The sequence below is a fragment of the Drosophila persimilis genome, unplaced genomic scaffold (assembly GCF_003286085.1).
Source record: "Drosophila persimilis strain 14011-0111.01,24,50 unplaced genomic scaffold, DperRS2 tig00000798-arrow-arrow-pilon, whole genome shotgun sequence".
NCBI classification, from domain to species: Eukaryota; Metazoa; Arthropoda; class Insecta; order Diptera; family Drosophilidae; genus Drosophila; species Drosophila persimilis.
The window spans coordinates 437,604-666,642 of NW_020825355.1; the positions used below are offsets into that span (position 1 = coordinate 437,604).

At 47.3% G+C, this 229,039-nt stretch overlaps 21 protein-coding genes, 2 long non-coding RNA genes and 1 other non-coding gene across 46 annotated transcripts; 9 read left to right on the top strand and 15 right to left on the bottom strand.

Annotated features, from left to right (window-relative positions):
- Window positions 1-32,153: 32,153 nt before the first annotated feature.
- Window positions 32,154-32,603, bottom strand: LOC113566605. The gene is made up of 2 exons (XR_003409160.1): window positions 32,389-32,603; window positions 32,154-32,318 (listed from the first exon to the last, which is right to left on the bottom strand). It is a non-coding gene; the product is annotated as an uncharacterized LOC113566605 (long non-coding RNA).
- A 269-nt stretch (window positions 32,604-32,872) lies between these two features.
- On the top strand, window positions 32,873-33,526 carry LOC113566603. The gene is made up of 2 exons (XR_003409159.1): window positions 32,873-33,279; window positions 33,352-33,526. It is a non-coding gene; the product is annotated as an uncharacterized LOC113566603 (long non-coding RNA).
- Window positions 33,527-35,334: 1,808 nt separating this feature from the next.
- Window positions 35,335-38,709, bottom strand: LOC6602466 (protein hairy). Its single transcript, XM_026992972.1, has 3 exons — window positions 38,049-38,709; window positions 36,828-36,923; window positions 35,335-36,685 (listed from the first exon to the last, which is right to left on the bottom strand). Exons 1-3 carry the CDS (start codon window positions 38,172-38,174, stop codon window positions 35,804-35,806), a joined length of 1,104 nt encoding a protein of 367 aa, XP_026848773.1. The 5' UTR covers window positions 38,175-38,709; the 3' UTR covers window positions 35,335-35,803.
- Window positions 38,710-65,242: 26,533 nt separating this feature from the next.
- Window positions 65,243-66,833, bottom strand: LOC6602463 (peroxisomal targeting signal 2 receptor). Its single transcript, XM_026992998.1, has 4 exons — window positions 66,782-66,833; window positions 66,563-66,660; window positions 65,749-66,492; window positions 65,243-65,685 (listed from the first exon to the last, which is right to left on the bottom strand). Exons 2-4 carry the CDS (start codon window positions 66,652-66,654, stop codon window positions 65,511-65,513), a joined length of 1,011 nt encoding a protein of 336 aa, XP_026848799.1. The 5' UTR covers window positions 66,655-66,660; window positions 66,782-66,833; the 3' UTR covers window positions 65,243-65,510.
- A 588-nt stretch (window positions 66,834-67,421) lies between these two features.
- LOC6602462 (phosrestin-1) lies at window positions 67,422-69,016 on the top strand. Its single transcript, XM_002027488.2, has 3 exons — window positions 67,422-68,355; window positions 68,430-68,624; window positions 68,684-69,016. Exons 1-3 carry the CDS (start codon window positions 67,500-67,502, stop codon window positions 68,836-68,838), a joined length of 1,206 nt encoding a protein of 401 aa, XP_002027524.1. The 5' UTR covers window positions 67,422-67,499; the 3' UTR covers window positions 68,839-69,016.
- Window positions 69,017-69,883: 867 nt separating this feature from the next.
- LOC6602461 (transcriptional regulator DEF1) lies at window positions 69,884-71,081 on the top strand. Its single transcript, XM_002027487.2, has 3 exons — window positions 69,884-70,623; window positions 70,724-70,844; window positions 70,921-71,081. Exons 1-3 carry the CDS (start codon window positions 69,884-69,886, stop codon window positions 70,987-70,989), a joined length of 930 nt encoding a protein of 309 aa, XP_002027523.1. The 3' UTR covers window positions 70,990-71,081.
- Window positions 71,082-72,734: 1,653 nt separating this feature from the next.
- On the bottom strand, window positions 72,735-75,516 carry LOC6602494 (putative mediator of RNA polymerase II transcription subunit 26). Its single transcript, XM_026992999.1, has 3 exons — window positions 75,195-75,516; window positions 74,917-75,111; window positions 72,735-73,260 (listed from the first exon to the last, which is right to left on the bottom strand). The coding sequence occupies exons 1-3, from the start codon at window positions 75,510-75,512 to the stop codon at window positions 72,892-72,894; spliced, it is 882 nt and encodes a 293-aa protein (XP_026848800.1). The 5' UTR covers window positions 75,513-75,516; the 3' UTR covers window positions 72,735-72,891.
- Window positions 75,517-77,888: 2,372 nt separating this feature from the next.
- Window positions 77,889-94,768, bottom strand: LOC6602491 (PDZ and LIM domain protein 4). Of its 14 annotated transcripts, none has more exons than XM_026992916.1 (9): window positions 94,526-94,768; window positions 91,533-91,681; window positions 91,152-91,458; window positions 81,830-82,030; window positions 81,652-81,731; window positions 80,998-81,069; window positions 78,989-79,151; window positions 78,306-78,344; window positions 77,889-78,234 (listed from the first exon to the last, which is right to left on the bottom strand). In XM_026992916.1, the coding sequence occupies exons 1-9, from the start codon at window positions 94,751-94,753 to the stop codon at window positions 78,148-78,150; spliced, it is 1,326 nt and encodes a 441-aa protein (XP_026848717.1). In that variant the 5' UTR covers window positions 94,754-94,768; the 3' UTR covers window positions 77,889-78,147. The 14 variants fall into 14 exon arrangements, with proteins under 14 accessions (XP_026848717.1, XP_026848719.1, XP_026848718.1 ...); XM_026992918.1 differs by lacking the exon at window positions 94,526-94,768 and adding an exon at window positions 92,216-92,503; XM_026992917.1 differs by lacking the exon at window positions 80,998-81,069.
- On the top strand, window positions 82,704-85,004 carry LOC6602492 (cell division control protein 6 homolog). Its single transcript, XM_002027484.2, has 2 exons — window positions 82,704-84,219; window positions 84,286-85,004. The coding sequence occupies exons 1-2, from the start codon at window positions 82,788-82,790 to the stop codon at window positions 84,702-84,704; spliced, it is 1,851 nt and encodes a 616-aa protein (XP_002027520.1). The 5' UTR covers window positions 82,704-82,787; the 3' UTR covers window positions 84,705-85,004.
- A 1,647-nt stretch (window positions 94,769-96,415) lies between the features above and the next one.
- On the top strand, window positions 96,416-99,238 carry LOC6602490 (TBC1 domain family member 13). 3 transcript variants are annotated; one of them, XM_026992985.1, is made up of 7 exons: window positions 96,416-96,590; window positions 96,668-96,741; window positions 96,810-97,285; window positions 97,363-97,368; window positions 97,427-97,852; window positions 98,970-99,067; window positions 99,140-99,238. In XM_026992985.1, exons 1-7 carry the CDS (start codon window positions 96,571-96,573, stop codon window positions 99,201-99,203), a joined length of 1,164 nt encoding a protein of 387 aa, XP_026848786.1. In that variant the 5' UTR covers window positions 96,416-96,570; the 3' UTR covers window positions 99,204-99,238. The 3 variants fall into 3 exon arrangements, with proteins under 3 accessions (XP_026848786.1, XP_026848785.1, XP_002027518.1); XM_026992984.1 differs by lacking the exons at window positions 98,970-99,067; window positions 99,140-99,238 and adding an exon at window positions 98,019-98,356 and having other exon boundaries at window positions 97,427-97,950; XM_002027482.2 differs by lacking the exons at window positions 97,363-97,368; window positions 98,970-99,067; window positions 99,140-99,238 and adding an exon at window positions 98,019-98,356 and having other exon boundaries at window positions 97,427-97,950.
- A 1,668-nt stretch (window positions 99,239-100,906) lies between these two features.
- LOC6602488 (cytosol aminopeptidase) lies at window positions 100,907-102,905 on the bottom strand. The gene is made up of 3 exons (XM_002027480.2): window positions 101,768-102,905; window positions 101,244-101,708; window positions 100,907-101,183 (listed from the first exon to the last, which is right to left on the bottom strand). The coding sequence occupies exons 1-3, from the start codon at window positions 102,860-102,862 to the stop codon at window positions 101,043-101,045; spliced, it is 1,701 nt and encodes a 566-aa protein (XP_002027516.2). The 5' UTR covers window positions 102,863-102,905; the 3' UTR covers window positions 100,907-101,042.
- Window positions 102,906-103,270: 365 nt separating this feature from the next.
- Window positions 103,271-110,016, bottom strand: LOC6602487. The gene is given in 5 exon segments (XM_026993010.1): window positions 103,271-104,816; window positions 104,890-105,085; window positions 105,144-105,351; window positions 106,220-106,381; window positions 109,815-110,016. Coding segments are annotated over 5 exon segments (1,482 nt in total). The 5' UTR covers window positions 110,007-110,016; the 3' UTR covers window positions 103,271-104,092.
- Window positions 110,017-116,262: 6,246 nt separating this feature from the next.
- LOC6602486 (LETM1 domain-containing protein 1) lies at window positions 116,263-118,018 on the top strand. Its single transcript, XM_002027478.2, has 4 exons — window positions 116,263-116,494; window positions 116,554-117,156; window positions 117,220-117,508; window positions 117,570-118,018. The coding sequence occupies exons 1-4, from the start codon at window positions 116,385-116,387 to the stop codon at window positions 117,906-117,908; spliced, it is 1,341 nt and encodes a 446-aa protein (XP_002027514.1). The 5' UTR covers window positions 116,263-116,384; the 3' UTR covers window positions 117,909-118,018.
- Window positions 118,019-118,076: 58 nt separating this feature from the next.
- LOC6602483 (60S ribosomal protein L14) lies at window positions 118,077-119,273 on the bottom strand. Its single transcript, XM_026992953.1, has 4 exons — window positions 119,256-119,273; window positions 119,024-119,125; window positions 118,574-118,768; window positions 118,077-118,361 (listed from the first exon to the last, which is right to left on the bottom strand). The coding sequence occupies exons 1-4, from the start codon at window positions 119,256-119,258 to the stop codon at window positions 118,161-118,163; spliced, it is 501 nt and encodes a 166-aa protein (XP_026848754.1). The 5' UTR covers window positions 119,259-119,273; the 3' UTR covers window positions 118,077-118,160.
- Window positions 119,274-120,534: 1,261 nt separating this feature from the next.
- On the top strand, window positions 120,535-121,662 carry LOC6602482 (negative elongation factor E). Its single transcript, XM_002027476.2, has 4 exons — window positions 120,535-120,651; window positions 120,728-121,251; window positions 121,314-121,480; window positions 121,542-121,662. Exons 1-4 carry the CDS (start codon window positions 120,571-120,573, stop codon window positions 121,616-121,618), a joined length of 849 nt encoding a protein of 282 aa, XP_002027512.1. The 5' UTR covers window positions 120,535-120,570; the 3' UTR covers window positions 121,619-121,662.
- Window position 121,663: 1 nt separating this feature from the next.
- Window positions 121,664-142,866, bottom strand: LOC6602479 (uncharacterized protein DDB_G0284459). Of its 7 annotated transcripts, none has more exons than XM_026993021.1 (8): window positions 142,201-142,353; window positions 140,012-140,107; window positions 134,017-135,086; window positions 132,439-133,958; window positions 126,118-128,077; window positions 125,784-126,022; window positions 125,464-125,709; window positions 121,664-125,013 (listed from the first exon to the last, which is right to left on the bottom strand). In XM_026993021.1, exons 1-8 carry the CDS (start codon window positions 142,328-142,330, stop codon window positions 122,538-122,540), a joined length of 7,737 nt encoding a protein of 2,578 aa, XP_026848822.1. In that variant the 5' UTR covers window positions 142,331-142,353; the 3' UTR covers window positions 121,664-122,537. The 7 variants fall into 7 exon arrangements, with proteins under 7 accessions (XP_026848822.1, XP_026848823.1, XP_026848824.1 ...); XM_026993017.1 differs by lacking the exon at window positions 121,664-125,013 and adding an exon at window positions 142,823-142,866 and having other exon boundaries at window positions 125,139-125,709; window positions 142,201-142,360; XM_026993018.1 differs by lacking the exon at window positions 121,664-125,013 and adding an exon at window positions 142,652-142,667 and having other exon boundaries at window positions 125,139-125,709; window positions 142,201-142,360.
- Window positions 142,867-146,182: 3,316 nt separating this feature from the next.
- LOC6602478 (isovaleryl-CoA dehydrogenase, mitochondrial) lies at window positions 146,183-147,824 on the top strand. The gene is made up of 3 exons (XM_002027472.2): window positions 146,183-146,463; window positions 146,518-146,643; window positions 146,698-147,824. Exons 1-3 carry the CDS (start codon window positions 146,249-146,251, stop codon window positions 147,617-147,619), a joined length of 1,263 nt encoding a protein of 420 aa, XP_002027508.1. The 5' UTR covers window positions 146,183-146,248; the 3' UTR covers window positions 147,620-147,824.
- Window positions 147,825-149,397: 1,573 nt separating this feature from the next.
- On the bottom strand, window positions 149,398-205,079 carry LOC6602524 (protein TANC2). 2 transcript variants are annotated; one of them, XM_026992949.1, is made up of 10 exons: window positions 204,503-205,079; window positions 203,544-204,449; window positions 203,348-203,483; window positions 196,536-197,514; window positions 167,878-168,060; window positions 166,689-166,828; window positions 153,916-154,417; window positions 153,475-153,783; window positions 149,925-153,253; window positions 149,398-149,857 (listed from the first exon to the last, which is right to left on the bottom strand). In XM_026992949.1, exons 3-10 carry the CDS (start codon window positions 203,387-203,389, stop codon window positions 149,516-149,518), a joined length of 5,826 nt encoding a protein of 1,941 aa, XP_026848750.1. In that variant the 5' UTR covers window positions 203,390-203,483; window positions 203,544-204,449; window positions 204,503-205,079; the 3' UTR covers window positions 149,398-149,515. The 2 variants fall into 2 exon arrangements, with proteins under 2 accessions (XP_026848750.1, XP_026848749.1); XM_026992948.1 differs by lacking the exon at window positions 153,475-153,783 and having other exon boundaries at window positions 204,503-205,077.
- On the top strand, window positions 180,257-181,948 carry LOC6602525 (trichohyalin). Its single transcript, XM_002027470.2, has one exon. The coding sequence runs from the start codon at window positions 180,257-180,259 to the stop codon at window positions 181,946-181,948; it is 1,692 nt and encodes a 563-aa protein (XP_002027506.2).
- A 31-nt stretch (window positions 205,080-205,110) lies between the features above and the next one.
- LOC6602523 (DNA replication licensing factor Mcm7) lies at window positions 205,111-205,438 on the bottom strand. Its single transcript, XM_026992950.1, has 2 exons — window positions 205,315-205,438; window positions 205,111-205,256 (listed from the first exon to the last, which is right to left on the bottom strand). The coding sequence occupies exons 1-2, from the start codon at window positions 205,343-205,345 to the stop codon at window positions 205,120-205,122; spliced, it is 168 nt and encodes a 55-aa protein (XP_026848751.1). The 5' UTR covers window positions 205,346-205,438; the 3' UTR covers window positions 205,111-205,119.
- A 1,094-nt stretch (window positions 205,439-206,532) lies between these two features.
- LOC6602522 lies at window positions 206,533-207,202 on the bottom strand. The gene is made up of 3 exons (XM_002027467.1): window positions 206,975-207,202; window positions 206,749-206,916; window positions 206,533-206,688 (listed from the first exon to the last, which is right to left on the bottom strand). Exons 1-3 carry the CDS (start codon window positions 207,200-207,202, stop codon window positions 206,533-206,535), a joined length of 552 nt encoding a protein of 183 aa, XP_002027503.1.
- Window positions 207,203-207,361: 159 nt separating this feature from the next.
- LOC6602521 lies at window positions 207,362-207,962 on the bottom strand. Its single transcript, XM_002027466.1, has 2 exons — window positions 207,570-207,962; window positions 207,362-207,511 (listed from the first exon to the last, which is right to left on the bottom strand). Exons 1-2 carry the CDS (start codon window positions 207,960-207,962, stop codon window positions 207,362-207,364), a joined length of 543 nt encoding a protein of 180 aa, XP_002027502.1.
- Window positions 207,963-212,903: 4,941 nt separating this feature from the next.
- Trnap-ugg lies at window positions 212,904-212,975 on the bottom strand. The gene has a single exon. It is a non-coding gene; the product is annotated as a tRNA-Pro (tRNA).
- A 13,742-nt stretch (window positions 212,976-226,717) lies between these two features.
- On the bottom strand, window positions 226,718-228,487 carry LOC6602519. The gene has a single exon (XM_026993044.1). It carries the CDS (start codon window positions 228,485-228,487, stop codon window positions 226,718-226,720), a length of 1,770 nt encoding a protein of 589 aa, XP_026848845.1.
- Window positions 228,488-229,039: the final 552 nt, after the last annotated feature.

The following is a 229,039-nucleotide window of genomic DNA, read 5'->3' on the forward strand; positions in this document are numbered from 1 at the left end:
ACAACAACAACAACAAAACATGGCAACGCTTTTCGGGGTCTATTGTCTTTTTTGGGGGTCTCAAGTTTTGCCTACGAGACATGAATATTGATCGATGATGGGTGTTTAATTTGAAATGGGATTTAGAGGTTTCCATGGCTTGTTTTTTAACCATAATTCCAATAGCTGTAGAATAAATGTTTCAAAAATACTTGAGATGATTTTCATTTATGTTTGTAGGTTAACCCAATTAAGGTATGGATTGTAATGTGCATATATGTAGATCGGAATCAAGCCTCCAGAGGGAAATAATTGATCTCAGTACTAGTTTAAGTAAAACATAATATATCTTTGCTATTAATCGACCAGAAATAGAGCCAATATTTCAGTTAAAGCTCGTTCTAAAAAAAAATTCCAAAAACTATTTGGGAACCTTCAATATATCGAGTTTTCAAGGAACCCCGGGGCTGGGACGCCACACAAAGTTGCCCTGTCTGTGGACATTCCCACAGACCAGAGCCCAGAACCCAGAACCCAGAGCCCAGAGCAAAAATATTTCACATATAAAATGCAGTCGGGCAGTCGACGGTCGGGCAGTCGGCAGTCGTGATAATGAATGGGGGAATGGAATGAAGCCAAGCCAAACCAAGCGAGAAACCAACAGAAAATTAGCTACGACTTGTGAAAATCGCTACAAATGCACTTGCGGTCTCTGGTCTGTGGTCTCTGGGCTCTGGTCTCTGGTCTCTCTGTGGCATTTACGAGGCTGCTTCAAAGGGACGACGACGACGACGACGACGACGACTACGTCCAAGCCCCTGTCTGGCTCCTCTGTGTGGTGTCTGGTGGAGCGTGTGTCCAGAGTTATTTCGCAACATTTGCTGCTGCTGCTGCTGCTGCTGCTGCTGCTGAGTCGCGTCTGGTTGCCATGTGCAAAGGCACAAAATGTATGCAAATGAATGGAAAAACCGCGTCAAAGCAAACCGCCGACGGACCGTCAAAAACAAAAGAAAAAACCAAGCCAAGAGGCAGCAAAAAAAAGAAGCCCAGTCCCAGGCCCAGTCCCAGGCGCATGCGTAACAAACAACTTTATAAAGTTTTTTGGGCTGCGGCATGCGGCTCATGGGGCATGCGGCGTGAGCGGCTCGTTAGCCGCCGCCTCTAACAAGTAAATTCCATATAACGCCGACTCCCAGATACGAGTGTGTGGCTGGCTGTGTGCCTTTTTTTTTTGGCATTAATTAATAACATCCGGGGCGCCCGCCAATCGGGGATTTTGAGAAAGATTAAACCCAACAAACTCCCATGAGAGAGCATCGAATGGTCTAATGCTCTGGAAGGGAAATATCTAGCACAAGGATCATCTTTGATCGACAGAAGAGTCCCATAAATATACAATATTCTTGCACGTTCTTGTAATCTTGACTTCCATTCAAAGTTCTTGGGTTTTATTAATCAGAAATTAACAAAGAAAACAAAATTCCCTATTTTACTATGGTGCTAGATGATTGCTGGATTTATGGCTCGGAAATCGATTAGATTTACGCGAGTACAAACGAAATGCATTCTCACCGATCAGCGATCAGCGATCAGCGATCATCGATCTTCATAAAAGTAATCGTAAATTAAAATTATTAAAAAGTCCCTAAAAATAAAATACTTTAACATAAATATAATACAATAAATTTGTAGTAAATATTTTATCATATTTATTTTATTTATATTTACAAATATTTAATATTTTTCGACTATTAATAGATATTGAAATATTTAATTTACATATGAAATATATTTAATTTCAATATGAGTTTTTTTTTTCATAAGAACAAATATAAATAAAATATAAATATACATACCTTTATTATTTTTATTTGTTTTTTTTTTTAATATGAGTAAATATATGCTTTAAAAAAAAAAATGTAAACATAAATATTTATTTTAAATATAAATTATTTTTACATATTTCATATTTTCCTATTAATCATATAATTTAAGGGAAATCTATTTCTTATTATTCTTATCTCCAAGAGAAAATCTATTGGTGTACATTTTTAAATCCCAGTTTAAATTTTATAATTTTTAAATTAAACATGAACTTTTATCTTTTTTCTTAAAATTGTTGCTAGAAAATGAACCAAAACCATCTTAAAGTCTGATATATCATCGAAAATGAAAGATCATCAAAGAACCCAAGGCTCCCCAAGGGTCGTATACTCTTTTTTTCCTTGGGGCAAACCCTGTACAACATTTTGCTTTTTGTTTCAGCAAGAGATGGGCTGAAAACAGTTCTGGTTTTTGGGGGCCTGTTTAATTACCCGCCACAGAGCCGAGAGGGACGACCGCAGTAGCAGCAGCCCCAAACGAATCTCAGATCGAGAGATCGAGAGATCGAGAGCCACACACATGGTGGTCCTGTGGCTGGTCTGCAGACAGTCGGATGTAGATGCCGCAGGAACAAACAGTTTATCGCTGGAATAACATAATTTCGCTTTTCGCTGGCGACGCTGGCGATGGGCCTGTGGCCAACCGCAAATCTGCGCCCAAAAATTGAGCAATTTGAAATTCAATCAGTAGCCAGAAGAGACTCCACTGTCCACTCTCCACTCCCCGCTCTCCACTCCCCAGTCGAGGCAGCAAATTATAGTAATTGAGTGAGCTGCAGCCAGCTCTGCAGCGGCACATGAATGGAGGTCTGAGGCCTGGAGCCAGGAGCCGAGACCCTGTGGGGTCGTGACTGTTGGCGGTCGCCGCCTCACACGAGGACCCAGGTCCCACAATGCTGCAGCTGCAGCCACAGCCACAGCCCCAGCCAAAATATGGAAATGAGCTGCAGCGAAAGCTCACGTAAGTGACGGGCCCCACACGCGATCTGCTGCCTCTTAGGGGGGCAACCTGAAGCTGCTGGCCACACGGAAAGACGGTCCCCCGAGAGCCTTATCGCTACGCGTACAACTGGGTCAAGTTTATTCGACTCTTCAGGGCTCTGTCTATTTATCCATCAAACGTTTCGGGCTCTTTATGGGCCAGGTTTATCGCCCATCAGTGTTTTCCAATGATAACCGGAAAGCGGAAAGCGGAAAGCCAAAAGCGTGTGACATCCAACTAATTGGGGAATTTCCCTTCTCGCCTGTTCCATATTCAATTCTGGGAAATTTTTCTAATAAGTTTTTCTCGCTCGCTTGCGGCTTTTTTTTTTTTTTTTTGTTTTTTTTTTATTTGGGTTATTCTGTTGTCGGTTTTGTGGGGCTTTCATATGCATACAATATTTCATTATATTTTATTTTATTTTATTTTTGTATGCATGAAATTGTTTAGTCGCATGTCGCGCTGTTCTGTTTAGCAAACACCCGAGGAACGGATGAATTTATGGCAGGAATGGAACAGCAAACAGAACTAGAACGATATATGGAGCGGGGAAATAGCGACCACAGAATGTGGAACAATATGGAAATATTTTAAAAGTCGGGAGATAACAGATTTTGGTGGTGCCAAAAATAGACTAGAATTCTTTGGGATTTTCGCTGAAAGGAAATATTACGGAGTGGGGCAATCCCTCAGCATTATCCTAGGGCTACAAGCTTGAACTGGCAAATGGAAGGGAATAACGATTACAGAATGTGGAAAAATATGGAAATATATTAAAAGTCGAGAGATAACAGATTTTGGTGGTGCCAAAAATAGACTAGAATTCTTCGGGATTTTCGCTGAAAGGAAATATTACGGAGTGGGGCAATCCCTCAGCATTATCCTAGGGCTACAAGCTTGAACTGGCAAATGGAAGGGAATAACGATAACAGAATGTGGAACAATATGGAAATATTTTAAAAGTCGGGAGATAACAGATTTTGGTGGTGCCAAAAATGGAATAGAATTCTTTAGGATTTTCGCTGAAAGGAAATACTTCGGAGTGGGGCAGTCCTTAGACTGGAAAATGATAAGGGTAGTCCAGTAATTAACTCAAGTCTACTTAGTCCTTAAATTTTCCTCAAATTGTTCGTAAAATTGAATTTCAAAAAATATTATATCGGGTGGGTTTCAATCGAAGGTGTACTTGAATATGTACTTGGGATATATAAGATCTAATAATTTGTAAGTGCGATTGAAAAATCGTATTGCCTGATATGACCATTTATGGATCAGTTTTGGGATCTTTACTGCCCGAAAATGCATTTGTACGACTTTTAATCAGTCCTGATTTTGAACCACTAACCCATAAAGATAACCAAATCACAGCCATCTCTAATGGCGATCTAAATCATGTTCAAAAACGAATCAGAAAAGCCCACTGACATCAGAGACCTTCGGCGGAGGAAATATCGGGGGCCCTGCCCTCCACATCTCCACCGACGTCATAAGCAATAACAATTAAGCCAGTCCGTTTACCGTTGAGCGGAGGAGACCCTCGGAGTTATCAACGCCACTTCAGATTTCACACCCAACTAAAAGGCCGAACAAAAAAAAATCACAGAAATTGTTAAATGAAAGCAAAGGACGGTAAGACCTTCTTTTGGAACTGATATTTTTTTTTTCGGGGCGTTAAAATTGACAACGTAAATTGCAAAATACAATATACAATATACGTAATGGAAGGAGGGAGGGAGGGAGCGCAGTAGGGGAGAGGACACGGAACGTGCAGCGACTTCACACTTTCAAAGTAATTTTAACACATTTCAATTAAAAAGGAGCGCGAAGCAGAGAGAGAGAGCAGAGCAGAGCAGAGCAGAGCGGAGCGGAGCGACTTGTGAAATTTAATTAAAAACCCTTTAAGGATAACCGACTTGGCCGGAGCAGAAGTAACGCCCTGGTTATTTGGTGTGGCCTGCCGCCTTAATTGAAGCTGCCCCAAGTCCCCCGATCCCCCATCACCGATCCCCTGGCAATGGAAATGCTATTAAGGGGCTGTCATAACGAAGAGACCCTGGGCACTGGGCTCTGGGGCTCTGGGGCACTGGGCACTGGGCCCTCGGACTGCCTGCTGCCACTGTTATTGTTTTCGATTTACGATGAGGCATAAATCAATAGCTTAATTGATAACCTGACGCTATTTACGATGACACAAATTAGAATTTGTGAGGAAGGGCTGGAGGGGTGGGGGGCCCCCCCCCTCCCTTTTCACATGTGTTTGCAATGAATAGTTTTCCACGCTTTTCACGTTTTTTTTTTTGTTTTGGAATTTTTTTTTTTGTGTCTTTCTTGTTTTGGAATATTTCCTATGGCCACAAAGTTTTCCTCCAGCGTTTTGCTCTGGTCACGTTTTTCGTTTAGATCTATGGAAGATTTTCGAAAAATGTATTTTCTCATAAACATCACTATCAGTTAGAGGTTGCTATGCTAAGCAATCAACACAGATACACACGCACACGCACACAGGCAAACACTAACAAACACAAACAAAGCGGTTTTTGATGTCATAAATTGGCTTTATCAAAGATTTAACACCCTCCCACTCCCACAATTTGATTGCTCTACGCACTACCTACTACCCACTCCCCACTCTCCCCCCCCCTGCCCCACCCCAGCCGCAATCGGCTGCAACACGTGATACGGCGACTGAAGGTCGCGTGAGTCTATCAACAAAAAAAATTCTTCTATCTGTGTGATCTGCCAGAAACTGTGTGCTTGTCCGCGTGTGTGGGTGTGTGGGTGTGTGTGTGTATTTGCGAGTCATCGCTTGATAGACGCTCCTCTGGCGATAACACGCCGTTGGAACAAAAACTGGAACAACAGCAGCGAAGCTTTTTATAGAGGGACCAATCAGCGCCCGGTCCTCACTAGCGAACGGCGTGGCGTGCGCTCCCCGATAAGACATCATCGCCCGACAACATCGAAAGTGTCAGCCATACCCTGATCTATGCGGGGCGAGTACTATGACATAATGGCAGGGCTTGCCAGCCAAGCAGGAGAGGGAAAAATACCAGATTGAAGGAGAATTCAACAGATTTGGGATTGATTCATCGTAAGATCCTAATGGTATTGTAAGAAGTACTACAGATATTACAATATCACGGATTGTACCTGGTCAGGAAGGTTCTAAAGAGTGCCAGGGCGTGCCAGAGTTTTCATTTATTGCAATTAAAGATCTTCAAAATCGATTATCTGAAATATTCCTATAACACTCCATCCCTTGATCGATTCTTTTATCGAAAAATCCATTCCATAAGAAAATTATCTGTAAAAATATGAAAATTTTTTAAGTATTCCCTTGAAAGATTATCTGCTCCTATGTCCCTGCCGTAAGAGTATTCTTTGTTCGTTTTGCCCTCCGATGAGATGCAGAATCATTTAAAGTTTCTGTAGGAAAGTGAACAACAAGATCCCAGAGAGCCTACAAAACAAACGCACGAAACGAAACGGAACGAAACGGAACACAACGCAACGAAACAAACAAACAAACAAATAAAAATTTCAAAAGCCATGGAAATTTACCCAAAACAAAAAACAAAAAAAAGAAAGAAAGAAGAAAAACATCAGAAAAGAATAATAATATTCCAGTGAAATCGAAGGCGCTAGTTTTATATTCAGATTCCCAGATCAGATTCATAGTCACGGATGCAAAGATGCGTTGCCTAACCGTCAGATACAGATACAGATACAGATACAGATACAATATATGTACATACAGTATGCATAAGGCTATAGCGTGTCCAGATGTATTCAGAGTCACGGTTTTCATGGCTGTCCGCTCCATCCAGCGCCCAGCTCCGACATTCCTTCTGCTACCGTGGAGCCACAGCCCGAGCCAAAGCCAGAGCCAGAGATCGGAGATCGTAGATCGTAGAGCATCGAACCAGTTACTCTCGTATTTGCTGTTGTTATTCCAGCATCTGTATTTGTTTTTATAATTTCATTGACGTCAAGCCAGCCGGTGGAAGCGGTGGGGCCATCAAAACAATTAAAATTGAATTAGAAAAGCGTCTCGCGACAGCTGGCAGGGTTCGGGGCTAGGGTTTCGAGGTCTGGCTCTATGCTAATTTCCCCATCATAAGCATCTAAACCCCCCACCACCCCCTCCCCACCCGTTTGGAGGAATATCTGGCAAATATTCTGCATAGTTTGGGGGCTAGAATCGATCTCGAAACACTAAAATATGTGACTTGTTTTCTAAGAGGAGTGGAGTCTCTGCCAACCGATAAAATACCTGATCGACCAGGCCTTATAAATATTCAATTTTCAAATACTTGTTGCTGTGGCGCTTCAGAAAATAAATTCATGTATATATATACCATATGTATATATATTTGTATATATGTTTGTGTTTCCAAATGCCTTTTAAGGGACTTTGTTGGCCTACATTTTTGGGGAAGATACACATCGGGAATTATAATCGGTATAGCAGTACGTTTGAAGGCCTCATTATATAGGGTTTCTGATAGATTGGCCTTTTTTAGTCTTTGGAGACCTTAATCTTGCCTCAAAGGGGGAACTTCTAATACTATTTCTGGTTCATCTTTTATCTGTTGGATTCTTTATCTTATCATCGATATACCAGTTCGTTTGAAGGCCTCATAATATAGGATTTCTGGTAGAAATCTACTTTAGAGACCTTGATCACGCCTCAGGGAGGACTTCTTCTACTATTTCTGGTCAATCTTTTATCTGTAGGATTCTTTATCCTATAGTCGATATACCAGTACTTTTCAAGGCCTCATTGTATAGGTTTTCGAATAGAATATATAGATAGAAAGGTCTTTTACCTTCAGACCTGGAGGCGAGCAGAGGGAACTTCTTCTGGTCAATCTTTCATCTGTTGGATTCTTAGAACTGGCTTAGAATTCCCCACCAAAGAATTTCTTAGAGTCATCGTTAGTCAACTGGATAAAGCAGATTATTCAATTTATTCATTCATTTCATTGGAAATAAAAGTTATTTTCATGCAGATTCCATAGACAGAGATATATTTGATCTCATCTATATGGATTACATATCTATATCTAAAGATTATACATACATATGTATATAAATATAGCCTTGTGTTTGGCGAATTAAATTCAAATATTTCATCAGCTTTGACTGGGAAAATAAAGTGCAGAAATAACAAAACCAAATAATAATTTCAGGAGTTGTTGAAACAGAATTGCGCGGGTGCTGTTGTCGCAATTTTCTTATCTCTTGATCAGCAGCTCACGCACCTTTGCTCTCTCTCTCTTTCTCTTTGCTCTTTTCTTCCTTCTAACGCCCTCGCCAGCAGCAACAACAACTACAGCATTAATGCAGCGGCACTCTCTTGCTGTGAGGCCTCTCTCGCTTGCCTTCGCTCTCGCCTTCGCGCTCGCCCTCGCGCTCACCCTCGCTCATGCCTTCGGAAAATACTGAGCCTCGTTCTGGAGGGAAGCAAAAGGAACAACGAACGGGACTCTACTTCGCTGCGAAGCTTCTTCTCTTCTTATTGCTAGACCTTTGGACTCGAACGACTGCAAATTTCTAGGAGAGAATCAGCTGAAAAATGAGACATGAAAAGTTTTCTGGTTTATGGTGGGGGTTTTATGTCGCGCTCAAAGGAATATTTTTTATATGCTCGCTCAAATTTCGGTGAAGAAAAATATGTATTTGAAACGAGTTTCGGTTTCGGTTTCGGTTTCGGTTACGGTTTCTCGGCTGTCTGCTGGTCTGCCTTTATTATTATTAATCTTAATGAATGTTAAACACTTTTATCAGAGGAAAGAACCGGCAATGCCGTGCGCCTTTTTGACAGGTGGGGCTCTGGGGCTCTGTGGCTCTGTGGCTCTCTGGGCCGCGAGGGAGCGGCAATCAGCACGCGTCATTTTCAAAATGTCTTGTGATTGTTGGAGTTATTGTTATTTTGTCGCTTGCCACCGCATTTACGTCAATGAAGACGAGCCTGGTGGGCGGGGGTTCCGGTACGGGGGGCTCTTCCACAATAATATTTCTTCTTCCACCGACAGAGTTTTGCTTTTGCTTTTGCTTTTGCTTTTGCAGCCCTTGGTATCGGTCGATCGGTGTCAATATTTGCCAGTCACTTTCTTGTTTGCACAGATACACACACACACACAAACACACACACACGCACAGAGAGACAGGGAGAGAGAGAGAGAGAGAGAGAGAGAGAGAGAGTGTGTGTTCCTCGGGGACGGACTGGTTCAAGAGTCGTTGACGTTCAATGGTGCCCAACCCCGTGAACAGAGCCCAGAGCCAAGAGCCCCCTGTGTCTGTCAATATTTGCCATTTGATCGAGCCCCGGCTCTGTAGCCGCTGGGTGTGACATTACTCATACGCCCGAGGGGCACGCATTAGAAGCAAGGCAGCTAATTAACTGCCTTTTGGCTTTTTAGCTGGGGGCAAAAGCAAACACAGTCCCCCGATCGGTAGTTTGAAAAGTAGTTCGCACCTGCGAGGCCCTGCCTGCCTGCCTGCCTGCCTGCAGGTCCCATGAAATTTACATGGAAATCAAGGTCCACATCCACTTCGATGTCCACGTCCATTTTTGTATTTACATAAGTGTAGCGGGCCTCCCAGCCAGCCAGAGGATGGCCAGAGACAACGATCCATCGCATCTTTCACTCTCTGTCTCTCTGTCTCGCTGCTTACGCGTATCCGTATCTCGTATCTCGTATCTGTGTTTCCCTTTTCGGTTGCCTGTTGCCTGCTTCTGCCTTGTATATTGAGTTGTTATGGCCAACGCCTTTGTTTGGGCCTGGAATCCTCTGCGTTGCCGTTCAGCGTCGTGTGCGGCTGCTGCCGGTTGGGGCCTAAATAAACACTGCACTGACCCTGGGCCAGCAAACAGTGGTTCATTGATGTCTGAAAACAGGGCCGACGATCCACCCGATACATCCATTTGTCTCCTCCGGCAGGCTGCAACCACTGTGATCCACTCCGCCATTGCTGCAGCAGCTGCCACGCAGCAAAATTGTTCAATTACACAGAGATCGGGGCTTGGGGATCGCTGGGAAGAAGGGCTACTTGCGATGCATTTGCATTTGCAGCGAATCGCGAATCGCGAAGCACAGGCCTGGGATGGCGATGCCGAACCCTTTTGCATCTCATAATTGCATGCGACTTGATGCACGTTAAGCAAGTTAACACCCAACAGAGGCAGAGCAGAGGCAGAGGCAGAGGCAGAGGCAGCTGCTCCTTCGGATGCTGTTGCAACTTTAATTATTTTCCAGCAGCGAAGGTGCGAGCAGGATGGGGATATCTTTTGAATAATGGCCGCCTGCTGTAATGCATTAAATTATCCATCGATTGGAGGAACCTGTCCGGCACATAAAATGGCCACCGAGCAGGCCGCAAAAGTTTCCACACACTCGAGGGGCCATCGAGTGATAAGAGCGGACAATCAATAGATCGATAGATGGGCCTAATCAATTAGCAGATAGACGTGGAAGTCGCACTCCTTAGGCAAGGGTATGGTTTACACATGGCACCAGATCGATAGATAGTGCTCAATCGATCGATCGATCGATCCACCGAACCAGCGATCGATCGCTGCAGCCTTGCATTTGTGTCTAATTATAGCGGACAGACGACGCTGCTGTTTCGATTCTACGACGCTCTAGGGGTCTACGTGATTGTGGGGGTCTGTGTCACACGACCAGACCCAGACCCAGACCCAGACCCTGCCCCCTCAGCCCTCTCGGCCGCCACTCCAGCTGCAGTTCCAAGCCGCCGCCACCACCTCCCCCTCTTGAGCCGCCTCAGGTGTTGATAAGAAACAAGCCACTCGCGGAGGCAGTGGCGGGCACAACAAAATAATTATTGATAAAACGCCACAACGGTGGGGCTCGCGGGCTCGGTAGCTCGGGAGCTCGGGAGCTCTGGGGCTGGAAAACAAAACAAATAAAAACGGAATTCATGGAAAATTTTTTGTACAGTTCATTGTTTTTTGCGGGATGGCTCTCTGGAGGGTCTGGCTGTGGGGGTTCTGGGGCTGTCGTAAAAATAGCATTTCTCGCATTCGTCATGGCACACGCAAAAAGTCATGCCCCAGTCAACAGTCGACAGTCGACAGCCAGCAGCCAGCAGCTACCTTTCCAGATATAATCGACTATATATATGTATATATATATATACATATATATACCATATTACAGGCCTCTCTGATAAGGTCGGCTGACGTTCCCGTTCACATAACAATCGCGGGAGCACGAGTGTTTTCCTTCTTTTTTCTTTTTTTTTCTTTTTTTTGTGTGTGTGGATCTCATGATAAGATGGTGACTAGAATATTGGCTACCGGGGAGGGTGCCGCCGTTGCCTGTCACGCTCCTTGGCGATAAGATTTTTTGTTCGGAGGGGGGGGACTTGGTCAATTTTTCAAAGTGTTATTGACTCGCCCGCCAACCGTCGCAGGGCCTCAACTGAAGTGGGCTCGACTTCTGGTCAGAAGATAACTGGAACGGCGGGGGAACGGAAGCTATCGACATTGAAACGGCATTCAGATAACGAGCAGGCGAAGGTGAGGCTCAAAGAATGCCATCAAATCGAATCAAATGAAATCGTTGCGGTTGGGCCTCCAGGGGTCCAAGAAATTGTTTTGAATTCTACAAGGTTAAGAGTGCTTCAGAGGGTTAATTTTACAATTGACCCAAAAGAAACGTTGGATTTTCTAGCAATCTGTAAGAAGTCCTTCCGGAAGTATGATCCGCCCTTTCTCACAGTCCTCCGATAGCTGGAGAGGGATATCTGTCCTCCAACCAATTTCTCTCCAACAGGATGTAGGCATATCCATCTCCATCTCCATCTCCACTATCCCCTCTATCCCTCTCTCTGCTGTCCGCTCTTTCCGGGTGCACATTTCCTCCTGGCAACCATTTCTCCTCTCACCTCCTCGTGGCTCTTAACAATGCACCCATATATTTATATAAATTTATATATTTAGTGCATTTAGAATTATTGTAGAAATATATTTGCTTAAATCTGGTACTAAAACATTAAAATATGTATTCATTTTAATTTGAAAAAAATAATGATATTAATAAATAAATTAATATATATGTATATAAATACATATAAAATAAATATAAAAATTATAAAGTTTAAAATATAAAAATTTATTAATATTTGTATTATAATAATTATTAATAATTTTAATATATTTTAATCTTTTTAATTTTCATATATATTTTATAAATTATAAGTTAAAAAAAATAATTTTAAAGGTTGATATATAAAAATATATTAATATTTTATTCTTTTTTATTTCCATATTTATTTCATAAATTATAAATTAAAAAAATAATTATAAAGTTTAAAATATAAAATTATATTAATGTTTTTATTATAACTATTATTAATTTAATTTTGTAATATTAATAAAAATCTTTTTAGTTTTCATATTTATTTTATATTTATTTATATATATTTTTTTAAATGAATTTATTTATTAATATCATTATTATTATGTTTACTGTGTTCTTAAGAAGTCCTTCATTTTATTATATGGAAAATTCGTTTCCTTGCAATTTCTTTAACCCCATAGGTCCAGTGGGGAATTTGTAATCCTCAGAGGTTTAGGCCATGGACATCGATTTCATGGTATGTGCACACATAGATTTCTGGCAAAAGAAAGAAAAAAACCACTTGATTGGCACCTGCTTAAAGCCCGTGCTGTCGGGGAATCAAAAGTCGCTGGTACATCCCCCAATGCTCAACAAAGATCCCTGTCCCGCTGCGGGCCGCAAGTCACGTGGCCTGCGCACCTGGTGCCCCATTGAAATCGAAGCGCAGTAGGTAGGCCTCCCTATCGGCCCGATACGGTCCGGCCCTACCCCTATCAATAATACTCTGTACTCGCACTCGGACTCGCACTCGAACGGGGCTAGATATAGCGCCCCCCAAAAAAAAGAATGGTGGCACCCTCAAGAAGTGTGCCAAAGTCCGTGTCCGTGTCCGCGAAAACAGTGTCTGCCATAAAATTCAGAAATACTCGAAAAAAACAAGAATCGAACGCCCGCCCCGTGGCTGTGGCTGTGGTTGTGGGGTGCTGATTACCCCGTTCCGTACACACGGCACTCGGCCACTCGACGCACTCGACACACTCGACACACTCGACACACTCGAAGTCCAGGAGTCACAATAAAATATGGAATATTAATAATCCGAAAATGACTAAAAATAAACCATCGATCAAGGGTGGGGAGAGGGGGGAGGGATGGGGGGGGGCATTCGATTGCGCCACTCAATCTAATCGCATCTCGAGCGGCGTCTAAGTAAACAACTCGCGAGTCCCGCTACTGGTTCTGCCCCTGCCCCTGCCCCAGCCCCAGCCCCCGCCTCTCGAGTACGAGCTAATTAGCCAGAGGGGAAAGTCATAAAAAGGCAAATGGCAGCGACCCCAAAGAGCACACCATTCGAAGAGACGGTGGCGGTGCTTATCAAAAGACATCAAAGATGTTGACCTTCCCCCACGGGTGGGAAAGCGATTGATAAGCGTTTGACTCTCCACCACCCAAAAAAACTTAAAGCTGCCAGAGACAGAGCCAGAGGCAGTTCCGCCTTTTGTAAGAGGTTCTCCGTTTCCGCAAACAAACAAACAGGTCGGAAACCCTTCTTCAAGCGGCAGCAGGAAGCAGTTTGCGTTGACAAAAGTCTCGAAACGAGTCACAGCCATGGCCACCATATAGAAGCCGATTCCGAGAAGTCGGTGAACCGCCTGCTTAGTCAGCGCTGGGCGGGACTCAACGGTCAAGCGGAAATACTTTTCCAATAGATTTTCCACAAGGGAGTAGGTCTATTTTTGGCTCTATCTCGCGCCCGGAGAGTGCCCTGCGCTTGACCCATGGCCAGGCCAGAAAAAGAAGAGGAGAAAAGCAGCGTCTGGGGCCCCGGCACACGAGCGGGCAGAGGCTAATGATGATTACCATAACGAATTCGGTGAGGCGCTCGACTGACCGATCAACCGATCGACCGACTGACTGAATGAATGACTGACGAAACGACTGAGCGACCGAACGACCGAACGACTGATCGATCGATCCGTTGTCGTTGTCGTTGTCGTTGTCGCTGCTGTCGGCACGAGCTCCCCAGCACGAGCAGCACGCTCAATTGGGGCTGGGGCTCGTGTTGCTGATTGCCATTGGAGCAGCAGCAGCGATCGTTTGCCCCTGCCCTGCCTTGGCCACCCCGCCCCACCTCCAGCCAGACCTCTCTCGCCTGATAATCATCTCGTGCGTCAGCAAAGCCCCGAGTACTTTAGACTTGGAGCCGGTACTGCGATACTTTTTGGGGGCCTCAGGTCTTCGAGCTCATGATAGGCCTATCCCCCACCCACCCTCCCCCACCCAAAACACAGATCTCCCCCCTCAAGAGGGAATGCAGATATTTTTTTTATGGATTTGAACTTTTTAATTAGACCATGGTTTCTGTTCTCCTGTTTCTGCTGGACAGTGTATCTCTCAGATATGTATGTGCTTGCCCCCACCGATGGGCGATAATTGTGTGCAGCGTTCAAATTGAAAACGCCATCATGCTCCATTAACCCCATGGCGCCCATGAAGGCAGGCAAACAGCGAACAATAGATCGATCACAGGGCGAGTGCAGGGGTGCCGGGGTGCCGGGGTGCAGGGGTGCAGGGGCGGTGGGTACAAAGGGGATTACGTGGGGGGCTGGCAACGGATGGTAATGAGCGGGTGACGTGCGCAGCGGCAGAGCTGTCGCGATCACTTGCACGTCGCTGCGAAATTCGAATTCGAATTCGAATTTTGCCCTCGGCCATTGCTTGCCTATTGGCCCCCATTTGGCGCTGACGACGACGCGAGCGGCACGTGCCGCACAATCTTTATAGCTTCCCCTTTCCCCCCCACCCCACCCCCTCGTTCCAGCCTTCATCCATCACTCTCTTTCTCCCCTCCCCTCACCTCTCCCTCTCTCTCCCCGTCTCCGTTTCCGTCCGTTTCTTGCTTTGTTTGTCGTTTGTTCGAGTGAGCGTTTTTGTTGTTGTTTTTTTGTTTTTTTCTCTCTCTTTCCACCCACCGCCGCTACCGCTGTTGACTCTGTGGCTCTGTCGTCAGGCGCCCCCGCCCCCTGCACCCCCTCTAATGTGGGGGGTGGCTGGGGGGAGAGTAAGATCTCTTGATTACTGTTATTATATGTACATATATCTTTTTGTTTGTGCGCTGGGATCTCCTTTGTGGTCTTCCCCCCCCAAAATCCATCTTTATGGCATTGGCGCGTGGCACGAAATGCATGACAGAGGAAAACGTTTTGTTTTTGTGCGTTATTGGGGAATATTTTAAGGAAATTTAGGAATATTTACTTGCAGAATCTTCGGCAAATATTCGAAAATCAAAGCAATGTGGGCTTGTCTTTTCCAAGGAGATTTCCTCAGCTTTCAAGGGACCAAAAAGATCCGCTTTTGTCTGAAGGTGTAGTATGTATCTTATAGATGTATCTTTTGGATAATAAAGAGTATCTTGCAGCCAAAGTTTCAAGTTTTCAGGGAGTTTTTTCCGTTTCCTATGTATTTTAGGGCCCTGAAAACGAATCCAAGGTCAGATTTTTGTTCTAACCTCAAAAGTCCCCTATATGATCGAAACAGGGTGGAAACTTATTAAAAAAAATGTATAAGATTTGCTTAAAACTCGTTATTCGGGGTTTTTCGGGGTCTTTTATAATAGATGGATCCCAAAAATGCACCCCTTAGAAGGCTTTCCAGACCATTTCCATTTCTTTTTGGAATATCTTCGATCCCTCGTCTCCCTTTTTTTTTAGATATATTTTTTTGTTTGGCGCGTGTCTGAGTTTTTTTTTTTAGTGGGTCACTGCAGTATTTCCGTTTTTTCTTCCAGCATAAACACTTTTCTTTCTTTTTTTTGCTCCCTTTCTTTCCCGTTTTCTTGCTTTCACAAAAACAGTGCTTACGTAAGTTCCGTCCCGGGCCTGGGTTCGGCTCTGGGATTATGTAAGCATTCCGTTGACTTTGAATCGAGGAATTCCAATTAATTGCTTGAATTGCTCGACAATTCATTGGCCAAGGCATTGATCTGCAATCGGGAGTGTTTTGGGAGAGCGCTCCAGAGGCCAAAGTTTCCCAAAAGAAACAGAAAATTAAGATATAAATAACGATCGGCGCACTGGGGCGGCATAATGAGCAAAACGTGCCACGAATCGCAGCTTCAACCGCTCTGTTCTGCCCCGTTCTGCTCCGTTCTGTTGTTCCCGGAATTCCGAGCCATCAGCCATCAGCCATCAGCCATCGGAGTTTATCGGTCTGTGTCTAAGCCGTAAGTTTCAATGGGCTCCACTAAGCAAATAGAAGTAGAACACACACGCGCGTAAGCTATTTACATACTCTTGATTTATGAGGCATTTATCTATCAGTCGCGTCCCCCTGTCAATGGGGGAAATCCAGCCGGCGAGAGATGGCGAGGTGTTTGCTGCCTTGCCCTGCCACGGACACCTGTTGGCAGTCCGTCAGTCAGTCCGTCAGTCGGTCGAACAGTCTGTCGGTTAGTCATTCAGTTGGTGGTTTAGTAACATTCTCGTTTGACTGTGGTGGCGGTGGCGGTGGCGGCGGCTTTTGTTTCTAACATCAATCAAACGCCCACACACACACGCCCTGCCCTGCCCTGCCGTGCCGTGCCACCACTGGAGCTAATTGACAGAACGTCAGCGGCAAATTAAAAGCAAAAAAACGTGGCATTTACAGTGGACATTACACAAAAGAGAAAGGACAAGCGCTAGGTTTTCTCACTTCCCACCAATAAAAGAGTCCATAAAGAATAAACTGCTTAAATTAGACCAAAAAGAGCTGAGCAGAATTGTTGTCATTTGCCATTCAGATCGGAGTCTGGGCCATAACCAGTTCCGTATTGAAAAGCCCCACTGTAGCCGTGGCGGCCCCCACACATGGGGGATATACTATGCACGGAGTGTGCTGGGAATGTCGCCACAAATTCCGCGAACAATCAAATGGAATAAACGCCACACAATGGAGCAGCCGGAGAGCGTGTGAACTCAACTGTTGCTGCCTCCGCCGCCGCCGCCGCCGCTGCAGTCGCGTGGACCCTGCCTCACGCGCTGGAAATTGCTCTGCGGCGGCGCGTGTGCTGGTGGCTCCCAAAGATCTCTCTCTCTCGAGGGGGGGGAGTCTCCAGCGACTGGTTTTTCGGTTCATTATTTGCTTTATTTTCCTTTACCTTTATTTATGATTATTATTTTTTATTTTATTTTTTTTTTTTTGTCTTTGGCTTTGGCAAACACGCACGCGTTTGTTGGCTAATTTTTCTTTATTTATTTTTTCATAAGGTGATGGGGGGAATTCCAGACATCGTTCGACAAAAATCTATCTTTGAATGCGGTCTTCCAGCTTTTATTTTTTGGGGGCCAAATCGGCCAGACAGGCGACGACACGCTGCAAATTCTAATTAATGACAGTTTTAGACAGTTTTTGCGCTAGACGGCGCCAAAAACAAAAACCAAAAACCAAAAAACAAAAACAACTTGAAAATCTTGAACTTCTTCTCTTTGGTTGTCTGTGTGTGTGTCTGTCTGTCTGTGTTTTGGCCATAGATTGGGGCCCCTGGGGCATGTCTGGGACGGCACTGCAGAGTCTGTTGAAAGCAGCAACAGATCGGATGATGATTTGCGTTATATAAATAAGGGTTTGGGTTCTTCTAGACAGAAAAATAATCGATGGCCAGTAGTTGGATTTTGAAAGTCTGAAAAGTCTTTATAGGATGGCCATTAGTTGGATTTTGTAGGTCTGAAAAATATGTATGTTTTTTGCTTGAAAGTGATGTAAATTATTGAGGAATTTAGACTGTTATCTTTTAAATATTGTGGGTGCATAAAGCGGCATTAAAACCTAACGATTTCTCTGAGAGATGATGTTTCTATTCGAAGATCTTTAGAGAGTAAAAGGGTGGTATGCCAAGCGGATGTTCAACGATATTTATTCCACTTAAGTGATATCATGTTCCTCTAATGCAATTTATTGCCATGCCAAATCACGGCATTGCTCATTGAGATCTTCCCAGAACGGAAAACTTGGGCTACATCCTGGAGCACACGCGTCACTAGCCGGGAGATCCATCAAATCATCGAATGGGGACGGACGTCACTGGTGACTCATTCGTGACGATCAGCCCGCTTGGACATTGGGCAGGTGTCGTGTTTATGGGCGTCTGGGGGGTGGGTTGGAAACATTTTGCAAGGTCGTTTGCCTCCCTGCCCAACTTGTTTTATGGATGACGACGTTGCCCATAGACTTTGCACCCCGCCTCACAAGTGAACGGCATGGGCCGGTGTCTAATGCCGCTGCCTTAGGTAATGTCTCTGTCCCTGTCTCTGTCTCTGTCTCTGCCTCGCTCCCTGCTTGTAGCACTGCTTGTTGTACGCTTTCCAGTGCTTTCCAGCGGTTAACAACTGACGACGTCAGCTGATAAGCCGCCGCAGCAGACAATCAGTCATAGCATGCGGGTGCCAGCCCGCCTTATCGTTGCTGGAAGGCATATGGTGAAATAGTACCCGAGTACGCCCTGAAAGACGACCGAGGAGGAGTACGTGTTGCGGTGCATGGGACTCGACTCGGGGTGGCCTTATCGGTTACGATTTTTAGTCAGCAACAGACATACACGACTACTACTGGGAAGGGCCTGGGGTCTGTGGTCTGGGGTCTGGGGTCTGGGGCCAACACTTGTGCTTTCAATGTCTATATGTGGGTCAGAGCAACTTTCGATTAAAATCCTTGACGTCAGCAACTGGCGGTTGTCGGTTGGCGGTTGGTGCCTGCCGACTGCTGGCTGCTGCCTGGTGGCTGTGTGCCGGAACTGCCGGAGGTAGAAGATCGCCGGCTGCTTACAGAGCGATCGTACGATGCATGGAATCAGCAAACAGCTCGTGACTGAGTCTACGACTTCGACTTCGACTTTGGTAGAACGATTCTCCAAGCAAATGTCACGCAATCAGCGCAGAAAACAGCAAACAGCAAACTGAAAACTGAAAACCGAAACAGAAACAGAAACAGCCATATATCGATCTAACAAGACAACACCTAATCGAAGATCTAATCGTGCGAATACAATAAAGTAATTCCCTTTTTTTCGGGGCCCGTCACATTTCCGGATGGGGCATACGTGCGTGCGCCTACCCATGGCCTGTTCAATAAATGATGATATGTGTCCCCCCTCACCTAAACATGATTTACCTTTGATATATGGCACAGAGGGGGCTTATCAAAGGTCTTGTACACTGAGAAATTACTGGAGTTGCTGTGGGAATTTCCAACAATCAAAAGAAATGCTTTGAAAAACGAACACTTGTTGTGAAAATCACTTTGAAGAGAATCCGCCCTTGGAGAAAAATAGACACCCTTGACGAGACAGAGACAGACCTTCACGCGGCCTTAGTCTCCAGAGAGAGGGTTCTAGCGGGGGTCTGTACGAGTACTGTGACCATCGATGCAGGAGCGGACTTTGACCAACGAGGGGGCGGGCCTATGCCAATAGGAGGACCAATTCGTGGGCTTCGAGTGCAGTGGCTAATCTCTTGATCTTTATTTCATCGGCGAGAGCATTGCTCCTCTCCTGCAATCCCTCTCTCTGTCTTTGGCAATTCCTTCCTTCTATTGCTCTCTCCAACAGCAACAACATTAAGGCGACGCATTCGGTCTAGCTTTCGGCAAATACAGACCCTCGTCGTGGGAGTATTATCGTCGTGCGTCTTTGAGCTTTGAATGCACTGGCAATTGTCTTATCGCTTGATCTACATTTCAGCCGCGAGAGCATTGCTCGTCTCCTGCAATCCCTCTCTCTCTTTGGCAATTCCTTCCTTCTATTACGCTCTCCAAAAGCAACCACATTTAGGCGACGCATTCGGATGGAATGACTCTCTCTCGCTCTAGCTTTCGTCGTGGGAGAATCATCGTCGTGCGTCTTTGAGCTTTGAGTGCAGTGCAGCTCCTCTCCTGCAGTCCCTCTCTCTCCCTCTCTCGGCAATGGCTTCCATTCTTCCTTCTATGGCTCTCTTCAACAGCAACACATTCGTTTGCATTGACTCTCTCTCTCGCTCTCGCTCTCAGCAAATACTGACCCTCGTCGTGGGAGAATCAAATAGAATTTATTTGGATTTTCTTTTCCTGTTGCTTCAAATCTCGACTTACAAATACCCTTTTTGTACAAATCTCCCTCAGATGTTTCCCATGTGTTAAATTTACTTGAAAACTCATTTAATGTTGAATATATTTTTCTATTTTCAGTCTGCCATCACGTGAGTACAATTCTTATACATGTATCTTCCACGATTCTGGCACAGCAGATACCGTTTATTCCACAACTGTTGTATATTTTTCCCAACCTCAAAATGGGCCACACGATCATGACCCATGATCAACTACATGCACGAACGAGGCACGGCCCACATCTAAAAATAGGCCAAAAAGCCGATGGAAAAGTCGCAACCGAATGAACCAAAAATACCACCGCAGAGATATGGAAATTTTACAGAAATGTCATCCACTAATTACTCTGTTGATATCTAAATCAAATGTTATCAGGTGTTAACACTCATAAAGCCTGTAAATAAGCTTTCTGTGAGGTGCGTGAAGTGGTGTGGAACAGGGGGGGTGGGCGGGGGGTAGTGCAGAGGAGCGACAGACGGAGAGGAGTGCCATCTAACGATAGCAAATTGGGGTCTGGGTCCAAGAAGATCTCTGTAGTTTTCCACAACAAAAAAAGAAAAAAAGAAAAAAAAGAAAAACTTCCACTCGGAGGCCATCAAGGGTGTGAAATATCTTTGTGTCTGGGGCCCTTCTCACGATTCCGTTTGCGGATCAGACGGATTAACCCGCTTTAACAGCTACTGTCGGGGGGGGTACGACAGGGGGGGTGGTGGTGGTCATACCACGATATCTGCGACTCTGCTGGGCAGGGGTAGGGGGCCCCTGAGGCGTCAAAGTCTGCGGTTTGCGGCTTAACGTTTATTTTTGGCTTTCGCGCCATAGATCGATTGTGTGCGACGGCGATGGCGACGACTGGAAACTCCGTCTGCTTTATAAATAAATAAAGAGTGCCAAAAATATAACAAATAACAAAATAACAAAAGAGGTTTCAGCTCTCAAGATTGATGGCATTGTTGTTCCTGAAAGTCGCGATGAAATAACGCCAAAGCGTGCCTCCAGTCAAGTTATTTTTATTGTTAATTAATACCTTTTATTTTTATCCATTATATGCACAGAAAAGGCTAAAAAAAACCTCTACCTCTCTATAGAGTAAATACATAGAGTCGAAGATATGCGGGGATTATGATCAGGCCAACAGACGACTTTGATGGCAAACGAAAATTTGCATTACAAATTTGCACCCAGAAAGACGACGGCACCGCAAACGCAGACAAACGAGGAAAAAAGTCACCTTGCTTGGAATTTCGCATAACAAAAAAAAAAACAAAAAAAAAACAAAACACCAAGAAATCGAGAAAAAAAGCTTGGCACCATAACTCACAAAATAAATAAAACTGGAATTCAAAGAACAGATGAGAACAAAAAGGTTGAAAGACTAAGATAAGTCTATGCATAAGCAGTTTGGGCTTAATATCCTCTAGGGGGTTCCGAAAGACTGCAAATTCTAAGGGTTACTAAAAAAACACACCCAAAACTGAAACTCAAAAACTTTCTTTGATCCTCCATTGAGGGGCTCTAAGGGCTTTCGAATCTACTCGGTTGGCACTCGGCATTCCTTCGGGTACTTCGAATCAGTTGTCTCAGTTCTTCGGAACGCTCACTATCGTAACGATAACGAGTACCGTATTCAACGAGATGGCGTCTCGTTACTATGTCTCGAAGATAAGTCTATGAATAAGCAGTTTGGGCTAAAAGATATCCTCTAGGGGGTTCCTAAAACTGCAAATTCTAGAGTTATTAAAAAAAAAACCCAAAACTGAAACACAAAACTCAAACTAAAAGAATTGCAGGTTCTAAGATGCTTTGATCCTCAATCGACCCCTGATCTAGAGCCCCTCAATGACCAGGCTAACGAATCTACTCGGTTGGCACTTCGAATCAAATGTCTCAGTTCTTCGAAACGCTCAAAAACGACACAAAACGAGTACCGACTTCAACGAGATGGCGTCTCGTTACAATGTCTCGAATACTCTTCCAGCGTAGTATTCCTGAGACTTTCGTATGAAATTTGCTGATTTCCAAGGGCGCTCCCTGTGTGACTGAGCCGCAACAGACATGAGTAATGCTGTGCCCTAGTACGATATATTTGATCCACCTGATGATCTTCCCACACAGAACCGTGCCGCTCGAGGCTTGATTCTCTTTCCTCCACTGGTGTTTGTGTATTCGCTTTATTTGTTAACTTGTCGGGAATTTATTTATCATCCGAATTCGACAATTGGACAACCAATTCAGGTGCCACAGAGCCCCACAGTAGTAGAGCTGACGCACCTGGAATTCCCCATAAATCAGTCGCAATTTACTAGAAGCAGCTCGTTTGTTTGTATTCTGTGTTTATTTTTGGGGAACCGAGAATTAAACAGTAGCCCTACCATCATTCCATTCGTAAGGCCGAATCATAAAGCAAAACAACGGCGACAATATCGCTAGGAGGCGGAGTGACAGCCAGAAAAAGACCGATGAAGAGGTGTAGAGGGGATATTAGTTGTTTGTAGATTTATAATTGATGAGGGGGACCATACGAATGGCATGGCATCGTATTAATTACTGTTATTTTGCTTTGAAATATCCAAATGAAATTACTATAGTGCTTTTGGCAGTTAATTAATACTTATTCGATTCGATAGTTATTAAAATTATATTCAATTTAAAGAATTCTGGTTAAGATTCACCAAGTGTGATCTATAATAGGGCTTCAAGGTCTAAGAACCTCCTCCTCCTTTTTTAATATGCCAATCCCATACGGATCCATAGTTTTACAGAAATCTGTAAATGAATTTCCATCTTTAATCATTTATTGTTTATGGAAAGACCCTTAACTTGCCAGAAATCACCCTTAGAAACTTACCTGGAAATACTTACATCAAAAACGGAATTTTCTCAAGAGCTTAAGCTTCTCAGAAATCATACCATCCGTGTAAGAATTCCGAATTTTTCACATCTAAACACTTGAAATTTCCCTTGAAACATTCTCCCTTGCTCTCTGGAAATCATTTGGCAAATCTGTTTTAGATCCCTTCGATATCTGTGGAGGACCCCCTGCCGAACCTCCCGAAATGTAAACCAAAACACAGCAACGCAAACAATTGTTAATAATTGGTGTTGTTTTCGCTTTACGTTTTCGTTATTGACAATTTAACCAGCTAACAATGTTTTCATCAACACCAGCCGTACGAACGTACAATTCAAGGTCGTGCAAGGTCGTTATAATCGTGCAAATTCAATATTTGGTCGCGTCCAATGACCCATTTGATTCCCATCACAACGCGTTTGGAGGGAGGTGGTGCGTCGGGTTTTTTGGGGCGTGTGTGTGTCCCCCCTCCCCCCCCCCACACCACAAAAAAAAGGAAGGAAAAATCAAAAGCCACAAACAGCGAAGTAATTTCAATGTCCCACGAGGCGTATGCGCCATAAAGTCAGGCAGCCACAAAATGTGACCAACCCACAAGGTGCGTTCATTGTACACATAAGCAGATGCAGGCGCGCAAAAATAAATATAACAAACAGTAAAAATAAACAAAACAAAAAAAACCAGAAAGCAAACCAAGTCGTGCTTAGAGGGGGGCCGGTGCACATTAGATACCCTTATTCTGGCTACACACACACACACACACAGAGCCGTGCATGCGTGTGCAATGTTTATGCATTTGTGTCACAGCTGGGACATGTCTGTTCTTGCAGTGCAGTGCCGATTCTCTTATCTCCTCTCACGCAATTCGTTTCCTTGCTCTCTCGCGCTCTCGCGCTCTCATTTCGTTCTTCCCAGCAACAACAAGATTAATGCGCTCTCAGCGAATACTGACCCTAGGAATAGCGGACTCTTTTCTGTCTTTATTTTGATCTTCTTGCATTGCATTTGTGGGAAATAAGATTTCTGGGTTTTATAGGCTATGGCCGTGAACTAAGAGTATTCTATCTTAAGAACTATTCGAATTTTGTATTTATTTTAGCAGCTTTAATGGCACTTCCTTCGTTTTCCTGCCTGGCAAACCTCATTAGAATGTCGCCAAACCCACTGCCTGCAGCAGGGTATGGCCATATGTGTGTGTTTTTGCGGGGTAGGTACCGCCGCACTCAGCCGGAACTTTCGACAACAAAAATGCAATAACAAAAACTTTTGGGATTCGACTGCGCGGCGCGGCGCGACGCGTCGCTTTATCTGGGAACGGAATGGAACTGGGCTTGGGCTTGGGCTTGGGGGACGGGACTGTGAATGGGACTGGAACCGAAACCGAAACAGTGACTCTGCCTGTGCCTGGGATCGCTCGAAAGCGGATGGAGGGCTGATGTGGAGGGTGGAGCGTGGAGCGTGTGTGGGCGAGGGGTGACCGATACTGACAACAGCTTTATTTAATTTTATTATTTTATTTTCGCCGAACTTGAATCATTCCAAGGCCAAGCGATGTCGAAATTAGTGTATAGCCGCGCCACCCCTCGAAAGCCGAGGGGGTGCGAGGGAGAGAGAGAGGCTTCAATCCCTGTTGAGCAACCTTATGCAATTTCTGCTGCCTGCCATGCCACCTCCGACCTAATCCTGACTCAAACAGGCGCCCAAGGCAGAGCCAGACAGAATCCATGCAGTAATCCCGTGGCGATCCCTGACGCCTTTGACGGCTTTACGGTGTCTCGCTTAGCACCTACCATATGTACATAGGTCTAGACTGGAAGCCATAGACCCACCGAAGGTGATCCACTGATCATTCAGGGTGATCCGCAGTGCTAATTACTCTTAAGCCGCAAAAGCCAGAAGGGGGATTGGCAGCAGACGACTGACGCATCTTCTTTTGCGTAGACCCGCACTTGCATAATCATCTTCATCTTCATCTTCATCATCATCATCATCACCGTCATCATCCCAAAGAGCGTGTTGTCGCGTGATCATCGAATAAATCTGCGGTTGTCATGCCACAGGCCAGCCCAAAGCTGGATTCCAGTGGATTCCAGTGAAATATCCGAAAATCCTTCACACCGTGCGCGAATCATTAGGGATCTGTTAATAGCATCAGTCGAGAGAGGGAGATAGAGATAGAGATGGAGAGACAGATGATTGTGTTAGGCGATGCGACGCGCCGTCGTTTAAAAGTGTTAATCGATTTATATGGCATTCATTATCGTGGCTTACTCCACTCAGAAACTTTCCACCTTCTCCACAGCCATGCCCCCCCCCCCCCCCCACCCCACCCCCCATCCCTCCTCTATTCTTTATCTGCTGGATGGGGCGGCGCGTGCTCCCGTCAGTTGGCTGATGATCGGCGGAGATTGCATGGAACAAGATTTATGTATTGTATGCCTCCATCCCGAAGCGAAACAAGCAGCGTCATAGCCATATAGAGATACTCGTTTTTTGTGTGTGTGTGTGTGTGTGTGTTTTTTTTTTTGTATTTTTTTTCATTATTTGTTAGTTGCTAATTTCTAGTGCTAATAAGCATTTAGAGACATCGTTAGTTAGTACGTGGCACCAGTCGGCGAGTGGGTCATTTCCGGCGCAGGCATTGATTTTTGATTGATTGCTAGTCCCCACACCCCCCCCCCCCCCACACACCTGTCTATTCCCCCCAAAAATAAATAACACCAAAGTCTCAACAGCTCCACCCAGACAGACACCGCTCCCTCTCTCTCTCCCTCTCTCTCCCTCTCTCTCTGTCCCTCCAGTCACATTTGGGGTTCAAGTTATTCGCATTTGATATGCACATTACCGCCAGTCGGGCCACAGAAGGTTAATATCGGGTATTTCCCCAATTATTCCACAGTCGCAGTTGCCGTCTGTTCGCCAATTAATCTTTGGCTACGAAAATAGCGCCAGCACTCAGACGACGGCTAGGGCAATGTCATGGGGTTCAATATAATGTAATAGAGCAGCGGTTCCAATTCCATTTCATGGGTAAGTCCAAGAATGGGGGCAAATATAACCCCTATTTGGGAGACAGACGGATCGTAAAGCCGCCGAATTTCATCATTTCGTGAGTCACTCGTGCCAGATCTAAGTCTCTTATCAGCTGCTTATCGAAGGCAGATTTATGTAACTATAAGATCCTCTATCTATGCATATATCTTTATGTACTTCCCCCGAAATATACATACATATCTGTATCTCAAGTGTGTGCAAAAAACATGACTAGATTGATTTATTTTTATTTGATTTCATGTTTCACAGATACAGATATCAAAAGACTAGACACTTGGCACTTTCGCACTGGGAATTCCATACATTACTCATCCATCCATCCATCCATCCAACGATTGCGAGTGAGTGCACGTGCCCTCAAATTATCACAGACCTGTGTTGACCCCATAACCATCTTAAAGGCCTCTTAAAACTGGGAAATACCTGAACTTTTGAGTCCCATTTACCCCTGAATAAATAAAATAATAAGCCCTCAACCATAAGGCTTTGATAGCTCTAACTTAGTGGATTTTAAAGGTGGCCTAAACCCTCGCCCCGAAATGCTTATTGACTGCAGCCCTGTATGCCACGTGCTGTGCTGTTATACAATGTATGGTTTTTTGTGGGGCACGAGGCAACGAAGTTGATACCTCAGGGAGACTGGCGCCAGAAACCCTAGAGCTCAAGAATTTCTATGAAAAGGCAGAAAAAGTAGAGGTTCTTAGAAGAGTCGAAGGTAGAGAGAATATTTTTGTACTCTGCCAAGCGATGAAGATCTATCTGGAAATGGAAAATGTGGGATTAAATGTTGCCAAAAGGAGAAAACGTTTTGAGAACGAAGAAATCTTGCGAAATATGAAAATGGGAGTAAATCGGAAAACTTTTGTGTAAGTGCAAAACGGAGCCTGGCCGAATAATATGTTCTAATATTGAAATATAAAAAAAAAACAGCCCAAAATGAGGGCTCTTACTAAAAATACCAGAAAATACTGAGAATAATATTGGAAAGTCCTTTCCAAACGTACACAGACCTTCCGTAGAGTCCAAAGAGTCTTGCAATGTCAAAGAAGTGCCCCATAAAGCACCCCTAATAGCAGAAGTACCCTGCCAGCCCATAGGTGTGATAGAAACTACAATGTAAGAGTAATCTGATGTTTGAAGGAATGCTGCACATGGCGCCATTCCCCGAAACCCCCCGAAAAGATGATGATGCTCTGAGAATGAAAGATTTGTAGGGTTCGGTTTCGGTGCAGGTCTCAAAACTTTCGCACGCTCTAGAAATGGCAACAGCAGCGACGCCACAGTTCCACGGAAAAATGACGAAAGCGATGCGAAACCCATTGAAATGTTGGCGCCGCACACGGCCCGGCACCGGACTGAGAGCCAGCCCTCCACTTAGCCCGCCTGATTAGCAGGGCAATCGATTGATCCCCCTACTGAAAGGGGGTGAGGAGGGGGTGGTGGGGGACTGCCAAAACAACTTCCATGACTGACTGCCTCGCCCCTAAAAAACTAACACAAAACTGTTGATCCATTAACACGTTTTGCTGTGATCCGAAGGAGGCGTGCGCGCACACTCCCCACGGGTTGGGGGAGGCAAGTGCAAGGGGGGGGTGGCAACAGCAGCGGCAGCCTGTTGGGCAAACACAGCCGCCACAGCGCGCACGCTGCAGTGGAATATTCCCACAGTTGCGTCAATGCCAGGAGATCAAAAAAACATCACAAAAAACGCCGCGCAAATAAATCACAAAAGCCAATAATAACAGAAAAGTAATAAAATCAATGATAGAAACGAGACGATTGATACCCTGCAACGAGACCCATCGAGGCACAAACCATTCCGACCAATTTTGCCCCTTAAAAAAGGGGGAGAGACACACCTTTAAAGATCCTTCCTTCTAGCCTTTGTGCGGGGCAAATCTCTGATCAAAAGCGTAGAACCCCCTTCTTTGAGGGTATCGAAATGTGCCAAGTCAATAAAGCAGCGAAAAAAAAAAAAAAACCTGGTAACAGCCATGGCAAATGTTAAACGACTGTCGCTGCCGGTGCCGGTGCCACAGCCAAAACCCCACTCCTAGAGCCCAAGCAAACCCCAACCCAAATCGAAACCGAAACCCTGATGATGAGTGTTAATTTCCAGAGCGGTGTAGGAATTGGGAGTGGGCGTGAGTGGTTGGAGTGGCTGGAGTGGCTGGAACTGCCACCGGGTCTCTGTGCTGACGTCCCCAAAAAACCGCGATGCGATGACTTTACCCTGGTGCTAATCGGCTGTACCAACAGCACCGCACATGTTGACACATCTCATTGACATGGCTCAAATCGTTCATGTAAACCATGAAAATTTTCCACTTCCAAATGCCAGGTCAGACGCCCAGATCCAGACACCCTCCCCCCCATCCCTCCCACAGCTTCTGTTTCTTCGGTACCCCCAAATGGCATTTCCATTTGGCACGCGCTTTTGTGGCGCCTCTATCAGTGGGGAGCCGGACGGTCGATAAGTTTTTGATGGGGCTTCTGGTTGTCCGCGTATTGAAAGGCTGCGCCGCTTCAGGTAATCCCTTGTGCGGATAGGGCTTAGACACCTGTTTGAAGCTCATCAGTAGAGCGATTCGCCAGAGTTGGACATACATCAAGCCTATTTATTTATTAGTGGAGTCGGTCGCATGGCAAGAACTTGACACACTTCTTTGGAGCACCTTTAAGGGCAGTGTTTTTTGGACGAGAGCCATCCTTATATGATCGGGAAAACTTAAACTACTATCAAACAGAAGGGAAGACGTTTCCGTATCTATTCTATACTCCTACTCATCTACTTCTTCTACTTCTGGAAGAATATTTCATTAGAATATTCACTCTAAGATCTCAGAATGTACACCAATAGATTGTCTTTGGGAGTGGAAATTGTAAAAAGGAATTTTACGTAAATTTTGGTATAATTTTAACAATATTTGATTTTCATTTTTTTTTTGTGTAATTTGTATTTGACTATAAAATATTATCACAGGAACAAACAACAATCACAGGGAAAATTACCATTATTTAAAATAAACAAAAAATAAAGAAGCGTGTCAAGTTCGTAGAATTTTGAGGGGGATATTATCTGTACAGGTTTCTAGGGTAGGGGTCATCTTAGATCATCCTGTTGGGCAGGTCGACTGGATGTGTTCTGATTTAAATATATAAAATAATTAAAACAATTTATTTAAAAATTTTTTTTTCATATTTAGGTTACACATATATTCCTAAATTATTATTATTTTTTCTTTTTTTTTAGATTTGTAATTTTTAATATTTGTTGTGACTGTTGTATAAGTGGCTCTAACAGTAAATTCATACAACATAATTTGTACCAGTGATACTATTTTATAATCAAAAATACAAAATACAATCCTAATTATTTAAAAAAAAATTTTTAAATATATAATTTCTTTTTAATATTTTTTAAAATTATATTTATATGTTAAAAATATTTCCCATAAATTATTATAAAAAAATTTAAAATTTAATTTAATTTAAAATTAAATTATGGACTGTGTTCGAAGAATTTTATAATTAATTTATATTTAAATCAAAGGTAATTCTATGTTATATGTTCAATATGCTTGTCTATAGAAACGGAATAATTATTGAATTATTTTTAGCATGGTGGTGTGCTGATACTCCGTCTACTCCTTCGACAATCCTTGGACACCTTCAATACCCTTCTAACGAGCACACCTGTAGAATAAACCCCCCTTTTGGATCCTAATGGGATCGAATCGGAATGGTATTGGTGATGGCGATGGCGATGGTAATGGAACCTACCACATGACCAATAACTGCGCCATTTCCAAATCCATTTCACATTTCATTGAAAGAAAGAAACGAAACGAAATTGCGTGACAGAAAACGTGATTCGAGTGGGTTCCCATTTGCGGTATTTTTTGTTTTCCGTATTCCTTTTTTTTCGAGTTTTATTTACGAGTTTTTGTTGTTGTTTTTTCTTGTATTTCATTCTATTTTGTTGCTGTTGTTGTTGTTGCTGTTGCAGTATTGGGCATTCTGTTTTGCATTTATTTAATTCTTTTTTTTTGTTGTTACAAAATTTAGTTTTATTTTTACTGGATTTTGTGCGGGTTCTCGGTTGCCCAAAATAAACAGCTATATTTATTTGAGGAGAAATATTTTGCCTGCCTCTGCAGTTTCCTAACCAAACGGTGGGGATGCAGGGGGTGGGGATGGGGGCCTGCCTGCCTGTAAGTGGAAACAGAACAGAAATTCAAGAAAAGGGCAGGGGAGGGGAAGGGAAACAGAACAGAACAGAACAGAACACAGAAATCAAATTGCAAATGAATGTGGATACATATAGCGGAATACCGTTGGGCATTTTGATGGGGCACGGGGGTCCCAAAGAGATTCCATTGGTGGGCAGGCCACAGTTGCAGCGAGTGGATCGAGTGGATCGAGTGGATTCGAATAGCGTCGTACGATCAGGTTGCTCGATGGAAATTCTTTTTGCAGCCGGCGGCCTGCTCCCCGTTTCCGTCGGTCACGTGCCGCTCAAGGTGATAAGGTGGTGCCGGGCAGGCAGGCAGTCCGGCCGTGTGGCGTAAGTTTCAAGTAAACAAGAGCCCCCCTCCCGCTCCCTTCGATTCCGTTCGATTCCGTTCCCCTATCAGGCGGCATATACACAGCCCCACTCGTACTGTGTAAATATCTGGACTGGTGGAGTGTTGTTTTTTCTTGTCTTTGGAGTACCGCTAATTTCGCAGTCCGCAGCGACTGCCGTGCCGTGCCGTGCTGTACCGTGCCGTGCCGTGCCGTGCCGTGCCGTTCCTTGTAAACTGTAAACTGAGTGGTGAATAAAATGGCTTAGGTTAGTTAGCCCACACCCCCACCGCCCCCCCGCCAATCGATGGAAAACTGACCTTGGTCAGTGGGGGGGGGAACGGGGGAGCCGCAGCTGGAGGGCCACTTGAACTACCGCCAGAAAGTTGAATGTCAAAGCCAGCAACTGGTTCGTTTGTTCGTTCGTTCTGTTGTCTATTCGCGGCACGTCTCTAAGCCGAAAAGCGAGACGAGAACTGCAAAACAGAAAACAAACGGAAAACAAACGACCTTGCCTGTTTTTGTAACTGCGTTTGGGCCCCAATTCGGAACTAGAATCAACTGGTGGCTGGTGTCTGGTGGCTGGTGGCTGGTGTCTGGTGCCTGGGGTCTGTCTGTTCGTCCTTGAACCCGCCAACAAATAGTTCACTGGCACCTAACATTTCCGAGAGATCTCTCTGTCGCGTCGCACTCATTTCATATGCGAAATACGGCGCTGCCTCTAATCAAAAGTCGCAAAACAAGTTCAATGGCTTCCAAAAATACAAAAAAAAAAAAAAACAGCTCCCCAAAGCCCCAACAAAGCGCAGCTACAAATATCACTCCCCGTACCACTACTCGCACGAGATGGGGGTGTCAAGAGCAGTCAACACAAACCGTTTTGCCTTTTCTGTATACCCTAACACACGACAAAAGGGTATTTCAAGCTCAAAGGGATTTTTGGAACCCCAAAGAAAGGTATTTCTGAACCAAAAACCACCCCTTACTCTACCAAAATTAAAAAAAAAAAACTTTCACCTTGAAAAAAAATTCCAACTCATTAAATATTAAATATTTACCAGAAAGCAGGAATATTTAAATTAAATATTCGGTTGTTAAATATGAAAATAGTAAAATTCACTAGGATTTTATTTTTAATTGTTCAATTCAATAGCATTTCATTTTTTAATTCTTGAATTTATTTTAAAGTATTATATATTTAGATAAAATATATTTCTTATATATTTAATAGATTAAATTTGTACATTAAGATTAAATATGGGCCGTATTAAAAAGATTTATAATAATAAATGTATTTATTACTTAATTATTTAAATGTAATATTTTCGTATTAATATTAATTAATTTGTATATTTAAAAAAATTTAAACAGTATTTAACAAATACTTTCCGTTGTTACCTTTTTGATGTATTTGATTAAATATTTTAAAATAGTCTACCATTCAGCCCTTTTCTCCCTAGAGTATTTACAGCCTCGACTCTCTTGAGGCCGAAGTTTCTGCTTTGGCGTTATAGAGTCATTAAACTTGGCTCGCATTTGACATTGCCAATTGGCAGGGGAAGTGGACGTGGAAGTGGAAGTGAATAGAGACAGCCACAAGTCGAGCCGCGCTAACGCTCCGTGTTCGATCTGTGTTCCATGCATATGTATATTTTGATCAGCGCTAGAGACTCGACTTGAGATTCGCATTTGTTTCTTGGCCCAGGCCTGTCTGCAGTTCGTTCAACTTGTTTGTGCGTACGATTATTGCCAGCACCCCGAAAATATCCAGCTGCGGGGTCTCTCTGTCTTATCTGGCGGGTGCGGGGGGCAGCAGTTCGTTGAAATTGGTGAGGCTATGGGGCGATTGGGGTCTACAATTACCATGAATGAAGTGCTGGTGCATGCCGCAAACAATTCCATGGAATGCCACACGAGTCGCCACATAAACCCAGTCCAAATGCGCAAACAAAAACAAAAGTTCTTTTTGCGGGAGAGCGAAACGTGACAACGGCGGCAGTGGCAGCAGTGACATTCCAATTGCCATTGGCTGCTGCCACGCAGTCGCACTGGCAGTCTGTAGCCTCAAACGACTTGACCACGTACCAGAACCACGAGCCACGAACCACTGGCCACGAACCACGAACCACGAACCGACGCGTCGCCTCCCAAGAGGGGACCCTGAGGCCGGGTCTCTGGTGTGACACCCGAGCACAGCCCTGATTTTCTTTAATTTCAATTTCATTTTGTGCAGACTGTAACTGTAACGAATTCATTTCGGTGGCACGCTAATCGAAGGATCGCCAAAGCGGAACCAAAGGCCAGAAACCAGAACCAGAACCAGACGACATGCTGGCTGGCTGGCTGGCTGGCTGGCTGGCTGGCTGGCGGCCCAATCGACGAGGTATGCGTGACATGCAAATCGCAATTTGCACAGGAGCTGGCGTAGGAGTGCGGCGGTTTCGAAATCAAGAATGGAATGCCTTAATATCGGAACTGGGACAAGGGATATGCAATGGAAATATGTTTAATGAGAGCAGAAACAGTACTTCGGAAGAGTGCTGCCCATCAAAATTCGAAGGAGTGCAGCCCAGCAATGCTAGGAAGAGTGCTGCCCAGAAACGCTAGGAAGAGTGCTGCCAAGGAAAACTGCGAAGAGTGCTGCCCAGAAACGCCAGGAAGTGTGCTGCCAAGGAATACTGCGAAGAGTGCTGCCCATTAGCTCATGGAAGAGGGCTGCCAACAATGGAACACCACTTCGACTGCATCCTACAAGTAACCCGCCAGTTTTACAATGATTCCAGTAGGAATACTCCTTCTTCTTACTCTATTCCCACCATTCCGTAGCTGAAAGCTTCTATCGAAAGGTACTCTCGAATGATAGCCCCTCCATTCGCCACCTTCCACTCCACTTCGGTCGAATGAAGGTGAATAACGTCCATTGTTTCTGGCATACATTTGATGAGTGAAAACTATTTGTACGTCTCTGAATCAAGCGGATTTTGATAAAGTTTTGAAAGTATTTAATCCCTTGCTTAGTCATGGAAACGGGTTTGTCTCCAAGAGCAGCGGCCCGTTACGAGCACAATCCGGTGGCTGGTTTTTTTTTAGCATTTTGCTATCCCTTAGACTTCTGTTGAATTTCGTATGAAAAAAAATTACCAGATCCCACTGAATGACTCAAGTGGAAGTGGCTTGTGTCTTTTGTGGGGCGAGGGCGGCGGTGGTTGGTTTTAAGGGGATTTTTTTTATCAGCATTTTAGCAGATATGCTAAGACAAAAGTTCCCGACTACCCACCGACGACTATGCTGAACAAATGGTTGGATAAGTGGTGCGAATGAATCATTGATGAGCCAAAACTGTGGACTGGAAACGACACTCTTGAGTGAGTAACGAAATGCATTTTCTTGGCTTAATCACAGCCAACAACAGCTGACAAAAGGAGATATCTCCCATACACTGCTTATACGTATACGGAAGGTATAAAGTTCTAGATCTGGCGAGATCCCCCCCCCCCCCCCATATGCGTTTTGAATGCTGTTTTTTCTGTGCACTTGATTCACCCGAAATGAATAACAGATTTTTATTTGTTTTTCCACAAAAAAAAAAAAAACATTGGGGGACTCTTTATCGTTTCAGGGCTCCCTCTCTCCCTCTCTCTCTCTCACTCTGATATTATCAGCTTGGTGCGGTATTTTTTTCGCAGACTTGTCGGAAACTTTTGTCACGAGGAATGACGACTAAATTGTCTGGGATACAGATACGAGACACTCCCCCATTGATAACAGATTAACCATCACGTGAGAAGGCAGTGGAATACGGGTTGTATCTTTTGCCCAGAAAACTCTGGAATTTTAAGGTATCTTTTTTTGCACATTGAAATTATAGAAACCGCAAAAGGGGAGGGGGGGATATTTATGCTGACTATCTGCGGAATTTTTTCCATTTTTGTCCATTTTTGCCAATGTAGGAGGATATTCTGTCTCCAATTTCAAAATATTTTCCCTGCATTACGAAAGTACATATTTCTCTTTGTATTTTTTTTTTTTTTTTTGGTTCTTTGCAACGAAAATATCTTTGATCATATTGCAAAATATTTTGAAATCGTAGAAAAAAACAAAGAGAATGAGCGAACCACTTGAAACGTTGTTGTTGTTCCAGAAAAGAGCCGCTTATCGGTTGGGCCTGACGGAGCATTCCATTCCGGATGCGGAATGCTTACATCCGTTCCATTCCGTTCCGTTCCGCTTTGGCGTCGGTCTGCCCTTCAACTCTAATGCTGTTGCTGTTGCTGTTGCTGATTGCAATAGAAACATGTGCCACACAGCGGGTAGGAGTGACGGGAGCCAGAGTATTATTTCAAGAATTTCATCATCCGTTTCGTGATACGGCAAAAACCGACTCCGCGACGAGTCCCAAAAAGGGAGACCCTTCCTTTCCCTTTGCCCCAAAATAATAAACTCTTTTTGCTTAATGTTTTTTTTTTAGTACAATTTTCATTATTTTATTTCTTTTTAGTTTTTTTTTTTTAGTATTTTTCTGATACTTTTTTTCTTCTCTCTTTCGAATGATCTTTTCTGTGGTTTTTCTTTTAGATCAAAAAAATTCTTGTGTGTTTTGTTTTTCATTTTCTTAGAATCTGTGTTCATTATGTTCTCTATATCACGTGGCCTTACAAATAGTATACTTTTTTTCAAGAGGGGTAAAAAAAAAATTGTAAAAAAAAAACTAGAACTAAATGGGATATATGAGATATATATGTATAACTATATATATATATATGTATATATGTATTGATATATAGATATATTTTATATGTTTTTATGTGTGTGTTTTCGTGGAAGACTTTTTCTGTTTTGCTGTTTTAAAAAAAAGAGAAACCATCGTAATACATGGATGGATGGATCCCATATATGATATATGATATGATATGAGGCAATGTCAACACCCAGAGTGAGGTAGTGTCTGGCGACCTATAGAATACCGCGTAATAATAATAAATAATTTATAACAATGGGCGGTGCAATGGGGCGTGGGGGGATCCCCCAGTCTCTCGCCTTTTCCAGCGAGTGGTAGGGGGGGACCCCCCTGTTTTGATGATGGATCCTGCATGTTCTCGGTGGCACTTCTTGGGCAACATTGGCGTTATCCTGGCGAATGATGTGAAATGTCCTTTTTGCGCATGCCACAACGCCTGCGCATGTGTCTGTGTGTGTGTGTGTATGTGAGGGTGTGTGTTTGTGCAACGCCCATCAGTCTTTAAGCGTAGTGGAGATTCAGGGGGGTGTAAGGGCTGCTCTACCATGGCCTCCAGGGCTGCTCCTCCTCCTTGATCTGCTGCTGCTTCTTGATGACCAGCGACAACGGCTGCGGCTCTGAGGCGCAACGGATCACCGATGGCTTCATGTCCATGGCCTCGTACACCGAGTTGGCCGGACTGGGCGGTGCATAGTGGTGCGTGTGGTGCAGCAGGTGGTGGCTGCTGTTGCTGCTGCAGCTGCTGCTGCTGCCGGGCGCCGACTCGTATCCGGCGGAGGAGTGCGAGCTGGCGGATCCCGTGCTGGCCGTTCGCTGGGGAATCGATACGAGCATCGGTTGTTGCTGCTGTTGCTGCTGCTGCTGTTGCTGCTGCTGCTGGACGACCGCTGCTGCTGCTGCTGCCGCTGCGGCGGCTGCTGCCAGTTGCTGTTGTTGGTGCTGCTGCTGCTGCTGCTGGGACAGGCTCTGGGGCAGGACGAGGGCAATGCTGCCGTTGGGCAGCTTGGTGGGGATCACCTGCATGCCATTGGGCAGAAAATATCCGTTGGCCGTCTGCTGGATCTGTCCGAACAGATGCTGCTGTGGATCCTGTTCTGGGGAGCTGGGCGGCGAGGGCAGCATCTGGGCGTGCACCGACTGCTGCTGTTGCTGCTGCTGCTGGCGCTGCTGCTGGTGCAGCTCCGTCTTGACGCCGTTGATGCAGTTGCTCAGGTGCTGCAGCAGGCGGCGCCGCTGGGCGGGCTCGATGCCGGGGAAGCGGCTCACCTCGTTCACGCAGTCGGCGAAGCCGGCCTTGAATTTGTTGATTATCTTGGGATCGGCGGCCTGCTGCATGGCTGCCTGCTGCCGCTGCAGCTCCTGCAGATGCTTCACTGTCTTCTCCAGGATATCGGCCTTTTCCAATTTCGAATGACGGGCAGGCTAAAAGTAGAGAGAAGAACGGATCGATAAATTAATAAATGTTTTTGCCATAATATAAGTTTATTTTTTTGTTCTTTCTTTTTTTTTTTAATTTTTAATTGTTTTTTTTTTTATCTTTTTGCTGCTTTTGGCGGATACTTACATCTTTTTTGGTGGCATCCAGAATGAGGGTCTTCAGCTCGTTGAGGCAATTGTTGATGCGTGCCCGTCGTCGTTTCTCCATAATGGGCTTGTTCGACTGCAAAGATGAAGAGCAATAAAGGGCCAAGATTAGTCACGGTTCTAGCCAAAAGAAGAGCATCTCGTTTGACCTCATGCAGCGCCTAGTGCGCCCCAAAAATAGGAGGAAGCGAGAAGCTGCATGGGTCTCCTTCGGTTCGGGGAGACGGAGACAAAGAGGGAGACGGAGACGGAGACGCTGGCTGATGGGGTTGACTGGCTGACGGCCAAATCGAGTCGCACGGCGCGTGCTCTATTTATAGTGGCGCTCAAGCACGGCGGCGGCATTGATAAAAATAGTGTTTGGCGGTTATAAATTACAGCCGCAACGAGCCGGCCAATACTATTTATAGAGAGCCCCATCCCCGCACCCCCCACCCCCCACCGCCAGCATTCCGCCATTCCACGCCGCCCGTACAGGTACAAAGTAGTGGCAGTGGCAGGCAACAACAAGGTCATTGCGGGAAATTCGAAGAGGCAAAAGGTAACAAAACAAAAGCTGTTTTCGGTGTGGCCAAATTTGGCCAAGACTGGGGACGCCCGCGTTCCCAGTCGACTACGGATGAAGTCAGCAGCCAAAAACGGAGGCTCTGCCCCCCCACACACACACACGGGGCGACTGGCGGCTGGCGGCTGATGACCGACAATTGCAGCAACCAGCAACCACGCGACGCACGCGCTCTTTTTTTGGGGGGCGAGTGGGCAGCGGCAGCAGCCAATTTTGGGTGGCACTCATGAATGAGTGTGCGGCTGGCTCCGGCATGAATGGGGAACGGGCATGGGCATGGGAATGGGAATGGGAATGGAGCTGCTGCTCTGAACGTAAATGCCACCAACGCGCGTGTGCCCCCCGAGAGACAGATTCGATACGCGTTTTGTGTGTTGGCTGCTGTCGCTGCTGCTGCTTATGGCTGTTTCTGTTTCTGTTTCGGTTTCTGGCCATGTGGGAGACGCGGCCAAAAAGGAAATGCATTTGGGCAGCCGCCAGGGCATAGTGGGCGATGCTAAGCGAGCGGCTCTGGTGGGTGTCGGTGTCGTTGTCGGTGTCGTCTCCCAATTAACAGAATCTCTCAAAATGTAATCCACGCCAAAGAACGTTTCTCTCTTTTTTGGTTGGGGCAAAGGGGGGGTGGTAGACACTTACCCGACGATCACTTTTGAGTGGCGTCTCCTTGTGCTGCTGCTGCTGCTGCTGCTGCGTCTGTGCTGGCACCACAGCGGTGCCCATTACATTGGCTGTCATGTTGGCTGCAGTTACGCCGGTAACCATTTCGGTTAGATACTTTTTATTGAGTTTGAGGCACAGTTTGGTTCTGTTTATTTGTTTTGTGCTTGTTTCACTTTTGGCAGAAATCAAATCTGCTCTGATTTTTGGTTGCTTTTTGGTTTAAGCAGTTTTCAAAGTTCACAAAGAGAAAAAAATGTCTCACTTTTCACGTAAAAACGCTTTGGCTCTCGGACTCTCTACTCTCGGCTACTCTACGGTTTTTGTGTAGTGCTGTTGTTTGTCCGTGTTCTACTGCGACCGTGTGTTCCGCGCGGTACGAGTGACGGTTGGCGAATGAGTTCCAGGTTCTGAGTGCAGGCCGATTAAAAGACCAACACCAGACGCTCGCTTCGGATCGTTCGGGTTTCGTGCGAGAGAGTGCGCGCGCGTCTGTGTTCGTGCCAGACAGAGAGAGTGAACGAGAGTGAACGAGATGCGCGCGTGTGTTCGTGTCTGGGACGGGACCACTACCTGGACTGACTACCTTATCGCTCGGTTTGGCTTATGGCAGACGAATGACGATTGATCGACAGGTTCGTTGGCTAAATCGCCGCGACGAGACGCGAGCGCAAAAGCCACACGACCAGCGCACACACACACTCTCACCTGCGCCTGCGTCGGTCGGTTAGGTAGCAACCGTCGGCTGCCGTCGCCTACCTGTGTGTGTGTGTGTGTGTGTTCCTACGTCGTCGTCGCCGTCGTCGCCTCGATACGAGTTACTCATACGCCCCCCTGCCTACTGGCAGCACTGCTTTCGCTCTCTCTCTCTCTCTTTCTCTCTGAATGGCAAAGTCTAACCGCTTTATGGGCATTTCTTCCTTTTTGGAAATCACACACGCAAAACCCCCCCTCCAGAGAGAGAGAGAGAGAGAGAGTGATCTTCGACCGTTGGCGGGATTCACGAGAGCCACAGACTGGTCCCTGGCCTGGGCCCGGGAGCGTGACTCTGTTCTAGCTGCTGATTCATGCGGCGGCGGCGGCGGCGGCCAACGCGACGACAGCAGCAGCAGCAACGACGTCGGTCCCATAGAAGGTGAAAATAGCAGCAGCAGCAGCAGCAGAAGCTGTCTCTCTGCCTCCGACACGATATGACGCCACCCAGTGCGACACGACAGGTTCCGTCCGTCCCGTAGTGTTTCGGTTTTATCTGCGGTGGTGGTGGGGTCGCTAAACAGTAAACAAGATCACAAGGTTACCTTTGGGGCTGTGCGCACGCCAGGCGGAAGTGGGTGGGGTGTGATGAGGTGGGGTGACGATGACGCAGTCCATCCCCCCATCCCCCCTAGCCAAAGGAGGGAAGCCCAGACCGAGACCCAGAGCCAGAGCCAGAGCCAGAGCCAGACTGTTCCAGCACTCGCGTTCATGCCGCGTGCACCCGCAATTAAGTGAAGGTCGGCGCTTCGCCCTTTATAAATATATTTTGATCGATCGAAACGGAACGAAAATTAAATTGAAAATGGAAATGGCTATGATTATGGTGGATCTGGGGGTCCGGGGGTCTCCACAAGGCTGCCGCCGCCTGATCTACACGTGCGTCGATCGACGCTTAGATTCACTTTGATGGCGTCTACGTGCATTGTTGGACTTACACGTTTCTGGTTTTTCGTTTTCGTTTCGTTTTCGTTTCGTTTTTTTTGACTAATGATGTGTCGAAGGTTGGGCTGTAATTACACTGTCCAACCCAGCAGATCTATAGAGAGCCCCCCAAAACCCCCATTTGACCCCCATCATGTCGCTGGAAATGTACTCGAACTAAATCATCTTGGGGCTATGGCTATTATCTAACGTTTGGGACTTGGGCCATATCCGAAAATAAACCAATTTGAAGATAATAAAACCTCTCACAAAAATGTCCAACATTCCCGTGCGGTTGTCTAGTGTAGCCACGAGTTATGCGTTTTATGGTTTGTTTAGAAGGTTGCCACGGCGAGAACACATGCCCCCGCTGGCCCCCGCTGGCCCCCAAGCCGCAGTCGCGGACGTCTACAACACCTTCGCGTTCCAATTACAATTTGGCAGCCGATCAAAAGGCGGTGCGGTGTGGTACGGTTTGGTGGCAGTGGCGGTGGCGGTGGCGCGTACCGCCCGCGGTCAGCAACGTCGTCGTCGGCGTCGGCGTCGGCACTTGTGCATGCCAATTTAATTGCACAGAAAGATCGGAAAACGTTGGCGGCGTTTTACATCACTCTCGGGCTGGCCAAAAACAGCCAAAGGTGTGGATGTATCTCACGGATACGTCGAAACAGATACAGATACAGATACAGCCACAGTCACAGCCGCAGATACAAGTTGTTTTTGTGCGCCTCAACGCCCAATTTGATGCTGCCCCATTGTTGCTGTGGCCGCTCCGAGAGATCACATGCAGCGTCTAAAATAAACTGTGGCAAAAATGTATAGTCGAAAAGGTACTCGTGATGGTAGCCGTAGCCGTAGCCGTAGCCGACGGCAAAAACAACATCAAATGTGCGCATTGCTAATTGCGTCTAAATTTAGAACAGCGCCAGAGCAGAGCAGAGCAGAGCCCCCCCTAAAAGCATTGGGCAAATGTTGGCCTAACAGCGACGTCAGCTGTTAACGGGAGCTGCGGCAGCGGCAGCGAACGCCCACGCGCCACATTGCTGCGGCGGCATTACAGGGTACTACCGCCGTCGCTTCGCTGTTAATGGAACTAAAAATAACAGTAGAGGCGGCGGGAGAGACAGAGCAACAGAGAGTGGGAGAGTGGAGCAGTTTTTCGCCCTCGCTCCATGGCCACACACACGCACACACACGCGCGCACACCCTAGACTCGCGCGCACGCCGCACACTCTCTCTCTCGCGCGCGTTTAAAACGCCATTAAAATCGCCAACGCTGTTTTAAACGCGCGCAGCGACTGCAAACGCACTTGCTGGCGATCATCGATTGCTGGCTGTTTTTGCCGCTGTTGTTGCACTTAATGGCGCTGTACATTTGGGCAAACGAAACAGCCCGAGGGAGAGAGCGGCACCCCACCAGTCCCCCCCGCCCCCCCCTTGCCTGCCTGCCATTTCTGCGGCTGCTGTTGTGCAAAGTATTTTATTACTCATTTACCGTAACGACGCATTTTGCCTGAGAATTCGCGGGCGCGGGCGCGGGCGCTGTTGTGGGTGTGGGTGGGCAGGCAGGAGGTCCAATTTTTCGACACAAACGTCAGCAAATACCCGACGACAGACAATTCTAAATTTAGCAACAGGTACAACAACAAAAACAGCAACAACAAAAACTCACACAAATTGCAAAAATACACTCCACCTCCTCCTCCTCCACCTCCTTCTCCTCCTCCACCTCCTTCTCCTCCTTCTCCTCCTCCTCCTCCACCTCCTACACCTCCACCTCCTCCACCTTTTCCCCCTTCCCCTGCCTTTGCCGCTGCTTTTATTTCTTTTTATTTTGGGGCAATTCGACTCGAATTTGTTTTTTCGTCTTTTGTTATTTTTTTTTTGCGTGGTTCGATTTTTTTTTGTGGCTTTTTGTAAGGGCAAAGAGACGGAGAGGAGATCGCGTGATGCGGAAATCGGCTAACAGAAAACTTGAGAGATCTAACGGTGTATATATTCTCAAAAAAAAAAGAGAACCCAAGCTAACAGTAAAAGCAGACAAATGGGGGGATATTGTAGGGCTCTTGTATCCCCATTCCTTAGTTTGTTAAATGTGGCAGGAAGAACTCTCATCCAGTGGCTGGATAATCTTCTGCAAAGGTCTGGTGGTGGGGGGGGGGGGGGGGGATGCTAATCCTCGTGATTCCCTTTGAGCCCTGTTTGTTGGGATCCTCACTCGTTTGGCCGGCTCAGCCGCTTCAATTTGGCCAAAACCGAGACTTGACTTTTCGACTCTGCTGCAGGTCCTCTCCCTATCCCTATCCCTCTCCCTCTCTCTTTCTCTGTGTGTATTTGGTAAATATTGGAGATTTTCCCAAAAGTTAAGTCCTTGCAATCCTTTCGCTGGAAGTCAAGTCCATCCACTCCCCTACTGGTGACTCCTTTTTGGCATTGCTACTGGAACTCCCTGAAAACTGGAACTCCTTGGAACAGTAGCTGCTTGGCTTTTAGCACGGGACACCGCCCTTCTTCCGTTCCGCGCGACTAGCGGGAAAGGGTTTTAAGCCGTGTCCTGATACAGGATCTGCCGCTGGTCCCCGTATCGGTGGCTTAGTTGCAACCGCGTTAATTAAATCGCCTTAGACACGCTCGCCGTGCAATCATGGGCCAGCAGCAAAAGGGTTCAGAGGAGAGCAGGGCAGGGGAGAGGAGAGGAGAGGAGAGGGTGCTGGTAGCGAAAGGATTAGAGATACAGATAGACAGGGTACAGGTACAGGTCCCTTGCACGGTTTCTATTAACAGGATGATCATGCCCATCAAAGGGCTAAAACCACACACCCATAAAACTGAACGTGCAACAAAAGCCAAAGCGCGTGTGCAACATGAACCTGCAACCAACAACTCTTCCCTATAACCCATACCATCTACCCTATACCCTATAACCCATACCCTATACCCTTTCCTTTGCCAACTTTATTGCACCCTTTGAGGCCCGCATTTCGGTTCTTTTTACCTACGGATCCGGCGATCGCGCCGTGACGTTGTTTGTTTATTTGCCATAAAAGGATTATGGGCGTGGTGGGTGCATGCCTTTGGGCCAAAGTTAACCCGTTGAAAGCAGACGAGAGGGAGAGCCCTTCACAGAGAGAGAGAGAGATAGAGAGAGAGAGAGAGAGATTTGTCTTCCCTGCCACTTCCTGGTACTCCTGCGACTTCTTCACTAAAAAAGTCAACTTCTAATCATAAAAAACAGACAAAAACAAACTAATATGTCCCCTAAATTCTTCGAGTACCGGGTAAAAAAAAAAAACGCTGAAAAAAACATGTTACGAGTATTACATGGCATTGCGTAAAAAACGAACGCGCAGTTCCTTTGAAAAACGTGGAATCCTCACAAAAAAATTGCATAAAAAACGCCTTGCCTCCTTTACGATTTCGGCTAAAAAAAAAAAAAACAAGAAGAAAAATAAACGCAAACCTTAGATCGATTGGTGGCTCAAGGTGAGGCGAGAGGATGGATGGGTGTCCGTGTCGCGCAGCATGCAGAAGGATTTTATGGTTTTATTTAGGGTTATTTACAGCCGAGTAGGACGAGAGCGAGTGGTCCTCGGGGTCTCCCTTCAATGTCAAATCAATTGGCGGACAAACGTCAACTCGTCAAGACCCACAGGTAAGAGGTGAGAGGTGAGAGAGGCGGCAGGGGCATGGCAGGGGCAAGGGCAGAGGCAGGGGCAGGGGCAGGGGCATGTAAAGAGTGGAAAGAGTGACGAGGCGACTCGCGCCGAAAGAGTATCCTTCTTCTGTTTCGATAGAGTTTCCACGGATTAGACGAGTCCTTTGGTGTTGTCTTTTGGTTTTCGGGTTTTATGATCGCCCAAAACTAATGTCCAGAGTGTCCTTGATGGGCTGCCTGTTGCCTGATGTCCGATGATTCGCAAAAGAGTTTTTATGATGCGACACGCAGCAGTCTTACCTCTTGCCCTCGTCGCTTTCCTCTCCCTTTCGCCTCGTCGCTGATTAACGAATCCTTGCCAATTTCCGGGAATCACATTTGGCCAAAATATGCCGCCGGCCAGCCACAGAGGGCGCTCTGCGCTCTGCGCTCTTCGCTCTTCGCTCTCTGGTCTCTGCATAAATTTCACTAATCGGTGGAGAGCCTCAAAGCAGCCGCCTAATTTCTGAGCTAATTTCTGCCGCAGCGAGGACTTGCCTCATTTCGTGGAGCACCGTTAGATGCGGCTGACAGCAGCAGCTGCGGCTACCCTTGAGATCTACATAAATATTTCCCTAATGACAGGATGTGTTTGCTGATCTGCTGATCGATCGAGAAGAGCTTCCATGCATTCCAACCAACAGAAAAAAAACAGAAAAAAAAACAGTTCCCACAGCAAACTGCAGCCGCCTGCGAGTGGGCGTTCTCCTTGGTAGCTGGAACACAAAATGCAAAAATGCCATTAAAAACAACAGCAACAACAAAAATATAAGGAGAGATACATATAGGGGGAATACTGAATGCTGAATGCAGCATCGATGTATTGTATATAGATCGTCGCCGTTTCGGGCAAACGTCTGCCTGGTCGTTGAGGTGCTAAAAATGTTTTACGAGTCTCAACAAATCGTGACCAGAGCCCCATCCACAGAGCACCCAGACAGAGGCCGCAAAGACAGCTCTTCTCCTACCCAAAAGCTCTGCTCCTGACAAAAACCATCGAAAAGGAAGGTGTCGAAGGTCTAGAAGAAACACTGAAAACAGTCAAGGCACAAACGAAACACGAATGGGAGATACTCTGGGATTAAGAGTACTCGTATTCCCAGAGAAAATTCACTTTGATGCAAATTTAAAAGTATTTTAATAATAATAAACTTACAAAAATATATATTATATTGTTATATATTTAAATCTGCTTACATTAGCGTAAATAGAGTCGAGTCATGCACACGACATGTATGCTGCGCTGGCAATTCGTGTATTTTCTCTTTTTCAGCCTGCGCCTGGGCCTCTCCACGCTTTTCTCTCCTATATACCATCCCCAAACTCACCAACATCTTCAAATATACCCCAATTATAAGAACGAGGAGAAGAGTAGAGGCAATCGCGTGCAAAGGCACCTCAAAGAATCGAAGGGAATCGAACCCGCAGCCGACAACGACAATCGCAAGAGGCAGCAGCCTCCTCCAAAGAAATCGACTCTCTGGCATCGATCATAAATGCGCGGAAAAGGGGGTTGTGGCAGGCGTTGCATGCACTATTGAACTTGGTGAATGAAACCGACAGGCAGCAGAAGCCGCCACGGGATGGAGTGGAATCCGAGTGGTGGGGCGTTGGAGAGCCAAGAGGCAAGTTGTAATTTACACTGGGGTGGCGTTGCCTCAAGCAGAGAGAGGGGAAGGCAAGGGGGGCAAGGAGGGGTCGGAGCACAGCGGGCTGCTGCCTTGTCACGGCGCTGGCGTTGGAGTTCGCCCCAGAGATCATGCCCAGCGATTACCTAAACGCACAGTCAGAGCCCCAGAGACGAAGACCCAGATCCTTGAGCTGCTGCCGCTGCCGTTGCTGCTGCATAAATTATATTGTGGATGGAATGGACGTGGGGCATCTCGCATCGCGAATGCTGACCAACAACCGGTCGGTCTGTCCAGCGTCTGGCCTCTGCAGCGTCTGGCACACTTATTGCGCAAAATGCGCGCTCCACGAAGCATGGCCCATGTACAAAGCGGGCGAGGGGGGCGAGGGGGGAGGGGATCGTTGGAAGCTGGAGGCGAGTGAGGCGAGTGAGGGGTGAGGGGGCCCCCCACCGATCGGTTGCGTCGTCTTTGCGCCGGCGCATTGTTTCCATTTTATGGAGATTAACATTTTTTGCTGCGTCTGCGTCTGCATCTGCCACCCGCTGCCGCCCTGTCAGTGGCAGTCTACCCCCCCGTGCCCCCTTGCCCCCTTGCCCCCTCTCCAACTTCTCTTTGTACCCCTTGTGGTGCCGCCCCCCTCCCTGCCGCCCCTGCCGCCCCTGCTGGTGGCAGATCTGCTGCAGCATCTTCTTCTGACAAGCATCCGTTGCAATAAAGTTTTTGTTTCTTTCTGTTGTGTGTTGCGAGATTTTTACTTGTTTTTCATTTCGGCAAGTCACGACCCGCGTAATGAGCCACAGGACGGTGAGGGGTGGAGTGGCTGCAAGGGGGGGGGGGGTGGGGAGGGGGCAGGGGGCAGGGTCTGATATTCTCTTTGTCTCCCCAAAGGAAGTGGCAGACACCCGAAGAGCAGGAAAGATCGCAGAGGAATGAAAAGGAGTGGAAGGGTGGGGGCGGGGGCTGAGGGGGAGGGGCAAATGTTAATTTTTCCCATTGCCCAACATCGGCTAACGATAATTAACCCCGTTACGATGGATGAATGGGAAAATGCCGAAATCTCAAAATGAAAATTCCTAAAAAAAAAAAACCCAAAACATTCAATTTATGAAGGCAATCATCAAAAACTGTGGTTGTATCTGCCATGGAATGTATCTGTATCTCTGTGGCTGTTTGTATCTGTATCTGTCAATGAGTTGGCGAAATTTGTGGTCTTTGGGCGCAGATGAGATGCTTGGATGATGCCGTAAAAGAGCGGAAGATCGAAAGATCTGTGTATAATTCCCAGGCGTTATATGCATAGATCCTTCTCTATAGTGTAGAGGATATCATTCGATGTTCCTCGATCCATTTCGAAGCACCACCAGGTCTCTATCAGGGCTCGGAAGGCGATTGAGCTGGAGAGGGCATGCCAGGAGTGGTTCAACCCAGAAAGGAATGGACTAGAAGATGTTTCCTTCCATCCTTCCATCATCAGATCATCAGACTATGGCCATCCAGCCTTTTTCTGTGACTTTTCCACTCTCGGTGGCGATTCCTCTCCATTGTGGCAGCCACCTCCTCGTTTAGCGACCTCCCCTGATGACTTTCCCTCGAAACCAGATTAACTTTCGGTTTCTATCTGCTTTATTATATTCCCTTTAAAGAAAAAACCTTAAAAAAAGGGGAAAAGTCATACCACACACCCCATGAAGTGTTTCCACAAAACCCTTTTTTGTTTCCATTTCGATAAAAAAAAAACACACACACACACACAAAAAAGTGACTTTTTGGCTTTTCGACTTAAAAATACAAAAATAAACAATTTACAAATGAGAAAATTACTTTTCCAAGGCTGAGGTCCTGTTTTTTAATCAAGAAAAGGGGAAAATTCTGCGAATCACAGAAAAATTCCACTAAAAACCCTTTGCCAAAAAAAAAACTGCTCTTCTAAAAAATAGCTGTCCAAAAAAAAAATCACAGGCCCAAAAATTGGTTTAAAAACAAACAAAAAATCGCACGAAAATTTCCAGGAATTTGATAAAAAGTTTTATTATTCCAGCGCGAGAGATTTTACAACCCAGCAGCCCAAAAAAAAACTGATCTTCAGAGAGCTCTGATCTGAGGAGAGAGCAGAGCAGAGCAGAAAGGCTTAAAAAACGAGCGGGCGGCGGACGGCCATAAAACGCATCCTTTGAGGTTTGTAAAAAAACGCTGAGGGAACCCCGAGGAGCACGACACACAGGGACACAATTGTCACCACAAAAGGATTGCAACCCTCTCTAAAAAAAAAGAGTAGAAAGAACCGCAACAAAGGATATGCCATCGAAGGGCTACGCTTAAAAAACGAAAGTCAAACAAATGAGAGACGCGCGCATGTGGCAGAGGCCAGGAGGCAAGGAGGCAAGGATTCAGGGATCGTAAAATTGCGAGCGTGTGTCCCAAGGCTGCCAAGGTTGCGAAAGGATGTGCTGTGTTCTCGTTCGCGGCTTAATCCTTGCACAGCCCGGCACCGGCACATCCTTGCCCTTTCAGGACGACATTTGCTAATATTTTGATTTCGAAACAAAACAATACGCCCACCACCGAGTCCTGGCCCGAGTCCGAAAGGGCTTACTGCGGAAGGATTAGTCGCGTTTAACCATGACGCGGAATTCGCGTGAAATTTCCATCTCTCGGATCTCTCCGGGCTCTTTCGTGGGATGCTCGGCTGGGGCGTTGCTGTGTTGCTGCATTTAGCAAAGGATTACGGCCCATTTTAACCATAATTAGAGACAACAAGTTGTAAAGCCATTAACCAGGCAACATCCTTTCCCTGCATCCTTCCCCTCATCAGTTTTCCCTCTCAGTCAAGATGCTGTCAAATCAAAAGTTAAATGCAATGTCAACCCATGGATCGAAGGTCGTAGGTCGTAGGTCGTAGGTCGTAGCTCGCCAGTTGTCGAGTTCTATGTAAATCGTCGTGCACTAATTTTTTGCCACAATTATCGGGAATACTATACCCAACCGAAAAAAAAGAAGAGAAACAAATATAAACCTAAAGAAGATCCGTCATGCTCTAGATCGTAAAGAGCAGAGGGCTTCCAGAAAGGGTTCCCTCCTCGCTGTGGGATGCGCTCTACTTTTTTATGGTCCTTTTTTGTTGGCGGCGATCCAGTGACCTAGTTCGGGTGTCCCTTAACCCTTAACCCCTGCACGATCACTTCTCGGAAGCCCTCTCAGAGTTTTTGTATTTTTTTGTTTTGTTAAAAATTCGTTTTGCTCTGCATTTCTTTTTGGAAAATATTCGAACGCGTTTTTCTTGGGATTCGACGATATTTTACGACATTTTTACTCCAGTTTAACATTTTAATTGTGTCAAAAGGGCAAGGCAAAGGGGTTTCAGCGAAAGTGTTGACATGGCTGGTCGCTCGGGTTTTTCGGTTGGGCATTTGTCAAGGTCAATCGTCAAGGGTTTCGATCGGTTGGTCTCTGGCCAGTTGTCATTAGCAAAGGTTAAAGTTGCTCATTAAGGGGCGAAAAGGTAAAAGGCAAGCGGTGAGAGCGAAGCCAGAGAAAGTAGGCGAAAAACGAAAGGGATGCTGATGCCACTCGAGTTTTTTGGGTTGGTCCCTCCATAAAGATGATCCAAAGCCCCAATAGGGTCCACAGAGGGGACTGCAAGAGAGGCCACAGGTTACACAGGATCCACAAAGTCCCCCACAGAAGAAAAAGAGAAGAAATTGTTTGTGTTGATTGATTTTGTATACAGTTCTTCAGTTAAATCTTTGCTTCTTTCTTCTCAGGAGATCTATAAAATATTAGAGTACAAACTGGGTAATATTTCCCCAAGAATACATCAATAATTGGTAGAAACTACAGGATTGCTTATACCCAGTACTCAAGTAGCACAGATCTAGACTCCTGTGATATCCTATGATATGCCACCCCCCTCTATTCGCAACATTCTGCAACTGGAGTATCATATATAACGATCATACCCCCCATAGATAGCCTTAACTCCTGGCGATTTGGTCAAAACAAGTCGTTGGGCTCTTTGAACACCTGGCTTACGGCTTTTAAGGCCCCAAATACACCTTTCCACACGTCTAAGTAGCTCCAAAGGAAAGAAGTAGGGGATTACATGCGTCAATGCAAACATTTATGACTGCCATGGCAGCCATAGTTCTACCTAAAGACGTAAAGCCTCGAAGCCTCGAAGTCTCAAAACCGCAAAACCCACAAAAATTGCGAAAATTATCAGCTAAAAATTAGGCCAAAAACACAGTGTAAAACCACAAACAAAAAAGAAACGGCCCGAACGGAACAGCTAGCCAAAAATTATAGAATAGAAAATAAACAAAAAGATGTCGAGCAGCAGCGTGTGCTCGGAGAGCGACTGCGGCCAGCCGCAAAGAAGTGCGACAATTTTTGGCACCATAAAAAATAATTAGAACAAAAAATGGTAACACTCGCAGGACGGGAGCGGGGCGGGATATGGGATATGGGCAGATTGAGACGAAAAATTCAATTCGCTTTTGGCCGAAAAATCTGGGCTCATGACCTGCGAAATTCGCACTAAAAATCTGCCACGGCAGGTCGTTCTCTTTTTGTTTTGCTCCTTTTTTGTCACGTGCTGAGAGTCCTTCGAGGGTGCTGAATCCTGTGTGCAAATTATGCGAAATTATGTCATGCCGTGAGGCGGACAGACGGACGGACGGACGGACAGACGGACGGACAGGCGGTTCCGTTCCGTTCCGCTAAAAATGGAACGAGATCAGAACATTGAGAGCGCGTTCCCATTCTTGACGGGGGAAAAAATATGTTTATGATCCTCTCATAAAAACATATTTTTGCTGCCAGGCACTTACGTAAGAAATATCCTTGTTCCTTTTTATGTCTCGCCTCCGCGTCGCTTATCCTTGAGAATTTACGCAAAAATCTATAGATTTACGGGCGATCTTTTTTCCCGATTTTCGTATCTAGGTCTTTCTCTCTTTTTTTTTTTTGGTTTGAGCGGATCATTAGGATCAGCCGAGCAGGCTCTCAAGGACACTGCTGCCTGCTGCCTCCTGCCCGAAGTAATTAAAAGTTTTTTTTCATTCTCATTAATTATCGGAGGATCTGCTGCATCAAGCTCTTTGTCAGCCGTGTGTCGTGGCCCTTTTTTTCCGGGCAACTAAATCGTTTTGCACTTGAAATATCATAAACAACATTATCAAGAAAGAGTCTCGGGGGCTGAAAGGCGATTAAGTCGGCAACATACGATCCCAGCAGCAGCAGGAGGAGCCCAAGATGGAGCTGTAGCTGTAGCTGGAAAAGGAGTTGCAGCCCATTCCCTGGGACATTCTCTGGCGCGATAATTAATCAAATCTCTTGCATCTGACCGCAGGGACAGCAACAGGCAGCAGATCTGTGGAACGGACTGTAGGGACTGTGGATCCAAGCCAGAGCCAGGAGCTGTTGATGGGGCTAAAGATAGGGCCCTGGAGACGATAATGCGGAACGATACTAAGCACATGTATAGCGGAATGATCATTGACAGAAGTCCGGCCTAATGTAAAGGGAAAGGAGTGTAACGAAAGGAACTCCCAAGAGAAGACATTACAAGGGAATGCTGAATGGGATATCAGGGCAAATATAATGGAAAACTTGTTCAGATACACAGATAAAGATACAGACAAACGAAACTATAGGTATTTCTACTTAAAGTGGGATTTTAATTTTAGAAAAATTAATAATAATAAAAGACAAACATATTTTCCCAATTACCGATTACTCTTATCAATATACTCTATTTAAAGCTGCATTCAGTCTATAAATAATCTACAATAATGCTTACACAGCGATAACAGCGTCCAAAATGAGTCTTCAGGTCTCAAATATATGCTCAAAATCCACTCCCCTCCAATACTTACTTATATTATGCTGAGTACACACCCCAAATGCTTATGGGGAATATTTCTCAATCATCACTCTATAAATCGGAGGGTCTTAAACATCTGCTTTCGTACCCAAAAATTGAATTGACTTGTGCTCCGGTTTGCTTTTCCCTTTTCCCTTGGGATGGGATGGCACCTGCCTGTGATGCTGCCACAGACACTTTTACTTTTATATCCTGTTAACAACCCATAATTTGGCCAATTTAACACTTGTAAACGCGCTTTCGCCGCTCTAATGAGGTACAAAACGTTTGCCAGCCGCAAGAAAAACAAAAAAAAAACCCCAAAAGCCAAAACCCAAAAACCAAAAGGAGAATTAACATATAAAAACGCTGTACGGGGAGACACCTCTCTTTTGACCCAAATTGCATGTTGCCTACCCCCAAGAGATCCTCGGAGATTGAGGCCTTATAATCAGGCAGGGTCTGGCGGCTTAGGACACTCCATTAAATTCAACCCAGAAACAACTACAGACCAGGCCCAGCCCCAGCCCCAGACCCAGCCCCAGACCCGTGTGCGCAATTACACAAATCTGCAGAGGATTCGCGAGGACTTTCCATATACCAGATACCAGATACCAGACTGGTGTTAATTTATGCGTTTGGGGCATACAAAAATCGCTGCCAATTACCTACGAAATGCTTCAATTATAGCCCCGACAAACAGACAAACAGCTGCCGTTGTGGTGTTGGTTCGTGGCGGTGAAACCCTTTTTAGCAATCTCTGGCCCTACTCTTTGAACTTCGGCGGAAGATCAGGGTTTGCAAATCACTAATTTTTTCAAGGCCAACAAGGCCGCAAGATTCCGGGATCTCTATTAAATGTGAAAAAAAAACGCATTCTGCCATTTCTGTCTGTTTGAAATATTATGTTAGACATTAGAAAAAAATCCTCCTAATATTGAAGGCGTCGAGGCACACACGTGCCGCAACAATATGATACCTTTTACGATTATTACGATGGTTCTTGGCTAAATGTTCTTCCTCTGATGCAAAACTTTAAGAGTCGAGGCACGCGTGGCGCAACACTATGATACCCTCAGCCCTCATGATAGATAGCCTTTCAAGACAAATATTTCCAGGTTTCCTCTTAATATTAAAGCACACCGAAGCTCGGGTATCGAGGCACACGTATTGCAACCCTTGATATCTAAATAACCTTCTCTTTTCTCTTATATATCTTTCTTGAGGCAATCAAAGCGGTTCCAATGGATTTCAATCAAAAGAAAACCTTTATATTGAAAGTTCAAAGAACTTTTCAATCGAAAACCTATAGATAATGATAAGAATTGGCAAACTCTTCCGAATAAGGGCTTTCTCTGGTATACGTGCTGGGAGTGAGGAGACTCTACGCTTCGTATGCCATTCCCAGAAATAGTGGTTCCCACCTTCCGATAAGAGTCCAAGTCCAAGTCGAATGTGGAGCATCAAAGTGCACACACAAATGTCCATCGAATGAATAAATGCCACTCATGGGGTACGGGACTGAGACTCATCGACAGGGGTCTCGGGTTTCACTTGGAGAGCTGCTGACATTGACCGTAAGCGTGGCACGGCAAATCGATGACCAGTTTCCCCCACTGGGACTGGCACTGGCACTGGCACTGGCACTGGCACTTCTACTTCCACTTTCAGTTGCAGTGGCAGTTGGACTGTGTGGACTGTGTGGACTGGTGGGGGACCCGCTGAGTTGTCGCTTGTCATTAGCTCCCTGTGTGCACAATAAATGATTCAGATACAGCGCCGACTGTTGTGGCACTTTCATTGGAAACCTTGGAGGCAGAAGATGAGACATATCGTTATATCGTTATCGCTGCCTAAATTGACACAAACAAAACAAAATAACAACAAAAACAGCAACAACAAAAGAAGAATCAGAAATAATTTACATACGAGGAGGCATACGAGAAGCGTCGTAATCAATGAGAGGCTACTCGTTTCACGCAAACTTGCAACCAGTTGAAACCTGCCACTGATTAATGTGCCCCATTCAACGGACACACGGAAGGGCCTTCTCCCCCCTTTAGTTTTTTTTCTTCTTTCATTTCTGATGGTTTAATTGGCGACAATTGTTGGTTTGCTGCTTCGCGAGAGAGAGGAAAGTTCCCAGTGCCAGTGCCAGTCCCAGTGGCAGTGGCAGTGGCAGGTGTTGCCACGCCACGCCACTCCACTCCTGTTCCACTTTAAGGCCAAGAAAAAACAGCTCAAATCGCACAAAAAACTGTGATAATTAAGCCAATGCGAACAAAGCGAACAACAAGAGCCATTGGGCATTGCTAATGAGACTCATTTGCCTGGGATTCAAAGGGAAAATTAAATAACAGGCAGCAATCAAAAGCAGTTTTGTGGCATTCCAGATCAGGACAGAGAGTCTTGGGAACCCGTAAACGAGTTCAATCAGTCATTGATCAATCAATGAGGTTCTTCTGTGAAGTCCTTCCATCAATATTTTGTGGCAAGATGTGGAACTAGAAGAATTTTGATGCGCGATCGGATCAATATTCTAGTCCTATGTCCGTGCGTTCTCCGCCTCCGTCCTCTCCCTCTCTCTCGCAGAGTGTCTTAGCAGTGCCGCCTGTGCCGCTACTCCCTTCGTTTCAGTCTCAAATCGAAAGGGAACTGAATTCCTTTTTTCATTAGACACCTTTTTCCCTGTGAATGAGACCCGTCTTGAGGCCACTTCTATTTACAAAACCACACAAAAAAACTACTTTCACGATTTACCGGCGACTGAAATTCAGGAACCGTCAAAGTCGTGCCACACCCACAATTTGTACACAGACTCCTGTAGAGCCCACACACATCACACACAGAGCGAGGGAACACTTGTTGCTTGTTGCTTGTTGCCCCCGGACTGGTAGCTAATGGATCTACACCTCGGCATCAAAATCTATGTGTCTCTGCCACAGCCAGGGGCTGTCCAGAGGCTACTTAACAAATACAGCAGCAGCAGCAGCAGCAGCAGCAGCAGTACGAGCCTCATTTTGTGGCAAGTAGCCTAAGACCCTGGAATCGCTCCCCAGACAATTGCCACATCACGCTTGTTTGCCCGCACATTAACGCCGACGACGACGACGACGACGACGATGAGGATTGTGGATTGTGGATTGAGGATGATGATGATGATGACGAGACGCGCAAAGACAAATCCTTTTTGGCTGCTTAGGAAGTGGGATTGAAGTTCGGCTTCGGATTGTGTGTTGTATAAACATTTGCACAAGGCACGGCATTAGGACAAAGCGGCAGCCAAGCGCGTGATCGTGCTCGTGATCATCGCACAAAACACCCGAGGGACAGCGAGAGAGAGAGAGAGCGAGCGAGAGAGAGAGATCGGGGACGACAGAATGGGAGACAGTCAGGGAGATCGAGATCGAGATCTGCTGCTGGACTCCGGACTGAGACCCGGGCTGACCATTTGGGTGGGCTGAAACGTGTACAAAACTATTTTGATAGCCACCGTATTTTCTGAGAGTGTTTTTCTTTCCGAACGGGCCGGCCAGACGTGGGTCCGGCATCGGTCTGGCGTCAGTCGCGCGCTGTTTGCTCGAAAAATTTAAACAGCAAAGTGATTAATGTCATGCACAGAAGGCAGCACCAGTCAGAGGAGGAGACGGAGACGGAGACGGAGACCCGACTCTCAAGCAGCAGCAGAAGCAGCAGCAGCAGCATCTTTGGCAAACAACATAATCAAGCGCACATCCGTTCCACCTCGAGGTTTGTCTTTGCTGAGGGCCTCCTCCTCCGCCTCCGCCTCCGTGCCGTCATCCCGCCCTTTACGTGGCCGTTGCCATTGCCATTCCAATTCCAATTCAAGTTCCATTCCATTCGGTATGTGTTATGCTAATGGAGCGACGGAGTTCGTCACCAAGTAAACACAGATTCCTGGAAACCAAATAGCAGAAAACAACGACAAAGCAGGCGCGACTGCTGGGAACCCATTCCATACCCATTCGAGAAACCAGAGACCCACAGACAGACCTGCATTCGGCATTAGTCTCCGGAGAGAAGCTTCTAGCGGGAGTCGGTACCAGTACGAGTACTCTGACCATCGATGCAGGAGCGGACTTTGACCAGCGGGGGGAGCGGGCCTAAGCCAATAGGAGGACCAATTCGAGGGCTTCGAGTGCAGTGGCTAATCTCTTGATCTTTATTTCATCGGCGAGAGCATTGCTCCTCTCCTGCAATCCCTCTCTCTATCTTTGGCAATTCCTTCCTTCTATTGCTCTCTCCAACAGCAACAACATTAAGGCGACGCATTCGATCTCGCTTTCGGCAAATACAGACCCTCGTCGTGGGAGAATTATCGTCGTGCGCCTTTGAGCTTTGAATGCACTGGCAATTGTCTTATCGCTTGATCTGCATTTCATCTGCGAGAGCATTGCTCGTCTCCTGCAATCGCTCTCTCTCTCTCTCTTTGGCAATTCCTTCTATTGCGCTCTCCAAAAGCAACCACAGGCGATGGAATTCGGATGGCATGACTCTCCCGCTCTCGCTTTCGGCAAATACTGACAAACGGGAATAACAAACGGGACTCTACTTTGCTGCGTGGTTTTCAAGTTTATTTTGAATTTCCTTTCTTAGTGCCTTGCATTGGGACTTGTTCTTAATTACTTTAAAAGTAAAATTTAATTTGCCAGATTTGTTTGAATCTCTGGCTGTTTTTCCTGCTCGCATAACGTGTGCACATTTCACAGTTCAGTTATTTCTTGCACGACTTCGGCCTTGCTCCGCTCCTGGCCCCCACCCATGGCCTACGCTTTGTAGATGGAGTCACGCATGGGAGGCAGCAGGCACTTGGCAGCGGAAGTGAGACCGCGGGCACGCGCTTTTGCTTTTGCTTTTTTTTCTGTTACCTTGGGGCTCGTTGCTCGTTGCTTGGACCTGGGTCTGGGTCGCACATACATATACAGTGTATCTAACAGCGATGGAATTATTCAGGCGCAACTTTGTCAACGCACGGAGAGGAGCTGGCTGTATCCCCATAATTTGCAATTCGATGCTCTCTTTGCATTTCTGCGTGTTGGCATTTCATTTGTGGTCACCAGAGCTTGGGACAGATTTGCATATGAATGAGCCAGAGCCACAGGCAGAGCCCAGAGTCGGAGCCACCGCCACCGCCAGAACCCAGAGTCGGAGCCTCCGATGGCCCTGTCTTCGGGGAGGAGTGCGCATGCGCGCCTTGTCTTGTCGCCTCGCTGATTTGCAAACGCAATTGTGATGAACTGTCGTCGTATCCCAGTGGCTCTCTCTGAGACGCGACCGTGTCTTTGACCGTCGCCGCAATTAGCATTTGAAGTTGCATTCCCCCCATTTGCATTTCGTGCATAAATCATTGGGAGTCTCAAGTGGAGGGTCCCACTGCGGCGTTGTGCAAACACTGGAACCTTGAGAGGAACTGAATCGCAAGAGGAGCAAATTCGAATTGGCTTGGTCGAAATCTGGCACCTGCTGGACCCTGGAACCTGGAACCTGGAACTGCTTTGCATCCTGTTGGGTTAGGCAATGGTAATGGCAGTACAATAGAAAGTGGGCCCAACAAATCAACAAATCACGAGAATATATATGTACATTTTTGTACATTTTTCAGGGCCATCAATCATTCAAAATATTATCTGGTAGACCTTGATCTTGTCAAGTCGTCAGATCTTTTCCCCTTGGAATATCTGTGCAAACAACACATAAATCTTCCGTAACCCACTCTAGTTCCCCATATTTGGTCACGTTTCCCTGGCCAAAAACATAGCCCCCCACCCCCCCACCACCCCACCGCCACCGCCACTCGGCCAACAAAAATACGCGCGCCCACCGCTGGGTGCTGGGTGCTGGGATGCCGGGATGCTGGGATGCTGGGATGCTGACGTCAAAGATTTAGCTAATTTTCTTCATTGAGGAACAGTACCATTGCATAGAGCCAGAGCGTAAGAGATGTGTGGAAAATGAGGGAAAATGGGGGGAAAAAGTTCTGGTGAATGAATGGGGAAAATGGGAAAAACCTCAGTCGCAGCAGCGGTAGTCACATGAGACAGCGATGAGGCGGCGTGAATGTGGAACGTGCGTCAAGGCGTCGGGAGAGACGCGTGGCGGCCCCCCCAGCAACGGCCCCGCCAGAGTTCTCGCTGTATCTGGGTCCGCGCGCACGGATGTTGACATTCAAGATCGCATCCCATAAAAATGTTTATGCGCAAATTGCTGAGGCATCGTTCATTATTACATTACACTAATTGCGCATACGCACGCACGCACGGAATGGATGTGGACTTGGACATGGATGGGGATGGTATGGGATGGTATGGGCAGATCAACCTTGGGGCAGGATTATCGCAGGTCCGGTTTAAAAGCCCAATCCGCAGATTAACAGTAGTTAAGCGATCGTTTAAGCGACCAGTTAAAGTTGTTTCTGTTTCTCTGTTTCTGTTCATCCATTGGGCATATCCATCCACAACAATTGGCAATTTTTCAATGCCCTGTGGACCCCGCGAAACGAGCACGAGCCCGAGCTCGAGAGCGCGATAATGTCTCTGGCACTCTCTGGGACTGGGACTGGGACTGGGTCTGGGTTTTGGGTCTCTGCCGGCACCTGTAATGGCTGGCCCCAGCGGGAGAGGGGGGGGGGAGAGGTAGAGCTGCTGCTCATCATCATCATCCAAGGTTGGGTTCGCCAAGTCGTTGGCATCCCAACAACGGACAACGCAACACGCGACAATGAATATCGCATATGTCACAAGGTCCCCCGCTTTGTGTCCACGCCCCCCCCCCCCCCCTCCTCTCTCTGTCTCGTGGAGCGACAGCATCCCATGTAAACAGAGTGGCCAGAGGAGGAGCAGAAGGAGGAGCAGCCGCAGCTGCTGAAAAGCAATGCGAATCTTTGTTGCCTCTTTTTTGTGCCGATTTTTGGTTAAAGGAAACAATCACTTTTATTTGGGGGATTGTCACCCTACAGCGGGGTCCATGGGGCATGTGGGTTTGCGGAGTGTACGGATTCATGGATACAAAAACAGTTCACAGATCGAGCGTCTGTCGTGTGGGACAAAGAGGAAATTTAATACCCTTCCCTGGAATTACAGCTCATTCCCACTAGCCGTAAAGCCGGAACCCCAACTCCTGGGGGCTCTGAGCGGCTGAGCCGCTAAATGAGGAACCTTGGCACTTCTCGGATATCTGCCGCAGTGCCGCAGTGCAGCAGTGCAATAAGCGGCGATCACAATAAATGCCAGGGCATCGATGGGTTCCACCTCCCTGCCTCCCCGGGCAGCCTTACAGCGAGACGGGGGAATATCGGATAATTTTTTTTTTGCCATGTCTGTGCAATTACCTTTATGTTTATGCGATTTCGCAAGCGGCTCTCGAAACAGCCAGCGAAACAAAAAGTTGTATAAAATATACTCATATATGTATGTATATAGGGACTTATATGGTGCGGCGACTGGCTCTGGCTCTGGCTCTGCCTTGGAGGACAATGGGGGCAACAGGTGGTGGCCCCCAAAACCGAAATCAACGCTCACTTAGCTCTGGATAGGGAGAGGGAGGGCGGATGGAGGCAAGGAGGCAAATCTTTTATAACTAAATCCCGGCAAGAGATAAAAGACCCTGGGTCTGTCCTTTCCTCCTCATCTTGTGGCGGCATTTGGATCCAAATTGGATGCTGATTGCCGGCGATTTGGATTTGGATTTGTGCGAGCATCTTCGGGATCTTTTGGGGCCCTAATGATGGCTAATTTAATGGCACAAACAACAAGCGGAAATGACACTAAAGTGCCCGCCAGGGGATTAGGTTAAGGATCTCTCGCTAAGGATGTTCAGGTTTTTGGCAGCTTGTTGGCCAGAGCCGAGGGGCTCCTGCCGTCCGGCAGGAAGGACACGTGCGGCCATGCATGGACTGTGCTTAATGGGTAATTGCACACCTTTTCGGGATCCTCTGCCGGGAAGGAGAGCAGATCCAGTGGCCATGAGAGATCTCTGCTCGAGCACTACCGAAATCCATAAATCAAGTTTATTTGCCATTCCATCAAATGCTGAGATTATAAAGATTTCTCTCCCCCGCAGAGAGAGATCTGATCGGCGGGGAGCGGGGAGCGGGAGAGGCTGCCCCACCAACACCACCACCACCACCCACTGGGGCGCGTGTGGTGTGCGCGCTGGCTGCCACACTGGCAATAACAAAATGCAAATGCCGCGCTGTCGCCGCCTCTGCTGCCGCCTCTGCTTACTGTTATTTTTGGCCGAATCGCGAGAGAGCGAGGGAGACGGACGGATCGCCAAAACAACAAAAAAACGAAAACGAATCAAAGGCAAGTTCACGCGTCATCGCCAGGCACGCAGACAGACACACGCACACACGCACGTCACACACACCTATAGACCTCTCCCCACCACACGCCCACGTCTGGACACAACAGACGCGCCGTAACAGCAGCGCCCCCACCCCCACCCCCGCGCGATGCTGGGGAAAACTTTTCACTGGCACTGTTTCTGGCTTCTGCTCTGCTTTCGGCTTCTGCTTCTCCTCTGCCTCAGTGCCTCGGCTTCTGCTTCTCCTCTGCCTCAGTGCCTCGGCTTCTGCTTCTCCTCTGCCTCAGTGCCTCGGCTTCTGCTTCTCCTCCTCCCCGTTCGTTTCGGCGATCGCTTTAATTTTGACAGCCCCGTCCCACAATCCCACTGTTCCGTCCTCCCGCAATCCCGCTATACGGCTCTGTCCCTCTGTCCACGACCATTGACGTCATTGACGTGCTGGCTAAGGAATTTGTTTTTCGTGAAAAATATTTTTGGGTTTTGCACGCGTTTTTTTTTTTTGTTTTTTGTTCTTGTTGTTGTTTTGTTATAAATGTTTTACTCGTCTCGGTCGTTAGGGTGTTCGGAAAAGTACGCGTACCGTGGGGGAAAACCTAGCTGGCACTTAATACGATTCAAAAGGACTATTCAAATCGATAAATGACCATCAAGAGATGGGCTTGAACCCATAGCAAAGTCCACCAGCCCTGCCAGAAACCTCCTTGATTTTCAGGGCCCTCATATCAGAGCTTAACTAAATTATTCAATTATTTAAAGCCTCTGTAAAGAGCCTTAAGTGGTGAAACTTCCTATCCCCCACCTCATATTCATTCCCCCATTCATATTCATAAGCTTATACCATCCTTTAGAGCATTCCCTAGTCTCTAATTGCACTTTCCCCTTAATTTTCATAGTTGTTATCGTTCTGAGAAACTAATTTTCAGGCCGATTGCTGCTGACGCCTTTGGGCCACCATCATCATCGGCCCCCGGCAATTGTTCCTCATCTCTGGGGCGATTCATATCGAATCGAAACTGTTTTTTGGCCAATTTTAGCACGCCCTGGTGCCTGCTGCTTGGCGATCGTCATCACCTGGATGTGGAGCCCACAGAGCAGCCCCAGAGGAGAACCAAAAAACCAAAAAAACGAAAGAAAAAAAACCGAAAAACCGCCCTCTGTTTAGAATCAGTCCATCAGGCAGAAATGCGCGTCATTGGCGCACGTCAGTCGAACGGATTGGGGCCTGGTATTGGGGTGTGTGTGGGAGATGGCAGGTACTATTTTTAGGCATGAGACGGGCCGCTAAAGTATTTTGGTCATGAGTTCAAAAACAAGCAGAAAGACAGACCAACGGACGGATGGACGGACGGACAGTTTTATTTTTCCAACAAATTATTTATACGCAAAAAATAAATTTTGCACGGAATGAAAATTGTTATTTATAGGCTGGACGGCGAGAGACGACCTTGTTGGCCAAGATCTTTCTTTGGAGCACGCCGTGAAAGCGTCCTTCACCCTCAATCCAATTAAATGCCAGAAAATTCCGAAACCATATCGTAGCAAATAAATCAATCTCCTGTCAAACAAAATCAAGTATATAAACTATAAAAATTGTAAATACTCTGAAGGTTACACAAAACTTATGGAGATTGTAATTGAAAATATTGAAAATCACTCAATTCTAGATCTACCTACTCGATGATATTTTTAGAATATCATTTCGGATATATCGGATGCATCATCGCTTGTAAATATACATTTTTGATTGAATTTTTTGTAAATATTTTGAAGATCTGCGCCCTAGAAATACAGAACGTGGGGGAGCACAAAGACTACTTTCAGCAGATGAAATAATCCTTTAGATTCCAGTGGCGATCGTTCATTCTTAAATATAGATCTTAAGGTCCGCTTTCTGCCGCCACGCGCCCTCACAGTGGGTCGCTCGACACCCGCCGCCCGCCGCCCGCCGCCATTTGAGCCAATTTTTTGCTAATCTAGGACGACTTTTTGTTTGTCTCCTGGTCAACCTCAAAGGACCTCACACAAAAAAGATGCGACCAGAGAATGGAAAACGGAAAACGACTGCCACGCGAACCGCCAAAGAAAGATGCAAATCTTTCTGGCCAGAGACACAAAAAACAATTGTAACAAAAAATTAGAGCAGACCAAAAATTAGATGTGTGTTGTGTTGTGTTGTGTTGGCCCGTTCCAGGATCTAGAAATTCTTGAAAAAAATTCCCAGCCAGAGATGAAAAATCATTCGCGGAATCGAGAGCCAAACAGCCAGCGGGTCACTTGGCCTTGTTTTTTGCCCGGAATTTGCGTAAATGGGACTGCATTTGCAGGTCTCAGGACTCGCTCTCAATGTCCTGAATTTTTTAACAACATGCCATAAACAAATGTGCGCAGATTTTTTCAGGACTCGCAGGACCCTCGAGGAATGCACGGGGAATGTAGTTCAGTGGCCGTTTTTATGGGCAAACTAGATCTAGGTTTTCAGGTCCGTCTGATCTGCCTGATCCTGGGTTTTATGGCCCTCCTCCTGCTGCTGCTGCTGCTGCTGCTGTTGCTGGTTGTTGGCCGGCGGCTCGAAACTATTGCATAACATTGCGTTCGACTGCGGATGAGGTCATGAGTCCTTACGCAAAGCTACGGGGCAACGAAACGATGCTCTCATTATGTCATAAGCGAGCTAGAACAATGGGCCCGAGGCTCGGGCGGAAGATGAGGGCAGCCTCGATCGAAGGATCGAGCATCAGAGAGGTTCGGGGATCGTAAAAACGTTTGCGAGACGGCGTGCGGCAGTTTAGGTAAACGCTCTGCTAACGCATTCAACACCTCGCACTCCGCCAGAGTGCTTGCTTCCTGTTCGCAGGATCGGGATCTCTCATGAATAAATTCGAAAATTCGTAGGTGAATAAATTCACACTCGAGCATCTAACGGTAGATCAGACATCCGCTGCGGAAACAAAGAGAGGGATTTTTTAATTGCCCTGCGATTCATTAGCATCCGTCTAACGTCAAGACAGGTAGCCCCTAGACACAGCCATCATCGTCCCCTGACAATTATTTCCGGCACTCTTTTTGTTCCCTCGAAAAATCCCTTCTTATCAAGATCGCCTTCGGGGTACGCCCACACGGCACTCGGATACTGCCGAAGCCCCGAAACCCCGAAACCCAGGAGAGAAAATCATTTTGTTAGCATCTAGTTTTGCGGTATGTTCTCTGATGATGCACCAACTGTGAGGCAAAACCAGCAAGGGGGCCTGCCGCAAGAGGATCGATCCTACACGTGTTACAAGAAACCCGCACTGGACGCCGCGGCGTCCATACCTCCTACTCCTACTCCTACTCCTCCTTCTCCTCCTCCTCCTCGTCCTCCTCCTCCTCCTCCAGAAACTTGTCGGCACAAACGGTGACGATTAAAGCCAAAAGCCAGCTCTGTACTGCTGCTGCTGCTGCCAGAGAGACCCCAGAACAAAACGTTAAAGCAAAATTAATACCAAAGGCAGTCGAGTCGTAAAAAAAACGAGCAGTACGAAACAGAACAGAAACAGAAACAGAACCCGTCCATGGGATCCTTTATGGCCTGGCACTGCACTCCGCAGATTGAGCAGCCCAGATTTCAAAGGCGAGCGCGTGATCACCATCAAAATGCTCGTGGAGGCAATTTAAATTGCTGAGCCCCGAACGGCGGCGGTGGCGGCGCGTGCAGTTCCAGCAATCCGAGAGTCGAGAGTTGAGAGTCGAGTCGGGGTCCCAGGTAGAGACACGATCCAGAACCTGCTGCTGCTGCTGCTGCTGCTGCTGCTGCTGCTGCCGTTGCTGCTAACGATAAGATCCGATCCATCCCCAACCTCAAGAGGTACAGACCAAGAGAGAGAGATGGCCTCCTCGCGTGCTCGGGTGTTGAAACATCTTTTCTTTTGGACTCTCCGTCCGTCTGGCTGTCCGTCTGTTTATTTATACCACGCTGCTGCTGGTGCTGCTGCTGCTTCTGCTGCTGCTGGCAGCCTTGACACTGACGAGATCCGTCTTGGGGCCAGTCGCCAGTCAAGGTTACGGTCTAGGCAGTGCTCCAGCAGCCAGCGCAACTTTGTTTGGTGTTAATTTATGCCTGAACTCTTTGACTTCTTTTCTCTAAATGTGCTGCGGGCAATTTTCAGCAGGATCTAAAGCAGTTAATAGGGCATCAGCACCACAATGTAACCTACCAAAAGGTGCGTCCTAGAGGAACTCATTAAAAATAAATGGCCCAACCGATTATTAAATAATTTAAAGGTTAAAATAATTAAAGGTTATATAAATATCCTAAATACTCCATCCTTTTTGAACGAGAAATCATAATTTGAATAGCGCGCGCTTGGTGCACTGCTTAACAGAGAGTGTTACGAGCAGTTTCTTTCAGCTAACAGCAAGACGTGCAAGCAGTGTATTTGGTTGCTAGTACCAACCAATTGAGATAGAGAGCGCCACTCAAATTTTCGCGACATCTAGCGACTTTGAAGCGAAGCTTGGGACTCCAGCTGTTCGGCGCTATATTTACTATTTTGTAGTTTGGCGGACAAAGTGAAAATCCTGATCAGCGTGGTCCTGACGTCCTTTTTGCAGAAAGATCTGTTCAAGAGCGGGCGAATAAGCTATTGAAGACGTAGGGAAATCAGCTTTCAGTTCATTCCCAGCCCTGATATGAAGATCAAGCTCATCATTGTAACGACAATGCCATGGCAGAGGCCGCAGGTCTCCCGCCTGCTTAACGATTCGTATTTGATCAGCGGTTGCCAAGATAACCTCGATAATTGGCGAGGAATACGAGGATTTGGTCCACCAAGAGACGATTTGGTCTTCCTGCAGCTAACGGAGGGACAAACCACAGCCAAAGAATCCTAGCCCCAAGTACAGCTACTCTAGAAGCTAATCCGCAGCCGTCTGCAGCTGTTGAGCAATCCACGGCAATCGCGAAAGGGGTTCCAAACCCATCTTGAGAGGGGAGTTGACTGTCTTGGAGAGTAGTAGGTAGCAGGGAATGGCTATGGTCTGGTCTGCCTTTGCTTTTTTTGTACGCAGGTACCTCTGGCCCTCCTTGAGATTAGTGTTTGTGAAGATGGGGCCATAGATGCTGTCCGAAGGCCAGCATGCGAGCCAGTGCACCAGTGCACCGTCTTGCTGCCCCCAAACTGATGCTCGTCCGTCACCTGGTTCTGGCAGATCTCGTGGGCGTTGTACTGCAACACCTGGAGCAGGCCCAGTAAGGTGGTGGCCATCTGCAGCTCCACTGCCGTCGCATTGAAGCCCTAGTACTGCACCCTTTGCAGGATGCAGGATCAGCTATACTTTTGTACCAAATCTCGATTTTTATCAACACAAACAAGGCATTAATATCAATTTTGGGGATAAGGCTAAGATAATTGCAGATCAACAGCAGCTGCTGGCACTTCTTAAGACCCAACCGTTTGGCTGCTGCTGCTGCTGCTGGTGGTGGTGGTGGGGCTGCCTGTCCAAAGAAATCAACGCCAATTGGCATCAAAACAAATATTTGCCCCAAGTGGCAGTTAAAGCTCGGTCTCCCAGCCTCAGGTCTGGGGCCTAATGACAGGATCCAGATCGGGCTGGGGCAACGGCTGCTGCCTCTTCACACTCTCTGATGGGAGCCAAAAAGGTGCGAGAGCTGGCACACCTTTATGGTGCCACAGGCAACATCCACAGCCACAGCTTGTTGACTGTGTCAATTCTGGGAATGTGCCGTCCAGAAGGTTCCAGGCAATAAAACGTTGCACCAAATTAGCGCTTTATTGCGTGTTTGTTTGGTCAGAAACCCCAACCGGAAAGGCTGCCAATCCTCGTCAGCGTCTGCTGATTGTTTGGCACCTCCCAAGCCCCAGTGCCAGTGCCAGTGCCAGTGCCAGTGCCGTTAAGTTCTTGTTAAGACGATTATAGCCGACGGGGCATGAAATTTACTGGAACAACAGCAGCGGCTGGGCCATAATTCATATAATCCGCAAAATCCATATAATATAGGGTAAGCTTTTATTGACATTGAAGCAGCAGCAGCACCTGCATGCGGTTTTTATCACACAACTATTTACACATCATTTTGATCCTTTTGATCCTCGTTTCTTCGTTTCCTCGTGGATCGATCTTCTGTCTGTCTTCTACCGTCTTTGGTTCCTTAGAGGCTGTTTATAGCTGGGCTATCTATCGTCTTGCGGTCTGTAGGCCTGGCTATTATCACATATCGTATCGAGTATACTTCCAGTTCCTCTCTAGAGGATCCCTTAGGCAGCCCCGTCCTGGATGAGGCATTTCGGGGTATAAACATTGGCCAGAGAATCCCAGCCACAGTCTGCCAATTGATGGGCACGATGGGGATTCCAATCCAAGCCGCAAACAAATTCCGTGTGCTGTTCGTTGATCTCCTGTGGGGATTCGCCCCGTTCCAGATTCCAAATTCTGTGGTGGACAAACCGAACCTTTAGCTGGATGCCCTTTGACCGCATTGACCCCCGGACTTACCTCGTGGTAAAATCATAGTTGGCCGATGCCAAAACCGTCGACGAGTGCGGGGAACAGGCCAAACGTCGGACGGCAAACTCTCCCGAGTACAGCTCAAAGACGTGCGTCCGCATCTTGCGCAGATCCCAGCCTCGGATGAGGCCATCCGATCCCCCAGTCACCAGGATGTTCCGGTCAAAGTGGCTCCAGTCGCAGGCGAGCACCTCGCTGGCATGCGCCTCGATGCTCATCAGGGGTTTACCTGCAAAATCAAGGGAATTCCATAAGTTCAACTGCCCGTCGGTACTCACGCTTGCAAAGAGATTCGCGATCAGCGGGGAAAACTTTGCGCAATAGATCAAATCACTGTGCCCCACAAAGGTCGTGATGGAGTGCTGTCTGTTGCAGTCCCACAGCTTCAGAGTGCGGTCCCAGCTGGCGGATAGGAGCGTATGGTAGTTCCACTGCTCGCCCCAGTCCAGGCTGTAGATCTCGTTCTTGTGCTCCTGCAGGCAGATCAGCGGCTGTTTGGGCGTCTCCTGGCCCTCGGCCGCCTCGGCATCCAAACCGGACCAGATCTGAAGCGAGCCATCGCCGGAGGCTGTGGCTGCCACATCGGCGGCATAGGGGCACCAGGCGACGTCGAACAGACCATCCGACCACTCCAGACGGCACAGTTCACTCAGATTGGGGCTCTGGCCGTCTGAAGTCGAGTTTTGGCTGAGAAGAAAGAGAGAACCACCACCGGCCAGACCGTACAATTGGCTGCAGGCAGGAACAGGGTTAATGGTTAATGGTGGGCTGGATTTTGGGTGTGGACGTGTGAAGGACTCACCTTGTAGCTAGCAGCAAGTAGTTGGCCTCGAAAGGCGAGAAGCGCAGGCTATAGCCATGTCGATCGGTTGTGGTGTGTGTTTTGGATTGCATTTTCAGCTGGAAAAAAGAAAACCAAAAGAAAATGTTAATGGTAATTTACACAAGTCTGAAAATGATTAAATATATCCCCAAACTCCTTGAGTACTGGATATAAAAACAGTTTCCAGCGGGCTCCTACCAAAGCTCGGCAAGGGCCGCGGCTCTACTTCTGCACTCAGTGACCTTACGGTTTACAACAAAATTGATACGTATCTCTCGCTCTGTCATGCCCAGAGAAGAAGGTAGAACCCTGTGATCTGTGGGCTGTGGGCTGTGCTTGTTGGTCGGAAAATTGGAAAAATCGGTCGGGCGGCGCAATGGCCAATCGATATATCGATGTTTTGTTTGATCCGATTGGAAAGCTGCTGCCACTTTTAGGGCTTCAGCGCGTGGCGGCCTCGGGTAAGTTTTGTGCGGGGGAGGTGGAGAGTTCATTTTTTGGGTAGAACGGTAGCCTGCCTAATCCTTTGTAGAAACACGAAGGGAATTATGCAACAGTTGGGCAGTGGGCGATGGGCTACGCATGACCTCGCACGAGGTCGGAACACTAGTTGACATTAGCCAATTTGGTCAAACGTATTGAAAAACAGCAGAAAAGAGGAAAAGCAGAAAAGCAACCACCAAGCCCCCAAAAGAAAACGCGAGAACTGACATGTTTGCAGTTTTTCTTTTCTGCATAACGCCCAAATCCAGTTAGTGGCCAGAACGAACCGTACGGACAGGGCAAAGGTATATAAGCAGGTCGTACGGCACTGGGGTTTCGCATTTTCCTCCGGCAAACGGAAAACTCAGGAGCTCCCAGTCGTGGTCTCAGCAAAAGGAAACAAGCAAAAAAAAAAAAAGAAAAATCGCCAGTTATGGTTGTCTCCGTGAAGGTCTTCAAGAAGGCCACACCCAACGGCAAGGTCACATTCTATTTGGGCCGTCGCGACTTCATCGATCACTTGGACTACTGCGATCCCGTCGATGGCGTGATTGTCGTTGAGCCGGAGTACCTGAAGAACCGCAAAGTGTTTGGCCAGCTGGCCACGACCTATCGCTATGGCCGCGAGGAGGACGAGGTCATGGGCGTCAAGTTCTCGAAGGAGCTGATCCTGTCCCGGGAGCAGATCGTACCGATGACCAACCCGAACATGGAGATGACCCCGATGCAGGAGAAGCTGGTGCGAAAGCTGGGCAGCAACGCCCATCCGTTCACCTTCCACTTCCCACCCAATTCGCCCAGCTCCGTGACGCTGCAGCAGGAGGGGGACGACAACGGCAAGCCCCTGGGCGTGGAGTACACCATTCGGGCGTTTGTCGGCGACTCCGAGGACGATCGCCAGCACAAGCGGAGCATGGTCAGCCTGGTGATCAAGAAGCTGCAGTATGCCCCCCTGAACCGGGGCCAGCGGCTGCCCAGCTCGCTGGTGAGCAAGGGATTCACCTTCTCGAACGGCAAGATCAGTCTGGAGGTCACGCTCGACAGGGAGATCTACTATCACGGCGAGAAGACGGCCGCCACGGTGCAGGTGTCCAACAACTCGAAGAAGTCGGTGAAGAGCATCAAGTGCTTCATTGTGCAGCACACGGAGATCACGATGGTGAACGCGCAGTTCAGCAAGCATGTGGCCCAGCTGGAGACCAAAGAGGGCTGCCCCATCACCCCGGGTGCCAATCTGACCAAGACCTTCTACCTTATTCCCCTGGCAGCCAACAACAAGGATCGTCATGGTAACGAAAGAGCCTACAGCATTTAGCTTTCGTGGCAGTGGGAGTCTCTAATCTCTGTGTGGGTTTTCTTTAAGGCATTGCCCTGGATGGTCATCTCAAGGACGAGGATGTCAATCTGGCCTCCTCCACCATGGTCCAGGAGGGCAAGAACACTGGCGATGCCTGCGGTATTGTCATCTCCTATTCGGTTCGGATCAAGTTGAACTGCGGCACCCTTGGGGGCGAGATGCAAACGGATGTGCCCTTCAAGCTGCTGCAGCCAGCTCCTGGTAGGTCTCCAGGACACCCCCAGAGAGTACACCCGCTCTAATTGGTTCTCTGTCTATAGGTACCATTGAAAAGAAACGCTCGAATGCCATGAAGAAGATGAAATCGATTGAGCAGCATCGCAATGTCAAGGGCTACTACCAGGACGATGACGATAATATTGTCTTTGAGGACTTTGCCAAGATGCGAATGAACAATGTGAATATGGCCGATTAGAGGAACCTCTTCTGATATATATCTACGTTTGTCCACGTTTTTGTTGTAAAAACTGCGTCTCGAAAGCACTGAAAACTTGTTGCAGCAGCAGAGGAGGGTCTCTCTCTAAGGGCCACAGAATCTCTTTGTATTATAATCTCGTATACTCTCTATATAGAAAAACTTTGGTGGATCTAGAGTTTATATCCTATCCGGTGGGACCCCGAGTCCCCACTATATTATAAATGTGTGTTATGGCTATCTAGAGGACTCACCTTGTTGTATCTGTGTATCTTTGTATCCAAACTGTGCGGTAATCCTCAGTGGGTTATGGTTTGGTTTTGGTGTTGGTTTCGGTTTGGGTTTGGGTGCTTCGGCAGATGCTTAGGCTTTCAACTTCAGAAGTCGAATGATGGACAGAGCTGCGCGGCAGAACCAGGAAGGCTCTCTCTGGCCTTGTGCCTGCCCTTGGGGTGGCTCTAATGGGGTGGCAAAAGAAAGGCTCGCATAGGTCCACCTTTCAACCCCTGTCGACGGGCGCAAGCAACAGGCTTTTCCTTCGCGGAACAGCCAATCGGAATGAAGGAAGACTGGCCATGGCTGCTAACGGTCGGGCAGATCCTCCAGGAAGTTCCCTTCGAACAATGGGAGGCGGCGAAAACTCTTGTTGTATGCTAAATAATTCTAGTTCTGAACTTGCCCTGACCTTGGCGCCGAGCCGTCAGCAGCTGCCGACAGTTTAGCCCGGGCCTGAGAGTTGTATAAGCCGCAGCCATAACACAGCTGCCCCTGCCCCCTGCCCCCTGCCCCCCCGTGCACGCTCCACTCGAGCATTGCACAACCGGAGGAGGGGCAGGGACTGGGGGCAGCATCGATCGATTTCACACACCGCTGAACTCCTGGTCGCCCGACTTCCGGCCTGGAAGAGTGTGGTGTGGCCAAGAGCCAAGCCCCAAAAGAGGGCCAAAAGCGGGGCCAAAAGCGGGGCCAAAAGCGGGCCAGCTATGTATAAATGCCAATGCTGTTGTCAGAAATGCTGCCACAAATTTGACGAGAGTGCAACGCGATGGAGCTGCCCAGAAAAACTTTGAATGCCTTTGCCCTGCTGCAGCTAATCCTGTGCCTGCTGCTCCTGCCCGGCTTCAGCTCCGCCCAACTGCAGCACCAGCAAACGTACTATCATCCCCATCATCCCCGAGCCCAGCTGTACTACGAGGCGCCACGACTGAGGCGCTACGAGTATGCCCCGAGCGCCAGCTATATCTCTGGCTATCCGGTGGCGCCCGCTCTGGCAGGACACTATCAGCAGCAGCAGACGCCGAACTTCCAGCTGATAAACTATCGTCCCAGCTACCAGCCCATGGCCCTGGAGTACCAGCAGCAGCAGCCGCCCCCCCTGCCAGTGCCTGCCCCGGTCCTGCCCTCGATCTACCCTCAGCCGAGCGTCCAGTACCAGCAGCGATCCATTGCGCCGCACTCGGAGCTGTCCAAGTACCGTTACGAGGGGAATTACCTGCCCGTCCAGCGAGTGGCAGCTCCACCTCCACCTCCACAGTTCCAGCAGCAGCAACAGCAGCAACTGCGTCGCGTGGAGGAGCCTCTGCAGCAGCTGTACAACGTGCCACCGGCTCTGTTCACCAGCGATGTGTTGCACGTGATTCCGCCAAGGCTAGCCAGGCTGCAGGAGCAGCAGCAGCAGCCCCAGACGGAACGTCCCAGACGCAATGCTCAGGTGGATGCAGAGGCGGCAGAGACCAGAACCCAGCAAAAGGAGGCACCACCCATGAAGGAAACCAAGTATTTTCAGTAAGAAACACAGAAAGCACTTCTAAAGATCCATTCTGGGGATCGTGAAACCCTGAAACACTCAGAAACTTATCCCCGCATCATCCTCCTCTTCCTTTAGCGATATTTTCATGCGTTTCGATGGACCCCATTCGCGCTCCCACGGACATGTCCTGAAGCAGCCCAAGGCCGAGGAGCGACGCTTCGAGATGCAGCGTGGCACCAATCGCTACAAGGGGGAGGTACGGAGAGGAAAACACACAGCATTTCCCTAAATTTTTACGCTAATTCGCAAGGACTTTCTCTCTTATCCTGTAGGTGATTTGGACAGATCGTCAGGGCAGTCATGGCGAGCATCGCTGGGACATGGCCCAGGGAAAACTCTAAGCGAAAACGATCTCTGATGGAATTTTTTTTTTTTTTTTTTGCCGATTTCCATACCACCCTCTCTGACCCGCTACGCTCTTCTTTCCCTGCTCTCTCACTGTATATATCCATAATCATATATAAAGATCGTGACTTTTCATAATTCTCGTGTATTATTTATTTAAAGGCAATGATTTGGCGTGAAATTTCGAAGGAGATTTGCATAAGAAAGTGCGAGGGGCATGCCTCTCGTTCTCGGTCTCATTATTCCGTTGTCTAAGGTCAGTGTCCGGGGATCTTCTTGGAAGATTTTCTCACGCCGAAAAGTGGACGACTGATTGTCCGAACCGGTTACACAGCTTTCGAGGGAAAAGGTCAATCATGTCCGGGAACGGGGCAGGACGGCTAGGCTATCCGTTCGGCTAGTCGTAAACTGGTTCTCTCTCGAATGTCCTGCAGTCACTTGGCAAATAGTTACAGGACAAGACAGTCAGTCAGTCCATCGCGATGCGGGTCGACGGATATGTAAATGCAAAGGATCGCAGAAGGGGTTGCAAGATGCAGACGCCGCAGCAGCAGTAGCAGCAGCAGCAGCAGCGGGTCTTGTAAGTCGGTGACCTTAAAGAGGGGTTGCACTGTGCCACTGTGCCACTCATTTGCATATGTATCTTCGAATGACACGGAGAAATGCCCCTGCCCCGAGGCCGAACGGCGCGACTAGTGTCCAGTGTGTTGATGACCAGAGAACATCAAGTCTGAGGGAATGTAAGGCCGCTCCTAGATCCTGTCAAGATCAATACTGCTTCGCGTTGCATATGTAAATTGGTGGCAAGCGCCTTTGGGCCGGCCTCTATGGGCCTCTATGCGGGTCATTAGAGAAGCGATCGTCAGACCCGCGACTGTCCAGAACCGGTTCGTAATCGTCTTCATGGGCGATAAGGTCATCCTTTACCCCTTCTCTCTCTCTCCGTCTCTGTCTCTGTGGGTTCTCACACGCTTTGCCTTAATTTATGCAAGGACATTGCAAAAGGACACTGTCTGAGGCGATTGCGATTGCTGTCTGTGGATGGGTTCCCAAGTGGCAACCGGTCTGACCGGTCCGGTCCGAGGCGAGCCGTGTCTTCGGGTGACCACGATCCATCCGGAGGCCTCTGCTTGTGAGAACTTCCACATTAGATGGCCATGGATGGCCTTTGTCAGCGACTGCGACTGCCACTACGACTGTCCAAACGGGTTGTCCCTGTCCTCCTTGGCCGTTGTCCTTGCCCTGCAATGCGGCTGAGTGTCATTGCGATGCTGGGATCTCGCTTGGTCCTTGCCAATTGCTGAAGGGGTTACGACCATTGATTTATGCGCAAATAAATTTGTTTACCTCTGTGAAGGCTGGGAGATCTCTTCGGTGTGACCTCAATCAGAAGAATCACAGCGGAGTGGGGGTTTTGATTGGGAGTAGGTCAGATATAGAGCAGGGCGTAGGAAGCATAAGAGATGATTGGGAGATCGTGTTTGCTATAGATAGATGCATGAGGGATTTAGATCAATGTGGAATCTGTACTTGGAGATTCGATGGCTAGACCCAATGAAAAGCAAAGAATAGCTGGGAGAAACGATGGATCTCAGATACCAAAAGTACGAAAAAATATACGGAAATGCCAGCAGATTCCCTCGAAAAAGAGCCCACTTTCCCCTCAAAAAACACCACCTCCTCCGAATTATTTGAAATTTTTGTTTAATTTAATATTCTAAGCATGAAAGTGGAACCTAAAAAAAAAAGTCGTATGATATAGATACAAAAATAATGTTATGATCTCTGCCGATATCGACACAATTACAAACTACATGGACTTGCGGAACTTTCAAGACAACATTCAGACGAAGAGAGCGAGAGACCTGGCAGACCTCGGACGGGACTCCCATCTCCTGTTACTGGTACTGATGATACTGCGGCTGCTGCTGCTGCTGGTGCTGGTACTGCTGCTTGCCGGGGCTGTGGCTGTGGCTGTGGCTGGGACTGTACTCCTGCTGGCCCTTGTGGCCGCCGGCACGGAGCAGCTGTGTGGCAGGCGGCGGTGTGGGGATCTTCACCACAATGTCGGTGGGCTCGCGTATCACCTCGGCCTTGAAGCCCTCCTTGGGATCGGCCGTGTACTTGACGGTGCGAATGAAGCCATCGCTGTCGACCACCGAATAGCTGCCCTTGATCACGGATCCGTCGCGCACCTCCTTGCGGTTCTGGTAGTTGGTGAATTCGTCGTCTTTCACATCGAATCCGAACTGGTACGAGGAGTTCTGCTGCAAAGAGGCAATGGGAATGGGCAATGGGCATTGCAATTTCATTTGGGATTTCAAATGCGTGTACGACCCAGTTTCGTGTCTGGCCCGGAGGCGATTGCGTCATCGAACACACGCGAACAGGCGCATGCGTGTAGGCGCACCTCCAAGTCCCAAGTCCCAAGTCCCACTTCCCCAACTCCAGCTGCAGGCCCCCCCCCCAACCCAAGCCCGAGTCCGAGTCACCGACTCCCCGGATCACGCACAAGTGAAAGTATTTTCTGTGGAGCCGCTTGCATATTTTAATGGCCCACAAGGCGCACGATATCGGATCGGATCGGATTGATCGTGTGGTTATGCAACCGCCAGGCGGCAGGCGATAGGCGATAGGCGATAGTCAGGCCAGCCTTAGACTCCATTCAGGCGTTGGCCAAACCACTCACAAGGTTGGAGTCTCTCTTGCACTCTGAGAGGATGGGAGACCTTCAGGCGGCGCAAAGACAATCGGAAGACTGGGTTAAGGTAACCGCCAGAAGCATGACTCTAAGGCGTGGCCTGCAGTTCGGCAAATCTGCAATCTTTGGCTCCAAACAAAAAAGAGCTGAAAACAAAAAACTCTGCAAATTGGAAAGGCAAAAGCCAGCAAAAGCCAGCAAAAGCCGGTTCTAATGCGTGCACTGTCCGTTTGCAAGGCATTTGCTATGGGAATTGGGTCTTTGACAGCGACTGGTACTGCAACTGCAACTGCAACTGCAACTGGAAGTGCATGTGGCTGTGGAAGTGGCTGTGGAAGTGGATTGTTGGGCGTATATGGGTCGCCGTTTGAAAGTGATTGTATGGCGGAGAATGCAGCACTTTTTATGGGCCAATAAGACTGCCATCAAAATGGTAAGATCTAGAAAGAATTCAGCTCTCAAAGTGGGGGCTATAAAAAAGAATAATGCCATACTTATCATAACTGGAAACTAGGTAGTTCTTTTGATTGCCAATCGATGGAACTGAGGAATATACTACAGATTCGTTAGAGTTCCACAAAGACTTCCAAACTTCGAGATCCTGTTACTCGCTCTCTCAAGCGATCTACTCAGGTCTCTTCCCTTCTATGCCAAAAAGCCATCATCATCTTTGGGCTAACACCACAGTTCAATAAGTCTCTTTTCCAGACAGAGCACTTTGATCCCAGTCCCCATTCCAGGCAGAGCACTTTGATCCCCGTCTCCTTTCCAGACAGAGCACTTTGAGCCCAGTTAAAGCCAAACTCTGATGGATTATGGCTAATGTGGTAACGGATATGCAGCAGCTTCCGCATGAGCAGGCCATAAGCAAACTGCTGCTGCTGCTGCTGGCCAAGAGAGTAAACGGTTAACGGTTAACGGCCAGGCCAACGAACATGCAGCATCCACGAGACACAGACATGTGGCCGTGGCCAAAAACCACAGCTGCTGCTGATGCTGCGGCCACTGGAAGCTGTGTGGTTAATGAACCCCAAGTCAACGACTAACACCGCCTCCTACTGGCCAACCCCCCTGCCCCTGCCCCTGCCCCGCTCTGTTTGTTGCATGCCTCAATTGTAATTATGTTGCGGCACTGAAGCGAAAAGGAAAGTGCGCGAACATCGAACTCGAACTCGAATTCGAATTCGAACTCGTTATGGGATTTGTTGGACCCCAAACTTACGTCATCGTACTCCTCCTCCTCCTGCTGCTGCTGCTGCCGCTGCTGCTGCTGCTGCTGCTGCTGCTGGAGCGAGAGCTTTTGCTGTCCTTTGCCCAGGAGCGAGGGAGCCTGGTAGGCGGGCTGCTGCTGCTGGACACGGCGTGGCGGCGGTGCCGGAGCCGCCTGGACCGACTGGCGGTACACGGACTGCGGCTGCTGCTGCGACTGGTACTGCAAGGGGGAACGGAACCATAGGGCGTGCTCCAAGGAGGGCTGCGGGGGGTGGGGGGGGTACTCACCTGCGGCTGCTGCAGATAGTCCCTGACGGCCGGGGCCACATAGCCCTGCTGCTGCTGGGCGCGTATCTGCTCGGCCACCGTGTCCTTGAGGCGGATCTGCTGTCCCGCGTTCACGTACTGCTGCGTCTGCTCGGAGTTCTGCTCGTAGATGGGCGTCTCGGCGCCCTGCGACGACTGCTGCTGCTGCTGCTGCAGCTGCTGGTAGTACTGCCGCAAGTAGGCGGGGTCCACGCCCCCCTGCTGCTGCTGCGCCTGCGCAATGCCGCCGCAAAATGCGACCGTGGCCACCACAAGGAAAAGCTGCCTTTGGATTTTCATTTTTTTTTTTTTGGACACTTGAACAAACTTTTTCTATCGCGCACTCAACCCACTTTGGAGATACGTTTGTATCTGCGCTGTCTGCGGGCCCCAATTGCACTTTTATATCGACAAACGCCGGAGCGGACGCCTAGCAACTAGTTCTCTCTCTCTCTCTGTCTCTCGCTGTCTCTGCCGCTCTCTCGGGCCACTCGATGGCTCTTTACTGATTTACAACAGCTGTTTGCTGGCGGGGGCCATTTCCGTTGGCTCCCATTCGACGGCTATCATGGATGGTGGAGCATTGTCTGCCTCTACCCTCGACCTGTGGCATTGTTTCGACCGAAACTACTGTTTTTGGTGCTCCACTTGCGAATAGAAAACAACAATTACGTGATCTTAGGCCCGGACTAGGCCCACTGCTAGGCCCAGTGCAGCAGAGAGTGTACAGCCATGCCCGGTCTGTTAGTTTACATAGACAGCTGATGGACAGATCTGCACCTTGCCGGAGATCATGCAATCCCCTCCAATAAATAAAATGTAAATTAAATTGCGGTTGCCTCCCCAAAGACCCCATAGACGTGTACAGCGTGTTTCTTTATGCAATTGCCTTGCGGCTTCTTCCTAGCCATTAGATAATCCTCCTCTTGATGGGGTTCACATTCTTGAGGTCAACAGATCGAAGACCCAGCCGGCAACAAGTGCAATATCGTCTCGTCTTCTTGTCTATTGTTTCCAATGGGGGTTTGACCCAAATTGCTGCAAAACGTTTTTCAGTGTCGCTTTTGGACTTGTATCCGCCCACCAACCAACGAACGAGCCATCTATCTGCATCTATGTATCTATCCATCTTGTATCTTGTGTTGTGTTGCGTTGCGTTGCGTTTGCGTTGCGGTTGAATAGGTTCCGAACGATCTTTGATGTCGCTTTTGATGTTGCCAAATCTTTTGCATTCGCCCCGCAGCCCAAGCCATGTGTCATGTGATCGCACGTAGGACAGACCCAGCCCCAGTCCCAGCCCCAGTCTCAGTCCCAGCCCCAGCCAAGAGTCATTAAACCTCGATATATCTAAAGACCTCCTCCGTCTCTTTGGCAAAAATTTGATATTTGATGGGATTACAATTGCCTCAGAGTCTGTCTGGGACTCGTATTACTGTAACAGTTACGCCCTGAATTTGCATGGATATCTGTTCATCGGCAAGGTCATTCAGTGGGTGGGGGTTGGGGAGGAGCTGCAATCGAGGTCTTTGGCTCGCTTTGATCCCATTTGTGGTGTGGCCCCAAACAATCGCATTGCCCCGATACCCACGGAGGCAGCAATCAAAGAAAACTGATTTTGTGGCTTACTTACCCGTGAAGTGAAAGTACATTATGTGTTGTTTTGTGTTGTGTGTTTCGTTTCACACAATTGTTATGCACATTACACATGCACGTACAATATCACTCACCACACACCACACACTCTCCTCTCTTCGCCACTCTTAAGTGTCTTATTTCCATTCCAAATTAAAGTCAAATTTATGTTCATTTTTCAGCTCATGTTTGCGTATAATTTCAATATAAATACGTTTAATTTGTGAAGTGATTGATGAACGATTGTCCCGTCCACGTTCCACAGCGTCATGTTATGCAAAGATCTTTCGGCTACTCTTTTTTAGGGGTTGGGCCTGCCACTGGGCTGGGCCTGGGGAGGGCTGTACTCGTATTCAAATGATGATCAATTCAATTACGTTTGTGGAAAGATGTGGAAAGAGAGCCGAGAGCAGAGAGCAGAGAGCAGAGAGTATATCATCAGGTGCATGAGGAGCTCGCAAACCAGAAAAAATCGTCAAGCACTGCCGCATAACCGGTACTCAAAGAGTTTGCGGATAATTTTCCAACACTTCCGAGCTTAATACAATTTTATTTTATTTTTTTTTCAGAAGAAAACACACACCACAACCGGTCGATATGGCTTTAGACAGGTGAGTCCTTAACTGTTTCATACTGAGAGTATTGATCGACCCTAAGCCTTCCCCGGGCATAGTTCCATTGGGTTCTGCAGGACTCCTACTATACTCTTCCCGTTAAAACACCGACAACCGATCGATCATCTTCTCTTTACCCATTCGTTAGTTACATTTATTTAATTCAAACATTTCTATTCTTATTACAAATCCATGACTAGAAAACCACTCAGCGTCGAACAGAATGGAACACATTTCTGTTGACAAAGAATCAAAAAAAAAAAAAATCTAAATATATATTTAAAAAAAAAAAAAAACAAAGTTGCCTTTCATTAGTTTTGATTTTTGTTGTTTTTGTTGTTTTTGTTTCTTTTTATTAATTAATTTGAGTGTGTGTGTTTTTTGCTATTGCGTTTGGGGGGAGGACAGTACATGGGGGCTTGAGGCGGAGTTAATCGATATTTAAATTGTAGACATATCATAGATTTATTTCGATTTCAAAACAATTCACCAATTTATCATTAAACTTGTTAGTTTTGCTCTCACAATTTCGTCGTCGTTCATTAAATAATTTACTGAATAAGTTCAACAGAATTTCATTAAAAATCCGCTAAATATGTTAGGAGATAAACAGGAGATACCCCAACGCGTTGGATGATCTTTATCTGGAGATGCTGGCTGGCTGGCTGATGTTGTCGCTGCTGCAGCTTTTAATATTCGGTGGCACCAATAACGCTGTACATGAGACGATTGAAGGAGCCGCTCTGGCGTATGTTCTCATCGTGAGTGTTTACCACCTGCCAAGGGGGATCCACAGATTAGAGATATGGTCACAGATATACAAAAAGAATCATTATAAACCACTCACATTGTACGGCGGACGGGATACTGGGGCTGATACCGGTTTCTGTAAATGCATTTGGGAAATACAAGATATATTATTGAGATAGGAAATACTTATGTGTATCATAGAGATTCCACTAGTTTTCAGTGCAAAAAGTATTTGTAAATGCAATTCTCGAACTGTTATGAGCGTCTGTTAGGTGTTAATCGGATGTTAAAATGCACAAAGGAATACAAATAGTTGGCGGAATGATTTGGAAAATATACACAGAGATGGGGTTAATGGATGGCGGTCGTAGCGTATATCGATCGATCAAAAACCAAGTTAGTAGCTACTTTCGGCCATTAGTTAGTGGTCATTACAGTACAGAGCGCTTAACATTCTGCTAAGACATGGACATGGACACTGTTGACTAACATTCGTTGTGGTTCAACTGTACATGAAAGAGAGATAGACGGCGCGCCGTGGCTTACAGACATTAACATTTACATTTACAGAGCAATAGAGAGACAGCGCGAGAGCGAGGGCGAGATAGGAGGATAGAGAGAGAGACTCTTTGTACAGATGAGAGAGAGCTGGAGAATCGAGTGTATCGAGAGCGATCTTTGTCTGATAAGTACTAGAGTATCTTCCACATGAGATTGTGTGTCGATTGATTTTGTAGTAGATTTTGTTTCGAAACGATTCGGTTTGCGCACGGATCTTACCTTTCCTGGAACCAATCTATTCGGCTGATAGACCCTAGTCTGCACAGGTATGGTCACCTCCTGAGGCGAGGCATTGCCATAGTTGCCGCTGTAGCCGCCGTCTTCTTGGATGGCTCTGTAGGTCTCGCTGTTCCTTGGATCGTATTGGACAGTTTTCTTATAACTGGATCGGGGATTTCGGGGATTGTGCATTTGTGCATTTGTGGATTTTGCATTTTGCATTTTGCATTTGATTGATTTTTGAGATCGTTGAAAGCGCCATTACGTTATTTCAAGTTATTTTGTTTATTTGTTTGGTTAATCGAAAACAGAATATTTTATTTTGGTTTTTGGTTTTTGGTTTTTTGTTTTGGTTTTTTGTTTTTGGTTTTTTTTTTGTATTTTTACATCGGTTGAGTAGCGTGAGAGAGAGAGAGAGTAGTGAGAGAGAGAATAGAAAGAGAAAACAGGATGTGCACAAAATACGTTAGAATTATTTTGTTTTTGTTGTTGTTGTAATTGTAGTTGTTGTTGTTGTTCGAGGATGCGGCAGGACACATCTGTGCGTTGTCTCAAACATCATTTGAATTAATAGCAAAACTCATTAACAAATTCCTTACGAGCTAGTGTTTAAAAAGTAATCGAACAGAACTGCATAACAAAATAATCGTATAAACTATTCAAATCATATTCAGTTATCGTTTCGGATGAGTCGAAGCCTTAAACTGGGCCTTGGGGGATTAGTCTTTGGATTAGCATTAGCATCATCACGATTAATACTGGGAATGGGTGGGGGACTGGGACTGGGGCTGGGACTGGGACTGGGGCTTGCATTTTGTGGAGTGGATGATTATGCCATAGGAACTTTCAGTGCTAGTACTGTCTTCTGTGAAACATTTTCCATTAAAGTTAATTTTTCGAAAAAAGAAGTAAGAATAAGAATAAATTCAGCAAACGTCTTTTAACTTTCGGATTAGTCTTGTGGGTGGAGGGGGGGGGTATGGAAAGGGGGAGCAGGAGCAGGGGTTTATTTTTGGCTACTATATATTTCTTTGATCATTTATTTTGTTGATAGAGTATCTGCAGTTGGTGCTGTCGCTGTTGTCGTTGTTGCTCTGCGAGTTGTTCTTTTTGCTTTTGTTGCTCCAGTATAACACGTTTTTGTTCCAGGAAAGATAGATCGATGAAAATTCTAACATTAATCGTGCAGCTAAGTTCTAAATAGTACAGGATCTAATTTCTATTAAGCCTAGGATGGGATACTATGTCTTAGATTGGTGTTTTTTTCTTTTTTTCTTCTTTTTTTTTTTGTATATGTACTGTTTTTGTACTGTTAGGGTGGGGTAGGGTTCTGTTAGGCAGTTGTTGTTTCAGATCAATTGTTCTAGTTTTTATTATGGGTGCACAGGCACCTCTCCTACCAAAAGAAACACTTGCCACGCCACCTTTTTGTCTTGAAACGAACGAACAGCAGGGGGAATATGAGGTCCTAGATTCCTAGAGGGTATAAGTATGTACAAAGTAAGTTCTCCAACAACAAACACAGACTCAGATCATCCCGAGTTTTTGGCTGTGCCATTACGATATAATAGGCAAACATTTAGGAGCTACAGATACGGAGATACAGAGATATATGTACGGGCAGATATAGACAGCAGAGCACATGCAATTCGTGTTTGGACATGTATATTGTTTTTGGACTTGTTGTTGTTTCTGTTGTTCTGTTCTACTGGGATATAGATGTAGATATTGTATCTGGTATCTGTACATAAGTATGTATTGTTGGAGGTTGCAGTTGCAGTTGCAGTTTGTTTTCGGGTTGCGGGAGACAACAATCAATCATATCTGAGGGTTATATATGGTATTTTCTGTACAGACAGGCGGGGGGGAGTACAACGGATAAAACACGGGGCATAAACATTCTTCAATATTCATTATACAGTATAAATATCGCAAAAGTCAAGATTCAAGTTCTTCAAAGAAATCAGGAAATCAGGCTGTGGTGCTCAAGAAATCGAATTTACTTTTACCCGTTCAGTTTTGTTGGCAAAGGACGATGCAAAGGACTGTCCTTCAAGCGATAGCTATCGCTTGTGGCGAAGCTACAAACAATATACACAGAATATATATATATACGATAGATGTATACGATAGATATATACGATAGTTATAGATAGAGGCTAGTACATACAACATCTATGGACTGGTGTGTGTGTGTGTGGTGTGTGTGTGTGTGTTTCTCGTTTGTGTGTGGTTTTTCTTTGCGTTTTTTTTTTGTTTTTAGTAAATTTGGTCTTTGACTTTTTTCGGAAGCTTATTGGTTAGTGATTTTATGTCTGCAACTTAACTAAGAATCAATATAGTCGTTCGACTAGTCGTGGCTCGCTTTTATTAGTCGGTTCAAGCGCTATTCGAGTGGCGGTTCTGGTTCTCTCTCTCGCAAAAAATTAAAAGCTGCATCGAAATTTCGAAAAAAAACGTTCTACGCAAAATTTATTCAAGAAACTTTCAAAAAGAAAAATTATAGAAAAATCATAGAAAATATATATGTATGTACGTTCGATTTGACAAAGCGTTATCCAAGAATTCAGATCAGATATTAGTGCTTTTTCTGGTATCGAAACTCTAAGCATAAAAGTGGTTTCCAATTTGGTAAATTTTCTTGTGGGTGGGGCGGAACTTACGGAACTGTGGTTCTGATGGTGTCCTCAATGTTGCTGTTTGAGTAGAGGCCGATGGGCGAATTGAATTGCTTGTGGAAGACCTGCAACGGAAAAGGGGATTACAATCAGTCAATCAATCGATTGATTAACAGGGGGCAAGGGGGCAGGGGCTAGGGGGCATGTGTGCCCATTTGCTTACACGGCCAGTGTCGGCTTCCGAACCAACAACCTTGTGCAACATGGTATCGGCAACGCGTTGCTTCATGATACTGTCATGGTAGTCGTGTCCTGGATGGGCGCGCACAGCCGGATTGGGATAGTGCCTCAAGTAGGAGTCTGTCGATGGGGCATCCTTTTTCACCTTGGCACCGGGCAGGACCAGTGGAGTTGTACGGTAGGGCTGAAAATCGCAAACAAAAACAAAACAAAAGAACACCACATTAATGGTTTTGTTTATGCCATTCAGAAAAACACCATTTGGCAGCAGTTCTAACAAATAATAATAATAATAAATGAATCACAGAACGATTATGGGATACAGAATCGGAATCGGACTCGAAATCGAAACAATTTCTTGCTGTATTTTTCCCATCGGATCTTCTCTCAGTGTGTTGGATAGATAGATCGAGAGATGTGTGCGTGTTGTATAAACTTTATTTACCAAAATATTCCATTTTATGTACGATTTTGAGCGCCCGTTTATATACTTTAAAAATATCCCAGCCGCCAAGGCGAATATTTTTAGGCGCTTACGTAAGCGTGTTCTTTGCCAGCGGCCAACGGCAGCAGGCAGGCAGGCAGCGTCCAGCAGTTTGTATTTTGTGTGTCGGTCGTTCTTCTGCTGGCTGAACGTTTTATTTTTACCACGTAAGTAATTCAATCGCACGCGTAAAGCAGTTCAAAAACTGCAACAAAGCGCGCCCAATCGATTAGTCCAAGTGCAGCCCTGCGCCGACGTTGCCAGACAGTCAAGTCTAGCTTGAACAGCTGTTCTGTGACCTTTATTTTCCTGTGAATGGCAAAACATTTTGCGCGCTCTTTTTCTAACGCAGTTGATTTTTTTTTTACCCCGTGGCACTAAACCAAACAACTAGAAAATAAGTAGTGCTGTTCGCCAATTAATCAGAGCCACTAACACGCCAAAACCGCGCCTAAGCATGGCCGCCGTACGCCGCTCTACGCGTTTAAGCAGCATCAGCAAATCGACGGCTGCGTCGCCGTTGCCGCAGTCGCCGCGGACAACGACGACGTCACGACGCTCTGAGATTTGGCGAAGGCGACAGACCAAAGCCTCAGAAGACAGCAGCGACGAGGAGGAGCGATATGATATCATTAGTGTAATTTCAGAGAATAACGAAAACAGCAACCTGTTGAATAAAATGGAACGGACGGCGCGTCGCAGGACGGCCCCCGCAAATGTGATCCAAGAAGAGCCAAAGACGCCACGCAGCAGCAGCAAGAAGTCGATGGCCAAGGCGACCAGTCTGGCCAGGCGCGTGCAGGCCAGCAAAGAGGCAGTATTAAGCTATAACGTAACCAGCAACGACGAGGAGGAGCAGGATACCCATTCCCATGTCTCGCCACCGAAGCAGCGGAAGCTGAAGCCGCTGCCGCAGCATTTGATAAGTCCCTCGCGACTGCTGGACAGACTAAGCATCGACGAACGCCAAGAGCCAGAGCACAAGACTGAGAAGAAGCCACAGGAGGAGGAGGAGGAGCCAGAAGCTGCACCTGAACGTGCGCCTGCAGCTGCACCCTCGCCTCCGCGCAACAAATACCAAAATGCCAGACGCGTTCTGAACAGCGCAGAGACCCAGAATCTGCCAGGGCGCGAGGCCCAGCTCCAAGAACTGCGCGAATACTTCACCAGCCACCTGGAGAGCCAGTCGTCGGGCAGCCTGTACGTCTCGGGCCAGCCGGGCACCGGCAAGACGGCCTGCCTCTCGCTACTGCTGCGTGATCCGGAGTTCTCGAAGCGACTGCAACGTGTCTATATCAACTGCACCAGCATTGCCAGCGTGGGCGCGGTCTACAAAAAGCTCTGCGCCGAGCTGCAGCTGAAGCCAGCGGGTCGGACCGAACGTGACAACCTGGAGGCCATACAGCGGCATCTGCGCACCGCCAAGCGCATGCTGCTGCTGGTGCTCGATGAGATCGATCAGCTGTGCACGACCAGGCAGGCCGTGCTGTACACGATCTTCGAGTGGCCCGCCCTGCCGGGCTCCAGGATTCTCCTCGTGGGCATTGCCAACAGCTTGGATCTCACAGATCGGACGCTGACGCGTCTGAATGCCCGCTGCGAGCTAAAGCCCCGCCTGATGCACTTCCCCTCCTACACCAAGCAGCAGATCGTGGAGATATTCAAGTCACGGCTGGCCGAGGCGGACGTGCTGGATGTCTTTCCACCGGTCACGCTGCAGTTGCTGGCGGCCAAGGTGAGTGCGGTCAGTGGGGATGTGCGGCGCGCCCTAGACATTGGGCGGCGAGTGGTGGAGATAGCCGAGCAGCAGAAGCGCGACGGCGAAAGGGAGTTCAACCTGAAGGCCTTGGAATTGCCAGATGGCCAGGAGAAGGCAGAGACGAGGCCGGGTAAGATTGAAGATCAATGGAGATTGGACTTTTCACGAGAACTAACTCTTTGGCTGCCAATTACAGACATCATGAAGCCTGTTCAGGTCACCCAAGTGGCTGCCGTTCTGAACAAGGTGTATGGGGCCTCGCAAAATCTCGAGGAGGACATTGAGGCTGCCTTTCCGCTGCAGCAGAAGCTGATGCTGTGCAGCCTGGTGCTCATGCTGCGCAACGAGCGCAACAAGGACATTAGCATGGGTCGCCTGCACGAGGTCTATCGCAGGGTGTGCGCCAAACGGAACATACTGGCCCTGGACCAGGCCGAGTTCACGGGCACCGTGGACCTTGTGGAGACCAGGGGCATCCTACGCATCATGCGCAAAAAGGAGCCGCGCCTGAGCAAGGTCCTGCTGCAGTGGGACGAGGAGGAAGTGCATGCGGCCCTAAGCGACAAGCAGCTGATCGCTTCGATCTTGAACGACACCGCCTGCCTGAGCAGGTGACGATGAGGATGATTACCCACCCTTCACCCACCTCCGCCCTTCGGATGAACAGAACAGAAAATTAGTTTGCTAAACAATTTCTCGAGTTAATTGCGCATTTCTCACATTCTCATTTCACCTTGGGGACGCGACTGCGACGACGTCGAATTTTGAGCATTGAGAATACATATAAAACACACAAAAATGTACACTTTTGACGCTAAATTTAAAATTCGTGGCTGTGTGGCGCAAGCACACAAAATATTTTGAAATATCATTTGAGGGTCACTCCTCGCGACTTTGGCTTTTAATTGAATCGAATCGAATCTTTATGTTTTTGTGTCGTAAATCTAAGTAAATCTTGTCCCCCCCCCCCCCCCCACATAATCTTCCGTCTCTACGTTTATTTTGTATTTCATTTCCTGTTAGATCCTAAGCGTATAAGAAATAAATAAGTTCTGCAATAGACGGCGACAATCCATCCCATCCACAAAAGTGAAAACAATTCCTCACTTTCGCTGCTGAGATCGTGCCAGAAAATTTGTACCCGAATGGAGGTACCCTTTCCTATCGTTAGCGCTAATGTTTTCGGCCATTCCGAAATGAAATTAATTTATAATCATTTTGTTTATTATTTTTGCCTGCCTGCCTGGCTGTGTGCTTGCTCCGTTCTCTATACGCTCTAAAAATATCCCAGTTTTTTATTTTATTTTTTTTTTTTCTGGTGTGGTATGAATTACATTGAGAACGGAACGGAACGAAACGGAACGGAGAACGGAAAGAGCGCAATGAAAAATATGCTTAGCAAAATGTTCGAGTATTCGGAATCTGTCTGTCTGTCTTGTTGTTGCCTTTCAGCGCATATTGACGAAAGGCGAACAAATGTTTGAATAATAAGCCACTATATACACGAGTACCCGATCGAGAGAGAGAGAGAGAGAGAGAGAGAGGCACTACATATGTACTAGATGTATGTATATAGCCCCCATAGCTCTTTGCATATAGCTCTCTATATGTGGGGTGACTGCTTCTTCTTGCTTATAATTATATGTATATTTTGTGGGGGGAAAAAGTAAAATGAAGACCACAAGAATACATATATGTTATGTATTGCCACACAGTCGGCGGATGGATGGCTTGGCATTTGTATTTGAACTTGAATTCCAAGCACAAAAATGTTTGACGGTAAAGGTGAAATGAGAGAAATGTTTCAGCTGGATGGATAGGATCCTATACATAGACCGCTTCTAGGCAGTTGGAACATGTCTAGAAGACTTTGTTTATATGTTCTAAATATGAACAAGTATTTGTGGTTGATTGTTGGAGGGAATACTACCTATACTAAGGTAGGGATAGATTAGATACTATCCAGATTTAACAAGATTTCTTTGCCTTGATGGCATTTGGAATACTAATGAAGTGTTTTGTGACGTGAAGTCCTATTTCGTAGGTATTTTTTCACATCTTTAAAGGTACATATGGTTGAGCTTCCAAAGTGTTCAGATCTGATGGGTATCCACAAGTTAGGCCAAGGTTGTGGGTATGCTTTCCCTATTCGGTTATTGGTCCAATACATTCAATAAAGAAGAAAAATGTGTGCCTTCCTTTAGCGATTCAGCATTGGAATAGGAAATGCCAGCAGGATAATGAACCGAAGCACTCCTGAATGCTGGTTCCTGGACAACAAAGTTCCCCTGATCGAATGGCCTTCACAGTCGCCACACCCACCGTTTTTAAGTGGTTTCTATAGGTCCCAAAAAAGGAACGAAAGTTAAATCCGAAAGACAATTTGTAGCAAACTGGTGGATTCCATGGATTCCGAAGTTAACAAAAATTGGAAGGTAGTGCCACAGTCAATATTAAATTGAAAATTTAAAACTACTAGCCTTTGAAGCTTGAAAATTGTTTTTCCTAGATTTAAATCTGTAAAGTCTTAAATGAAGACTTTCAAATCTTATTGTTTTGGTATAACACCTCTCAAAAAAAAAGGATGAAACTCAAAAAAAAAAAGAAAAATTCACTTAAGAATGTTTTGAAATATACGAATAAAATATGCCGTTTCTATAATGTATTTTGGTCGATGTTTGTATATTCTCACGTAATTTGTAGTATAGTTCACTGTCGATTTCGCTTACTTGATATTGAATGCACTCATTGAGGTCTGGCTGCTCCTTGTAGTAGACTGGGGATCCGTTTTTGAACTGAACGTACTCCATGTTTATGTTTTTGTTGTGTGTGTGTGTGTGTGGGGGTTTTTTTTTCAATTTAAACTCCTTTAATTTGGTCAAAATTAAAAACAAAAAAAATAGAAACGAGAACGAGAAATATTATAGCCAGAAAAAAAGAAAAAAAATTACGTAATGGTGGTTCGATCACGTCAGAATTGAGTTCTTTCTGTGTCCACAATCTGATGGGTTTTTGTTTTATTTGTAACTTGCTTTTTCGTCACGTTTAAATCAAAACGCTGCAGCTGGTGGTTCTTTACGGAGGACTACAAAGGATCTCAGTGGATTATTCGCTCGAGTCTTATTGTTGTTTATTTTTCAATATTCCGAACGCAACTGATTTGAAGATTTTCAAATGCTGGCGAATTATTGCTATACCGACTGCGCGGAATTCCAATTTTCGTATATATGTATATATGTATCTATATCTATATAGATCTATAGATATATGTGGATGCTCAGAGCAGCGACGGTCTTATGTATGTATAATCGTATTGGTTGTTGGAGAGTGTGTCCATGTGTCTGCCTATCCGTATGGTCTATGGCCCATACATCCATCCATATATTGTAGAGCCGATGGTCAGAGGCCGCCCGCCCACAGGCCACAGGTTTCCGTCGGTGTGTGAGAGTGTTTCGAGTGTGAGAGAGGAATATACAAAATATTGTATGTTTTCTTGTACAAATAGATGTGTTTCCCCAGAGCAGAGCAGAGCAGAGCAGAACAGAGTAACAACCACACATAGTACACGTATAAACTTGGACTTGGATCGAGAGGCGTTCCACCACCCACGCGACATTCATATAAAGCTCCCCCAAATATATGTCGACCTGATTGTTTGTCCTGACTGGCCCGGCCTGGTCCGATGAATATTATTCGGTTATAACCATCTCGTATATATCATTTAATTGCCGCTATTTTGTGGAGCACAAATTCTGAGATACAATTCTTTCACAATTTCGTATCGAGACCGAGGTTATTGTTTCGCCCGAATGCAGGCAGAATCGCTCAAAATTAGATGAGAAATGTATTTCGCAAATTTTCACAGCCAGAATAACATTATTGATGTGTTCAGTTTTGTTTTAGCTGATTCTCAGTGACACTGAAGCCCCTGCCCGCAAATTAGTCAACGATTTGTGACAGTTCCAAAGACACACACTTTTCAGGGTATGGGGATGAGGATGAGAATGAGGATGGCTATTGCCATTGGCATTCTCTGCCTATCCCAAGTCCCATGGCTGTCAGTACCAATTGGCGTTGGCACAGGGCATTGATGTCTTCGACAGATCCCAATCACACAGCCAGCCAGCCCCAAACAGGTCTAATTAGCCTTCAAAGGCAGACACACACCTTAAGTTTTCAAGTTCGTTGGCATATCCAAGGAACTCGTAACTTTACATGGAAATATGTTTACGTTTTGTATTTTTCCAACGCGCTGTGAAGGTTGCAGCTCTTTTTTTATTTGAAAAGAAAATGCTACAATAAATATCGTTCTTAATGAGTTCTTAAGTCGTTTTATGGCTACACCAAAGCGAAAAAGCAGAAAACAAATAAGAGACATGCCTTGATTTCCCATAAATTAATTCAAACAAAGGTACAATAACCTGTTCATGGATAAATAGCTCTATAAATAAATGGTACGAGCAGAAAAACGATCCACCTTTGAGGTCAAATGTTCTGGAATCCTAACAACTGATGACAAATCAAATCGCAGATCATCAAAAACATACTGTATGTGTACGAGTATGTATGATGTGCCTATGAAAGCACCTTGTCTATTATTTTTGGTGCTGCATTGGCCAAGAAATCCGGCGACCTTGGGTGGTGTCTTGATTCATTTGCCGCGTCATCGCCCACCACTGGGGGAACCTGGGGAAGGTGTTCGTGTGGGTGGTTGGGCAGGCACTTTCTTTCATTGGCATTGTCAGAGCACATCACAAGGTGGGCTGGCCCCCACTCGTGGACAGGCATGGATCAAGAGCAGGCCCAAAAACCCCACCCTCTCACCTGTGTGGGTGCTGTGGGAGCTGTGGGCCGACTGCAAGGTGCCCGAAAATAGCTCAAAAAATATATTTTCTTGTTTATTTGCGTCTTTGGCTTTTGGCATTATCCGATTAGTGGATTGGGGGCGAGAGAGCACCTCTTCTATCTTGCTGTACTTGTATCTGTATCTGTATCTGTATTCGAATGTGTTTTCATTTCTGTTTTCATCTGATTTGATTTCTCGCCAATTTCCACCTGTGTACTGCGTCACTGGGCGTCTTACTCTTCCTGTTTAACGCCTCCTCGCTCTCTCTTTTTCGGCAAACCGATTCCGACCCCACCCCTCTCTCTGGGGCTATTTCTGGCGGATGTAAAATCAGTCCAACCTTGACCACACAACATTTCTATCCTCTGATGTCAGCGTTACACGCAGAGAGATAGAGATAGATCCCTGTTAGCGCCAGCCACGAACCACTAAACGCCAAATGAAATTATTTACAAACAACAAAAGTGATTCAATCACGAAGATAAGGATGAGGCTTGCTGTGGAATTGTTTAAGAATTTTCACAAACATTTCATTGTAATTTTTCCCTATTCGAGTTGTTTTGATGCACTGCAGATAGAAAATTTGCTACTCCCTTCCTCGAGTAAGGTGGGCGTTTTAAATCTATTCCAATCGGACAATTTTTTGAAAACAAAAAACGTTATGCCTCTAGAGTCTTAATTCTACATCTATTTTACATGTATTCTACTAGAAATTCCACAGCTTTGAGCTTTTTACTGTATGCATTTGCTTACCTCGCGTAGAAAGCATGTAAATGTCGATTCATTTATGACCAGGAGATCCTTTCTTATGGTCAATCAAAAATCAATTTTAAAAAATAAAACCAAGTGAAAAACGATTTAATAACGGAATCAATTAATGGAACCTCTAAGAAATGATTTATACGTGCTTAAACCCTGTTTTCAGGTGTCTCTGTGTACTACATTTTAAGGTAGATGTCATGTAGAAAAGTGTGTCAGAACCAAATCCATACATAAATATGGTTTATTCTATATACGAATTGAGGTGGAAGTAGATGTGTGTAACACCGAGGCGGAAGCTTTTCCGATCGTGTAAAGTATATCAATTCTTGATCAGCATCAATTGCCAAGTCGATATAGTTCTGACTGTCTGTTTGTCCCGAGCGCCCTGAGCGCCTAGATCTCAGATCTAAAAGCTTTAAGAGCTATATCAACCAAATTTATGGCTCCAGAATCCACACTGTTCAAGTGCTTTTCAAAATTTCGAACCCGCCCTTTTGATTATACGAGAAAACAAGAAACCGAAGACACAGAATCGTAGAGAACGAAACTCGACCATATCTAGTACACTGTCGAATCTGTATGAAATTGGATCATTATTGTAGTCCGAATGAAGAAATCCATTTGCAGAGGCTACACTACCCCTTCCACTCGCTTAATCATTCTCTCTCTATCGATATCTCTCTTTCTGTCTCTCTCTTAATGGTGCAGCATGCGGTTGGTGCTGCTGTGAGAAGTGAGAGATGACAGATATAGCGGACAAGAACAGGTCATTAAATGGAAAGGAAATAAATGACATACAAGAATTCACATTAACTAGCGGTCATGGTCCCTCTCGTTATCTTCATTTTTTTGCCATCTATCATGAAAATTGTGAGAAAAGTGGACAGAGATCGCGGAGAGATCCCCCTACTCGTCCCACTGGCAAAAGAGAGATAGAATGCGGTAGTCATCGGCTTCGTTACAAATTCCGGCTCCTAAAAGCTGCATACATAAATCATCAGCTTACATACATATATACTAACTGAGTATCAGGTATTAATGTAGAGCTGCGGCCCTTGCCGCGGCTTGGAAAGAAATGCTATTCCACGACACGACACAGGATAGCCAGCAAGAAACGCTACCGAGATGATCTAGGACGCCAGAGCCCTTGATCCGATTTTATCCTACTCTCGGAACCGTAAACCTTATGTTATTTAATTAATATAATCAAAACTCGGGACACATAAGAGTCTATCCCTATGTGACAACCTATAAGAGTGCTTCAAGGGATCTAAAGCTATAATTTTCAATATTAAGTACAGAATTTCTTATAATTAATACCCCAGATATTTTGTATATAAATCGTGGGGTTATGTGTCTAAAATGTAGATCAATATGATTAATTATAATGATAGGTTAAGGTTAAACATACGTTTTTGATGTATCACCCGACTGGAGGGGGGAATTCCACTCACCTGATTAACGATGGCGGCCTGCTCCTCCTCCACATCCTGCTGATGGTCGCGCGTTGGCTTGGGCGAAAAGACCTCCGACGGAGTCACATAGCCACCGGATGCGTTTAACTGGGGAAACACGGTGTGTGGCAAGGAGTCCACCGGCAGCTGCAGGGCACGTTCCAGATGGCTGGGCCCAGGCAGAAACGGCGACGGACCGCGATGGGGCAGCAGCTCGGGGCTGGCCGGGGGCAAAGTGGAGTTGCTGCGCGAACCAGGGCCAGCTGCCTCCTGACTGACGCCCTGCGTGTATGCGATTTTGTTGTCCCTGAGAAGAGACACGAGAAGAGTTATATAAGGATGAGGTGGATGGATGGATGGATGGATGGATGCTCCTCTCACCTGTGCACGACCAGTCGGATCTCATTGCCAGCACCGCGGAACAGCTGTTGGGCGTCCGCGTGACTCAGGTCGCGTGCATCGTACTCGCCGATCTTGGCGATGATGTCGCCACGCAGCAGTTCCCCATGCGAGGGGCTGCCAGCTTGCACCTGCAACCAAGGAGGAAGGTCATTCCTGATCTACAGAAGCCTTGACATAGATATGGCACTTATGTACGTATGTATATATACGTCTGTATCTGAGCAGATTATGATTGTGTATACATTGTTTTTAGATGGGTTTGCGACTGCGACTGAGACTCAGGGGCCGGGGGGAGGAATATTTGGTTTGGTCTATTTGGATGCGCCTCAATTAGTTTTACTGGCGTCGCGTTTTGGCAAACGTTGCAACGTTGCAACGTCGAATGGCGGATGGCGGATGGCTCTCGCTGTGCCAGTTTCGCCATTTCGCTATTTTGATTTGTTGTGGTTTGCTCGGGCACTGCACGGCACAGCACAGAGTACGCCGTAGAACGCCGTAGTACGGCGTAGAGCATACGGAGGAGGAGCACAAAGGCCAAATCGGTTTGGCAAGCGGCTTCTGCTCTGCATCATTTTGATGAATGAGAGCGGGCCACAGACGGACGACAGACGGACGAACAGGCAGACGAACAGCAGAACCTTCTCTGGTTACATAAGCATTACCCTGGTGATGATCAACGGCGTGTCCAGATCATTGCCACCAACCAGACGAATGCCCCAGGGCGTGCCCTGGCCGTCGCGGAACAGCAGCACCGCGAACTCGTGCAGCTTTGGGCTCATCCTGTTGTAGGTGTTGTCTCTCGCCGTGGAGCTGGATCAATGGTGGTTCAATGGTTCATGCGACCGATTCCACTCTCGACTTTGGCTATTTTTCTGTTTCTTGAAAACTGTTTATTTTTCTTGGCCAATTGTGTGTCGGCCCGAGGCGCTTGCGGCGCGATATTGCAGTCCGTTAAGCGTTTTGTTCGATCGCAATGCTGCTCAAGTACTAATTTTAAAATACAATTCGTATTCCTTTTTGCAGCAGCAGCAGCAGCAGCAGTAGCAGCAGACACAGAACCAGAAGCAGCAGATCGTGGTATACCACGAATACAGTGCGCCACAAATGTACAAGTGTAATGTATGTGCGAGTATATTGAACATATGTACTCGTAAAATCGTAGAATCGTAGCATCGTAGAACCCACACTCGTCGTCGTCGTCGTCGTATTCACATTCACCGGCAACCCCGACGACGACTACATCCCGAGAAACATGAATTCAATTGGCGATTCCTCCTTATTCTTAATCATTAAGCGAGGGGGTTTTTCGCGCGGAGAGTGCTGAACTTTTGTTGATCCGATTGTGACGCACTTGAGAAAGCACTTTATTTACCTTTCTTTGGGTTCTTCGTTCCCTTTCTGTTCAACGATAGCCAGGTGTATTTTTGTGTACTCTAGAAAGTAGACTATGCTCCATAGGGAATCGAATTTCATAGACTCCATTCTAAAGGAGAAGATAAAGGGAAATGATCCCGAACGGTGTCCTGTCCTATGACAGAGCCCCGGTGCCACGGCTGCCTATTCTTTGGCAAGGCGCACAAAAGACTTACTTTTCGGTCCTAAAAATCCAAAAACAAAAAACAGTACAGTACAGAAAATTGAGGCAGAGCAGGGAGGAGATTGAACCAGTTCTTATATTGGGTGCTTCCTGCCTGTAAAGAGTATCCAAAATTCAGCCAGCAGAGCACATTTATTTTCCTTATTGTTCACATTATTTAAACTTTCTTGGGCTCTCGACATTTCTTGCACATTTCTTGTGCCGTGCCACATTTTAGGGCGGGGCAGGGGCAGGGGCAGCAGCCAGCACTTGATCCAGTTGCAAGCCGACCCTGAATGAAATGAATGCCACATGTCATCATTCGGAGCGCACATTTTGATGATCTTGCTGCCGCTGATGTTGCCACGAAAAAAAATCAAATGTCTGGGCATCTGGTTTTCAGCACTTTTATTATTGTATCTGTATCTTTTTCTGTGCGGCGGATGAGGCAACTGAGTGAGGAGAGAGTGTAATTAAATTTATTTACTGCCTCGATGATGAAAAGCTGATCTAAATACAGAGGGATCATCATCAGCAGCAATACGGTGACTGATTCCGGATTTTTCCTCAAAAATCGGATAAGATCAAATGATTGCAGTGGATAAAAAGTAAACGCACCACGTGACGTATGCGCAATGTGCAAGGGTCTATGGTCGCTGGATTGAAGGCCGCCCCGTATGTTTCTCGACAGCTGTGTTCTTTGGGGGACCTAGAAACATTCCGTTTGCTCATTTTTGGCAAGTATTTTACTTCTTACAACGGAAAAATCATTTTCCTGCCCGTCGTATTCCGTTTTCCCAGTGCCCTGGCTGCGGATATACACAATATATGGTTCGGCATTTTATTTTTGCACTTTATTTATTCTGTTTTCGGCGCTTTTTTGGCTGAGGTTTTGAAATGTTTTTACTATTTGCGGTTTGAATTGTTTTCGATTGGAATTTCGGCGATGATTTTGTAAGACTTTGAGGTCGCTTCACGGATACGAGTATGTACATATTCCATCCGAAAATATTGGTTCTGTTGGTGCAGCGAATATTTCATCAATTTCATGCTAATGGACATACATAAATTCCATCCATCCATCTCTCGATCTGGGTCTGATTTTCTGTGGGTTCTGCTTGGCCCCCTTTTTTTTACTTGGTCAAAAACTGCAGCAGTGGCCAATTAATTAAATTTTGCGTGACAAATTTACGAGCCGCCAGGGGCAAAAGTGTTATTGAACTGATTTGTGACACGAGCTGGTGGGAATAAGAATTGGGGCCACCCACAGACAGAGGCACAGACAGAGACAGAGACAGAGACACAGACAAACACACCCCTACCCCACTGATGATTGACAAGCCATATACGAGTTCATTGTGGTATTTAGGGTGGTTGGGGGATGACGAGGACTTACCCCAATGTTTGGCTCATCGGCGAAGTGAACCCGCTTCTTGAGGCCGCTGGTGCTGCTGCGGCGACGCTGCGGCGTCAGGCGACATGGGGGCGGCAGTACCACAGCTGGCGGCTGTACAGCTAGAGTGGGCGTGGATTGGGTATAGATCTCATGGACGTAACTGGGCACCTTCCAGAAAGCCGGTCGCCTGTATGACGCGAAACCTGCTGATGATCTGCTGGGCGTCATTGCTGGCCAGCGACTAGCGTAAACAAAAGAAACGCTGAGCAAAAATCATGCAAACACATTCAAAAATGTTCTCAATTCTAGAATACTGCCTGCCAGTCGTCAATGCGTCTGCTCGCGGCTCCGTATATGTGTGTACTATGTGCGGTGCGCCAAGCAAAAGGCAAAAATCTAAAACAAACAAAAAAGCACGAAATAGACGAACAAATGAGCGCAAACCAAGTGTTCATCATGCGAAAGGCATGTGAAAAGAATAAATGCAATGGAATTATGAATGAATGAGAACTAACAACTGTGCTCAATGCCACTGCCCTCAAATGCAGTGCTTAAACACTGCACAAAGCAATTATCCAGACACCCTGTGACGTGAGTGTGAGGAGTATAGCCATTTAATATTCAAAAATATATTTCAAATGCCACCGCCATTGGTGCTGCGAGCGATGTGGCAGCACTGCCGGAACTATCGGACGAAGAAAATATGAGCAATTTCTCTCTATCTGGCAACGTTAAATGCTCCCAAAAAAACGCACCCCTGGTTTTCAAAGGTACAAACCGTATAGAAACTTCCATACGCAGGTTTTTTGAATTTTCGCTCAGTAATCGTACTTCGTGTGTCATTTATTCCAATAGATTGCATTTATATCCTTTTCGCTCATTCACTTTCAACACTTTCATTGGCCGAGAGCAAAAATCACGTTCCATGTTGCGGCAACATGCAAGCAACATTGCATACCCTAGAAAATGATATTATAGAATTGAGAAAATGTTTGTCATCTAATGCACTAATTAATGCAGAAACTTGTCACTCTTTGTTTTAAAGCTATCACAACGATATTTTGAAGGTAGTGGTCTATTTACAGAAACCAAGAATGGGTATCGGGATCGAGATATGTATATTTACAAGACCCTAACCAAATGTCTAAAACATAACAATTTGAGATAATTTCATTGTTAATCACGTTTCAAAACAGCTTGAAACAGTTTCTTCATATTATATTAACGAAATAGGGTATACCTGTACAGAAACACTTACGGCGCATTCTATAATCACTTACGTTGTCACTTTTTTGCTTTTTTTGTTTACCTTTTTTGTTTAAACCTTGCTGCAGTCAAAATACGATACATGGGAGTACTTAAAAATAGCCAATCTTGTAGAAAATGTATTCATCAATGGTCTAAAATTATATGGGCAGAGCTATAAGTCTTAGTTACTCAACATTATTCAACGGAATATCAAAATTGAGCAATATAGTTTCCAATCCTTGGATGCTCCGATTAACCTATTATAAGCCAAGGGGATATTTAAATTTTCCCCCGAAAATAATGAAAATTTATTAATGTTAGCGCAGTTCAGGTGAAAGATATAGTGTTTTTTTTTAAGTTCAGAGGAAAGATGGCATGAGTCTACAAGAAGAATTTACAATCGTTAATATTTTCCGTCATTTACCTCCAGTATTTGAACTATTTAAATAGAGGGGGCTTAAGAGGGCTAAGTGCGGGTTTTCAGCTACATATATTGTTGTTGAGGAACCAAAATTGAGGCAAAAACAATCAAAGTCAAGTATTTAAAACAAGACAGTTAAGTAGAAAATTGATTCATTAATCGGATAAAACTATGTGGGCAGGGCTGAGAGATCTAGATATCTAAAAATATTCGACGGAATATCAAAATTGTTTCTGCTTCGAACTGTATTGGAAAAAGCAATAATGCAGCTGGCTGGATGACAACAAAGCAATAATATACGTCCAGTCCACATCATTGCAACGCGACTGTCCCTGCATGGAGCAGACCGAGATCCACGCCCGCATACAGCCAAAGCATGTCTATTTTCAAGGCGCGGTATGGACGACACAAAAATGTGATTTGTTTTCGGGAATTAAGAACAAAAGATTGTTATCCCCCCCTGTATCTTTCAGTGTAAAAGAGTTCGATGATGCGCTGGCCCAGGATGTGGTTGACCTAAAGGAGCTGCGCAGACTGACGTTTAATGGTGGGATATCACACTTCTGATAGGCGTAGCAATTCATGGACATGAATCCAATCCAATCCAATCCACAGGTGTGCCCGATGTACAAAGCTTCCGTGCACTCAGCTGGAAACTGCTGTTGGGCTACTTGGGACCAAGGCGCAGCAGTTGGACGACCACGCTGGCCCAGAAGCGAGCCCTGTACAAGCAGTTCATTGAGGAATTGGTGCTCCCCCCGGGACACAGCTGCAATGGAGCTGGAGAAGGCGACGGGGACGGGGACGTCGCTGTTGATTCAAGGGGCGTTGGCCTACAAGATCATCCGCTTAGCGAGGGGCCTGAAAGCGCCTGGAACACATTCTTCAATGACAACGAATTTCTGCTGCAGATCGACAAAGATGTGAGGCGCCTGTGTCCCGACATCTCATTCTTTCAACAGCCCACAGAGTATCCCTGTGACATTGTGGTGCACAGTAAAGGCGAGCACGGGCGGCGGCTTCACGAACGGGTAGTGCCCACGGTGCTCAGCTCGGCGAACGTCGAGCGCAAGGGCTTGGGCATGACCAAGGTGAGTTTCGGTCGGAAATTGTGCTAGAAAATAAGCTCAAAGTTTGTTCCATTATGCATACCATTGTGGACGTTTAGCAGCAAGTAAGTGACCCCCACTGAAGCGACACTCGATTTAATGAGCCTCTTTGCTCCCAATCAGATCAATTTAATCACAAAGCGTTCGGTGGAGACCTATGCCGCCATGGAGGACGGCCAGGAGGCCCACTGGGAGGTTGTGCAGCGCATCCTATTCATCTACGCCAAGCTGAATCCTGGCCAGGGTTACGTACAGGGCATGAATGAGATTGTCGGACCCATCTACTATGTGATGGCCTCGGATCCGGATCTCTCGTACCGCGCCCACGCGGAGGCAGACTGTTTCTTCTGCTTCACGGCTCTAATGAGCGAGATACGCGACTTCTTCATCAAGACTCTGGACGATGCGGAGGGTGGCATAAAGTTCATGATGGGCCTGCTATCTAACATGCTGAAGACTAAAGATATAGACATCTACGAGCATCTGAAGAGCCAAGAGCTGCATCCGCAGTACTACAGCTTCAGGTGGCTCACCCTCCTGCTCTCGCAGGAGTTTCCACTGCCCGATGTGCTGCGAATTTGGGATTCGGTATTCTCGGACGAGCAGCGCTTTAATTTTCTCATCAAAATCTGCTGTTCCATGATATTGTAAGCATGCGCTGACTTTCAACTTCGCTGATTCATTTGCATTTACTGATGTATTTACTGATTTATAGAATCCAAAGGGAAGCAATTTTGGAGAACGACTTTGCCTCGAATGTGAAGCTGCTGCAAAACTATCCACCCATTGACATAAACGTTGTGATTACTCATGCAGTCTCCCTGACGTAGCACTCACTTTTAGTGATACCACAGATATTACATATAATACCCGATTCCGGGTAGAGTCTGACAAAGCAATAATCCACAGTGTCTGGCTATCATTTTCAATAGTTCGAAGCCCAGGACCCAACAAAAGATCGAACACTAGCGCTGTTTCTCTGTTTTATACGTTAAAATTTCATAATAAACGAATGTGCCGCATGTGTTTGTGTGGAGATTAAAAATGCGAAAACATATGTAACATAGAGTGATCATAGCTCAAGTGTCAAAAAAGCTCGTCAAAAAACACAGTAAAAAATATATATAACATTGGATTCCCGTTAGAGATTGATTACTTGGCCAAACGTGGGGCCGTATCCTTGCAAATCGTCTGAGCAATAAACTCCACCAGTGTTCGGGTCGGGCTCTGTAACTTTCAGTGTAAAAGAGTTCGATGATGCGCTGGCCCAGGATGTGGTTGACCTAAAGGAGCTGCGCAGACTGACGTTTAATGGTGGGATAGCACACTTCTGATAGGCGTAGCAATTCATGGACATGAATCCAATCCAATCTACAGGTGTGCCCAATGTACAAAGCTTCCGTGCACTCAGCTGGAAACTGCTGTTGGGCTACTTGGGACCAAGGCGCAGCAGTTGGACGACCATGCTGGCCCAGAAGCGAGCCCTGTACAAGCAGTTCATCGAGGAATTGGTACTCCCCCCGGGACACAGCTGCAATGGAGCTGGAGAAGGCGACGGGGACGGGGACGTCGCTGTTGATTCAAGGGGCGTTGGCCTGAAAGCGCCTGGAACACATTTATTACACAGTACTACAGCTTCAGGTGGCTCACCCTCCTGCTCTCGCAGGAGTTTCCACTGCCCGATGTGCTGCGAATTTGGGATTCGGTATTCTCGGACGAGCAGCGCTTTAATTTTCTCATCAAAATTTGCTGTTCCATTATATTGTAAGCATGCGCTGACTTTCAACTGATTCATTTACATATTCTGATGTATTTACTGATTTATAAAATTTTAAGGGAAGCAATTTTGGAGAACGACTGCCTCGAATGTGAAGCTGGTGCAAAACTATCCACCTATTGACATAAAGGTTGGAGGAGGTTGGAGGGCATCTCCTGCAGCTGTCTCGTCAGGTTCTGGGCGGCTGCCTACTGCAGACCAATGCGCCATCCTTCGAGGTCGCAGAACTCGTCTTTTCTTGCGTATAAGTCCAGCGACGCACTGGAATCCTGTTCTGTGGGTTGCGCAGCTCCTGGTAGAGCCAGATGCCCAATGCGGCCCCCTCGGCGGTGGACTCGGCGTGGCCGCAGTTTTCAACTTCGATTCTGTCGGTGTCCAGCTCGGCCAGGATACGGCAGGCGGCGGCCACGGAGCGACGGATCGCCTCCTTCTGTTCGTCGAGCACCTCGTAGGGATTGTAGCCGAGACACTCCTTGCCGAGGCCGACCACAGCCACCACAGAGTAATAGGGGATGCGCTCTGGCTCGATCGCAAAGAAAAGGCGAGCCTCGCCCCGCTTGGGCATGGGTCCGGACATGCGGAGGACCTCTAACAATCGGCCGGCAGTCTTCTGGACATTGTACCGCCAACCGGCCGCGGTGAGGACGCCAGCATCATTGCGGTCCGTTTCGTCGGCGAACACGCCGACCACAAGCCCGCGCGATGGAGGACCCGCACACATATCCATCTGCTGGAGCTGCAACATCTGGTTTACCGCCTGCGAGGCGGAGCGGCGCTGGATAGCCTGGGGACCTGGTCGCAGGCGCTGCCGGAAGGCCTGGGAGACCAGCCGACGTACAACGCCAAGCATCATTTTTCGTTAAGCCCTACACAAAGTACCAAATATACCAATATACCAGAATATTCCGTATACGTATTTCGTTTTCAATTTCTAGCAATAGAGAATGCAAAATTGAGGCCATAAGAAAGTGACACTCACTTTAGGGGGTTTTTGGTCGGTACATTCAGGAAATTCGAAAGGATCAGTATCTAAAAACGAGCGGACATCGGCCCTTCACTCACTACTGTTTTGGTTTGGCTGTCCTCGGAGGAGTAAACATATAATGTACATATGTATGTATATCTTTGACAAATGGGGCTAACAAATCATGAACTCCTGAAGGGCCATGGTACTCGAATATGTGTGGCTTTGGATCTATGAGCGTCCTTGATGAGCACCTACATATCAGAGACCATGAAAGCTAGAGCAACCAAATTGTATATCCAGACACCTGGACCCGTCCGCCCCCGCAAAGACCAAAAATCTGTGGCATTCACAATTAACGCAGAATCGTAGAGAACGCCATATTTACTAGACTGTCAAATGTGGATGAGATCGGATCGTTATTATAGCCATAATGACCAAATCGCCTTCCACGCGCTTACTCATTCTCTCTCGATCTCTCTATCCATCTCACACACTCTTTCTCGTGCAGTGTGTTCGCTCTGGCGGAGGGAAGCGAGATAGAACGGCGGGCTTGTGTGTAAGAAAGAGAGAGAGGGAGAAACACTCCACTCTCCTATCTCATGACAAGTGCGAGCATAATTCAGAGTTAACTTCGTTCCCGCTCGTTAAATAATCTTTTTTGTATAAGTGGGTGATAAAAAAGAAAGGTTTTTAAAATCAAAACGTTAAAGAGTACAATTTATTTGGCATACGCCTAACTTTTAAAATTTTCAGCGAAAAATAAACTTGAATTTTACAATAAGGCATTGCCGTTAAAAAGTGCCGTGACTAAATGATTACTTTAAAGTTTCGATACTGCATCATTAATTCCAAAAACCAATTCCTTGAAAATACCAACAATTTGTAAACATGTTCATTAACATTGTCGCCGAAATATTTATGATGACGGCATGCGGAGTGCTTTGTGGGACTGACTATTGGGACTGGCATATCTTCATTACGTCTGGAAGAGTTTACTACTTGCCCAACTTCGGGGCGGTGTCCTTGCAGATGGTCTGGGCAATAAACTCGACCAGGGTGCGGGTCGGACGGCCAGCCATGCCACGGCGAAGATACTCAAAGTCGATGCCGTTGGTGACCATCACGTTCGTGGCATCCTGAAACGAGAATTGCCATTAGACAATCCACCACCGAGTGGGAGATACTCCTATACTCACAATGTGCATCCACTGGCCGCAGGGAACGAACTCACGCAGGAAGGCAGCGGCCTTGCAGGGACGTCCACCTCGGCCAATGCCGTAGTTCTGGACATCGCTGCGGGATCCGGCACGCACTGCCTTGCTGTAGTAGTTCCACAACGGGAAGCGCCACACGCGGTCTCCGGTGTGCATGCTGGCGTGCTTGATCTGCTGCCACAGGATCTCCGAGTTTGTGAACACTCCGGCGGCTGCTTCGTCCAGGGACTGACGCATGTAGCCCGAGCAGGTGCCGACGTCAATGATGCACTTGGGACAGAAGTTTTGCGCATAAAGCAGGGCATCTGCCAGGACCAGTACATCCTCGTGATCGGTGCATTGGATCTCGATGGTCTTGCCGTTCATTGACTTGACCATGTCCCCGGGACGAAACGAATTGCAGCCAACAACGTTTTCACACAGAGGTATCAGACCACGGATGTTGACCTAAACAAGGACAATCAAAAATAATCGTCAATCGGGAGACAAAAAACCTTTCCACTTACGGGTAAACGGAGACTGGCCACGGCTCGACAGGTGGCTACGACGACTGCTGCTCCGGTCATGTCGCCACGCATGTTGTACAGTTCTTTGCGTCTCTTCAGGCATAAGCCACCGGCATCGTAAGTCACGCCTTGGCCCACCAGTACAATGGGACGCTCCTCGGCACAGGTGCCGTAGTAACTCAGCTCCAAGAAGATGGGTGGCTCGCACGAGGCCTTGCCCACAGCCAGGAAGGCGTGCATCGACTGGCTCTCGGCCCAGCCCTCGACCTTGACCTCCACATTGACACCGGACTTGCACAGCACCTCGACGACATTCTGCGCAAAGGCTGTGGGTGTGAGCAGGTTGGAGGGCATCTCCTGCAGCTGCCGCGTCAGGTTCTGGGCGGCTGCCTTCTGCAGACCAATGCGCCATCCTTCGATGTCGCAAATATCATCTGGGGTGGCAAACAAATCAATGGACGGTACGGAGACGCGTTGCTTGGGGTCTCGCAGCTCTTGATAGGCCCAGATGCCCAACGCGGCCCCCTCGGCGGCGGACTCGGCGTGGCCGCAGTTTTCAACTTCGATTCTGTCGGTGTCCAGCTCGGCCAGGATGCGGCAGGCGGCGGCCACAGAGCGACGGATCGCCTCCTTCTGCTCGTCGAGCACCTCGTAGGGATTGTACCCGAGGCACTCCTTGCCGAGGCCGACCACAGCCACCACAGAGTAGTAGGGGATGCGCTCTGGCTCGATCGCGAAGAGCAGACGGGCCTCGCCCCGCTTGGGCATGGGTCCGGACATACGCAGGACCTGGATGAGGCGGCCGTTGGTCTTGGTCACGTTGTACCGCCAACCGGCCGGGGTCAGGATGCCGGCATCGTTCTTGTCCTCCTCATCCGCGAAGACACCGATCACTAAGCCGCGCGAGGGCTGATCCGCACAGATGTCCATCTGTTGCAGCTGCAGCATCTGGTTGATGGCCTGCGAGGCGTACGAACGCCTCAGCACGGTGTTGGCATGCTGCCATCGGACAACCGGCTGTCTGATGATCCTGACAAGCAGACTCCGCGACACTCCGAACATTGCACCGAGCCTGCGAGCACACATGCCAATCATCAAACACACAACAATTTTTGGAAAAAAAAAACAAATATTAAATTACTAAAACTGAAAATTTGCTTAACTAGAACAAAAAATTTTGATTTCGATTTTAGCTGTTGACTCGACTATTTGTTAACGGGAACTGAATAATTTTTTGTAGAGCAACGAATAGTTCATGACACAAGGGGAAGAGGGGTTTTCCAAAGCCTTTTCTGATGACGCCATTAAAAAGGAGACTAGATCCCAATTTGTAACCATATGTATGTTGGAAATGTTTAAGAACTACAGCTGTCCTGCGTTGAATCATCGAAAAAATCACCATCTATGCAGTGTTTTTACAAAAGAAAGTGGTCTCAGAAAGAGCAGATGAGATCGCACCGTTGCAGACTGATTATTGTACACCCATCAAAACCATCCAATCCGCAGGTGTACGCATTGTTCCTTGCATTTTGTTTATTTTTTAACCATACTCAGCATAATCGATTAGGTACAATTTCTTTCGTTTTGTTTTGTAATACTGCTTGAAATTTGAGACACCGGCGAGACACAGACACATAGTGATAACATCCACATACAATATACAATATACAATATATATATCTTTAAATCTTCATCTTATACATCTTTAGCTAGTAGATACTCGTATTCTTGTATATAAAATAACAATGGCTTTAGAACCCATTCTAGCGTGTTGTTTCTGCCTCACATCTTTGCCATATACTTGGGATATGTTTCAGTTTGGTTTTGGTTGGTTTCGAGTTTCGTTTATTTTGGTGGGGCGAGAGTTGCGGTTCGATAAGAAAATATGCAGCTAAGATATATGTATGTATACTCTTGAGCAGACCATCAGGAGATCATCTATGGGCCACAGGGCCCTGACTATCAAGAGTTCAACAAAGACTAGTAGTAGTGGTAGTAGTAGTAGTAGTAGTAGTAGCATAAACTTTGAAAGAGTGCAACATTCTAGGGGTACGCGGAGAGCATATACTCGTATAATAAGAGGCACATTAGTTATTTGAGCAACTACAGCGCATAGAGACTAGAGAGTGCTAGACAGCTGCGTGGTTGAAGGTATCCTTGTTCCTTTACCGGTACTTTGGCACCCGTTTCGTGGCGCAATGCTTTTTTCAAAATCACTTTCACGGAGTCTACAATCGTCACAATGCAAAGCTCCGTCTATTTACAATATATTCTCGTAATAAAAATGGGATCTCTCTTGGGCAAATGATAATCCTATAGTTGCAATCACAAAATCGTGGTCACGGTCACGGGCTGGCCATCGGCATTCACAGAGCGTTCTGTTTGCACCCGGGTGCCGAAGCTCTCCACGCTTGTGGCCTTGCTCAGGTCGATCGCCGGCACATCCTCATCGTAGTCGGAGGCCAGCTCCTCCTCTGCCAGATAGCTGCATTTCGTTGCCTTCGTGTGGTTCTGGTTCTGGTTCTGGTTCTGGCTTTGATGCTCCTGCGCGTGGATGCAGTGCGTCTTTGCCTTGGAGCAGCCCGGTGCCGATCCGGGCCCGGCCATATAGATGATGCCATCGTCCGTGTCCTCGTCGTCGGTGTGCTTCACCGGATAGTGGCCGTAGCCCGCCTCGCACTGGTACGGATTGGACTTGACGTGCACATTGCGGCAGCTGCCACCGCAGTTGTGGTGGCTCTCGGCGTCCCCCCCATTGGCGCCGTAGCAGTGGCCCCTGTGGAGCGAGTGGGCCACCGAGTGGGTGTGCACCTGGCCCACCCCAGCCTGCGTGCTGCTGGAGTGGGCCACTGACTGCTAAATGTGCGAGTGGGAGCGGGCGATGGACAGCGAGTAGGGGCTGAGGTCCTTCTGGATGCTCATCGAGTCGTAGATGGGGAACTCGCAGCAGAGGATGAACTTCAGGGCACTGGGCACCTCCACGTAGACAGCCGGTGGCACGGGGATCAGTGGCGAGGTGGAGGCCTTGTACTTGCGGTACTCCAGCTGGCTGCAGGGCAGGGCAAGCAGTCGGGTGGACCCATTAGAGGATTAATTAATTTCTCAACCCCCTCTCTACTCACTCTTTGTACTTCTCGTCGGCGCTACGTTCGCGCAGCGGAATGCCGGACAGGAAGAGTATGATCAGCGTGGTAAAGATGGGCGAGGCAATGGCCACCCACTCATGGCCGCTGATCACGTTCAGGGAGATGGCAAAGATGCCCCACCAAATGATGACCTCCCCAAAATAGTTCGGATGACGGGAAACACTCCACAACCCTGAATTAATAATAAATGAATATTCGAATAGCAATGGGATGGATTTCTGGCCACTTACCATCGTTGCAGAACTTTCCCTGATTGGCCGGGTCCTGGCGGAACGAGAACTTTTGCAGATCCGCATAGGTCTCGGCCAGCAGCCCCACAATGAACATGCCCGTGCCGGTGGAGTCCAGGGTGGTCATGGTCTTGGGTGCATGCGGCTGCGAATGGCGCGGCGAATTGATGATGATCACTGGCAGTGAGACGATGTACACCCAAACGGCCTAGGGAACAATACATGGAATATAAAATATTCAATTGGCAATAATGATCCCTCTATGATCCCTCAATCTTGTATATATCTTTCGATTATCTGTCAATCAAGAACCACTTTTCTCGCTACACAACATCCCATATACTCGTAGGCGCTTGCTCTACTCCTAAGTGACTTTTCATCAACAAGTGATTTCTGCTGGAATGGAAAATAAATTCAGACAAAACGATTGCGGGACATGCCACATGCAGCACGCCACCGCCAGCGCCACAGGACAGACGGACAGGCAGACAGGCAGACAGACAGACAGACAGACACAATGAAGGACAGTCGACAGTCGTCACCCGCACACAGGCACTGAGATCCTTCGACCCGCTCCCCGCTCCCCGCTCCCCGACACCCTCAACGTTTAACAGGCATCGCCCACATGTGTCATGTCATTTTCCATGCCCCACGCTACAAACTGTTTTAATTGTTGCTGGAACTGGGACTAGGACTGGGTGGGGTGGGGTGGGGTGGCGTGTGGTGCGGGGTTTGCCATAGCAGTCAGGTCACTCTCCACTCCATCCTCCTTCACGCAACTGGAATGGCGGGGAAGGGGACTGGGACTGGCACTGGCACTGGCACTGGCCCGTCGACAACTGCTGAAATATGAAATATTCAAAAACCTCTGCGCACACGTCAATTAGTGACAGTTTGATTGATTTTCGGGGCAGCGAACGGACGGGGGATTCCAAGTTGAAGGTTCTGTCATTGAAAGCAAAATTGAAAAGTGGCTGACGCAACTCGCCCCGCTTCGTCCCCGAAACCCTGACCGCCACATGGCACCCGCAAGAACAGCCTTACCTTGGGGATGGTGCATTGGGACTCAGACTCACCTGAAAGGTCCAGAAGACCGCATAGCGTATGACGTTGCGTCGGGTATCCTCGAACTGCTTGTCGCGGCCCAACTTGATGATGCGATACAGCAAATATCCGGATAGCCGGGCGCCCCACAGGCACACAAAGAGCGTGACCATCAGCTGGCGGCTGTCGTAGGCCTGCGGAAAGGGAAATGTGTAGCGGCATGGTGGATCAGAGCGGCTGGCTACCCAGGGGGAGGCACTTAAAATTAAACCCCTGCGTGTGAATCGATGGGCAGGCAGATTGGGGCAGACCCGCAATGCCGTAAATTTGTGGCTGTATATCTGTATATCTGTATATCTGTGTGAGAATCAGAGCGGCTGGCCGGGGGCTTGCGAGCTGATGATGATGGAGCCTAGGTAAATTTAGAGTTCAAGGCTAAATGGTAAAGGTAATCCAGCAACAGAATTGAGATTGAGATATCTGGGCTGGAATCAAGACATATCCCCTGGCATAGCCTGGCAAAAAGTCGAGTTCAAGGCTAGTTTGGGCACTCTCGTAACTATTTTCAGCACTCTTATAAAAATGGGATATACGAATTTCCTTTACCTTTAATATAATATATTTAATGTCTTTCAAAAGTGAACCCCCATCCGATATTGTAAAGATTTCTGTGGTTAGGCATGTAGCTGATGGCAGTCTCTAGTCTTGAATTCTATTCTCTATTTCTACGTCCATCTACAGGGTATCAGGCAATCCATACCCTCTGCTCATGCGGTATTCATTGCCCAACGAGTAATTTGCACGAATTTTATTTGGTTTTTTCGTGTGTGAGACGAGTGTTGTTTGCAGGAGTTGTTCGGCGGATGGGCGGATGTGTTATTTTAAAAAAAACACCACATGCGAATTTTGCATAAATAAAGAGGGAGAGAGAAAAGCACGCGCCAGTGGAGGCGGCCAAAAGTGCTCTCTAGGATGGATTGGAGCTGGTTTTCGGGCAAGGCTATGGCTATGGCTATGGCTATGGCTATGGTGTGTGGTTCAATAATGAATGAGTCGAGTCGAGTCGAGCTTGCCAGCGAGCAGCACTTTGCATATTTATAAACGGCATTGATGGCAACAGCCACACACACACACAGTGGGAATGAGCAAAGCAGAGCAGAGCAGAGAAATACGGTAGCAGGAGGAATGTACACTCGCACGGGACGGTTAGGGCCGTCAAACGGCTCATGAAAAATGCATACAAGGAAAAAAATTGTTAAATTGTTTTGCCAATGACAGTGAAAGTGCAGCCGGCAGCCCCGCCCACTTGGCCATAACCGCCGCCAAGGCACACACACACACACAAGCGCCTTCCACCCTCACTGAGGTCACGTATACGTTGGGATAGCCATGGCCAGGGGCAAGGATATCTATCTCTGTCTCCCTCGTTCTCTCTCGTTCAGTGCAGTTTATTGTGGCTGCCACAAGTTGATAGTTTAATGGGTTTGTCATTTGCGAAGACAGTTCGCTCACTCGATTGTCTATTTTCAGTTTGATTGAGCTGCCTTTCAGCCAAGGCTTTCAGTCATTTTATCGCTCGATTTATTAAACGACCCCCCCAGCGATAAACCATCGACAGGCAGGCCGGGGCAGGGCCAGGGCCAGAGGCAAAGGCAGTGGCAGTGGCAGTGGCAGCGCTCTGGGCTGCATACAACTGCAATAAAACATTTTGATGGCCCTCACACACACGGGTGCACAGATAACGGCTGTTGCTTGAGGAACAGCGACAAAACAAGCAACAACAGCCACCAGCAATGGCAGCACATCCACTTCCGCTTCCGCCTGGCGACAAGCGAGCGCTCAGGCAGCAAGGCAGCAAGGCAGCAAGGCAGCCAGGCAGCTCTGTCTACACGGTTGGATGGAGCCAGGACAGAGCCATGATTAATTTTCGATCAATATTCGAAACAGAGAACACCAAAATTAATTTCAAACAAATGTATAATTCATGTCCGGAAAGGAACATTTCTGTTTGACCGTGGTCGAATCCATTACGGCGCCTGAAACGGGATGCACAAAATGTCGGCGGGATGGGGTTGTAGCTGGACTCATGTTTCAATGCCGTATTGTGTTCCCTTTGCTGGCCGAAAGCTCTACACTGCGGTTGTGGTTACGTAGCAAATTGAAATTGACGGGACTCTCAAGTTTATTCGGTAAAACGATACTTTTGTGGGTGACCAAAAGTGGGAACCGATACCTGATGCTATTGTTAAAGTTTTAATTGGAATTTAAGCAAATTGCGTAGTTAACTGGGAAAGTTTTCCTTAAAAAGGGTGTGCCTGAGTAGTTTACCACAACAACGAGGAAAGGATATTGGTTCTGCTTTTAAGGTAATTTAAAAAATATATTTTTATGCATACATACATATGTATATCGGAATATTTATCTCCTTATCCGCTTGACTGACCAATTGCCCGTTCAGGCGGCAGTCAAAGGGAGGGCCAGAACCTATCCAGCTCTGCTTTTACTTAATGTATCTCGATAGTAGTGATATAGTGGCTTTTAGTCTGCTCTTTCTTGATGCACTAAAGCCTTGGTCCGAGTGCGTGCAGAACGTGAGCCCCCACGGAGAGCGCAATCTCCTTTGCCTCCAGCGCGCTAAGGAGGAACAGTTGAGGCAGAAGGCCATGCAGCTGTACGTGGGTGCCTGCTCCAAGTGGACGGAAGTTGTGCCTCTCAAGTGGGGGCTCGAAAAGCTGCGTGGCACTATCTCGAACATCTACATCAATCCGAACCAATTAGCTTAGGAGTTCGCTCCCAAATAAGCCTGGCCTGTGGTTTGGGCATGTGGTTTTCAGCCTTCAAAGGAAATATCTCAATGCAACCACTCAATCTCTTGTTATGCTTGGCCTGGCTTGGTATAAATTAATTCAAGAACTACTGAATGCTTTGGCTCAAGACTTACGTCCATAAGCATTTTATGGTACATTCTTTGGAATTTGTATTACATTTTTCCCTTTTTTATGTGGTGCTTGTGATTTAATGAAATTTGTGCAATATACAGCAATAGCTGTTCAAGCTGTCGCCCATCACGTCTCATCACTCCCATCTTCCCTCCCAAAAACAAAGCTGTAGGTAGTTAGACGCTTAGGCCCACAGACAGACAGACAGACAGACAGACAGATGGAGGACCCTCACGATGCCAAGGTCATGCCACAGCTGCAACAACGACAGCAACAGCAACAGCAACAGCAACGAGCAACGAAACAACAGCAGAAGCGTGGGCCTTGCTGGGCGTAACCTTTTGTTTCTGAGGCAATAGATGTGTATGTGGGGATGCTAGTATCTGTGTGTGTCTGTATGTGTGTGTGTGTGTGTGTGTGTGTGTGTGTGTGTGTGTGCTCCTGCATGTTCTGGTGTCTGCGTGCGTATGCGAAATTCAGTTTTCAATGTCAGCCAACAGCGCCTGAAACGACCGGCAAGAGCCACCAAAGCCAAAGCCAAACCACTCTGGGCGGCACACCCCTCCAGCGAGTGAGATCTGGAGGTGACATGTTTATGGTCACGTTTAAAATGCAGCGCGTAAATTTTATACGGAACAGAGCATAACAGAACAGAACAGAACAGAAAAGAGTACGCTTTCGCACTTACCTTTGAAGGCCGATCAATTTGGCCCAGAAAGAAGGTCAACAGCGAGATGATAATGAAGTTGACGCCGCCCGCAAAGTCCGTCAGCTTGTCCATGTGCAGTATGGAGTTGATGAGGAAGAAGAACAGCTGCAGGCTGCCCACAACAATGGCGCTGATGGCAAAGTGATCATAGTCCAGCACGTGGACGGCCATCTCGACACCTATGCGGGTTCTGGTCCTCTGGTAGTCGGGTCTGGGTCGGGTTCGGCCTGTTGGTGTTGGGGTTGGTGTTGGGTGTCTGTGATGGTGAGTCTGGTGTCGGTGTTGGACCCGGACTGGATGTTCGAGATGAGCAACAGGTCTGTTCGACGCTGGCTGTTCTTTAATATTGCAAAGTGTTTAGCTTTCACATCGCTTCACCATGGACTGTCTCTCCCTCTGGCCCCAGAGAGGTTTACATGGTGTGCTGCCTGCTGCCTGCTGCCAGCTGCCAGCTGCTCTTGGCTGCCAGCCAAGGAGTCTTTTCTGTGTCCTGCTGGCACTGGCCTCCTTCTGCTGTTGCTCCTCTTGGCTGTGTCTGCTGTTCCGCCAGCTGGTGCCTCTGCCTCTGCCCGAGTCTGTGTCTGCTCCTGCTCCTGCCCCCTCTGTGGCGGCTCTGCTTCCCTTGGTCGTGAACGTGGACGCTTGTTGATTATATATTTATGTGATGATTGTTAATTTGGGGTCGTCTCTGCAAAGTGCAATAAATAATGCAGAAGCGTACGGGTTATGGCAAGTGCTCTGCTGGTTATTTGCGTAATGAAAACTTAATTCAATTTTCCGCTACCCTGAAGAATCCTTCATTTGAGTAAACTTCAACTACCACTACCCCAAGCACCTAAGCACCTAAGCATCTAAGCGTGGTGGCAATCTCCTGGCCCTGCCACACCCTAAGCGGTGTCTGTATTTGTGTGCATTGAGCCGGCAAATCGTTGGCATCATGCTCCTGCCCCCTGTCTTGGCACCAAGCGAATGGTGCCTGCCCGGGGGCTGTGTATTTGTGTGTGTGTGTGTGTGTGTGTTTGTGTGCGAGTGGGTGCTTCAATGGTTTATGTGGCACATACTTGAGCTGTTTGGCTTAACTTCTTAAGCCTTTATTTGTGCACCCTCTTCCAGCGGCACAATTTCCTTTCCCCCTTTCCCCCTTTCGCTCTTTCACTCATTGTTTGTGCAACATTTTCAGCCTGCATACATAATTAACTAACTAAATCCCTGGGGTAGACCACAATGCAGTCTCCGTCGGTGTCTGCTCTCCTCTTCATATCTGGCGCACAAAAGTGTGCCACAGATTGCCCGGATAGTGCCACTGCAGGTGTGGCTTGCAATCGATTTTCAAGTGATTTAATTGACTCTATGCAAGCAGCTCTCAAAAGTTATCTTCCCCTCCATTAGCCACTATTTCAGATTGCACAAAGTTTCAATGGAAATTGCTGTCCATATATATTCCATTATTTTGCGGCCCAAATTGCGGTAACAATTTTATTGGCATTTTGAATAATTTATCTTGCTATTTGCATATATGTATTCGTCTTGGTAAGCTTTTTCCAGCTAATGCCAACAAATTTATATAAATAACTCAATTCAGAACTACACTGGCACAGAAGTTTGTGCAACTTTGGATTCTACTTGGAGAATACCCCAACAATCGAAGCAGGAAGTCGGACACACAGACCTGTAAGTAGGTCCAAGACAAGCTAAGGAGTATTCATCGATGCTAGTAAATGCAATGCAATTTCGCTTTCTCTGCTCTTTCTTTTTGGCGGCTGCCAGGAGACATCTTGGCCTTGGCAGACATCTTCTGTTTGCACTAATGACGAATATTATTATACATCCATGTGTATATAGTCTGTAAATGTATATGGTAATTATATACCAGTATCTGGTATCTGGTATCTGATCGATATTGTATTGTAATAACTCTCCCCAAGCTACCATAGAAGCCAGAGAATCGCCAGGGTATTACCCTGACACTTTGGTAGCCTGTTTTTTTTTAACAGTGGCATGTCTTTTCGCTGGAATTTCAAAGGAATTTCAATACCAAAATAATGAAACATGAAACATGTACTTGTACCTGACTGGATGGCATTTCCCATTTCCCACTTCCCATTTGCTAGGAAATTCCACCACTTCTGGCCTCCACAGTTCTGTGTGTCGCCCCGAAAGGTATGCCGCACGTTTTTGTTCTGCCCCGTAGTTCGCCAAAGAAATGCATCAGTGTTGCACATTCATTAAAGCAACGCCCGCGGCGAAGTCAAGGCCCAAAAAACAAAAGGCTGGAATCGTGTGAAAGTTGTGCCATCATGCCCCATGCCCCATGCCACACTCACAACAACACACACACAAACACAAACACAAACACAGAGAGACCCGTTAATATAGATGTGTAGTCAGTCAGCTGTATGCAGAAGAGCAGACTCTGCCGCTGTTGCCACTTGGCTTGGCTGTTGCCACTGTTCTTGCTTGTTGTCGTCACTGTTCTACGGCTGTTGTTTGCTACTTTGCATACCCTGGCGCTGTGTGGCGTCTCCGGTATGAGGTCCTGCCCTGCCCCGACTCGGGGTTGAGGCTGGGGCTATTTGTAGCCGCAAGCCATTGACAAGGTGTCTGCCAGGCTGTCACTCACATTTACCGCAACTCGGGGCAGGACGGCCGAGTGGGTCGTCCACCCGGTCGGGTGGTTGGGTGGCACGGTGGATACGAAGCTACGCCAAGAATTTGCATACAAAGTTCGCTCATCATTCACTCTGCAACCGGCTCGAATAGTTGCGCCCCAAGTTTTGCACACTTTTAAACGCATTTTCGCGTGCTTTGCATTTTCCGCCCACGTTTCGCCACCGAGAGGTGAGCATTCGGTTCTGCCATTAAGGAATTCGGGCGGAGAATGAGACTTCTTTGATGGGTCGAAGCCGTGACGCGCTAGACGTGCACACCTACCTTAGGCTCTGGTTCCATTTTCCACCATACTATGTGCAGTACAAAGTCAAAAATAATAGCTAATATTTTAATCTGGCTCTTAGTCGGATCTTCGCCCAACCTATGCGTTGCTTCCTGGCTTTTGATGAGGAATGTTTTCCCTTTTGAACACAACTGATTGATGGTTCTAGCTGTCAGTTTCCAAATGATGTCTACCCCAGTCCCCATTTCCATTTCCATTTCCTCCTTTATCATCATATCATATGTGTGTTTTTGGCCTCTTCCAAGGCCGCATCACGAAATCCCCTCAAGTCCGACACCTTTCATCACAGCAGGCCTTCTGTGTTTACATGTGTTCCACTTTTGGGGCACAAATTGAATATAATCCTAAGCCTGTTACAACACATTTCACGGTCGAGCCAAGACAATTCTCGACTTTGCGAGAACAAGCGCGACGACGACAACAAATTGTAGCTTTACGGTGAGGGGAGGGGGGATGTGCTTTCGTCGTATTGGATTTCCCTTTCCCTTTAGCAATCGCTTTTCTCTGTGTTTCTGTTTGTGTGAGCCTGCTGCTGGCACTGCATTTACAGCATGCAGCACAATTTGCTCCGGTTCAACGGTGCGTATGATTAACTTTGAAGCTGCCACAACACCGAAGGCAAGGCACTCCTTTTCCTCACTTCGCAGAGAAGCCTCTGCCCGGGCTCGCTTCGACGTCTGCCGAGGACGTATGCTAATTGATGACATCGTTTTCGTTGATCTAGTTTATGGTATTTATAAGCTGGGGACATTGACGGGACACTGACCAATTAGCCATCTCCCTGGCATTTGTCGATTTGTGTTGGCCTTATTGATTGCTGTGGCTTGTGCTGTTCGTTAAACGGGCCACGCAATTACTGGTGCCGACAGAAACTAATTGAATTATAGCCATCCGACAGTTTATTGTAGACCAGACCCATCTATGGCCTGCTCCCAGGAGAATTTCTCAACCATTAAATCGAATTTTATAGCTTGTGCCAGTCCTTAATCTCCAACAGTTTCTTCCATTCGTGACCCAAGTGATGGCAAAGATTCTGCACTGTGAAGTGTAATCCGAACAAATTGTTTTTTCATGACCCAGCAACACGGAAAGGCATTAAACAGAATTATGCATAAAGTCCAGTCTTATCCGGATTGCCATTGCCGGGCAATTCAATAAAGCGGAATCTATTTTAAATTGACTACCACTGACAGAGAAAGTTCCATAAATTGGCCATTGTGATGCGGCGGTGCTGTATGTAATCCCCCTGTGAATGGGGCGTGAGAGCCAGTCCGGCTGGCTTAATGCGGAGCATAGTTCGGCACCACCTTGAACTTGTTGTCGGGGGCCCAAGTGGGTTTGGTCATTTATTCATGCCACAAGTTTGGCTGCTGGTCGAGAAGTGGAGGGAGGTATTGACGTATGTATTTTCAATTAAATTTACTCGCTAGTGCTGTGGAGTATTTATGGCTTCCAGCTACGGATATTTCTATTTTTATGGCAGTGGGAGTTTGGCTCCTGGGAGGCAGCGGTAGCGGAAGCAAACAAACGCCCAAAGTTGTGCGACATGTGGCAGGGCAGCCAGAGCACCATGCCACACTCTCGTACATAACTAACTATGTTATGTGTTTGTGCATGTGTCAATAGTGTAACTGAAGCTTCTGCTCCTCGCTTTTCGAGCTGACTGGCAGGCTATATGTACATATCGCTCTATACGTGCCCATACCCTGTGAGGGGCACCCAGATAAATAAATCGGCCGAAGGAGCCACAGAAGGCTAAGCGGAAAAAACACGCGTATACAACAGCACTCATACGCACACACACACACAAAAAATAAATAAAAAGAAAGCGAGTATATACTTATGTACTTATGTACCCACAGATGGCATTAGAGACTTGTCTTCTTTCTGCCTGACGTGCCATGCCCCTTGGCTGCTTGGCTGCCACACAGAAGTGGAAAGTCAAGTAAGTTGGACACGCGCTGCGTTAAGTTTTATAATTTCCCACAGAAGGTCTTCTCTTCTTTCCAAGCACCCCACTCACCGAAGGCTCAAGCACCCTTAAGGCAACATAGCATTCCTGTAACGCTTCTAAACAAGCAACGCACATTTCCGTTTCCGTTTATGCCGCAAAATGGCCAAAAATTGGCTGCCATTGATGGCTCAAATGAGCGTCTGGGGCTGATTAGTTACGGTTTTGGCCGTGGCCGTGGCGCGTGGGCCTCAGTTTGCTTAATTTGTCCTGACGCTGCTGTTTGCTGCTGTTGTTGCTGCTGCAGCCAGCATCTAGTACGAGGCGAAAGCAAGCGCTCAAATTTCCGCGCAGTTTTCCGTGCGACACAAGCCCACAACCGACGCAACAGACGAGCGAAAACAAACGAACCAAAATTTTCCGAGCCATTTTCCGTGCGAGAAAATCCCGCTCTGTGGGGCCGAATGGTAGAACATTAAAGGTGGGCACCCCTTTTAGCGGGACACAATTGATATCATCGCGTATGTTGGATGCTCATTGGATCCTTCTTTCGAACAATATTTATCTATTTTTTATAGTTGAAGAAGTATAAATAAATATATTATTATATGCAAAAATATTTAACGAGAAAATTCAAAAATTCGAAAAATGAATTCATTCTGCTACATGGCAACTACATCTACTATCTACATACGGCTATTATTTAATGCAGCGACATCTGCCGGTCTTAACCGACTATGGGCCTTTCCTAAGCGGCTCGTACCATTTTGATACAATTTTCTTTTTAGGACAACTAAACCCCGAAAAATAATGCCGTTCTACAATGATAATCATAGATCCATCTTTCCTCTCTACATAACAAAATAATTATTCCGATATCTTTCACCTGTTCGGCGTTCAAGGTCCTCAAGATTCGTTGGCCCTTAATGGGCTAAAAATGTAATATCGATATGTGTAAATCAGTCCGCGCAAAAATGGTAATAGCTGTATGACACTGGACTTTGCTAACTGCAATCTGCAAAAACAGAGACAGCTTTATACAAAAAGCTTGCAGTGAGAGCGAGACATATATATATGCGTCCAGTCCAGGCTTGCCAGATGAGCTTGGGAGCAGCGCTGTGGCTGAGACTATCAATTGTTGCTGTTTTCAGAATCCATTTAGCTAGATGGGTGGGTGGGCTCGAGAACAATATTTTTTCACAAATAGTGCCTCAGTTGTTGGAGTGCTACAAATGTAAAAATGTTATGTCTATTGTGCCATCTTTCTCTTTGCAGACAATTTTCCAAAGTCTAATGTCATACAGCTATAAACAGAAATCATATGCCTTCATATAACCTTCAGTTTCCAAATTCAAACTGTATTAAATCCGGTTTAAATGGAAAAATTCAAGAATCCTACCATCCAAATTTTCAAAAAGATAGGCTTATGATAACAAAACTATCGACGGTCTTTAAATGATTGCTGAAGTGCAGTATATCGGTAGTCTTATCGATGGTTTGGTAGCTCTAATCCTTATGTTCGTGTGAAATTTATATTGCATATACTTCAAAATAACGTTGTTGCGGGAGAGCTCCTGCATTGGAGTTGCCGGTTGCGTAATTGGACGCACTTGTGTGTGCGGTTTGTAGTGGTAGTGCTTGCAGAATGGCGTTGGCACTGCGTGTGGCGGCGCGATTTGCCCAAGTTTCGGCTGGGAGTTGGCCCCAAGATCGGCAGAGACTGTTACAGCTATACATTACCAGCACCAATTCCAGGTTAGAACAATCTCCTGACCCCAATTATCAATCAGCATTAAAATCCCATTTACCGGCAGCGATAACAAACCGAAGTCATATTGCACACTGCCACCAGAACGGAAATATTCTGGAAAATCGACTGGAGGAGAAGCACCACCGCCGACGATTAAGCGAAATGTAGCCGCCGAAATAACCAGCGTTGGAAAGGTCATCTACGAGACGGGCTGGGATGCAAACAAGCCAAAGGATCCGCCAAAAGGCCAGCAGTTGGTTAAGACAGCATCTACCCTACCACCCAGCGACATGCCTGATCATGAGAAGCCCAAGGAGCAGGACGTGCCCAGGTCAAAGCGGGAGCAGATGCGAGATAATATGCAGGACTACATATTCACACGCTACTTCAACTATGTGAAGAACTATGACAAGGTTCTCGAAAAGAACTTCCCCAAGGCCATGCAGCTCTATCACGTCTTCTTTGATGGCGTAAAGGACTTTTTCAGCGACATGAAGCGCTTCTTAAAAATTTCTCGCATTGCCAATGACTCGCCGCAAGGGATCAGGGCACTGAATCGCCAGGAACTAGAGCTGTACATGATGATGCCGAGGGACATGATGAAGGTTGCACCGGCCCTAATTGGCTGCTCACTGCCGATGGTTGGCTATGCATTCTTTCCCCTTGTGTAAGATCTCGCCAATTAGCGTGGGTGCTACATGATTATAATGCCAGGTGATTTACTTTGCAGCTTTTGGTATCCCCGCGTTTTTCTTACTTCGCACTTCTGGACTGCAGAGCAGCGCACCGACTTTCAAAATTACTATATGAAACAAAGACTACAGTACAACAAAGCTGTCTTCCGCTGCCTGCAGGCCAAGCTCAAATCGCTGTCTGGACACCCCAAACACGCAGAGTTCAGGAACATATTGGGCCTGCTGGGAAGTGGTACCCATCCAACGCCGGAGATGCTTCTGGAAGTCAAGGATATTTTTGTCGAGGGACCCTACTCGCTGCTGGGAATGTCGCGGAAGCATGTTGTAAGACCGTGATGATGAACCCATTAGAATCCACCATTCAAACACTGTTGTATTGTTTTAGAAAAGCCTAGTCAATATGCACGGACTGCAAAATAGCATCTTTAAGCGTCACCGCCTGCACGAGCACGCTTTCCTTGTGCACTACATGGACCAGGCCATAACCCGCGAAGGCGGAGTGCACAATTTAAGTATGCATGCGCTGCGGTACTCCTGCTACTTGCGTGGCCTCAATCCAGTTAATCTCAGCGACGAGGAGATGATCGAATGGCTGCGCAACTGGGTCAAGGTCTCGACGTCGATACAAGGCGAGCATATCACACTGTTCCTACATCTGCCCATCCTCCTTGGCTACAACCATCCCAGCAACTGGAAGACGATCTACTGCAAGGGCAATGCCTAGGCATTCATTCGGTGCTAATTTAATTGGTAGACTGTGGCTTTAAGAATTGGACTGTGGACTGTTAAGACCTTTTTGTTTCTTGAGAGCAAATAAAATTGTTGAAAATCAAACTGAACGGGCGTCTTCCGCTTCCCCAAAACAACGCAAAAGAAAACTCGGCCACGTGCGTGTTTTTCCTAAAAATAACACTTTCTTTTATTTTCTCCATTGTGGTGGATGTTCATCAAGCAGTTACTTTCGTTAATTTATTGTTTACTTCTTGGCCGCTGCCTTCTTGCCACCCTTGGCCTTCTCGGCACGCAGACGCTCACGGCGATCCTTCTTCAGGATGCGTGGAGTACCGTCGGACTTGGTGCGCTTCTTCAGTGTGTTGAAGGCAATGGTCAGCAGCTTGTTGCGCTGGCGCTTGGCATAACGCAGCTTGAAGCGGTCAAAATCGTTCAATTGTGAGCGCTGCAAGAGATTAAAATGGACAAGATTAGTACCAGTACAACACAGAGATACAAGAGTGGGGGATTGATTATCTTAGACTGCGATCAGTTAGAAACAGAGCTAGCTTCATGTATGTATCAGCCGGCAATTCCTATCAAGAACTTTCAATTATCATCATGTGCAGAAATCGATAATACAATTAATATCCACCACAACCATTTACATATACACACCTTGCAAATGTTTTGTGCCTTGACGGACCAGGGGCTGACCTTCCACTGGGCCTTCAGGTCGCTCTCAGTCCAGGCCTTGCGCACAATGCGCGTGGGCGCGGTGAATGGGAACTTAATGCGGTATTTGGTCAGATGCAGATTGTTCAATCTGTATTCCTGACGTGGAACACCGGTCAAAGGACCATCAACCAAAACCTAAAAGAGAAGAACATGCTCAGTTGTGTTGTTTTTAGGTTGGAGTTGACGCATCGGCAGCAACAAAATCGGCGTCGCGTCGCGGCGCTTGCATGCTTGCTTTCAGTGGGTTAAACTAGCTTCATTTATGTGTCAGTTGGCACTTCCTATCAAGAAGACAAATTATCATCATGTGCAAGAGGCAAGGGCGCCGCGCCTGTTGTTGTTGTTGCTGCTTCTGCTCGACTTCTGCCACCACGGGCTGTCGCCACTTACTCTGTTTTGGTCAATGACGTCGACAATGGCCACCAGGCGACCCTTCAAGGGGCCGGCCGAGGCCTTGGCAATGCGACCAGTTTGTACGAATCTCTCGAAAGGCTGCAATCAGAGAAATATATGAAACACTCGAAAAAAAAAAAAAAAATTATTTCTGTATATGCTGGCCAGCGCGTTGCTTGTGTTGGTGTGCGCCACCACGTGAAAATGGTAAAACGCATTTATTTCGCACCATATTTCAGCGTTGAAGGTTGTTTTTACGTGAATTAAATCAACGTACTGGCCACTTCACTTTTGTGCAATGTTTTATTAGTCGCGCGAGTTTTGCACTTTATAAATTTTACATTTTTCAACCGACTCGGAAAAAACTTTGTTAAATCTTACCATGACGCTAACCGGAAAGAAAGAGAAGGAAAGAACATTTTTGACAGCTCGACGACAACATGGCGTGAGGGCTGAAAACCACACAGAGTTGCATTATTTCTGCCAACAATTTGCAACACTAGTTGCCTTCTACAAAGTTATCGCCGTATTATTAGCCTTGCTTAATATGGTCACGCTAAGGAAACGCGGCATGCTTCATGAAGGAGCCCGCCAAGATGAACTGTTGACTGCAGCGAACGGAAATTACATTCCACGATTTTAAAATTCCATTTCATATTACTAGCTAGCTAAGACACTCAGTACTGTGCATATATTTTTATACGAAAAATCAATACATTTTCTAGGGACTGTTTAAATTAAGGCACACTCTTTTTATTGAATTGCTTATAAAGTGGGTTTAAAACAAAAAAATGTACATCAGTTATACATCATTTCTACATCGGTGTATTATCACAGCGAGGTAAGTCCATAACGCGTCTAAAAAAATATTGGAAAATACTAAAATATGCTAGAAAACATAAAAATATCGTCCCCTCGTTTTGAAATATACTAAAACCAATACAAATATCGCGTATCCGATATTACTTGCAAGGTGTGTAACCTAGAGAGAAAACAAAATCGAACCAACTAAAATAACGATTTCGTTGACTTTTGTCTTGTTACGTTAATTAAGAATATTATTATAATTTTATGAAATGGTTTTTCGTCGGTATATTTACTGTTTCGTCTGGTATTCAGATCGACAAAATATTATGTCAAAAAATTTGGTCATGTAATTTGCGCGCGGCAGAGTGTGACCAGGTCCACATGCTATACGGTTACACTGTTTCGTGTTTACCAACAAATAAAATCAGTAAAAATTCCAATTTCGTGTGAAAGTAAGCAGGAAAGTCTGCAAAAAGTCTACTGAAATTGTTTTTATCAAACGTAACACAAGCATGGATTTTTATCGTTTCCATACGAATTTCATCCCTGATTCGGTCAATGAAAAATTATGCATTTCTGAGCACTGGGCTTATATTTTGAAAATGGGACAGTATTTCGGTATTTTTTTGATGGTCACACTGGTGGCAAACAAAATCACAAATTTCGGAATAACTTTATTGAAAAGTGAATAGAAAACAACAAAAATAGTGCAGTAAACAGAAGCAGACGATGCTAAAATGGTTTACATTCACTTTCCTAACAATCTAACTGAGGAGGAGCAGATGCTTCAGGCAAAATATCAGAAGCTCAAGAAGAAGGTGGGACGCCGCAGCAGTCCCAAATAAAATGATTTCCCGCCTGATTTTTGTCTAATGTAATATTTTTCGTTTGCAGAAAAAGGCACTCCAGGCTCATAAAGCACCCAAGCCGGAGCCGGAGAGTTCGTTGACGCTAAAACGACCCACGGATGCGCGCGATGCCCGCGAGGTGGCCCGCAAGCTGATCAAGAGCGGCGCCATTCCAGCGATCCAGAAACAGCAAACAAAGCAGGATCAAACGTCGTTCAAGCGTCCAAAAGGTCAGGAGCGTGCGAAACGCTCCACATCGGAGACCACTGTGGCGTCCTACCAGCCATTCTCCTCAACTCAAAACGATGTGGCCCAGGAGACCATTATCAGCGAGATTATCAAGGAGGAGCCACGGCGCCAGAACTTGTATCAGCATTTTGCCACTGAGCGTGACCGTGAAGAACGCGTCATGGCTGAGAAGGCAGCTGCTATTGATACGCCGCCACCGGAGAAGCCACGCGCTGGCAATACCATATTTGTGTCGGGCAACAAGGTAACCGAAGATTTCCTGAAGAAAACCTTCAACGATTATGGCACAATTGTGAATGTGTCAATGGAGATTGAAAAAAGGTACAAATTAGATCATTTCTTTTGGATTTGGATAAATAGATCATTGTGAAATCTCTTTGCAGCCGCGGCTTTGTCTCCTTTGCCAAACCAGAGTCGGCAGATCGCGCCATAGCCGAGATGCATGGCAAGAACGTCACTGGCATTGTGCTGCAGGTGCAACTGGCTCGACGCCAGCCGCAAATCGAACCCATCAACGATGCCTCCTCATCCGCAGTCTGGTCGTCCATTGGTAAGTGTATGTTGTATGTTGCATTTTAAATCTCCTAATATACTTGTGCCCGTTCGTTCAGCCGCCAGCAAATCGCAAAAAGGAAGCCACAAAGATCATCGTGAAATGGTTAAATACAATGATGATTTCTTGCTCTAAGTCGGAATATATCTTTATCGAATAACAAACCAAAAGCACCACCACTTATGTGTATATCATTTTGCTTTATTGAAAATACGCTTCTATATATTTAAGTATATACGTTCTCTCCTCTTCTCTGCTCTCCTCCTCGGCAAAGTATTCGCATTTCAAATTATAACTTTTAAGTGATATTCAATGAAAAAAATAATTTTTTTTTGTTTTATATATATTAATTCCTACACTTTGGTCTAGATTAAACAACAATTTGAATCCAACAATTGAATCTCTTTCGCTCCATCGCCCTGCCGCTGGTAGAAAAAAAAAAACATTGTTATTAGATTAGTTCTCTTCCAATTATTTCCTTGCGTTTAGGGCTGCTGCCGCCGCCCCACCATATCATAAGGCAGCCACCAAAAAAAATAGTCTATGTACATACATAGCATGTGTGTTAAGTACATAATTAATACATAATCGTTGCTTCTGCTGGTTCTGGTTCTGGTTCTTGTTGTTCTGTTGTTCTGTTCTGCTGCACTGGTAGACAATGATGAAAAATTATTCCCTTTATAGATAGTAGTTCTCTTTATAGTTAGTACAAGATTCATGGTTTATGGTGTAGCACGGGCATGTGCCGTCAGTGTCTGTTGAACTGGGATTCCGGGTTTCGATTGTTCTGTGACTAGTAGTAGCACGGGGGCAACGCCCCTCGCCATCATCGCACCTCTCCTAAAGTAGTTGCTAGTTCTCTTTTTGTTAGTATGTATATCATTAAGGCCTTCTAGTTTCGAGCGGGCTCTTGGCCGCGTTTAAATTCGTTTGTTTTCACCCATTTAGCAAAAATTCTCTGCTCCAAAATGCAAAATGCAAACCCGCCCCACTCCCCCCAAGGATAGTGTTCGTGACAAGCCCACGGTTAATGGGATATCGATCTCCACTGCTCTCACGTCTGCCTGCCCTCGTTCCCGGGTGGATTGAAGTAGTCCCAGTGATGTGTGTGCACCTGTCGACCGGTCAGCAGAAAGACGAGCACTCCGAACGTGATCAGAATGAAGAGCACCATGAGGGCGGATATGTTCCTCGACTGTTGCTGCTGCTGCGGCTCCATGGCCTCTCCGCGCACGTAGTGGGTCAGCTGGTTGATGATGTTCACCAGCTCCAGGCTGCAGGCGGATAGGAACTGCCTTCCGGCCTGCACCACTGTCCGGGGCTGATCCTCGTCGTACTCCTCTACTGGCTGAGTGGCGCTTCTGGTGCGCGAGCGGCGCGAGGAGCGTGAGCGTGGTCTTTCCACCAGCTGATCTTCCAGCTCAGAGCCCGACTCGGCATCGGCCTGCTCTTGGACATGGCGACGTCGGCACTTGTGCGGCGCCTTGCGCTCTGGCGCTGCAGCCTCGGCCTGCTCGGCCTCAGCGCTGCGCTGGAGATTATAGAAGGCCAACGGTGCCAGGGACTGCAAGTACTCCACACTGGGATATGCCGCTGGTGGCGGTGGCAGTGGCATCAACCCGGCTTCTGTCTGGGTCTGTTCGTCTAAATTCGGAGGCGACTGCTCGGTGGCCTTGCTCTGGCGCGGCGGCTTCACGGGCTGTTCCACATCCGAGGTGGCCGGCTCGCTGCTGGCCTGGCGGCTAGTCTGCGTCTCGGTGGTAAGTAGCGAGGGTCGCTGCTCCCGCACGCGCTCCACTATGTCGTCGATGAAGCCCGGCGGTAGTTCAATGTTTTGGACCACTAGTTGCCCGGACTTGCACTCCAGATCGTCTGCTTTGATGTGGCTGCCGTGCAGCTGCGAGACTTGGATCTGCCCCGCTTGCAGGGCATGGACACGTAGTCGCTCCACCTCCAGCTCGGCCAGGCGAGTGGGAAGCTGCGGCTCTGGCGGGGATTGCAGGGACTGGATTGGCGTGAGCTCGCGGGCTGATTGCTCGGCAATCGTCAGAGTGGTGGCTGCTGCTGCTACGGTGGGGGGCTCGAGGGCTGTGGTTGACTTGCGACGTGGCGGTGGCAGGGGCATATCTTCCGGCTCCTCGACATCCAGTTCGTCGTGGCCGTAGGCGGGTTCGGTGGGCAGAGTGGCCACAAATTTGGGCGTAACTTCGGCCTCGGTGGGTTCGCTGGCGGTGGTCTTCCGGATGGGTATCTCCACGGCAATGGTTTCTGTCTCAGATTGTGGTTTCTCCTCATCTTCAGAGTGTCGGTACTCGATCTCGGAGGCAGCGTGTTCCTCTTCCTCCGACAGCGTGCCCTTCTCCTTTTGCCTGTAGTCGGACAGCTCCTTTTCCATGGCCTCCTGCAGCTCCTTTTCGAGGGCCTCGTCCAGTTCCTGCTCCCTGAGCTCCCTCACCAGCCGTGCTTCTTCATCTTCCTCTTCCTCCTCGTCATACTGATCCGAGTACTTCTCTCCGGCATCCTCCTCCTCCTCGTACTCGCTGTCCCTCAGGGTACGCTCTACCTCGTCGTCCTCCAGCCGGCTCTCGTAGTCGCTTTCCAGCTGGGCCTGCTGCAGCTGCTCCACCGCCGCATCCAGATCCGCTGAACTGGCCGCATAGTCGCTCAAGGCCACCTCTCCGTGCTCCTCTTCCTCCACATCGGATTTGCTCTGTACCGAGCTGTCCGAGAGCAGACCCTCCCGTCGCAGCTCCTCCTCCTCGCGCCGAAGCTCGTCATCCGCCAGATCGGCGGCACTGATGGGTCGCACTATCAGCGAGGCTTGAACAGTGGCATCCTGCTCCTCGCCAGCCACCAGACTGGGCGTGGGGACGCGTCGCTCGATAACCACCGCCGAGGACGGCGTCTGGGGACGACTCAGAGACTTGGAACGGTCCGCCTGAGAGGAGGCCCGCGAGCGCTCCGACATGCTCCGTTGATTGGCATCCCTGAAGCGCTGCAGGCCCTTGGCCAACTGCTCGTCCTCTGTTAGCACACGCACGCCGTCCACCTCGTCCTGGGGCTCCTGCGTCTCGACGCTACGCAGCAGATCCTCGAGGGTCTTGCTGGCCGATCCGTCGGATCCCTTGGCGTTGGCTCGTCGAGGCTCAATGATCTTCATGTCCTCGGTGATCTCGAACTCCTCGCACACAAAGTCGTCGGGCAGCGGGTCCGTCTGTGTGGACACCTCCACCTCGAACTCCCCCTGGTCGTAGCTGTCCGCTTGGCTGGAGCTGGCCACCTGTTCGCTGTCCTCGTAGCTGTCGAGGGCATTGCTGCCAGCACGCGTGGAGCGCTTCTCGCGCGGTGGACGCGGTGGCGCCGGCAGTGGTCGGAACTTCATTTTGTTGATGACCTCGCCAGACTGGAGATTGGAGCGTGGGGATTCGGGACGCTCTAGGGTTCCAGGCTCCTCGTAGTCATCCTCCTCCTGCTGCTGCTGTGCCTGTTGCTTCTCGGGCTGCTGCTGCTTCTGCGGCTGGGTCTCGTAGCTGGGGGAAAAGGTTGGAGGGAGGTGCATTAGATACATCTTGGGGCTTGGGCTTGGGCTTCCGTGCAATCGACAAAAGGCAAAAAAGGCAACAGGATGCTGGCCAACTCGTGTGTTGCAAGTGGATTCGTGTGTATCGTGTATTCATGTTTTATTTGGGTGTACGAGTACGTGGATTCCGGAGTGCAATCGATTCGATTCGATTCGGATCAGATTAGTAGCAGTAGCAAAAGCAGCAGGAGTAGCATTAGCTGTGCGTCTAACCCTTGGTCTTAGTCTAAGCTTAGCCTACAACTTAGTGGCAACAACAGAAATGAAAACTTAACAGAAAAACTTAACGAAAACGCATTCGAAACGAAACGAAAGTCAAAGTAAAAATCAATCGAAAGGTCGGCCATCGCAACTCAAAAGGCAACAAAAGGCGACTCGGCCGACGGGCTGCTTCTCTTACTTCGACTTGATCATCATCTGGGGGATCTCGTCCAGACTGGCCGCCGATCTGCGGCGTGGCACCAGCGGCGAGTCCTCCATGGGTATATACTGCTGTGGCGGCGGTGGCCGGGCCGGTGGTGGGGATCCGCGTGAGCCGCGGATGCTGGGTAGCGTCGCGAATCGCTCGCCGGGCGATCTGGTGAACTTCTTCCTGCGCGCTGGGGGCGTGGGCTTGGGCAGGGGCTCCTTGCGCACCACCGCATAGCTAGAAGGAAGCGAGCAAGAAAGCCACACCTAGCGGAACATCCGTGACAGATCTCTAGGTCTAGTAATGCTCACCCGTCGCTCTCCAACATGTCGATGACGAACCTCTCGTCGCTCTTGGTTCTGGATACTCCTTCCTCGTTGTCCTCCCCCATTTCGGGCTTTGTCTTCATGTCCAGGACCAGGGAGTCCGCACCGCGCGATGTCCTGTCGTCCTCGGAGCGGGGTGTACGCACGGACGCTCCATCCGTGAAGTTGTCGGGCGTGGCTAGCGGTATGTGACGATATTCGTGCTCAGTGCGATAAACAATTACCTGGGAATCAGAATGGGAATGGGCAAAGGTTAGAATGGACTAGAGATGGATTCCGCTACCTTCAAAGTAGTTCCAGATCTCTGCTTGGTACTCACATCTTCGTGTGGCTGCAAAAAGGTATTCGATACTGATCTACCACCAAAGCCATTAAAGAACGAGTCCGCATCCTTCTCAACGGATGCATCATCGCGTGTGCGTTTCTTGTGGCGCCTCGGCGCCAGCGGTAGGGCCTGTGGTCCTGCCTTCTCCATTGCCGCTGTTTCCTTCTCCAATTCGGTTATCTGCTGATCCCGCATCGGTGGCCTGAGGTACTCCTCATCGTCGTCAAAGTACTGGATGCTGCTGCCCCCATCGGCCATGTGCATGTCCTGGCTCCCGTCCACGGATAGCTTGCTGCGGCTTCGGCTGCGAGCCTTGCGCAGAGGTCTCTTAGGGGTGAAGTCACTGCCATTCTGGGACATGGACAGATCGTCGCCGTAGTCGCTGCGCTGGAACTCCTGCGAGTCGTCAATGTCCGGCCGGTAGTTGCGATGCAGGCGCCGGGGCTTTGCCGGCGGTGCCTCGAAGTCTCCGTACTCGCCGGGGACAGGATCTGCGGAGTAGCCTACATGCTGGAGGGCATTGGGCGTGTCGTAACCCTCGCGAATGGCGGCGCTTATGTACTGCCGCAGCTGGATGTTATCCTCGGAGATGCCGCGCTTGCGCAGGAAGAACTCGTCGTCGTCGATGGGCTCCATTACCACCTTCTTGCCTGAACTGGCCGTGGAGTGGCTGTCGTAGTACTTGTGGTAGCCAGCCTCCGCCTCTAGCTCCGCCTTGCGCAGCAGCTTATTCTTCTGTATGTCCTTCTCGGTCCAGCCCTCGGCATCGCGACTGTCCTCCGAGCGCAAATCGGAGTCCTGATGCACCATCGGGCGCCGCTTGAACTCGCGCGACCGCTTGCTGGAGATCTCGTGGATGGCCCGGTTCTCCTCATCGAACTCCGCAAACTGTTTGCTGTCGGCCACCACGCCCAGAATTCCCATCGTCTGGGGCTGCTGGGCCTCGCTGGCCGTGTCCTCGGCCCCCTCCAGATCCTCCTTCATGCGTCGCTCCAGTGAGGACTCGCGGTCGAAGCTCTCTAGCTCGCTGCCGTAGCGCCTGTACCGCGATCCCTCGCTGTCGTTATAGCTTACATCCGAGAACTTGTCCGCCCAGCGGGATCGCACCGGACCAGGTCCACGATCTCCTTGCGGGGAGCTTGTGGAGGTCTGCGACGGTTGCGTCTCGGTGCTGGGGATCACGCTCAGACCCTCTGTGCCCAGCGACGACTCCAGAGCGGGCGGTGGTGGTGGCTCCTCTGTGGGCTTCTTTTTGCGGAAGGCGCGTGGATAGGTGCCAAAGTTGAACTCGAATTTCTTCTTGGGCGCAGGCTGAGCAGGGGCGTCGACCCCTCCTCCTGCCTCTGCACTGGTGGCCTGTGGCTCCTCGGACGTGAGCTCGCTCTCGTTCTCTTTGAAGCTCTTGCTGCGTCGCAGCTTCAGCGTGGAGAACTTCTCCGGCAGTTTGAATTTGGACATGTCCGGTTTGTTGAATTTTGTGAATTCCGGTCGCTTGAGGTCCCTGAACTTGGACATGTCGGGTCGCTTGATCTCGGGCATCTTCATTTTGGAGAATTCGGGCGCCTTGAAGCGCCTGCGTTCCTTGGCCTTGGCCTTGGGACTGCCCGAGATCGGCTTGGGTTTGGCCTGCTGGCTGCTGCGGAGCTTGGTGCGCAGCTTTCCCGCCTGCTGTCGCAGACCGTCCTGCATCTTCTTGGTGCGGTCCTGGGCGCTGGCCATGAAGCTCTTCTTGCGGTTCTCCGGCTGCAGCGGCAGCTCCTCGAGGGCGCTCGAGTCCACCTGGCTGGTGTGTATTTCGTAGTCGGTGCGAGATTCGGTTCGGGGCGTTGTTCCTGCCGAGCTGTCGATGTCCATCGGCACCTGCAGCTCAGAGAGGGCGTGCGCTGGCACTAGCGCTGGCGCTGGCGAGGATTCGTGTGCCGGCGACACGCCCACGGGCTCGTATTCATGATCACTGCAAGAAGAGAAAGGGAGAGAGAGAGCACATGGATTAGTAGACTGGAACGAAGGAAGGAGATCTGTGTGGAGTAGTGACAAGCGAAGGTTAGCAGGAGGCCGTCACCCGGTGTGGAAGGTGTGTGGTGGTGAGGTGGTTGTGGCGGTGGTGCCGAGAGGTCGGGGTTCTAGGCCGCACATAGGGTGGCATAGATGGCTTACCGAGAGAAGTAGGTCCGTTCGAGGAACTCTCTGTGTTCGATTTGGTTTTGGGTCAGGGGCGATTCGCTTGCGGAGGCGAAATCCGCAAGGCGCGACTTGCGTTCGTCAAAATGGAAACTAACCGTCTTTGTCATGCCCCGCCCCGCCCCGTACAGCTGCTCCTGGGAGCCGCTGCTAAGGCGGGGGGCGCGGTCGTGCGACTGGGTGCGAGGCTCCCGGAACGAGGACTTGCGCTGCACCCCAAACCGTTGCTCTGAGGGCGACCGCAGGGGTCGATAAACGTGGCTGTCGGATATCTGTATGGGCACCGAGATGAGCGGACGACTGCCGCCGGTCTGCGAGGGTTCCCTGCTGGCTCCCCAGGAGGCCGTGTCCGGCATCTCGATCTCGCTGGAGTAGAGATTCCTATTGCCAGCCATGAAGCTGCCGCCGCTCATGCTCACGCTCCCACTGCCGCCGCGTGGCAGGGCAGACACCACCACCGGAGCAAAGGCCTCGCTGATGTCCACCGAAGCCCGCTCCGAGGATGCCGCCCCAAAGTCCTCGCGACTGTTGTACATGGTCTGGGCGTGCGTCGGAGGAGCCGGTGGCTTTGCTGGCCGCGAGCCGTACTGGTCCATTTCGTCCACCTTCAGGGAGAAGGTCTCCGTGACACGCACAGCCAGCGGCTCCGCCTCTTTGCCCTTCATCGCGGCACCCGAGGTGGTTACAATGGACATGGCCTGCGGCTTGCCCTTGGAGAACACCGAGAGCATCTTTACGGGCGATGGCGACTTCTCGCGGGAGAAGAGAGAGAGAGAGGGCGTCCTCTCCCGTTTGGGACTGGGAGTGCGAGAGCGCTGGGGCGTCGGGGACTTCTGACGTGGCTCCTTGGCAGCGAACATCGCCTTGAAGCGGGAGGTGTAGGAGCTCTTGACCTCGGGAGAGGCATCCTGCAGGTTGATGGCTGCCGTGGTTGCCTGGATCGTCTGCTGCTGTGGCGTGGGAGAAGCGGGTGCCCACTTGGAGGGACGTTCCGGGGAAAGCTGCCTCTCTGGCGTGTGCTGCCGCTTGAGGGGTTGCAAAGGAAGGGATGGCTCCGCTGGAGACGGACTCGATGGCCGGCTCGAAGGCAGCTTGAGGGTGGCCATCACTGGCGGCGCCTTGGGCTGCCTGGGCGAGGGTCTTGGACTGCGGCTACGGTGCTCCGCCGCCTTCTGTTCCTCATGGCGCACCAGCGCATCGATATCCACCACTGGCATGTCGCTGATGATCTCGATCTTCGTCAGCTCGTCCAGCTTCAGGGGTGCTGCACTCAGGTCTCCCCCAATGGAGGGCGGTCGCCGCGTCTCCGTCTGGATGTTGTCCCGGATGTGCACGATGTTGTGCTCCTGCGCAATCTGCTCTAACTCGGCCACAGCCTCGGCCAGGGGATCCATGGGCGTGGTGACCGTGGTGTTCTGATAGGGACTCTTTATCTGCTGGAAATCCGATTCCAGGAGGAACGAGGGACGTACTGCATCGCCGCCAAAGCGGGACACGTCGATGGGTCGATTCTGGGGCAGCACGTCGCCGGGCAGCTGGTTCTCCTTGTTGGCATCGCTTGGACGCATGTAATCCGGCGACAACGGAGGCCTGGCATTGCGGAAGTCCTGCTGCGAGGGAGCTGGAGACGCCTGGTGCGAGGGAAACAGTGGCTGCTGATCGGCCAGCCCGGGACTGGGGGTGGCCGCAATCAGATTCAGTTGGGGCGGCTGCAGCGATCCCGGCAGAATGGTGGCCTGGAAGAGATCCGCATTGGAGGCTCGTCGACTGGCGCTGGCCGAACGCTGGCCACCCTGACGTCCGGTTCCAGGAGCGTTCGGTATATTAATGTCAGCACAGTAGAGGTCCATTTTGGAGTTGCCCGCCGAAATGCGACGCAGCGAGGTGCCACTGCGCATGGACACGGTGTCGGGGAAACGTCCAACGCTGCCCGACGACAGGCCGCCCATCGACAGCTGTCGTCGGCCTGCGGCCATGAAGGATGTTCCACCTGGATCCGGTTCGGTGGCATCCGAAATGCTGCGCACCACCAGTCCCCGGGAACGGGCCGTCTGCTCCAGCTCCGGATAACGTTCCATGAAGCTCAGATCCACCGATGGGGCAGCCACATCCGCATGACTCACGACCTCAAAACTGTGCGTGGACATATCGTCGCGGGGGAAACTGGTGTTCAGATTTACATTCTGATTCAGGTGCAGGAACTGGTCCTGGTCGCTGTGGTGGCCCTGCCGTGAGCCTGGCCGCGAATCCACGGGATTTATGCGCTCCGGCAGCAGGGACTCGGACTGAAAGTACTGGCAGGCACAGCGCACGTCCAGGGAGGCGCCGCTGGCACTCTCCACCCGCGACACAAAGTGCTTCTTCTCGGCGGGCAGAGCGCCCACCGAGGCCGAGCGGCGGGAATTTAGCATGATCTCCGAGTGAGAGAGAGAGAGAGTGAAATGACAGCTGTTGCTGGTTACTTATTCACTTGGCCCCCGGTCGGAATCCGTATCCGTCCCTCTGTCCGCTGCTCCTCCTCCTCTCGTACTTTTTGTGTCTTTTATTCGTTTATTTTTTGTTCGCTTTTGTCGTCTTGTCGTCGTTCGTGGTGGTCGGTGGCTATTTTTAAGCACCACCAGAGCATGAGCCAGCGCCGCCGTTGGACATTGAATTTATTTTCTGCCCGAATCAGCTCAAAAATTCTTTGCCCAGCCTCTGAGGAATTTTGTGGCACTTGCAACCAGAGCTCCGAACTTTACTTCAGGGCTAAGAACCATCCACCCTTTGGGGCGGGTGACCTTTCTGAATGGAATTCACGTTTTGGGGGTACTGTTATTGAGAGATTCTCTCGATTTTTATGCTGTTTTGCGGTGGGTCCCGTTCTGTGGTGTGGTGTGGTGTGGTGTGTGGTTTGTGCGACGCGACGCGACCGTGTCTACATCGTTGCGATTTTCGGCCAGGACTGAGAGCTTTTTGGTTTTTGCGCGACACAGATTTTCCTCAGCGAAAATTCTTGTTCGAAAGATGAAAATGTTTTTTTCTTCTTTTAAAATTAGCAAAAACACAGACACAAACACGAATCGAGACATGAACAGACACGCACGCACAGACACGACTACGCGATGACGGATTAGGCAATTGCATTTGTGTGTTTGCCATACTGTTGTACTTTTGTACTGTTATACTGTTATACTCTTGTTCTGTCATACTGTGGCCTGATCAGACATGCAGACAGACAGCAGGAGGAGTACATAGCCGCAGCAATTAGTTTTGTAGTTCTGTTCTGCACTTTCATGTTCTATTTTAGAGGCTGCCTCTGCTCTGCCTGCCGGAAATCTTCTTGTCATTCGTTGACCTTTAGATCTCTAAATATACTGTACACACTGTACGTACACATAATCCCAATCGATCACCATTCGATGTTTAGATGTCGGACTTATCCAGATACGGAGCTACATATGTACATACATATGTTTCATTTAGAGGCGTGGTCTCCAGCTTTAAAAGTACGTAGTTTTTATATGATTTATGGTTTATATATGTGTGTGTGTATGGCTTATCCCAGTTATGCAACCCAACCCCCCCTTTCACCTCAGGAAATTCATTCATTTATTGGAACCAACACCAACATTTGCGGGACAACAACAACAAGTGGGGGGGGCGGAGACGGACGGCACACAGTACATGGAGGCCTTACCTTAGGTCTATATCATAAAAGCCACCTTCATTGGGAGCCCTCTACCAAAACTTGTTAGTATCACCGCCGCTGCAGCAGCAGCAGAGTGTCCAGCGGGAAGGACCTCTCCACCAAGAGGATCTGTGTTTGCGGATTGGTACTGCTACTGGTATTGGGTTTGTTGTGGTGTGGTCTGTGTAGTGGTAGTGGTAGTCTTGGTAGTACTGTGGTGCTGGTGCATTCGTGTGTTTGGTGGTGCCTCGATCTCGATTTCGGTTTCGATTTCGAAAGCGTCTGCGCTGGCCACCTCCCGGCAAGAGGGTTAGTAACAGTTTCATGAGCAGGGCAAACAGGTTAGACTCTCTGCAAGATTGGGTTAGAGCAACAGCAGAACCGTTTGGATTGGTTGGAAGGTTGGTGCCGAGTGTTAGTGTCAGGCGTTTGGGGATGCCTCTGGGGATTGGTCCATCACTTACCTCTCGCTCTTCCATTTGGCCGCATTGGCGGCTGCCTCTAGCACGTCTTCGGGCAGCTCGATGTCCTCGCGATGGGGCTCGGCCTCGTCTTCCACATGCGAGAAGGTCACCTTCTTGTCCGAAGGCGCTGGCGAGGCTTCCTTCTTGAGCGCGGGACGCAGGTCGGCGACCTCCATCGACTCGATGTCGCTCTCCTCGGCCACGGGCGACAGCTGTGCCAGGCGGGCTCGCTCCTCGTCCGACGAGGTGGAGTCTATGGAGGAGAGCGGGGCCAGGAGGGCACCAGACTTGCCGGAACCGGCAACCGCCGAGGCCACCTGCTCCTCCTCACTGCTGCCCATGCGATCCAGGGGTACTGCCTTGGCGGCCTCAATGTCATCGATGGCCAGATGGTCCTGACGCGTCAGCGACTTTTTGAGGGCGTCCAGCTCAATGATGGACTGCTGATCCACCAGTTCGGGTGTTTGGTGGCCAATCTCCTCATAGACATGCTCGCGACGGAGTCGTGGGGTCTTCTTGGGAGGAGACTCTGTGCCATCGCCATCCGCAGTTGTCCCATCTTCAATTTTCTCCTCCTGCGGCTCTGTGACCTCCAGAGCGGGTGCATCGATCTCAGTCTTTGCCACGGGCAGCTCAATGATCTCATCCGGCTGGGGGACACTCCCTGCTGCCGCACTGGTGCTGGGCATATCCTCGCGCTGCTCCTGCTCGAGCTCCTCCTTGTTGCGCTTGCGACAGGGCGACTCATCGTACTCGACCAGCTCGAGGATGTCGTCCGAGTCCTGCTTTTCGATAAAGTGCGGAATCTCACCGCGGTCCGACTTGGGCGAGGCCTTCAGCTTCATGATCTTCTGCTGCTCGCCCAGGACGATCTTCTCGTCCTTCTTCAGGGTGATGCGCTTGATGTTCAGGCGCTTCTTCTGCCTCTCGGCCAGACTCTTTAGCTTCTTCATGATGTCGAAGCTCTGCTTGGCCTTCGGTTTGGAGCTCTTCGGGGGCTTCTCTGTATTCGGGATAAGAGATCCCGGCGGCGGGGCTAGTTCGTGGAGGCTGTTCTGCCGGCTGGGATTGGCAGAGGTGCCTGGCAGTGACTGGGCGTCCTCGTGGGTGCGTCCGCTGCGCCTGCGCCGGATGATGTCGCGGATGTGGGCCAGGCGACTGGTCTTGCGCGGCTTGTTGTGGCCGCCGACGGCGAGCACAGAGTCGGAAACACAGGAGATGCACTCGCTGAGGGCGTCTTCGTTGTGGGTCTCGTGCTCTGACTCGGAATCGGCCTCCGAGTCGGACTCCTCGCTGCTGTCCTCGGAGGTGTGGGCTAGCGCCTCGTCCTCGGAAAGGTCCTGTATATAGCGCTCGGTCTCCTTGACCAGCACCTGCTCGTCGTAGCGCACCTTCTTCAGGGACTTGGGCGATTCGGACTTGAATCGCAGCTCCTGGGACTTGCGCAGGAGCAGCACAATCTCCGGCTGCTCGTCGGGTCCCAGGGGACGCTTGTACAGATGCGTCCACGGATAGCCGCCCTGCGGGAGGAACACGGATCAGACAAAAGAAGGAGGACTGGTTGGTGAGGCCACTTACCCGCTCTCTGGCTCGTCGAAGATCCTCCCAGCGATAGGTCTGGAGCGGAATTGGCGGCTTGTCCTGGCTGCTGTACAGCAGATACTTCTTCAGCGACTGATAATACTCCCTTTTGCAGTCCGCTGAGAGTCGTTGGGCATCCGTCTCGGTCTCCCCTGCCGCGTTCTGTTCGATTTGTGGCAGCGAGTCAATGAACTCCTTCCGCTGCTGTTCCTCGGCCTCGGTCTTGGGCGTGGGCACCTCCACGAGCTTTAGCTCGTTGGCTGCGTGTCTCAGTGGCCTGGGCTCCTCCTCTGCCTCCGGCAGCTCCAACACAATCTCCGCCTGCGGCTTGTTCTTGAGGATGCTGGTCAGCTCGTTCAGCTGCACCTCCACCTGCTGGGATAGCGAGCTGAGCTCGTCGCGATCGCGCTTCGCCTGATTGTCGTGCTCAGTCTTGGCCTCGTCTACATCTTTGCTCAGGGTTTCAATAAGCTCGCGCTCGATCTCATCCACCAGCTGCTCGGCGGTTCGACGCACTAGCTCCGAAGGGGGGGCCGTCTCTTCTACCTTGGGGATTTGTTGCAGGGCCTGCTCGATCTCATCGACCAGCTGCTCGGCGGTCCGACGCACTGCCTCCGACGGGGTGGCCGTCTCGTCTACCTCGGCGATTTGATGCGGCGGCGCTAGAGTCTGAATGGCCTGCTTGGTCTTGGCCCCGGCTGGTTCCACCTCGATTACAGACGCGGCATCGTCTGTCCCGACCTTGGATGTGCCCTGCTGCAGCTCTTGCTCAAAGGGCGTCAGCTCCCTGATGCCCACTCCGCTGCCCTGGCCCACAACGTTCTCGATGAGGTGGGACTCAAAGTCCAGCAGATGCGACCCTCCCGGAGTGGTGGGCACTGACAGCACGGGATGGCTGCCCAGCGAGGAGTTGGCTTCACTGTGGTGGTTGTTGCTCTCGAGGGCCAACCTCAGGGCGGCGGCCTTGCTCTGCCTGTCCTGCAGTTGGGAGTCGTTGGCGACGCCGTTGATCAGCAGAATGGTCGGCTGCTCAGCTCCAGATCCAGGTGCGGAGCCGGGTAGCGACACTGCGGGTGGCAAGGAGAGAGAGAGAGAGAGAGAGAGAGAGAAAAAGATCATGAGATCGGTTCAATACTCAGGTGTTTTCACAGTGCAACAGGTGCTAAAAATATCAGCAAAAGCAAACGAGACGAGACTCTAGACAAGAAGACAATAAACCACTGCCACCACATTCAGATTACATAAGATGATATGATGCTCTCCCAGAGAACAAAAAAAGAGAGAGTGGGGGCGAGTAATGGAATGGACAAGAGATGGAGAGAGACAACAACAACAATAAATTTTCGCAGTACTATTTCGATATCGAAATCAATTTTCGACCAGCACAGCACTCGACTGCAATTACGAAATCCGAAATCCGTAATCCGTAATCCGGGAATTACTTACATATTTCCCCTACCCAAAAAAAAGTTCTTTCCAGGGGGATACACGGACGCGTATACGAATACTCCTGCGATCCCTGCGGTTCGTTAGTTTTCGTTAAGTGTTTCGTTGCTTCGTGTTTCTTTTATATTGAAATAAAATCAATCGAATACTCGTTTATATAGCAGTGCTTTAGTGCTCTTTGCGATGCTTTCCTCACAAATAAATATCTTCAGCGCAGCGCAATTCGCGGGAACAGTACGGTACACGAGCCGTGCATTGAAATTGTCCGGGGCCGACTGGCCCGTCCGATTCGCTTTTCGCCAGGCAGAGGCCCCGCATAGAAAAAACCCGACGGTCGAGAGACTAATTTTCTTGCCTTGTGTTTGGGTTTTAAAATACTTATGCTTAACAATTTTCACCATTGAAATTCGTTGCTCTTTACTCTACTCTACTCTACTCTGCTGCTCTCCCTCTCGCCTTTCCCGGTCGTTCTCCGCCTTTTGTTTTGTCGTAAACAATTTGCAGTTTAGTTTTTACACACACATGCTCGTAATATTGCCATTACCTTTAATCTAGATTCTAGAACACCGTTGATAAACAAGAGCGCACTGCGCCCAAGCAGTCCGCCAAAAAACAACTGAAAAATCTGATTTCATTTTCATGTGTGCCCGATTTCCCAGAGATTTCTGTATTACATTCAACAAATTATTGTTTGCTTATAGATGGTATTCATACATGCCTGTATGTACACACAGACCTGCTTATGTATGCACACATGTTTGTCTGTACTGGAACTAACGTAATCACATGAACAATTACAAGCTCACGAAACCAAATTGTTTGTACAAAGCAGAAATTTGTTTTCCGTTACGCCTTTGGATCTGGATCTGTCTGGGGGTGAATGAAAGAGCTTTACGGTAACTACTAGATAAACAGCCCTAGACAACACACACTACATATTCATGATGAGTATCTTATGCTCACGATACACCATACAAACATATGTACACACCCTCAAATTATGCATATTTATTCAGAGAGTCTATAATTTGATTTGATCATGCCCATGATTGATCATTCCTCGCAATGGATTGTCTGAGGTAAGAAAGTTGGATCATTTATGTGCCTTTAGACTGTGACCTCATAGCGAAAACTTGAGTGTTTATTTCTAAATAGGTTCTGCAGATAATATATACATAGAGAAATTAATGAATTTTCAATGATCGTCAGTCGAAAAAGACTTTAAAAGATGTGCCTAAACCCATGCTTTTCACCTGCATGTGTTTAGGAGTGTCAAAAAATTCCAGAAAAAACCTTGTGCCACTACCAACATTTTTCCTACTAACATACATATATCTACATATATCTTGTTGGATTCTTCTTTCTTCAAATTCATAACCTATGACCAAATAAAGAACATAAATCTGCAAGTACGAATATTCTGTACCATAAAGTCATAATTTTTGAATAGCCGAATATCTTATTAATGAACAAAGCCCCTTCTGCGGTCATAGCTATTGATAATTTATTGGTTATTTTACGACTGATGAGACGACATAGATTCCCTCAAATTGTTGCTATTCCGTTCTTTTTCCATTCACCTTATCAAGTCTTCACTGTAGCAGCAGATTTGGCCATGTATGAAGTACATATGAGGATAAATTTACCATCACAATTCGAGCGTAACTGCTGTGCTGCGACTTGCCTTACATGGTGGGCTGCCTGCCTGCCACTCGTTTTCAGTTGAGTGGATTTGCCTGGCACTTTTCCTCAAAAGTAACTTTTCATATATGCAAAATTGACAACTGGCTGCCATTCCTCCTTCCATTCACCCGGAAAATGGAAATCAATTCCGAATCATGGACAAGTTCATGACCATTGTGGCAGTTGAACTTTGCAACAGAATGTGTCCGCAGATGGAGAGGGGAGGGAGAGCGATAGCAGCACTCTGCGGGGCACACGTAACGCTCTATAAATAGTCGTACTCCATGTAATCGGCCTACGAACGAACCATTACCCTGCTGGTCATTACACATTTGTCAATTGATGGGCTGGCACTGGGAGCTCGACACCGACCCCGACCCTGCCACCGCATTGCGTAACATGCAAATCAATTAAACGTGGGGCCCGCGACTCCAATCACTCACCGTAATTACCGGCCACACTGAGGAAAACATAAACCATACTCGAAGGAACTTTAGGAGTTTGGTTAGATATAGATTAAATACAAAAAATAACAAAAAAAATAATAATTTGGAAAAATAAACCGAAAAAAAAGAGTAAAACTACGGCCGGGCGTCTCTTGAGCTTCACATGTTCGACGTCTAATCGCGTTTTGAATACTAGCAAAAATACAAAAAAACTATCTGCGCTGAAAACAAAAACTAGCTGCGATGCCAACTGCGGCTGCGGGCAGAGACAGACACAGAGACAGAGACATTACGTGGACGGAGACGGAGACGTCGCTGACTACGTTTGACGTTGCTCTCGAAATGCCAAATGCTGATTGAAAGGCGAGAGAAACGGGAGAGAGCCAGAGCCAGAGGCAGGGCCAGAGATAGTGACAGTGACAGCGTCTCCTCTTCCTCCTCCATGGGGCTGGTTGGCTGGCTGGCTGGGCAACGTGTTGCACTTTCCTCCCCAGCTCGTCCACTGGTTGCATGCGATGATGTCGCCAAACAGCACCGCCGACGTAAGCGGTGCCGTCCAAGGTCGCCTATGCCGCCACCAGGCAGGCGGCTCTCCTCTAAATTTAGAATCATTTAAGCGTAACGCTAACGCACTTGAGGGCGCTACTCTATCGCCAAGACATGCCAGGTTATTATGCCCTTCAAAAGGGGGGTATCAGCAGCAGCAGCAGCAGCAGCTATTGAGTTGGGCTATCTGTTTGTGTGTATCTGCTGCTATGAAGACTGTTTTGAGTAACTCGTAAACCTATTCTCCGAAACCAAAACTCAGTATTTGACATAAATCTTACAAGAGGCAGCCCTTTAACAAAAAAATGAATTAAACTGGCTCAGTTCTAGTTGTGGAGATAAGTATCTGGCCTAAACTGGGCAGAGTATTCCCTTTTAGCTGAAGGCAATGCCCAATTATAGGTCGGAACCAGCCGGTCCAGTCGGATCACTATATAAGTAGATCTTCAACATATCTGCCTTTCCCTATTCTCTTAACTACAGCAGACTTTAACAAATGTCTCTTTAAAGACATCAAAAGCATATCTAAATACGAGCTTCATTGGTAGAACGATTGGTAAATATGCAGATGTCATTAGAGCGTATAGAGATCTCATTTACTAGAGTATTTGCATCTTCGACCTCGATAGATAGCCCTTCTTTCTTGTTAACAAGCTACGCTCTCTCTCTCCCTCTCTTGTTCGGAATTGGCTAGAGAAATATGTGATTTCTGTCCACCCATTCTCTCCATAATCTATCATCTAGAGGACTGGCTCCCTGCTCTCTCCTGATCTTTGGCACCTCTATTCTAATGAATGAGCCAAACCGCTTCAGAAACTGGCACACATTGCGTATGCGTTATGTCCCGGCTAAACTTTTTCTGTGCTCTGGTGTGCTCGTTGATAATTTTTGCTTGTTTTGAAAATAAATTCTCATGACACAATTGCAGAAACGTTGTGTCCGAACCGAACCGAGCCGCAGCGAGTTCATTGTACGGTTTAATTATGCGAATCAAGTAGAATAGAATTGCAGGAACGGAAATTGCAGATCGTAATTGATTTCCTTGGGGTCATTTCCATATTTTCAGCGCATTTTAATGCTGAGTTTTCTTCGGAGAGCCCACACACACACGGAGACTTTTCGTCGATGACCTTGACTGGCCAGATATTGAATTATTTATGTACAAACCTATAAATATAGTTCAGGGCATATATACATATACATACGACATACACACTCGGGCAGAGCAGCTGGCCTTTCTTCATATTGACGATTAGTCGTAGTTCCAAAACTGAAAACTGAAAAGAAAATCAACCCACAGCCACGACGACAACACGCGACAGAAAATGAGAAAACGAAAACGAGAACGAGAACAGGAACGAAGACGAAACAAAACGAAAAGAATAGGCATAGGACAAAGCAGAACCGAATTAAAATCAAACAAGCACAATACGAGTATATATGTACCTAGTATCTAGTATAACATATAGGTATACGTAAGGGAGATACAGATGTAGATATAAATGGACTGACGGACGGATGGATTGGACACAATCACAGCGAAAGTAAAACAAAAGTTAAGGCACTCAGTGGCCCACTCAGAACTCATAAATAATGAAAGTACACGAGTACAAATGAACCAGAGGCGAAATGAGTTTGTGTTCCTGGTCCACATGGAACTGTTTAGAATGGGATGCTAAACAATCGACGATGCACCCGGGCAGTGGCAGCGGCAGCGGCAACATCAACGGCAACGGCAACGGCAACATGTTGTGTTGCCACAGCAGATCTGCTGTTCTTTATGAATGAAGCACACCACAGACGAGGCACAAGAACAGTGGGTGGGGGTGGGAGGAGCGGAGAGGTTAGTGGAGTGTGTGGAGGCATTTTACCAATCACTGGTGCCATACAGGTCAGGAATCGGGTCAGTGTTGTGCTCGTGCTGGCAATGGCCCTATTCAGACTGGGTGTTGTCCGCGCTGCTCGTCCTGCAATTAGGTCAAAGTTTGTTTTAGAATTCCCCATCGAATGTACGAGTGGGTGACGGTGACGGTGACGGCTGCTCATGTGATGTACGGGATGTGCTACGATGTGGGATGCTAATTGGAAATCAATCATACTTCCATTAGCCGGGCTTCCTGATACCCTACCCGGTGACCGACCAGCTTTTTGTGGCTGTCTCTCTGCCAATTACCAGCCAATTTTCACCCACTCTGAATCATCAGTTTTCTTGGCCATGCTAATCAATCGGTGAAATGTTTCGTTCAAGAGATCTCTGGATGCTATTTAGTGGCATTTTGGGTCGAATCTTTTAGCACATTTGGAAGAGCTTAGAAGAGGAAGTTCTACTGGGAGTTTTAGCGTCTCCGATAAGATGATTTATGAATAAATGATTCAGAAGCTTTGAGACTTCGATTAGCTGCAGTATGAAATTGAAGTCTCGACAGCCTATAGATTTATGATTGTAATATTATAATCATAAATGTGACTGCTGGGAATAGCAAATGACTTCACCACTCAATGATGGAGCCATAATTAAGTTGGAATGCAATCAAGAATGAAAAAGATAACCTTCGATATCTTTTGAAGTCCTATTGGAGATCATTTTGTACTTTGCTCTGGGCCAAGTGTATTTTCGCAAACCCCTTATTATGTGTCTAGCCACTTAGAGGCTTTCCCCACCCACTAAATAGTTATAGTCTTTCCCATAAGTACTCGTAGCCTTAGTGTTTATGCAACAAGTCTCCCATTTATCGGCGGCACTGCCAGTCAGTGGAATAGCTAGATAAGTCTGTCCCCCAATTGCTGCGATAAGATAGCGAAACCATATGTTTAGGGCCCCAATCATATGACGCTCGAGGCGGGACTACGTGCTGCTGTTCAGAGTGCAGCGTCCCGCTTCTGCACTGGCCGATACCAGTACTGCAGGGGGACTTGGACCTGGCCTTAGTCAGATTTATAGACAGCTGTTTTAATCGCGCCTGTGTGCAAATGTTTCTCCACAAGGGGCTTTGCGATAAGCTCTCCTAAGAAGTCCACAACCCAGCTGCAAATGGGAATGGAAACAGGTCGGGACTGTGGACTGTTTTCACTTTCGTTGTCTGGTAACGGGAAAACTCTGATCACATAGATCACGTCGATTCTGTGACCAATTTGAAATCTTGATCTATGCAACTGCAACGGTACCCCACTGTGGGGTGGGAGAGGGCACAACCGGTTTGGCAGTTCACACAGCGCCAGGTGGAGATACCATGGGCGTCATTGTGCTTGGGAAATATTTAGTAGAAGATGCCGCTCACATGGAGCCCTCGCCCCGGTCTGAGTTCGTTCGGGCTGTTTACCTGAATTCCAAACAACCCAATAGATTTCGAAACGGAAAACTAAAGTTTAAAGAAAATTCTCTTTTGCTAATAGCCAAGCGTATATGCTCTTTAGGATGTATGGCCACATATGCCCAGCGATTCCACAAAATAAAATATCTAAGAGTCTTTCAACTGGGTCTATCTGAAGCGTTAATAAAAATGAGAATATGTAAGATATTCTCATCAATATTTCCCATAAATATTTCCCTCTGCTGCAAGACAACCTTCACAACAAAGTTTCTCTACCATTCTCCACCCAAAAGGCCAGACAATTGTATGATATTAGGGGGCCAGGCCATTGCATTTGATTACCGATTTCCGTTGGGTTTTTGTCTGTGAACTCTGAATTCCGCTGCGAAATACATGTACTCGTATGTACATGTACTAGCACATGTGTATAATTGGGAAAACGCTTTTCCGCTGCGGCGCCAAAACCGAGCACGACTTGTCATAGCTTTTGGCTGGCGTTCAACTTGGCAGACAATCATAAGTAATGTTCCATACAGTATAGTACAGTACAGTACACTTGGATATATATATAAATATAGACACACTCTCGCACTCACACACTTGCACACTCAGCGTGGTCTATATTCGTCAAAAATTGTCATTACAACGCCCACGCGGCGTATGCGTAATGCTCGACTAATTTATGGGGCAAATGCAGCTCTTGTTCGGGCCAAAGATGAGATGGGGATCGGATGGGATCTGGGGCCTACCTTCATCCCAGGGATGATGATGCTGCTGTTGTTCCTGTGCCTGTTCCTGTGGCAGTTCCTGTTCGATTGGGGCCTGTACAGGTCGCGATTTGCGTCCTTTTTTGGAGCGTTTACTGTCGGTGGGCTCCATTTTTTGCGGCTGCTGAGATTTACTTTTTGGCTACAAGACACGCGCGTAAATAGATAATACTTATATATTTTTATGCAGATACTACATGTACATATACTCGTATCGCGTGCGACTGTGTGTGTGTGTGTGTTTGTATGTGTGTGTGTGTGTGCGTGTGCTTTATCTTCAGTGACGCACACACATTGCGGCCACAAGTGACATTTGCCAAACACTCACACAATCGCACTTTGGACACACACTCTCGCGGGTTTCTTTTTTACGAACTTTTTTTTGTATCTTTGATTACTTTGGCGCGTTGGGGGGAAAAGTTTAGATACATACGTATACTCGCCGTATATCTATCTATCTATCTATCTATCTATCTGTACGGTACGGTCCGGTACAAATATATTTAAATTTTAAAGATCTCTAAGTTATTTTTAATGCGGTGATTTAATTTAACGCACACACACAGACAAAAAAAGACACTCTGGCACTTTTCATATTCCTTACTTGCCAAAATGTTGAGGAAAAGCTGTGGAAAACTGCGACAACTTTTCGCTCACCGATATTCCAAAGATTTAATTATGAAATTCGATTTAATGGACATTACGTGACAACGCGACGTTTCTGAATTTTCCAGCCAATAGCAAACTTTTACGATTATTAATTATTTGTTTTTTTTTTCTTTTCTTTTCGACTAACTGCCGTCCGTCCGTCCGCTGGACTGGCCTGTCGAACTGCCCAACAGTTAAGCAGGGAAACTGCCGGGCCCGGTGCTCGATTGGGTCGTTGTTATTGGCTGGGTCTCGTACCCGTATCCGTATCCGTATCCGTAATCGTCTCGGTCTCGGTGTCGGTCTCAGTAGCGGTATCGGTAGCTGTAGAGGTGTTCGTGCACTTGAAGAACTGAGCGAGAAGTTGTGTGAAATGTGAATGAAAATCGCGCACGGAGTCCATGCGACGTCGTTGTCGCTGTCGATGTCGTCGATCGTTTGCCGTGCCGTCCCGAGCGCGACTAATGCCAAGCACCGCTGACAGCGCGATCTCGGAGAGCTTTTTTTTTTTTTTAGTTGGTTTTACTTTTGGACTCTGTGTGTTTTTTGTCACTGGTCACACGCTGCTCGCGACCGCTCCGGTCGGTCCGTGCCGTGCCGTTCCGTTCCGTTTTCTCTGTTGGAAATATATTTTCGGTACCTCCGCCGCCGTGTAATTGGCTTTCATTCAGTGAGTCGTCCGGCGGCTGGTGGAGCACGGGGCAAATGCATTTGGTTATCACACATTATTTCGCATTTCAAGTGTATTTATAGAGATACAGCTTCATCGATAGAGAGTTGGTTGCATGCCAACCTTTGAATCGCCATGCAAATCAATTGGAAGAGATTTCGTCTGGCAAAATACCCATTAATTACGAGGAGTTTAGGGTGGGGAGCAGTAGGAAAAAGATTATAGATTTCATCATCCCAACTATCTATCTATCTATCTATTACCCTTGAAGGTCTCTACCCCTAAACCCATTGCTTTTCTGAGGAGTTTTTGGTGGGGAGAAGCCTTAAAAAGAGGCCTTTGCTAACCAATGCGGGGAGATGTCTTTGGAGATGAAAGTTCCAAAGACAATTTCCCAATAAACATTCTATTTGAACGAATCTACTCCGATCAATAAGTATAGGTATAGGCGCCCAATGGGAACGCATCATAAAAACAAATGAAAGTAAAGCGAAAGATTTAATGGCCTCTAGAAGGGGCGCCCATTAAATGGTCGTTAGAAATAAAAAACAAAAACAGAGGGTTTCAAAAGTATTTTACAATGGACAGACACAACAAGTTCAAGTTGTTGAGCCCCCAGATTGCATGTTTTGTGTTTCAGACATGTTTATGGGGGAACGGAGGCAGGGGCAGAAACAGCAGCAGAAACAGAAGCAGAGTTCAATTGCCGCACTACATCCAGCGCGGATGTCGGATGGGGCTCGAGCTGCTGCCACTGTCGCTGTGCCTCCTCATCAGAGCTGCCTTTGTGCCGCCCCACTCGTACGCAAAAGTGGCAACTGCTGCCTCATCAAGTTCATTCCACTTGGCATTAAGAGCATGGCGGAGCAGGGCGGCAAACAAAACCCAAACAAATATCCCAAGAATGCTGCAGCAGACACTGACAGTGAGATCTGTTTATAGACCTAGGCGGCATTTAATTACTGTGAAAGTGGGGTGGACGGATGGTGGGGTGGTGGGGTGTTGGCCGTCCCAGCACTGGGACTGGGTGATGATTACATAAAAAGTGCCGATTTCCCCCTAATATTCCAGGCCTATACAATATGTGTGATTAATCAGTCAAAGTAGACCGAAACGCCTTGATCTTTGACCTTTGACGGGGTGTGCAGGTGCAATGCGTGGGATGACATGACTTTGGGCCCGTAATGGGGGACTACACATGAAAGCGTGCATGGTACAACAGCAATGGATGGCTCCAAAGGAACGTGGCATTGTTACCTACAATACAAAGCGCGTCCTTATTGAGTCGCGTTGCTAGAGTTTATTGACAGGATATAGACGACGAAAGCGACGACGACGACGACAACGACAACGAAAACGACAATAGGTTACGCCTATTGTGGTGGAGGTGGTGGAGGCGGAGGCGGAGACGGAGACGGAGTCGAGTTTCGGGGTAGCACCATTAATCAAACGCACACACGTTAGCGAGCTCCACCGCCTGCCAATGGGTGGGTATAGTAGGAGCGACAGCGGCAACTTATTTATGGCCTATGGCTAGGATATTTATCGATTTGCCTTAGCCGAATTGTTCAATTATTTGGCTTACATTTGCCCTTCTTCTCTCACTTTTTCTATTTCCATTAATTTGTAATTCCAGTGGCTGCTGCACATCGGCCTCTCCTCTCCTCTGCTCTGCTCTGCTCTCGCTGCTCTGCTCTGCTTTGCTCTCCCTTCTGACCCGCACGTCCAGTTAATTAATTATCATTACAAGTATAACATTATGCTCGACGGACACAGCACAAGACACAAAAGTCCACGACCACGGGGCTAAAGGGATTGGAGTCCAAGGGAACACGCGGCTCGGATAAGGAGACGCTCCGCGGGCAACGCACAGCGATGGGAACCGACTGTGGGACTGATTGGATGGGTCTCGGCGTTTTTAATTCCATTTAGACCAAGGCTCTAGCCCTACTGACTGCGGCTCCTGTTTATGTTTATCCTTGCGCCTGCACCGTGCTCGCTCTGCTTGTTCTCTGCCATAGTTGTGGTTGTTGTTATTGTTGATGTCGGCATATTTCGTTGCCGCTGCGTTGCCCGGCATTCGGCGGCGTCAGCGGGTAACGGGTAACCAGTAACCAGTCCATGCATTCAGCCATTCAGTCCATGCCTTTGTAGAGTCCTGCGCAGAGCCAACCAAAACGCAATAATTACGAATTTACTTTACTTATTGGCCGAAACACCATCTCTCTAAAGCTCCTGCTTGTGAAAGAGACACCAACTAATGGTAATCACTGTTTGAGTGCAATGGAGAGTCTTGCGCAGATCTAGAACTTGGTTTCCCGCTAAACTTTTCGAATTCAGATTTGAAATATTATCGTTTCCTTGGGTGCTGCCACACTGCTTGAAAAAAATCATACTAAATCGAACTTACTGGCAGCACTTGTGAGCAGCTGACAAAGGCTCGCTGCTTTGACACTCTGATCGCTCAGGCGTTGCCATCGTGTAAACATAGAGCATTTTATAATATTTATATTGGAGAAAAGCATATATATTTACCTAAATTCAATGCTATTACTTGCAGAGTGTTTAATGATTGGATTCGACTCTCATCTCAATCGTACCACCTGTCTGATTCCCACTCGTTGGTTTCGAGCGACGAGTGTGCACAGCTGATCAGAGGAGGTTAGATAATAGGTTTGTGGTTCCATATTGACTGAAAAAAAAAACACCAACATGGCTCTGAGATTTGTGGCGAAATCCTGCAGATCTTTGCTGCAGCACAGCGATCGCCAGTTGTCCTGCACCCGAACTCTGGCCCATTATCCCGTCAACGATGCCATGTTCGGGCTGGACGAGGATCGGCAGAAGTTGCGCGAGGTAGCGTTCAATTTCTTCCAGAAAGAACTTGCGCCCTACGCCAAGGAGATCGACAAACTGGACAACTTCAAGTAGGCGATGACGATATGGAAGAGAAGCAAAATAACATTTACTTGCATCCATAGGGAGATGCGTCCATTCTGGAGGAAACTTGGCGATCTTGGATTCCTGGGGATCACAGCGGAACCGGACTATGGCGGTACTGGTGGAAGCTATCTGGACCACTGCATTATAATGGAGGAGTTTTCGCGGTGAGCTAAATAGGTCAGAGTCCTTATAAATAATCTTTAAGACTTTATTCACAGTGCTGCTGGTGGCGTGGCTCTGTCCTATGGAGCGCATTCAAATCTTTGCATCAATCAGCTGACCAAAAATGGCACACCCGAACAGAAGGAGCAGTATCTACCGAAACTTTGCAATGGTGAGCACATTGGAGGCTTGGCCATGTCCGAGCCCGGGGCCGGTTCCGATGTGGTGTCCATGAAGTTGCGCGCCGAACGCAAGGGGGACTATTACGTGCTGAACGGAAGTAAATTCTGGATTACAAACGGATCTGATGCGGATACCCTGATTGTGTACGCCAAGACAGGAGGCAGCGGTGTCGCAGACAAGCATGGCATTACCGCCTTCATTGTGGAGACCGGCTGGGAGGGCTTCAGTGTGGCTCAAAAACTGGACAAGCTCGGCATGCGTGGCAGCAGCACCTGTGAGCTGGTCTTTCAGGATCTAAAAGTGCCCGCCAAGAATATTCTGGGCAAGGAGAACAAGGGTGTCTATGTGCTGATGTCTGGACTGGACTTTGAGCGCCTCGTGCTGGCCGCCGGACCAGTGGGCCTCATGCAGGCCGCCTGCGACGTGGCCTTCGACTATGCTCATCAGCGCAAGCAAATGAGCCAGTTAATCGGAGAGTTTCAGCTCGTTCAGGGCAAGATGGCGGACATGTACTCCACTCTGAGCGCCTGTCGCAGCTATCTCTATACTGTGGCCAGATCTAGCGATGCCGGAAACCGCAGCCCCAAGGACTGCGCTGGCGTCATCTTATACTGCGCCGAGAAAGCCACCCAAGTAGCACTCGATGCCATTCAGATCCTCGGCGGCAATGGCTACATCAACGATAATCCAACGGGCCGCATTTTGCGCGATGCCAAGCTCTACGAGATTGGAGCAGGCACCTCTGAGATCAGACGCTGGCTAATTGGACGCCAGCTAAATCAGGAATACAAGTAATCATGCATTATACACTTTTATATGGAACCAGAAACGCATTTACGATTATGGAAGCGGTGCAATTTGAACTAATGTACGACCAGAAAAGACTAATACTTGCATTTATCACACATTTTTATGAATTTTATAAAATGTACCTAAGTTTTATGTATGTTATATACTCGTATGTTATGTGCCTTAATTAAAACAACCAACAGAGCTTTAATAGATTTTTCCGACACTCAAAAGGGATCTTTTTCGATGCCGATCGAGAAAGAGCGGATGGATAACGACTAAACTTTAAAAGGGCAATATCTTCATTGTCCTTGATGCGATGTCTGTCAAACGGCATCAAATTCTCGACTACTCGGTTGGCAGGACTCTCCCGGTCACGAAATGACATGCCACGCCCTGATCGTCTGCCGTTTAGCAGAGATATAGCTTGCAGAAAAAACCAGTATTTGCATGATGTGCAAATCCAACCTTCGGAAGGCTATATCTCAGGGAAATAGGGCCAGATCGGCGAAGGACCTACCTTCCCAGGACCGTGGGGATCCAGCCTGTCGAACGGCACCAAAATATCGACCACGAAAATGAGGCCGATTTTTGGCAAATTGGATGATGTAACCATCATGATTTTTGGCGAAAATCGTGATGGAATGGATGTCCTTTTTTCTGGTACCAATCGGTTGGCAGGACTCTCCCGGTCACGAAATGACATGCCACGCCCCGATCGGCTGCCGTATGGCAGAGATATAGCTTGTAGAAAAAACCAGTATTTAAGTGATGTGCAAATCCAAATCTTCGGCAGGCTATATCTCAGCTAAATACGGCCAGATCGGTGAAGGACCTACCTTCCCAGGATCGTGGGGATCCAGACCGTCGATCGGCATCAAAATCTCGACCACGAAAATGAGGCCGATTTTTGGCAAATTGGATGATGTAACTAACCATCATGATTTTTGGCGAAAATCGTGATGGAATGGATGTCCTTTTTTCTGGTGCCAATCTGTTGGCAGGACTCTCCCGGTCACGAAATGACATGCCACGCCTCGATCGGCCCATAAATAGCCGAGATATAGCCAAAGGAAAACTATCAAATTATTCGGACGAACATGGAAAATTTCGAAGCTGGGTATCAGGCGAACAGAAATCTGCAGAAAGCAACTGTAAATCCCCAAAAGTATGCAACAAAAAATTTGCATTCGCTTGAGTTACCTTCTGCTGATTTCTGTTCGCCTGGTATCTTGGTCTGAAATTTTCTCGTTTTCGGTCATTTTGAGCAGTTGCAAGTTGAGGTTTGTTGTTGTTGTTGTTGTTGTACAGCAGCTAACAACAACTACATAACGACAAGCCAGTAATGTTTTCGTCTTATCTCCGTTATTTGTACGCCGATCGTGGCGTTCGACGGCTTCCTGTGATCGGAAAAATATCCCTGATTGGATGAAGTCCTTAGCAAGGATCAAGGATATTTTCGCCAGTCAAAAATATTTGATTTTCTTCACTATTTGTGGGCCGATCAGGGCGTCTGTTGTCGGAATCCTTCATAGAGTCCTTATTAGGACCCAAACTGAAAGTATGCCGTCGTCTTGAAATAAATCCACCCCAAAAGATAACACAAAAGGTTTTAATTTTTTACAATGTAATGTATTGTTACATGCTAATTTTATACCTTACATGTTTTATTTCAATTGTATTTATAAAAAAAAAATTCGAATTTATTTAATAATTACAGACTAAAAAGATTACACAATTAAAAAGATTTTAAAAGACATAATAATTTTAAATTAAAACGTTCAAAGGCAATAAATAGCAAAAAAAATGAGTTAGAGTTAGGCCTAAAGGTAGTTTTAAATTTAGAATCGTGATTAATTCGAATGGGATACCAGGAGTAAAACAATACACAACAATCGACATTTACAAATCGGTGATCTCGTGATGAGATTCATAGATGGCGCAGGCACCGCCGCCGCCGCCACTGACGCTGCCAACGTGTGGCAGCTTGCCGGAGGCAAAGTGATCCTCGCTGCTGATGGAGATGCGGGTGAGCAGCTCGGTCTGTATGCGCTTCAGCACCTCGACAACCTCACAGAGTACACCGCTCTGGGCGGCCTGCTGCATGGCTTCATTTGCGTCTACCAGAGCCTCGTTCAAGGCCCCCTGTTCCATTCGCGCCTTGGCGCGTGCGTAGTAGCCCTCGTAGCTGTGCGGCTTCTGGGCAATCGCCTGCGTTGCCAAATCTATGGAATCGTCAAGTTCCTGAAACGATCAAAATGGTTAGCATAAGCATTCATATATGGCTAGCTGTAAATGAGGATCGACTTACATTCAATTTGCGCTTGCAGCGCGACAGATTCAGCAGCAGATTGGTGCGCAGTTGGGCAAACACCGCATTCCGCTCCAACAGCTGTTCCAGACCCGAGATCTTGCGCAGTGCATACTGGTAGCGATGGGCAGCCTCCTGAAATCGATTCTTGCGGTAGAGCACATTGCCGTCCTCGAGCAGCTTGTTCAGCAGCACCACCAGAATCTCCGGCTTGCCCATGGCCATGCTCCAGGTCGTGGGGCCCAGCTTGGCGCCCTTGCGCAGGAACACCTGCACAGCCTGGATGTTGCGGCAGGCAATGGCACGGTCCAAAGGTCGCATTCCATGCACATCAATGTGCTCCAGATTGCCGCCATGGTCCAGCAGATACAACACAAGACCGGCAGCTCCCTGGTAGGCAGCTAGATCCAGCGACGTGCGTCCGTTGTGGTCCTCGTGGTGGCGGTTGCAGCCGTGCTCGAGGAGGCATTTGGTCGCCGCCAAGTGCCCGCGCAGACAGGCCCAGCTTAGGGCAGTGAATCCCTCGTGATCCTGCGCTTCCAGAGCAGCTCCGCGCGCCAGCAGCAGTTCCATCAGCTCTAGGTGGCCCTCTTCCGCGGCAATCATAAGCGGCGTCTTGCGGGTCTGGCCCAGCGGCTCGTCCACCAGCGCTCCCCTCTGCAGCAACTGCTCCACCACGCTCCAGTGGCCTTCCTTGACGGCCAGCCATAGGGCCGAGTATCCCTGTCGATTGCGGGCATCGATCTGAGCGCCACGGGATAACAGGATGCAGACAACGTCCACACATCCGTGACGTGCGGCAGCCGTGAGGGCCAATTCCCCACTGCTTGGCTCCAGGCCATTGACATCCAGATCGAACTCATTCTCGTTGAGGTCCAGCAGATCCTCGAGGATCTTGCAATGCGACTGGGCGGCAGCCCCGATCAGAGCCTGCTGCAGAGCCACAGACCGACTCACATCCTGGCTATTGGGGCGTGGCGTCCACTCGCAGGCCAGCAGATACTTGACCACACTCAGGTGGCCCATTCGAGCGGCATGCACCAGGGCGCACCTCTGAGTGATGTCCAGCTGGCCGAGGCTGCTGCCAGCGGCCACCAGCGGACGCACCACATCGCAATGGCCGCGCATGGCGGCCAGGATGAGCGGTGTGCACCCCTGGCTGTTGGTCAGGCCCACGTCGGCGCAAAACTCCAGCAGAAGACTCACCATGGGCAGGATGCCCTCGTGTGCTGCAATGCACAGGATCGGAGCCCCACCCATGTAGTCCGTGCGATGATTCGGCGAGGCGCCCGCCAGCAGAACCAGACGGGATACCTTCAGGTTGGGACTGTAGACATTGCGCAGAGCCCCCAGCGCTGCGGATATGTTGTCCGCCGTCCCGGCCAGCCAGTACGATTGCAGATCCCGGGGCGAGAGAATGGGCTGGCTGCTTCCCCCGTACAGATGTGCCTTGAGCATGTGGTGGCCTAGCTCCAAGGTCAGCTGCGGCGACAGGGGAGCCTGGAGTCTCGACAGACGGAAGGCGATGGCGGCATGGCCCAGCCGGGCATCGCAGAGGAATTTGCTGGACTCGCCTTCGTCGCGCCGCATCAGCCACTCCCGCAGCGAGCTGTGGAAGAACATGTAGGTGTTGTCCAGACGCTTGATCAGGAAGCCGTCGAGCAGCTTGAAGCGCTGCATGAAGTCCGGCCAGCTGAGTGGCTCCTGGCCATGGCTCAGCGCCTCCATGCTGTAGTAGATCTCGTCCAGCGTCAGCGGGTAGAGGGCAGCCAGGCAAACGTTTAGTATGGGCGCCGCCTGGTCGAAGCTGCGCGCGGTGGGAAAGCGCAGGTTGAAGTGCAGCAGGAAGATCTGGGCCAGCGAGACGGGCAGCACCTTGTAGCTGGAGGACTTGATCACGAGCTGCCCGCGCGCAATGAGATCCAGGATGAGCTTCGCGTACAGCATCGAGCCGCGACTCAGCGACTGCAGGTGGGACACGAACTTGGTCTGGGCCTGCGCCGGCTGTCCCTGTCCGCCACTCGCTCCCCCGATGTTGTGCTGAATATCCGTACTGTGGGACAGCCTGGCGCCGATGTAGTCCAGCATGTCCTGCTGCAGCGACTGGCTGCTCGCCCAGCTGTCCAGCGTGAGCTGCGTGTAGCTGGGGGCCTTCACCAGCTCCAGCATCTGGGTGCGCACGGTGGCCACCAGCTTTAGCCATGCTGGGAAGTGGGGCGTGAGCTGCGCCAGGAAGCTGGCAATGGTGTGGCCGTGGTCGGGTCGATGGTACTCCGCTTCGCAGAGTGCGTCCACCAGGATAACGGCCACCTTGGCGGGGATTTTCCCTGCCCGGTGAAGCTGCGCGAGGGGTTCCAGGATGGCCAGCTTCATCACCCGCTCCGCATCTGCGATGCACTCGCGCACACTCAGGATCTCCTGCAGATGGGCCTCCGAGAGCAGATAGTCCCGGTAGGCCGTCAGCTGGGGCGCCTGACAGAGCTGGGCGGCCAGAGAGTGGACGAAGTCCGGCACCTGGCACGTGAGATTCGCGTCCGCCTGGCAGAAGTGGTAGCCCACCATGTGGGAGGCCAGGCCGCGCATGCGCTCGTTGTGAGCCCCCAGCTGGAGCTGGCTGTATATGCCGTCCGGGTCCTCCTGCATCTGGCGGCGGCCAAAGCACGAGTACTCCACCAGCTGCAGGCAAAAGGCGGTCTTGCCTGTGCCCGGCTGTCCGTTGATGAGCACCACGCGGGTCTCGGTGCCGAGGAGTATGTTCGAGAGCTGCTGCACCAGCCACTGGCGGCCGACGTACGGCGGATCTGGCTCCTGCAGTGGCACCTCAAAGAAGAGCGGCTTCAGGGCCAGCTTCACAGCCGCCAGCGTTGAGCCCGCCACTCGATTGCTTCCCGCAGAGGAGGCCTGCTGGCTGGATCGTGTCGAGCGTCGGGTGGCTCCCTTGCGGGACTTGCCCGGCAACGGCAGCGCCTCGTACACATGCAGCATGGAGCATCCGACCTTGAACTTGCTGGACAGGCTCAGGGTGTCGTCCTTGGCCAGGTGGCTGGTGGCCACTGACAGCTGGCTGCCACTGAGCAGCCCTGAGCAGCCGCCACTGGCCAGCGTCTGTTCGGGGCTGATGTTCTGGGAGGAGCTGCTCGTGGTGGTGCTGCTGGCGGCACCCACTCCGCTGCTGCTGGTGGTGCTCGTCGAGTGGGGCGATGGATCGCTGCTGCTGGAGTTTCCATTGCAGTTGTCGTTTAGCAGCAGGCCCAGCCGGGCATGCAGCTGATCCTTCTGCAGCTTCTCGTTCAGAAACGAGGAGTGATGGTCCAAGGCATCGCCGCCACCTGTGAACCGAGAGGAAGCGAGTGTTAGGACAGGCATTTTAAAGGTTTAATAACATGCAAAACATTTAACAAACATCTAACAATGTTCTAGGGTTCAAATCATGCAAATCGAAGGACTATATGGGGTTAACGGCGATCAGAGGACAATCAGTGAGTGGCGTGGTGCAAAAACACATGCAAAACATCTGGAAGAACTGGAGTATGGAGGTTGGGGGTATTGCCTGCTAGTTGATTGAGTCCCGCCTCGCTCGAGTTGGACGAGTTGACGCTCCAGAGGGACTTGATCTTGCCGAAGACCAGCGAGGACAGGTGCCCCGCGTAGACGGAGGTGCCAGCCAGGCTGAGGCGATTCAGGCGGTTCTCGCTGTTGGCCGAGGTCGAGGTCTTCAGGTTGTTGCTGCTGACGCTCTTGCGGCGTCTCCGGGTCACCGCCGAGTCCGAGCAGGTGGAGGTGTTCAGGGCGTTCGATTCCTTGCCTCTGGCTTGGTCATGATGATGATGATGATGATGATGATGGTGTTGGTGATGATCTGGACAACGATGGTGGTTGGATGAAGGTGCTGGGTGAATGTTTGGCTTTCTTTTTGGTTTTTGCTTTTGTGGGGGACTTTGGAGGGAACCTAACCCCAGCTGAACCCGGTCTGAGCCCAGTCTAAACTTACCGCCGGTTAGTATCGAGGCCGTGTCAATGGGACAGCCCCCGTTGGAGGCTGTGCGTCGGTGGCCCCCGCCTACACCACTGCCACCGCCACCGCCGCCACCACCTCCTCCTCCTCCTCCTCCGATGAGGGCGCTCCGCAGATTCTTGTGGTTGAAGAACCGCCTACGCGTCGGCGGTGTAGCAAAAGCCGGTGGTGCCGCATTCAGTTCGCTGTACGCCGCCGCATGGATGTTGTGGCTCAGGCTGCTGCTGCGGCTGTGGTTGTGGTTGTGGCTGTGGCTGTGGATGATGTTGCTCTGCTTGCCGCCTGCCCCTGCCCCAGCCGCAGACCCAGCCCCAGCTCCAGCCGGCCCATTGTGGTTGTGCACATCCACGGTGACGGTTTGTGTGGTGCCAGCCACGAATCCATTGCCGTTTGTCGATGCTGCAGCGGAGGCCCGCGGCAGTTTGCCATTGCTCGCATAGCGATGGAAGTCCGGCGACTGCGACTCCTGGCGATGCTGCTGCAAGTGAGAATAGAGTGGAGCATTAGAGCTTTATCAATGATGAAAGTCTTTTGGGGATTCGACATGCTTCGTCAGCCGAGCCTCGTGGGGGAAAGGAAAGGCGTTGCACATCGATTGGTGCCATATACGAGTGCGCCACAGGGAGCGGAGCCGCGAAGAAAGCCATCGAATGGCCCAGAGATTCATCTGGACTCCTTCTAGCCTCCTAATCAGCCAAGCCCACCCTCCAGCTCCAGCCCCAGCCCCAGCCCTATCCCAAAGGCTGTTGTCTGGCTTATCTAAAGTCCACGTCCATGTCCAAGTCCACGTCCACACCTTGTCCTCGGAGCAGCAGACATAATCATCACTCAAACAATCGGGCGGGACGTTATCAGACACATGTCTGGCGACTCTGCGTTGGCTGCAGAGTCCTCTGGACGGGACCCAGACTAAACTGAAACCAATTCACAATTCATTCTCGTGCGGACCACAAACTGCCTTCCGAGCAGGCAGGGTCTTAGTCATCGTCTAGTCCCCCTCGTCGCCTGCCTCCTTGGGATTTCGGTGGGGGTTTCGTCTTAATGAACTGCAAATCATTTTGCGGCTGTGTCTGCGTTGGTTTTCCTGTTTCTGCTTTTCTTTTTTTTCTCATATTTTTTAGGTAGGCCGAGACCGAGATCGAGACCGAGACTGGACACAAAACGTGAGTGCTAGAGCCCAGAACCCAAGTCAGAACCCGTTCCGTGCTGTTCCACTGAGTTCTGTGTGGGATAATAAGATGAAATTGGTTTGCTCCGCCAGACAGAGTCCATTAATTGACAGGCAGGAGGCAGCAGGCAGCAGGCAGAAGCGTGTGGTGTGTGGTGTGTGGAGGTAGATGGCAGGTGGTGGGACCCAAAGTCCTCTTCTCCTTTGGAGACTGGACTTTGGAGCGAAATTATGGAGGGACTGTTATGGAATTAATTGAATGGCAAAGGATACCCAGGGAAATAAACAGTTTCGAAGGCTTTGATTTTCGATTAGATGTCTGCAAGAGCTGCTCAAATTATGGCAGATTGTCAGGAGGAGCATCTCTGGCATATCAGAAAAGCCTCCAGCGGATGTCGCCACACTTCGCCCACTTCCGCTGAGGATGTGCTAGTCGGTCGTCTGCCCACAGACTGCTGTCACAGACATCCCACCACCAGTCCGGTCTGCCTCCAGTCTCTGGATCGGGATCTGGACCTGCTCGAGTCTGATGGCTGATGTCTGATGTCTGAGTCGTGATGAACTCCCTGGAGGAGTCATTGTCGCTGGCTTGAATCGCAGAGATCAGCTTTGGGAATGCCGAGTGGAGTCAATCTCCTTTCTATCCGTCAATGGATCAATGAAGTTGATCTGTGGCTGCAGTTCCGCCTCTACTTGGTCGTAATTAAGCAGCGGTTCGCTTTGGTCCATTTCGTTGCGCTTCACCTTGCCTCACCTCGAGACCCAACCCACCCAAGCCCCACCTGGCCCATCCACACACACACACACACACACATACACGTGCACATGCATATGCCGCATACAACATTCATGGGAGAAAGAAAGGCTTTCTTTAAACTAGTTCGGAGTCTGGGGCGGCGGCGCCTGGGGTGTCTTTGGCTCTGGGTCTGGCTCTGGCTCTCTTATCGCTCCGTCCGACGTTGCACCGCTGCGGCAGGCATCCCGCGGTGGCGTTTTAATTGGCCCCATCTCTTTGATTAAGTTGTAGCGCGGCCACACGAGCTACGCTACGCTTTGGAAAATAATTAACAAATTATGCCTGGCCATAGACGGGCATGGAAAATTTTCAAATTGAAAAACAACAACAACAACGACATCTCGAAAGGTGATTTTCACTTTTCCCATTCGGCAATTCAATAAAGTTTGCACCACTGGATGGTGGACGGTGGATGGAGGTGATTGGATGAGACATTGATCTCCCTGCCAGCGGAAAGCCCCGAAAAGAAGATTACGAGTTTTATAGGATCCCACACGAATGGATGATGGCTCAAGGAATCGTTGAGCTGCTTGAGAGTCCTATTAGCTAAGGTCTCCCTCTGCCTAGGCTCGACAACGTTTAGATGGGAAAAAATCAACCCAATTTAGTAGAATTTTCATTTAATTTATAGCAAATTATAATCGTGAGAACACACCAAAAACAACATTATAAATTGTCAAATGTTTAGCTGAACTTTAACCGCACCCCCGGCAAGCAAATGAGCGGAGAACCAACCAACCAATTGACCGACTCTCTAGAGTCTAGTGGAAAAAAGTATCTGCACAGAGAACCGGATCGGATTGGATTGGATTTTGGATTGGCTTGGACCCCAAGGGGAGTCGTCGTCGTCGTCGTCGCAGGCGCATTGAGGCGCAGGTGTAATAAAGCCAGCTGCCACAGACAGAGCCCAAACGGGCCAAGCATCGTAATTGTAATATGACAAACCCGCATTAATTTGCTCGCCAGAGAAACAAAAAAAAAAAAAACGGCAGAAACCTCAGATACTTCAGAAACCGAAACCGAAACCAAAGTCGGGCTTTGGTCCATGAGGCAGACTCCGGCAGGAGTCTCGGGCAATGCAATTACAGCAGCAGCAGCGGCATTTAATGACCGAGTCCGGCAAGCTGCCAACAAGATTAATGGTTCATTCAAGAATTCGATTTTCGACCACAACCAGACTACCTCGTATCAAAAGTTTTTTGTTTTTTTTTTGTTTTTTGGCGGGTTTTTCTCTGTTTAAAAAAAGAGACAAAAAATGCATCTCATGTTTAGCTGCGGGGCGTTGCAAGAACAACTACAAGTACTACGTTACGTACAACCGCGTCACAGATCTCTCGACGGTCCCAGACATTGTGACACCACCAGCAGCAGCAGCAGCAGCAGCAGCTCCGTTCCGTTCCGATCCGATCCGAGCCCAAGCTGGTAGGCAACTTGTTTTGGCCATTATTTTCATTAGGGTGTGGGCCCAGCCAAGCAGCCAAGCAGGCAGCCAGGCAGGCAGGCAAGCAGCCAACTGGCAGGCCAGGCAGCCAGACTGGCAAAATAAAATGATATTTCAACAAGCGTTGCTTGTGTTGAAAAATAATTGTATAAATGTCATAAAATAAACCACACAAGCTCAGCGGAGGGTCAGGTCACTGAGGGGCAGCGGGCAGGGGCAGGGGCAGGGGGCTGTGGGGGAAAATCACTTGCCCGAAAATCATTTACCACAAAAGTGATAGAAAATTGATTTGATTTTGGTTGAGATTAGCTTTTCGAATGGACTCTTGGGTAGGTACAATATTGATATACTAGACTGATCACTACGATTCAGCCACTCTATTCAGTTGATATTTGAACCACAGTCCGCACTGCAGTTCAAAGATGATCTCTAGATGGTTTCCTGCATCTCCTACTGATACCCCACTCCACTGAAGCCATAACAAACCTTGAGTTTGGTTATTCCATCCAAATGGAACTAGAAAAATGTCTGTGATCACGAACCGCTCGAGAACGAAACTGCGGCTCGGTTCGAGTATCATTTAGTGGCGGAATCATTAGCAAATCGCATGCAGAAAATGTGTATTTTGTGGCATTTGGAAAATCGCCTGCAAATCGCCCACTTTGCATCCAATGCAAATCGTCGCTCTTGTTGGCGTTGGGCCCAAAATCTTGGGGCCTCCAGCCCCCAGCACCCAACAGCCAGCACTGGTGTACTGGCGTTGTGCGAGTATCTCTCGTATCTCTGGTTAATGTATGCGCACTCAGCTCTAAGCTCTCAGATCGGTTCGAGTGTCTGTTAACGATTGCCTAATTTCGGCGGCTGGCATTATTAAAACATATTTCTTGTATTGTGATCATGGCAGAATGTTGGCCAAGTGGCAGTCCCAGGACTGGGGCTTGAGAGTGGAGCAATATTTGTGGGAAGTTCTTCAAATGCATAACTATTAAATAGACCTTCCGCAAGAGGGAAAACTTTCGCCCCAGAGCGGGGAACGATAAACAAAGGCGCTCTCTCCCCGCATCCCACAAAAACTAATCAGTTGAATAAACAAATCGACGAAGAAAAATGGAAAATGTAGTAAATCAGTGGCAAGATAGAGCTGTCGACGGGGAAACATTCCGACAATTGCAACCGAATTGAGTGAGAAATTACTGGACGGACTGCAGCTCGGATCGGATCGGATCGGATCGGCGCAGATCGGCGCGGATCGGTTCGGTTCGGTTCGATTCCAACATGCTCATAATTAATTGACAAGCTGGGAATTTGGCTTTCAAATATAAATCAATATTGGGGACAGCCAGCCGGGCAGACAGGCAGACGGCAGGGGAAATGCCGTGTGCGGTGGCAGTGCAGTGCCTGCTGAGCGGTGCTGGTGCGGTGAGAAAAATTAATGCATTTACTTAACGATCGATAAATTGAGTTAAAAAGCCGCTCGACGACAACCGAATTGCGCAAAAATATTATGACCATCGCCATGTGGCATATATCATCAAAGGCGGCCCCCTCGGACTCTCTGAATCCGACTGGGCCGAGATACGAGTACGACTAATCCAACAGCAAGATCAAGCAGCGACCGAGCCGAACAAGACCTGAGAAATTGTTTTTCAACATGCAAATGCCGTGCGATTTATTTGAGGAAGCGGCTCGCATGCCAAACCAACACAAAAAACACAGACTGAAAAACTCCCAGCGATATACGTACTCGTAGATGAGCAGAGTAAGTGGGAGATACTGCCAGGAGTGGTGTGAGATATAGATAGATGGCCGGAGAGCCGGCGGCCGCTTGCACCGGGTGAAATGGGTGAGAAAAGATATACAATATACAAATATGCAATGCGAAATGAAGTTGTTATTTGTTTGGGGTCTGGCTCATTTCTTTATGGCATTTGGAAAGTTGACAATCTTTTCGCTATCTGCCATCTGACCTATCGCAGCGGCAGCAGCAGCCTGGGGCAATCAGAGCCGACACAACATCAGCGAAGACAGCTGCATGGTAGCTACTGTTTTTTAAATGAGCCCAGTCCGAGTCCAAGTGCAATTGCAGTTGCAAATCGATTATTCCCATCACAGCTTTCACACAGACACGTCTCACGTACAGAAGCTTTCACACAGACGCACAAGCAGAAGCTTCTCAACTGATGCTCGAGTGCCGAAGCTTTCTAAAGCTCACCAATACTATAGCATATCTCATCTTCCCACAGTGCATTCTGACGGTTTCTGGAGGTGCCAAACTCATTATTACGGGGCATGCAGCCACGCCATGACTTTCCACAAGAGAGCCCATAAAAAATATAACTACTATGTGAAAGAAAGCCCCCAAATCATAAAGTAAATAAGCCAAAGACCCAAGAAGTTCACATAAAAGCGATCTTGTGCGTGCCTGGGAGCCTGGGTGCCTCAGCGTTAATCAACGAACATTTTTGGTTGAGTAATACCACAATTGTACTCGTACTCATACTCGTACTCGTCGATTGGTCAGTACAGTGCAGAGGGAGGAAAGCTGAATTTATTTAATTAAGTTAAGGTTCAGTTTAGAGTTTAGAGGTGCCCTCGGCTGAGGATTGATTGGGAACAGTCATAAAGGTGCCTTCACATAGCACGATTACGAGTACGAGTGCGAGTGCGAGTGCGAGTACATGCCATGGGGCGTCTTCGAGCGCGGTCGGTTATTGATTTCTGAGAAAGTGAAATGCATTTCTGGAGTCCGCCAGCACCGCAGCGTAACGTAACCAGAACAAGTTGGGCATTAAATGCATTGCACTTGCCCCATGCCATGCGCAGTCTGTGGCAGCTTTCTAACGCCGATTACCCGTTCCTGATCCCTCTCAGATCGGTCATTTATGGCCCTCGCTGGACTGCTCTCGAGAGTGTGAAACGTGCTCGGCATGCCAAATGGTAATGGTAATCGTACTGGCCGTGCACATGCAAATGCAAATGGAAATGGACTGGGCATTACGGTAAACATGAGCATCCATCCCCATCCCATCCGTCCATCCATCCATCCATCCAGCCATCCACCTCCCATCCATCCACTCATGACCGAGCGCGTCGGGGCGGCGTTTAAGTACTTCACTTGAGCACGGCTTAGTTGAGCGTAAATAATCCCAAGATGCTCGACGGGGAGCGGCAGAGCGAGTGGCTTCTTCTGCCTCCCTGAATGGGGGTCATGTGGAGCAGATCATTTGGCCTCAGAAAAGGTGACTACGAGGCAGAGAGAAGTGGAAGAATGTAACCCCAATGATCCCTAAAGGTGACGGAGCAGGGCAATGGGTCCAATGGGATCATTGAGTTACAGTGATTCTTTCCATATAATAATTAAAGGTTAAGAAGAGGTAGGATCTACATACTCCTAGATATACCCACCAGTAGGACTTGGCCCAAAGGTACGATGAGTACCTCTTACGTCTGCCAGTCGTCGACTTTCCTCCCATTGATGTTTTCCTCCAGCTGCAATTATGCAACAAATCAAAACACCTTACCCAATCGAAGCAATCGAGAAATTGGTTAATTAGCACCATTTTAAATAAATAAACCACCGCCGAGCACTTCACTTCGGATTCGACACCTTTCCGGGGCCGGAAACTTGGCCTCAACCCTTCAAGTCTTTGTTTGCTTTTGGCCGCGAAGCTTAGAAAGTGAAAACGTCGACGATCAATCCAAATTATAATGGGCCCAGAGCCAGGCCGAGGCCCAGGCCAAAGCCAAAGCCAAAGCCCAAGCTGGAACCTTAATTGCAGTTCGTGGCTTTTGGGCTTCTGTAAACAATTATAATTTATTTTCTTTTTGTTGGTGCTGCTAATGTGGCAAATTGTGGAATATTATTCAAACAATTAGAGCAGACTTTGGAGATTTACTTTCACGTGAGCAGTGGGAATGAAGGCTTCCAATATTCTATGTTTCCAACGAGGAGGAAATGCTTTGGCAGCCCTGGATACGAGGGTTTGATCTGTAGACATTGTAATTTGCATATTTTCCCCCGATCTTCGCGGTTGTTTCCTCCCAAAGTGTCTGCATGGTTTATATCATTTTCTGCACCCTTTTTCGCCTCTGCTGGCAGATGGCAGATGGCAGAAGTCAAATTAATTCCAGTCAAAACGCGGGCCCTGCCCTGGCAAGAGGTGTGTTTTATCTGCTTTCTTCGGTCTTTCTTCGCCCAGCTTAATGATTAATTTGGATACACATACAAAACATATGCTCGGATGTATCTCTCTCTGTTTTTGCATCCATTCGACAATGTATCTCATATTTCTGCTGACAAGCGAACCCATGTCCCGGCAGGCCCTCTCAGAAAGTAACTTTCTTTTCATTTATCATTGGCGGGACAGCCGCCCAGAGCCAAGAGCTAAGAGCCGAGAGATTTACCTTTTGTTTTAATCTTTAATTGCATTTCTTGGCAGGCCTTAATTTACTTGTTGCCAAATTGAAATTTGGGCCAATAAAGATAAGCCGTGTGCAATATTTTTGTGGCTTGGAGGTGGACTTGGATGTGGGCAGTGGGGCTTATGTTATGTTATTCTGATTTTAATTGCGAGTAAGCCGAAGCCAAAGCTGAAGTTAATTTGATGGGTGGGTGGGGGTGTGTTTATGATATGGGCATGGATTGGATTTTTATCAAAATTGGTTCATAAATTATTATTTGCCATTAATTGAAAAAAGCCAGAGATTGTAGACGGAAGGCTGGCTTGTGTTTGATGCATTTTGTAGCTGAATATTCATGGAATATTCACGTCGAGCGAAGAAGCGAGAATCGCAAAAACAACATATATGGCCTGTGCATGACGGGGCTCCAGAGTTCAAAAAGCCCCTCCGTAGATCCATAGATCACAATACACAGTGAGGGAAAAGTTTATTTCATACCGCCATTCGTTGCACTTGACCCCCTTGCCACTTCTAAGTGGCGCATCCATTCATGCCCCACCCCGCCCTCTGCTCTGTCTGGAGCCCAGCACATAAATGTCAAAGGGGCGGGCCACCTGAACATAGTTTGCGGCATTTAATAAACAATTTTCCAGCAATTTAAGTTTATTAGCGACCCATAACTAACTCGAAAAACGTCAGCCTTTTTGCTCATTTGCATATGGCATTCTCAAGTAGTCGAGCGCTTAAAAAACATACTAAATCTGAGAGATATTTAGGTAGTCGTGTGCACAGTGTCTTTCAGTGGCTCAACTTGGGGGCAATTAGCGACAGTTCGAGGTGGCCTTTGCAGGGGCCTCGGGCCTCGGCCGTCGGGGCACAGCCTTCCGAAGGGGAAAGAGAACTCTACTCTTTCAGAGTTAATTAGAGTTCTGTTCTCTTCTGATTCTCGGCCACAGAGAATATTGATAGATTGCCAGTTGCCGTGTTAATTAGAGGGCCTTTTGTAAGGCGCCACCTGATGGCCCGAGGTGTCGGAGCGCTGCCTGTTTTGTTGCAATCGAACACGGAGTCGGCGTCGGCGGCTAGTTGGACAGCGGATTATGATAGTAAATGATATGCCGGCCATGTGCATTTACGCCTGATTGCAGTTATTGTTATGGCCCGGCCAATTAAGGCAATGATTGTTAAGTGAGCGAAAGTCGATGTGGATATGCGGTGTACGGTTTACGGTTTACGGTTTACGGCTTACGGTATCAATGCCTATCTAATATACTCGTGGGCTAAGATCGTTCCTGGCCAAGGAGTGTCGCTTTGGCTGAACGATTATGTACCTTGTATTCCACTTCCTGTGTCGGACACACCTTCGCCTTGTGGCAGCCCATGAATATTCCACAAACACCTCGCTAAATCACGGCCAATCGAAAGTCCAGTGAATAATTGCACAGCGGGCAGCAGAAAACACACACAGAGAGGGGGCTCTCGTCTCACAATCGGAATCGGTTCGGAATGGAAGATCCAGTGCCCAGAGACAGGTGTCACACATAAATCTCTTGCGAAATCAGAGGCAGTGGCGGGGGGCAGAGGCGGGGGGCACAGGCACAAGCAGAGCTAATGATACACGGCAACTGCCACACATTCAATCGAATACCAATTACAATGTTTGACATTCCGCAGAGTCAAAGATATATCCACAAAGGTGCGCGCTGCTCCATTTGATTGATTGCCTGGCGGTTGTATTTTCGATTTAGTGGCTTGCATTTTTTTTTTTGTCGTCTTTTACTAATCATTAATACGTGATGCTATCGAAATTGTGGATAATTAACGCCATATTTGTTGCCAGCAATGGACAATTAGACGAGGCACAGACCAAAACATGCCAAAACTAAACGAAAAAAAAGAGCCAAAAAGCCATACAAAAATAAATTGCATGCGCGATAAAAATCGCATTCGCGTTTGCGTTTGCGTTCGCGTTCGCGTTTTTCCTAATGGCTGCAAAAACGCGCTTGAGTCGCGCGCAAGCCGCTCGGCTCTGTATATGGGGTTTTTTCTAATGCAAACTATTTCAAATTTGAATCACAGACATTTTCCGACTTGATTTGTCGCCTGTGCATGTCAATCACAAGCATTGATTGAGTATTTCTTGTGGTGCAGCTCATAACACGATTTCCAAACGATAATTAGACGGAGACCCCAGCTGCCTGCCACTTGATCTAATGACAGTTCTTAGAGGCAGGGGCCGGGGAACGGGTAGGGGCACCCCACCATGCTCCACATGCTTACAACTCCAGTCAGCAATTGCCTAAACGACTTCTGGTTTGTCTTAGACTCAGATAGAGATACGTTATGTAAAGTGCTACCAGCCAAAGCAGCCAACTATCTAAGTATCTGCACAGATGGCTATCCACGAGGCAGGCCGTTCGATCGGGGTTTCATTGCTGACACACTTCCGACACACGGCCAAGCCGAGCCATAACCATATCGATATATACTCGAATATCTAGGCAGAGAAATGGAAAAGCCTGCCACTTGAGGCTGCTGCTGCCGCCGCGGCTGCTGCTCCAATTGTCGCTTCTTGGTCAAGAGACAGAGACAGAGACAGCTCATTGAGTGCTGGTCAGTGGACAGAGACAGCCCATAAACTCAATTCGTTTCAATTGAACAGCTTTTTCCGGGGCGCATCATCAACGCAAACTCAACGCAAACCGAACTCATCTCGGGATCAAATCAAAACGTTTCGAATCATATTAATCAGAGAGCTCTCTGATGATTGTAAAAGGAAACTTTCTTTCTTTGGCAGTTTGGTGGAATTTTCAAAGGCATGGCCATCGTCGACTTGTTTGTATTTGACTTAATGGCACTTAGGTGTCGGTCGGGCATTTTATGATCACAGATATTTATATGGTGTCTGCTCTGTGGATCTGGTCTGTGGTCTGTGGTCTGCCGTTGATTAAATCAGAGACTCTCGACAAATTGTGGGGAAAACGAAACAAATGTCGGCATTGTTTCCCACTTCTTTAAACTCTGGGCAGTCTTCAGCTAAGAAAATACTCTCATATTAAAGAAAGGAGTGAAGGAATAAGTCTCCTGCTCATCCTATGTCGCTCAGCCTCTTCTTTGCGCATCAGCTTTCCACAAATCTTTCTTCAGCTTCTCTCCTGCAACTTTCGCATCAAATTCAAATCAAATCTTTTGACAATAATTAGAAATCAATTTACACGTCGGATTGGGATTGGGATTGGGAATGGGATTTGGATCTGGCTCTGAGAGAGCTCCATTGTTTGTCTAAGGCTCCTTTTTGACTGTCAGCTCAGAGTCCGAGTCGAGTCGAGTCGCCTCGAGTCGCCTCGAGTCGAGTCCGCGGGGCCACCAAAATGGGTAAAAGCAACAGCAAAATTTACATTCATGTCCATGTCATGTGTCCGAGAGACTTGTGGCACGTTTATGTTTGCTTATGCGCGAGTATTTAACTCTTAAGTGAAATCCCATGTCACGTGTCAGAGAGCGGGACGACGGACCGCAGTACAACGCCGAAAAACTGAGACTGAAAACTGAAATCAATTGAGAATCGCTATGATTGCTTCATAAATACTCGTACGAGTACTCGTACACTCGCACACTCGTATGCTGTGAGCTGAAATGAAGTAAAGTAAGGATTTGAATTGGTTAGAAAGCAGAAGACCCAAGCGCCCCAAGCCCCCAGGCGACAGGCGACAGGCAGCCGCCTGACTGACCCAGATTCCAGATTACCTCCCTCCGTCTGCGGCTCCCATCTTCCAGCCCAGCTCCTTCTGCCTACCCAACTTCATCTTCTGGTGGAAAACAAACTGTCAGTTTAACCATTTGACAGTCGCTTGCAGATACACAAGCCAAGATATGAGATACGGGTACGGGCCTCTCGAGTATCTCCAGCTACTTACTGCTGCCGCTGACGCTGCTGCCGCCGCTGCATCCTGCCAGACAAGATACATATCTGGCACTGGCGATCTGCTCTAGCAGATCTCCTCCGACTCCGACTCCAACTCCGACTCCGACTCCGACTCCGACTCCGACTCCTCCTCCTCCTCCATCTTCGATCTTTTCCTCCTTTTGTGGGGCTCCCAGCGGCGCCCGACAATTGAAACTTTTGCGCCGTTTTGGCGTATTTAAAGTGACATTTGCTGACAGTCTGACGGCGATGATCCGTCGAGGTGGAGGGATCTCAGATCTCCGATACAGCCCGTGACTAGAGTCGCTGCTCGTTGGATGGTTGGATGGTCCGTGCAGGAAGGTTCGTTGTTGGGTTTCAATCAAATTAAATTAATTAAGAGGAGATTGGAGCCGGTAATTGTTTTGTAGATCTCAAAAAAACACCACAAAATAGCGAGGGTTACATCGAGAGTTACCCAAGGCGGCCTTTGGGATCCGAGCAATAATAGTTATAAGAACTATTGGCTCTTCCATACCACCCAGAACCCAGACAGAACTAAACTTTTATTGCCACTCAGCATCTTTTGGGCACAATCTTCGAGCATAAAACAAATTGCTTCACACTCTCTCTGGAGGCTCTGATTAAAAGAAAATCAAAGCGTTTTACGATCGCCTACGTTCCCCGTGCTCTCCCCCGTGCATTGGGGGATGGTAAGATGGTAATGGGAACCGGTAACTTCTTTGTTATGATAACCCGAAAATGATATACAAAAGACTGAGGCGCTAAGCACTGAAAAGATGAACGGAAATGGGAAAAGTCGTTTCAGACAGTTAGAAAAAAACCAAGAAGAGTTTTCTTTCATTTCATTTTCTTTTCTTTGTAGATTTCTTTTCCATGGAGCCTCCTTTCTATCCACTGCAGCAGAGTGGAGCATAAGGCATAATCAAGTGGCCATTAAAGCATACACTAGAAACGTTACCCTCCTCCTTTCCCCTACAGGGGGAGAGGGGGAGAGTATCTTTGAGTACGCACTCACCTGCATATAGCGGGCCAGGGCCGCGTTCCTCTGCGCATGCGATCTCAGCTGCGGCTGCGGCGATCCCAGCGGACTCACGATGGTGGATGTGGAGCCACCGATACCCGTATCGTAGCCCTGAGCGTTGGCGCCATCGACATCTGTGTGTGTGTGTGGTGGCACAATGAAAAGACAAAGAAGGAAACAAGTACAAAATGAGAATGCGAGTCATTAAGTCGAAGAGTGTTTGCCTAAGAAAACTGCAAGCTGCCACTAAAAGTGGCACATGCCTGAGAGCTCGACGGAAGACGGAATGTATCCCATGATAGAGGTCATGAACTATGGTAAGCTTTGATAAAGGAAAACTTGACCTATGAATAAAGCAATTCGCAACAGTCGTCGCCCCTTTGGTCGCATCTCAATTGAGACGCCCAATTATCCCGTCTAAGCACCGTAACCCCTGCCACTGATTGGAGCCCCAGCTGTATCGGCACCTAATTAGGTATGCTAATTAAGTAGAGCTGCCCTGATCGGCACAAAGCACTCATAAATAAAGAGCAGCCGCGGCCAAGCCGCTGACCAGGTCGTAAATTCTCGCCGCCCGAGAGACCCAGAGGCCCAGAGCGGCTTAGAGCTACTAGTGACATGATCGTGTACGACGGAACAGCCAATAAATCCAGTGGCAAGTGGCAAGTGGCAAGTGGCATACAGGCATAGAGCCCCATGGAAACGTGTCAGCACTTGGCTAAAGACGGACATAACTTTCGGTTTTCATGGGCTCGTACCACGGGGTAGGAGTTTTTCCACGTCTGGGACTCGTGTGTCGCTCACTTTTATGAAGTTAACCGACGAAACGAAACGATATCTGCATGCCAAGCAATTTCTACACACAATTGGCATATTAATTCCACAGAAATAAAACAGAAATAATACAGAAATAAGAAGGGATACGAGTATCGGACGATCCGATCCACTGACTGACTGAAATGGTCTTGAACAGGTATTTGAGTGCACTGCAAAAAAGGGAACTTGGGAACTTGGAACAACTGAAAGTCGAAATCTAACGAAAGTCCCTCCACATCCATTGGAATTGGAATTTCCTTGGCATTTGCCAGTCGCTTGTAACCGAATATCTGCTCAGCCTCATATGGAGTATCCACAAGATACATGTGCGATAAGCAGCAACGGCATAGCTTTAGACACTACTCACCTTTCAGCGAGCTGTTCATGCACATGGGGCACTGATCGTTGCGGAACATGCAGGAATAGCAGCGCTCGTGGCCGCAGGTGTCGATCAGTTTCCGTCGCTTGCCCTTGTCGAAGGAGATGCGGCAGGAGGGGCACACAGAGCCGCTGGCATCGTGTTCCAGCAGACGTCGTATGGACTGGAGATCTGCAAGTGGAAAGATATCGAGTGTAAGTGTAAATGTCTTCAAGGAACGGGGCTAAAAGCTTGCGTTAATGGGGAAATTAAGTACTAGAAGGGTTCCACAGGCAGGTGATATTTCAAGTAAATAATTCCAGGAATTAAGGAATAAACTAGGGGATAGTTTCGTTTCACCCGAAAATAGATGGATCTGGCGAAATAGAGACAGTATCCTGCCCGTTCTGCCACAAGAACGATCGATCTGCGTTGTTATATTCCATCTGGTCTTCGATTTATCTTATTATCTTGAAACATTTATCAACAATTTCAACGATTCAGATTCTGGGGCAAAGATTTGACTGCCATTTACTCCTCGACGGCTGCGATCTTGGGAGCTTGCAGCCGAATCCGAGTCCGAATGCAAAAGCAAACCCCAAATGCACAAATCTCAAAGTGCACTTGTTTTATGGCCACCGTTTGCATAAATTGCCGCTCTGTCAATTAAATCGCCGGTTTGTGCAACTGTCAATTGTCTGGGACTCGGATTCGGATTCGGAATCAACCGCGGACTCCGACTCCGATTCGGCCCAATCCTACGATACAGCAAAAAGAAATATTCGTCTCTCCATATTGTTTCTTTGGCTCTGTTTTTGTTTGTTGATCGTTTGTTTGGGTCTTTAGGCTTTTTGCTTTTTGCTTTTAGCAACCATTCAATCCAATGCCAGGAGGCAGCAATCAGCGGCATTCTTTGCTGCGGCTGCTGCGCTTTAATTGATTTAATCTGCGCCTGGTTTATTATTTCTATTAGCACTTTGTCTTTCTGTGCCGATATAATGTACGAGTGCGAGTGCGAGTGCTAGTACGATTACGTGTATGTATGTAAAAGTGCTTGCCACTTGCCGCTTGCCGCTTGCCACCAATCGTCAGCATTTTGGTGGCCGGCTGGAACGGAAGTCTTGTTATTGTTTAAACAATATTTAAACGAAAGAACTGCTGACTGCCGTCGATGGAGAATTGGGGGACTGAATGCCTACTCGTCAAAAATACTCGTAGAACCCCAGGACAGTGGAGACCTTTTCTATCTTCCTTCCCAGCACTTGACAGATGGTTCTGTTCCTCCTTTTTTTCTGTTTGTTGTGTTGCAAGCACTTTGTGGCTTTTGAAAAAAGTTTACCTCCTGCCTTTGTCATTCCCTGTTTTTTTTTTTCAATTGCATTCTGTACCCCAATTACGAGTATGTGTGCAATGCGAGAACGTCAGTTGCAGTTGCTGTTGCTGCTCCATCCACAAGACAAACCCCAACCCCAATGCTCATTCCATTCATTTTGCCACCCCTGAAGCGTCATTTGGTTGCTGTTTCTGCTGTTGCATCGGTGGCATCTGCTGTTGCGCCTGCGCACACGACACACCACACCACACCATGCCACACCACGCCATGCCGGTGGCAATCGCCGTTGACATTTCTGCAAATGCAAATTGTGCTTCTTTCTGCCTAGGCAAATGTCAGGCGGGCAGCACTTGTTGAACAGAACTCGAACCCCAAACAGTTGTTCATAAATTGTGCCATGTGCTGCTTCTGCCTGCCTGCCCCTTTCCTTCCTGGAGCGGTTAACGATTTGCATGGTCAGTGCCCATTCCATTCCATTCCACTCCACTCCATTCCACTCCATTCCATGCCCAGAAAGGCCGACTTTTTGCCAGTGAAGTTCAAAGATAAGCAAGGTACGCGGTACGAGTAGGGTATGCCATTCCATGTGGGTTGTTGGATTACCCGCCAAACTCCAGACGTGCCAGCTGTGGCTCTGTGGCGGCCCACGCCACTCGCAGAGCGGGAGGGACGGAGGGTGAGAGAGGGGGGGAAATTTATCCAAACTGTGGTTTTTGATTTGCAATAAATAAACGAGCCAACGAGCAGGAGAGGAAAACGAATGCCAGTCTGTGCCCGTGCCTGTGCCGGTTCCTGTGCGCGAGTGTTTGTCAAATAGTGGGCATGAATGGCTTTGGAAATGTATGTGGATGTGGCTGTGGCTGTGGATGTTGCAGAAGTCGAGGCCCAGGCCGCTGCCACTGCCGCTGCTGCTGCTTGTAATCCACTTTACAAAACCGACGACCGGACGTGGTTCTCGTTGGCGTCGTCGTCATCGTCGTCGAGACCCGGGCAGGGTCTCTTTCCCGCCAACTAGGACAGCTGCCCGACTGCCACGAGTGCTCGTACTTATGCCATCGATAAAGTGTTATCGTCGAGGTTCGACGAAAGTCGAAAGTCACCTGCCGAACACGATGATTTGTGGGCTGGTGGCTGTCTGTCTCTGTGTGGGCCGCTGCCGCCAGTGACAGCGAAGAGTGTTCCAGGGGGTTATCGATACTCCAGAAGAAAGCCAACGAATTTGATCTTTGCATTGGCAAACACACAAAGCTCACGGGAAACCCAGCCCCCGCACATCTTTGTCTATGGCAGAGTAAATTTATTGCATGATCAGAGCCGCGAACAGGCGATATTTGTGAAGAAAATCTCCCACCGATGCCTGTGTTCCGCGCTCTCAAGTGTATTCCCGAGCAAGTCCCGACGATATCTCCAAATGACTTCCTGTGGCAGCCCTTCCTTCCTGGATACCTCAATAAATATGTGCATAAATATGTACTTGTCTCCGATCCATCTCGGACACGCACCAATGTTCCACGGACTGCGGAAATGTGGCTTAGAAGCAAATTAATTGTGCAATTTCTCAGGCATAAACTGTGGCCAAAACGAGAGACGACAGAGCCTGCTGGCCTATGGAGACGCCTAATGGCTGTCGAGTCCAATGCACTGCGCAGACGAGATCTGTCAGATCTCTCTTTTGTGCTGCAACAATAGGGGGGAAGAGTGGAAATTCTCGTGGCAGGCCATGCAACTAAATCTAAATTGCTAAATTATGCGGAGTGCCAGAGAGTACCAGCAGCTAGGGACGACTCTCTTTTCCCCGCCGTACGCATGCGCATGCGCGGCGGCGGCACAGTTTTCTGTTGTTTTTCGCGACTCGCGTTGCGGTCGGGTCTGCGCTAAATTGATTTGAATTTGAATTTTCCCTCGTGTGACCTCCCCTCCCCGCTCCATCCCCTTCCTCTTGGATGACTGGCTGGCTGTGGTTTGCCGGTTTGCCCCCTCAATGGATCCAAGTGGTTTCCATGTGGGCGGTTTATTTCTGCTAAATTGGCAAACCGCGCTCGGTGCTGCCGCTGCCGCTGCCGCCGCTGTCCCGTGTGTGGATCGTATGTGTGGGCGATATCTGCGTGTCTGCGTCTGCGTCTGCGTCTGCCTCCTTCTGGCTGTCCGTCCGTCTGTGGCACTTGTTTTCCTTTATGTAATTTCTTTGCAAATGATTTTCTTAATACCCAACTTGGACGTAATTCAATTTGCGGTTTCTCTCCAATGTTTTCCACGAAACTCCAGTCCCAAGGGAATGAATGCCTCCGCCGTTGATGGAATGTGAAATTATGTGCCGCAGAATGATGGTTAGCCGCGAATTCGTAATTTGTAAGTGTACTTAAGTAGTAAATTGGTGAGAGGAATGCTGTAGAAATGTTCTCAGGAATCGCACAGACGAAACGGCAGTCCGATCGAAGGGAAACGATAGATCCACGAAAGGTTCAATGTATAGGAACAAGTTCTGATGGCAATCCTTTTGTCAATATATTCTCTCTAAGTCTGAGATGCGGAAGGGGGTCCAAGCCTATGTATCTGCTGGGATAATGCCATGATAATTATCAAAGCCGTGAAGCTTGAGCTTGCAGGCCCTTTATCTACCCGTGATATCCGCGAATGGAATGGTTGACGGAATCTATCAGAAACTGGTTTCTGATTTGATGTGCCATTAAAACAAATATGGCCAAAACAAAACAAAAGCCAACGTGTGTTGCCCGCTCTTGTTCTTCTGCTTCTGCGAACAGCCGGTCATTAAGCAAAACCGAAGATACGGAAAAAAGCGAGACGGAACGTGTAAAAAAGTGTCAAACTAGAGTTGTAATAAAAAAAACCCGCGATTTAACAAAATGAAGCATAAAATGAATATCTTTTGTTGCCTAAATAAACTCGTAGGCAGAACAATAGCTGGCTGTTGGACGGGCTGGGTCAGGGCTATTCTAGACAGTGGATTGTACTATCTGATAGCTCAGGGTCAATGGGAGAAACGCCTGACCCCGCCAAAAGCAGGGAAAGGGCGAACTAGCGAAAGAGCGAAAGGGGGCACACCCGCAGACCCACTGCCATTGAAAAGTGCGTATTCATTACAATTGATTGACAGACATGGACTGGACTGGCCCGGCCTGGACTGGACACAGACGCAAATCAATTCATGCTTGAAGTGCACACCCAACGGACCATGGACCATTTACCAGTCACCACCGAGCACTGACCACCGACCACCGACCACAAAAACCACCAGAGTGAGGCTCCACCACAATCGACAGCTTTTGGCAGCCCCAAATCAGATTTCAGCAAATGGTTGTCCAGTGACATGGAACATTTTCCACCTTCCGCGGCGATTCCGTCGATTCCAGTGATTTTTCATTGTTTTCCATCGACTTTGGACTTTGGCCTTTTGTTTTGTTTATATTTAATTGCTTTTTAACATATTTCTCATATTGTTTTTTCATAGCTGATCGTTTCTTATTTAAGGGCCTTTGTTGTGGCTCAAACATTTTCAAGTTCAATGCGTGGGGTGCAAAAGTTTTGTGGTGCCTTCGAAGCTTTTGCGTGGGTCATGGTTGGGCCCCTCTCGCCTGGTCGGGGGAAATCGTGGATCGCGGCATGAGTCACCTTTCCTACGATGGTCGGAAGTGTACGGATCAGCAGAGGTGGTAATTACACATTCCTGGGATGGATCTGCAATTTGCATTATTCATTGGAGCTCACAAAGAGGAATTCTGACTCACCCATGGATCACCTTTATTTATGGGCAAATTTAGTGCAAAACAAAACAAAATGCATGTCGCGTACATGATTGATTTTTCTACTTTATTTAGGGGCTAAACAGTATTCCATTAGAAGGAATACAAATGGTGATTGGATGGTCAAAGCGGTCTCGGAGGAGGGCTCCACTCCGCTCAGGGGAAAAACAAAAGAGAAAGAGAAGCTCAGCAAAGAAAAGTAAAGCAAAGAGCAAAAAGCAAACATAAACAAATCAAATTAAGCGCGAAATTGGATGGTTTTTTTTTCAGTCAGTTCTCTTACTTTTTGTTTCTTTTTGGGGGGAAAGCAACGATGCAGCAAGCAAAATGTAAAATGAACCCAGAAACGAACTGTTAAATGTGTCATAAAAAAACCTTAAGAGCTGTCGCTGTCCGGCTAAATGAGTCGCAAGCAAATCCCGCGGACCGACCCCACCAGACCCAGACCATAAATAACCCAAATGGCCGCTCGAATGGCAAATTTCGTGAGATTCTGCACTTTGATGCGCTCTCTCGCAGCAGTTCGTGAAAACGTGAGCCCCAATGTTGGGGAAGAAGTTACCTAAGCGTAGCCCCCGGGCCTAGAAGGGACCCGCTGAATGGGGAGGCAAAAAAACGAGGCGTAGCCATCGTTCACTTTTCACGGAAAGCCCCCGCCACTCGGGCAACTTTGTTATGCCTCTCGGTCTGCTCCAATCAGTGCCATGCAATTGTTGCGAAACCAAGGAAAAAGCAATGTCTTTGGCTCTACTTAATCAGCCTCTACTCGCACTTGGCCAAGATCTGTTTGAGTTAGTCCCAAACTAACAAGAAACCTCGCCCATCATCTTCTATGTGGTGGAACCATCTCTTAACCATCGTTTACCATTGACCCACATTCCCAAAAAGGCAATGCTCGAACACGACACCATCCCGAGATCGAGCCCGAAACCGAGACCGAGGCGATGTGTCGATAAATGTCTTCATTAGTCAAAGCCAAATCAAATATAAAAATGAATATTTATTGCATTCAAAAATTGTGCGACACATTCAAATGTGTGCCAGCGGCCGGAAATTTGCCAACGCACGCAAAAAAAAAAAAAAAAACAAACACGAATATAATCCCCAAATGCGAATAAATCAAATGGAACTTCCGCTAGAGCGTGGGCTGCGCCACGCAGGGAGGGGGGACGGGGGATGGGGGATCGAACCCGTTAGCCAAATGAAAAGTGACAATTTTCATGTGGAAGTAAGTCTTCAGAGAACGGAAAGCCCCAGACCAGACACCGAGCAGCACCCAGCCGGCACCCAGCCAGCACCCAGCCAGCAGTCAATGCCGAGAGATTTCGTACTTGTAAACTATTTCTTTTATTTTTCATTCGAGTGCGAATTTCGAGGGGGAAACCCACGCACGCACCACAGCACCACAGCACCACAGCGGCAGCCCCAGACAAGGTGTCCGCCGCGGCACACGAGATCCCAGTCTTGTACCGTCTACGCCTCTGTCTCTGTCTCGGTCTCTGTCTCTGGGCGATTCATTCATTTCCAATACGCCCCAGCTGCACTCACAGCTGATTCATTCACTCGATCATTCATTCAGGTTCCCATTCATGAGACATTTTTGACAAACAATCTTCGAATCCCAATCCCAGGTTTGCGGGGTCCAAGCGATCGCCTCTGTCCATAATTGGCAGCGACCATCGATCAGTGGCCTCGGCTAATGCGGGCCTCGGACTCTGTCAACGGTAGGTTGCACTTCAGTAGGTTGGACGTTGCAGTCGTAGGTTTCCCCGTGCTATTCGAGTGGCCACAGAGCTAAGGCGGCTCCCCGGATGCCAAGATGTTGGGCTTTAATTGGATCTATGATGCGGGAGGCTAAGCTTCCATCTTAGGATGGAAAGCCATCTTTCTCAAGAATAACATTAAAGTGTAAGCAGAAACACTCGTACTTCCCGTAAATGGGCCAAATGAGGTCCGTTTTACTTTCCCCACAAACACATCCACGACCTTGGCGCATCTCTGATTATTTCAGGGCATAATCAGCTCTTAAGCAGGGCTTAAATGAGGCATAATTATGAATATGAAATATCAGCTGCTAAAGAGTTTCGGTGGGGCTTTGTTTTCGTATTGTTTTTTCCCCTTTGGGGTTTCAAAAATTAGATAGAAATTAATTAAACGAAATTAAGTGGCTCATTTGGGATTCGAGTTTCTTAAAAAAGCCGCTCAAATAAATTACTCAGTTTTCAACCAAGAAACATATATTGAAATATCTCAGGATCGGAGATGAATTCTGGACTGTTTTTCTAGCTGTCTGGCTTCTGCTGTTTGCCAATAAATCGCAGAGAAATTTGAATTGCTAATTCTATGTTTAAACATCAATTTATGATGCTATCTTAATTGTTTACTAAAGTTGTTAATGTGCTAAAATCAATTCTGGTTATGCGAAGATGGAAGCCCAAGGAAATCTGAATTGATGGCAAAAATAAATGCCAAAATATTCCCAGAGCATACTCTTCTCCATTAGGTTTCTGGCCGTTACTCTTCTGGCACTTTGCTGCACTCGTGTGAAAGAGTGAGGGAGATCATAGTTTAGATGGAAGGTCGTCATCATTCTCCAATCTTGAGACCAATAATCACATCATTATGTGTTATCTTCTATCGTTCTGTTACATATCCAAACAGCCCTTTGGCACAAGTCTTCTATGCGTGATCCCATGTCCAAATTCTATAATTTGTTTCCATAATAATACTGTTTTGGTTGTCAAATATTATTGGCGACATTAGCACATCATTAGGGGATTTGTTCGTTTGGTTTTTTTCTACTGTTTTCTGGTTTTTGGTGAGACCTTTTTTCTAACCATTTGTTGGTCCATTATGGTAATGGGCCAAAAGCGGCTTTTCGGACTCCCGAGATGTTGCAGAAGTTGGAAACAAATTATAAAATATTTCTCATTCGACTGGGGAATGGGGCATAAATTTTCATAAATTAAACGATGTGGGAAAACTAAGCCCGAAACCCCCAGGGATGGCCATCCAGGAATTGACAAGCTTTCAGCATTTGTCCGGCGCGTTACGCGACGCCATCGATGGCTATCTGTGTGCCCCACTGTGTCCCAGGTCCGCAGCCCCAGCTGCGATGAGCTGCATACCAAATGAGGCCCCGCTCGTATCGGCTTGCTATCACGTGTGGGCGCCACTCTCCAAGTGGTTCGTATTGGAACGGAGTAGAGTGGAGTGGATACCTCAACATAATGCAACACCTTCTCTCCATCCCCCGCCCCATTCCCCTATAATGTGTGCAAGATTTAATTTCCCCCCTTTCTGCCGCGTATCTATCCGTTTATTGTATCGTTTAAGACGCTTTCTTTGCCCCATTCTATCGAGTATCTGTATCTGGAATCATTAATCAATTCCCTCTTTCGTTGGGGCGTGGCTGGTAAATATTTTGACCAATATTTCGTGCCAGTTTTTGTTTCTCTCTTGTTTTTTTCTCTGAATTTTTAATTTGCTATAAATAGAGCGTGTGATTGGGTCGGTTTTTTCAGATTTTCTGCTTCAGAATTGGTCGTAAACTGTGTAATGCCTTTTGATTGATTGATTTCGTTTTTTTCCAAAGGAATATTGCCAATATTTCGATGTGTAAATGGAACTTGAAGTAGGAACTTGATGGCTGACAGATTGAATTGGATCTCATTGGAGTTTAGGGTCTGTGTTCCACAATGTTCCATGTTCCATGTCCCATGGGCACGGTATTCATGGAGAACTTATTGCTGGTAATATCAGATGGCCATAGTATGTATCTAACCACCTGATTAATGGAGCAGCAACAAGCGAAGCTCAAGTAAACCTCAGATTATGGACGGAACATGATCGTCAGCAGATCGACTGGCAAGAGTATTGCAGGCGTGCTGGTGTTTGTTGTCTGTCAATGGATGACAAAACCAGTGTAAAACCCCATGTTGAGCCCCACTCGCCGCTCGCCGCTCGCCTGCCACATGCTTGGGCAATTTGCCACGCTGTTTAGACTGTATCAAATTCGAAAATAAACCCCAGCTAGCAGCAACAAATTGCCATCGAAAACGTGATCGAGTTGACATTGAAATGTGTTTTTTTTTTGTTGGCAAACAACACATATGTACCATGCCTCGTACTCGCACTGGTATCGCCCTATGAAATCAGCCATAATACTTTCAGAGTATGGAAAACTCAACTGTAGAACAGAACGGAACGAAACGGAACGGAACAGAATAAAACGGAGTGGACCGGATCGAAACGCTTCAATTGATAATGAAACTATTTAATTGAGAGTTCAGCGCCGGAATTAACCCCACCAATTCCACAAAATTGAAAAGCCTCAACATCAATTTGCGTCTCCCCTCGATTTGATTTGAGAATAGGAGCCATATATATGAATACTATTTACCACTCATGCGAGATGACATAAGCCACCAGAGTATTCGGGCGGGGCGGGGGGTTCATAGTTTATTCTTTCGTTCAGCTTCGATTGCGAATTGCTTGACCGACAGGTTCATAAATCAAATCGCAATTCAAATTCAGCTCCCAGCATGGGTGTAAATGCTCCCAGCTCCCGAGATAAAAAACAAGAAACGGCAGTGATTATAGAAAAGCCTTACATATACCATCATCGGAATGGAACAGAGATGATATTATATAGAGATTTTGGTTAGATTTCTGAAAGCTTTTCACGGCCACAAAAGATGAGATATAGATTACTGTGAAACGATTGCTGCTTCTTCTGTTTTCATCTATTTTCTGAGGAGAGAATCCTGTCGATCCTGTCGCTAGAGAAAGACCTTAACCAGTGGTGGACTAACTTGTAGGTAGAAGCAGAAGAGTCACCGATACGAAAGAATCGAAAGGGTGAGGGAGTTCTCCAGGGGAAATCTCTTGGTCGCTTGGCTATTTGGTAATTTGGTTAATTATCGATTGGATTGGCTATTTCTTAAGCGTATTAATCAGATATAATACATATAAATACTTTCACGTTCCTTATTAAAGTAAAAACTATTCCATGAATTTCCGGCTATGATTTTCCCCACCAGAAGACACCACAGAACTCAAGCAGCGCTAGTTGCAGGCAGGCAGCGCTAGTTTATAATAAGAATCTTTGGAGGGGAAACTTCTGTTTTCAGTTCCCCACAGAATAGAATCGGCTCTGCAGAAGCTGTGTTTCTCTATAAACAGTGTTTCAAGTGTTTAGTGACTCTTTAGCAGGGGATCTTTGGAGTGAAACGTCTTTTAATTGCATGTTAATTGCTCTCCAACCAAGACCCAGACCAGACCCGAGAGGAGCTCCACACAAAGAGAGAGAGAGAGAGAGAGCGGGGAACAGTGTGCAGGTCGGTAAAAGATACAAAGAACAGCTAAGAAGGCGAGAGAGGAACTTGGTCAACGTTTAAGTCATTGGGGACTGGGGGACTGGGGGACCGGGGGACTGGACTGCTGTTTGCTCTGTTTCTGTTTCTGTCTCAGTTCTTTCTCTGTTTCTGCTGGTACAAGTAGTCCCCCAGGTTTGGTTTGGTCCGGAGCTGGAGCTGGAGCTGGAGCCAGAGCTGGAGTGCAGGTCCAGGTCTAAAACAGTTGCACTCATTTGTTGTCCCGGTCGTTGTTCTTGTTCTTGTTCGCCATTCTGTTCTGATCTCTCGAGTGCCAGTCAGTACCTACTAAAGTACGTGTGGTTATGGCCCGGCTCTGCTTCTGCTTCTGCCTTTGCCCCTGCCCCTGCCCCGCCTCTGCCCCTGCCTCTGCCTCTGAGTCTTCGTCTGAAAACAAAGACAAGTTTTTCAAGTTTTCCGACAGGGGGCACATGAAGTCATTCAAGTGGAAGCAACAACGAGGCTGGACGGTAGTCAGAGGCGGTGGACAGGCGAAAGGCATTGCTGCCGATGCCGATGCCGCTGCTGGTGCCTCTGGAGCGGAGCTGCTGTCATTCGCACTTGAAGATCAAGTGATATATGTCTGGCTGTCTCCCTGTCCCTCTGTCCCTCTGTACCGCTCTCTACCTCTCGATCGAAGACAAAGTAGAATCTGAAATCGACAGACAGAAAGATAGATAGCCCTGGCACTACACTCGTATATTTACATGGGTATCAAGGCAATGGTCTATGGGGAATCAGTAAGCTTCGATTAGATAAGAATCGGGGCGGGGAGGGGAAGGGGGAGGGGGATCGAGTGGTGCAGAAGGTGTTATAGAACACCACTTCAGGCCACAAGAATTGTGAAATGACAGAGTGCCCTACAAAGTGAAACCACTGAGAGGCCACTAAAAGTGCACTGCAATCGCTGGGTAATCTATAAAAGTGCACCGTTTAATATTCAACAAGTTTGAAAAGCTTCGGCTTGGAAAGTAAACACCAGATTGCCATTGGAAATGATCTAATAATGTTCGTTCTTCTACAAAGTCTTGTTCGGCCTTTGGCTGGAACGTGGAGGCACCTTTATCGCCCTCGCAATGGGGTTTTGTGTCGGTATATTATGGGCTTTTTCCTTGGTGGGGTTCGGGCTACACCCCCCCAGCAAACGCTGAAAAGGGCGAGGCACTGACCCAATTCAAAGCCCACTGAATATTCGTCGGGTCTTTAAAAGTATTCATTGTGGTGGCTCTCTTCCGTGCCATCCGATTCACAGCCAAGTGCTAATTAAACTAATCGAAGGGCTCTTGAGGTGGCAGCCAAATGAAGCGTGCCCTCCAGGGCTGGCTGGTTGCCTCAGTCCAAACCAGATTCAATCAGATCGGATCTGTTCGGACCAGCCAGTGTGCGCATTATGGGTACGGGTACGGGCACGGGCATGGGCATGGAGTATCTGTTTGGCTAACACTGTAATTGGCTAAAAGCATCTAGCAATCTTTATCACGAAACCTGTCACTTGTTGCTGCGTTGCGAGTGTATGCCGAATGGCTGCAACATAACTTTTGGACATAATTAAGCCATCAAAACGAGCTGGCCAGGCCAAAATGCTGGCCATTTGCGTTGACAGTTGTCACAGAGCACACCGGCACACGGGCACACGGGCACACGGGCACGCGAAAAACACTAATTAATTAAAATAAACTACTTAAAATGTCGACAATTTCTGTTTTGGCATTTGGTTGCAACATTTGTGGGATCGTGTGATGATATCTTCATTTGTTGGACTTCATTCCGAAGCCACTCGCATGGGAAACAGCCCCAAACAATCTCCTGACAACCAGGAGCCCCCCCTCCCCGCCCCCAGGAAACCCCCTCGCCATGGAAACACATCAACAAACATCGACCGGGCGTTCGCAGTCCAGTTTTCATTCAATCCTCTTGCCATGCAGTACTCCTGGCTGCCGCAGGAACGCCGTGAGGTGATCGTCCGCGAGAAGCCGCCGTTGGTCATCTCAAGCAAGCGGTTTGCCCGCATCCAGGCCAATGCCAGCCAGGCGGCCCAGCAGGAGCGCCAGTACCGGCTCCAGCTACGTGGCCAGGCGGAGGAGCAGCTGCGCGCCGGGGGCGAGGAGCTGCTGCGTCAGTTCGGGGGCAGAAAGCTGTGCATCACCAAGGCGGAGGAGTGCCGCAGGGAGCTGGAGCAGCTGCGGGAGCAGGAGCTGGAGGCCAAGCGACTGGCGGAGGAGGAGAGTGCTGCCTCCCGGCGGGAGGCACAGAGCAGGCAGAAGGAGCGCATAGCGGCGGCCCAGCAGCTGCTGGAGCAGCTGCGTCCGGGGCCGCGGGAGCTGCAGTGTGCCAGGCTCCAGAGCGAGGTCCTGCGCAGTGTCCAGGCCCAGCGGCAGGTGCAGGAGACCTTCGCCCAGGCCCTGGAGCGGCAGGCGGAGCGGGACAGGCGCATCTACCACGAGCAGGTGCTCAACGGGATAGAGGAGGCCCAGCGGCGTCGGGCCGAGCGCTGCCAGCAGCTCGGGGAGCACAAGCAGGACCTGCTCAGCGCCATCGCAGAGCGGGAGAAGGAGCGCCAGGCGGCCAAGGCCGAGGAGCACGAGCAGGCACGCCAGGAGCGGGAGCGGAACCAGCGGCAGCTGAGGGAGCAGCAGCGCAGGGACGAAGAGATGCGGACCTCCAGGCGGCGGCAGAAGCGGGAGGAGGCTCTCGCCTCCCTGGCCATGGCGGAGCAGCGTCAGCAGCGGCTCCTCATGCTGGAGGAGGTGGAGCAGGTCCAGTGCGATGTCCACAACGAGGCCAAGGGGCGCCTGGAGCAGATGAAGCGGGACAGGACCCGCAGCCGCGTCCAGCAGCGCATCCAGCGCAATGAGAAGCTCGCCCAGGAGCAGGCCCCTCGCCTGCACTACAGCGCCGGAGCGGATGAGGCGCGCCACGAGCGCCAGCTGGTGGAGATGCAAAAGGCCCACAGTGCGGAGCAGGCCAGGCGCCGTCAGAGCCGGGAGAGGGTGAAAAACTCCCGTCTGGCCATTCAGCGGGAGGCGGAGCAGCTGGCCCAGGCCTCCAGAGAGCAGGGAGAGGCCGACAAACATAAAGCCGTCGATCTTCGCCTGAAGAACGACCTCGTCCACGTGCAGTTCAAGCGGCAGCAGCGTCAGGAGCAGCTCCAGCGCATGCGGCAGCTGCGCCAGCAGCTGGACGAGCAGGTGCGGCAGCGGCACGAGGAGGAGACGCGCCCGGACACCAACTACAACCGGGAGGCGCAGCTGGAGTGTCTGCGCGAGGATGCCTTCTTCTTCGACTACGCCCGCCAGCTGATGGACACGGCCCGGGCCAGGGGCTGTCCGCTGAAGCCCTTTGTCCGGGCCGTGGGGCAGTACAAGAACGAGAACCGCATTGGGGCGGGCATCCGCGTGCCACCGCATCTGGTGACGCGCCTGTCCATGGGCCGACGCACTGCCGGCGACAGCCCGGCCGAGGCGGCGGTCAAGGCCCAGTCAAGTGCGGAGGAGGCCAAGCTGGCCGAGGAGGAGGAGCAGCAGCGGCGGAATATCGAGGAGAATCTCAAGAAGATCGAGGCCTTGGTGCTGGCCGAGGCCACAGTCAAAGCAGAGGTCCCGAAGGGATAAACCCTGGCTAAGGGATCACTCGCTTGCCACTTGTATCTTTAGATCCCCCTCTACACCTCTACACCTCTACACACACGCACAATAAAGAGAAACCCCACAACCAACAACCCGTGGAACTGTGCCCTTAACTTGACTTTGTTTCTGGCTGTAACTTGAAGTCGAAATATGGTATTCCATTACGGGGGCAACGGCGACCCGAATACGAGTCGTATTGAATTGCGATTAAAAATACGAATATACGAAATCCAATTCGCTGCAGGATCGATTTCCAGTGCCATTACTCACTAAAGTAATCGAATTCCTCCATTAGCGGTGTCGTGTCCCGTGGGTAAGTAACGACATCATCACCAAAAGATACAAGATACATGCAAGGAGCTAGCTCTCGTTGAGCCTCTCCCTGGGTGTCGGGTGAAAGCTCCTACGTTTTACTCGAGATAAAGATGTAGATTTAGATAGATATATGGTTTGTATAGATGAAAGTTTCCTACCCCCAACTGCACTCATCGTTCTGCCAGCAAAGTGTGAAGAGAATCTTTGGAATGCTCCCAAATTTAAACAGCGGGAAGTCTGATAGTCCCTGAGGACTAGGCCTGGACAGACTTGGCTCTATCGACTCGGCATTTGATGCTGATCAAGAATATATACACTTAATGGGGTCGGAAACGCTTCCTTCTGGGCGTTACACACACCCCCTGTCTCCACAAATCTACTATAGATATATGTATATGTAGATCACAGAAGTTTAAGCCATTGAGTAAGCGAGTAAATTGAGTAAATTATCTGGTTCGACTTGTCACTCAAATGGGGTTTGCCAGAGGTTCGCTCTGGGCCCTGGGCTTTGGGCTTGGGGTTCTGTTTGCCTTCTTGGCAAACGTCTGGCAATGAATGGGTGGCGTGGCGTGGCGGGGCGGGGCGGGTCGGTAGTGGGGGCATTTATGTGTATTAGTATCGGTGTCTATTTGCCTGACGCTTAAAAGTTTTTATCTTTCTGTGGTTCTGCGGCTCTGTGGCTCTGTGGCTCTGTGGTTGTGCTTGTGTCGTCGTGAACTTGTTGATTTTAGATACAAAGTCGAGTCGTTGTCGTTGTTGCTGTTGCTGTTGCCTGTTACTGCTGCTGTCAGCGTTGCTGTCGCTGTACGTTGTATTTGCGCAACCAAAAAACAACAGAAAACAAAATACAATTCAGTTCTACCGCCGAACTGAACCTGAACCTGAAGGTTAATTGTATCTTCTGCTATGCTTTTTGTGCATTTTGTGTGTTCGAAACGAAACGAAACGAAACGAAAGCAAAGCCAAATTCAGCCCAAAAGGAAGCCAGACATTTATGAAATATTGTGTCCACACATTCGACTGTTCTCGGAACCGATGTTTGAATTATCGTATGAACTGGGGCGGTAGACACAGGTAGGCTGCTCTGTTCCCTTTGTTGTTCTTCCAGCCAATTAGTTGAAGGATTTGGCAGCTAAACTGGTTATGAGAGAACACACGACTAATTGTGTTTAATGATTTGGCAAATGAAGCGATTCGACAGCAGAAAGTCTCGTCTTTTTGTTTCGTTCGTGCGACAAAATGTGGTACAACCGAGTGGTTTCCAGGCGGAATACTTCCTATTTCCTATACCTGTTCGTGGGCTCTGAAGCTCGGCGGATGATCTAACCTTCTGTTGGTTGACCAAATTATGGGGTTTGGCCTAAAAGGTTTCACCATTCAAATATTTACCCACAAAAGTGTGAAGTTTTCTTCTACCAAAGATGTAAATGGGAACCAAGACTTACCTAAAAGTAGAAAAAAAAACAATTGTTAAACATAAGAGGGTATAAATATACCTAATATATATGTATATGCATTCGGGATTAACTTTGATCAAATGATGTCCATTATATACTCATATATCTCCTACAAAAAAAAAACCTCCACTAAAATAAAAATAAACTTTTTTTGTCGAGCAAAATGTACTACAATTCCCCAAACATTTTAATGGCTCATTAAAAAAAAACAAGGCAGACAAACAATTCCATGAAATTTAAGTAGCACACAGAATCATAAAAACAAAAGACACATGTGGCATCGAAGGCATTATCTCTCTGTCTCTCTCGCTCTCGCTCTCTTACACAACCTCTTGCGGCAGAGCGGAGCATTCAAGAAAAAGATCGCTAAAGATCGACAGAGAGACGAACGAATTTGTATCTAGCGCGAGTCGATTGGAACTAATTGCCTTGACATTTCGCTTGGATAACCCATAACCACCCCTTCCCCACCCCAAATACTTCCAGTTGAGATGGCAGTCGTAGGGTTCTGCAAAACACTTGACAGCAATTGAGTGTGACTCGCAACATGGCGCTAGTCCCCACTACCCACTCCCCACTCCCCGGAAGACCACTTAGAGTATTTGTAATGCCATGCGAAATTATCAGGGCGCCATGGGAGGTATTTCATGCTCTGGCACATTGCAGGAGGAATCGTTAGACAATTGATTACATATTTCAAAGATTTTACAGATTTTAAGCGTTTTACGAGCAGCCCAGCACACGACAAGTGGTGTCAGGGCCGTGCCAGCAGCCAGATAATGCAGAAACCTTCAGACAAACAATAAATAGAATAACATTACAATCAAGGAATCGTGTCTTACAAAACTTGTGCTTTGTGCTATGAAAATAAAAGTAAAGCACAAAACATAGAGCTTGAAACGATTAATCGTAATCTGGGCAGCGCAGCTCTTCCGCTTTTGTATTGCACGGGTACTTGGACTCGTGTACTTATAAATACTGTATTGTACATCCGTAATTAATCAAATTCTGCTTCGAAATGTGCATACAAATAAATGACATTCGCATTCGCATTCGCATTGTGTGAGAAATAAGCAGCAGTGGCGGCAGGAACGGAACCCAAAGCTGGCTTTTATAATAAAAATGTTTAAAATTTACGAGACAAAGGCGCAGCACTGACGCGGCAGCATGTTTGTCGACGGCGGCGCGGGGAGATACATACATATATATTCGCATGGGACTTTCGGTAAGTGTTGGTAAACATCAGAAAAGAGAGAAGCTGCAGAGGGCACAGTGGGCCAAAAACAACAGGCCTTGTTTGATGGTTGTGTTTTTGAACAACAGTTTTTTCTTTCTAGTCTTAGCCCTGGTCTATAATTTATGTTTTTGGCTGCATTTAACCGGCAGGCAGGCAGGCGGGCAGGCAGGCAGGCCACCGATCGCATTTGGTAGTCGTGCCCGGTCGTTTGGGCCATGGAAATTTGACAGAGGCCCGGACGGACTTCCTTGGCCAGTTGCCGTTGGCCCGCTCCGTTCCATTCCGTTCGGTTTGTGTTCCATATCGCCCATTGAGCATCGCAACGCATAAATCAAACTTTGGTCTCTCGGCGCAGAGGTTTTTCTTCAGACACAGCCACAGACACAAACAAATTGTCGGGTATTCAAAAATGTTTGGCTATATCAAGTTGCGCTCCAGCTTCTTGGAAGTTGGTCGGTCCGGGCCGCTGGTTGGACCCACAAATTTATTGCCTTTTAATGCTGCAAAAACTTCTCTTCTCTCCTCTGCTGTGTCCCCTCTGTGGCGTTGACACTGTAGCGGTAAATGCTGATAAATTAATTCGCTGCAACGCCGTGTTGCAACGCTGCAGCATCGTTGCATGTGGCAGATGGACGCTTCAGGTGAGTCAGCGTCAGCGTCAGCGTGCCCCCAAAAAAGGTTCGACAAGAAACTTCCACAAAATGTCAAAATAACGGGCCAAAAGGGTTTGTGAAAGCTTTTTTTTTTTTTTAGCTTGCGAAAAAGGTTTTTTGGAAAGTCTTCCGCCAAATAAAAAAAGAAGTCCATATATCGGGGAATATTTCATGCACAGAAAATGTCTTCTAAGAATATGCGAGTATTCGACATCCGTCAATGACCGACCCGTCGCCCGGCAGAACGCAGAAGAACTCAATGTTAATCTCTTTGGAGCCCCCAAGTGTCGGATCAACATTTTTTGTAATGAATAAACCTTAACAAAAAAAGAACAAAGAAAATAAGTTGAAGAAGTTGAAGAAACTCTTCCTGTTCCGTTGTTGTTGTTGTTGCTTGTATTTTTCTCAGAGATGAGTCTTCTAATTAAAAGAAATGTTTAGTCATTAGGCTGTAATTTCACTTGAGGTGAAAGTCAGAGCTTCCAGTCGAGAGGAGAGACGAAAGACAAAGCGAAAGACACTCGTAAATCATCATCTGAGCGGCAATTAAACAGAGTGGGAAAGAAAAACACTTAATAAATTACCGCAATTCGACACGCCCACTTTGTAAAAACAAAATAATACTCGTAATAATTATAATAATAATAATAATGATAAACAGCGTGCCAAAGGGGGAAGCCATAAATGGATGAATGGACGAATGAATGAATGTGAATACACCCAAATCGCATGTTCATCTACCAGATATTACTCACAAAATAATCGCAACTCGTTTTTGCATCAAGTACTTTGTGTTTTCAATTTCCATTTGGAGGGCCCTTCATATTTATTGCCCACGCATCTGCCTTTTTGGCAAGACTCTTGGCCCGGCTCTGAGAAATGGCTCAGATATGAAGTGGCAGTAGATAGAAATCGCTTTGATGCAGACAAAGAAAGTACTTTTCGGAGATGTTTGAGATGAAAGTGGAAGATATTCGGATCAGTTTGTGATTTATGGACATTTTTATTTCTAAAGTTACAGAGTTTATTAACAGATCGTTGTTCTCTTAATATCCCCTGGAAAACTGGAAAACAAAAGCTGAGTGGAGCTGTCAAGATCGATCGATTCTGCTTACAATTGCTCATTCCTTTGGTATTCGGTGCGCGAAATTCGAAGACCTTTCGATTAGATATCCATAACGGGGATACACAGATACGACACATACAAGCAGAGACATGTACGTACAGGTGCGTACAGGTACGTTCGTACTTTGGCCGCTGAGGGCCGGGCCGCACCTGTTGCACTGCTTTGCCAAATCGATAAGGCTTTTCTTTTGTCGTTGTCGTTGTCGCTGTTGTTGTCGCTGTTGTTGTTGTGGCAGCTGCGGCGCCAAGCAATAAGTCCAGCCGACTTTTTCAATATTTACAAATAATTAAAAACGGTAATTGGCTTTGCTTGTTGTCGTCGTCACCTCGCCGCTCCCCAGACCCCAGCCCCCACGAGATGTTCGAAAACTATTCCAATTTTAGTCGTTTGCTTTGCAAATTGTCGCGTCGCCAAAAAAAACAATAATATGGGAAATAGAGTCGAAATAGAGCTTTGGGGTTTGGGGTTTGGGCTTTGAGGTTTGTGGATTTTGAGTGCAAATATTAAAGGGTAAATTTGCATGTGTAAACAAAAGTCAACAAATGTTAGCGTTGAGCGTTTTTTGCACGTTTTGCTTTGTGGGTTTTTTATTTGTACGTTTATTTCTGTGCAGTGCATGAGATCTATCGCGAGTGTTGATCTTAACTCTTGTGCGGAGGGGAAAACGTGACTTTTGGCAACTTTTTCGTTTCTAGAGTTTCAGCAGGGAAGATGGGAAGAGTTTTAGTGAAGAGATTACGAAGGTTGATACGGTAATGGTAGATCTCCCAGTCCCCCAGCTGTCCTCCCCGGATGATGTCAAGGCAAACAAAAACTCCAACGATTCCTCACACAAATATGTACGCATGCCCTCTTGAAACACATTGTCTCCATATGCTTAATCCATTCAAGGTTTTCTCCCATCGCCAATTAAATTTTTATGAATGTAATTGCAAATCCATTGAACAGAGATCGCGCAATATCTTCCAAGAGATACGAGTACGTACGTACTCGTACATTTTGGTTTCTTTCGTTTTCCATTCGTTTGGCACTCCGTTTGATGTCGTTCGTTGATCGTTGGCCATGTCCTCGGCTACTTGTTCATGTCTCTTTCCACACACACACACACACACATCACAGGGAGCTGCCGACACGACAGGCAGACAGAGACAGAGACAGATGCATGGACAACTGTCTTACGCCTACAACTTCACGGCAGCAGCAGCAGCAGCAGCAGCAGCATCTCGTACTCGTACAAACAGTAGTTACTCGCAAAGACTCCAAAAAAGACTCCCGATACGAGATGGGAGAGATATGAACTGTTGTTTCTGCTGCTGCTGCTGCTGGTGTTTTTTTTTTATTTTTTATCTACACTAAAAAAAAAAGACTCTTACGCAGTGGCTGGCAGCTCCTTGTTTTTGCTGTTTTTTTTCTTTCAATTTTGAAATCCACGAAGAATTGGGGGTGTGGGGAGAAAATCCCCATAAATGTGCAAATAATTAATTGGTTTTGTTGTTGCCTTTAAGCGTGTTAGAGGCTTAACCTTAGATACGAAATTTATGCAATGCCAAGATCCGATCAAAGACTACCGAATTTTTTTGATTTTATTGCTAATTTGATTCAAATTATTATTATTTTTATTATTATACTGGCTTATAAGTCATTGAAATGTGCCTGTTCTTTGAAGAAGAATCGCACATCGATGTCAATTAACGATATGCCACAATTATTGATTGCCTCAATTAAGAGTATTATTCTTTCAGTCCCCAAATTGCGGTCACCAGATGAATAATATTCGCTTGCTAATCGCCCAGAGAGGGAGAGAGTACTCAATCAAGAGAAAAGTTTCGCCAGAAGAGAGTGCAACGGAAGCCACCAGCCCCAACAACTGTCCATCTGTGTGTGTCTCTGCCGGCAACACGTTTTGCCTGCCGCCTGCCTGCCTGCCTGTCTGCCTGCCTGCCAGGCAGAGTTGATTTCAAAATAATGAGTTAATAAAATGCATGAAGAAAGACCCCAGCGATGTGGAGACACACCGCGGCGAGAGAAAGGGGTGCAGATGGATATGCGCTTGCGCAAAGTGTCAAATAATTCAAAATGTCACAGCAAATGCAAAAGCAAATCGAAAGCCATTTTTTTCCCCCAGCTGCGGACATCTTTATGTTGGCGAATCGTTGTCTTTATGGGAGCGACCCTCTGAGTAATGAATCCTTGAATACTTGGAATAGTAGTACGGCGAAATCAGAGTACTGGCTAGTCGGATTTGCTTCCCCCCCCATCGACCCTGGGCATGTTGCAATCTTGGCGCGGCAACACTTTAGGCGCTCATTTAGTCGGGCAACCCGCGGAGATGGTGCTGCTTCTGCCACACAATTAAGCAGAGCCAGGCCGCGACCTCCTCTTCCTCCTCCTGAACACTGCGCCCTGCCTCTACGACTGACCCGACAATTTTTTGCATTTCCAACTAATTCGCCAGCAGCGCCGCTCCACTCAGAGTTTTGCCTATAAATCTCACTCAGAGTGCAACCTAATGAGGCCTGAGGGTGTGTTTTGGCAGCAAATTAACTCATTGCCACTCCGGCTCGCGGTTCTTCATCTTTTGCATGGATCTCCCTTTCTAATTTTCGTGGTGTGTCCGCGGACACAGACGCTCTGACATTGAGACAGCCCCCACAGACCCAGAGATCGGCATGCAAATGCGGAGCGAACGGCTAAATCTAAAAATATGCAAGTTATTTGCCTGCCATCGGCCGGGCAGCAGGCAGCAGCCAGCAGCCAGCAGACATCTCGCCTTAATTAGACTTGTTATGACTGGTCAGTTTTGCAATTTGCAATTAAAACTATGCACACGAGTGCTTCGACAGCTGCCCCGAGAAGTGAGAATGGTATTGGAAGCAGCGTTCGAATGCCCCTGCCCCAGCTACTCCACTCCTGCCTTGATTCAGCCTTCAGTTGAACGAAAGAGTCAAGAACTAACGCGGAATCGTATTGGATAGGGCTCTGGGCTTGAAGGCTGGTTACCATTTCGAAAGGATTATTGGCTAGATTTTTGTAGGTACGAGTGCACCAGGATGCTTTATCCCATCTCCTAGAGATCCTTGAGAGCTGTCTTAACATATCAAGTTCAAGTTCCGTCCATTCAGTTTCTAATGCCGCACAAAGGATCTTCAAGTCCACTCGAACAAATAAATTCCAGGCCACAGAACCAAAACTTTTTCCACATTTCAATCGAAAGGCTTGAGAGCGGCTCAACTTTAACCTTCAACTTGGGATCGCGGTGGTGGTGGTGGGGGGGTGAGGGGAAGAGAGTCTACCCAGCAAACACTTGATACACTTCCATGGCCCCCGGCTCGGTCGAACAACAACAACAATGTTCCCTACTATGCTGCTGTCTTTGTCTTGGCTGTTAACAAATTTCCAAGTAAAATATTTCTGGGAATTCTTTCCCAAACACAGCAACAGCAACAGCAACAACCACAGCGACTGGCAAACAAAGCGCATGTGCCGACATCCCCTCAAACTTCCCCTCTCTGTCCCTTTGTCTCTCTTTCTCTCTCTCCCTCTACATACACTTGGCTGTGTCTCTTTCGGCTTCTCTTTTTGGCATGCGCAATGAAAGAGCAAAGAAGAAGCTTTCGACGATGATTGCGCAAGCGCAACTAAAGCAGCAGCAGAAGCAGAAAGCAGCAGACAGCAAAAAAGAAGAGTGATGCAGAGAGGAGCGGAGGAGGCAGAGCAGGCAGAGGAAGCAGAGGAAGAGGACAACCCTGCGAAGAGACTGGAATTTTTATGGCATTTCACATGGTTGAAGCTCACACTTACACATCCTCCTGCACTCACTCCCCCATCCAAGCCATGTCTGCTGCAACAACAAAAGACTTCCATTGTCTCTCTCTCTCTCCTCAGGCGCTTGTGGGTTCAAGGGGGGGAGAACGAACGAAACCGGCGCGACATGTAAATTAGTGCAAAAGTATTTGCATTTTAATGTAAATCCAACAACAACAACGACAACAGCGACAGCCACAGTGCAATGCCGCCGCTGCTGCAAAGTCAATTTGAACAGAAAATTGCAATTAATGCAATTTGCATTGTAAATTTCAGCTAAAAGGGGGAACCCTTTATCAGTTGGGGACATCAAAAGTACTGCAAGCGGAAAAGAGTAAATGCGATTTGCGAAATTGAAGCCATTCCAATGAAGGAGATGAGATGATGGCCACAAGATAAGGCTCGGGCGATCAAAAGAAACCGCTCGCCAGCGGAGTTCATTTCGAAGAGCTTTCCCAGTGCGAGCACAATAAATAAATGGACAGCAGACTCGGGTTTTGTTTGGGCCAGAGCTTTCTTTTGGTCAAAACAGTGTACCTGACCACACTTCACTTGTCCACTTGTCCGGAAACTAGAAAGATCATTATCTAGCAACTATTCCGTATAAAATATTGTGTGTACAAAAAAACCCAATGATGCACCTCCACCAATGCGAAACATGACAATTAACGGTAAATGATTCTTAACTTATGACACCGAAATGAGTGAGTGGTTTTTCGGCTCTAAAGGAGATGTTTTACCTAAAAAACTGCAGCTATTCCCGCTTCCAGATCGACGACCGGTTGTTTTATTGCAGCTCCAATTATTTTCAAAATTTCCTTTATCCTTTGCGCTGCCGCTGTGGTTGTTGTTGTTGTTATGATTGTTGCTGTTGTTGTTGCTGTTGCTGTTGCCGATTATAAAGCTTGTGGTCTGGCTGTTGGTGTTGTTATTTCGGGTTATGTTGCTGGTGCCTTTGCCACTCGAAGAGCGGTTGGTTAGTGGGAACATGGCATGTATCTTTTGTGGTTCGCTGTGGGTTCGTTGGTTGCCTCATGTACAAGTATCTCAGCATCGGTATCTGTAGCTGTTGCTGTTGCTGTAGCTGCAGATGGATGCAGTTCCAGCTGCCGCTGCCTGTTGGCTGCTGCCGGTGAGGCGAATCCTTTCAAGTCGTTGCCCTGGCTGCCGGGCGCCTGATTTAGCCTTGTTTCTTGCTGCCTAAATTCTTGTCTTCTTTCTCGTTCTCTTCACTGTCACACTTTTTGTAGCACGTTCTTTTTGTCGTTCTTTTTTTTAAGTCGTTTTCTTTCGTTTGTTTCGTTTTTTAAATGCACTTAAAAATAAATTAAAAAATACATGCAGATAAAATAAATCACTAAATATAGATGTTGGATTTTCATTTTACGCTTTTTCTCTCATTAGATTGGCTAGTTGGTTCTCTGTGGATCCTCTTTTTTTGTTTTGGCCATACATTTTTGGCAAAGAATTTTACTGTAATATTTTCTTTTCTGTTACTGTCTTAAGGTGAAGCAATTTCATAAAATTTCGTAATTGCTAGCCACATGACGCGAATCATTTCCTATTATACTATCTTATCCCTCGTTATGGGGAGGAGTCATCAATTTATAAACAGTAAAATACTTTTCACACAAAACTAGAGGAATTCCAAGACGATTATGCACACACATACTGCACACACTGAAACAAACAATAGTATTTATACTCAGGTGGGTTTATTACATTTTTCTTCAGTGCATTCCACATTACTCATCACCTGCCGCAACGGCACATGTGAACTCCGTTTAACTTAGCAATTTTGCACATTTGTTTGGGAATTTGACATACGAGTATGTGTTTCTGAAATGAGAACCGTATCCAAAGTAGCGACGATGCCGGGCCCGTCCGTCCGTACGATTGATCGCGGTTGGCCGAAAGCCGTTGCTGGGCCGAGAGGTGCGCGTGCGCGAGCTTTAAAATGCGTTTTGAAACTGAGCGGCGGAAAGCCAGACACATGGTATAACTATGCCGAGATATACCTTGCGGCAAGGTAAGGGCAGCTCAGCGAGCGGCCACTTTTTGCGAGGCGGAGAGATGGGCTTCAAACTATTTTTGTTTTCTTATGCCCAAATATATATTCGTTGTTAATTCAATGTTTTTATAGCAAACATTTCGATTCTGAGCATGATGGTTTTCTGATTCTTTTCTTATTAACATGCACAAAATATAAATCGAAATACATAAATTGTTATTGCAGGCAGAAAATACACCGCATAAGCATGCGCGCCTGCACTTTCTGTATTCGGAAAGAATTTGGTGCCTCAAAAAGAGAGAACTCGCTCGGCTGGCCCCACCTTTTAATGTTATACCAAAGCCAGACAAGTGTCCGACTCTCTCCGCACAGCGGGCTGAGAGCGTGCGCAACTCTCGTGCACATTTACCGGTTTTCCAAGACCCAAGGCACAGTTCAGAGTGTGCTTGCGCTCTCGTCGTCGTTCCTCCTCTCTCCCGCTGGTTGTCTTTCTGCTCTCCAGCTGATAAGCGATCTCCGCACGGCGCTCGGTTCGGCGCTCGGCGTGCGTTGGTTTGGTTGTCTCTGCGTCTGTCTTATCAGTTCCACTATCACTCTTTTTTTTTTCAATTTGTGTGGAAGCATTCATTCACGCTGGGTTCTAGTATTTGTATTTGTTCTTTATGGGTTTTGACTGATTGAGGTGCTGACTTGGTCGCGTCGCTTATCGCTTGCTCTCCCTTACCTCCCTCCGCACACACCGCATCCGGCTGACCGAGGAGCGAATGATGACGCAAGCAGATGTAGGTGACTCTCCTCTCCAGGGGCTCCTCTCAGATAAGTGACTGGTTGAAAGTGAGTGGATTAGGCAAGACTTCGATTGGCCGAGGATGAGGTGGAAGGTGGAATGGTGTCACTCTACAGGGTGCCGTCGGGACTCCCTTGGAATTATTCTACGGCCTACACTCCACACAGGTTCTTCACCCAACATTATTATTTTCGAATATTTACATAAATTATATGATAAGATACGAGTCCTATTTGATCTGTTCCTTCCATAGGGGAATTGTAACAGTAGTTGTTGGGGCCAGGTGTCATAGGAATTCCTTAAAGAACAGAATTCTATTTTCACCACAATCACCATCAACACCATTTCTGGTAGCTTTCCAGTCAAATGCGAAGGTTACCCAAGTTTTGAAACATTTCGATAGCTGAAAGCCCAACTGAACTTTCAATTACATTAGAATTAATCTACTCATTAGGGTAGAAAGGAGAAGAAACAAAGGCCCGCCCGCCCGTCCGCGTCCAGCTCACGTAGTGTAATCTTCGAGCAATAACAATAATGGTTTGTAATCGCTCGACATGTTCGTGTTCGTTTTCATGTGTTCGTGTTGGTCGTAGATCCCTCCTCAGTTATTGAGTCCATGTAAAGCGCTCAAATGAGCTCATACCTGTGACACAATCTTGATTAATGGGCTTTGATTATGGTAAGAGGGCAACGAGGAGAACGATAGGGGGCCATTCTATTACATGTCGGTTGTAGAAATCTTTGGCACAGAGAAATCTAGAAAATTACATTTAATTACAGGAATCTACTTGATAAGAGAACCATAAATATTAAGGCTGATCTAGAAACACTTACAAATAAAACCCTAACTGATTTGAACATTTGGCAATGTTGCGGGTAAGCTCTAAATTTCTGGGAATTAGTTCTTTCAGTTCTCATTCGATTGCATTATTGGACTTTTATCCCTTTGTTGTCGTAAATTCTGTTTAATCAGGAACCAAGTAAGTAAATGGTTTCTATCCTAGGCACTTTCATTATCACAACACTGAACAAGAGTAACTACAGAGTTCAACTCATAAATATTGAAAGAGCAATTGCGAAATTCAAATTCAAGTGCATCGATTGTGGGAAATCCCCGGCGTCGGCGACTCCTCGCCGACTCGGGGCTTATCGAACACACAAAATGCATTCAACGCAGTGCGTGCGCTGGGATTTTATTGAGGCTCCTATCTGGATCCGATGGAGCCTGGGATCCATCCGTGCCAATAAATAGTTACCGGGTCCCGTCCCCCGTTTGGGTCCAGCTGTGCCCGCGGGCTACAAAGTTGCAATGGCAATTGTGTCCGAGTGTTGGCCTCTCGCATCCGTCAGATACAGATAGTTTTCAGCCGGTTTCTCGATTCGTTGTTGGTCCATTCATGGCAACTACCGTTTGGGTCTTTTGTTTGACTTTGTCTTGCGGCCGTCAGAGCTCTCCTCCAAGTCTATTTGTAGATACAAGCAGCCAAACAACAAGCGTCTGCCACTGCCACTGCCTGTCTTCGTCTTCGTCTTCCCCATTTCTCTGCGGCGGAGTGGAGTGTGTGCTGAGAGACTCTTCTACCTGTTCCACGGATGCGTCTTTGAGGCTTCGCTTTGGTTCGGTTCGGTTCGGTCTCTCTGCACGTTCTCAGCGCAATCTCAAGTGTTTTTTAAAAGTTTTCCAGCGATAAGCAATGGAACTTTATGGCCCATCCACATCCACATCCACTCGCACTCAATGCTCCCCCTGGCTGTGGTTGTGTCTGTGGTTGGAGCTGGAGCTGGAGCTTCATCATCATCATCATCCATCCTAGTTTGCCATGGTTTGGTGTGGCACGGGCATAGTGTTCGGTGTGATCATGATGCATATGATTCATGACTTTTCACTTTTGCGAACACACACACGCACACACCGCAACGCGCCACGAATTTCCACAGCCATGGCAGAACAGTGGACGAAAATTGAGAAAAACTTTGCGAATATCTATCCAGGGAAAAGGGTGAATATGGGACAATTCTTTCGGAAGAGATGGAGATGATATTAGGCTACCATAGACGGTTCCTTGTCTGATCATTTGATGCCAAATCGAACACCGAATACGATTTCAGATGGAATAGTGTTTCCCAAATGATTCGAAACAGATTCAAGCGGATGAAACCCACTATGCAAATATTGACGGGGCTGAGGCTGAGGCTGAGGCTGACACTTAACCCTTGCATAAATTCTCATCAGCATTGTGGATGGTTGTGGTAGATGGTGGATTGTGGATGGGGGGAGACTTTGGAGTGGCACGTAAATTACTGTGACATTGCACTTTGCAGCATCATTTGGCAATTTGTTGCAACAATTTTTTTTGTTGTGCGCTGTGCTAGTTTATTGATTAGTTTTAAATGAAAAGTGGAAGGAAGTCAGCAGAAGACTGGGACATAAATCTTGGCCAATTTTCTTATTAGAAACTGTCAATGTCAGCGTATTTTCACCCCGAGGAGAAGTCAGTCGCCGAGGATCCTCGTTTGCCGGCCACGGTCCGGTCATATGCTAACCAAATAAGAGATATATAAAATCCACTTGGATGATTTATGACCCTGGTGCTGGGGCTTGTTAAACATCTGTGTGAAATGGCTTTCTCTCTCTCTCTCTCCTATCCTTTGCCATGGCTTTGTTTGCTCCACGGCCGATTGAATCGTACCAATCGTATGGACCACCGCTCCACCAGCCCAGCCCGGTGGAAATCTGTTTGGTTTTTCGGTTGAGAGGATGTTGTTGTGGATGCTGATGATGTTGAAGTGTGTGCTGCTGGGGGTCAGCGCTAGCCGCCGCCTTGCGGGCTACCTTTCTAATGCCGAAAGAAATGAGTCCGTTGCGAGTCGGTCATTAAAACAGTTGTACAGGCGTGTACGAGGAGGGAAGTATCTGTATCTGTATCTGTATCTGTATCTGTATCTGTGTTTGCGTCTGTGTCTGTGTCTATGTCCGGTAATGAAGGATTGTAAATGAGTTTAAAGCCGGTCGGCATTGATGAATTGCCATTCGGTCATCATTCAGATGGAAGTACAATACAAAGAGAAATCGCCAAAACAGAAATAAATATCATGCCAAGGATTGGGTCTTTCTCACAATTAGTCATTGATGGAAAATTTTATGGGGTTTATGGCAAATATTCAGTGTGTGAAGCACTCACCACTCTCTGCTGCACTCAGGCACTTGGCGGACATCTCCTCGTTGAGGTCCTCTTCAGGATTAGCATCGTCCGTGTCCAAGACGTGTCCGCAGTGTCCTACGCTGGTCGAGCTCCAGTCGAGGGCACTCACGCCATCGCTGGACATCATGGAGATGTCCATGGGGGGGACGGAGGTGCCGCGCAGTGTGCTGGTGGCACTGATGCCGCCAGAGTCGCCGCCGCCGCCGCTGCCGCCGCCCACTGAGACGACCAGCGAGGAGTACTTTAGATCGAGGGAGGAGTTCATGGAGCCGCCGTAGATGGAGCTGGTGAGGGAGGCGCAGGTGGAGTCGAAGCTACGGTTGCTGGCGCGACGCTTCTCGGGCGTGGCATACACAGGCTCGGGTTGTTCTTTTTTGGGAGTGCTCAGCTCTGAGTAGGCTGGCGGGGCTGTCGAGGAGATTTCACTGGCTATGGAGCCATTCAGTGTGCCGTAGACGGAGGTCATCATGATGTCGTTGCGATTGAAGCTGGGCTGCCAGTAGTCCTCCTCTACATTGCCCGAATCGACTAGATCCGAGGACTCCTCCTGCTGCTGATGCTGCTGTTCATCGGCCACCAGCTCATCCAGATAGTCGGCATCGCAGAGTCGCGACTCATCGATCATGGCAATCGTATCATCCAGGTTCCCTTCCTCATCCTCGCTACCAGACTGGCTCTGCTCCTCCTCTTCCTCGCAGCTCTGCTCTGCATTGGCGTTCAGCTTCTGGAAGGTCTCGTCCGCCTGCTGCATCATGTCGTAGGCACGGGGAATGGAGCTGCCGGCCAGCGAATCGGAGTCGTTCTCCTCGATGCAGGACAAGTGACGTGTCCGAAAGCCGTAGATAATCCCATTGGCGAGCAGTTTCGGTGGCGGATTAATGGGCAGCGGTGGCGTCGGTAGATCTATCTGTTCGTCCTCCATGTGATGCAGTGGCATCTGCTGCAGGGTGGCCATGTGCTGAAAAGGAGGTAAAGAGAAAGAATTCTATTAAAATATGGTTTTAATGTAAGGGAAACTATTTCCGAGTTCGACTTTTCGGTTATTGATCCTGATCAGCGGCTGCAGCTTCCATCCAGGCACAACTGTACCTGGAGAATGCTCCACATTCAACATAATTTGACATATGTAATTTGAGGGCTGACTTGACATTAACGATCCTCCATAAAAGACGCACACACATACTGCACAGTGGATGTATGGATGTACAGATGTACAGATGTACCTCCAGCGGAAATGAGCCCAAATCTTAGCTCAACTCATGCCCGAAGATCTTGTGCATCTGTAGGTGCGAGCTTGTAGGCGATAAGCCCGGGAAACTTTAATGCCACTTAATGCCAGGGCAACAACAGAACGTGGAATTGTTTCAACATAAATCTCCCATACGTACGTACATACGTACATGAGGGAGAGGGGCACGCAGGCACACACAAGACGGAAGTGTCCCCCCAAAAGAACGATAGACGCATGCACGCAACTTCCCCCATTTATGGCCACATGTGAGCGCATCTTCTACGAGTACGAGTACAAGTATGTGGTGTGGTGTGGTGTGGTGTGGCCCCCTGCAACGATTCTGCTGCTGCTGCTGCTTCTGCTGCTGATGGCTGGCGTCTGCTTCTTCCGTAGTGCAAAGAACTCGTAATAGTTGTGCTGCCATTACATGGGCAATGTCGTCGCACTCTTGACATATGAGTCCATACAGGCCCGACTCCGACTCCGTCTCATCCCCATCCCCATCCTCCGCCTCTCAAGTAGGTGTTGTCTTAGTTATTGTTGCTGTCTTAGATTCTCTTCTGTAGCTCACTATTTTTAAGTCGCTTGCGCCACCATTGGGAAAACTAGCGAAAGGGACTGCAACTGGGGTTGGGAGCGGGACTAGGACTGGGACTGGGACTGGGGCTGGGGCTGGTACGGGTACGGGTCGCTCAATGGCGGGGCTGAAAACTCCTTGAACATTTACTCTGGCAGTGCAAAGTTTTCTTAAATAAACATTTTTGCGTCGCTTGCAGTTTGTTTGAATGCGATTTTGTTATGGCTGGTGGCCTGAACTTGGTTTTGGTTTTGGTTTGGTCTGCGGCATTTGGGGCAAACTACACTGAACAAATTTTTGCAACTGAACAAAAAGAAACCCCTTTTCAGTGAAGTCAGTGGCACATGGGTGCCGAGTAATGCACACGACATGTCTGCCGCTGCCCGCTGGTTTAGTTTGTTCCAATCTTTTGCCATTCAAAACTGTTTTTCAACAAAATTCCCACAAGTGGCAGTTGAATCGGCGAAGAAATAGTAATGCTAAATTTTCCACAGTGTAGAATTTCCACCAAACTAATGCAACAAACAAATTACTCGAGGCGACGAAAAACTATACATCCCATCCCATCCCCTCTCTCTGGGGCTAAGGCTAGGACGAAAATAGATCAACCAAACGATCGCATCGGGTGACGGTGACGCGTCTGCTGTGCACGGCCCGGGAAGCAGGGCACGGAGGAGAGGCTGCCGCAGCCGCAGCCGCAGCCGCTGCCTGTTCTGTTCTGTTCTGTTCTGTTGCAGGGGCAACCAAAATGACGCGACGTGCTGGCAGTTGCTGTTGCTGTTGTTTGTCGTGCGCCAAAGCAGAGCAAAGGGAATCCGGTGAGGCACGGTGGCCGGGGAGGGGGGGCCTAGGATCCCCAGCAAACTGCATTAAACTACTTTCGTTGCAGTTTATTGCTTCGACTGCGCGCGTTTCTACTTTTAGCTATTCCACGCGTGTGTGAGTGTGTGCAAGGCATATCAGACTGGAGGTGAGGCCATTCGGGTGAGTGGACTGCAGGCCAAATGCCAGGCTGGTTGTCATGGCCGTGAGAAAGAGAGACCAAACAAGAGGGGACTTAAAACCAGGCTCTGTCCGGGCACATCGACTGCCTCACCTCCTGTTTGATATACTCTGCGCGTGTGCGTGTGCGTGTTCGTGTGTGTGCGCACACATTTCTCTGCCTCTGAGAATCTTGAACTTGTGCGTCTTCACTCTTTTTTTTTTGTGTTTACATATTCCTTCGTTCTTTTTGGGTGGAAAGTGAAATGAGCGGAGAGTGGGAAAATGCTGCCGAGGGTAGGGGAGCGGAGGGGGATTGGTAATGGAGAACCATCGAACATGCGACATTTTTCAGCTTGTTTCCAATTTAAATTCAGCGTCCCCATGTGCCACCCCGCCCCGTCCGACACGGCACGGTCCTGTCCTGCCGATGTCTTTGTTCAACGGTTCGCCGTTCCAGACATTTGCACTTAAAGGCATTGAGATGTGGTCACTGCACGATACGGGGAGCGAGGGACGGGCCAAATTCCTATAGCCCAGAAGCATTATATTGGCATTACTCATTTCGTTGCCATTTTCCTCTGGGACCAAAGAGAACTCTTCGATATTCTTAGATCGAAATCGAAATCGAAACGAATGTTTCGCAATGCAAAAAGTATGCTATGATATTTGAAAGCACTTCGTCACAGGAAAATAAATAAAAATAAAATAAAACCAGCAGAACTGCAATCGAATGTGTTATTAACAGATCATATATGTTTCTTGAACATTTTCGTCTCCAACCTTTAGTTAACTTTGTTGTTGCTTGTTGAGGATCACTTTTTGTTTGGTACTGTTTTCGAACAATCTTGGAACAACACTTTGAAGACACCACCATAGAAGTTAGGAACTGCACTATCTTTTGATTCAGAATTTCTCCACTTTCACTGATAATCCAATGTGACAATTAATTCGAATGGAGATTCGTCTGCACACGATCTGAACGGCTGTATCCGTATCGGTATCCGTCTCTCTGGTGTGCCGTAACGTATCCGTACCGAGCGCGCGCTGGAATGCAATTGAATCGCCTCGGAAGCCAGATCACGGCACCAACTGCATCCGTTGCAGCAGTTCTAGCAGTGAGGCGGTGTGGCAGCGCAGTCGCAGCAGCCTCCCTCGGCAACAAGAAGATGATGTGTTCCCGATACTAACTAGACGGAGACAACGTCGCGCGGTCGGCTAAAAATAGTCCCGGAGTCGGACGTGCAGTCAGCGCCGGTCCATCACTTTTGTTAGATTCCGTTTTCCCCCCCGTGTCCCCCGCCCGTTCCCCCTTACCCCTCGCACATGCCACAGCAACAGCCGCGGCAGCCGCAGCAGACGTCGCGTCTGTTTGTGTTGCACCCCGCGAAGCCGGCTCGGGTTCTGCGTTTCTAATGGGGTCCCGCAGGAGGAAGGACGGTGGCGGGAGGGCGACCAAAGTTTGCCAGCGGAACCAGAGGTGTCGCTTGCTTGGTTGCCATTTAATTGCACCGCCATCCATGGCACCATGTCACTGCCAAGGGAAATGGCTATAAGTACGAGTATTTTGAAGTTTCCCCAAGAAGAGCCACATTCCAGATATTACAACATATAGTTGGTTCCTTTGAAATCCTGCCTCCACAGCCACATCCATATCCTGCTGACTGTACACACTCACATCCAGGAACTATCTCAACCACGCAACCCCAAGCCGAGTTCAATGCACTCAAGCGAAAGGCAACAAGTCTGGCAGGCAGGATTGGACACAATTGCAGTTCATTCAACCTAGGGGCAAGGCAGGCAGGCAGGCAGGCAGGCAGGCAGGAGAGGTGACTGCCTGGATCTATGCGACGGAAGTGGACTAATTTTTCATGTTTTGAAATCGGATGACAACGAACAGGAGGAGGACGACAAAGTTCCGAGGCAACAGCGACAGCGACGCATGCGCAGCAGAGTTTGTTCACCTCATGCTGCGCACTAGATACATTCTATGCCTTGTACTAAGTAGTTATAGTTACGCACGGATTGTGTTACATGCCGCCTGAATGCTTCGCTGGAAGTGCTCAGTGCCCGACCCTTGGATTTCGGTTGAGTTTTTCGAGACAACTGTTTCAATTTCTGATTACTTTTTCCCTGTATTTATCTTCGGCTGCTTTAATATCATTTCCACTTTCACCGCGCGGCGTGCAGGGGAGGGTGTCGGGTCGTGTCGTGTCGCGTGAATGATTTGTGACACCTTTCTGATGACTTCTGATGCTGCCACGCCTGCGCATGGAATCTTCTTAATCTTGGGGGATAATTTAAAGAGTCGTCTAACTGCAGGCAGGCTTAAGAATCGATCTCCTCCTGTCTCCATGATAAATTATTGTGGGAAATTCACATAAATTCGGGAAAGCCAAAAGTATGTACGAGTATGTAATACTCGCTTGTAAGATACATTGAGGATGGTTTTGTACACTGGCGGGGGTATTATAAAATTGGTCAGAGTATGCCAGAGAGTACATACAGAAATATTTTCTTAATCAGAATTTTGGGGATTTGCGAATTGCCCAACCCTCTGGCGGTTGCCTGGCTCTTTCTGTTGTTAATTAGGATCTGGGACCCTGACCCTCCATCGAGAAATTAGACACATTCGAGTGAGGAAATAAATGGAAATTTCTGTAAGGAAGAACATCATTTTGAACATTGAAGCAGATTCCGACTAGTTTGCATCGAAATAGACGCGCGGACGGACAAATTGGAATCTAATCCATCAGAGGTGCATTGAAGGCTTATGCCCCACAATAAGGTCGATGCCAAAGGGGCATATGGTCGGAGGTCAAGCAAATGCATGATCCTCGCTTTGCTTTCTTAGATTGAACTGAACATTACAAATTCTGTGCAAATTTAACCTACCCTCTGAAAAGGTATAACAATGTAACAATGCCTAAAAGTTGCTAATAAATGTTTCAGTGGCCGCAAACAATTTCACATCGGCCGCCATCAGTGCATACTTTCAGTCTGAGTGGAGAATATTTCGGAAAAATTTGTGAAGTATCTTTTGGGGGAGTGTCTATTGAGAAAAGTCCAAATTGTAATTTAAATTTAAAAATGAGCGGGCATGCTGTGAATAGCGACTATACTTTTATTCCCGGCACTGGATCAGTGTCTATGTATATATGAGAGCTTATGATTCATGTAACCAATACAATATATTTTAAACGTAATTTTACAGGAGCCGATGAATGCCGCATGCTTTCTATCTCACTCTCTCTGTCTTTTGGTATAGCGGTGCCCAGAAGGGAAAAATGTATTTGTTGGGGGGATTTCGGTAGGACAGCCAATTCAGACCTCGATTTATCTCAGTTTCGCTTGAACTGGTCATGAGAGAGGGGACGACCACTCCCTATGTTCCAATGTTAACTCTTGCACTTCGTTTATCCCATTCTCACTTAATTACCATTTGATTTTAATTTTAAACACTATTCGTTTACATTCTTCCGCTTCATCTGTCTCTCTCTATTTCCCTTCCCACATCAACAGGAAACATTACATCTCGCTTTCGGGCACTGCACGATTAAGAGTGAGAGAGAATGAGTAAGCGGATGCGGATTCGGCAGTCTAATAGATGTGGTAATTCTCTACGAGCCGTCTTCACGATTATGGAAGCGAAATTTTGAAATACACTTGTAACTGTGTGATATTAAAGGAATCTGGATATAATTTGGTGGATCGAAAAACGCTGGGAGCAGTTGGAAACGATTCCTTCTGGGCTTTCCACACATCATTATCCAACACAAAACTAGTGCGCAGACTTTTCGAGTACCGGGTATAAAAATGCATTAACTTTTAAAAGGATTCCTATGAAGGGAATGGTTCTAAGACACATAAGCCATGGATACATGTACGCACCCGCAAGTACGTCATCTTCAGTAACAGAGGTGGCAATTGCCCAAAAATAAGTTACCCAACGGGTAGTGGTATTCAGTTAGCCAATCGATAAATATATCCCAAACTACTTACTTGGTCCTTAATCCTCTTCCTCTTCGAGGTTTGCAGCACCATCCAGCTTCTTCTTTTGGTTATGGCGCTTGACGAAACCAGAACCGCCGCCAGGCGCACAAAGAACGATGGAATGTTGCCCACATGCTTGTGCAAACTAGACGGGGGAACCGAAAATTGTCTGAAAAGGTTTGGCAAGGCGTTCGGTGCTACTTACGCATTGCGTGATTTACATTAGGATCGGAGTGAACAGAGTCATCTAGGCAATCAATATTCATTGAGAGCCGGTGCAAGGATTCGCCTCTTCGACGCTCTTCAAGGCGCATCAGACGACGCAGAAGGGCATTGCCTATGTGCAACGTCCATGATTTGTACAGACAAGAAGTGCCATGTTTGTCTTAATGTTTACATTAGTTGTAGTTTCAATCAGCCACAGCCTCTGATTCTGCTTCTACTGACAGTGCTTTTCATCTTCGTGTGTATCCTTTGGGGTATCAAACAAGGACTGGATCCCTTGCTTGCACTCGCGTCTGGCCAGCTCGTTGAAGTTCCGTTTGGCACTGTGCGGATTGCCGGAGACATACAACAGCCGATTGGCATTCGGTGAACGAGGAATATCGATTGCCTCCAATCTTTTGAAATAACTGAGGTGCCTATTTGCTATTTAGTAAGTGCGGCATATATGGAGATCCACAGTGCCATCGCTGTAGTTGCCCAAGCGGCACATCACTTAAGACTTTTCCCTCACAGATCTTGTCCACGGCAAACATGTTCTTGCTCTTATAGCCAATCACTGTGGGCGGGGGCAGAACTTCGTTAAATGTAAAGTTGTCTTGATGTGTATTTCCTCAGCAGCGTGGACTTTTCCTGATTTCTGCTTCAGTTTCTCATCGTAGAAGACATCGGCTAGTGGAGAGATGGCGTATAAGGCTGTGCGTTGACGTTGGGCTTGCCATTGCTAACACCTACAGCCGCTCGCTTTTTCTACAGGCGATCAGCCGATACCTTTGCTGCCAGCGCCTTCCACATCCTGTCCTTTTACTTGTAGCTGTTCGGCGGCGAACTCCTTTCTCCTGGAGTAGTCGATTTCGTCACGTCCAGCTTTAAGAGGCTTTTTAAACTCCTAAGAGGGTATAGATTTAGATTTTTTTTAATGTGGTCATGTATTTTGCTTACCCCAATGCCAAAGTATCCCATATTCTTCCCTTCTTTTATGCATATTTCCGCTCCGAATAGGCATATTCCTAGCCGGCTGTTTCCTCGGGTAAGTTGGTCTACCGCTGTCTCTCTTAGTTGGGTATTATTTGGTGACACTCTATATTTTAGTCCAATATTCGAGTTGTACCGTCTGCAAGTACAGACGACCGGCGGCCTTGCTCACGCGGCAATCGTCCGAAGGACCATCGTGGACGGGCGTGAAGGAGAGCGAGCTCACCGGCTGGTACGTCTTGGAACCACAGCGATCGCACGTGTATGTGGCCGCGACCATCATGGGCTTCACCTCCGTGCAGCGCGTCACAATGCCGCGTACAGTCGTCAGCTTGCCCATGTGTTGGGCCTTTACCTCGCGCATGGAATAGGCCTTCTCCGGTAAAATCAGAGATTTCACCTTTACTGAGGTTTTGGGATTGCGCACGCGGTCGTACATCATCAAGCGATGCTCAATGTACTCATCCAGGGCGTCCTTGGCGTGCACCTCCTGCTGCTTGTAGCTGGGCAGCAGCTCGGCAATCACATCACTGAAGATTCCCGCATAGCGTCGGCGGTTGTCGATCACCGCCTCGGCCAGGCTCTTATTGAACTTCGGGAACGTCCAGATCGATGGTGATCAGGACCTGCTCCCTATGCGCCAGCTTCACCAGCTGCGAGTTATAAACAAATTGCTTCTTGCCGTCATCGTCGCACTTGCCAAACTTCGACAGGAACGTTTCTGCGTGGAGACATGGGTTTTGTGGTTTCCGCAGTCGCAACGCTGATTTTACACTCACCTCTGTCCTGTACATAGTCGCGATGAGCCATTTTGCTATTGTTTCAATTGTTTAGACCTTGAAAGCGAATAAAAAGTGCACGGGCTGCAGCAGCGGTGAAGAAATGTCGCTGAGCCGTAGCCAGAACCCTCGTGCGGCTGTTCGGTCGACACCTGTGTGAGGTTCCGAAAGTTTGTTTTGTTTTGTTTGTTCCGAAAGTTTCGACTGCTGCGACTGCGTTCCAGGCATCGCGACTGCGTCGTTCATATTACCCAATTTTTATATTCCGTTGAATAATGTCGGCTAACTAAAACCTTAAGTTTTGCCCACGTAATTTTAGGCCATTGATTAATCAATTTTCTCCTTAACTGGCTAGTTTTTGTTCCTTGCTTTTATTGTTTTTCAACTAAAACGGGATTTAAACAAAATAGTTAAACAAAAAAACAATCACAATGTTGCTCGTTTTTGATATTCCGTGCAATATAACTAGCTAAATAAAACCCTCAGCCCTGCCCACATAAATTTATCCGATTATTACATCAATTTCTTACAAGAATGGTCAACTTTAAGCTCTCCTCTTTATTGGATTGTTTATAAAATAAGGTTTAAGCAAAACAGGCCAAGAAAAAATGTCCGCAAAATCAATGTTCTTACATGGTAACTACACAATAACTACACATTTGCTACATGTTAACTACATTTTCATGTAATTATCAAAGGCGACACCTGAAGGGGAAATGTTCAAAAATGTTAGCCCTTTTTTTCCATATGAGCCCCATGGAATCGCCAGTGTGAAAAACCATGAGTTAGAGTAAGCCCATAACGCGTCTTAAAATATACTGGAAAATACTAGAAAATACCATGAAAAGTATAAAATTGGCAAGGTGTGTGAGCTAGTCATGGTGGAAATTTACAGTGTGAACGCGGACTTATCGTTGAAATATACCGTCAGACCCTCTGCAGTATAGCGTAAATATACTGATGAATTCAAGTTCCATGCGGAACCAGAAAATTGCTCCCAGCTATGAAATGCTATGTTGCGCAAATTTTTGAAATTTTACAATTATAAAAACAAAAATTTTGTTCTAACTAAGTCCAAATGATTCTGAAACAAAATACTTTTGTGCAATTTTTTGTTAATTTGAAGAACTAAAATTGTTGGTTATGCATGAAATAAACATGTTTTTTTTAAGATTTAATATTCGTAAAATGCTGCAGAAAATAAAACGTTTATGAATACTAGTATTTTTCAACCCGTGTCGAATAGACTTTTATGTCAGTTCTCCACTTCTTGAGCATGGATGTCCGCACCTGCAACATGTAGACCCCATTTGGTAAGGGAACTTCTTTGAGTGTGTCCTCATCGATGGGGAAACCATTAAAAATGTAGTCTTGCTGCTGTTTTTTGTAAGTATATTGGTAATTATTGCCTCCAAGAGATATCCAAGATCTTACCTGTAGGGGGCACGTTCTATTGACATTGGTTATCTTGAGCAACGGATTGATTAGGAATCCGAAGAATCCGGACTGCAAAGGCTGCCGCAAAAAGGAGCAAAAGTCCATGGTCTCGTTCACAAATTGGAAGCGTCGATTTTTCAATATTTTATAAATTCCCAAATTTAACTGTATTTACACTTATTAGCCAGACCTCTAATGGGGTTTGCTCGCTGCGTATACTCACGATGATATCATCGATGGGCCCCTTATAGAGCATCGTTATATGGATGTAGAGTGCGGCCCTACCGTGCTCACTGTGCACAACATTGCAGTTTTTAACGTGGGCAAACGAAGGGTCCAGCGTGCGGCAGTCCATTTTGCTGACTTTGAAGACCCTACCCTCGATGGGCTCCAGCTCCTTCAGCAGCAGTATGGATAGCATGAGACTGAAAAAAACCAGCTGATCTTTCATGTTTCCCACACGGAATGAGACATTAAACTGATTGATTTTTTGGGGTACGGTAAGTTTATGGATTACATTTAACGCATGGTGCACATCGTTGGCCCTAATGGTTTTGTATAATCTTCAATCTACTGTGTCTATTGAAAATAATTGAAAAAAATTGAAAAACTATCCACGCACACCATAAACGCTGACCTGCAAGCGCCAGACCTTATAAGCGCCCACAGTCACCGTCAGTTTGTATTCCCCATTGGGCAGTGGCAGGTCCCGGACGGCCTTCTCACTGAGCGTCATCTGTTTCAGAAAGATATCCTTTTCCTGTTGGAAAAAGATGGGGATTATACACTGAGTGAGAGAAAGGATAGCCACGACTTACCTGATAGGGACAGGTGTGATTGGCATTTGTGGCGCTCATCAGAGAGTCGTGGAATATGTAGAACAGGGGATACTGTTGTGGCTTCTTCATGTAGTAGCAAAAGTCCAGGGTATGATTGACCATGAAGAGCCTATAGACATTCGACTTGCGGAATATGCACAGATTGAACTCGATCTTGTCGACGGGCCTGTCAGTCTTCACCGCCAAATGGAAGTTCATGCCGACCACATTGCGGCGCACCATTTTGAGGTAGCATTCCTTGAACTCTACGAATTTTGGATCCAGACCCTTGCACTCTACGTTGGTGAACTTGAAGTAGGCTCCCAGGCAGCTCCCAGGGCACAGGGAAATCAGAATTGGAATTAAAATTAGGCTTGGCATGGGTTTCCACATGGTGTTGAGTCTCTGACAGTTGCTGGCAATTTGATCACATTTGTTCTGTATGTGTAACTCTGTTCATTATAAGCTAATTAAACGGACTAATGGGCAGTGCAATTAGATAGGAAAAAACTTGGTATTTACATTAGATTTGGAAACGGATAAAGCTAATTTTTGTGCTTTTTTTATTTTTGTTCTAAATTGAGCTCAGATCAAACTAGATAGATACCTTTAAACATTAAACATTTTCAACAGTGTGATCTCTAAGAGTCAGAGCCAGAGAATGCTCCACAAAGGCCCACAGACGTACTATTCCACAGTGCTTCTAGTCAAATATTATTACTTCCAATTATAAATAAGTTTTACAACTATATTATTCATGTGTGCCATAGACCAAGTTATGGGTGTTTTTGCCATTGACATTAATTCTTCTTTAAATAAACCAAACCATCGACTTCTAATTTTTTTGCCTTTGAATTGAGTTTTTCATTTGTGATCAGAATTTTATTCAATTAAATTTTCGTCCTCAGTTTAATTCAGTTTAAATTGGATGGGTTTGATTAGCAGCCAGCTTCATCTCTTTTTGTTGTAATCTAATATTCATGATTTTATTCAATTAAACTGTTCCATACATGTGCCATGGCATACACATCTACAAATGGTCCGAAAAGAGTTTTCTGTTAGTAAAACAATATCATTGTATGCAGCCAGAGGCAGACAAGTTTCTTGCCACCGATTTCCTTGGAGCAACGTCCACCACACATGACATCTCCGCAGGACATGAGCTAAAAACTTTAGCAATGAAATGCACGTAGAAATGCCACAAGAAATAACAAAAAATGCGAAACAAAACAATGTGCAGTAGGTTGATGGGCCACCAGAGTAAGTCCGCAACAAAAGCTGCAAAGTTGCACACATCTGACCCGATGTACGTACATATCTTTGCCCCAATAATCGTACAACTGTCACGGGCTTACATTGGCTGTCGATTTGTGTTACTGTCCTATCGGGGAGATAGTTCCATCCACTAAGTGACCTTGTCAGCTGTCAGGTTAATCAGGAGAACTTTTTAATTACACAAATTACACAAACTTTGGGCCGGACGCCGACCCGCAGCCCGAGCCTCTATAAAGTTGAAGTCGCGCCAAGTTTATTATTCATAACGGAAGCGGAAACAGCAACTAGGGTCGAGCCTTACCTTGGGTTGTCGTCGTTCCCGTCCCCGTCCCCCTTTACCCCGGAACTTCCTTAACCGTAGTTATTTATTTTAATAAAGCCACAAGCGACCGCACAAAACTTTTGCCATTTTGCGGAGGTACGAACTGCAGCTGCCTCATTATTAATCATTATTGCCTCTGGCCTGCCCTGGCCTGGCAATTTGTCGTAATGATTAAGGGAAGCCCCCATCTCCATACTGTGGAAATGATTACCTCTTAACTGCCCGTTTGGCCCTACAATGGTCCTGGTGATGCATTCGAAATGGGTTACCATTTTTGGGAAATTGCTTCCAGCCACTTGAAGCTGGACAAGGATTTGCCGCCTGTGTTGATTGCTTGGGCAATTGTTCTACTTGTTATACTGTTCTTCGACTTGTGGGCTTGCAGGGGATTACATGTCCAGGCTACTGGATAGAATGAAAAATGGCTGTAACTATTTTACATTCACTTAGAACAGGCATTCTACAGACAGGCTAGTCAGCCTCCTCGTAAGCCCACGCAGACACTGGCTAGCGTGTGTGCAATGCGGCGTATGCGTGATGTGTCTGTGCCATAAATTATGTCCCAACTATTTTCTGGTTGGCAAGGACTTGGTCAGTGCGAGGACATGGGCCACATGTGCCAATAAATAACACTCGATATGCCTGTCAAAAAGCACTGAGGGAAGCAGAACAGAAAAGGAAGGATGTTGGGGACGGGAGACCCAACTTGAACCGGAAACGGATATACAATTTTAGTAATTTTCGTGAGTGACCAAAGGCCGTGTCCCCAAATCGAAATCGAACTCCCATCCGGATGACGACGCCTGAAAAAGGAAATTGCCAAAAAGAAAACCCTAAACAAGAAAAAATGGAAAATACCGGCATTGTACAGGCATTCGGACAGTATGCCAAGGCAGTGGATGAGCCGAGACCCAGTTTTCCCTTTTGCTTTCTGTGTTTGTTTTTATTGGCGTGAAAAATGTAATAATGGTTTTCCCCTCTCCTTTTCTTCGCCCTTTTCTTGGCCATTTTCCTGTGGGTGCCAGAGCCGCCTGCCAACAACATTTCAGCTCTGCTTTATGAGTATTACGAGTATGTGCTACGAGTATGTGTGCATATGCCTGTCCTGGCCTGAGGTTGGTTTTGCTTCTGAGCCACTGGGCGAGCGAGAGTTGATGAAGTTATGCATGCAAGTTATACAGACACTATCTTAGGGGTTCACTACTTCATGGAGGTTTTTCCCCCAAACTGTTTTCTTGCCACAGAATTTTTGAGACAGGGGCTTAGTGTTGCGTACTTTGGGGCAGTAGTTTTCTGCCTTTTTGCAAAGTTTTTGCTTCATGTTAAAGTTTTTTTGAATGTCCGGTGAATATATACTCGTAAATGTTGTGGAAATAACTCCCTTTTTGAAGAGCATTTACCAGGCGTGTAGTTCCTTTTGCAGCTCCGTTGTCATTGCCCAGCTATACATTCTCTTCCCCACCTCTGATTTTTCCGATTTGCTCGAGTGTGTGTTGCTGGTTGTGTGAAAATGTGCCTAAGGTCAGGGCCAAGTGACCAAGTGTCTGGCCAAGAGCTGTACAAGCAATTTCGTTTATTTGAAAGCTCTCGCCAGGCCCAGCAGGCTCTTCCTTTTCCTCATGCTCCTGCCATGACCATTCTCAGTCCTGTCCATTTAGTTTAAGCCTTAGTTCCTGCCACTGCCACTGCTACTGCTGCCGTTCTTGTGGCTGTTTCCATCAATCTCTTTTCCATTGGATAGTTCCATATTGCTGTTGGCACAACATTTGCCCTGAACAAGATTTTATATCCTTTAAGAGTGTATGGTGATTTTCACAACATGTTTGATTTTTGTATCTTAGAAGGTAAACGTATATACCCAGTACCCAGTACCCAGTGCCAGTGCCACACAAATAATTTAAATAAGTGCTACAGAAAAGATGGATCTTGAAGGGTATAAAACATTTCTTTCTTGTCTACTCATCCGTTTTCGGTTGGATCTGGAGGTTTTTGGCAACTGGTTCTACATATATTCAGTTCGGTTTCGTGATTTCATTTTCTCTTCTTTTAAATATTTCCCATCTGTGAGGAAAGACACCAAACTATTTGTTGTTGATACCGCGTCTGTGTTCATTTCATTTTTTTGACAACTCAATATTTGTTTCAGCTCGGGTTTTTGCTGATAGTTTTGCCTGCATATGAATTTTCAGGTTGTGGGCGAAAATCAAATTTATTGAAGTGGATGGGAACGCTGACTGTGAGGCTGTTGGGGCAGTGGCATAGGAATCGATGTCTGTTGGGGCCAGTGGTGTAGTTAGGTCTGTGGCTGAGTGCAGTTTTTGATTTGACGAATATGTTTCGAGGGCTGCCCCTCACCCTGGGGGGCATTGACAGTTGCTGTCTCTCTAGTTGCTGATTGAATTGCCATGTTTCGGTTAAGGATAGGTCTCTATGCCAGATGAATATTGATAGAACTGAATCACTGATTGTAGGGTTTTTTTCAACATTTTGGCTATCAATTTAGCTTGGGTTGCACTCCATTCAGTTTCTTTCTCTCCGTTCTGTTCATTTTGAATGTATCTCTATATTTTTGCATGGGTTTCCTCTCTTGTTAGCTTTATTAATTTGTTTCCCTCTATTGTTGCTTTGTCTGCCACTTAAACGTGTTCCTGCCACACACCCACACGCTCCCATATACTAATAGGTATATATTCTATGCCTACATATACACCTACATATGTACATACATATATCCCTTTTGTAAGTCTCCCAAAAACATGACCTCTCTTGCGGTCCGTTGTCCTGGTGCTGTATTTTTGTTATTGCCGGTTGCCTGGCTCAAATGCGTAAACAATTATTCCCTTCCATATATTTTTTGTTAGATTTTGCATGTGTGGAGAGTCTCTGGACTTTTCTCTCTGGGTTTTTTTTGTGCATATATGGAGAGTCCTTGTGCTTGTCCTAGCATGTTAATTGAGGCACTTTTGATGGTGATTAGATTCATAGAGCCATAAACACGAGTGTATGCCTAATAAAATGCAATAAACATTAATTTTCTATGGGTATCTGGAGCTCTCAGTAGATTTCTATATGGAATTTGAGGTTTCTGGCCCCTTCCCTCTTTGCTTGACTTTTAAAGTAGTTTTGAGTGGACGCCTAAGCGAACGTTATGAAAGAAATATGAAAGCGACACTTGAACATCTTTCATTTACAACAAGTGTCTTGACATGTTAGCCAAAGGAGGGGGAAACGAGTGACATTCAGAGGGGCGTTGCAGCTGTGGCAAGGCAAGTGTTGCCAATACTCCATCGTATATATATTTGACAAGCATATGAAACACTTGAGAACGAGCAAACAAACATGACAGGCTGGCAGGAGGGACTGTGAGGCAGGGTGTAACCAAAGACGCAGGGATATCACACAAGTAGGGGGAGAACGGGATTAGATGTGGGGAGCCAGATGGGGGACACCAGGGCAGTGTGGTGCGATTAGGTGAGGGGGTGGTCTGAAGCCTGGCAACATTAGAAATCGACTCTCAATATATTGAATTGAATTGTTCATCATTGCTTGGAGTCCGTGGCAAAGAGATTGGCTAAACAATTGGCTCGTTGTGGCTGCCACAGATATAAGTCCTTGCTTGAGTATTGATTTTAGTTCATTAAAGAGAGCATACCCACTTGAATGAAATGTTTACAATGATAAAATAGCTGTAGCAGATTGAGAAAACTTCAAAAAAAGTTCATAAAAAATGCTACTACGGGCTCAACCGGGATTTGAACCCGGGACCTCTCGCACCCAAAGCGAGAATCATACCCCTAGACCATTGAGCCGCTCCAAAATGCGATTCAAAGGGAATCTTTATCTTTTGCGAGGCTCAGAGCAGCATCTGTATCTTTGTTCATTCATGCATAATTAGGCAGCATTTTTAATGACTTACCAATCGGCTGCCAACCGGTTTCAGTCGTTTCTTTTGTGGTCAGGTGTTGCAGCTGCATGGTTGTGCTACAAAAATCGGATCGAATGGTTAAGAGAAGATGCTTTATTTATGTACACATTTGTAAACGCTTTCCATGATTCTGCACCTCATTAATTACAAGTTCTTTAGAATTATCTCTTTATAACAAATTGGGATTATTCCAACCAATCTAACATCCTTAGCCAAGATCTCCAAGGTATAGACATACCCTTGATGGGCTAAGGATACTAACAAATTCGAGTGCAAAATACTTGTCGTTAAAACTAATTAAAACAAGTTAATTGCCTTTTGCGGAGGAGCGTGCAGGATGCGAGCATTTTGAAGTGCCACCAGCACACGTACAGCCTGACCTCCCAATTAGAGAGCTAGAATAATAATAAAAACCGACGGCAATCCCGCCCCGTGTTACCCAGAGGGAGTCCAGAGTACGGAGCACGGAGTCCGGCGAATCTGGAGCATCTGAGGCCACGTGACAAGCACCACAAAGCAGCGGCAGAAACAGCAGAAAGAATGCGGTCCTGGCCGCACCCCCGCCCGCACCCCTCAAAAACGGAGTCAATAAAAAGCCAAATGGCCATAAGAAATGGCCGGCAAAAGAACTCCAGGGGAAGAACTGGCAAACAGAGGACACATTCGGGCTTAATGTGCGTTAAAAGGCAACCCTCCAGGACGCTGCGGAATGACTTTAAAGGAAATGCTTAAACCAAAGTTTTTGGTCAACTTGTTGGGGGAGGGGATTGGAGCCCTAAAAGCTATTGTTGGGAAATTAAATTCGAACTATGTGGGGGGAGGATTCTGCAGGACACGGACACGACGTCCAGGTGGAGCGGAGGCAGAGAGCAAGCAGCTTTTGTTATTTTTACACTTCATTGCCGTGGAATTTACTTTGTTCGCCCTTTGTTTCCGACTTGGGACGCAGACGCAGGCAAGCGTAAAGATAAAACTTGTGTCGACTTATTCCTCGTCCTTTCTATATTCCTATTCGTCCTTGCTAGCCCCTAGGTGCGTGGTTGTGTGGCCGCATGGGTGTGTGGGTGTGTGGGTGGGTATATATGTATGTATATGATTGTCATAACGTTGAGGCTTTCTGGCCAGCGTAAAGGGAACAAAATGAAATGAAAAGCTGTCACTGAACTGGAAAACCATCTCCATTTGGCTTTCGTTTCGTTTCGTTTCGTTCCGTTTCAGAATTTGATGGCCCACAAAGGGCATATTTCTTAATAATTCCCGCTGTAAGCAAATGTTCAATGATAGGCAGGCATGGGGCGTGACAACGACTCGATAAGGTTATCCGGCCTGTCGTCTGTCGCGTAAGACCTTCGTCCTAAAAAAGTTTTTATCTTTATTGAATTTGCACCTTGGCAGGCATTTCCATACTGCTCTTCCTCCAGATGATGATGCTGATGATGGTCTTGTTGTTAAATATTTTGACATTTGCCGCTTCCTCCTAAAAATGCTGACAACGTTTTCTCGCTTTATTATATTTATTTTGACAGCCCCTGTATAAGGTTATTATCCTCTCCACCCCCCTTCCGAGATGTGTGTGTGTGTGTGCGTGCAATTTATGAAGTTCGAGTGCTGTTTAAACTTTTTACTTTATGGCTGTTGGTTTTTTCTGGGGGCTAACCCCAGAAGGCGGCTGATTAGTTAAAAGAGATTTATGCATGAGCCTCCTGTGCCCTTAAACACACACACACACACATACACACACACGAATTAATGTTTGAAGTTTATTTTTATAACGCATCGTCTGTTGCACGTGGCGTATGCGTACATTTTTCGATCGGCTTTAAGCTGCCGAAGCTTTAAGCCGCCTCCGAGCGGAAAACCAATTGACAAGTTTCCTCCTTACCCCCTCCCAGTAAGCTGGTCATATAGTTTTTCCTGCTGCTGCTGCTGATGCTGTTGTTGTTTGGGGGCGGTTGCCGACGTGACGTATACGTGATGGGGACAAATGTTGCCGACGCTGATTTTTAACACATGTTCCTTTCGGATACTGTGTGTCCTGTGTGTCCTCTGTGTGTATATGTGCGCTGCCTCGTATCGCATTGCAGACAGCAATTTAATTTGAAATTTAATGCCAAGTCTGCCAAGGCATCGCGTGCCCGGCATACACATTACAGCATTAGCAGCACAATTCCTTCTTCCAAAACTTTTTGCATGCTAATTAGGAACTGGGAGAAGAAAGAACTTATTTTAAGCGTGAAATTTGTCAGCTTTAAGTGCATTAGAATGCCAACAGAGCAGCAGCAGGCGTCAGGCTGTCACAAATAGTTGAGGAAAATTCCAAAAGGCCCGACAGCCAGAAGAGATCTCGGTCCAAAGCCAACGTGCTCGGCAAGTCAAGTGGGGCTTGGCATATGCCAAATAAACAGCGGAAAATGGAAAATTAAAAAAAGGAAATATCAAGAGCGAATGAAAACATTCCGGCCATGATTAGACTTGGCCACGCTGGCAGCAGTCAGCAGGCAGCAGGCAGCTCTCTTGATGAATAGCTGAAGGATGCCATGCGACGTGCATGGCTGATGATGAGTGGCTTGAATGTAGAGGATGAACATCAGCAGCCGGGACACAATCAATCAAAAGAGTCGGAGGGCCAGCGGAGGGTGGCTTGTCATCAATCTTGTAGCCAAGTGCGTATGCGTATGCGAATGCGAATGCGTAATGTGACCTCAATGAGATGCGCGGGCAGCGTAATTAATCAGATGTGGGAGAGGTTCAATATACCCCCTTTTCCCATAAATGCATTCTCTTCTATCAGTCCCTGAAGAGTGCCCAGGAAAGGCAAGTAAATAATGGTCACTATTAAATTTGAAATATATATTTAAATCGAACATTTTCATATTAATGCTAGAATGTATGTGAAACTCTTTCGTTTTAAAGTTTCCAATCTTGGAGCAAGTCTATTGATATATATTTTTTGTAATCTATGTGTAAGTATTACAATTTCAGGGTTTTTTTTCGTTGGGTGCAGGGAAATGCGGTTAGTTCTGCATGAGAGAAGAAGCCAAGAGGAAGAGGGAGCGGGAGCGGGAGCGGATGGCAGACAGGCGCCGTCATGAATGCCATACAAAAGTCAACTGGACCCCCGACAATTGCACACAGGAAGTGTTGCAGTTGGTAATAGGAAACACACACAGAGACAGCCATCGGTGGATACAGCAAGGATGCGGCAGGAAAGGAAACAAAAGGCGGGACGGGGAGGATGCTGGGTAATTTCTGTTATATGCACGCTGACCCGCAATGGGAACACAGAGAACAAGACCCGCAAAAAGCGAATGTGGAAGAGCAGCTGCCAGCACAACAATGTTTTAGTCGCTTCGAACAACTAAAGGGAACTTATGGGGGGGATACTGCCTGTGTGTCACTAAAAATATGCAAAAGTTTTCCAAGCTGCAGTTGGGGATGCTGCAATGCTGCAATGGATGCTGCTCCCTGGAATCAGTCAGTCCTCTTCCCTATCCCTTTCATGGCAGTAGTCTATTACTGGGTGAAATTTAATTTACTGCAAGTGCACAGGGACCAAAGGACAAACGGGGAGAGAGTGGCAACTCTTAGGATGTCGATGCGCACGATTTAATAGTTTCCTTGGCCAAGTTTTTTCTTTTACCAACTCCTAGTGTGTGTGGTAGCCGTTGAAAGAGAGAGAGATTTCCAACCAAATGGCAGACGTAAATTGATTTAAGTGCATGTCGCAGCATATTGGCCGAGGCAACTGCAGCTGGAACGGTGTCCTGACTGGGCAAGGACGTGGACAAGGACTCCTGCCTGGGCACTGGACTGGAGACTGTAGACTGTGGACTGGACTCTTCGACTGCCCTCTAAATCATTTAACAAGCTTCCCATGCTCGTTTGTTGCTTATAACATTTGCCTCGTAAAATTGTTTATGTGTCTGCAATGAGCGGTACATACCCGTCATCCCTGCACCCTCCCCCTTTCTGCTATAACTTCATTCAAGAGACCAGGAGCAGCTGCTGTTTCCGCAACGGCATTGCACTCTAATCACATTTGGTGGAGCCCCCTCCAACTTGTAATTGGTTTACGCCGCTGCAGTGTCGGAGCTTTTAATGAAGTTTCCGGGACCGAGGGGTCCGGCAAATAGAAGAAGAAGCAGGGGAGTATGTGAGGGTAGAAAGCGGTGGCAAGTGGGAGAGAACTCTTGGCAGAGAGTGTGAGGTCGAGCATGAAATAAAGTGTGTGTGGATGCAGGCAAACGATCGACAAATTGGTGGAGTGGCAGCTAATGGCACAGAAGCCACGCAGAGAGAGGTGGAGACGGAGACGCCCCATGTGGGTCAAGTTTGTCAATGAGGCATGACGCATCCGAATTACAGCAATTCCATTAAAACATCCAAAAGAATTGGGGAATTACGAAACTGAAAAGAGTTTGGATAAGTGTTCTAAAAAGTCGAATAAGGCATGCTCTTAGGAAAATGTCCAAGACAATGGGTATTCCCATTGCTTAATTCCATTTTCCACTATTCCCTGAAACCTTTAACTACAGAGAACAGAGAAAAGATTAGTATTATATTGATTAATTAATTCTAGGGGATAACTTTGGCTGTTTCTATTCACCCATCAAACATAATTTACTTAAGATCTTTTGCTTCACAACTGAATATTACCCCCTCGAATGTGTGGCCAACTCCACTTTTGTAATCAATTTGGGTTACGAGCTAAGTACAAACATCCATAAACATTTCCCCAAAAGCGTTGACTATTAGGCCAAAGATTTAGCACTCGTTGGATTCCCCCTTCTGAGTGTCGGCTGCCCTTGAAACACGCCTTGCCACGGTTCAAGGCTTCGGTGCTATGTGGAGTGCGGCATGTGGCAAGCCTAGGGAAGCAGTTGCAACACCCATAACACACGCCTTTATTTGGTTCCCGTTCCCATTCCCGTTTCCGTTCTACTCGTAGTTCTAGTTTTCGCTGCGTTTCTTTTATTATTTTTTGGGGCTGCCGCCAAACTTCTGCGACATTGGCACTGGCGAATGATTTAAAACTTTTCTTGTTAGTTTCGTCTTTAACAAGTTTCTGTGGAGGCCAAACTGGAGCGGGAAAGCCAATGCTCCTGCTCCTGCCCCTCTGAGAGAGCGAGAAGAGAGAAAGTACTAAGGCAGCAAGGAAACAAGGCCACCCATGGGTACTATTTGCAGCCGGCAAAGTTGTAGGCAACAAATTAATTTAATGTCAGACACAAGACACAAACTTGTTGGGCTGTGGCTTGCATTCAACGGGACTACGCTTTAGCTTTTTTTTTTTTTCTGGGCCTTTGGATGAAGTGCCGTTGACATAAATTCATTTAGGGCCAACGCTAAAACGAAAGCCAACTTTTATGGATGCTAAAATGTAAGTATTGTATGTGGCAACTAGTGGCTGGGCTTAGGACGTGAGTTGAGGGAGTGGCAGGTGGCACAATAAGGCGAATAGAGTGGAGTACGTATAGAGTAGGGTAATATTATGTTTATTTAAGCAACGTTAATGACCTCCAACAATGCTGTACGGGATGGCTTAAGGGCGAGAAGTTAAACCTGAAATTAAAATAAAATCCGCTTAAGAACTAGATGTAAATATGCATAGATAAACGATTGGGTACTCGTAAAATTCCTATAACATTTCTAAAAGAACGCAATGTACCAGCATTTATGCCTAATAGTTTGCCGTACAATTAAATAATTTATTCATTAATTTTGTTCTCTAAATTTGTCTATAATTTCTATAATCGACCAATAGGTTAGATATCAAAGTAGTGTACGTGGAAACACCTATAAACCCCCACGAATGTCTTAGTATTCTGCCTCAGAAGCTTTAATCCTAATGCCTTTGCAGCTCTCCAAATGTCGCGGGAGACTTAACCCAAATCAGTAGCACTTACCTTTTGGCGAGAAGCCCAGCTACCTCTCTTCTGCCCTTCTGCCCTTCTGCCCTTCTGCCCCGCTGCCCTTGTTCACTGACCATTTGGCCAGCTGAAATATGTAGTCCGATTCCACACCGGACTGAAGCAGACCGCACTTACAATGCCATTTGCTGGCATTACATTCATTGCGAGGGCGGAAGGACCTTTGAGCTCAGCTCCACCATCTCCCTCGCCGTCTGGGATAATTGCACTTGTCAGCATTTGTTTTACTCTGACCCCAAAAAGATACATTTAATACCATATATTTTTCCCTTGTTTTATAGCTGAAAATGGCAAAAACATAAATTGCCATTGTGTGCGCTATAAAAGTGCAAATAAAGCAAACTAAAAGTTTGTACATTGTACATCTATATTGCATGAGAGAGACAAGTAAATGGTTCTGCTTCTGGTTCCTTTTCATTTCCTGATGTGGCAAATTTATTGCTTGCCATTTGAGCGTTTTTGTTGAATTATTGTAAACGTAAATTGAAAATGGCCAAGCGACCGAAAGGAGTAAAATAAATATCCGAGAATGTTGCTGCAACTTCTGCCTGATGTTTCTTATTTTTTTGCGGAGGGGCGGGGTGGGTGTGTTCAGTGCAGCCTGAAACAAAAGCCAAACAATTGCATTACATGGCCAGATGAGCACAAGACCCACAAAGAACTCAAGCTGTTTTTGCGGTAGGACTTTAAGGTATACTCTTACGGGGAGCAGACAAATTTATTCCGGCATTCACCCCGCAGCCCTCCCCGTCCACCCTTCCTGTCTAGACATTTGCATTTTTATTCAAATCAAAACCAAATTTCGCCATATACACAAAGGCCAAAAATCAATTTACTCTCAGCAAAAAAAGGGTCGGAAAGTGAAACAAATTGGGGTAGAAAGGGTTAAGCATGACATCAGAGCCGAACGAGTCTTCTTAAAAGGATTAATGGGATTTTTAAATATATTCAGCGGGAGAGACACTCGAAAACTTGCAAATAAAATGTAAATATTTCATAGATAAATATATCAAATGGGAACGAACCCTTTCAAGCCTGCGGTTGAGGCCTTTGTTTAACCTTTTTTTTGGGTTTACTTATCCTCTTTTGTTGGATATTTGGGGATGGAGCTTTAACCTGATTTTGACAGTCTTAATGGACTAACATAATGTTGTTGTCTGCTCATCGAATTAGTTTCTGGGGGGAAGTGGGGTCGAAATTCCGCACAGCTTAGCAGTTCATCAAACGCGTTGGCAGTTCAGTTCCCAAAGCGGCATCTAATCCAATTCAAAAATTCCAGGAGATTACGTGATCTGAAACGAAACAAAGCGAAGAAGACCCAAAGATGTCAAAGAGCTGCTGCTGCTGGCTCAATTTTGTGTCAACGACGTAGTTCAGGTAATTTCCGTATAAACTTTGGCAGCCATTTTGTCGCTGACATTTTATTTATGTGCGCTCATAACTCAACAGTAAATGCCGCACACACACGCACACAGAGACAGAGAGACGCGAAGCCACACACGGATACATTAGCTAGGACGCGGCGAGACATGGCAGGAGCCGAGTGCTCATAGTTTCCGTTTCCGTTTCCGCTTCCGTCGCAGAGTTGCCTGGCAGGAACGTCGCCTTCTTGCAAAATTAACAACAATGGCGGTGCTAAAGATGCCGCCTCATCCGCTATGCAGCTGTTAGTGTGTGCGTGTGGCTTTTGTGGCTTTAAGTAGCAGAATGTGGCAGCTTTCCCCCTGCTGCCCTGGGCACCCATTTAGTAGCTGATTTTCTTATACTTTTTAGCGCTGGCATCATTTTACAGCGAGGCTTCTGTACGTGCAATGCATTTGGCCCCCACACACACTCATGACTCTGAATGAGAATGAGAATGCGAATGCCAGTGTGAATGTGAATGTGAATATGAGTGTGGAGTTTGAGTGGAGGAGGTTAAGTGTAAAGGGCAGACGGGTGACAGAGGATTTATGTAGTCCTTTGCCCCGACACGGACCAATTGAAATGTCACGTCGGGCCGTGAATGTAAGCGTAATGAAGCGGTTAATGTTGCAAGCAGGAAGAAGGGCTAAAGGAATATTAGAATGGAAGAGTTATGCCATCAATTGAATGAAATATTATCGATATGAATATATATATATATTCTAGAATAGATCCCTTTAATGATATGCTATCAAGTTAAGAAGCAATAGAAATGTACAAAATGATATGTAAAAGAATATATGCGAGTATCAGTATCAGTATATCCTATATACTTATAGGATTAACTTAAAATGTATGAAGAACGAAATCATATTTGATTACCTATTTTAACAATGTATGTACATTGCTTCTCTCCATCATATTCCGTTGTACAATCCCCAACATAAGTGGCCAATAAATCGAATTCTGCCTCTATTTCCGCAGAATGCATTGGTTGAATACACCGTTTGGCTGATTTACATTTGATAAACCATTCAGGAAGCGTATAAACATAATTTGAATTAAAATTTATTTTCGCTATGCTGCGGTCAATCCGTTTGAGGCAATTGTATGCCAATTTTCCATAGAAACGATACATTCCTCATTGTCATACATACATATATATGTATACACATACGTACATACATATGTACGTACATACATACACTAAAAAAAGGCAAATTGCGAAATGAAATAGAATTTTATTTTATTCAAACATAAATGTATATGAATATATTTAATGTATTTATATGAAAATATTCATTTGAAATAAGATCTATTTTTCATTTCAATATAAAATATATTTGAATCGAGTAAATCCAAATAATAATATGGGGGAACAAATTTACTTCCAATTTCCACTTTCGGAGCGAATCGATTGGTACACATTTTTGAATCTCAGTGTAACAATTCGATTCTCAATGATTTTTTTCTGGATGCCTGTACACCCCGTATATATTTTTGATGTTGTGCATTTTGCCATTTTGCCATTTTCGCAACCCGCTTCTATGGCTGTGCTCATGTGCATGGAAAGCATTTTGAAATGTCAATCGAATGAATGTTTTATTTCTGATGATGATGCTGCAACAACAATTGTCAATTTATATGCGAGATCATAAATGGGTGTACGATATGGGATAATGGCAGCTGGCATTTTGTTTAATTCGCACGAATGGATGCGATTGATGCATTCGAAAGTTCCTCCATCCGTCCGTCCTTCGTCCTAAATATTTTAAAGTTTTACTTTTATCCGCAAGAAGTGTGCATGCGAGTATTGCGAGTAGTTCCTCTTAAATAGAACAGAACCGCACCAGAGCGAACCCAAAAACTTGTCCAGCAAGTTGACAGCAGAAGCAATTTGCGTCTTCACTTTCAGTGCTCTGACTCCTCTTGGATCCACGACTTGGTCTCGTTGTTGGCTGCTGCTGCCCCGCCTTGTGGCAATGAACTTTTGCGGGATGATGATGATGCAGCCAAGAATTGGTAGCTTACTTTATCTGCACGAGTATCTGTATCTATCAGTTGCCCATAGCTGTCAAACTTGTTTTGGCATCCCAAAGAAACCGAAATGAAGCTTGTTTTCGGTTCGGTTCGGTTCTGTTCTGTTCTCATCTGTTGTGCTGGTGCTGGTGCTGTGGCTGGGTACATGTTGCATGCCCCATGTGGAATCCAATTGGCAGAAGGCAATCTTCACAAACGACTTTTGTTGACCTTAAGGATATAAAACGATAATGTTACGCTCTTATACAAATACTATCGCTTGATACCGAATGCATATAAATGAGAGAAAAGGAGCCTTGAAAGATATCCTCCTACATCCAGCGAGAAGAACTATCTGCCAGTAGGTAGAAATGCTTTAATATTAAGATATATCTCTCAGCTTTATTTGCGTAATGTACACATACTATGTATGTATGGATGTGTGGCAAGGAGATGTAACATGGAAAACAATCAAATGGCAGAGAAAATGCTGGCAAAAAGAACACGCAGAACACAGAAACCAAAACCCAGAACCCAGAAATGAGATACGGAGGACAAAAGATTGCCTTAGGTTTCCCATTCATGCATTCATTCATTCATTCATTCGCTCACCCATTCATTTTCTCACTCATTCAGTTGCCATAGCGTTTGTCTCTCTTGATTTTTTTTTGCATGTGGGCCACGGGGTGTATACGTAATATGTGTTCAGCCTGTATGGCGGCTTTTGTTCAACATGACAAAGACATGACAGCGACAGCAGCAGCAGCAGCAGCAACAGCAGCAGCAGCAAGAAAAGAACACTCGCAGCAATAAGAAAAAAAAACGTTGCGCTCTCGTAATGCTTTTAATGCTTTCAAAATTCTTCTTGGATTGATTTATGACAAGGAGCAAGAGGACCAGTGTCAAGACCAGAGGCAAGGCCAGAGCTAGAGCCAGAGCTAAGGCAAGAATCAATGGCCAGCTTTAAAGGTCACAGCGAGTGGATGAGAAAAGAGGGGATAAGGGCTTACAGTACAAGTTATGAGGATAGATCATTTTGTGGCTTTAAATTTATTGAAGCTGCTTGATTAATGTGGCAGCTCGTTCGCTTCCCCCAGAGCTCCTCCCTTTAATTTATTAGACGGGAGAATGACAACCGAAGCACTCCATTGTCACTAGAGCATTCATCAATTTCACTTACTTTCGCATTCTAATAGCAAAACGAAAGCCAGTGGCTGCAGGAAGACGCAGAGACAGCCCGGTAAAGGAGGAAAGGAATGAATGATAGAACATAACAGGGAAACGTCTATAGCCTTGGGTAAGGTAAACATTTTCCACCTCTTTGTTTGCCTTCCATTGAAAGTTCTCTCTGAGCTGTGCTGTCAGCTACATTCATTTTCGTAGCTGATTTGCATATAGAAAACTTGTTAATAATGCCAACTAAGTTGGGGCCCACACCGCTCTCTCCCACCCCCCAAAAAGCAACAACTTTGCCATTTGCCGGCTTTGAGGAAAGTTTCGTGATTGAGTTTTTGACAGTTTCTCTGAGGGATTGTTACCATCCTACCATCCGGAGATGGAGAGGTGTCTGCCATAAGCTTGTTTTGATTTTCCGTTTATTGTTTTTGCTCAGCTTCCTTGGAAAGGAAAAGTTTTCCATTGCTAATTGCTTGAGCTCATAATTAGAACAAATGCAAATGAGTGGCATGGAATTTTTTGGGGGCTAGCCGCAGAACCTTTTTGCAATTTATGCAAATTACAGTTGTGCGTTAAAATTCACGACTAATTAGACCAAAAGTTAAATCGCAAGAAAAATTATGCCTCTTTTTATATGACTTCTTTGTGACGTCTGACAGTTTTCTTGATGCTTCCACAATTTGCATAAATAAATGCAAATGAATGCTAAACCAGAGAGACACAGGAAATACAATTGTCACACCAGGTGCATGCAACATTTATTCCGTTGCTCTTCCTGTACTCTAGACAAACTTTTTGTACAACATTTTGCATGTTCAAAACTTGAAAATATTACAGGAAAACGTCTCTGCAAGAGCTTTTTCACCCAAGTTTCGGAATATGATCCTAAAAGTTCCAGTCTCAGGGACTACGATGACTGTTCAGAATCATTCTCAGCATAGCCGTATTTAAATACCGTTTGGATCGGCGTGAATGCACCCAATGTTTGTGGCACCACAGGGTGGCTTTCACATCGCTTTGGTTTGCATTTAAATGCGATTCCCCGAGCATTTTCAGAAGCATCGAATTAATACAAGTTAATTAACACATGGGCCAATTTGTGGTTTAAACAATTACGATTAATTATTGTATTTTTCATTCTCCCTTCTATATGTAATTAATGTGGAAATGATATATATTATGCGACAGGGGAGGTGTTGATGCTGTAAGGAACTTTACGCGACTGCGAGAGAGAGTAGAGGAAATTTAGCTGAGATCAATATACTAGTAGAAGAGAGATACAGTAGAGCAGTAATACTCTCTTTTGTATAAAAATTTAACAGAACTGCAGCAATGAATGAGCGTTAAATCATTTATATTCATAACTCAAACTAGTTGTAAAGCTAGAACACATCCATAATGGCCTGAGTAATTTTAGGTCGCGGAAAGTTCAGCTTTAAAAGTGTTTGGTTGCCGAAATTTGAATAGTGGTTTGGAAAAATGTATTCCACTTTATGTGGCTCCCCTTGAACAAGTCCTTTTGCCCACTATAAATATCTTTAATCTCAAAATGTAACCCGAAAATGAGTTTGCAATTAGTATTTTAGTTTTGGTGAATTTTCGCCAGTGCCCGCCCGCATTGATAGGCAACACAAAATGAGCAAAAACAGTGGCAACATTTTGGGGCTGACGCAGTTGCAATTAGCCCCGAAATGCGGTTCAATTAGCGTAGTGTACTGCTCTGGGCAGTGGGCAGTGGGCATTGGGTTGTGTGGTAGTGTGGGAGTGGCATTGACTGACAGCAGCTCTGGGCAGCTAGCCGCTAATTTGCATATTGCATTACACGAAAATACCCAGAAACTATCTGCTGGAACTGCATTGGTTTCGTTTGTTTCGGACTTACAGCGGCGAGAGGAAGTGGATTCGGGCAGATAGAATCAGCTTTCCGCTCTGACCGAATCCGTACAATGCTTTTGGGCTTAATTAAAAACTGTCTGCCACATGCATGGCCATGGCCCGTTTTCAGTGCACCAGTAATTCGATTGCCGCAAAACCCTTAACATTGTAAAGAATGGAAAACTCTATTTATCGCACGTTATCTACAATAATGCATTTCCCTGCAGGAAGAACCTTCCCTTTAAAGCAGGAATTGTCGCATCGATTTTGCCATAAGTGTCCTATAATGCCCCGTTATCAGAAGGCGCGCGTTAACTCGCCAATAAGCGGCAAATCCTGCTCACAGCGCCCGTCTCTCTGCCCTGTCTTCTCGGGTGAATGGCTGGATGGCTGGCTGGCTGGCTGGCTGGCTGGCTGGCTGGCTGGCTGGGTATTTCTTTAAAGATAAAACTGGTGTGCTCCAACAACGGCGTAAACGTCAATTATGTGGGCGTACATCCCACGGCCCGGATGATTGAATGACTGGAAGCTCTCGTTGTCGAAAACAAAAACTAAACAAACAGCATTCGGAACTGACGACAGACGCTTGAACCTCGTCACTGCCATGAGCAGAGCCAGGAGGAGGACCACGACCAGGAGCAGGAGCAGGAGCTGGAGCAGCAATCTACTGACATTTTTCGTGAAAGTAATCCGCTCGTTGGCAAAATGTTTGATTTATGTCAACGTAAAGCTGTCGTTGGGATGAGGCCATTAGACCATTAGCCCGAAGCGGGACTATGCGGGTTCCCATACCCATGAGCGTAGTTCTGGGCTATAGGATATGGATATGGATAGATAGTGGAGTGTACTGGCACACATTCGCACTTTGATTGGCTATTAAAAGATCATTAAATGGCTCTTAATTACGTAAATGTTTGGGAAAATGTTTACTAATGTTCTGCCATTGATTTTCAGTTCATTGAATAAACGTATTTACATACATTTACATGTATGTATATGCTGTCTTTCACAGTTCTGAGCAAGCATAAATATCCTCATAGATGAAGACATAAGTAACAGAAGAGTACGTTGTGTAGAGATAACTATTTATCCCTTTAATATCATCTATTCCTGAAAGGAAAGGTTGGAATTGTTTATAAAACCCTGTTTCAGAAAACCCCTAGAACAAGTTGTTTAGCTGTATATTTTTCATAAGCCATCTAGGCTGAATGAAACAAAGCATTTAAATAGATTCTAGGTGTATTTTTGATCTTTTTTTCCTTTGCAGAAAATATGCGAAATATTCGCAAAGGAATATCAGCCATGACAGCAGCAGACAAGCTCCCAAGAGTACCCATACCCAAGTTAGATCTGCCACCTTGAACTCCCGAAAAGCCGCATAGGGATAGGGATCTTCCTGGGGTATCAGTCCCAGAGCAACCATCTCGTAGAGCGTTTGCTGCTTCCAGTATTCCAAAAGTCCTGACGAGTGGACATAGAGTATCAGTCGGTTGATTGGACGCTCAAAGATCGAATTAGCCTGCATGGGCAGGGACAAGATAATCTTCGAAGCAAAGATCAGACCGGGCAGAGAGCAGAAGGCAGGTCGCTGGAAATACTGCTGCCTCTTGGCTATGATCAGCCACTCGGCGGTGAGGGCGGAGAAAGCTTGCGACTTGTTCAGCGTACTCCTGAGGTACTGAAAGTCCGCTGTGCTCACATATCTGATCTTGGAGCGTATCAACTCCACGGTTCGGGCGCCCCTGAACCCGTCCAGATAGAAGTGCTCGGCCTCGTCAAAGTAGATGTCCACCGGGGCATCCCGCAGCTGCTGGAAGTTTGAGATCTGTTGGTCTGGGGGTCGCTTCGTCAACAGCGTCTTCAGGTGAGCCGCAAAGAGGGTACTCAGCACGAGGCCGAGCAGAAACAGTTGGGAGTGGGTAACCCTGGAGCTGATCGTATTGTGGGCACTCATCTTAAACGACTGACCAATCATCCCCGATATGATGCGTTCGTTGAAGGCGAGCGTCGACCAGCTGATGCCTCGCTGCAGCAGCAGATACCCAAAGCAGGTGTCCAGCAGCGAAAAGATGCAGTAGAAACCCGCTACGATGCCCAGGAACTTCTTGCCACACACGAACCCATACACATCGGCTGTGGAAATCTCATCCGCACATGGCACCATTATGAACCACTTCTCGAGATCGTAGGGTACCGAGAACACGCCCGATTCGCTGGGAACCTCATAGCCGCACAGGCTGATGGGCAGGGAAATGGTTCCGTTTAGTGTCAGATTCCTTAGAAGTATCAGCGACATGTGCTCGCCGGGTACAATGGGACGCTGCCACTGGATGGTCAGGTTGTAGATGCGGGCGAACTCCATCACTAGTTTGGCCACATAGCCCGTCATTCCGCGTTCCTGAGTGTGGGTATCTTCGTAGACCAGCGAACGTGGGGCGAATTGATCGGGCAGTGTAATTATGGCCTTGCGCTGATAGTTCCGAATCCTGGCGAAGATAGGTTCTCTTCTGGGATCTATCTCTACCCAATTCTGTTGGGCAAAGGGCTGCAGGCGATAAACTGTACCTTGGGATGTCAATACAGCTACTTGAAGAAATCTCAAAGGCTCGGCTGTGTCCGCAATCTGTTGATGTTGCTGTCCCTCCTCTGTGGACATTACCAGCAACAGCCGGACATGCCTCATATTCTGGAGATTCCTGTCCAATGCCTGCCATAGCTCCATGTTCATTTCATTGTTACCGCCACTTTGCCAAACCAGGCCAAGCATCTCGTTGTTGTAGCTGCCACTCAGATAGCAATCCATTTGCTCATCGAAGCTTAGGACAGGCCAGGCCCGGGCCCACCTCTCATCCGGCTCCTCTGCCTGGCTTTGGCTGTGTCGTAGCACCAGAAGTGTCTCAAAAGGCTGATCCGCATAGATGGTGTCCAATATGCCGTTCAGCTCACTTTCAGTATTAGCCAGTGGCAGCAGAAGAACCAGCAGCTGCCACATGTCGCAAGGGAATGGTTGCAAGTCCACCAGAAGCCTCGGTGCCATATGGCCAGAGCTTATCTTTCGGCATCGGCGCTAATTAGTAGAGGTTACAAATGATTTGGGGCCCCTTAAATGGTCTAATGGTCTTCGGATTGCTGGCAACTGAGAAACGGCAGCCATTAGCATAAAGTTTAACGACTTTTACTACTTAATGTACGTATTTAGAGTTTCAATTATATCTCAGAGAAATGCAGGAAAATAATAATAATGACCTACCAGAGGCATTTTCATCACTCGATGAACACTGCAAAACGGTTTATGTCGAACTAGAATGCAGCTTAATGTCTTTCCTGAAAATATGACTACTTTGTAGATTGTTTCTAATTGTTTCTGCAAATAGTTTCCATGTTTTCCTGAAATTTGCATGCAAATATGCATATCCTTTTGACTCTATTAAGGATTAAGTCCTCTTTGCATTTGATTTATCTTCATTTCCATTTGTGGTGTGCTTGCCATGAAACTATATTGAATTTATTGATTGTCTGGGAAAATATTTATGAAACTTGAGGC

Excerpts from the sequence above, each read along its gene's own strand:
- LOC6602466 (XM_026992972.1), bottom strand. The coding sequence starts at position 38,174 with ATGGTTACCGGCGTAACTGCAGCCAACATGACAGCCAATGTAATGGGC. Across the intron at positions 36,924-38,048 it reads CACTCAAAAGTGATCGTCGG|TCGAACAAGCCCATTATGGA; the intron begins GTAAGTGTCTAC and ends TCATCTTTGCAG. Across the intron at positions 36,686-36,827 it reads TGGATGCCACCAAAAAAGAT|CCTGCCCGTCATTCGAAATT; the intron begins GTAAGTATCCGC and ends CTCTACTTTTAG.
- LOC6602463 (XM_026992998.1), bottom strand. The coding sequence starts at position 66,654 with ATGCAATCCAAAACACACACCACAACCGATCGACATGGCTATAGCCTG. Across the intron at positions 66,493-66,562 it reads TACTTGCTGCTAGCTACAAG|CCAATTGTACGGTCTGGCCG; the intron begins GTGAGTCCTTCA and ends TCCTGCCTGCAG. Across the intron at positions 65,686-65,748 it reads AACTATGATTTTACCACGAG|AATTTGGAATCTGGAACGGG; the intron begins GTAAGTCCGGGG and ends TGTCCACCACAG.
- LOC6602462 (XM_002027488.2), top strand. The coding sequence starts at position 67,500 with ATGGTTGTCTCCGTGAAGGTCTTCAAGAAGGCCACACCCAACGGCAAG. Across the intron at positions 68,356-68,429 it reads CAACAACAAGGATCGTCATG|GCATTGCCCTGGATGGTCAT; the intron begins GTAACGAAAGAG and ends GTTTTCTTTAAG. Across the intron at positions 68,625-68,683 it reads GCTGCTGCAGCCAGCTCCTG|GTACCATTGAAAAGAAACGC; the intron begins GTAGGTCTCCAG and ends CTCTGTCTATAG.
- LOC6602461 (XM_002027487.2), top strand. The coding sequence starts at position 69,884 with ATGGAGCTGCCCAGAAAAACTTTGAATGCCTTTGCCCTGCTGCAGCTA. Across the intron at positions 70,624-70,723 it reads AAGGAAACCAAGTATTTTCA|CGATATTTTCATGCGTTTCG; the intron begins GTAAGAAACACA and ends CTCTTCCTTTAG. Across the intron at positions 70,845-70,920 it reads CCAATCGCTACAAGGGGGAG|GTGATTTGGACAGATCGTCA; the intron begins GTACGGAGAGGA and ends CTTATCCTGTAG.
- LOC6602494 (XM_026992999.1), bottom strand. The coding sequence starts at position 75,512 with ATGAAAATCCAAAGGCAGCTTTTCCTTGTGGTGGCCACGGTCGCATTT. Across the intron at positions 75,112-75,194 it reads ACTATCTGCAGCAGCCGCAG|CAGCCGCAGTCCGTGTACCG; the intron begins GTGAGTACCCCC and ends CAGTCGCAGCAG. Across the intron at positions 73,261-74,916 it reads AGGAGGAGGAGTACGATGAC|CAGAACTCCTCGTACCAGTT; the intron begins GTAAGTTTGGGG and ends GCCTCTTTGCAG.
- LOC6602492 (XM_002027484.2), top strand. The coding sequence starts at position 82,788 with ATGGCCGCCGTACGCCGCTCTACGCGTTTAAGCAGCATCAGCAAATCG. Across the intron at positions 84,220-84,285 it reads GAAGGCAGAGACGAGGCCGG|ACATCATGAAGCCTGTTCAG; the intron begins GTAAGATTGAAG and ends TGCCAATTACAG.
- LOC6602491 (XM_026992916.1), bottom strand. The coding sequence starts at position 94,753 with ATGACGCCCAGCAGATCATCAGCAGGTTTCGCGTCATACAGGCGACCG. Across the intron at positions 91,459-91,532 it reads ATCCGACTGGTCGTGCACAG|GGACAACAAAATCGCATACA; the intron begins GTGAGAGGAGCA and ends GTCTCTTCTCAG. Across the intron at positions 81,732-81,829 it reads CGGAAGCCGACACTGGCCGT|GTCTTCCACAAGCAATTCAA; the intron begins GTAAGCAAATGG and ends TTTCCGTTGCAG.
- LOC6602490 (XM_026992984.1), top strand. The coding sequence starts at position 96,571 with ATGTCTATTTTCAAGGCGCG. Across the intron at positions 96,591-96,667 it reads ATGTCTATTTTCAAGGCGCG|TGTAAAAGAGTTCGATGATG; the intron begins GTATGGACGACA and ends TGTATCTTTCAG. Across the intron at positions 96,742-96,809 it reads GCGCAGACTGACGTTTAATG|GTGTGCCCGATGTACAAAGC; the intron begins GTGGGATATCAC and ends TCCAATCCACAG.
- LOC6602488 (XM_002027480.2), bottom strand. The coding sequence starts at position 102,862 with ATGATTGGCATGTGTGCTCGCAGGCTCGGTGCAATGTTCGGAGTGTCG. Across the intron at positions 101,709-101,767 it reads TGGCCAGTCTCCGTTTACCC|GTCAACATCCGTGGTCTGAT; the intron begins GTAAGTGGAAAG and ends GTCCTTGTTTAG. Across the intron at positions 101,184-101,243 it reads GCGGCCAGTGGATGCACATT|GATGCCACGAACGTGATGGT; the intron begins GTGAGTATAGGA and ends TTCTCGTTTCAG.
- LOC6602486 (XM_002027478.2), top strand. The coding sequence starts at position 116,385 with ATGGCGTTGGCACTGCGTGTGGCGGCGCGATTTGCCCAAGTTTCGGCT. Across the intron at positions 117,157-117,219 it reads TATGCATTCTTTCCCCTTGT|CTTTTGGTATCCCCGCGTTT; the intron begins GTAAGATCTCGC and ends TTTACTTTGCAG. Across the intron at positions 117,509-117,569 it reads GAATGTCGCGGAAGCATGTT|AAAAGCCTAGTCAATATGCA; the intron begins GTAAGACCGTGA and ends GTATTGTTTTAG.
- LOC6602483 (XM_026992953.1), bottom strand. Across the intron at positions 118,769-119,023 it reads ACGTCATTGACCAAAACAGA|GTTTTGGTTGATGGTCCTTT; the intron begins GTAAGTGGCGAC and ends CTTCTCTTTTAG. Across the intron at positions 118,362-118,573 it reads AGGCACAAAACATTTGCAAG|CGCTCACAATTGAACGATTT; the intron begins GTGTGTATATGT and ends AATCTCTTGCAG.
- LOC6602482 (XM_002027476.2), top strand. The coding sequence starts at position 120,571 with ATGGTTTACATTCACTTTCCTAACAATCTAACTGAGGAGGAGCAGATG. Across the intron at positions 120,652-120,727 it reads ATCAGAAGCTCAAGAAGAAG|AAAAAGGCACTCCAGGCTCA; the intron begins GTGGGACGCCGC and ends TTTCGTTTGCAG. Across the intron at positions 121,252-121,313 it reads TCAATGGAGATTGAAAAAAG|CCGCGGCTTTGTCTCCTTTG; the intron begins GTACAAATTAGA and ends ATCTCTTTGCAG.
- LOC6602479 (XM_026993021.1), bottom strand. The coding sequence starts at position 142,330 with ATGGAGCCCACCGACAGTAAACGCTCCAAAAAAGGACGCAAATCGCGA. Across the intron at positions 135,087-140,011 it reads CTGTATGGCACCAGTGATTG|TGTCGCTACCCGGCTCCGCA; the intron begins GTAAAATGCCTC and ends TGCCACCCGCAG. Across the intron at positions 126,023-126,117 it reads TTTTGCAGCCACACGAAGAT|GTAATTGTTTATCGCACTGA; the intron begins GTGAGTACCAAG and ends TCTGATTCCCAG.
- LOC6602478 (XM_002027472.2), top strand. The coding sequence starts at position 146,249 with ATGGCTCTGAGATTTGTGGCGAAATCCTGCAGATCTTTGCTGCAGCAC. Across the intron at positions 146,464-146,517 it reads GACAAACTGGACAACTTCAA|GGAGATGCGTCCATTCTGGA; the intron begins GTAGGCGATGAC and ends TTGCATCCATAG. Across the intron at positions 146,644-146,697 it reads ATAATGGAGGAGTTTTCGCG|TGCTGCTGGTGGCGTGGCTC; the intron begins GTGAGCTAAATA and ends CTTTATTCACAG.
- LOC6602525 (XM_002027470.2), top strand. The coding sequence starts at position 180,257 with ATGCAGTACTCCTGGCTGCCGCAGGAACGCCGTGAGGTGATCGTCCGC.
- LOC6602524 (XM_026992949.1), bottom strand. The coding sequence starts at position 203,389 with ATGGTGCTGCAAACCTCGAAGAGGAAGAGGATTAAGGACCAA. Across the intron at positions 168,061-196,535 it reads CCTGAGTGCAGCAGAGAGTG|ATCTCCAGTCCATACGACGT; the intron begins GTGAGTGCTTCA and ends TTCCACTTGCAG. Across the intron at positions 154,418-166,688 it reads CCCTGGCCCGCTATATGCAG|CAGCATCGCCAGGAGTCGCA; the intron begins GTGAGTGCGTAC and ends TCTCACTTGCAG.
- LOC6602523 (XM_026992950.1), bottom strand. The coding sequence starts at position 205,345 with ATGGCTCATCGCGACTATGTACAGGACAGAG. Across the intron at positions 205,257-205,314 it reads CGACTATGTACAGGACAGAG|AAACGTTCCTGTCGAAGTTT; the intron begins GTGAGTGTAAAA and ends GTCTCCACGCAG.
- LOC6602522 (XM_002027467.1), bottom strand. The coding sequence starts at position 207,202 with ATGAAAGATCAGCTGGTTTTTTTCAGTCTCATGCTATCCATACTGCTG. Across the intron at positions 206,917-206,974 it reads GGCCCATCGATGATATCATC|TTAAATTTGGGAATTTATAA; the intron begins GTGAGTATACGC and ends GTGTAAATACAG. Across the intron at positions 206,689-206,748 it reads ATAGAACGTGCCCCCTACAG|CAAGACTACATTTTTAATGG; the intron begins GTAAGATCTTGG and ends AAAAAACAGCAG.
- LOC6602521 (XM_002027466.1), bottom strand. The coding sequence starts at position 207,962 with ATGTGGAAACCCATGCCAAGCCTAATTTTAATTCCAATTCTGATTTCC. Across the intron at positions 207,512-207,569 it reads ATCACACCTGTCCCTATCAG|GAAAAGGATATCTTTCTGAA; the intron begins GTAAGTCGTGGC and ends TTTTTCCAACAG.
- LOC6602519 (XM_026993044.1), bottom strand. The coding sequence starts at position 228,487 with ATGTGGCAGCTGCTGGTTCTTCTGCTGCCACTGGCTAATACTGAAAGT.